General features: G+C 44.0%; 2 protein-coding genes and 1 long non-coding RNA gene across 8 annotated transcripts; 1 reads left to right on the top strand and 2 right to left on the bottom strand.

Annotated features, from left to right (window-relative positions):
* Nucleotides 1-8,853: 8,853 nt before the first annotated feature.
* On the bottom strand, nt 8,854-160,591 carry SMURF2 (SMAD specific E3 ubiquitin protein ligase 2). 3 transcript variants are annotated; one of them, XM_053296429.1, is made up of 20 exons: nt 160,116-160,591; nt 78,964-79,002; nt 69,106-69,214; nt 58,614-58,747; nt 58,327-58,392; nt 55,404-55,499; nt 52,656-52,740; nt 50,970-51,053; nt 43,568-43,770; nt 39,440-39,524; nt 36,750-36,908; nt 34,143-34,368; nt 32,955-33,058; nt 25,886-26,000; nt 23,396-23,574; nt 22,589-22,726; nt 22,246-22,366; nt 20,894-21,095; nt 19,352-19,427; nt 8,854-12,949 (listed from the first exon to the last, which is right to left on the bottom strand). In XM_053296429.1, the coding sequence occupies exons 1-20, from the start codon at nt 160,165-160,167 to the stop codon at nt 12,850-12,852; spliced, it is 2,373 nt and encodes a 790-aa protein (XP_053152404.1). In that variant the 5' UTR covers nt 160,168-160,591; the 3' UTR covers nt 8,854-12,849. The 3 variants fall into 3 exon arrangements, with proteins under 3 accessions (XP_053152404.1, XP_053152406.1, XP_053152407.1); XM_053296431.1 differs by lacking the exon at nt 55,404-55,499 and having other exon boundaries at nt 160,116-160,588; XM_053296432.1 differs by lacking the exons at nt 69,106-69,214; nt 78,964-79,002; nt 160,116-160,591 and adding an exon at nt 61,597-61,756.
* A 47,664-nt stretch (nt 160,592-208,255) lies between these two features.
* KPNA2 (karyopherin subunit alpha 2) lies at nt 208,256-218,998 on the bottom strand. 4 transcript variants are annotated; one of them, XM_053300856.1, is made up of 11 exons: nt 218,822-218,998; nt 217,421-217,523; nt 217,197-217,334; nt 216,493-216,581; nt 215,264-215,532; nt 213,198-213,292; nt 212,839-213,102; nt 211,540-211,773; nt 210,043-210,225; nt 209,229-209,378; nt 208,256-208,812 (listed from the first exon to the last, which is right to left on the bottom strand). In XM_053300856.1, the coding sequence occupies exons 2-11, from the start codon at nt 217,493-217,495 to the stop codon at nt 208,723-208,725; spliced, it is 1,587 nt and encodes a 528-aa protein (XP_053156831.1). In that variant the 5' UTR covers nt 217,496-217,523; nt 218,822-218,998; the 3' UTR covers nt 208,256-208,722. The 4 variants fall into 4 exon arrangements, with proteins under 4 accessions (XP_053156831.1, XP_053156829.1, XP_053156828.1 ...); XM_053300854.1 differs by having other exon boundaries at nt 217,421-217,575; nt 218,836-218,998; XM_053300853.1 differs by having other exon boundaries at nt 218,836-218,997.
* A 174-nt stretch (nt 218,999-219,172) lies between these two features.
* On the top strand, nt 219,173-220,309 carry LOC128346975 (uncharacterized). The gene is made up of 2 exons (XR_008317324.1): nt 219,173-219,312; nt 219,800-220,309. It is a non-coding gene; the product is annotated as an uncharacterized LOC128346975 (long non-coding RNA).
* The last annotated feature ends 2,668 nt before the right edge of the window (nt 220,310-222,977 follow it).

Raw genomic sequence — 222,977 nt, 5'->3', positions numbered from 1 at the left:
CTTGCAGGATTTAGAAAGAAGGCCAGCACCACCAACACCCTTCTGGATGAATTGAGTAAGAGAGACCACTGAAGGGAAGGCAGCAGTGTCAGAAAGGCAAAGGAAGTCAGATTTCACTGAATGCACGTAACATGAGGGATTGAGAGAGGAAAAGATCCTGAACAGTGACTGCTTTCTGTTTGAGTGACAATTTCAGAGCAGAGGAGAAGAGGATGAGGCAATGAATGGGAATGAGATTTGAAAAAGAAGGCAAGTGGGTTCCGTTCCCATACTCCACTGTGCTGCCAGCACATGTCACAGCCTGGTCTCAACCAGCCCCGTGATCTTCAGCTTCACCACTGCCACCATGTAGACTTTCTCCTGCTCTGGCTGGATCTACTAAAACAGCCTTCCAAACCTCTGTCTCGTTCAAAATTAGGTAGAGTGGAAAGTCTTCCAAGCTTCAGGGTGGTGGAGGGGAGAGAACTGCAGCGACAATTTTTTAACTTCAATACAAGAAAACTGAACTTTAAAATAGTTCAATGCAAAACAATAGTTCTTTTGGAAAATGTAGTTCAAAACAGAAACCATCTGAACACAAGGAACTAAAAATATGAGCAAAGTGCATCCAATCTCTCCTGTCCTAGGTACTGGGCCCTAACTCAGAGTCCTTACCCAGAGTCCTCCCCTAGTCAGCTTCTGCAGCAAGCCTGGCTTGTCCCTGGTGTCTCAGACTCGGGTCCTGCTCTTCCTTCCCAGTTCTGGGGGTTCAATCCCAGACTGTTCCTTCAGCTGCTTTGGGAGTGAATGAGTCCTCCAGAGAGTCTCACTCTCCCAGTGATTTCTCAGCTCTCTTTCCAGCAGCTGTTCTCAGTTCTTCTTTCCAACTCCAGCTCTGATTCTGACAGCAACTTGTACTCGTTGAACTGTTCAGCTCTAACTTGTCTGTTTATTTTAACCTTATCATGGAAGGGGAAAACCTTGTGCAAGGAGAAGGTGTAGACAGACCCTAGCACAAGCTGTAGAGGAGTTACTGTGTAGCTCTCGCTGTATCAGTGGATTGGCTCCCAAGGATATGCATGCACATGGGCGCACCTCCCCCCGTGTTCACTTTTGTTCTGGGGGTGCACTTTTACTCCAGTTCTCACCTTATGCCATTCCCCAGCCCTCAAACAAGCCCAGTTTGATCAATATTATACTTTGCCCCCCTTTTTAATGTTTACTGTCTGTACATATTCCTATGGGGTTAACTCTTTAATTAGCCTTTAGGGAAAGAAGTATTCTTTCCTTGCTCACTTTCTCTCTATGCCCCTTCAGAGGACTGTTGCTGCTCTTTATTCAATAGAATCAGGAGCCACTCTAAAAAACATCAAAAAGGTCATCAAAACATTGCTCCCCTCTGACTGCTCAGATTGTGACAAAGTCTCAAAACTCTGAAGCATTCATGCACAGAAAGTCCCCCACCTATTTAGATGAATTCAAATGATATAATAACCTCTCAAGTTTCTATTGTGCATTAAATTTGTATCCCTTTCCGACAAACCAGTTGGAAGCAGTTGTTATAGTATATTGCTAAAACACGGGAAGGAAGGAAGGATGGATGGGTGGAGCAGCTGCCTCCACTGATCACTCCCTCTGTTTCCTCCTTCTCAGCCAATCCACAACCACCACCTCTTCCGTAAAAACAACTCACTTTTAATACATGTGTACATTCAGAATAGGTGGGGCATGACAGTGGAATGGGGAGGGGAGAGGAGGGACTCTAACCTTCAGATCTGGATCATGATCCGTTGAGCCCATAAGCAAATGGGTTCTGCGCCTGCGCAGGCACCTCTCGGGCCGACTAGGTAGCTCCTCGCGACGCCCAACCGCCCATCTGCACGTGCTGCTGCATGCTAGCTATATAGAGCGGCTGGGCATCTTCCGTTAGTTTCTGTTTGACCGCCACAGCGTTCAGACCTCGCTTGGGCTCCTCGGTAGCAGAAACGATTGTGATACGAGTGCTTAGGCATTTAGGACTGTTTTTTCTGGTAATTTGGACTACGGACTGTACTTTGGACGTGACAACTTCTTCCTGGAATAACTTTGACGAAGGATTGGATGGATATCTTGTGTTTGACCCGGACTGAAAATGGAAACGAAGACGACCTTTAAACGCTGCGAGAAGTGTAGGGCTAAACTACCCTCCACTGATCACCACGACCTCTGTCTTATATGCCTGGGAGAGGAGCACAATACGGCAGCCTGCAAGATCTGTTGTGCCTTCTCCAAACAAACCAGGACCAACCGGGCACTGCGTTTGAGGGCAGCTTTATATGAGGACGCGCTGCGCCCTTCTACCCCTCGCCCAGAAGCGCCTTCGACGTCGAAAGCGGTATCGGGAGCGGAGGGACACGGAGCTGCTTCTATGCAGTCTAAAACCGTGTCCACAGATCCTACTTTTAAGAGACCACTGGAGGTCTCCTCTAGTGACCAGAGACGCCGTGAGAAAAGGCGCCGGCAAGACGCACCAGTGGCTGGAGAAAATCCTAGCCGAGAGGAGCACAAACAGAGGACCCCATCGCCTTCATCGGCGCAGGGCTCTGAGAAGGAGTGGAGTGCGGAACCTCGTACATCTAGCCCAGCGGAAGCGAGCAAGGGGGGTCTGTCAGCATCAACCCCTCCTTCGACATCGAGGTCATCGATTCCGAAGCCCTCGACATCGAGCAAAGAGTGGGTGAAGGATCCCTCGACATCGAAGCCCTCGACATCGAGAAAAGAGCAGGTAGAGGGTCCCTCGACATCGAAGTCCTCGACATCGAAAGCAACAAGACGTAGTGAATCCTCGATTTCTAAACCTACCTTGTTGCCGATGGAGCAGTCTCAACCTCGAAGACACCGTTCTCTGTCGCCTGCTCATACCCCACAGCAATCACCATCAACACCGCAGCAATTGAGTGGACACCGCTCAGACCGTAGTGCGACTTCTGCCCTTAGGAGTCTGATAGAGTCTAGCCCAAATACCCCAGCGGAATCAACTTTTCAAGGTTTCCTGAGTGGGGGGTTGGATAGAGATGACGATGGAGAGGAAGAAAATGAGGGGCTCCCACCACCCAGAACCCCATCACTTTCTCCTAGGGTGGCAACTGAGAGCTTACTCCAGTCACCACTGGCGGTGGTGCAGCCATTGGTGGGCATAGCTGATGGGAGTATACGCCACCCTGCCACGCAGCCTGCACACACTTGTGGATTTAGACATTCGTTGCCACACGATTACGCAGACTATCTGAGATGGAAGGCTATGCAGCCGCAACCCGTAGAGGGAGCCGCTACACAAACCCAGGCTACAATGCCATTACGAGAGAAACCCGCTGGGAAGCGGAAGAGGAAAAGCACCCCACCTCCGCCGAGCCCATCATCACCTCCGCCAAGCCCATCATCCAGGGGTTCATCTCCTGCTTCTACACAACGGGATTTGGAATCAGAATACTCAGGTTCAGATCAAGGCAGCCGTGAGGTGGAGCCTCCTTCTGAGGTCCCGCCACGTCTTTCAAGATCCCCAACAGAGGAACTCAAGGCGTACCATTCCCTAATTAGAGAGATGGCGGAGGCGTTGGGTTTGGACCTGCAACTCCCTGAAACAGAGTCTACTGACCCGGTGTACAACATGATGTTCCAATCTAAATCGTCTCACCCGGTCTCCCTACCAATAATCCCTGCCATTGCAAAGGCAGCTAGGACGGCTTGGGACAGTGTCCAAACAGCAAATCCTACGTCTAAACGTATAGAGAACTTATATAGGGTCCATGAAGGGGAGGAGAGATACCTGATACACCATCTGGACCCGAACTCTATCGTGGTGGATTGCGCATCAACATCAAAGGGCAGCCGCCGCCATACAACACCAACCGATAAGGAAGGAAGGAAGATAGACGTGTTAGGGAGAAGAATATACGCCACATCGAGCCTTGCTATCAGGATTGCAAATTATGCAGCCTGTATGGCTCGGTACATCCATCTGATGTGGGACAATTTACTTCATGATTCCACTTCATTGTCGCCAGAGCAGCTGCAAATAAAGCTCCATGAAGTCTTTGACAAGACAACATCTGTAACAAAGCAACAGCTAAGTACGTTTAAACATTTGGCGGAGACAGAGTCAAGGGCCATGGTGACTGCTGTCACGATGAGGCGTCATGCTTGGCTGCGTGCGACTTCACTTCAGCTGGATATGAAGGACAGAGTAGAAAATCTGGCCTTTGATGGAAAGGGACTCTTCCATGAAAGTACTGATGCAACCATGGAAACGTTAAAAAAGTCAAGATTTACGGCCAAGACCTTTATGGTACCAACCACAACAGCTGGCCCTCGTACATATAGCTATAATAAACAACGGTCATACCGATTCCAAGACAAGAGGGATTTCAGAAGGCAAAATAGGCCCTATCAGAGGCCTAGGGGTTTTGGAAACAGCAACGCCACCAAAAACAAAAATCGAAACTCTAGGAACAACAAAGAGAGTGCTAAGCAGTCCTTTTGATTGCTGTGCCAGCCCACTGCATTTAATACCAGTTGCCAGGACCAATGCCATCGGCCCTGTAGTTGTCAGCTCAACAATCAGACTGGCAAGCCATGCTTTAGCATGGCACAACATAACATCAGACCAGTGGGTACTGAGGATTGTGGAGACAGGTTATGCGATAGAGTTCATCACTCTTCCACCATTCTCAGGTCTACGTTTCACAAGGTCGACCTCAGTACTCGAGGAGGAGATACAAGTATTGTTGGAAAAAGGTGCAACTGTTCCAGTGCAGTGGGCGAGGAGGTTGTCCGCATTCTACTCCCGCTACTTTCAAATTCCCAAGAGGGATGGCGGGATCCGAGCAATCATGGACTTGAGAGGACTGAACAACTTTGTCTGGGCCCGGAAGTTCAGGATGACAACGTTGCAGGAGATTCTACCCTTCCTAGCTCAGGAGGAGTGGGTGGCAACGTTAGATTTGAAGGACACATATTTCCATGTGGGCATCCAGGAAAACCACAGAAAGTACCTTCGATTTACTGTGGGGGAAGTAATATATCAGTATGCGGTTCTACCTTTCGGATTGTCAACTGCTCCGAGAGTCTTCACCAAAGTAGTGGCAGTAATAATTGCGCACCTTCGAACTCAGGGCCTGGTGATCTATCCATACCTAGACGATTGGCTCCTGGTGGGCAAAGACAAGAAACTACTGGAAACACAGATACAAGTGATGCTCAATCTTCTTCAGGACTTAGGTCTCAACGTGAACTGGAAGAAGGCGAATTTAACTCCCAGAAAGCAGCTGAGCTTCATAGGTGCTGTTCTAGACATGGAGCAACATCGAGCATTCCTACCACGCGACAGATATATTCAGATAAAGTCTCTGGTAGAACAATTCCTGGCCAATCCTGTTCAAAGGGCAAGGAAGGTTCAGAGACTTTTAGGCTTGATGGCCTCATGCAACACAACTGTTCGATACACAAGGCTTCGGATGAGGCCCCTGCAGTGTTGCTACCTGGACCTTTTCCGACCCAATATAGACAGCCAGAACATGCTACTGCACCTTTCCAGGAAGGTGCTAGTTTCCCTACAATGGTGGTTAGTCGAGGAAAATCTCTTAGGGGGTGTGCCGTTCCGTCCTCTGCTTCCAGCAGCATGGGTCACGACCGATGCTTCCCTACTGGGGTGGGGAGCACACTGCGGCCCAGAATGCATTCAGGGACAGTGGACACCTTAACAAGCCCAGAGGCATATCAACTACCTGGAACTATTGGCTGCATTTTTGGCACTAAAGGCCTTCGAACCTCAACTTCGGAGTTCGGTTGTGCAGGTCCACCTGGACAATACTACAGCTGTAGCCTATCTGAACAGACAAGGAGGGACGGTTTCACCAACGCTTTGCACCTTGTCGAGAAGATTGTGGGAATGGTGCATCATGCATGCCATTTATCCGATGGCAATACACATTCGAGGTGTGGACAACCACCTGGCGGATGCTCTGAGTCGAAGCACTCAAGCCACCCAAAGACACGAGTGGGAAATCAAACAGGAGTGTGTCAGACAAATTTTCGACCGCTGGGGGACACCATCTGTGGATGTGTTTGCCACGGAGGAGAACAAGAAGTGCAGGAGATACTGCTCTCGTGCGGGGATGGGTGCAGGATCTCTAGGAGACGCTTTTCAGTACGACTGGAGCAGGGGGCTACTTTACCTGTTTCCACCAATGCCACTCCTCAATCGAGTGTTAGCGCAGATCTTGAGGGACAGGTCAGACTGCATTCTAATAGCCCCTTGGTGGCCACGTCAGGCTTGGTTTGCTCTGCTGCTGCGCATATGCAAAGGGAACCACTACCGTCTTCCACCAGTACCAGATCTTCTCCAGACATCGGGAGGCATGATATTGCACCCAGAAATACAAACACTAAGGCTGACAGCATGGAGAATAACCTTTTGAAATCCATTCTATTAAACAGTAGGCGAAGATCAACGAGACGCAGTTACTTATATAAATGGAAAAGATTTGTAATGTTTGCAAAGGCAAATAAGTTTGTTGCACGCCGGGCATCAGTGCGCCAGGTTTTGCTTTATCTAACAAGTCTGAAGGTAAAGGGCCTTGCAAACGTTTCGTTGAAGGTGCATCTGGCAGCACTGTCCTCGAAGCTTCCTGGTTGGGATGGAAAAACGGCTTTTACCCATCCTGAATGTAAACGGTTCATGAAAGGACTAAATAATCTGTATCCTCCACTACGCAAACCTTTAGAACAGTGGAGTCTGTCGTTGGTTCTATCTGCATTGATGGAAGAACCTTTTGAGCCACTACATGGCGCTAGCTTGAGATTGTTAACACTTAAAACTGCATTTCTGATAGCTATAACCACGGCTAAAAGGGTGGGTGAATTGACGGCTTTGAGAGTGGACAAGCCTTATACCCAATTCTACCCACATAAGGTTGTTATGAGGCTAGACCCAAATTTCCGAACAAAAATAGTTACGGACTTCCATTTAAATCAGGAAATAGTCCTGCCAACCTTTTTTAAGGACCCACACACAACACTGGAAAAGGCGCTACATGCGTTAGATGTGCGTAGGTCCTTATTGTACTATTTGAGAGAGACTAGACAGTATAGAAAGACAAGTAAACTATTTGTAGCCTATAAAGGCAAGTTTAAAGGGCAAGCAGTGTCTCGACAACGTTTAGCACACTGGTTAGTAGAACTTATCCTGCTGACATATAAGCTACAGGGGGTAGCACCGCCCAAAACTATCCGGGCGCACTCTACTAGAGCATACTCAACTTCTGCTGCTCATCTTTCAGGCATTAAGATGGACGACATCTGCTTGGCCGCTACGTGGTCGTCCCAGCAGCCTATTATTAAACACTATGCAGTGGATTTGCGCATGGCGCGCCAGGCGGAATATGGGCGAGCTGTCTTGAAGAGGGTATTGCCTTAGCGGGCATCCTTCTGCACCCACCACCATGAAGGTCTAGCTCACTAATCACCCATTTGCTTATGGGCTCAACGGATCACGATCCAGATAAACAGGTTGCTTACCTGTAACAGGTGATCTGGTAGTGATCCGTTGAGTCCATAAGACCCGCCCAGAACCAACCCCGCTGCAGAAGTATGGACATTATGAGAAACATCTGGTGGCAGATTGCACGGAAGGGGCGGTCTGCACAGAGAACTAACGGAAGACGCCCAGCCGCTCTATATAGCTAGCATGCAGCAGCACGTGCAGATGGGCGGTTGGGCGTCGCGAGGAGCTACCTAGTCGGCCCGAGAGGTGCCTGCGCAGGCGCAGAACCCATTTGCTTATGGACTCAACGGATCACTACCAGATCACCTGTTACAGGTAAGCAACCTGTTTTGTTTCACCTCTAGTGCAGATGGAAAATAGTGGAGTGAGCTAGTATGACATATGCTATGTGTAGACCTCCAGCAGTGACTCCACATGCAGTTCATTGCATAAACCCACAGGAACTAGCACAAAAAAGCCTTCCATCTGGAAATACTCCGAAACCCTAGCTGATCTACTGTACATCATCCAGAGAGCTACCAGTAGATCCTGATCTGCACTGTACCTACCCCACAAAATAAACACTTAGGAGATAAAAGCATTTGACGCTAGTTTCTAAACTCAGAACCTCAGAAAGGGGGATGGGAGAGGGCTCTACTGGAGATGAACAGCAGGAAGTCAAGAGGCTATAGCTTGCCTTGGAGCATTTAAGAATACAGACAGCTCCTACAGGCAAAAACCTGGCAGCCACACAAAGTTTAACAAGAGAACAAAGCTAATGGCTTTGGACCACTTAAGAATAATCTATATATTTAATTCTCGTAGAAGTGCCTCAGCCTCTGTGGGGATGTGTCCCGGCAACCCAGCTGATTGGCTGGGCAGCGGAGTGGAGGGACGCACCTGATTGGCTGAGGCGCGTCTCAGTGGTGGACAGAGGCGGCGGTGGGCCTGGCCCGGCCGGGGAGGCCAGCGGCGGCGGGCCTGGCCCGAACGCGGAGGCCGGCAGCGGCGGAAGTAGTGGGCCAGGCAGCGGGTCCGGCCCGGCCTCTGAGGCGAGGAGGCGGTGGCGGCGGGCCCGGATGCCAGGCGGCGGCGGGCCTGACCGCAGCGGCGGCACTCGGCCGGCCTGGAGACTGGGGCGGGGGGAGAGAAGCGGCGGATCCAGCCCAGCGCAGAGGCCAGGCGAGGAGGCGGCAGCGGCCCGGCTGGAGACTGGGGGGGGGGGAGATGTTGCCGGCTCCAAAAAACGCACAGATTCTCTGTGCGGGGGTCGGCTTGTTCATATGAAAATCAGAATTCCTTTTGTTTAAAAATGAAGTAAACACAAACCAAACGTTTTAAAACCATTGATGCTGTGACAGTGCAAACAGCATACAACTTTATTGCTCAAGTTCTGCATGGGTACATACTTAAAAAAACGTTTTATACAGATGCTTTGTTAAAGCTCATGTAACAGCTTGGGTGAAAATACAATGAATATCAATGCTAAACGCTCTGCAATAAATATAATAGAAATGCAACTAAAAAAACCACCTGTCAGTTTACGGAAGAGGGAAAAATCATACCAAATACAAACAAGTTTTAGCTACAGACAAAGCTCTCAGAATTTGGCAGAGTCAGAAATCTACTAATAAAGAGTGTTAAGTACATCAAATTGCACCTGTTAACTATATGGCGCAGTTTAAAGTCTGAAGCAATAAGATCATGCTACATTACGATGAATCAGATAGAAGCACAGGTCTCACTTCCATTAATGCAGCCAGTTTAAATGCACCAGAAGTTTAACAGATGTAGTGTTGTGGGTGGGGGGAGAGAAATGCTGTGTGGTCTGGACTCTAGTACGACACAATATTTTGGTAATAATAAAATCAGTTTAGGGAAACTGAACCTATGTGCAAAAAAAGAAAAGAAAAAGAAAGTATACATACTGTACAAAGCACCATTACAAAACTTTACACCTAGGAATTAAATCTGAAATGCAATTGAGTACTGTATATTTGAACCCTACAAAATAGTCACTATCCATATTAAAACATTCATATTGAAAAACAAACAGCATGGAACTGTGAGGTGGCATTTCTCTTAACCATTTAATGCAAATTCAAAGTGGATGAAGAAACCATGTAGGAAGAGGGACATGTTGGAAATAAATATTCACATTAAATTCTGGGGTAAAAATCCAAGGTCCAACAGAATATTGGGTTTAGCACGTATGTAAGGGGAAAGTGGCATGGCTGTAGAACTACACTTGATGGGTCCAGAGAAGCTTCTGGCAGGTTGTGTGCTTTAAAGCTTTTCATGGTTTTGCAGATAAAAAGGCACTCAGAAGACCCGATATTAAATTTGCATTAATCTGCTCAGTGTAGGTCAAAGCAAAATGCAGAAATGCTTTTATTTTGCTGAGAATATTGAGAATTCAGATTTTACAAAATTAGCCCTATAACAATGGAAGGATCTCTGGACACAAAGTATTTAAAGCAGGAGGGCAATGAAGCTACCACCAAAGTACTCTAACTCAAGTTTTGGTATTAGACTGGATTCCATTTGCTTTCTCCAAACCTTTCATCTCTAAAATCAACTCTGCGTTGGGGCCTGTACTTTTAGCAATTATTTTCCATTTCTGGGGTTACTAGGCTGCATCTTATTAGATAACACAGTTGCTACAAGATGAGCAGAGGCCATCAGTGGAGACCATAACATTCAGCACAATCTGATGCAAATGGATGCAGCCTTACACGAGATAAGGGCAAGGCTATTATCTTGAATCAAGTGATAAATCTGCAGAGAAGGGAAAAAGCTCTTCCCTACAGAAAATGCAGCAAGTAAGGCCTTGTGCAAAACCTGGATCTCCAAGAAGGCCCACAACAATCTATGTACAGGCCAAAAGAAGCTTTTGAAGGATCTGTATAATAATCTACACAAAGTTGAGATCTACTGAAAAATCTTCATAGGGGCCCTATGATGCTAGCACAAGTGTATATGAAAGCAACTATTCCACAAGCTCTTTAGTCAACATAAAGCGTAGTGAGATATTGAGTCAGTGTTCTTCCTGAAAGCTGAAAGAGCAGTGAAGTAGGCGGAGCTAAGTCCAGAGCAGCTTTGAATGGACAGCACCTGACAGTGCAGCAATGAAGTAGATCTGTCTGCTGGGGCTAGGTTTACACTCCAAATCAGTCTCAAATCTATACCATCTAGCATCCCTGGAGTAGTAGGAACAGCACTGCTGAAGTCCATGAGCAGCAGAATTGGTATGCTCAACAAGACATCATAAAACCAGCCATGTATCACTACCACCTGGTTTGTTAGAGGAGTCTCATATGAGTAACATGACTTCATAATCCAATAGGTTTGCCTACTGTATTGAAGCGAGGGTATCAAATAATTCATTTCATTACTGCTGCTGCAAATGGAAACTAGTTTGTCCTCACTTCTCCAGAATGAGAATCCTTCTCAAGATGCAGAATATCCAACATAAGCAGTAGTTACCATGCAACCTACAGGCCTTCAGGATCAACACTTGAATCAAGTCTGAATAGGCAACATGCTGTCTAATGAATCCTACTGCCATGCTTATTTGATCTCCTCTCCATTTTCAGACTCTTGTTTATTGTAAAAGTTCACAAAAGACAATTTTCATATCAGACAAAATATCCAAGATCAGCAAAGCTGCTCCAGTAGTTTCCATCCTGTTGTCTCAATATACTTGGCACTCTCTATGATTTATGACTAGCAAAGGAGAGCAGCAATTTTAGATGTTCACTTATGATTCATTATCACGGTACGTCTTGTAAACGTTTGCTGCCTCCTTGCTTCTGAGTGGAAAGATGAGCAACTGTACTATACTTACAGCTCTCTAGAAGAGTTCTTTGCGTGGCTGAGCAACTAAGGGCTAGTTCACACACATGCAGCCTTTACTTGATTCCTCCACACAGTCAGGTATCTGGCCACACAACTGGAGACACATTCATGTTAACCAAATTCTAGACTGAGACAGTCAGCAAGAACAGCTGCAGTGTTCTCAGCAACTATAGACATACAATGGAGAACGTGTTCTGTGGCCATGCAGAGCTACCAGCCCAACCCATAGGGATAGTTCTGAGAGGATCCCACACACTCGCCCAAAGACAGTGAATTATGTTCCATCTGAATACCCCCTCTGTGATCTAATTATTTTGCATATATTTACTCTCATCGCAATAAAAATAACTTCCGACATGTCCCAGCCAACAATATTTGTCACAACTCGCCATGTTTGCATTTCAGATCAAAGCAGAGCTTTTGCAATTTTCTGAGTCCATTGCATCACCTTTCCCCTTAGTTACAGCTAACACAAACTCTTATGCCACAAAAAATGAAGACATGTTTAACCTGATAAGATTTAACAAAACACAATGCAGATTGGTTACATCTGAACATAAAAACTTTGGTTGGTATGAGCTTTGAAAGATGAACTGACAATCTGGCAGAAGGTTGTTGATATCATCAACATACATTTAGGAGTTTAAAAAATGCAGCAGTTCCATTTAAAATGGAAAGCAAATTAAAAAAAACTCAAGTATCGACTTTTTACAAAATGCTCATTTAAAAAATGCTAAATGCCTAGAATGCTTTTTAAAAAGGGGTTTCCACATTTACCACAAAGTACTGTACCAAATGCAGTGCAAGTTAACTCAGACTAGGACTCTGCTTAAGAATCTGACAAGAGAAAAACAGGATCCAAAACCTGTATTTCATGCTTGAGAAATATAAAAATCCTTACATGAGAAACATTGAAGTTGAACTCAACACAGAATAAAGTCATTCACTATAAGAAAACACAGTTTATATGTAAAGTGGCCTTAATTTAAAAGGTTAATGATTTGTTCAGCCAATTTTATGCAAAAATTAGAATCATCAAAATATTTTATTTAAAAAAATAGCAGTATAGGTGCTGTTCAGTATCACATGTTTTCTTAAGTAGGCTGGAACGTGACTTGTACCGACAGCTACATCTTGGACCTGTGAGAATAGAAATCAGGTAGGCAAATAGATCAGATCACCTTTTACAAAAATAGTAGTAGTCTTTTAAGAGAAGAATACTGCTTAACTGTTGAAATGAAGAAAAGTCAGCATTCTGTGTGTTCAAGATACTAGTTTTTAAATAGCAGCTGAATGATTCCTTGGCAGGAGCCACAAGACATTTTCTTGAATGAAGAATTCCAAAAATTGCCCTTTCCCTCATTAAGTCCTAAAGTAGAAAAAAAAGGAAGGGGGAGTTTCCTATATTTCAAGCATTTAGTGTATCATGGCTGAGGAGGAGGGTTTTCTGCTTGATGGAGTATAAATACAGTCCCAAGTAAGTCTGCAAATGTTCATTCCACAGCAAACCCACATGTTTCTTCAATGGCGGTTAGCAGCTTTTCATATAGCTTCTCATAGCTTTCATAAGGAGGAATGTCTATTCGGTTGAAGCTGCAAGCAAAGAAAACACCACCATTAACAGGATTTCAACCTATAACGAAAAAGCATGCAACTATACAATTAATTTCTGTCGCACTGTAATGGTAAGATCCAACCTTGAGTGTTCTTCTGCAGTTACACAGACAAGTCTCCCCCATAGCCTTTCAAAAGAATTGCACTAGGACAGACCAGTGGCTAGATCCGGATATATGAGCAGAGAACAGCTTTGAGCATGAGAGGAATTTTGTTATGACTTTATACATAGACTTTATACATATACAACGATAAAAAGCAACCCAAATTTCATGCAGACCGGAGGTTAAAATAAACTGAACAAATTGGAAATATCCAAGTTGAAAACAGAGTGGTCCCAAATGAAGTCTACAGTGGCTTATACATTATTTGAGATAGCAGCTGAACAGTTAGAATTATTTTTCCATGGTGGAAGGGGTTCAAGACTGCAAATCTGAGTTCTCAAAATAGCTTTAGGCACCCTAGATTATATAAACAGAAGCCAGTGCCCCAACAGTCGTTGAGAAGGAACATGCAAGAAGAAGCAGAGATTTTATTTCACATGACTTATAGGGGTATGCACAAAACCAGAAAACCCAGTTCGCTTCAAGTAGAACCAGACTCAAACCAAATTGGCTCCAGTCCGGTTCTGTGCACACTAGAGCCAGACGGGCCTGGTCAGCTTGAGTGGGGGACGATGGGGGTGCTGCCGTGGCTGCAGGGGGGTGGTGTCTCCTGAGGTTTCCCCTCCCCCACTGGCCTACTCCCAGTCTTAAACAGGCCGTTTCAGGCCATTTTTGGCCCATTCTGGGCCTCTCTGCACTGACAGTGGTCATTTTGGAGGCCACCTCACATTTTTAGATGGCCAGTGTGCACACACAGTGGTCTCAAAAATGGCCACTGCCAGCACAGAGAGGCCTGGAATGGGCTGAAAATGGCTCTAGGTGAGCCGTTTGAGACTGGGGGTAGGTCAGCAGTGGAGGAGGAAACTTCAGGAGACACCCTCCTGCAGCTGCGGTGGCACCCCCAGCCAGGCCCAAACCAGTTTGCACTCAAGCTGGACCAGGCCTGCCTGGCTCTAGTGTGCACAGAACCAGACTGGATCTAGTTTGACCTCGAGCTGGCTTGCACATCCCTAACTACCCACATGCTCATCAGTTTTGACACCAGATTATTACTATTATTTAATACTGTTCTTAAGAAAAAAGTTCTCAAAGTGCTTTACATTAGAACAACAAGTGGTTCCACTGTTCACAGGGCTCACAGTCTAAAAATACATACAAAATAGACACCAATCAATCTTTATTGGTACGGTCACAGACCAGCAAATAATTCAGTACAGATTAGAGAAAGGGGGAGCAGTTAGACATAATACAGTAACACAAACAATGCTGTCTCCTAACCCCCTATTCAGAATACATGCCCGATTTTACTTGAAATCAGGCAGAATTTGGTGACATTTAGGGATGTGTCATCTTTCTGGTCGGATAGCAACAAACTTAGATAAATGAAATCCGAATAACCTGGAAAATTAGTTAAAAGCAGGGAAATATAAAGCTGGTAAGAATCCCTATACAGCTCACAATAGATTCAGACATGGGCTGTAGTTTTAATAGGGCCTGATGTGCAGGGGCAAAATCTTTGAGCATATGGGATTTTCTTAAATTTTCCTTCAAGCACTGCAGTAGAATACGTTAAAGTGGGCTAGTGTAAACATCATGCAATAATTTGGGATAAAAGCCACCTAATGGCACAGCAGGGAAGTAACCTGCCTAGGGAGCAAGAGACTGCCAGTTAAAATCCCTGCTGGTATGTTTCCCCGAAACACCTATATCGGGCAGCAGCGATATAGGAAGATGCTACTACTACTACAAACATTTAAACAGCACTCTTCAACAAAATTCTAAAAGCTGTTTACATAGAAAAATAAATAATACATAAATAAGATGGTCCCCTGTCCCCAAAGGGTTCACAATCTGAAAATGCTGAAAGGCATCATCTCATACTGCACAGCAGGCGGCAATGGTAAACCCCTCTTGTATTCTACCAAAGAAAACCACATGGCTCCGTGGTCGCCAGGAGTCGACACCAACCCGACAGCACAACTTTACCTTTAATTTGGGATAAATATCTAGCAAGATAAAGGCTGAATGGTTGACTTCCAAGAAACACACCTTTGGGGATCAGATTGTTCTATTTGTGCATCCATGTCGGCAGCTCACAGTTTAAGGGCTGCTTTAGCTTGAAAATATCCCATTCTTAGTCAAGACTCCAGGTTAGGGCCATATAAGTTTAGTTTTTGGCAAACTGCTCTTTTCCACCTTGAGTCAAAATTGTCAGCAAATGTTAAAGGGGCCAAGCCAGAAGGATGGTAGTTTATAGTCTTAACCAGCAGTCTAAAACACTCAGTCGATATGTCAGCGATGCAATGCGCATATTAACTCCAAACTCTCAACAAAAAGACCCTTTATTGTGCAAAGAAAAACTAAAAGTTGGTAAGCATAAAACGTTTCAGTGTGACACACCATCCTCAGCTAAGTAAAACAAATGAGCACAGATGAAATCCTCGTTTTCCCAGCTGTTAAATTCCTTAGACATGGTAACACACAGTTCCCTGACTGGCAGTGAGATAATGAATGGGTGAGGAAGGAGAGGGATGAACATCTGATTCTTCTCAGAGGCTAATAACTTCATGGCATCGTTCAGTGCCTCCCGAGCATTAATGTCAGGTCTCAATTTCTTTATAAATAATGCCTCCTTGATTTTCCTTTGTAGGTTCCTTTCAATCCCTAAAACAGATATTTTGGTGGGCACCATTTGGCCTTCATGCTTAATCCTCATATGCAATGAATAGGGTTTCATTCTCTTTGCACAATGTCTCCTATCTGCTAGATGTTCTTTATATCTATCTTTCAATGAGCCGCCGGATTCCCCAATATAGAATGAAGTGCAAGCTAAGCATTGAATTTTATATATTGTACCTTTTCTTCCACGGTTTCCTTCCCCCGTTCACAAATTTCACAATCTTGTACATTACATCTCCTATCATACAATCTAGAGTTAACTAACAATTATTGTCACTGGTGCTGTACAAACCACATTCACCTTGATTCCCTGTCTTTCCAAGATTCTCTGGGTTTGCCTATCAGTAATAAATGGTATTTTAAGTACCAGCAAACCCTTAATGAATCTCGCTCTTTTCTAACTCTTTAAAACTGGCAATTCATATCCATTCTTCCTAATTAAGTTTTCAGCTTTCTCGTGTGCTGACTGATTCTTTAATAAAATGTCCTTTTTTGCTGATTTTCTGTACAATTTGGTCTCTAAATGATTATTTCTTAATTTAATTTCCATATCTAGAAAAGAAAGCCAGCCCTCCTCACTTGGTTTTCCCCTTGTGAGTTTTATACTTCCTCCCATATTCAGGTTTTCAAATATTTCATCTGCCTGCTTTTCAGTAGAAGTAATAATTATCGAATCATCTATGTACCTTTCATACAGAATTACATCAGAATTGATGCTCCTTCTCTCGATGGTATTCATATACTAAATAGCCAGTAAAGGTGCTAGTCTATTGCCCATTGCTAGCCCCTATCTTTGCACATAGTACGTTCCATCAAATTTAAAGGTGTCACATTGCAGGCATACCGTAATCATTGCATTAATACCATTAATCAAAATACCACATTGTCAATGACATCACTATTCTCTTCCAATAACCATTATAAGACTCTGTCTTACCCCTTCATTGTCTACATTGGTGTACAGTGCCTCAACACCAAAACTTTCAAAATGTATCTGTTCCTCCTCCATCCCAATTCCATGTAAAGCCTCCGATAACTGCTTAGTATTTTGAAAATGTGCAGGTACATAATCCAAAAGTGGTGATAATATAGTTACAATCAGCCAACTAAGTAGGTCTGCAGGGCCATCACAACCTGAAATTATTGGTCTAACTTTAATTGTCTCTGCCTGTACATTTGATCCAAAATCTTTTTCCATTTTATGAGTTTTCACTAACTACAGGACACTGAGGATGATTATTATCAATAAGCTCCTGAAACTTTTTATTAATTTTTTGCTTTTCACAAATACCTTGCCCAGTTGTCTTCACATTTAGGCAATTATTATTAAAAATGCCTTAAAATACTCAGCCAAACCTTGGATTCAACCTTAGAGATGGCTGATTCTAGATGGAGAACAGCATTAGGGGTGCATCGGGGAACCTGGAAGACGTTTCTCAAAAATTTTGTCTGCACCGCCTCAAGAGCAGGGAAATTGCTATATGTACCAAGCTGGGCTCCGTAAAGAAGCTTGGAGTGGGTTTTTTCCAAGAATAGTTTAACTGCTGCAGGAATAAAATGCATGCCTCCGGAGCAGAAGGAGGATTGGATGGCTAGTGCAGATTTTTGGGCATTCTGAATTACCAACTGCAGGTGTGCACTGCACATGCCTGATGCATAAAAAACAATGCTCAGATATTTAAAGTTTTTAACTTGTTCTAGTTTGTGGCTATGCCACCTTAAGTGGTGCAGCGGGGAAATGCTTGACTAACAAGCAGAAGGTTGCCAGTTCAAATTCCCACTGGTACTATATCAGGCAGCAGTGATATAGGATGATGCTGAAAAGCATAATCTCATACTGCATGGGAGGAGGCAATGGTACACCCCCTCTTACCAAATAAAACTATAGGGCTCTGTGGGCACCAGGAGTTGAAATCAACGGCACACTTTACCTTTAGTTTGTGGCCATCCAATGACCAATTCCGAACTCTTGGGCACTTCACAAAGGTAAGTATCTTTGTTTTGTTGTAATTGATCTTAAGTGCTTGGTCTTGGCAAAATACTGCCAGGGCACATAAGGTCCTTTTGGGACCTACTAGAGTCTGTGATAAAATGACTACATCATCCGCATAAAGTAAAATGTTAAGATGTCTATTAGCCAGGTTGGGTGGGTGAAAAGCCAAATTATTCATGCAAGAGACTATGGAGTTAATGTAAAAATTAAACAGTGATTGAGCCCAAATACAACCTGGTTTAACCCCTCTATATGTTGATATTTCTTTCATATGATGTCCAGCAACACTTCAGCGGACCTTCAGCTGAGAGTTCTCATTCAATTTGTAAATTAAAAGAAGTCGACGGTCCAGCAAGGAATTTAGAAGCTTATCCTACAGTTTTTCACTAGAGCAGACCTGCTCAACCTACACCCCGCCATCTCCCATGATCCCAGCCACAGTGGCCAATAGCCAGGGATTATGGGAGATGTGGGCCAACATCAGGAGGGCTGAGCAGCTCTGCTCTAGAGATTAGATCAAAGGCAAATCTGAGGTTGATAAAAGCAGCATATAAGGCAGTATTGGACTTGCATGTGTACTTTTCAACCAGATATTATAAGATTAAGGCCTGATTTATTGTGTAACAACTGGCCCCCAAACCTGCTTGCTCCACAGCCAATATCTGGTCATACTCGAACCAATCCTGAAATTTTTTGAGCAGATATATCAGGTACATCTTGCTTACAAAATTCAAGAGACTAATGGGACAATAATTTGCTGGTAAATCCCGTTTGCCTTTCTCAAAAATGATTATTGCTAGGCGCTAATCAGTGTTTCCTCTAAGGTGTGCACGTGCTCACACATTTTTTGATGTCTGCTCAGTTAACTTTAGATCCCACTCAGGCTGAATCAGGAAGGCCCTATTCTGAATGCATGCTTACGCACACTGCCTTGAAACTACCACCCAGAACAAAACTCATTCCGCGCACAGATGAAAAAAATTAGAGAGAACACTGGCCCTAATCACTGGGCAGTGTGGTAGAATGATCTATTGCTGTAAAAAGAGAGGAAGAGACAGGGGTCCACCACTCGAGCCATAAAAAATATGGCTGCAAGCTATGATCAGTTATATGTTTTAATTTCACGTTAAAATTTACCCTTTGATCAACCAGAGGGGGTGCCAACAAGCAAAATCTCTGGGCCTTATGACACTTGAAGGACTTGCCATCACACAGGCGACATGGATGCACTGTCTAGATTCTCCCCCGAGTCCATAAAAGTCAACAAGGGAAGCATGTCTGAAATCTTCATGACAAAATGCCACTTGAGTGAGAAGAACAGAAAAAGGTCAGCTTGTGTGCCACACACAAACCAACATTTCGTTTTATATTAGGATTCCCCCCCCGCACCTGCAAATATAAAGAAATTCTTAATTCTACTAATGACTCTGGTCATACACTGGTATGTGCAACTAGATTACTAAACTGGTTTGAAAACTGGAAGATCAATTGCACCTTTAACTGACTGATAGTTTAAGCAAATATCAGAACATGTTTGTATACATTTAAACAAATTCCACACTGCCCATGCAGGAGAGAACCAATATGGTGCAGCATCTGACTTACCAAGTGTGAGCTTTTGGCAGGTTATTTGTGCTAGCATCAATCTGATGAATTGTAAATAGTCTTGGGCCAGCAGCACCTATAAATGCAGCAAGAAGGATATTGATGATGGTATTCACTATCATGCAGAATAACTCCAAAACATATAATAAAACTAGACAGTTTCAGAAGCAAGCAATTGGAAGTGCCACAGAGAAAGGAGCATACATATGTGACCAATAACAGCAAATAGAAAAGGTTATCTTCTGGACATCTCCTATTGGACAAACGTTGATCCAAGACTTTCTACGACATATTGGAAGAGTGACTACTAGATGTCACACCCACCAGGTACATAAGTGGTAAAGGTAAAGTGTGCCGTCGAGTTGGTGACCACAGAGCCCTGTGGTTGTCTTTGGTAGAATACAGGAGGGGTTTAACATTGCCTCCTCCCACGCAGTATGAGAGCATGCCTTTCAGCATCTTCCTGTATCGCTGCTGCCTGATATAGGTAGCAGTGGAGATTTGAACCTGCAACCTCTGGCTTGGTAGTCAAGCCATTTCCCCACCATGCCTTTAGGTGGCTACAGAGGTTGCTGGTTCGAATCCCTGCTGGCACATTTCCCAGACTATGGGAAACACCTATAGCGGGCAGCAGTGATATAGGAAGATGCTGAAAGGCATCATCTCATACTGCACAGGAGGAGGCAATGGTAAACCCCTCCTGTATTCTACCAAAGAAAACCACTGGGCTCTGTGGGCGCCAGGAGTTGAAACCGACTCGACAGCACACAGACGGCTGGACACAAATGGTAGCAGACGCCTAATGTTTAAGTGATGCCCCCAATCCACAAAAGGATGCAGTGGGACTTCTCTCTCAAACGATAACCTTTTAAAACTCAGCGCTTGTTTGGTTTTTTTAAGTGTGATGTGGCACATAAAAAGGTGTGTAAAAATTTGGTGGACTGCACAAATTGAAGACATGCAAGTATATACTGTTAAGAGCTTCAGGTGAGGCTTTGCTCCATGTCTCACCAGAAGTATAGTAGGATTAAATACAGAGAGACACAGCTGTTGAGTTCAGTGCTCAGGCTCTGCAACTCCCTCCCTTGGGAGGCCTATTTTGCTTCTTCTCTGTCAAGATTCAGAAAATTAATGAACAACTTTTTATTTTGACAGGCCTCTGGTTGAATTGTCCTCTTGTTTTAGTTGTCTCTGTTGTGTTGCTGCATAGTTTAGCGCAAATTTTATTGTCGCTACTTGATTTTGTAGGTTTGATAATTCCTTTTTAAAAAAATACACACATCATTACTTTGGGAGTCTTTTTAAACCAAAAAGCAGTCTAGAAATGTTACAAAACAATATACGTATTAAGTGTGTAGAAAGTTCCACATTTAGACTTCTGGCAAAGATTAACAGCTGGAAAAGATGGTGATGTCCGCTTCCCAATGTACGTACTAGAAATGTTACAAGCTGTTGGCTGCGTATTCCAAAAAGTGCAATCACTGTTTTGTCCAGAAAGCCATTGGCTTATTCCAAAATAGATTAGCAGTAGTGCTTTATTACCTTGTAATGCTTTGAAACCCTGCAGAGGCACTCTGGAGGAGCCAGTCACAAACTGCAGCAATCGGGCTCTCCTCTCTTCATCAAAGAGCTCCACGGCTTTCCAGAACCACTTTACAACGTTGCTGTCTGGCGTGCAGTGTTTTAACCTCGTGTTGGCCTTCCAGTCATTAACATCTATCTTCCCGAGGCCACAAATGATGAGCTATTCACAATAGCACACACACAAAATCAGTGGCAGAGGCTAGAGAGATTCTGCTACAAATATAGTCTCTGAACAACAAGGAACACTAAACGAAATTTCATTTTAGGATAAGAAATGATGGCCTATAAGTAATACTGTTAGTTTAAGCTTTCAAAACATGATTTTATTTCAAACTAAATGGTTTGAATTTTGAAAGCTGTATAGCAAAGAATATAGGAAGCTTATTTCCTATACTCTAAACACATCTGAGAGAGAAACAGAAGACAGGTTGCATCAGCTTTCATTCCCATTCCATTATTTTTTTGTTTTGTTTAGCAGACTTCCCAGAACTAGTCACCTTAACCTCTCTCTAAATGAAAAAAATGGGATAAAAATCTCTACTAAATAGGTGAAGTGTGGATTGAATACCTTCAAAGCCTTTTAAGAGAGTGCTTGATTACTCTCCTACTAATGTACATAGTTCTTAAAAAAAAAAAGACCTAGAGATTCGTTTTAGTTTCCAGTATATTTTTCAGATGCACTCTACACATTTTAGGCTTTTCTGCATAATCATGAGAGCCAGAGATTCTACACACCATGTGCTATTTCAGCTTTCCAAACTCACTACTTAGGGTACAATGAGACATTCTGAAGAAACCAGTCAAACCAGATACAATAAGAAACAGAGGGATCAAGGCAGGATTGAGGGCCTGAAGTAAGGCAACTGCTGGGGAATAGGGCTTCTGCCTTGGGGTTCCTGAACCTCCCTGAGGCTCCATCCCTCTCCTTGAAAGAAAAAAAGATCCAATATTATGAGACTACTTCTGAAAGAGTGGAGGGGAAATCAAAGTAACTTCAAACATGGTGAACAAAAACAGCCCCCAAATATGTGGCATGTTCTATAAAATAGCATTCAGAACAACATGACATAGTACTATTAATCAACCCAACAGAGAAGACATATATGGATCAGAAGACCTTAAGAAAATACAATCTCAGGAATATCAAGGCCTTGGTGTTTTGGTATACTAACTGTGGCTGTACCCTCAATACTGCACCTACAAACCCTTTACCCTAGGAGCACTGGGGATCAACATAATGTTACTTAACTTAAGAAGAATGCTTAAGAAAAATTAAACTTGATGACTTAAGAAATCATTAGCGTACTGACCTCTAGCTCCTTCTCATCAAATGTCTTCAGCAGATGCTGTGGGATTACTTCATTAAATCCCTTCTGCAGAGCCAGAAACTGAGCTTCAATCCCTCGCAAAAACCGCCAGTTTACATAAAGCCTGCAACAAAGTGCAAGTTTTGTTTGCAAAGGAGTGTTTTCACACTTAACACTTCAGATTTTTGCCACTGGACACTGCAAACATTAAGCCAAATTAATACTGGAGAAAAGCCACCATACAAGGTCTCTCCACAGAAAATTCACACTTAATTCAACCAAGCCATAATAGTCTCTGGATAAAAGTCATAACAGGAAACTAAAAATATAAGCTATAGATTAATACCTGACATATTCCTTTTTATTCTCCTCTGTGACAGGAATGCTTTTCCCATTGGGTTTCAGTTCATGCTGTATAATTTCACCATATGCATTATGTTCCACACAGAATGTATGGTCCAAGACTCCTGTGATATCGTTCTCACTGAAAGAGTGAAGAAAATAATTTAATTAACTGACCTCTAAATGTCTTGGGCATACCTAAGGATACATTCAGTCATATATAGTCTGACAGATAAGTCAGTTTCTTTCTATAGATGTCTCTCTACCCTCAGAAGTGCTTCCTAATGCTCCGTGAGGCCATGAGGCACGCATGTATAATCCCTGCACCACTGTTTCCCCTATTGAATATTCAGAACATTCCCCATGAAGGGGATGGTACGATTCTGAAAAAAATAATTACAATCGACGTAGCCAAACATGGTTTTATTCCATGATTACAGCAAGATTACATCTGAAAAATACTGCTCAACAAGCTTTTTTGGGAGAACAAAATCTATTTGTTAGCATAAAGGAAGAACATCTTATAAAGTTAAGGCAGTTGTGGCTTATGTAGTGGTCTTCAATAGCTCCCTCCAGCACCACACACATGCATGCCCCAGCTGCAGTTACTCCCACATAACCCAGATCTCCTAATGCCAATAGCCTCTTCGAAAGAAGTTACTAAATAGCTAGACCACTGGAAAGTGTCAAGGGAAAGGCTTATCCATGTCTCCTTATCAATTAATTACTTGGATGGAGACTCCTTTCATGTACAGAACAGAATAGCATCCATCCATTCCATAATCATAATGTTAAAGAGATCAGTACATACAGTATCCATACTAAGCTGTTGTGAAGATCTGGGTCAACTAATTCCATGTCATCCAATGTAATTGGCTTCCCTAGCAACTGCTTATAAAACGGTAACGTGAAGCCCCCATCAATGTAATGTCCATGAAACACAGCCATTCCCATGATTCGTCCAACGAAGTGGAAGTAGGATAAGTGTTCCTAGAATTGAAGGAACAAATCTATTCAGAAATCAAGGTTCCTGGTCTAATACCAGAATTTACAAATTACTCAGCTTTTTCTACTAGAACATTTTTAAAGCGGTTATGGCACACACACTAAAGTTTAAGTGTCACAATGAAACAGTCAGAACTAAAGACCTTAAAAGATGTTTCAAGGTGCATCTTATTTTCACCACTAAAGCAAGATATAACCTACACATCTATCTAGTTGTCTTATCTCATAAACTTCTACTGTGTCTTGAAAACTCTGCCACCAGCTAAGAATACAGTTAACACGAGGGCTGTGAGCTGAAATCTCAGTTACATGAATTAATGTTCATGATTCATTAATTTCCATTATTTAATTGAATAGCTTTCTTTCCCTCAGTATTTTCTTAAACTTTAACCATTTCACTGAAGTTGAGTGCAATTTTCATGGAAGACATTTAATCCAGTAACCTTCAGCCTTTTCTGATATGGGACCTGTCTTTAACATAAAGCCAATAAGCCTACTTTTAACCTGTTGACCTAGTCTTCTCCCCTCTTTCACATTTTCTCTTTCCTGGCTTTTGTCTACTTCATAAAGATCAACAAAATATACAAATCTTCACCATTCTGAAGCTAACAGCACTCTTTACAGCGGAACAAAGACTCTCTCTGATTTATATAATGTGCACTGCTTCCCACAGTGTGAATTCACTACAATTCAGATCATTTACTCCTTGTGGCAGAGGTCTTTTATGCTTGACACAAGGGGTGAAGAAGGGAAACGAAAGGTGCACAGGCAGCATGGGTGAGTCAGAAATGCACCTGGCTCAGTTCTTCTGCTCCCATGCTGCCTTAGGTTTCTGTAGCCTCAGGCTGGTGTCACACTGAGGACAGGGAAGGACGATTCAAGAGAATATCTCTAGTTTACTCCCAGAATATACAACCAGGAGAGGCGTATTTACAGCTGGATTTCACACTAGCCCCCATCCGACATTATGAGAACCAGCCATGCTCATGCCTACAACTGCAAAAGTGGGGAGGAAGTCCTGCCCTGCACTGTCACGCACCCCCTTCAGCTGCCTTGTTCACGCTTTCAGCTCTGTTTTCTGAAGGGGGAGGCATCATAAGCATGCTGGCTGGTGGTTCCATGAGCTGCAAATCTGAATCGCTCAAGGCTGCAGCTCATGGAAGTGATGGCCATTCATGCTTATGCCCCCACACCACCCCTAAGACAAATGGAAGCTGTAAGCATGAATGGACCGGCTGGAGGGGTGAGTGACAGGGCAAGACTTCCTTCCTGGTTTTGCAGTTGTAAGTGTGAGTGCAGCTGGTGATAATGATGTCTGAAGGGGGCTACTGTCTTTAGAACAATTCTAACATGATTTGGCATATGTTCCTGTCCTGTTACTGCTGTTGCAACTGATGCTTTGACATGGGACAAGGATTCAGGCACATATAGGATAAGCTGGATGGAGTACGTTTGGAAACTGGAAAATAGATGAGTCCTCCAACTGGGAAGTGTTAGGATCTTGGGGTGTGGGGCCTTAAGGGCAAGGACTGACATACTGTACAGTGCTTCATCTGCCTTTCAACAACGCATCTGAGCAGTTGTGCAAGAATGCTCTTGCACAAGACCGCAATATTGTGCAAACATAGTTGCGCAACAGAGGATCATTATTTCCAATGGGCCATCTATTGCACGATTCTATTAGCACAATTCTGCAGTCTTGCACAAGAGCACTTTTGCGCAACATAGTTGTGCCAGTCTTTTTTCAGCTGCTAGTGTATAGTTAGGGTGCTTCCACTGCTCGGGTCTGTGGCTTCTAGCCACCAATCTGTTTGGATACTTGAATGTTTCGCAAACTCAATGCCTGTTCACATCTCATCTCTTTTTCAGCTCTCCTTCTCACAGTGATGGGAAAGGTGGTGGTGGCGGTGATAGGAAGGAACTTCCCAGCTGTTGGTACTTTTGACTACTGCTAAAAAGAGATGGGATGGGAAGGCTTCCTCACTTGCCTTCAGAGATCTATGTTCACATGAAGTGCAAGCGTATACCCTTGCAGTAGGAAAACTAACACCAAGAGGCCTAATGAACATCGAGGGAAAGTTCTGTTGATTGACTTTTGGCACAAGATCACAACTGTGTGTGAACACACTCAATGCTTGGAACACACTCAAAGATGACCCAGGGAGAAATATTTGGTATTATTACTAAATAAGAAGCAGAGCATCAAAGAAATTCAAATTGTACAATATTACAGTAACATAAGCATTAAAAAGAAACCTGCTGGACACAGAGAGCATGAGCATGATGATCTGCATACCGGATTAACAGCAGAATCTGGGTTTATCTGTAGTGTATAGATGTCATCACGTGAATATTGGAAGAGGCCATAATACGGATTCAGCATTTCATGGGATAGCAAATAGAGCCATTCCCTGAAGAAAACATCATATTTTAATACAAGTTTCAGACAAAGCTTTTAGAATTAAGATGCAAAAATATACAGGTTTTCAATATATGTATTCTTAAGCACTGAGGACAGAATACAGTCCCAAGAAAAGCAGAGTTGTTTACACTTGTGGCCTAAGCAAAAACACTTTCCAAAAGTTCTTGTCTCTATTTTTGTTTAACGAAGTATCTTACTGTCTTGTCTTGATCTCTTCAGTTGTCCCTCACTGTACTGATGGCAAGAGCTTTATGTATTCTATAACATGGACGAACAGCAATTGGTACAACGTGATGCATTCAGCATCCTCTGAACAAAGCTGCAAAAGTGGGACTGAAGATGTGTTGGAAATACCTGGAGAATTCTCAGAAGCTGCATGGTTGTAGTGGAGGGGTTACACATGATTTACGGTGGGTAGGGCAGGGCTGGCACAGCAATTTCCCCCCTCTCTGTGATTAGCAGAAGCAGGATAAATCATTTAAAGTAAGAAAATTTATTGAGCAGCATAGATAGAAACAAATAGCAGTAATCTAGACCATGATCCAAGCATCATTTTACCAGACTACATTAATGAACAATATACTGTGTAAACTGCCCTGAGCCATTTTTGGAAGGGCGGTATTGAAATCTAATAATAATAACAAACAACAACAACAACAAGCCAGGCAATAACACCTGTCTGACTGTGTAAACAAGAAATAATAATAATAATCACTGCTAAACACTATCCGTATATTCACTAGCGATATAGCAATGGAGTTTGGACTAGACAAGTGTGCTGCATTAATAATGAAAAGAGGAAAAATAAGAAAAACAGAAGGAATAGAACTGCCCAATGGAAGCAAGATCAAGAACCTGGAAGAGAAAGAACTTTACAAATACTTGGGCATTCTCCAGGCTGATAACATCACACACACTGAAGTTAAAAGAAAAATTGGAAGTGAATACATCAGGAGAGTTAGAAAAATCCTAAAGTCCAAACTCAATGGTGGGAACACCATACAAGCCATAAACACCTGGGCTATACTTGTCAACAGATACACTGCAGGAATAATAGACTGGACCCAGGCAGAGCTAGAGACACTAGATCGTAAGACCAGGAAAATCATGACCATCAATCATGCTCTGCACCCCCGCAGTGATGTAGATAGGCTCTACCTCCCTCGCAGCTCAGGTGGAAGAGGAATGCTGCAAGTCCATCAAACAGTAGAGGAGGAGAAAAGAGGCCTTGAAGAATATATCAAGGACAGTGAAGAAGATGCACTTCAAATGGTCAATAATGCAAAACTATTCAACACCAATGAAAGAAAGCAGGCCTACAAGGAAGAACAAGTCAAGAACCGAGCAGAAAAATGGAAAAAGAAGCCTCTGCATGGTCAATATTTGCACAATATAAGTGGAAAATCAGACATCACCAAGACCTGGCAATGGCTTAAGAATGGTAACTTGAAGAAAGAAACAGAGGGTTTAATACTGGCTGCACAAGAACAGGCACTAAGAACAAATGCAATAAGAGCCAAAGTCGAAAAATCCACAACAAACAGCAAGTGCCACCTTTGTAAAGAAGCAGATGAAACAGTGGACCACCTAATCAGTGGTTGTAAAGCGATTGCACAGACTGACTACAAACAAAGTCATGACAAAGTAGCAGGGATGATACACTGGAACATCTGCAAAAAATACAAGCTACCTGTAGCCAAAAATTGGTGGGACCATAAAATTGAAAAAGTGGTAGAAAATGAAGATGTAAAAATATTATGGGACTTCCAACTACAAACAGACAAACATCTGCCACACAATACACCAGATATAACTGTACTGGAGAAGAAAGAAAAACAAGTTAAAATAATCAACATAGCAATACCAGGGGATAGCAGAATAGAAGAAAAAGAAATAGAAAAAATCACCAAATACAAAGATCTACAAATTGAAATTGAAAGGCTGTGGCAAAAAAAGACCAAAATAATCCCAGTGGTAATTGGCGCCCTGGGTGCGGTTCCAAAAGACCTTGAAGAGCACCTCAACACCATAGGGGCCACAGAAATCACCATCAGCCAATTACAAAAAGCAGCTTTACTGGGAACAGCCTATATTCTGCGACGATATTGACAATAAAATTCAGCCATCCCAGGTCCTTGGGAAGGACTCGATGTCTGGATAAAACAAACCAGTCAATAACACCTGTCTGACTGTGTAAACAAGAAATAATAATAATAATAATAATAATAATAATAATAATAATAATAATAATAATAAAAAAAACATCGGTGGCACCTGTCTGACTGTGTGGACAAGAAATAAGAAATAATAATAATACAACAGATAAAGGCCTAGTATGAAATTACCCACAGCAACAGCAAACAAAATTTGATAGCTTATAGTAGATAAGCTATGACAATAGCATTTTTGTTGAAAAAACATAACTCCATTCATTTTTATACACACACAGACACAATAGTAAATTTTGATGTGCATAAGAATAACCAATAATGAAAAATTAGTGGAGAAAATGTATTCATTTCTGAAAAATCAATAATGATGGATTTTATTAAATTTGCTTTACTATCACTGATTGATCACAGAATTCCATTATCTCTGAAGAATCTGGATTATCTTGACTTCAGCACAGCATATCGACAGCTCTGCTTAAGACAGCCACCCTGCATGTGGTTTACGCATTGCACTAAATAGTTAAATGACAGTATACTGAAATATGCCCAGTACCAGAGGGGCTATTAATTTAAAGGCTCACATTTTAGAGTGCTAAATAACTTTGCTCCGGCTGGTAAATATTGGTTTCAGCAGCAGCAAAGAAAAAAAATGCATAGAATTCCATAGTGCTTCTGAGATTTACTTCACTGGCTCTGGTGAGCAAAGCTCAAAGCTAACCGGCCAGCTTATACCAAACTGAAGTGGTGACAGAAGGCAAAAGAAGATTCCTGATCACTTGGGGGAGCCCCGTTCTGTTTTTGTTTCTGGAAGACTGATTAACAGCTATAAGTGCCTGATCAGCTAACATTCAGGCTATAAACAGAGACGCTATAAGATTTAAGGAGAGAGGACATGGCTTGTTTCAGGGTTGGGTGGGTCCCTTGGCAAAGTCTCCTTGCTTTGGTACCATGGTGCCTTATTTGTGAGCAGCCAGTGGCTGTGAGCAGGAGCGCCCCTGTTGCCATTGCTATCCTGAGTGGGCCCAAGCTTCAACTTACTGGGCAATGGCAGCTGTGGCTCACTTTCAGCCCTGCTGTGGTTACAACAGCAATGCCATTTTAGTTTTCTCAGATGCCCCAGCCCTAATGTAGTAATACTACGTATTATACCGCTCTTCAACAAAATTCTCAAAGCAGTTTACATAGAAAAATAAATAATACATAAAGAAGATGGTCCCCTGTCCCCAAAGGGCTCACAATCTAAAAACAAACATAAGGTAGACACCAGCAACAGCCACTGGAGGGATGCTGTGCTAGGGATAGACAGGGCCAGTTGCTCTCCCCCCTGCTAAATACAAGAGAATCACCACTTTTAAAAGATCTCTCTTTGTTCCGTTAGCAGGGGGAGTATTAAAGTAAATTAAAGTAATATACAATGTACAATATACACTGCCGGTGGGGGCGGAGGGAGAACCTGGGGAAACCATGGCAGCATTGAAACTGCAGGGGTAGGGGGAAATGTCTACAAAGGCCTACCAACATGGTTACAAGGGCCCCAATGAAGCGTTGGCTGAGGTCTACGGACAGTGAAGTACCAGTTCAAATGAGGGAGACTAAAATAAACCTCAGGATGATGCATCTAACTGATTTGGCTCTAAAGAGATCATTGTGTTCTGGAAACAAGATACAAAATATGCAATTTGGAATCTGTTTCTGAAAGCTTCTGGTACTAGCTGCAAGGTGCTATTTCTATCCCACCCGGTAGGGCTGTGCCTCAGCATGGCTGAAGCCAAATACTCTGAACCACCCCCTTGGAACCACATGGATGTGGCCACTCAGAGTGCATCCGTCTCCGTGCAGGGCTGTCGGTGACTGACAAGGAGAGAGATCTTCTGGTTATGGTGGACAGCTTATTGAAAGTGTCGACTCCGTGCATGGCAGCTGTGAAAAAGGCTAATTCCATGCTAGGAGTCATTAGGAAGAGGATTGAAAATACAAATGCTATTATTATAATGCTCTTATACAAGTCTATGGTGCGGCCACATCTGGAGTACTGTGTACAGTTCTGGTCACCGTATCTTAAGAAGGACATTGTAGAACTGGAAAAGGTGCAGATGAGGGCAACCAAGCCTGGAGCACCTTCCTCATGAGGCTAGGCTACAGCATCTGGGGCTCTTTACCTTGGGAAAGAGGCGACTAAGGGGAGACATGATCAAAGTGTATAAAATTATGCGTGGAGTGGAGAGGGTGAACAGAGAAAAATGTTTCTCCCTCTCTCACAGCACTAGAAACACGGGTCATCCCATGAAACTGAAGGTCAGAAACTTCATGACTGACAAAAGGAAGTACTTTTTCACATAGTGCACAATTAACTTGTTTAATTCTCTGCCACAGGATGTGGTGATGGTCACTAGCTTGGATGGCTTTAAAAGGGACTTAGACAAATTCATGGAGAATGGCTACTAGTCTGGTGGCTGTGGGCCACCTCCCAATACCTGCCTTTCAATACCAGTTGCAGGGCAGCAATAGCAGGAGAGAAGGCATACCCTCACCTCTTGCCTGTGGGCATCTCGGAGACATCTGGTGGGCCACTGTGTAAAACAGGATGCTGGACTAGATAGTCTTTGGGCATGATCCAGCACGGCTGTTCTTATGTTCTTAGTGCTTCTGGTCCAGGGAAGAGGCTTCCTTTACAGGAAACAAGGCCTAGTACTTTCCCCATGGGGCAAGAGGTTCAAAGGACTACCCCTCCCAGTGTTTTCCATGAACACATCCCACCATGCCCTGTTGCTGGAGCAGTATAAGGCTCTGCTTCCATTAAAGAAACCCCCTCCACACTGGAAGCATGAACTACCACTGTGAGCGCCTTCATCCACATGGTTCCAAGGGTTATTTTTTGCCTTAGCCATACCAGATCATTTTTTTATTTTGCCTTTAGCCATGCCAAAGCACAACCCTACTATCTGCTGCTCCTTCTCTTTTCTATCATCACCATTTTGCTTTCTCCCTCCACATATTTCTTTCTATCAGCGTAGAAGCACTTTTTTGCTATAGGGATATATAATATCCATCGCTACTTAGCATTGACTTTAAAAACAAATAAACTATGCAGCTTATACCAGTTGATTAGAAATTTTGGAAATGGTTACTGATTTAATACAAAATTTAATAAAATGTTTAACAGAAAAAGAGTTACAACACAATAAAGTGGTCCATGAGCAATAGGGACAGCATAAATGCAAGCTCTGTAACTGTTTCCTCAATTTACAGAAGAAAATACACCTGAAGAGTGTATTTTACACTCTTTAGAGTGCAAGTTGACACTTACAACATGTAAGTGATATGAGAACAAGGGAATGCTTAAAGTTATGTTCTCACACACAAAGAGGTCACAGCACATTTCCAGTAAAGGCAAGTCCACCTAGAATTGATCTAGAGTGCCAGTCTCACACTCCACCCTCATTCTATTATTGGAAATCACTACTGCTTAACACGTTTAATTTGAAAACACAGACACAACAGAAAAATCTGATAATACATCTGGGTTTGCAGTGTCATTCCTATTTTTCTTTTTTGTAGAAGGCCAACAAGACTCCCTTTGCTTTACAATGATTTACCACAAGATGGAGCTCTTACTAGGGCAACGCCTCCATTATCTCACCTAGACCAATTAGACAAGAAAAATGACAGTACCTTGAATACTGGTTGAAACAAATACCTGTCATGATAAACCCTTACTTTGATGTACATATTCTACTCTACAAAGACCACTATCAAAATGAGGAGTAGGTTTTGCATAAAAGATGCTGCTAAGGTTAGCAACCACCTAGGAGACACACAAGCCACCTAATGGCACCGTGGGGAAGCAATCTGCCTAGAGAGCAGGAGGCTGTTGCTCCAAATCCCTGCTGGTGTGTTTCCCAGAATAATGGGAAACTCCTATACTGGGCAGTAGCGACATAGGAAGGTCTCCTACTGTGTGGGAGAAGGCAATGGGAAACCACTCCTGCATTCTACCAAGAAAACCACATGGATCCATGGTCACCAGGAGTCAACACCGACTCGACAGCACAACCTTTATGAGACACACAGAGGTCATTCCCATGACTGCTGGGGTTGGGGGGAAAGCAGGATTGCACACACACCCCTCCAATCTCTCCACAGTGCACGTGGAGAGGCAGCCTGCGACAATACAGCAGGGCTCCTCTACTTGGCTGCGCTGTAGTCAGGGATTTATGGCTGCCGCTCCCAGCAGCCGTTTTTAGAGCCCTAACAGTACACATGAAAGGTCAGTGAGGTAGGAGACACCTGCACGTCCTCCTACCTAACTTGTAGCCTATTTTTCAAAGCTGGGCTAACCAACAGAGGAGCACCAAGATCGGGAATGATCCCAGCAATTTTCACGGCCTGCCCTACCCATGTGGGGTTGGTCAAAAGAATAACCTCACAGACTCAATAGGGAAGTGGTGATCTCTTTTGCACATTCTGTTCAGCTACCAGAAAAGCAAGGCGCAATGCTGGTGTCCTCTTGCCTTAAGCTTTTTTAAAAATAATGTAAAAAGCTGTGCCTCTCAAATAGGTAAACTTTGTATTAGGCTCTGCCTCCTAGACTCACCAGAATTGGATGTCACCTTCAGACAGACCTCTTCTGGGCTCTATCTCCAGGTACTACAATTTATTTCATTTCAGGAACCAACCTCCCTAAATGCTGCTGGATCGTTATCATCTTTAAGAGACAGAGTTAAGGCAATGTCTATTTTAGTAATAGTTTAGGTGAACACACAATTGTTTACCTGGCAACTCCTCCATAATCAAGACCTTCTTCCCCACGAAATTTTATCATCAATCTCTTCCACAGGTCTTTAGGCCTCATCTTCATGACTTGCCTATAAGACTCCTGGAATCACATTAGAGAGTCATTCAGGGGTATTGTCATAAACCTTATCCTAGAGACTACTCCATTCATGACCTAAGAATTTGACTATCCATACCTAAACCCACTGGCATCCATTAATATGTGGGTAGCATTATTCATATAGAGTCATACAACATTGACAAAAGATCATTATATGCCAAACGTACTTAAAGTGCCAACATGCAGAGATATTCTTTCAATTTTCTTGTATACCTTTCACAAGTTGTAAGTATATTCTGTTCAGTGTCTAAAGTCAGGACTTAGAAGAAAGAAAGATCTCTATATTTTGCTTGCCAAATTATACTGAAAGACACTCCCCCATGCATGAAAGTTATTACAGCAAAACCAGTTCATGCAAGGCTATATTGGAGTAGGAAGGTTTTCACAGTCCCTGCAAAAGAGAGCACAGAAAGCTGTGCGGGTTCAACTCGAATTTTTGCAGCCAAAGCCCATGTACTTTTATTCAGAGTAAGTCCCAATGATTTCAATTTCCTCGACTTAAGATGCTCAGAGTTAAGACTAATGACACTGAAGACGTTTGTATGCTGCCACCTTGTTTCAACATTCGTGGGAAGGAAGGCTCCACTCAGTGGCTGCTGGTGTGAAGGCTAGAGCAGGGGGATGAGACAATGGTGGATCAGGCTCCCACTGTCATAGAGACAGGCAGACCTGAAGGCCACTGTGGCTGCATTTGAGGCTGTGGAAGAATTGGCTGACTTGCCCATCCAAGATGCTCCCCGCCACCAGGGCTGCCCTCCCACTTTAGATTCAGCTGCTGCGATGGCAAGAGGGAAAGAGCCCAGCCCATTCTCAGCCCACATGCTGCTTCCTACCCACACTCGTTCCCTTTCATGTCGAACCATTACCCAGGAGGAAGAGGCGGTGGCGGTGGAGGAGGTGGAGGTGAACTACCAAGCTGGCTCCTTTCCTTTCACAGGAAAGTGAGAATGAGCCAGAAAGGGAGCGGGCAGCAAGGGTGAGCCGCTTCTGACTCTCCACCACCAACTTCCCTATCCCTGCCCCCTGCCCTTCATTTAAGAGCTGAACTCTCCCATCCTCAAGTTACCTCAAAGATCTCTTCCCTGGAGACTTCTATGCGACAATGTCCAGCTTGGGGCTGCTGCTGGGAAAGCTCTTGTCTCAAAATCTTGAGTTTCTGCACTAGGTCACGCTTGTACCTTGGCACAGTCAGACATTCAGCCTCATCTGGAAGCTGGCACAGAGATACTACTTGCTGCTGCTGCTGTTGCTGCTGCTGGTGGTGCTGCTGATCTTTGAGTTGGTTTTGACGGCTAGAGAAAAAAAGCACAGCTGCTTTGAGTAATTCAAAACTTACAATTATTTTCTCTTTCACAACAGATTAATATGCATTTGTACCAAAATTGAGGCAGATATAATAATAGTTACTATAGTTACAAACAGTATTCTGTTCCACCAAACATTTGTCAAGTAAACCGAAGACACAGCTGTCTCTCGATTATTTTCAGCTAGATTTTAACGGTTTTAGAAAAAATTCTGTTAAGTAGATTACAGGCCTTTGCTAACACTGAACATTCAAAAGCTCTCTCATATTACCTTTGCCTGTTCTAACATCTATCATGTTAATGTTTAGGATTATGTGAAAACACAACCAACCACCTACAAATGGCTTTGTTTTAAAAAGTTTATCTGAAGCATTAGCTTAACAAAAATACTGTTGTACAGGCAAATTGGCTGCGATGGTGTACCTGGCCTAGTCTGGACCACAGGAATGAAGGAAACTTGCATGTAACCAACTGACTCAAGTAAGAACATTTTACTCACTTTCCTCAAACGCTTCTTGAAGCTAACTTCAAATTATGAGGGGAAAGCAAGCTTTAAAAGCAAGCCTTTTCAAGGTAAAAATCAGAAATGTTTCCCTGTGGTTACAGAGCAATGCAAAAATTTGCTGCATTTAAAGTAGGCAAGCATTTCATTTCTGTATGAAGGTCTTGCTACTTCACTTGAATGTTTTCTCAAGCTGTAATATATATACACACCTTAACCCTTGCTAGAACAGAATGAAAATGCTCTTGCACTCCCAAGCGGACAGTGCCATTTTCTTCAAGACTGACAAAAAAGAGTTGGCATTTTAAAGAGTTCTTGTGCTTATTTGTTTGTTTGTTTGTTTGTTTGTTTGATTTATATACTGACCTTCCAAAAAATGGCTCAGGACAGTTTACATCAAAGTAAAACCAATTAAAATCAAAACTACTGCATGTTATTGCATGTAATTTCAGCTGCATGAGAGCTGAAAGGCCGATGCATAATATTCTGCATAGGAATACACAAAAAATAAGCTGCAGAGAGATGGCAACAAAACCTATGCCAAGTGATAGAGCTTAATCTGCAACCTTGCTAAAATCTTCTATGTAAATCTCCGTGCTTTGTAGAGTCCACCTACATTCAGAATAGTTGTAGAATTTAATATGGGCAGCAGAATCTATCATGTTTGTTTTAAAGTTTGTTCCTAGTCTTTATGGCAAAGTGTGAAGAAAATGTCTTGTGAAATCTCTGAAACTAGTACCCAGTGGTCAGAATATAGGAAACTGCCTCTGAAAGCATACGAGTTGCAGGGGAGCAATGGCAGGAATAGAGAGCATGCTTTCATCTCTTGCCTGTGGACTTCCAAAAAGCATCTGGTGGGCCACTATGGGGAACAAGATGCTGGATTGGACAGACCTTGGGGCTCATCCAACAGGGCTGTTCTTATGCATAGCTCATTGTCCCTCCCCACTACTCATAGAAGCAGAATAAATTATGCAAACCATGAAAACATGCACATTTCTTAATGTGCATATTCACACAAAAGTAGCACAAAATACACTCAGTCCTGCATATGCTTATGACAGCTTTCATGGAGCAGTGAATGCATTATTCTTCCCAAAGCCTCCCCCAATAAAATGGAACTAAAGTCAAATGCATCTAGACTGATAAATATTTTGAATAAATAAACACTCCTAACAAAATTTTCTGAATTTTATTCAAAAGTCATTGAAAAATTCAATTGGCCCTTAAAAACACTTAAGAATATTTGCTCCAATACTGCAATACTCCAATAATGCCTAATCTTTGTACAGGACAACACTTTTTCCTGAAGTGCTAGAGGGAAGGTGCTGGATGTCAAAAGGATAGAAGCAGGCAAGAAAACTTACACAGCTCCAATATCTGAAGCAAGGAGTGGGAAATGGGTTTCATTTTTGTTTAGCATGTCCATATGCTCATCCCTCCCATGCTTATTTTTCTTTCTGGATCCATATCCTATTTCTTCTGACAATCTCAGCTGGGCACAAATGTGCAAACTAACGGTTAAAACCAGACTTTTAGAATTTCAATATAATTGTATAAATCCACCTTGCTTGTCTGAGTGTAGATGAAGGCATAACATGTTGCTAATATAGACACTGAGCTCATGAAAAGAGTTAAAAACAACATTCTCACTGCATGACTCAGCTAACACTGTTTTTGATATTTGTATCATTTTCTTTTGTATGCTACATCTGATTTTTTCTCCATGAAATTACATTTAAAAGATTCAAAGTCCGCAGGAAGGCGTTACGTAACACAAGGCAGCAGAATCTACCATGCGTTCTTGGAAAACCACTTCTGTGCCCTAAGTGTTAATCAGTCTGCACTTGTGACAGGATGAACTCACTTTAGTACCAAGTGCAAGTTAGCTGACAGTCGTGGATCTGTGAATTGCGTTGTTCTGTTGTTATGGTCGACAAAATAAACCCTGCCTGTTGCTGTATTTCGGATCTCCCATCCAGGAGGCAAAGGACCAAGCTCTTCGCAATTGATGTTGCTAAGATCCCTGCAAAAACAAACATAAATGAAAAATACCTCAGCATTTGGACTCTGAGCCAATCAAGCGTAAATCTAACATAACAATTCCATGAAACCTGAGAACATGTATTGTTTCAGAAACCTGATCTAGTCGGCTAGAATCTCTACTCCCAAGAAACAAGTCCACCAAAAGAAGAGGCGGGGTAGAAGCTCTCAAAAACACACTGCTTTGGAAAAGCTGGTATCACAAAGCCTACTTTTAAAAATGCAAAATAACTTTACCAAAAGCTAATGTAATACAGACATCAAACAAAAATAAAATCCTGTGACTATCTGCCCAAAGGAGCTGCACTTTGGTAACAGTTTTGAGAAACATTCTTTAAGATAATATTAATCTTAAGAATATCTGAATTGCATTAAAAATCCAAGAAAACCACATTCATAAGACTAATATTTTCCACAAAGCCTTGTGTGTGCATACCAGAGACAATTTTTAGCTAACTGTGAAAACTAACTGCTAGATGCAATAAAAGTAATCCCAAACAAAAGTTTAAATCATCACCAGCACGTTGCCAAAGTACTGAATCTTGTTAAAGACAGCAGTTGTTGAAGATGACAAGCCCTAGCTTAATATTAATGACCAAAACATTTGGTGACTAAAACACTCTTGTATGATTTATTTAAAAGTCCTCCACTACTACCTATCCTATCCAGTAGCTGACTAAAAAGAAAAGGATGATGTACTGAAGTGACTTTACATCAATGTCTGGCCATATGTTAGATTTAAAAAAACAATACCACAATCAACATTTTAGTTAACAGACAGTAAGTACTTTACTCTGTACACTTTGCCAGTCTTTATTACGGTCTTTAACCAATATCTGAACATCTAAAACAAATGTAAAATTTAAACATAGCCATATTGATAACATATCTATACAATGGATCTAACTGTTAGCAAGCAGAGCACGTCGAACTTGTATTGCAGAAAAACAGGTTGCTCACCTGTAACCAATGATCTAATAGTGATCTGAAATTCAACAGAATTTCGCAACTGTGTGTGTGATAAACGGATTCGCATCTGTTAACAAATATTTGACGTAGAATTCATCAATAGGGTCAATTAACCTTCGCCTAAGACCTATATAAAAAGACAAACCGCAGGAACACACGTGCAACTGACTCGATCTCCTCAGAGTTACAGGGGCAATATCTCTGCTCAGAATTACAGGGGCAATATCTCTCTGCTCAATTGGAATTCTGCTATATCTGCCAGCCAGTCGTTCTGAAGGGAGGACATTCATATGGGCCCTTGAAGAGACCCATCTATGTTTAGGGACAGTGAGGAGGAAAAGATAACCTGCTGAGCGAGTTCTTATCCCACCACTGAGCAGATGGAACGACCTAGATGTCTTCGACTGGTCATCCTGAAACTCAATATCCCAGATCCTTCGCTTAATAAGTTCTTTGGCCCTGACCAATCCCACAGAGAAGATTGCCTCAGGTGAAAGACTGTAGGTACGGAGTTCCCTAACAGAGTTCTCCCACCAACTCGAGCAGTGCCTATCCAATAATAACAACGGAAGCAGACCAGAGGGCATTAAGTTGATTCCTGCCCAGTTTATTAATTTTAGATACCAAGCTCTGGCCTCTACTGAGATAACACCCGCTTCCAGTCTCAGAGTCGGTGTACACTTTGTACTTAAACAATATAAAAGTTCTGTGCCAAGGAAACTAGAATTATGACACTTGCAATACATAAGGTATGTACATTTACACACACGTGCTTAGTTTATTTGGTTTAAAACATTTTGCTAGTCATGGAGAGGACAAGGGAGCAGTGCAGGACATTAACGTCCTATGCCTAGCCACTGGATGTGGGGAGATCTTATTCAAACTCCTTAAAGCTTCTGAGAATTCCTCAGACACTGCAAATTACACACTGACCACAACGTTTTGAATTTTTCTGCTGAGCCAGAAAGGCTGGGAACGTGCTTCTTCTCTTTTAAATGAAAGCAAATATTCTTAGGATGCTGAATTCTGTACCTAGTTCCAATTTCTGAAGTTGAATGGGATCGGAAAATACAGTCCTGCCAATAGGCCAATCTGCTATTCTTTAAGAATCAAATTAGTGCTATTCATTACCATATAGATTTGGCTCAAAAGTAGCATTTAGTGGTTTTTCCACCTCCTCCCCTCCCCTTGCAAGCTCTCCAAAAAGCTGCTCCTAAGAATCAGGGAACCCTCCACAACAGCACAGGATATGCCACGGGGGGCTGTTGGGGGTGGGGTGTTCATGAAAATTGGACAGTGGAGCTCTGCTTGCACAAGATGCCCCTGGATTTTACCGATTCCCCTCTACACCACATTCCATGATAGACCAGAGGCTTCCGAAACCCTCAAGGGTCGGGGAGGAACACACAGGGAACTGTGGTGTAGCGGGGCATGAAAGCTCTGTTGTACAAGTATGCTTCCACGCATACTACTCTGGTTCCAAGTGCTATTTGAAAATAAGCTTTATTTAACTCATGGCATCAAATGGATAAATTGTTCTCTTACCTAGGCACTCGTGGATCATGCCACGTACTTACACCAGTCTGAGTATGTAGAAAATACACCTGCCCTTGCTGAGTAGTCCTTTGTTCTGTTCACCAATAAATAGCAAAAGGTAGTGAAGAAAACAATGAAAATCTCATAGAACACAAGTTATTAATAAATATAATATACTAGAAATAAAGGCACCACAGAAGAGACATCCAAATTTGAATGTTTTCTAGAAGAGTTCTTAAGACTTCCATGTTTGGGTTAGCTTTTAACAGTTAAAGCTAAGGAAGAGTGGGGCAATCTTAGGGTTTTTAAAATATATTTTCCAGCTGGGGATAGATGGATGGGGATATATATATATATATATATATATATATATATATATATATATATATATATATAAATAAAATTTAATTGTTAAATTTATATACCGCCTTTCATTAAAACAATCCCAAGGCGGTTTACAGCAGAATTTAAAAGATTATAAAAATGACACAATTAAAATATAAGCTAAAAATATAAAAACAAATCTGATTAAAAATTTAAAACACAAGCATAAAAACAGTACAGAATACAAAGAGCAGCAGCAGAGACAATCATAAAAAAGCCTGGGTAGAAAGCCAGGATTTAACATCCTTTCTAAAAGCTGTGATGGAGACTGAGGAGTGGATAGCCACCGGGAGAGCATTCCAGAGTTTAGGGGCAGCAACAGAAAAGGCCCTGTCCGGTGTGCACGACAGCCGAGACTCCCTCACTGCCGGCACCCAGAGCAGAGCCCCCTCAGATGACCTCGTCAAGCGGGCAGCAACCCTTGGGAGCAGGCGGTCCCTCAGGTATCCCGGGCCCAAACCGTTAAGGGCTTTAAAGGTCAAAACCAGCACCTTGAACTGGACCTGGAAACAAACTCTTTTGAGAGAGTTTGGAAACTCTTTTTTTTTTTAAAGCTCTTTCAAAATGGGAGTGATGTGCTCCCACCGGGCAGCTCTGGATAAAAACCTAGCTGCCACATTTTGCACTAGCTGCAGTTTCCGGATATTCTTCAAGGGCAGCCCCACGTAGAGCGTGTTACAGTAATCCAGCTGTGGCATGACTAAGGCATGGGTAACCGTAGCCAGATCTGCCTTCTCGAGAAAGGAGCACAGCTGGTGCACTAGCCAAAGCCGTGCAAAGGCACCCCTGGCCACCGCCTCCACCTAAGCTTCCAAAAGCAGAGCCGGGTCCAGCAATACCCCCAGGCTGTGTACTTGCTCCTTCAAGGGGAGTGCAACCCATCCCGAACTGGTAAAATCTCCTCATCCCGATAGGCTCTCCTAGTGACCAACATTACCTCCGTCTTGTCCAGATTCAATTTCAGTTTATTATCCCACATCCAACCCATCACGGCCTCCAGCCATGAATTCAGGACATCCACTGCCTCCCTAGGATCAGGTGACAAGGAGAGATAGAGCTGAGTGTCATCCGCATATTGCTGACAACTCAGTCCAAGTCCCCAGATTATTCTGCATTTGTGTCATTGTATTTTAAAATATCCTGAGTTCCTAAAAATGGGGCAGGATGGAAACTAGAATCAAGAATCAAATTAAGTTGAATTAAGTTTCTTAGCATTGTGCTGAGATCTCAGTTAGCAAGTCTGCATGCACACACATACATGAAACCAGGCCAAGCACTGATCTAGAAGTCATAGCAATACCATCAAACTTTCAATTTTCTTGTTTTGTAGGTCTCAGATTTTGAAGTATTCTTATATCTTCTCTAATAAAACGCTTGGTGTCCGTCCGTGCCTGGCCTGTTCTGGGCATGCGCGAAGCGCATGCCCAGAACAGAGCAAGGCAGCCACGAACACCAGCACCCCGGCAGCCATGTTGGAGCCAGGAGAAGGAGAAGTCGCCGTCGCCCACGCCGGGAGGAGAGTGTGGGCAAGGCGGCGGCAGCGCCGCGACCATGGCCAGAGGTGGCGGTGGCTGCGGCGGGCCAACCGGAGGCGGGAGTGTGGTTGAGGCGGTGGTGTGGAGACTGGCCCTGACGGCAGCGGCCGCTGCCGCGGAAGTGCAGCCGAGGCGGCGGCAAAGCCGCCGCCTCGGCAAGCGGGGGCCGCGGCGGGACGGACAAGGCGCCGGCGAAGCTCCCTGCGGCGCAACCGCTCCCTACGGCGGAACCGGCCCTGCCGCGGGGAAAGCCCGGGCCCGCCGCAGGGAGCGAATAAAAGGTCAAAGAGTCTTCTGGGAAGGGGGGAGGGCAAGAGGGAGTGGGGGTGGGCCCGGAGCACTTACTAGCGCCCGTTATTTAACGGGCCTGAAAACACTAGTTCTGTATAAACTGAAAGAACACTGCCATTTCTTTAGAAGCCAAGGGGGTATATTATTGCACATAAGTTACATTTTTTCCAGAAATTCTGCACACATATATAAATATATTATCCAAAGTGTGACTATAAGGATCACATTGAAGCAGGAAACTTAAGCAATCTGCACACTTATGGCCATAACTTTGTACTATAGGATCTGCCTTTTAGAATTCTACTAGCTTTTAGGCCTGCAAGGAATATCTCAACATGTACACTGGGTAAGAATGGATTTATTCCTCTTATTTCTACCCTTTGAGCCAATGGCCATCAGTGCTGGGAAGTATCCTGGAAGCAGCTGATCAAGCAAGTGGCCTTCCACTGGCCCTCATCCACTGCCCCACAATACCTATTTGATTATTTATGCCATTTGTATCTACATACGATGGATCTACAGTAAACACTATCCCAATGTGTTATTTTGTTCAAACTCCTATTTTTAACCAACATTTCCTCCTGTATGTTTCACTCATTTCTCCCCTTTTATACTTCATTTTGTACAAACTTATGTATCATTCTCCTTCTGCCTTAGATTTATTATAAGGATAATTGTAATCATGAACACTACATTTTTTAAAATATCCATAAATCAACCACTATTCATCCCTAGGCAAACTAAACCAAGTATTTGGCAACAGACAAAATAAAACATTCTGCAGCCGTCACCACTATTGGCCCAATCCTGCAAGTATATCACATTCATATAAAGAGGCTTCTGCATGTGGATCACCCTTCTGAAGTAGATCTTGTGTACATCCTGTTCCAAAGGCTGCACACACCGTTAGGCCACTTTGAAACAGGCAGAAGGATTGTCAGTTCTGAAAAAGCAGGCATGGAATATCGCAAGCTCCCCTTCTCATACTCTCTCCAGCTCTGCCACATGGCAACACTGATCATATATGCCTTGGTTGCAGCGTACACACAGCCTGCTTTATACACGAAACTGACGAGTTGAGGCTATTATGAGTGCATACCTAATTTAAATATAGATTGTCAGAGAATTTCTATGTTTTGTGAGGAAACTGTAATAACATTCTGACAAGCAATTCTAGGCCTCAGAGCTTACACAGTGATAGTAAATTTTTGGACAATAATTTTAAATATAGAGCTCCACAGGTTGGTCCAATGCACACCCAAACCTTCCCACCTGCGGTCTGCCCAATTCATTTCAATGCAGGGAGCACAGAAATCTGTTTCCTCCATTTAAATCAAGAGGGATGCTCTTGCAAGCAGGATAGCTTCAAACATGCCCTGCTGCTCCCAAGCCCATACAGGAATCTCAGCTGGAGGAAGGTACATCCTTAAATGCATCCTTTAATTATTCCTTGTAAATACATGAGCAGGTTTAAGACTCCAGTCATGGACCTCCCATGTCAATAGTCCGTAGTTTCTAGTGCTTCTCAGCATGCATGCTCACTCACATTTGAAGTACCTGTTTCCAGAACACACACACACATCCCCCAAAAGAACTCCTTGTTACTTTTAAGTGCTTCACCTAAAATAGTATGTTTGGTGGAAGGTGGTGGAGACTCTTTCCACCACCACTGGAACCCTGACTAATCCATTTCAATTCCACTGATTGGTATGGGTTCAGGAAGGTTGCAACTATTAGGTCAGAAATGACAGCAAGTTTCCACTAACCCCATTACATCTGATGAATTATCAAACCATCAAGGACAGATTGTGGCCAGCACCAAGAAAGGGAAGTCCCTCCCACAGGCCTTCATAATTAATCACATCTGCATACAGTATAGCCTTCATAAAGGACAAATGGATAGTTGTACAATTTTAGAAACACTTACCATATCCTTCAGGTAAATCTGGAGGAGTATGCAGATGGGTCCTGCTCATGTAATTCCTGTGCCTCTGAGACCGCACTCTCCTCTCTGCTAGCCTAGGATCAGATGACTGTCCACATGTTGCACCATTTATTCCTGTAATAGGTGTGTTCTCATCCACAAAGCAGCTTAGAGGTCGACCGGGACTGGAATATTCTGATGCTGGCCTATTGAAAGAGTAACCAATGCTTTATTTCTATATTAAAGCAAATTATTATTTAAAGCAACAGATACCTCTACTTATAATATTATGAATCATTGGTATAATATGCATGTCAACATGAAATGAATGCTATTCAGAAACACAGTACAATTTGTGGCCACAAAAATACTACACATCATATTGCAGATGTGAAAGAGAAGGGAAATTAAAGGGCCTGATTAGACTTTATCTCTCTAGTAACTTGTATTTACTTCTGATATCAAAACGAAACACAAGTGCCTGGAATGTTCCAACAGAACGAGCTTGGTAGGAGTGTGCACAAACTATTTGACTGAATATGTGACTGAAAATGGCGTAGAAAGACTTTAAATATCCACTGCCCCTTCCTTCTGAAGAGTTTCTTTACGCCTTTGCTGGCATGGAGGTGAGGGAGGAGCAGGGGAGAGTGGAAGCCTGGAAAGGAGCATTGGTTTCACTTACCATGAAGGCTTCTTCTGGTTCTTGTTGCCAGGGACATCTCATGGGTTATCCCTCCCCACTAGCTCCAACACAGGACAGAAATCTGATTGGAAAAACAGATAACAACACGCCCACTCGGTGCTGAGTGGGATAACCCCACCCCAGTTCTTTCGGCCGAATCGACCCGTGAGTGAGACAAATACACATATATAATAACAGCAATCCACCATGTAAACTTGAGAAAACAGAAAAAACAGGAGGAACCATAGGATAAAAAAGGAAATCGGTAAAAAAAAGGTAACTCAGGGGAGGTTAAAATGTTCCTAACAGTAATTGCGAACATCTCCTCCTAACAGTACTTGTGAACACCACCCGCCCTAGAAAAAACACAGGACCAATTCTTGACAGGAACAGGCAGGAGGCGCCAACTGGGTGGGTCGAGATGTCCCTGGCAACAAGAACCAGAAGACACCTTCACGGTAAGTGAAACCAATGCTCCTTTCTTGGTTCTTGTTGCCAGGGACATCTCATGGGACATACCACAGCTAGGCCAACTTGGGCGGGGGCGCCCCTGCCTAGTCCTGTGGAAGGACCCGTTGAAGGACCCTCCTGCCAAAGGCCGCCTGGATGGTGGCATGTGGATCAATCTTATAGTGCCTGGTGAATGTCGATGGTGTTGACCAGGTGGCAGCCCTGCAAATGTCCTGTACTCGAGCATTAGATGAAAAGGCTGCCGTAGTGGCTGCTGCCCTGGTGGAATGTGCCGTGACATGAGACGGAGGTGTCATGTGTTGAGCCTCGTAAGCCATCATAATGCATGGCCATATCCATCGAGCAATCATGGAAGAAGTCATGGCGGATCCCATAGACCGTAGATTGAACTACACGAACATCGCGTCCGTATTCCTAAAAAGTGCAGTTCTGTTAATGTATGTCTTTAAGCACCTACACATGACCAGTTTGTGCCAGAGCTTTTCCCGTTCATGCACTGGATGTGGACAAAAAGAGGGTAAATAGACGTCTTGAAACTGATGGAAAACAGACAATACCTTCGGTCGTACGAAGGGGTCAGGAATAAGCTGCACCGCCTCTTTCTGAAAAATGCAGAAGGACTTGCCAACTGATAAAGCTCTCATCTCTGAAATTCGTCTGGCCGAGGTTATTGCGACCAAGAAAGCCAGTTTATAAGACAAACTTTTAAGTGGAATAGTCGAAATTGGCTCAAAGGGAGGGTGTTGGAGGGCTCTCAAAACCACATGCAAATTCCATGATGGAAACCTATGTACAACTGGAGGGAGCATCAAGGTGGCCCCTCTGTTAATCTTCTTAGGTGAGGGTCAGACTGGAGGGAAGAGTGTGAGACACCGGATACGAGACCTATCAGAGAGGCCGCTTGGCGCTTCAAAGTGTTTGGTTTCAGGCCTTTCTCCAATCCTTCCTGCAGAAACTGTAGCAAGTGTTTTAGGGTAGCAGTGCCCCTCGGAACGGAGTCATGTGAAGACCAACGCAGGAACGCCCGCCAGGTACTCTGATATATCCGGCTGGTTGACGATCTACATGATGCTAACATTGTCCGTAGAACTCCTGGGGAATACCCGAACTGGCTCAGCAGTCCCCCTCTCAGTCTCCATGCGGTCAGCCTTAACCAACTCGGGTTGGGGTGAAAAACAGGCTCTTGAGACAGGAGATCGTTGCTGACTGGAAGTTCTAACGGAGGTTCTGCGGCCAGGTGTAACAGTTCCAAACCATGGTCGCCTGGGCCAGAACGGCGCTATGAGAATCACTTGGGTCCGCAACAGGCGTATTCTCCTTAGTACCCTGGCTAGCAGGGGCGTTGGTGGGTACGCGAACAGGAGGCCTTTTGGCCAAGGACTTGAGAGGGCATCCACTGCTGCTGCCCCGTTGCAGGGGAATCTGGTCATAAATTGTTTTAGTTGTGCATTCTTTGGAGTCGCAAATAAGTCCATTATCGGGACGCCCATACGTCTTGTGATTTGTTAGAATATCATCGGATTGAGACCCCATTCTCCCGGATGGAGGTCTTCTTTGCTGAGACAGTCTGCCACCTGATTCAGTTCCCCTTTGAGATGATGTGCTGATAGAGACTTGATGTTCGTCTCTGCCCAAGAGAGAAGTAGAATCGACTCCTGATGTAGGGACCGGGATCAAGTCCCCCCTTGACGGTTCACATGGGCCTTTGCCGTGATGTTGTCCGTTCTTACGAGGACGTGATGGTTCTGCACTGTGGGATGAAAAGCCTCCAGTGCCAAGCAATGGCCCTGAGCTCTCTCCAATTTATACTGTGGTGCCTTTCGTTTTCGTCCCAGCGACCTTGTGCAGAGAGCTGAAGGCAGTGCACCCCCCAGGCCCTGTCACCCGCATCCGTGGTTACTAACAGCCTTGGAGGGTCCAGGAACTCCCTTCCTTGAAAGAGGTTGACTTTGTTGATTTGAAATCAACAAAGTGATTTCCGAAGCTGAGGAGGAATACATAGCCACAATTTCTTCTTCTTCGCTATGGCTTGCTGATGTGGGAGCAGGAACCACTGGAGCAGGCACAGGTGTAATCGCGCCCAAGGGACTACTTCTATCGCCACCACCATAAGGCCCAACAGCCTTGCTAGGGACGTGAGGAGGGCTGATGGTAGTGTCAGGATGGTCCTTATTTCTTGCGTGATGGTTGTGAAGCGATCCCATGGAAAGAAGAGACGATCCTCGACTGTATTTATCACCACGCCCAGATGACGAATATGGTGGCTGGGTTTCAGTTGACTTTTTTGGCGGTTTATGATGAAACCGTGATGTTCCAGTTCTGCCACTGTTAACACTAGGTCTTGTTGCGCTTCCAGAAGAGTGCGTGATTGCACAAGCAAATCGTCCAGATACACGAAAAGACGAACTCTGCATAGACGAAGATGCACCACCAGAGGTGCCAAGACCTTGGTGAACACCCTGGGCGCGGCGGACAAACCGAAGGGCAGCGCTGCATACTGAAAATGGCGCCTTGCGGACTTTAAGCGTAGTAGCTTCCTGCTTTCAGGGTGTATGGGCACATGCAAGTACGCCTCCTTCAGGTCGATGGATGATAGAAAGTCCAGGTGGTGTATGGCTTCTGAAATTGACCTTAAAGTCTCCATACGGAAACATTCTCTTTTGACCGACTTGTTCAGGAATTTTAAGTCCAGGACAGCCCTTTTTGATCCGTCCTTTTTGGGCACGGTGAATAGAATAGAATAGATTCTCCCTCCCTCCTGAGGGGAGGAAACTGGCTCCATCGCCCTGATCTCCATAAGGTGATGGATGGCTTGCAGCATCTCGGCATGTTTCTGCCACGAGCGAGATCGCGGGGTGGGAACAAACCTGCGGGAGGAAGGGGCGTCCAATTCTGTAGCCGACTTGTAATACTGTCAGAACCCAAGAATCTGTTATGGAAGATTCCCAGATGGGAAGAAATCTTGTTAGATGTCCTCCCAGCTGCACTGCTTGGCAGTCAGCTTGGGCAGACTGCTGCCTGAAATTTCCTGCGCCCCCAAGATCCTCTTTGTTGTCTAGCATCTCTGTTATGGCCCCTAAAAGGCTGGATACCCCGAAAGGGCTGGAATTGTTGAAAATTCTTCTTAAAAGGGGGCCTTTCCTGCTTGCGCACTGCTGAGGGCATGGTCTTGCGCTTATCGCTCGACTCAACCAGTACGTCTTTTAGAGCTTCTTCACCGAAGGGCTTAGTGGCATCATAAGGGACAGCTGTAAGGTTACCCTTGGAGGTGTTGTCCACCACCCAATTTTTCAGCCACAAATGGCACCTCCCTAAGACAGAAGCTGTGGCCACCCGTGCAGAGTACCTGATGGAGTCCAGAGTGGCATCGGCTATAAAAGCCTGTGCTTTTTGCAGCTTGACCAGCTGTTGCCTCAACCTAATATTGTCAGATGGTGGTTCATTTAATAAACCGTCTAGCCAGAGTAAGGAGGCCCTTGCGGCCATAGAGGCTGCTGCCGCCGCCCTGGTCACCTGAGCAGAATTATCGTCTGTGCGCTTAAACGCCGACTCCACTTTTTTGTCAGCTGGGTCTTTAAGGGCTACCTCGCCATCCCGTGGCACAAGGGAATTTGATACCAACTGCGCGATCGGCGCATCTGTACAGGGTGTCTTAAATAATTCCGCGGCTTCTTCCTGAAAGGAATAAAAATGGTTAGATATTGCCAGGGGCTTCCTATTAGCCATGGGAAGCCGCCACTCCTGATTCACCACCTCTGCAAATAATTCTGGTAATGGCAAAAGAATGTCTTTTGGCTTTGCTCTTGGAAAAACCCAATCCCCTTTTTCGGTTGCGGGTTCAGGGTTTGTGTTTTGTTGGAGCCCTATGGTCTTTATAATTCTGGACATGAGAGGATTGAAATCATCAGCCACAAAAAGTCTTTGGGATACAGAAGCATTGTCATTATCCTCCCCCCATGACCAGTCTCCATCTTCCCTGTCTGGAAGCTCTGGGTCTTGTGGTAAAGAACCCGCTCCAGCCCTGGCATCCTCCCCGTCAGATATCAGGGGTTGCAAAGGGTTCCTGCCAGGTTTCCCTATAGGCTTGGGATTGAGTGGCTTAGGGTCCCCAGAATCGTGGTCGGATATATTAGAGGATTATGGCCCACCCCTAAGGTGGTCAGCCTTTTTGACTTTGAGATGCTTTGTTTTGGCCTTGGCCTTTTTAGGGGGAGGGGAAGTGGAATCACTAGAAGACATACTATCAGAGGGGGATGGCTCCCTCTTCCTCCTTTTATGGGGCTTTTTGTCCCTCTTAATCGGCCTGACTTGATAGATGGTATCGATGATGGCATTTTTAAACCATGCCTGCCAGTCAGGCGGTACAGTTTTTGGAATAGTCACAGAAACTCCGGGTACAGAAGAACCCCGGTCCCCACAAACAGTTAAAGGCTCCCCCATTACCTCCCTGGAAGAAGTCCCTCTAGCAATAGCAATAGCACTTAGCAATAGCACTTACATTTATATACTGCTCTATAGCCGGAGCTCTCTAAGCGGTTTACAATGATTTAGCATATTGCCCCCAACATTCTGGGTACTCATTTTACCGACCTCGGAAGGATGGAAGGCTGAGTCAACCTTGAGCCCCTGGTCAGGATCGAACTTGTAACCTTCTGGTTACAGGGCTGCAGTTTTACCACTGCGCCACCAGGGGCTCCTGGGGGGGAAACCGTCAGAAGCTGTTCTTGCTCCACCAAAATGGCCGCTTCTGCCTCTTTTTGCGCCATTTTAACCGCCTCTGCTGCCATTTTGCGTCTGATGCAGTCCTGGTTCTCCGCTATCGCCTGAATCTCAGGCGAGCATGGAGGAGGATTGGAAAAGGGCAGCCGCGAAAAAACGATTTCCTGGGAGTGAGGCGCACCTGCACTCCTATCAGCTGCACACTGGGCCACTGACGAACGAGTCTCACGGCCCGAAGGCAGGAGACTCGGCACGGACCCGGGAGCAAGCAGCGCGGGCGGCTCAAAGGCAGCCGTCACCGTCGCGGCAGCGGGCGGCTGTTCGGGGGCCACTATTGGGAGCAGGGCGTCGGAGATCGTCACGCTGGCGTCTGGGCCTGCTTCCGAAGAAGCGGCTCACGGTGGGGCTGAAGCTCCGAGGACTTTGGAGCACCCCGGTCTGAAGCGGACTTGCTTTGTACCCCTGGGCACTAAAACTGTTCTCCCTCTATGCCCCCACTCCATGCAACACGGAGAAGGTGGAGAAGCGGGGGGGAGGGGGAGGAAGAAGACAGATAAAAGCTGCAAGATTTTTAAAATTTTATATATATAGAAAAGAGACTGAGGAAAACGGAGTGGAAACGACAGAAAAGACAAGAATTGAGAAAATACACGGAGAAGTAAGAATCTGCTGCTGGAGCTAAAGTGAGGACAGAAAGAACTGGGGCGGGGTTATTCCCCTCAGCACCGAGCGGGCTTGTTGTTATCTATTTTTCCAATCAGATTTCTGTACTGTGTCAGAGCTAGTGGGGAGGGATAACTCATGAGCTGTCCCTAGCAACAAGAACCGAGAAGAACTGCTTCCATGCAAAATGTAGTATGTGCAGCACAGGTCGTCAGTGTAAATTTTTTGTTTTAAAAATACAAAAAATATTCCACCTTTCTCTGAGCATATTCTGGTATAAAAGATAATGCATTCAGCTAATTTAAGTGGCAGGATTGTCCATGCAAAATGTGGTATCTCTCTACAAGTCAGTGGGAAGTATCTTATTCAGAATCTCTTCTAAAAATACTCTCTCTCTCTCTCTCTCTCTCTCTCTCTCTCTATATATATATATATATATATAGAGAGAGAGAGAGAGAGAGAGAGAGAGAGAGAGAGAGGAGTTCCCAGCTTCCCAATACAATAATACAACAACAGTACAATAATAGTGTATTGCAGCTTATCTAGTGGTGATGGCAGTAGGCCTTTAGGTCCAGGCTCCAAAATTACCTAGGCGCACCACTGAGCAGCAATACATGTCAGAGGCATACATATACCCACATCCATCTCTTATGCAAACACAGGGTGACACAGGAGGGATATTGGAGCGGACCCTCATGAACAAAAGAGCTACGATGGGAAGCAGCTCTAATGTGTTTAGAGATGGAGAGTAACAGAACTAGGAATCTGCAGCCTATTTTCTAAGAATGATGGGCTCTGAATGCCTCAAGAGGTGTGGCCGCTCAGGTTCACTCATTCAAACATTCATATTTAATTTTTAATGACTCTCACCGTGTCGGTCGCTCCCATTGTGTTGTTCGTGTAATATGATTTAAATACTGAATTCTTCCAGAGGCTGTCCTCCTTTCTTCCCACCTAAAATTCATACATTGAGAGAAAATATACTTTATTTATGAGGTGTGGTTTTTAAAAGGTTTCAGCAGAAACACAGCATCATGCAAACAAGATTACACATGAGTAATAATCAAACATTACACACACAAAACATGGGTGTTTTCTCTTTCAGTATAGCTAGCACACACACGCACACACCCCAGTGTGTGCTAAAAAACATCTGCAGCCACTTCTGGGATGCAGGAGAATTTCACTGACACCTTGTGATCAAGTTCAGGGCATGGGAGTGGGAAGGGAAACAAGTAAACATTGCTCTTTTGAAGAACCCAGCTGTATCCAAGAAGCCTCGGAGTTTGGGGGCATATGCACGTGGTCACCACTCACATGTGTATACATGCACTCACACCAGCACCTCTCATGTCAGCTCCCAAACTGTTTGCTATAATTAAGGGAAGCATAACAAGTAGTTTGAGAACTCCAATGTGGCAAGGGGATGCAGGCTTCAGAAGTGCTCTGTAAGAGCGGAAACACACCCCTTAAGGCAGGCACATATTTCCACTATTACAGAGCACTTCTGGAGCATGGGGGAGCCCTCTGAAATATTTGTGCTCTAGCACAATCAGGATTCAGAATACAACTTCCTTCTGCATCCCTGCTGCTGCTTGAACCTCAGACGCTTCATTAGGTGACACCTATCTCATTTCAAATACAGGCGGACCTCGATATTCACGAGGGTTTCATTCCACGGAAGCTGCGTATATTGAGGCACTGAGTCAAAGGGGAATTGAGGGTTAGGTTCCTGGTCGCCGGGAAAATGAGGAAAAATGCTGATTTTGGGTCAAATGTGGGGGGGATGTGGAGGAAAGCTCTTTACCATGCTTTGCTGCTCCCCCCGTGTCTCACTGTGCTCCCAGAACGCCCGGGAGCCATTTTGTGGTTCCAAGAAACAAAATGGCCAGAAATCACCTCCGTGGTCATTTCGGGCCACTAGGGGTGTGCATGGAACTGGTTGGTCTGGTGTTGTTGAAGTCCAAACCGCACCTGTCCAGCACCCCCTCGAACTGGGGTTTGCAAACTTCAATTCCCCCCCCCAAAACTTAAAGAACGCAAGTTTTTTAAAAAATCATTTTAATTTAAGACAAATAAAAAACCTCACAACCCTGCCCCAAAAACGATCGGTGGGGGGGGGGGTAGATACGGGGGGTGGTTCAGTTCAACACTAAACAGCCGAACCAAAACAGTCCAATTCTGAACACGTTTGACACTGAACCGGTTTGCACATCCCTACTGGCCACCTCCAACCCGCAGATTCGGGAGGTTGACATGTTTTTTGTTTTGTTTTGTTTCACGTATTCCAAGGTTGGGTGTCTTTTTCCTGACTGTGGATATTGAGTCCACGGATAGTGAATCTGTGTATAATGGGTTTTCCCCTGTATATGGTCATAATGTTAAAATGGTCAACTTGTCTCTCTCACTTCCAAATAAGTCCACATATAAATTTTACTCAACAAATTAGTATTCTTTTCTCCATTTGTCATCACTGAAAATGTCAGACAAAAGTTAAAGTTACATTAATGACATGCAAAACATTCCTTTCTTCCTGCTTTCAAAGTTTTAACTTACCCATCAGGTAGGTCATTGTCAAATAGTCTACTGCAGTCCACAACTTGCCCTCCTGTGCCTATCCGGTCTCTGGACTGAAGACTTACTATTAAAACAACAAAAGTCAAAATTAGAGATACTGCAAGGCAGATCAAATCAAAATTGTGTTTGGAAGGGGATTGTATGTCTTGCAGGGATATTTTTAAAAGACATATTTTGGAGTTCCCACCCACCACCCCTTCACACAATTTTAATACAATACAGGCCCAATCAGAAAGTTTGTAGTCTCAAATGACTAAAGCTCACACATTATTTTGAACTATCAATTTACATTAAGAGTGTAAAAGCTATGCAAGTATACAAATAGCAACTAATTCTGAATATTCTGTCCATCATACTCAGAATTGTCATTCTAAGCATAATGAAGAGTGGTAAAACTTCTGAAACTGGCATAAGAAATGAGAAGCAATTCACTGGAGACTTATTACCTCCCCCCTCTGCCAAGCAGATTGGTCTTGATGGGGTTGAGGACTCTCTCCATCTCCCCATTACTGCTGCAGTACTCTTTTGGCAGGAAAACATAGTAGCAGAGATGTGGCTAAATGGTTTAAGTGGCAGCTTTGGACCATTTCAAACAGATGGTGTTCCCCTTAAGTAAACAAAGCTGTCTATCTAGCCACATCTCTAAAGCTCCATTTTCTTGGCAAGGAAGAGGGGATTTTTCACTATTAGTGGCATCTCAAGGACAAGACAGAATGGAAGGACAGGTGGACATGACTCAAATATAGGACACAGCTAAGGGGGCAAAATGTGGACTTCTGGGTTGCTCCGCACGTCAGTTGTATCCCTGAGTGTACCCCTTTATTTTTTCCCCTTGTATAAGTGAAGGGTTGCCAAATACTCCTGTGGGGGAAATTAAAGCATTGTACTCTTGGGTTGGGCAGCACCGGGGTAGGGGTGTGCATTGTACCAATTCCGGCAGTTTGGATCAAATTTCAACTCGAACCAGGCCACTGGTCTGCAAGTTGGTTTGAGTCAAACCGGCCCCACAATTCAGTCCAAGGGTCAAACTGGGCCAAACCGTGGGTTTTTTTTTTCCCAAGGGGTATGTGTGTAAAAGGAGAATCAGTGAGGATTCCTCTTTACAAGCAAAGTGAGGATTCCTCTTTACAAGCAAAGTGAGGATTCCTCTTTACAAGCAAAGGTAGAACCCTACCTTTAAAAGACTTCTAATGGCAGCTGGGGCAGCGAGAGGATACCTTACCACCAACAGCGGCCCCTCTAAACTCCAGACCAAGTCCGGCACTCCAGCTCAGCCTGGTTCCAGCCTCCATGCAGAGGCTAGAACCAGGCCACACTGGACCACCAGACCTGCTCTGGGATTTAGAGAAGGCACTGCTGCCGCCACAAGTGGTGAGGTGCCCTCTTGCTGCCCCCCCTGGCCGCCATTAGAAGTATTTTAAAGACAGGGTTCCCCCCTCTGTTTGTAAAGGGGAATGCTCACCAGATTCCCCTTTTAAAAGCATACCCCTCGAATTGCCAAACTGGTTCCATTAGAACTGGGGTCAGTTGGTTCAAACTCTGACCAGCACCCCCTTTTGGGGAGCCAGTCCATTCGAGTTCAAACTGCGTTCGAATGGAACCGGTTCTGCACATCCCTACACTTGGGTGAAACCAAAATCTGTTCCCCACTCTTAGAACTTGAGACTCTGTTCTTCACAGACAGGAACCTTTGGGAAAGCAATAATGCTGCTATGTAGACTAGAGCTTCCCACTTCAAGAATTTTACTCACTTGACTTTAGCAAACAGTACTAAAAAAGAATGCTTCCAGACTCCTTAAAATATGAGCTTTCCATTCAATTTTGATTTTGCACATTAGTAGAGATCTACACTTTTAGCTTGTTTGTATGTTTGAAAGAATGCTTAAATATTTAATTGGAATTATGTAAAACACAATAACCTGTTGCTTTTAGTTATTAAATATGTATAATTACAAAAGGTGCTGCACGCAGAAAGGTGCTGCAAAAGTAGGTAGAGTTCAAATGCTACATGTACTGCCCACATTTCCAATAAAAATACATAAGCAATTGAAAATGACAACCTTTATTCACACAGCACTTCTTATGCCTGGCCATTTTTCACAATAGAATACAAAAATGGCAATTTTTTGCCTTATGTGCTTTTTGCCTTAACTGTTGCCTTAAGTGAATAAAGGTTCCCTGTGAAAACCTAAGTAGCTCTGCTTACTTTATAAACAGGTTAGTTGAGAATGAAACAGAACACATGACATTTTTGGTTGGTTCTGTGGCCTTAAGATTAATGTGCTTTTCCTAATCCTGTTTAGATTGGAAACGAAAGTTCATGTCTAGACCAAAATGAACATCTATCCAGCAAAAGATAATAAAAAGGCAGGCCCAATTTTGGCTAAAAAGGCATGCCGAGGTTCTAAATGTGGGGCATCAGCTACAAAAAGAGTCCTGCAGCTGCTTCAACTACCAACATTTTCTTTCAGTCTTGGTAATTGACAATGTATAGCTGTGAAGAAAGTGAGCAATTCTCAAGTCACATGACAGGAGATCTCAGTCAGAGGAATCTAGTGTTCTTCCCATCATTTAATTCCAAGTCATTTTGGCCCAGTATAAATGTGTTTCCAGCACTTGAGGAACTGGAGCCTTAAATGCAATAGGTCATAATTTTCTTTTCCCCCATTGTAAACAGCAATGGCCTTAAAACACACTTTTTACAGTATAATTTGTATGATTTTTCACCAGGATATTGACTAAAGTCCTCGTTCCAGGCACCATCACTTGGAAGCAACATCACAGGCCTTGCAAACATACCTATGGCCCATGTTACAGCTGCTCCTATTAAGACAAAATAGGAAGGCAATAGGTATGTTTTCAAAGATTGGAGCATGACCTAATCTGGCCAAAGTTCAAGGCCCAATGCTTTATTAGAGGAATTCTGCACTGCTTTGCTCTTTGCTACTGAAATCAATGAGGCATTCGGATGGATGTTAAGGATTTGCATTACACTTAATGCCTACTTGGCACATCTTTGCAGCAAAGCCAATCAACCAGAGGTAATGGCTTTGATTTGGGGGTGGGAGGCACCGCTTTGCAGTGGTTTCACTCCTACCTCTTGGGCAGATTCCAGAAGATGTACCTTGGAGACTGTTGCTCTTCAAAATCTGAACTTTAATATGGTGTCCCCCAGGGCTCCATACTGTCTCCAATGCTTTTTAATATCTACATAAAACCACTGGGAGAGATCATCAAGAGATTTGGTGGTGTTATCAGTATGCTGATGACACCCAAATCTATTTCTCCCTGTCAACATCATCAGGAGTAGGCATAACCGCCCTAAGGCAATGATGGCCTGGATGAGGGATAACAGAAAGACTGAATCCAGATAAGATGGAGGCACGTATTGTGCGGGGTTGGAACTCAGGAGAAGCTTTCGATCTGCCCACTTTGGATGGGGTCACACTTCCCCAGAAGTAGGGATGTGCACGGTCCGGAGAAGTCCGGACCGGCACCGAAGGGGGGCCTTGTTTTTAGGGCGGGGGAGGGCTTGCTTAGCCCTCCCGCCTCCTTGCCCCCGCCAGCGCCCGTATTGTACTGTATAGGGGCGCTGGAAACCAGCCGCCCCCCCCCCCCGCCGCGGCGGCGGCGGCGAAATAACCTCTAAAACCATCCAGCCCTCCCTCCCTCCCAGCTAGCTGCCCGCCCACCCACCCACCCACCCAGTCGCTCACCCCGGTCGCTGGATAAAAAGCGAGAAGAGCTCCGGCACAGAGCTCCTCTCGCTTGGAAGGCCTCCAGCAGAATGGTGGCTTGCGCGCGCGTGCATGCGTGCGCCGCAAACTACGCCGTTCTCCGGAGGCCCGGTCTACCCGGCGGGAAAGGGCCGGGTAGACCGGGCCTCCGATTGCCGGAGGCCCGGTCTAACCAGCGATCGGAGGCCCGGTCTACCCGGCCCTTTCCCACCGGGTAGACCGGGCCTCCGGAGAACGGCGTGGTTTGTGGCGCACGCATGCACGCGCGCGCAAGCCACCATTCTGCTGGAGGCCTTCCAAGCGAGAGGAGCTCTGTGCCGGAGCTCCTCTCGCTTTTTATCCAGCGACCGGGGTGAGCGACTGGGTGGGTGGGTGGGCGGGCAGCTAGCTGGGAGGGAGGGAGGGCTGGATGGTTTTAGAGGTTATTTCGCCGCGGCGGCGGCGGGGGGGGGGGGCAGCTGGTTTCCAGCGCCCCTATACAGTACAATACGGGCGCTGGCGGGGGCAAGGAGGCGGGAGGGCTAAGCAAGCCCTCCCCGCCCTTAAAGACATACCCCCCACCCGGACCCGGACCAGGCAGGGCCGGACCGGTCCGGCAGTTCGGCCATTCTTTGGAATGGCTGCCGGACCGGTTCGGACACACCACTACCCAGAAGGAACAGGTACACAGTTTGGGAGTGCTTCTAGATTCAAACCTTTCCCGGGTGTCCCAGGTTGAGGTGGTAGCCAGAGGTGCTTTCTATCCATTTCGACTGAAACACCAGCTGCGTCCGTTTCTTAATAAAAACGACCTCAGAACAGAGAAACACATGTCTGGTAACCTCCAGACATGACTACTGCAATGCACTCTATGTCTTTGTATATAGTCCGGAAACTGCAGTTGGTAAAGAATGCAGCAGCCAAGTTGGGAGCAGAGTCATCTTGGAGAGACCATATTACTCCTATACTAAAAGAGCTACACTGGTTACCAATATGTTTCTGGGCGAAATACAAGGTGCTGGTTATAACCTATAAAGCCCTAAACAGCTTGGGCCCTGGGTATTTAAGAGAACGTCTTCTTCGCCATGAGCCCCACTGCCCACTGAGATCATCCAGAGAGGTTCATCTGCTGTTGCTTGTCTCGTGGCTACAAAGTGACAGGCCTTTTCTGTTGCGGCCCCGAGACTCTGGAATGCGCTTCTTGCTGAAATAAGAGCTTCACCCTCTCTGAAAACTTTTAAAGAGTCCCTAAAGACTCATTTTTTCACCCAAGCTTTTTAATTTGACTGTGGTTTTAAAAGGTTTTAAGGTTTTCATTTTTAATTTGCTTTATGTTGTTGTAAACAGCCCAAAGATGGATGTTTGGGGTGGTCTACAAATTTGAGAAATAAATAAACAAATGATAGTCTGATAAAATTAGTCACAGAGTTCATTAACTATTCTCCAGGAAGACAAGTGTTAATAAATAGAAAACACAAAGCATATATTGCATAGATTTGGTATACTTTGTTCCATTTTTAATCTCCTACCTTTCAAGGGGGCCTCTTTTGAAAAACAGTAGACACGTATACTGTGCAGCTCTCCAAAGGTTACCCTGCCTTGCTTTTTACATGATATATGTCACATGCAGAAGAAGAGAAATCAGGAGCGACTTCATAAGAACAGCAGCTAAGACTATACCATGACATCCCTACAGAATGTTGCCTGTAGTTTGGAGTCATGACAACCACTTCACACAACAGGGATGGGCCTTTCTGTCAAAGTGGGCAAACAAATCTCAAAATGTTCCCCCTCTCATCTCAGGCTCTGTTCACATGAGCTCATATTAGAAACAATTTAGGAGCTGACTTCCCCATAACAGTTTTTCAAATTCAGATGTTAGAGTCTTTGATGTTTTTCCAATTCCAATTAACAAAAAATAAAACAGCACTTACCTACTATCTGTCCTCTAACAGTATCATTGTCATTTGGCCCAAGTTTGCACAGATCCAACCTCTGATCTATAGGAACAAAGAACACTCCACTTTACCATACGCAGTACAGTGATATATTGCAAAATAACTAACATTTCTAGGATTTACTATGGAGGAAAGCACCATTATTTTCCTGCTCAAAAGACCTCCTCCATAAAGAATTATAGCTTTAATGCAATGCTATATTTTAAAGTATATTTGAAAAGCATATTCCAAGACAGGGAAGTGTTAACTTTCTATCTACTCACAACCAGTGTCTTTAAGGCGGTTGATAGCATTGGAAAGAAGTCTCACACAACCCAGAAAACCAGCTCCCTGCTTTTTATGGATTTTCTTGTGGTTCCATACACTGATAGTTATTGAGTCCGACTTCCCAATATATCTGAAAAAGGACAAAAACCAGAGCAAAACAAATTATATTGACTTTATACTTTGGACAGTCTATGCAATAAGTTATTTTTGACTGAAAAATATTTTTGAGGCTAAGAAGAGTAAACACGGTTTCCTCTGGCAAAAGAGGTCAAATTCACAGGAACTGCATGCTACAGATTGGCAGCAGGCTCCCAAGTAATTTATTTGTAAAACAGGAATTTACATGCAGTTATTTCAAAAGAGCTTTTCAAAACGTCTTGCGTAAATCAAGCATCGCCGACGTCCTTTGGCTAGACAATGACAGTATGTCTAAGTGAAAATGACTGGTATATCATTGGGTGTTTAATCCTGAGGGATATAAAATTTAAGAATTATGGTTCTCCCTGTGAGATGTTTAGCAGTCTTCTTCCATTACATATTCCCTGTCAGTGAAAACATCCAAGTATTCCTCTTACTGAAAACATCCTCCTACACTCACCCATTTAAAATTATGTACTCCCTCTGCCACCCAGCAAGAGTTTTAACATCTTTAGTTATCTAACCACAGATGAAGCTGTCAAGGCTGGCAGACCAAAAGCCTGACCTACCTTCTGAGACTTAACAATGGTAGGCATTTTCAAGCGACTGTTCATGTAACACTTTCTCTGCCCTTTCTTATATGCAGGGCCTTCAGAGAACAAGATACCTGAAGATTTCCCTTTACTGCCTACATTCAAGAAGAGAACAGGCAAGTACAGAGGGGAGAACGTTATTCTACACACACACCTGTGATTGTGGCAGGAAGAGAGACAAATGGTATTCTGCTTATGTTTAGAATAAAGTCAGTGCACAGTTTTGTCTTTTTAACAAATAAAGTTATCAGCAGCATAAAAATGGAATAATGTAGTTTTCTGACAGGTCATATTTCAGCCTATCAGTCTTGAGAATGCCAATTTAATACTTTTCAGAAAAAAGAGTACCAGATAATTGAACGGAACAGTGAAGCCAATACTGTTTCATATTCATATTTGCTTGTTTGTAAACCAAAACAACTAGTCACTAGGCACTAAAGAAAGTACACTAACCATAACATCTTTTCCAATGCTTATTTTGTATTTGTTTTTAAAGTCTTTTTTCATATTATGAAGATTTGGTAAATACATTTAATCTATACATTTTCAATTTTAGAGTGTTTTTTTGAGAATGGCTTACATGCTCAAGAAATACCTATTAATATTCACTATACCAAACAAGCAAGAGCTACTACATCTAGACTATTTAAAGCCCTTGAGAATTGCTATAGAACAGACCATTCCAGTGTTAAGCACAAGAACCAATGCAAAGTACTCTTGCCAAATAAAGAACATTTTTCTAAAGGAAGGGAAAAAACCAATTTCCTTTATGGTTGAACTGAGCTTTTTTAGAAAAGGTTCTTCAACTAGGCAACTGTGCAGTTGAAGGCAGATAAAAGAATAGTGGCTTTTAATGTAGGTAAAATTGAAGAACAGTCCACTGGAACCATATTATTTTGCATTAGTTTCAAATCAATGTGCAATAAAATAAAATAAAAAGTGAGCTAGGCAGGGGTGTAGCAAGGTTGGAGTGGGCCCAGAGACGAGGTTTTAAAATGGGCCCCTAGCCCAGCCCCTCCAAGTCCAGGGCCTCCGCACACCCCAGGCCCCCAAGGATTTAAGTCTGATATTCCAAAATAAGCATGCTGCCTAGAAATACATTTCACTGAATGCACATACACACACTTCACAATATATAGTGATATACACTGAATACTTTATATTTGTGCTACTTTTAATGCCTAGAACACACTAGAAACACTAATTATTAAAATGGGCCCCTCACTGCAGATTAGCAAAAGAGACTGTCAACCATGCCTAGGTCTGTTTTCTCAGAATTCTGAACAAATTCAGTCAAGTTTGATTTCAGGAGGTTTGTCACAGGGGGCTTTTAAAGCCCTTTAACACACCTCTCCTCCTCTGGAATCATGGAGGTGCTGCATTCACATATTGGCCAGATTTATCCTGAAGCCCCTGCGAGTTATTGGGGAGCAGTTCACACACAAGAAAAAAATAAAAATAAAATAAAAGCACCAGACATGCTTCACAGTTCTCACTCAGACCTTCTGGGTTGCAAAACAACTTGAACATAAGCGCATTTATGAATGAATGAATGAATGAATAAATCAGAGACTTCTCAGTCTCTCCCCCCCCCCGCCCATATCAAAGCCCTATGGCAAGCAGTTCCCTATATATGGGGGGGGGGAGGGGTTTAACTACAAAAAGAAATTCACATTCTACCTGGTGCTGGCTGGCCTGGGCAGAGGGTAGGCCGCAGATAACTGTGGTGGCTACTCTGGCTGTCTCCTTCCTTCCTGGGGCCTGCTGGCCTACTCGAGTTCAGGCTTCACTGAGGCCTACAGGGGCTGAGGGGGCTTGGGGCTGGGCAGGGGGCCATGGGGAATCATGTGAGCTGTGTCTGGGGGGCCTCTCCAGGCAGTGGGGCCCCCAGACAACTGTCTCCCCTTGCCTAATGGTAGTTTCGCCCATGGAGCTAGGAATTCTGGTATTAAAGAACAGCTAACACTCAACTTTCACTTTGCTGTTATATGCTTAGTCTACAGGTGAAACTCGAAAAATTAGAATATCGTGCAAAAGTCCATTAATTTCAGTAATGCAAATTAAAAGGTGAAACTGATATATGAGATAGACGCATTACATGCAAAGCGAGATAAGTCAAGCCTTAATTTGTTATAATTGTGATGATCATGGCGTACAGCTCATGAGAACCCAAAATCCACAATCCCAGAAAATTAGAATATTACATGAAACCAATAAAACAAGGATTGTAAATAGAACAATATCGGACCTCTGAAAAGTATAAGCATGCATATGTATTCAGTACTTGGTTTGGGCCCCTTTTGCAGCAATTACTGCCTCAATGCGGCGTGGCATGGATGCTATCAGCCTGTGGCACTGATGAGGTGTTATGGAAGACCAGGATGCTTCAATAGCGGCCTTCAGCTCTTCTGCATTGTTTGGTCTCATGTCTCTCATCCTTCTCTTGGCAATGCTGGTCAATCAAGCACAGTAATCCCATGGTCACTGAACCAGGTTTTGGTACTTTTGGCAGTGTGGGCAGGTGCCAAGTCCTGCTGGAAAATGAAGTCAGCATCCCCATACAGCTCATCTGCGGAAGGAAGCATGAAGTGCTCCAAAATCTCCTGATAGACGGCTGCGTTGACCCTGGACTTAATGAAGCACAGTGGACCAACACCAGCAGATGACATGGCTCCCCAAATCAACACAGACTGTGGAAACTTCACACTGGACTTCAAGCATCTTGCATTGTGTGCCTCTCCATTCTTCCTCCAGACTCTGGGTCCTTGGTTTCCAAATGAGATGCAAAAGTTGCTCTCATCAGAAAAGAGGACTTTGGACCACTGAGCAACAGACCAGTTCTTTTTTTCTTGAGCCCAGGTAAGACACTTCTGACATTGTTTGTTGTTCAGGAGCGGCTTGACAAGAGGAATACGACATTTGAAGCCCATGTCCAGGATCCGTCTGTGGGTGGTGGCTCTTGATGCACTAACTCCAGCCTCAGTCCACTCCTTGTAAAAGTCCCCAACACTTTTGAATGGCCGTTTCCTGACAATCCTCTCCAGGCTGCGGTCATCCCTGCTGCTTGTGCACCTTTTTCTTCCACACTTTCCCCTTCCACATAACTTTCTGTTAATGTGCTTTGATACAGCACTTTGGGAACATCCAACTTCTTTTGCAATTACCTTTTGAGGCCTTCCCTCCTTATGGAGGGTGTCAATGATGGTTTTCTGCACAACTGTCAAGTCAGCAGTCTTTCCCATGATTGTGATTCCTAATGAACCAGACTGAGAGACCATTTAAAGGCTCAGGAACCCTTTGCAGGTGTTATGGATTGATTAGCTGATTGGAGTGGGACACCTGGAGCCTAGACTGTTGAACCTTTTCACAATATTCTAATTTTCTGGGATTGTGGATTTGGGGTTCTCATGAGCTATACGCCATGATCATCACAATTATAACAAATTAAGGCTTGACTTATCTCGCTTTGCATGTAATGCGTCTATCTCATACATCAGTTTCACCTTTTAATTTGCATTACTGAAATCAATGAACGAAAATGAAAAAATGAAATGAAATAATGAAATGAAAAAAATGAAATTTTGCACGATATTCTAATTTTTCGAGTTTCACCTGTATATTGTGACAATGTTCACATTACTCCTTAGCATCAACAGCTTGGTCTTTTATCCTTAGAGGGGAGGTGTATGACAACTCGCCATGGCCAACTTACCTCCGGTCAACTGGACGTGGCCAACGCACCATAGGGACAACTCGTCACAGGGAACCACGCAACCCCCCCACCTGCAGCCGCCGCAAGCCCGTCCTGTCACTTTGGCTTTTGATCTGGGTGGGACAAGTGGGAGGGAGGCGAGAGGAAGCTAAATTTCCACCTACCACCCACCAAAGCAGGTCTTTCAAGTTCTGCAGCGGAAGGAAGAATCTCTCTGCATTCCTACCTGTGGAGTTGTGCCTCATGAGAAGTGAAAGGTGAGAAGCCTGCACCAGAGCTTTAGAGCAGGCGAGCTGCCATTTCTTTCCTCATATTGCCCCTTTGCAGGTCTCCCCAAAGCAGCAGCAAACCTTGCTGCTGAGTTCTCTTATTAAAACAGAGTACCTCACGTGTATCCCATGGATATTAACAGAACACTTGAGGGATCTGGTGTGTAGTTGAATTTTGAATTGTTTAGCAAAACTCTTAGGAGAAGATTTCCTGGCCAAGGTGTGTGTGCATGTTGTATTATTGTTTTTATTAATTCTCTGCAGGAAAGTACAACTCACTGCACTCTATGGCCCAGCATAAAACTGCTTACATGGCAGAGAAGATATCAAGATGCCACGCCAATCATTCACTCTGCAGGATTGTACAGACTGTTAGGCTTTTATCTATTAATTTATTTTTGCATGAACAAGAGACTGGGCTGTAGGGCTGTAGTCTGGGCTGCATTATCTGCATGTTGAAAACTGGCATATCTCCTAGCATCCTCCCCATATCACTTATCTCATCTGGGCCGCATTATCCGCATGTTGAAGACTGGCATATCTCCTAGCTTCCTCCCCGTATAGAACACAGCCTCTTGTTGGACACTGTGGGGTTTCAAAAATAACCACGCAATTGTCAAAAAATGCTTGTATCTGGGGTGGTGTTAGACTGTCTAAGAATCTCTCTGCATGCCTACAAGTAGGGTTGTGCCTCATGAGAATTGAAATGTCTGGTGCGGCTCAATTTCCCCACTCTGTTTCTTCGTCCAGCCCTGTACAACTGCCAGAGCTTGAATAAGTGTATACAGAAGCGTAACAAGGCTGGAGTGGGCCCAGAGACAAAATTTTAAAATGGGCCCCTCGCTGATAAACACACACACACTTCACAATATACAGCCATGTGACCTGCCTCTGGGGGGCCCCTCGAGGTGTGGGGGCCCCCAAGCAGCCGCCTCCCTTGCCTAATACACTGTGTATACATGCTCAGGCTTCTAGATGTCTGCAAGTCCACAGTATAATTTATAATTTATTTATTTAGTTAGCACATTTTTATACCGCCCTAACCCAAGGTCTCAGGGCGGTTCACAACAAACAAATACTAAAAACAATTTAAAACAAATAATAACAATCAAAAGTTTAAAAATTAAAGTTAAAAAGCTAAAAGTTAAAAAGTGACTCCAGAGCAGTATTATGATCAGAACGCCATATCTGATTAAAATAGCCCCTTTTTCATATTTGTCACCAATCTGAACTATTTATCACCTCTGCAGAGGTAACAAAAATGCAATAGTAAAACATAAAAAAAACCATTTGTGATTCTTCTCAGATTTTGATTCTGCTGTCTAAATATGACATTGTAGTACTGCAGTGAAAGAGGTGTGACAACTTCATTTAGTAGAACAGCATCAACTTGCTCCCTGCAGCAGCTGCTGTTTTGCTCCGTGGCTCACTGGAATGGGGCAGGTGGGGGAGGTGGGCTAGGAGAGCAGCGATGTGGGTTCTACCCATTTCGAGTCAAACGGCCCTTCTCTGGAGGCAACTTGCCAGCCTCACTGAGAAAGCTGAAACTCTCCTGCAAAACGGAGCTTCTCCTGACAAAACCAAGGGGCAGGTGGGCAGGAGGAGGGCTGGGAGGCTCTCTGTGCAAAGCAGAAGAGGTGCCCAGAGAGCCCTCCCTGCAGCTTCCGCTCAGTGGACAACATATCTCCCTCCCTGTCCTTTGGCTTTCGATCCAGCGCAGGCAGCGCCACCGCTGCAGGCTTCCTGCCTGCCGCTTGTTCGTTTGCAACAAACTCCGTTCTGTGTAAGAAAACTCCATTGTGTGTAAAAGGTTTTGTAAGCTTTCTTTCGGCGTGGGTGCGTGGGGGAGGGCTGGCTTCCTCTCGCCTCCCTCCCGCTTGTCTCCTCCAGATCGAAAGCCAAAGTGACAGGATGGGCTTGTGGGGGGGCGGGGGGGCGGTTGCGTTGTTCCCTGCAGCAAGTTGTCCCATTCCCTTAGAGGGAGAGGATGTGCTGACTAGCAATGCCAAGGTAGTGTGAGGTGGGGTGGCACTTACCCCAGTTACCCCCGCTAACTGGGCAAAGGGGCACCTTTTTAATGTGGTGATTCTTTCTATATAGCAGGGGGAGAGTAACTGGCCCTATCCAGCCCCAGCACAGTACCAGACCAGTGACTGTTGCTGGTGTCCATCTTATATTTCTTATTATTATTTCTTGTTTACACAGTCAGACAGGTGTTACTGACTGGTTTGTTTTATCCAGACATCGAGTCCTTCCCAAGGACCTGGGATGGCTGAATTTTATTGTCAATTGTTATAGATATCGTCGCAGAATATAGGCTGTTCCCAGTAAAGTTGCTTTTTGTAACTGGCTGATGGTGATTTCTGTGGCCCCTATGGTGTTGAGGTGCTCTTCAAGTTGTTTTGGAATTGCACCTAGGGTGCTAATTACAACTGGGATTATTTTGGTCTTTTTCTACCACAGCCTTTCAATTTCAATTTGTAGATCTTTGTATTTGGTGATTTTTTCCATTTCTTTTTCTTCTATTCTGCTATCCCCTGGTATTGCTATGTCGATTATTTTAACTTGTTTTTCTTTCTTCTCGACTACAGTTATATCTAGTGTATTGTGTGGCAGATGTTTGTCTGTTTGTAGTCGGAAGTCCCATAATATTTTCACATCTTTGTTTTCAACAACTTTTTCAGTTTTATGGTCCCATCAATTTTTGGCTACAGGTAGCTTGTATTTTTTGCAGATGTTCCAGTATATATACCCGCTCTTCCTCCAAGGAGCCCAGAGCGGTGTACTACATACTTGAGTTTCTCTTTCACAACAACCCTGTGAAGTAGGTTAGGCTGAGAGAGAAGTGACTGGCCCAGAGTCACCCAGCTAGTATCATGGCTGAATGGGGATTAACTCTGGTCTCCCCGGTCCTAGTCCAGCACTCTAACCACTACACCATGCTGGCTCTCTTTTAGATTGTGAGCCCTTCGGGGACAGGGATCCATCTTATTTATTTATTATTTTTCTATGTAAAGTGCTTTGGAAACTTTTGTTGAAAAGCAGTATATAAATATTTGTTGTTGCGGCAATGCCAAGTTAAGAGTGTTAGCTTTTCAGAACCTATCCTTTTCAAATCTAGATGAAGTAATCAGTACATTTGTTTCTGGGTTAATACAAGGGCTGAAGAACTAACTCTATGCTACACTCTAGTAGGTCAAAGCACAACTTGAAAGAAGAAAAGTGTCAACACCCCCACCCCCCAGGTAAGAAAAACTTGTGCTGAAACCTGTGCTGCTTTATTGGCCAAATTAGATAAACACCTCTGGAATACAGAGCAGGAAGCCTGAAACCCTCAGGTTTTAATCCTCCCCGACGCACACTTCTTGATTTCTCCATTGACAAAACTAGATTTTAAAAGTCCTTCATAAAGGAGCGACAATTATTTGTAGCTTTTGTTTTTTCAATACTTAATGGTAACAATGAAAACTAAGGGAAATCCATAATTATAAATAGCAATAGCAATAGCACTTACATTTATATACCGCTCTATAGCCGGAGCTGTAAATGCAAGGTATTTTGTCATAATTCAAATTGATGACATATAGAAGACATCTACTGGGCAATTTCTGTTCTGATTCTGCCCCGCTACACACACAACTGGTTCAAAGAATACGGTAGAAACTACAAACAAATTCCATCATCTCTTCATGAATCAAAGAAGAGATGTTTATGCTCCTGGTGATACAAAACAGTCTAAGAGGACTCGAGTTGCAAGTACTAGTAACACAACTTAAACATTATTTCACAAGTGCAACCAATCCGTCTCACACTTAAATGCAGTATCTCAAGGGGAGAGAAAAGGTGTTAATCTGTTTTTTGCATGCCAAAGCCAAGTCGTTTCATAAACCATTATGAAGACTTCCCCCACCACCAACTCATAATATTTTTAAACATCTTCAACATCTCGCCCCCCAAACAGTAGAAAAGCTAAAGCAATTTTAGGATATCAGTTCTAGGAATTCCACGTATTTGCCCCCTTTGTCTAGCTGATCACTAATGTTCTGTAAGAGACCAAGTGGGCATTTTGCCACTGAGACACTTATCCTTGGCATGCAATCTATTTCCTGTAACAATAAGTCAGAGACGAGCATTCCCATGCAATAGTGTGTTGTCAGGGTAAACATTATTATTATGTCTTCAGAATCCATTGTATGATTATTTTCAGAAGAGAACAGCAAAGCAAATAATCTCAGGAATCACCAATATTGGTACTATGATATTTTCTAGCCTCCTGCAAAAGGGAAGGTATACCTAATGGCTGCTCTGCACAGAAAGCCAAGAACCTGTGTGAGTTATATGTTGGAGCATCAATATAAAGTAATACGCTGAAGGAAGAACTTGTAGCTTCATTACTACAAGGAACTAAAAAAGAAAGATTGTATCTACAGCATTTGTGCTAAACATGTACATCCTAGAGATGTACATATCAGGCAGTATAAAATATGATAAATAAGTAATGAATAAATTCCTTAGTTATCTGGAGCTAGGCATTATTCCTGAAACAACTGTGTCCAAGACAGAATGAAAAGTAGGTTTGTTTTTAAATGGCATAGCTCATATTAATGAAATAAAGTTCAGTCACACCGAATATTTTAAGGTAAGGGTAAAGGAGAAACAGAATTAAGGGGAAGTGAATAGTTGTATAAAAATAAGTAGCATCAGAAAAAATAGTTGCCAAATTTGTTTTCCCTACTTAGCAACTTTGTTGAGCTAGCAACAGTACTTTTTAAAATTAACAAATGAATTATACTTAAGTTAGTATCTAGAAAATTCTGGTAGACTACCAAACAACTAATAAGTACTTGGGCAATACTGTGACCATTAAAAACAGGATTGCAAAATTTAATTAATTGGTTAGATTTAAAACCTAATAATAGAAGATGCCCCTGAATAATCAAACAAATTAATTTTTAAAATGTATTAATCCTAAAAAGGCAGACAGCAATCACCATCTTAAGAGGAATTTTCTCCTCTCTCACAAAGGAGGAAATGTTTATCTTAAGATAATGCCTGCTATAACACATCCATGCATCATTTCAAAAGAAAGTATGCTGGTTGCTTTAAAATTATTATTTTTTTATCCATGCAAAGATTTAAACCAGTAGATTTGCTAAAACTCATACGATTAACTGATTAAAAATCTTCAACTGAGTGGCAGCCCAAAATGAAAGCAAACATGTTGCAAAAATAAAAGGTTTCCAAGAAGCTGTCATCTTTACCTATAGGATACAGCAGGGGTGCACAACTTTGGCCCTCCAGCTGATTTTAGACTACAATTCCATATCATCTCAGCCACAGTGGCCAATAGTCAGGGATGATGGGAGTTGTAGTCCAACAGCTTGAGGGTCAAAGCTGTGCACCCTAGGCTACAGTAAAATTTCCATATGAGAGATGTAACAACATTGCAGCAAAACAGCTCAAATTAATTTTACACAAAAACATTTTGAACAAATCAACTGAGAAAATTAAAGGCGGGATGGAAGGTAACAGACGTCATTTCACTCCTGTGCTCAGCATCTATCACAAGGATTCTTACCTCATCAGCAAAGCAATCCTGATCGCTACAGATGATAGTTACATAAGAACTAGGTAGTGAAGCTGTGCTTTAGTTTAAAAAGTGTAACTAAAATAGTGAATAAACTCTTAGACATTCCTGAAGCCAGGTGGCCCATTCTGTCAGCCAATACTCAGCTCAAAACCTGATTATCTTTTGATCATTTCAATTGACACTTACAAATCATAATGTTGATTCCACTTTGGATCAAGGGTATTCTTCACAGTATCTGTAGAATGGCACTGGCCAGATCCGTCAACCACCACTTTAGCAAATGGATCAGGAAGCCCTGTCAGAAGGGAGGAAAAATACACAATGAGCTAGGCACTTAAAAACATATCATCTTAATCATGATTGATTGTTATTTGCTGGTTTTCCGTAACAAACATTTCAATTATTTCAAGAACGGTAGTTCTTCTCTTACAATATTGCAGGCATCTTATTTGAGAAATGTTTAGGTCTTTCAAATTGTGTGTAAAGTTATTTGCCTGTTTCTATAATTCACCATCATCCACTTTGAATGCAACACATCTTTCAAGCATTGCCACCACAAGTGACATTTGAAAACAAATTCACTTGTGCTTTTTTCGTGAATGAGATATATAAGGAGATCTATGCCTTTTTATTTACTTGTTCACTGAAACCCATATGCCATTATGATCCTGTTTATTTGGGCACATGGCAAGGGTGTCACAGTAGACTGTCATTGTGAAAACCAAAAGAAAATTAGTTCTTTACCATTGTTTCCACAACTCAGATACTGAGAAAAACGGGAAAGCTTTTTCCAAAGTTCCCAAATCAACATACCTTGGCACTTCTTGAAATGAAGAGTTGCTTACTTAGAACTTTGGTTCTTCTAGTGGTTAAATGAATGGGCTTTGTGTTTGCACAGAGACCACGTCAGAGTTTCTTCAAGCTAATATATTTCCCAGTGTTTTGGTGGTAGCCCCACCCCTCCTGGTGATGTGTGCATGTGCCTCCTTCAGTCCCTGAGTCTGCAGGCCTGGAGAACTACAGAGGAGAGGATGGGTAGGTGTGTAAGAGCACAGGTGATCAACAGAAGAACCAAGTTACAGGTAAGCAACCTGACATTCTTCAATGTGGTCTCTGTGCCCTACACGAATGGGCACATAGCAAACTGTACCCTGAATGTTCCTTACCTTGGAGGTGGGTGATCATGCAAAGAGTGACTGTAGAACCACTGTGCCAAAGGAAGCATCCCTGTGGGAGCACACATCAAGGACAAACTGATGCATGAAGGAATGAGGAGATGCCCAAGTTGCTGCCAGACAGATGACCTCCAAAGGGACCGCCCTGTCAAAGGCGGTGGAGGCTGTGACTGCTCTGGTGGAATGAGCCTTGATACAGAAGGATATCTCCTTCTTGGCTAACTCATAACAGTCTTATAGTCTTCACAACTCAACCGGAGAGTCTGTGAGGAGGCCTTCTTGCCTCAACTGGGGCCAGCATGGGCAATGAACAGAGATTGTGACTGTCTCCATTCTACAATGCAGTGCACATAAAATGGCAGTGCCCTTCAGACATCGAAAGAGTGAAGGAGATGGTGGGCAGCATCCTTGGGGTCTGGGAAAAACACAGGTAAGGTGAGTGGCTTGGAGTGGTGAAATGAAAAGTCCACTTTGGGAAGGAAGGCGACAGCTAGGCAGAGAACCACTTTGTCACAGTGGAAGATGATGTAAGGGGGGGGGTCTATTCTCAACGCCCGCAGCTCACTGACTTACTGGGCTGAGGTGACGGCAACTAAAAAGGCTACCTTGCAGGACAGCAGATCCAGTGTACCCATCACCAGGGGTTCGAAAGAGGGTTCCATGAGGCATGAGAGGATTAACAAAATGTCCCAGACTAGTGCCATGACTGGGTTGTCTGGAGAGAGGTGTGTGAGGCCCTTTAAGAAATGGTTTATTGTGGAGGTCTCTGAACAAAGAGGGAGTGTTCAGAGGAGAGTGGACTATGATGGCTGCCAGATGGACCCTCAGGGAGGAAATCTTTAAGCCTGACTCCTTCAGGAGCAACAGGTAGGAGCAGACATCCTTGGCAGACAGGTCAATAAGAGACAACAGGTAGGAGAAGACGACAAACAGGTCAGTAGGGGAGGTGTCCCTTGAATGTAGAAATTCAAGAGGCTGGATGGGTCACTCACTGCTTCTTGGGGAAGGGGACGGGCAGGGCATTGGATGTTGTAAGACTGTCTTTTTCCATAAGAAGACTATCTTTGAAAGGAATGGTCTGTAGGTTGGAATCGAGTGGCCGGGCGCTGGAGTTGGTTTCAGGTCCATTTGTTGGGTCTACTGGTGTGTGTGGAAGACGGCTGAAAGCTCATTGATCAAGCAGCATTGCACAGTTGCTGGACCTTCTGTAGAGTCTCATCTATCTTTTCTCCAAAGAGGGCATCTCCATTAAAGGGAAGATCTTTTATACAGGAGCATCATAGCCTGAGGATCGGAGCCAGGCGTGATGCCAAATTGCTAAAGACACAGCCATTACTTGTGTTTGTATCGAGTGTCGCATGCCTGATAATTTGCCACTTTAAGGTTAAGGGCCGAGACGGAATACAGCCTCCTCCTGAATGTGTCCAGTTTTCAGCCCTCCTGATCAGCCAGTGTTGAGCCTAGATGTGTTCTATGTTTTGATAGGAATGTCTCTATCACCACTGAATTAGCGGTGGGATGACGTTGTAGCAATTTACTGGTTTGTTCCTCCTTTGTGAGAATCCAATAAAAATTTTCAAGCTGTTTGGTTGGATGTGGTAAGGATTATGGCTTTTGCTTGCTTGCTTTATTTATTTATTTTAGCAGGCCTTAGCAACATCCATGAGAGCCATATTTATGGGGAGAGAAACTGGAGGGGCGGGCACTGATGAGAAAAAGAGTGGGTTGGGTTCAGCTTTGTTTTGTTGAGTCAACTGGATCCTTAAGGAGGTTGCCATGTGAGATATTTATTTACATTTATATCCTGCTCTTCCTCCAAGGAGCCCCAGAGAGGTGTACATGGTTATGTTTATCCTCACAACAACCCTGTGAGTTAGGTTAGGCTGAGAGATACGTGACTGGCCCAGAGTCACCCAGTGAGCTTCATAGATAAATGGAGATTTGAACTCAGGTCTTCCTGGTTCTAGTACAACACTCTGACCACTAGGTCATACTGGCTCATGTATATAATGATATGCAGATATATAATCTACATATAATTTATAATCTTCCGAAGGGGATACTGGCTTAGAGTGCACCAAGAGATGATCCTGGAGAAGCTGATTCCGATTGGGTTGACTGCACATCTGCATTCTCATAGTCCCAGTCACTAGTGTTGTCATTACTGTAATCTGGTTGGATCTCTAATGTATCCTCCAGAGGTTTTCCAGGTGTGATGATGGCTGATCTGTCAGAGTTTGGATCAACCTCTGGGTATGTGGAACTGGTTCCAGTGATTTCTGGACCGGGGAATGGTTTGCGATGTTAGAGATGGTGTGTCTTGTCTCCTGTTGGACTGTTTCCCTCCCGTGGCTGTTGCTGGTTTCTGCCTTATGTTTCTTTTTAGATTGTGAACCCTTTAGGGACAGGGAGCCATCTTATTTATGTTTTTGTATTTTTCTATGTAAACTGCTTTGAGAATTTTGTTGAAGAGTGGTATATAAATATCAGTAGTAGTAGTAGCTGCTGTGGACACAGCCTCTCAACTGAGAGGGTCTGTTAAGTGGACTTGGAGGAATGTGGTGTCCATATCTGGTGTCCTGGTGGAGAGGGCGATTGAGCCTGTCTAATGTGCTGGTACCCCCACTGGTCCAGCTGAGAGTGTATTGATGGGTGTTGCGCTCTGCCACAGTTGGGGGCACTTGCCAGGTCTCTTCCCTACAGTCATTTGATTTATAGGTATGATGGTACTGATTGGTGTTTCGATACTCTATAGTCTGGGTGCTTGTCCCAATTACTGTAATATTTGTTTATGTAGTAGGTTTGCATCTGATCCTGGAGATGTACCAATGGTGTCGGACATTGGGTTGTATACTTGAGATCGACCGAATGTCCTCTGCTTCAGGTTTGGACAGAGCTCCTCGAGTTCAGAGTGATAGTCCTCCACATCAGAGTGAGCCTTAGTTTCATAAGGAGAATCCTCCAGCAGGAGTGCCTCAAGTTCGGAGCAGCTCTTGGGTTCGGAGCGGATGTCCTCCATGTCCAAAGGCAGGTAATATGGTTCCTCAGGTTCAATGAGATCCTGGTCTGGATTGAAAGCAGGTGTGTGGTGTAGATTCATTTCCGAGTGTTCCAGGACCAAGCATGCCAAGTCCAGCAAGTCAGGATGGCGTTCAAAGGGTAGGGAGTATTGCTGAGGTGGAGCACTCCGGTGAGCCTGTGTGGTTGTTTGTGGTGGCGGCATCGGCTTCTTTTTCAGCCTACGTAGGGACTCTAGGTTCTCTGCAGGTGGCTTTCATTTGGGGGGCTTTCCTAGGGGTTGGTCACTTGCATGCATCAAAGCAGTTTGCATTTCTGAACCCAAGGGATGGGGTCTCTACCTCTTTTTCTTATTTCATGGCATGGTGGAAGCAGTTGGGCCTGATGCAGTCAGAATCAGCTTATGTAAGGGAGCCACAGACGAAGTTGACAATACAGAGGCACTCAATATCGAGGTAGGCTGTTGTGGAGCTGCAGGCTCAAGAGAGTGCCAGGACAGGCCTGATCTTTGGACATCCAAGGCCATAATGGCAGCAGTGGGCTGTGAGTCCGGCTGAGCTGGGGCAAACTACAGGTTGCTTACCTGTAACTTTAGTTCTTCTAGTGGTCATCTGTCCTTTTACACCGATGGCCTTTGCACCTGCACAGAAACCTCGTTGGAACCTACCAAGCACAATCACCTGCTTTTGACAGGAACCCCACCCCCAGCTGCTATATGCGAATGCGCCATTCCTCATCCCATCAGTCACGGAATCCGCCTTCAGCAGACCCCAGCGGGAAAGACGAGAGGGTGTGTAAAAGGACAGATGACCACTAGAAGAACCAAAATTACCGGTAAGCAGCTTGTAGTTCTTCGACGTCGTCTCTGCCCTTTTACACCAATGGGTGCATAACAAACTACCACCAATGGAGGAGAGAATCTAGACCTGAATAATCCAGAGACAGAGACAAATCTGAACAAACTTTATTTGGATAGACAAACAATTCAGCCAAAAACAGACTGCATAACAGTTCTGCCAAATACAGTGTCCCTGCAGGATCTGTCATCAATAGCATAGTGCTTTATGAACGAGTGAGGCAATGCCCACGTAGTGGCCTGACATATAACTTCCAATGGAACCAAACAGTCAAAGGCAACATATGTCACCATAGTGCTTTCCAGACAACTTGTAACCAAGTTCAGTGGTGGAGACTATCCAATGGGATAATGATTGTGCCATAACCTGTAGACCCTTCTGGGGACCTTCATATGAGACGAACAATGAAGGAGTCTTCCTCCATGCCACAGATCTTTGGACACAGAAGGCTAGGGCCCGCCCGACATCTAGGTAATGTAATCTGGGCTCCACATCAGAAGACGGGCTTTGAAAAAACACAGGCAAGTTCAGTGGTTGTGACCTGTGAAAAGTGGAAACAACCTTAGGGAGAAACTGAATATCCAGCCTGAGCACCACCTTATCCTGATGAAACTAGGAGGTAAGGCCAGTCCAACCTAAGAGCTCTAAGCTCACTCACCCTCCTGACCGAGGTAATGGCCACCAAAAAGGCCACTTTCCAGGTGAGTAGGCAAGGATCAATAGAGGCTAGCGGCTTGAAGGGTAGACGCAAAAGGCCAGCCAACACCACCAACAAATCCCAAGCCGGTGCCATGACCGGATCATCAAGCATGGTATGCAAAAGTCCTTTCAAAAACCACTTCACCAATAGGTGCTTAAACCAAGAAACTCCTGGTCCAGGAGAGTGTGCTACATCAGCCGCCAAATGGACCCAGAGAGAAGATAACTTTAGGCCCAAAGACTTCAGGTGCAATAGGTAAGCACAAACAGTCTGAACTTCAACTTTAGCAACATCTACTCCATGTTCAAGCAGAAAACGCAGAAAACCGGGTCTATTTGTGTTGGTAAGACTTCCTGGTTGCCAGCTTCCAAGCTGCCAGGAGAATATCCTTTAGTTCCAATGGGAACAAGGCAAAATCCTCCAAGCAGTCAGAGGAAGGGAACACACCTCCGGGTGGAGCATCTTGCTGTCAGCTTGCGAGAGAAGGTTTGGGATACATAAGAGTTGGATGTATGCTTCTGCCAGTCGCATGAGAACCAGAAACCATAGCATTCTGGGCCACCACGGAGCTATCAGGATGGCCTGACCGCCCTCAGCGTCTGAAGCACCTTCGGTAGAAGAGGAATTGGTGGGAACAGGTAAGCATAGTGCTCCAGCCAGGGAAGAGAAAAGTAGCCATCACTTTCACTGCACACTCCACCAAGTGCCATGCAGAGTAGAGTTCCTGCTTAGTCACATGAAACGCCTCCCACACACACACACAAAAAAAAACTTTAGCTGGATCCCATTTATCCTGTGGCAAGAGATCCAAGAAAGGCACAACCTTCTATGACAAAAAATTATTATACCGGGCATTATAGGCCTGGTAATTTGTGACCCGGAGATGTAATGTAGAAGCTGAATAAAGTCTCCTCCCAAAGGAGTCCAGCTTTCGACTGTTCTTGTCACCCAAGTTGGTTTGACTTCACCCTTTTGATTTGCTAAGTGAATTCTCCACAACAATGGAGCTTGGCGTTGGATGATTTTTTAAAGAAAGCTGTAGTTTCCTCTTGTATTCGCACCTTATAGAAGTGCCCGTTATATTGCAATAGTGTAGATGATTTCTTCCAGTGGACAGATAACCTCCAAAAGAACCATATTAACAAAAAACAATGAATATTTATATACCGTTTTTCAACAAAAGTTCCCAAAGAGGTTTACAGAGAGAAAGCAATAATAAAGTAATAAGATATTAAGCAGTAAAGAGGCAGGAGTTCTGGTTTCCACATCAATCAATCCAAACAATGGGTCCAAGTCCCCTTTTTGTTGCACATCTAGGTTTATTCCTAAAGTTGAAGCCATGTGTGCCACATAGGTGGAGTACTGCTTCAAATCCTCCTATGGGGATATGGGCTTGGAATCAGCATCATTACCCTATGGGGAGGAAGCTGAAGAAGTAAGGTTGGAATCAGGAGAGTTAGGATCTTCCCTTCTGCTGTCTGTGTCCAGGGGGATCCACTGGCGGTGGATTGGCATCCACCGGAACTATAGGATCCACTGGGGTTTGTTCCCTAGCCACCGGTACAGGGGCAGGCTTCGTAGATATGGGCAATGACAGCACCGGTACCAAATCCTCTGTACTTTCCAATGGCTGAAAGCAATCACGATGGCGGATCTGTCGGTCCTGCAATGGCGAACAGGAACAAGGTCTGCTCTGAAAGTGGAAGGGGCTAGAGTGATTATAGATCTGTCCATCCTCAGACCTTCTGTCCCATGGTAACGTGGGTCATAGTGATGCCTGCCCACGTTCGAGCGATAAGCATGAGAGTTATGCCTGATGTTAAGCTCTTTGTTCTGCCAGTCCTGGCAAAAGGGGAAATCACGTTCAGCGGAATACATAAAACATACAGGGAGGACTGGTCAACTAAGAGGTGATGAAAGCACATCCTTAGGTACTACCAACCTCGATTCAGGCACCGAGGTGGTCGGCACAGCAGCCTGAGTCCCTTTAAATAAATCCTTTTGGGGCTTTTTCTTAGCTGGTTCTCCCGAAGGAGCCCCTTGCGAGGGCTTCTTCTTCTTTAGGATGTGGGGGGGCAGATGCTGACCCACAGGCAGAGGTGCGGCTTGCGCCACCTTCTTCTTCTTCAGGACCATCGAGACAGATGCATCCTGCACTGATCCCGAAGTGGGAGGGGTTGGTAAAGGCAGCAGTGTCAAAGGCTGAGCTTCCCCCAGTTGATTCAGCTAATCCCGAAAGTGGTACTACAAGTGGTACTGAAGCCACACTTTGCTGTGGAAGGACTGGAGGAACTGAGTCTGATCTTGCTGTTGCTGCCAAAGCCACCATTTTCAGGAGTGCTTCAGAGCTAAAGCCTCCGATGATCGGAGGGCTAGTTACCACAGGGCTGTGCACAAGCGAGAAGCCCTATTTTTGTGAGCCTGTTTAGTCAGTCTTTGTCAGTACAGGCAGGTCTCAACTATGTGGGATTCTCCCAAACAAAGCAGACACTTTTTATGAGTGTTGGGAGAGGGGATCTTTGATCTGCAAGTAACACACTTTTTGAAGTTAGTTGTGCCCAGCATAGAAAGCGTGGGCTGGCCAGCTCCACCCCATCTGGGAGGGCAGCATGATCTGATGGGGGGGAGGGAGACCAAGGCAAACAAAAACAGAGAGAAAAATCGCAACTGCTTGAGAAAAATAAATTAAAACAAGCAAGAAATAAGTAAAACCTCAGCAGGAGAACAAATAGGACAGGACAACACATTTCCTCAGCAGGAAATAACTTTTCTTCAACTTTCTGTAGAGCCAGCAAGTTCACTACATGCACTGAAGGTGGACGCCGAAGACTGAGGGGATGAGGAGTACCGCAGTCTTGTATAGCGGCTAGGGGCGGGGTTCCCACCAAAAGCAGGCAAATGAGCTTGATTGAGCTTCCGATGAGGTCTCTGTGCAGGCACAAAGCCCATTGGTGTAAAAGGGCAGAGACCACATCGAAGAACCCGAGGTCGCGGGGCAAGGATAGTTTGAAGTACTGTCTGACCTGGATTGCATAGTACTGAGAGTAACCGCCACTTGAGAGGATTGAAGTGCCTGTTCCCAAAGCCACAAGCACAGGTGAGAAGCCCTGGTTTTTTGCACTTGTTTGGTGAACTTAGAACAGAAGAGGGACATGTCTACCTTGTGGGCCTCGCCGAGGCAGAACAGGCAATGGCTATGTCCATCCATGGAGGGGAGTTTGGCTCCACAACTGACACACTTCTTGAAGGTGACCTTGCTGTCCATATGCTAAGGTTACCAGCCAAATGGAGAGGTCCCCATTTGGGGGTGGGGTGGGAAGTTGCAAAGAAAAAACAATGTGGATCTGTCAGCGGACGGAGAAAGCCTGAAGGAGGAAAGCTGGTCTAATGCACACATCACCAGGAAGGGCGGGGCTATTGCCAAAACAATGGGAAAGTTATCATCTTGGAGAGACTCCGATGTGCTCTCTGTGCAGGTGCAAAGTCCATTCGTGTAGAGCACAGAGACCACATCAAAGAACCTCTAACTGTATTACAGTAGGGAATGCGTTTAGAAATTAAAGGTAAAGTGTGCCGTCAAGTCAGTGTTGATGCCTGGCGACCACAGAGCTCTGAGGTTGTCTTTGGTAGATATAGGAGGAGTTTAACATTGCCATTAGGTGGCTTGCATTTAGTAATTAAAAGTGTATAAATATTCTGTAGAATCAAAAATTTCCTCTCAAAAAATCAAGGCCTCTAACATGGACTCATATCAAGTTTACTAAAGAAATGTAAAGACTTCACACCAGTCTGAAGTACCCCTTTTCAGGTACTCATATAGAAAATATCCAGGCTACCTTTCTGAACTCAGAGGGATTTGTAGGCATTCTGTGGTAAAAGCTTCTGAAAAGGACACGCTATGAAAATGTTAGTGTGAAATACACACGTGGAGTCCTTTGGATTATGGCTTTAAACTTCAGGTCCAATAAAAATATACTATTTATCCATTTTTAGATTAAATTTACAGGGTTATGCAAAATCAAATCACTTATTAATTTTACATAATAACTCCAACAGAATGTCAGATTAGCTGTGGCAGAAGAGAGAATGCTAACATAATGTATACTATCTGCACAATCCATACACCAGAGTACTTGGATGTCAAAGGACATACTGCCATTAAGATCATGGTATTTCAGTTAGACATTATCAGGGCTATCAGACTTGGTGGTTGGACTATAACATAAAAATCAATGCAAAGAGACATAAGACTTGTATAACATACAATACAAATGCATAAGTAGTGTCTACTTACGGAAAAAATCCTTTTTCACCAAATTTTTTGCACACAGAACTGCAAGAAAAACAAAACAAGGCACAATGAAGTTATGAGTTTTAACTTTTTCTTTACACAGCAATTGCCAAAAACTCCAATCAGACTAAGAGTTGCATGATGCTGACTGCAATCCACAGGCCAGGAGTGACCAGTTATATACTGTGGCACCGAAAGACAGACGTACTGCCACCTCCACCCTCTTCTGCTGTTGTCAATTGTAAAGGACAGAAAGAGGGTTGCTCCAAGAGTGCAGTGGAATTCCTACTCTCTCCCCTCCTACTCCCATCAGAAGAGGAGAAGTGAACTATTTGAGTTGCGCACAGCCATGCATTCCTCTAAAATGCACTGAAGACGATAGCATGCAACAGATTATGCCCTTCAAAAGTAGAGAGAAGGGGTGAAGCTCCTCGGGATGGAGGGGGGAGACTGTCTAGGCAGCAGCATCTGCCCTTTTCAGTCTGCTTCAACGGCAATAGGAGCAGCATAAAATTTCAACTGCCCCCACCCTCATCCCAAACAGATTATACAAGTTAGACATCTTTTAAAATAACCTTTGACACATTCTTCAAAATCCTGACTTTTCAGAATTTCCACACAAAGAATGCTACAGTATTTTTATGGGGACATGGAAAAAGCAAGCTTATTTCCTCCTCCGTCCCCCAATTTCTTCAACTGTTTGAAATAAAAAGTTGAGATGACAAGCAGGTCATACTGACGAAGGAAAGGAAGTTGATATATACAGGTGAAACTCGGAAAATTAGAATATCGTGCAAAAGTCCATTAATTTCAGTAATGCAAATTAAAAGGTGAAACTGATATATGAGACAGACGCATTACATGCAAAGCGAGATAAGTCAAGCCTTAATTTGTTATAATTGTGATGATCATGGCGTACAGCTCATGAAAACCCCAAATCCACAATCTCAGAAAATTAGAATATTACATGGAACCAAGAAGACAAGGATTGAAGAATAGAACAATGTCGGACCTCTGAAAAGTATAAGCATGCATATGTATTCAGTACTTGGTTTGGGCCCCTTTTGCAGCAATTACTGCCTCAATGCAGCGTGGCATGGATGCTATCAGCCTGTGGCACTGATGAGGTATTATGGAAGACCAGGATGCTTCATTAGCGGCCTTCAGCAATTCTACATTGTTTGGTCTCATGTCTCTCATCCTTCTCTTGGCAATGCCCCATAGATTTTCTATGGGGTCAGGTCAGGCGAGTTTGCTGGCCAATCAAGCACAGTACACTGTATACTTTTCAGAGGTCCGATATTGTTCTATTCTTCAATCCTTGTCTTCTTGGTTCCATGTAATATTCTAATTTTCTGGGATTGTGGATTTGGGGTTTTCATGAGCTGTACGCCATGATCATCACAATTATAACAAATTAAGGCTTGACTTATCTCGCTTTGCATGTAATGCGTCTGTCTCATATATCAGTTTCACCTTTTAATTTGCATTACTGAAATTAATGGACTTTTGCTCGATATTCTAATTTTCCGAGTTTCACCTGTAGGTGACAAGACTGTTTCAGACACAAAGATTCATATCTTTTTTATTTTGTTGCTCTTATCAATACAGGACAACTGCTCTAATCAAGCCTATAGGCTAATGGCCAACTTGTTCAGAAGCACTACAGGCTACTTCATGAACAGCTAAGCCACATATCCTAGTTGTCACTGACAGTTTGCATATTTCTTTCAAGAGCACTGAAGATACCAAACTGCAGATAGAGGACATGCTGCATTTACTCTAGTATTAATGAGAACTAGCTGATCCCGCACAGAGCATCTGTGCAGCAGTACACTCCCCCCACCTTCTGCCCTACTCCCCTCCCCCCAAGCCCTCTGCCCCATTCCCTTCCCCTCCAAGCCTTCTGCCCCAGCTTGCTCCCTCCTCCGTTTCCCCCTCTTTCTCTATCATTTTTCCTCTCTCATTCGTGCTTTCCCCTCCCCGCCTCCGCTTTTTAGCCTGCTTGTGTTTTCCCTGCTGGTCGTTGCCGCCGCCTCCTTCCTCCAGTCCCTGGTATTGGGCGGCCAAGCATTCAGCCGGCTCCTTCCTGCACGACCCTCCCTCTCCAAGGCCAGCCGCTTTCTCTCCCCTCAGCTTCCCCCCTCCCTTCTGCTCCAGTCCGTTCAGTTCTCCTCTCTACTTGCCCGCTTTCCTTCCTTCCCTTCCCTCCCCAAGCGGCCACTTCCCTACGCGGCCAAACGCTGCCCAGCCAATCCGCTTGGGTTGCCAGGATGCATCCCCACAGAGGCATGTCTACGAGAATTAATATAATAGATGGAAAGACAATGAACTTTCGTTCCTTTGAAATTGCTTCTCTTTTTCCAATCCTTTAGTATATTTGACATCACATTTAAATCTCAGCAACTTGGCAAAGCTAGGATTCTTTGGGTCTGCCCAGAATTCTTGGTCAAAACACAAAAATGCTTTGGGGTTTCAGACCTACTCCACTCTAGTGGACAACTAGAAGAACAGAGTAAACAGATTATCAGATCCTAAGATTAAAAAGCTGACAAAGCATTGTGACTGCTGAACCAAGTGCCAAAAGTATTTAGAGGTAAAATATTACAGTACAAAATGATCATGTATGGTGACTCCATACAAGTCTCATTTGAACAAATCTGAACAACAGCTTCCCCAAAATAATTTGAAACATTTATCTGCAATTTTAAAGTACTGGTCTGTCTAGACAGAGAGGAAAGACCTGCTGTCCAATGAGTCTTTCACTTCAAGAAGTTGAAAAGCAAAAATGTAAGCGATGAAAGATTGCATTATTCCTGGACAGAATTTATCAAGAATCCCACCTCTACAAGAATTTGTTTGTATGACTCACCTACTCAAATAAGGGTAAGTAGACTAACCTCTCAAACGATATAAAAGCACATGCTTAAGTGACTTTGGGCAGAAAGTGACAATCTCAAAACATATGGTGTTGACATTCAATTTGTTAGCTTCACTGATGAAATCCAGACGTCTACATTAGGATATTCACATCTATGCAACTCATATCAATTGAATTACTTGTATTATATCTGATGTGCTCAGTGTTTTGGGATTTCCCATTACTGACAGTACGCTCAAGTATTTGCATTCAGGGTGCATACAAATTAAGGACTTTTTAAAATACAGCTTTATTTAAATCGGCTTTAAAAAATCAAATCACAGTAAGTATAATTTGAAAATTTACACTTTAAAAAAAACTACCTGATTTGAAAGGAAATCTGAATTTCAATGTTGTGTTTATTAGAAGCATACCTTTACAGGGCTGGATCCCAATGAGCACTTCCAAGCTGAATTCCCCTACTCTTGCTCATTTCCTCCTGCAATCAAACATGGCATTGGCTCCTCTGTTCTTTGAATCATCCTCCCTCTCCAGCTACCACCCAGTCTCCCTTCTGCCCTGTACCTCCAAACTCCTGGAATGTAGTGCTTCCTCCTGTTGCCTATGACCTCCAACTCTGCTCCAGGACTTGCTCTCTCCCTCTAATCCCATATTTCCAGCTGCCTATCTGACATTTCTGCTTGGATGCTTCATAATCACCTCAAACTCAACATGTTCAAGACAGACTTGCTCATCTTTCCTCCCAAGTCCTCCTCTCTGTGTACTTTCTTCTTATCCACTGACAATGCTACCATCCACCTCACTGAAGAGGTGTGAACCTTTGGCTTTATCTCTGACTCCTCTAACTAGTCTGTCACAAAATCATGTAGCTTCTCCCTCTACAACACGAGAAACATGTTTCTCTTCCTCTCTGCCCCCTCAGCAAAAACTCTTGTTCACACACAGGACACTTTTCGCTTTGACTTTGTCTTACCTAAGCCCCATCACTTCCACCCAAGATTTTGAATCCCTCCTTAAAACTCACCTTTCTGACTCGGCCTTTGGCACAACCCATGGTCCCTATACACTACAAAAGCTAAGCCTAAGTATGTGTATAACTGCATATTTGGCCCCATCTGGCCTCCCTCGCCCTTATATCTATTTCTTGATTGTAAGCCCCTTGGGGCAAAAGATCTGTCTTCTCACCTACAACACTGGAAAGTGTTGTAAAGCACAATTTACATCCATGGTACTAAATGGAGTTAACAACAATGAAGTTCTGGTCATGTAAGGGGGAGGAGCAATTTTTATCAATGCCCCCTTCCCCTCTGCTGTTTCCTACACCCACTGAAAATGTGCTCCTGAGGGTCCCTCAACCCTCAGGGACATGTTCTCTGGGGAGTGGGGGGCCTGAGCCATCACAGTTGCCTGCTGTGACCAATTTGCAAAACATTTTGCAGATAAAAATTGCTCAAATCCATGCCGATTTAGATTCCACGATGGTATACATAAAACATATCCAATGCTTTGTCTGCTGAGGTTATTATGGAGTCATTTCCACTTGTATTGCCTGAGGACATTAACAGGTTACTTGGGTGGGCTCTGAGGCCTTGGTTCTTGCCATTCCTGGTTATTCAACTCTATTGGGAATGCCTGGGCACTGGAGGCATGGACAGATGTTTCATGAGGTGAGTTGAGGCAGCTGTCTCAAGCAGCACATTTTTGGTGCCCCACAAACAGGGCCTAGCCACCTAATAGTGCAGCGGGGAAGTAATTTGCCTAGGGAGCAAAAGGTTGCTGGTTTGAATCCCCGCTGGTGTGTTTCCCAGAATATGAGAAACTCCTATATTGAGCAGCAGCGATATAGGAAGATGCTGAAAGGCATCATCTCATACTGCACAGGAGATGGCAATGGTAACCCCCTCCAGTATTCTACCAAAGAAAACCACAGAGCTCTGTGAACCTTCTGCCTTCAAATAAGTGATACTGCTTAGTATCCTTGTTTGTGTACTGAGAGCACTAAACAGCAATCCATCTCTTGACCCTAGACAGACATAATTCTGCAGAGTAAACATGTGAGCTACAGAGCCAAGGTTTGGGGATTTTTATTTTATTTACTGGATTTATACCTCACCTTTAGACCAATGGTTTCACAAAGCAGCTATGTGATTGTACTCGTGGGCTGTATCAAAAGACTATTTAGTGGCAAATGCAGTGGCAGAGGTCGACCAGTGGCGGCCCGGGTTCAGCCCGCCGCTGCTGCCCCCTGCCCCGCCCCGTGTCAGACGTAAGCGGCTGAAGTCAGACAGGGTGCAAAGTTAAGCCACACACCCTGCATCTCAGATAAGGGGACATGGCTTAGCTCACAAATGGGGCCACACAGCCCTGTTTGCAAGCTACGTCTGGCCAGCGCCACATTCACAGAGTTAGTGGTTCCACCCGTGGGTAAATATTTTGTTATAGCAGCCAGCTAGTATGCATGCCTGTTCAGAAAATGCACTAATTTGAAAATGGGAAATTTGATTTAAATCAATCCACCCTGTTTGCATTAATTACCAACACTATTCTGTATAGGAATGTTGCTGTTCAAATTAACCTATTTCCACTTGCTGCTATTTTGGTACCCTACATTAAAGCAGATGTTAAACCAGCCAACCCTTAACTGATAACACAACTTGCATCTGCTTGTAGTCGCCCCTCTGAGGCAAATGTCCCCCAAAAGCATCCAGCTATGAACTCCTGCACATCCAGATCTTTGTTCTCATCTGTTTTTTTAGGAAAATGTCTACTGAGAACTATGCAAATACACATTCTTTAAGCTTTTCTGTATTTATTAGTAAGTCATATTAGGGTGAATGAATTTGCACCATTTGAAAAATGATAAAAACAAAAACTATTGATAAAAACTCCCTTTTAATCACTTTTTCTGAGTATTTGAAGTTTTCTGTGGTGATGAGTGGCAAAGTTGACTGGGTCTTAGCCCCGGTTCCTGCTTTCAGTGCCAATGCTCACTCCATGAACATCTAAACCAACACAGCAGAGAGGCAGGGGTGGGTGGTCTTGAGGCTCTTGAGGCATTCTCCTTTCCTCCACACTTCCAATCCCATTCCATCCTCCCCTTCTGAAAACTGCAGGAATAGGAGGAAGAAGATGGCGGCAGAAATGGTGCTGGTGGGCTGCTAGAGAAAGAAGGAGAGGGGAGGAGGAGCAGGAACAGTGGCGACAGTAGCACTGGCACGCAGCTAAGTAAGAGGGATGGGCACATGCACACACTACCAGATTGTGGGGGGCATTTGGTGCAGCAGAACTGTGCAAGGGGAGGATGGGACCTTGCCAGATTGTCTCAGACCGAGGGAGAGGAGGCACTTAGGGTGGACCCAAGTAATAACAATAAGCTTAAGCACGTAAAGGTCTCTTTCCCCTCTTCACTGAGAAAGCAGAATCACAGTTTCCAAATATCTTAACATTAGAGGTTAGAGAAGATTACTGTTACAGTAGGTGACTTCTCTAGGTTAAAGATAATGACAAGCAAAACTGAGTACATCCATTTTGAAAGACGATATCAAGACCATATCCTAATCCAGAAAAAGTGTGAAAGAAGTGATGTGCTAGGTATGGGCACATTGACATTTTAGAGACAGAAGGCAGTGATGCAACAAGCCCTCCCTGCAAAAAAATCAAGACCTGCTGCTTCAGCACCATTTTAGAGTCTCCATGGCCCTGCTAACCACTGCAGCCACTGTGCCCAGCAAAGGGAAGTAAGCTGGTCACAGCAGGTGGTCTTCAAGCTAGAAATCATGCAAGTAACAGTCTACACCTGTTGAAGCTTCCAAGTAATCTCCAAGGGCAATCCCACATAGAGCACAATGCAGGAATCAAAACTGGAAGCTAGAGAAGTAGAGAAAGTAGTGAGACAGAGGGAAGGAAGAGATCAAAATGTTCCAAGGGGCAAAATATTAACCAGAGAATGTGGTTTTCTTGCTTTGCAAGAGGAAAAGAAGAAGGGGGACAACATGTCTGTTTGTCTACCACTAAGCGAAAGCGTTCTGGACATTGCAGTCAAGGTCTCCCCTTGCCTTCCTTTCCTCCTTTTGAACTGGAGGAGAGGTGCAGAATGTGCCACTTGCCTGCTGCTTGGCAAGGGTGCTCCAGACACTATGACCAAGCAGGAGCCACAACAACCCCCAATTGCCCATCTCTCTTCCCAGCCAAAACACCCTCAGTCTTCTTCTCAGGCTTGGTGCTGGTGGGGGCAGAGACTGCCCGAAGACTGCCTTGATTATCACACTAACCTCCCCACTTCCAAAGTCAGGACAATGTCTGGGGCTCACCACAAGCACCATAGTATCAGTTTACACAATATGGTACACAAAAATGTCCAAGTCTGAATAAAGTAGTACCTTGAGAAGAAGCCTGGGTCCCCTTGAGCAACAGCTAAACAACAAGGATGAAATAACTGTCAAATAGTTTGCAAAGGTCTTTAGTATCTGGGAGAGATTTTATACACCAACTACAGAAGGCGAGGTTGCTAGTTTTTATTTCATGCATGAAAAAGTGTTGGTAGAATACACACTTTTCTGCACAAGTTGAGGCTTTTAGTCGCACAGTTTTATGTGCAGGAGACAGTGAGGAACTGACTTCATGAAACCATTTTTGCAGTTCCAACAATTGGATTTGCAAGGTTCAACAGATAAAATCACAGTTGGGTGGGGTGAGAGTAGAAGATTCAGTGAGAACATTTAATCAAGTGTGTATGTTTAACCAAAAAGGCTTCTAGAAATTACGCATTCCTCCACTGTAATGTAAACATGTTTACATAAGAACAGCCCTGCTGGATCAGACCCAAGGCCCATCTAGTCCAGCATACTGTTTCACACAGTGGCCCACCAGATGCCGCTGGAAGCCTACAGGAAGGAGTTGAGGGCATGCCCTCTCTCCTGTTGTTACTCCCCTGCAACTGGTACTCAGAGGCATCCTGCTTCTGAGGCTGGAGGTGGCCCTCCAATCAGTAGCCATTGATAGGGACGAAAAACCCCAACTTCAAGTATATGCTGATGGGATCCAAGCTGTCGGTGACGGACCAGGAGAGGGATCTTGGGGTTGTGGTGGACAGCTCGTTGAAAGTGTCAACTCAATGTGCGCCAGATGTTAAAAAGGCCAATTCCATGCTAGGGATCATTAGAAAGGGGATTGAAAATAAAACAGCTAACATTATAACGCCCTTATAAAAAACTATGGTGCAACCACACTTGGAGTACTGCTTACAATTCTGGTCACCACATCTTAAAAAGGACATTGTTGAACTGGAGAAGGTACAGAAGAGGGCAACCAAGATGATCAGGGGCCTAGAGCACCTTTCTTATGAGGCAAGACTACAACACCTGGGGCTTTTTAGTTTAGAAAAAAGATGACTGTGGGGAGCCATGATAGAGGTCTATAAGGTCATGCATGGTGTGGAGAAAGTGGAGAGAGAGAGATTATTTTCCCTCTCACACAACACTAGAACCAGTGGTCACTCCGTGAAATTGATTGCCAGGAGGTCTAGGACCAACAAACGGAAGTACTTTTTCACACAACGCGTGATCCACTTGTGGAACTCTCTGCCACAGGATGTGGTGACAGCCAACAACCTGGATGGCTTTAAGAGGGGTTTGGATGACTTCATGGAGGAGAGGTCTATCAATGGCTACTAGTCGGAGGGCTGTGGGCCACCTCCAGCCTCAAGGGCAGGGTGCCTCTGAGTACCAGTTGCAGGGGAGTAATGGCAGGAGAGAGGGCACGCCCTCAACTCCTGTCTGTGGCTTCCAGCGGCATCTGGTGCGCCACTGTGCGAAACAGGATGCTGGACTAGATGGGCCTTGGGCCTGATCCAGCAGAGCTGTTCTTATGTTCTTATTGACCTCTCCTCCATGAAGTTATCTAAACCCTTCTTAAAGCCATCCAGGTTGTTGGCTGTCACCACATCTTGTGGCAGAGAATTCCACAAGTTGATTATGGGTTGTGTAAAAAAGTACTTCTGTTTGTTGGTCCTAAATTTCCTGGCAATCAATTTCATGGGATGACCCCTGGTTCTAGTGTTATGTGAGAGGGAAAAGAATTTCTCTCTATCCACTTTCTCTACACCATGCATGATTTTATAGATCTCTATCATGTCTCCCCTCAGTTATTTATTTAAATAATCAAATTTGTACACTGCACCAAACTTTCGTCTCTGGGCGGTTAACAATAGCATAAAACCAGTTAAAAACATATACAAAAAACTTAAAAACAGTTTAATTTTTTTTAAAAAAAACCAGAGATTAAAACCCCAAAACTTTAGGAAGCTGAGAAGGCTTGGGCGAAAAGATGGGGTTTCAGGTGGTTTTTTTTAATTGCCAGAGATGGGGAGGATCATATCTCAGCAGGGAGCGCATTCCACAATCTCGGGGCAGCGACCGAGAAGGCCTGTCTCTGTGTAGCTACCAAACGAGTTGGAAGTAACTGGAGACGGACATCCTCACATGACCTCAATGGGCGGTGGGGCTTGTAGTGAAGAAGACGCTCTCTTAGATACCCAGGGCCTAAGCCATTAAGGGCTTTATAAGTTATAACTAGCACTTTGTATTTTGTCCGGAAACCTATTGGCAGCCAGTGTAACTCCATCAACAAAGGAGTAATGTGGTCTCTCCGAGATGACCCAGAGACCAACCTGGCTGCCGCATTCTGAACCAACTGATGTTTCCAGATTACGTACAAAGGCAGCCCCACGTAGAGCACATTATAGAAGTCAGGCCTGGAGGTTACCAACAGATGTACCACTGTTTTGAGGTCACTGATCTCGAGAAATGGGCGCAGCTGGCATATCAGCCAGAGCTGATAAAAAGCACCCCTGGCCACCACCTCAACCTGAGAAACCGGGGAGAGGTGTGAATCCAGAAGTACTCTCAGACTGCAAACCTGTTCCTTTTGGGGACGTGTGACCCCATCTCGAACAGGTAGGTCAAAATCGTCTCTAGAGTTCTGACCCCGCACAATAAGTACCTCCGTCTTATCTAGATTCAACTTCAGTTTATTATTTAATGTGGGCTTCTTTAGAAGAGGTCTAATGATTGCCTCCTTAAGACAAGGAGGCATCCTGCCCTCCCTCAGAGAAGCATTTATGATTTCCACTAGGCTCTCTACAACAACCTCCCTGCTAGATCGAACAAGCCATGTTAGACAAGGGTCAAGAGAACAAGTGGTAGGCCTCACCGCTCCAAGCAGCTTGTCCACATCCTCAGTTGTCTTTTTTCTAAACTAAATAGTCCCAGGTATTGTAGCCTTGCCTCATAAGAAAGGTGCTCTAGGCCCCTGATCATCTTGGTTGCTCTCTTCTGCACCTTTTCCAATTCTACAATGTTCTTTTTTTTTTTTTTACATTTTATATCCCACTCTTCCTCCAAGGAGCCCAGAGCAGTGTACTACATACTTGGGTTTCTCCTTACAACAACCCTGTGAAGTAGGTTAGGCTGAGAGAGAAGTGACTGGCCCAGAATCACCCAGCTAGTATCATGGCTGAATAGGGATTTGAACTCGGGTCTCCCCGGTCCTAGTCCAGCACTCCAGCCACTACACCTCGCTGGCTCCTTTTTTAGATGTGGTGACCAGAACTGTACACAGTACTCCAGGTGTGGCCACACCATTGTTTTGTATAAGGGCATTATAACATTAGCAGTTTTATTTTCAATCCCCTTTCCTAATGATCCCTAGCTTGGAATTGGCCTTTTTCATATCTGGCGCACATTGAGTAGACACTTTCAACAAGCTGTCCACCACGACCCCAAGATCCCTCTCCTGGTCAGTCACCGAAAGCTCAGATCCCATCAGCGTATACTTGAAGTTGGGATTTTTCGTCCCAAAGTGCATCACTTTACACTTGCCAACACTGAACTGCATCTGCCATTTTTATCGCCCACTCACCCAGTTTGGAGAGATCCTTTTAGAGCTCCTCACAATCTCTTTTGGATTTCACTACCCAAAAGAGCTTGGTATCATCTGCAAATTTGACCACCTCGCTGCTTACCCCCTAATTCTAGATCATTTTTATGAATAAATTAAAAAGCACCAGTTCCAGTACAGATTCCTGGGGGACCCCACTTCTTATTTCCCTCCATTGTGAAAACTCTCCATTTGCTTCCTCTGCTTCTGAAGTCTAGTTTGTTCAGAAATCAATAAGTGTTAGCAGTTAAAATACTATCTGGTTTCCAAGCATCATTCCCACTTACGTCTTCATGAGAGGCACAATTATATCCTTGGATTATACCAGCAGAGCCACCTAATGGCACAGCGGGGAAGTTACTTGCCTAGGGAGCAAGAGGTTGCTGGTTCTAATCCCCACTAGTATGTTTCCCAGACTATGGGTAACTCCTATATCGGGCAGCAGCAATATAGGAAGATGCTGAAAGGCATCATCGCATAATGCATGAGAGAAGGCAATGGTAAACCCCTCCTGTATTCTACCAAAGAAAACTACTTGGCTCTGGTCACCAGGAATCGATACCAACTCAACGGCACAACTTTACTTCACCTATTCTTTAGGCTCTGTCCACAACTTACAGTCCCTTCTTGACTTAACTGCTACTGGTTTTGTTCAAGTATAACTCTTTTGAAAATAATAGGTTAAACACTACCCTACAAGTATCTGTTTGGAGATCAGAGAGAAAAAGCGAAGAAACACTTCGTACTTTAGGCTGAAGACGGAGAGAAGTAACCGAACTGCTGCCTAGTGCTATTGCCAGCTAACACTGGGCACTAACAGCAGTCAACCGGTTAATGTAGTTAAAGGTCAACAGAAGCACTGTATAACTATTCCTGGTCGCTGTGCCATCCAACTGTTATAATTCCCTGATTATTTAAAAGTGAATGTTGGGTCAAATCTGCATTTTGAAGAGAAACTGGCCCCTTCCATCCTCTTACTACATTTACATTCTTATCTCATGCCAGCAGCCCAAATACGCACCAGCAAGTTTCTCAGACACCACTATGAGAGAATTCTCAAATTAAAATTAACCTCAACTGTAGATCTTTGGTAAGAAAATGCAAGGAGAGCATGGCCATCTTCTCTGTTCTCTAAGGATCTTGCTTGAAATTCCATCTGAAGTTTTACCACATCTCTTTGACCTTGCCTGGTGTGGCACTCTGTTTTCAGGAGGCAGTGCCATTTTGGGAAGAGCATGACAAATTCCTCTCAACAGGAAGTGTTACAGCTAGGCTGAATAACCAAGAATTCTAGTCTGGCCATAATGGAATTGTCTAACTCCTCAGGGAATGATATGAATGTCTGGGGAGCTCATTTTGTTTCTTAACTTTTCAACCATTATATTGTCAAATTACTAAAATATTTCCATGAATTATACACTTTTCATTATGCTTACAGCCAAATGAGTATGTTTGTAATTAAGCAAAGGGTCATTTTGTTTCAATCAATTCCTTTATTACGGTCCTTGACCAGTATTAACACAATATGCACCATACATAATACCCCTCAAACCATGCACCTTAATAGCAAATAAACCATTAACCATTAATATTTAATCCCAACTCTAATTAATTATCTAATTAATTGTTGATCAAAATTTCCTGATGAATTCACATGGCAATAGAATGAAACTTAGCTACATTATATGTGCTGTTAAATGACCTGTCAGATATAGGTATAAAATACAAGTTTCATCCCCACCATCATCAGGCAGCATACTAAAAAGCAGAAATATCAAAGAAACCCACAAATCCTGATAAAATCTACAATACAACACCACATGACTTATAGTTTCAACATTCATAGTTCCGCAAGGATGGAATCTCTCTCAATAAGGACTTTCCCTAAACCTGCCATCCATTATGGCAGATGTGAGCATATCAAAGCGGGCCAGGGCAAATGCCCTTTGATATTCAGTTATTACAAGAGATGAGCAGTACTTGCCTAAATGGACACATTTTGTTTATGAAAAAGATGTGCCTACCATGAACTCAACCACCATTTATCATCTTAACACCCATAAAACACACATTTTTAAAATCTGAGAAAACAGTCCTCCAGAATTTCACAAAGATGGGGTTAAGGTTTTGTGTAATAAGGGGCATCTAATCTGCATTAAGTGATCAAGGGTGCACTCTTGGGATGATTCAAAATGTGGAATCTATGCTGAATATTTACAGAATTACCTCCATGCTTGACAGACAAGGGACAACTTCCATAACCTTTCCAAGTGTAGTATGAGTATAAACAGGCAGTGATTTAATTATGCATTTTCTTTCCCAGTGCTCTGAATCCATGTCATTCAGGCAGGGAAAGAATGTGGATGGGGAGAAGAGACCTTCTGCAAGAGGTCTGTCATCTGTCAAAAGTAAAGAATCAATACCTGATAAAGTCATTTTTGTGACAAGGGCCTGCGTGGCTTCCACAAGGAACCAAAGGCCTCTCAATTTCATCTAGACTGGAGGATCTCTTATACACCAAGATGGGGCACAAGGCAAAACCTTGTTGCACCAGTAAATAACACCCTTTCTGCCTCTCTGCCTCTCAGATACACTTCGGAATAGATTTGGACAACTGAACTGAGTCAGACCATCTTCCCCTTAACTCCTCCTTCCACGACCTAAATTTGTGCAACTGTTCTCAGCAGATTTCCCCTGCACCCCATTCTCATTTTCCCTTTCATTTATTTAGAATATATAAATGTACTGTACTGCTTTTCATCAAAAAGGGTTTCAAAGAAGAGTTTCACTGAGGGAAGCTCTTCTTCAGCCTTTCCTCTTCCTACTGGGGTTCTTCAGGGTCCTGTTACGGGCCATTTATTACACTATTCTTTCCCTACATGTTGTCTTTGGATAAACTTGTCAAATACTATGACTTTCAGGTACCACCTGTATACAGAAATCACTCAGTTATACCTTTCCACCCTCAAGGCCTTTCCCCCTCCATCCAGCTATGCATCTTCAGCACTTTTTGTTGAATGCTTCTCCACTGTTTCAAACTCACTACATCCAAGACTGATTCCTCACAAGCCTCACAGTTTTTGGCGCACAGCTCCGTCCTTATATGGTCATGCTCTTGCTGCATGTACTCATAGGTTGTGAGAGAAGTTTGGAGGGGGGCAGAGGAGCTTTGGTCTGTGTGTTTAGAATTGTTTGGTGCTTCAAAAGTACATTTTTAAGAGCATTTGGCAGCCTTGAGTTTCCTTAGGGAGCCACTGAGAGCCTTTAGGAATAATTGCGCTAGAGCTTTTGGAACCTTTTCAGACATATTTCCGTGGAGCCTTTGCAAGCCTGTTGGAGCCCTCAGAAGCATTTCTTGAGCCATTCATGTGGAGCTTCTTGGAGGAGCCCCTTGCAGCATTGTGCAACCCTGGCAACATGCTAATTATCACTTTAATAAATTTAATTTATCAGCAAAGAAGAAAAAACTTCTCTCAGTTTCAATGCAACCAAGGACTGCCTTACTCTGCTGCTATGTGCAGTGCTGCAGGGGACTGCATGGTCAAGTCTATGCTCCTGTACCAAGCACAGAACCCTCGTGCCCTGAAAGCAAAGAATAAAAAACAGCTTCTGGAGAGCCAACAGGAGAGCATGGGTGGCTGCAGTTGTTTTCTCTGACTGGATCAACTACTGCTTTCTGTAGGAGGTGGCGATCTCTCATGAACCCTGTCGCCTATTAATGATCATCTGGAGAGGTCCGGTTACGGTTGCCGCTGGCTTGTTTGGTGATGACTCAGGACCAGGCCTTCTCTGTGGCTGCACTGGGACTCTGGAATACACTCCCTGTGAAATAAGAGCATCTCCATCTCTGCTTGCTTTTAGTAAGACTCCCAGGACGTTCCTGCTTTTCCAGGCTTTTAACTGAAATTTAAGTGTTGATGTTTTTATTTACTGAGATTGTTTTAATCTGTTTTATTAATTTTAACTGTTTTATATTGTTTTTACATTTTTATGCTTTAACTTTGTACACCACCTAGAGATTTCTATATCAGGTGGTATAAAAATATGATAAATAAATAAATATCTGGTCTTCAATAACCTGGCCATCAGAATCCTCCTCATGCTCAACAATGCCCTGGACATCCGGAGACCCTGGAGTTTCCACACCTGAACCTGGAGATTGCCTTCTTGCCTCTCAAAACCACCTCCTTGATTCAATAAATGGACCAAGGTCTGACTGTGGTTTTCAAGTCGTACTACATTCGCTGGATCTTCAGGATACGGGTGTGCATGAACCGTTCAATATCGAGCTGGTGAGCATTCAACCAGGCCGGTTCGGCGGTTTGAACTCCGGACCAAGCACAGTTCAATGTGAACTGGTTCAACATTGAAGAGGAGCGGCGGCAGCAGGAGAGTGGCAAGAAAGTTAGTTAAAAGTTCTTAGCAGCTCCCTGCTACTCAACAAATACTACTACTCATCCACTACAGCCAAACAACCGGCCGGATCACTCTTTAAACCAGCTGCCACATGGTGATGGTATGGTTCTGGCCTCTGCACATGCACAAAGGCTGGAACCATGCCGTTGCTGCACTGGCAGCTTGTTTAAAGAGTGATCCGGTGGTCGATTCAGCTGTACTGATGGCAGCGAGCGGTGTGAAGCCATTAAGAACTTTAAGCAACCTTTCTCACCTTGCAATTTGATTTGAATTGAACCTCATTTTTGGGTTTGAGCACACACCTACTTCAGGAGGATGCTGGATCCCAGGGGAGCTGATCCCCCTCTGTCAGTCAGCGATTGCTAGAGGAGCTACAGCATCGCAGACTGCATTGAGAACATCATGGCATCCCATGCAGAGATCAAATCCCACTCATGAAACACAGTTATGGAAGAAGCTGTGGCCCGGGACAGTCACCTCTTCATCTGCTGCAGCCGTTCCCTCAGTAGCTGATGAGGTGGAGCAAATCATCAACCTTGCATGCACTGTTGGTGAAGAAGGCCTGGAAGACATTGAGCCACATGAGGTGGAGGAACTCCTCCAATCCCATCAGGAGGAGTTGACAGAGGAAGAACTGGAGGACATCATCCAGGCAGCTCCTGAGAGTGTGGAAGGAGAAAGAAGAAGAGATGCTCCCCAAGCCCTTCACCACAAAGTGGCTGAGATTCTGCAGCTGGGGACTGTCCTGGCTGACAAAGTCTTCGAACTCAATCCCCTGATGGAGCGCAGCATCAAATTCAAAAGGCAGCTAGAGGCTGCTTCGCAACGCTATAAGGACACCTACCAGGCTCTGCAAAGAGAGGGGAAGCAAAGGACCAGCAGCAGCTACTTTGAAAAGGTAGCTACACCCACCACCACAGCTGTGGAATCATCAGAAAGCAACATCTCCACTTTGAGGTTGATGATGATGACAAGGCTGGCAGCAGGTCTGCCTCTTCAGGGCCTGCTTCTGCTACTTGATCTGTACTCCAAGCAGAAGACTGGAGCTGGAGAGCTGCAAACTCCAGTAGTGGATTGAAGGAACTCCACTGCTTTTTAAATTTGATTTTTTTCTACTGCGGGCCAGAGACCGGACATGGAGGGAAGAGATGGAGTGCTGCAAACTCGAGCAGTGGAGTGAGCAAACGCCCCTGTGTATTTACTTGAACTGGACTTAATTATGTGCTGCCTCTTTGGCCAGCCTACCAACCAAACACGCCAGGGGTTTGTGCTGCTAAGTGTTGGACTTAAACTGTGGGGTGGGGAGATTTTACCATTATCCATTACTGGAGGAGCTGGGGGCCACTTCTGGAGCACCTGGAGAGTGGGAGAGCTCAGGTGGTCAAAGTACAGTGCTGTGCTCCAATCTTATTTCTGCTTTCCCCCTGTCTTTTCAATGTTTTCCAGGGCTCTGGAACCTAACCCTCCAATTCCAACTGACTCAAGGTTTCGTTATCCACGGTTGTAGGCTGGAATGGAACCCCCGCGAATAACAAAGGCCACCTGTATATCCAATATCGTACAGCTTAGTAGCTTACACATATCAGAAAGTTTTTGAATGTGAGGTTTCAAATGAAGTTATAGACAGATTTTCATAATTAGACAGGGCTGAGGAAATATTTCAAGTTTCTAGGAGCCAGCTATACAGAACACTGAGATAGGCACAAACATCAAATTCTTAGGACCCTAGGTAATTTACTTGGAGTTTTCTAATATCAAATAAAGGATGAAGCACACTTTAAAATAATATTTATTTAGCATCAAGACTCTAATATTTCAGTTATTTTGGAAAACAATAGACTGCATTGGTTCAAATATTTACAGATGTATTTGGAAATTGTGTGAACAGCAATTTGAAGTGAGAGATTCAACTAAATTTGAATAACTGAAGAAACCAGATAGAGGCTTGGGTCTAACGAACCATGAACATAAGAACCGCCCTGCTGGATCAAGCTCAAGGCCTATCTAGTCCAGCATCCTGTTTCACACAGTGGCCTGCCAGATGCCTCTGAGAAGCCCACAGGCAGTGGGGGAGGGTTTGCCCCATCCTGCCATTGATCCCCTGCAACTGGTATTGAGAGGCATCATGCCTCTGAAGCTGGAGGTGGCCTATAGCCACCAGACTAGTAGCCATTGATAGACCTGTCCTCCATGACTCTGTCTAAGCCCCTTTTAAAGCCATCCAAGCTAGTAGCAATCACCACATAGTGTGGCAGAGAATTCCATTAGTTAATTATGCACTGTGTGAAGAAGTATTTCTTCATGCCAGTCCTAAATTTCCCAACCTTCAGTTTCATGAGATGACCTCTGGTTCTAGTGTTGTGAGAGAGGGACAAAATTTTCTCTCTTTCCACTCTCTTTACTCCATGCATAATTTTATACACCTCTATAATTTCTCCCTAGCATGGAATTTGCCTTTCTCACAGCTGCCGCTCACTGAGTCGACACTTTCAATGAGCTATCCACAACGACCCCAAGATCTCTCTCCTATCAGTGTATATGTGAAGGGTTGTTTTTTTTGGGGGGGGGGGTTGCCCCAATATACACATCACTTTATACTTGCTTACATTTAACTGTGTTTGTCATTTTGTCGCCCACTCCCCCAGTTTGGAGAGATCTTTTTGGAGCGCCTTGTTTTGGATTTCACTACCCTGCATGAGTGGGGCACTGCTCAAGAGATAGATCTTTCCCATCTCCATTCCCCAGTCAGGGGACACTTAGGAAGTGTCAGGTGTAGCATCGGGGGGTTGGTCAGCAGAAATCCTGCATCCTCCTATACAAGTAACATTCTGCTTATGAAAACACTAGTTGGGATCCAACTCACAGTATTAAAAAATACAAAATATTATAGGATTATTGTGAAATGGGACAGATAAAGGAATTATGTAATTCAATAGGCAAAGGACATAAAACAATATTGGCAATGCTAATTTTGTAATTCTGTATCCCACCCTTCTTTGTTAAAAACAGTCACAGGGCAACTCAGAAAAAAACAAATAAAATGGTACCCTGTACACATCCATTAAGGCTGAAGTAATATGCACTGACTGATAAACTGCCTGGCAGTGACATTCTATAACAGATGAGGTTATGAATGCATTTCAAAAGCAATCCACATAGAGCATGTTACAGCAGTCCAATCTGGAGCTTACTAAGGCATGAATTACCATGGCTAGGTCTAAACTCTCCAAGACAGGGAATAGCTGGTGCATCAGCCAAAGTTGGTGAAGGCACTCCTACTCAGCATTGTCACTTGCACACCCAAGAGTAGCATCAGGTCTAGGAGCACCTAACGCTACGGAACTACTCCTTTAAAGGGAGTGCAATCTCATCCAAGACAGATTGCACTCCTAATCCCAGGTCACCAAGCAACTGTACCTCTGTTTTGTATAAGTTTCTCTCCCATCCAGTCCCTCACAGGCACAGATCCAGGGCTCCCACCGCCACCCTAGGATCCAATATAAAAAACAGACAGAACAGAGTGCCATCAGCATACTGATGACATTTCAGTCTAATTCTCATGAAAACTTCACCAAGAGATTCAATTGAAAAGCTGGCTAACAAGATGGAATCCTGCAGGTTCCCATAACCAAAGGGTAGAGTGGTGCCCTCCGCACCACATTCTGGGGTTACTAACCAAGAATTAGGAGAGCCACCTAAAATATGCCTTGACAAATTTTCTTTCGCTCCAGAAGCCAGCCAGATAATGAACACTTGGCAAAATATATTACTACTAGCTGAACCTGCACAGATCATCTGTGCACTAGAACTTTGTTGCTCTCCTTGCCCCCTGCCACAGCCCCTGCTTTACTGCTCAGTCAGCCACCCACTCTCACTCACCTCTCCCCCTACCCCCCCGCTGCCCACCCACCCTAACCCCATCGCCCCCTCTTTCTCTTGCCACCTCCCCGCCGCTCAGTCCCTCCCCACCACTCACTCACTCACTCGCCCCATCTCACTCCTCTCCCTATCTGCATATGGAATCCCCACTGCCCAATCACCATGGTGCTTCTGTTCTTTTACCTCCGATTGGTAAAGCACTACGTGGGCAGGGCTTGCCACGTATGCCCCGTGTGTTCCTTGCACATGCCCTCACAACTCACCTGAGCTGCACCCGCTCACCAGTCTGCATAGGATACAGACACCAAAGTAACAGTAAATAAAAGCAGGTTGCGATGGAAACGTGTGGGGTGGTGGATCACACTAGGCTGTGAAACTTGGAGAGTCGAGGGGGCACCTTGCCTAGGAAGAAGAAGTTGTGGATGGGAGAGAGAGGGAGAGTGTTTGTGCACGTGGGAGAAGGAGGGGGGAGTGAGGTAGGGGTGTAGCTATAACTGAGAGGATGGGTTCAAAGAACCCAAGCCCCCCAGCTCCAGTTCTCCCTATGTTCTTAATTATCTCACTCCAAGAGGCCACTGGGGAGAGGTGCAAACATGGGCACCCTCTCCCCTAGCTACACCCCTGGAGAGAGTGGTTTGGAATACATTTTTTTTGTTGAAGATGGCATGGGTGTGTGCATCTAAGTTATTTCAAGCAATCTGTTTTTGGTGCTGCCAAATGCATGCGTTTGTATGTTGTGCTTCTGTAGTGTAGCTTATGCTGTGCTTTTTCTCCACTAGCATCATCGACCTGTCTGAGCTCAAATCCATCCATCCTTCCATGTATTATGTTCTGGATTACTCCCCACCAATTCCTCTGAATCCTTTCCGAATTCTCTAGTTTCACCAGCCTTTTTCTTGGCTTCATAGTTCTCTACATGCACCCTTCCTCTTCCTTCCCATTTCATGCTTCACTCTTGTGGGGTGGGGAAAGACATACTTCGCTTAGGGCACCACAAACTGTGGGCTGGCCCTGACTCTTGGAACCACCAATGAACAACTGGAGTCCAAAGTAAGTTATGGTATTTATGGGAGTTTTTAAACTGTCAAAACTCCAATGCACTTACAGCACATAAGGGTGTTCTACAAAAACTACATTACTGTTAATCATGTCCAAAAACAACAAATGCTGTACTAACAGATCACAATTATTTTACAGTAGAAAGAACTTAGTTGCCAACAAAGATTATGTTTTAATTCTCTGGCTTTCTGGTTTTATTACCACAGGAAAAATAAACTTTCTGAAGCCAACCTGTAGTTTCAACATATAAACAAACAAACAAACAAAACACAAAGCAAAAAAAACCCCTATAATGCAAAAGTGTCCTTGTTTCTAACGCTGCAGTCCTACACATTTACCTGAGAGTCACTGAACTTAATTTAAAAACCCACTGAACTCAACATGACTTCTGTTAAGTTATGCTGTTAAAACTTGCATTTTAGGAAATGTGAGGGAAAGGGTAGAGTTTAAAAAAACATGTTGTATATCACAATTCATATAACCGTTCCGTTTCGGAGGAAAAAAACTCTACTATTAAAAATCATCTTTGGTAAAAGTCATTAACATAGCTCTCCCCAATTGGTTCCCAGCTGTTTGCATGTATTATACAAGGAATATAATCATTAAAAATAGGTCCCAGCTGTAGAAACACAATGCTACACTGCTGTTAATGTGTGTTGCACTGATAATGAATAGACTATGCTTTAATCTGAATAAATCTCCCAACTGCTCTGCTGCCTCCTGCCAAAAATTCCCTTTCCTCCTCCAGACTGTGGTTGCATTCCAATTACACTGCTGATTGGAATGAAACTACTGGGGGCGGGGGGGGGAGAGGAATTAAAAAAATAGAAAACCACCTATTTCAAAATGCTGCTTCTGAGACCCAAGAGCAGCACTGGCAACTTAAATACATTGGTAAACCTTTAAACATTTGGTGACATACCAGCCTTTACAGAAGAGGTTTCCTGGAACTAAAAATCAGGAAAAGAGCACACACTTTTTGACAGGATACCCTAGTTTCAGTACTTCTTACCAAATTCCTATGTTTTTGCTGAACTGCTGGCATGCTACATAGCCATTTACATTTTTCTGCTATTCACTTTCCAGAGCATATCATAATTCCAGAGAAGACATGAACCAAGATTTCTGAAGGGAATTGTAGCTAACTAAAAACACCAGGCAGTAAAAACTTCAGGTCATTACCATTCAACTTTCTGGAAAGCATGTGGCTAATAATAATAATAATAATAATAATAATAATAATAATAATAGATTTTTTAAAGTACCATCTCTCAACTGCAACAGCATTTTTGCTCTTGAATTAAGTGATAACACAAGTGGGACACGCTTCTGCTTGTGCAAGGAGAGTTCCTCAACTTACATAAACTCCCCCTTCCAAGTGTTATATCCCCATGTTATTTCCCACGCTGCTCCAGAGGACCCTCAACATTTCAGGGAGCACAAGAGGATACAAGAAGAAGAAGTAAGTGTGTGTGTGTGTGTGTGTGTGTGTGTGTGTAGGGGGGATTTTTTCCATTTGTTGAATTCTAGTCAATATTTACTGACTTAAGCCCTAAAGAGACCGTTTCAAAATGCAAGGGGAGAGCAACTGGCACCACAGCATCCCTCCAGTGCCCGTTGCTCATGTCTACTTTGGGGTACTTCTGTTGAGGCTGTGAGCCCTTTGGGGACAGGGGACCATGTTATCTTTTCCCACGTTAACTGCTTGAAAACCTATTTATTGAAAAGCAGTACAATACATTATTTCATTACTAAAATGCTTCATCATAAACATATCTCAGCAGCTTTATTATACTCTAGGCTAGGGATGTGCACGAAACGGATTTTGCATTTTGTTTCAAACTTGAAACAAAACGCAGATGACTGAAATGTTTAGTTGAAAGAGCGGTCGAACTGGCTGTTTTTTCCTGAGTGTTTCAACCATAGGGAGCAATGGGGAATTTGAAACACCCCATTGTTTTCCATAGGTAGCTCCTAGGGACACCAATGTGGGTTGGGTGGTAGGGCATGATGGTGCTACCTACCACCCAACCCACAAAAGAAATGGGCAAGCAGAATTTTTTGACAATTTTTTTAACCTTCCCCCCCAAAACCCCCAAATCACATTGGTGTACCCGGGAGCTAACCATGTGGAACAATGGGGTGATTTGAGTTTCCCCATTGTTCCCTATGGCTGGAACAAGCTGCGCACACACAGGGTGCACTGCATACAAATGCATTGCAAATTGCAATGCAAAACTTTGTAACCCTGCCTTGAAAAACACTGCAAAAGCACACAGTAAAAGGGAATCTGTCCCTCCCCAAAACACACATTTCAAACACAGTCCAAATTAAAGAACAAACTATCGTTGACCCAGAATCCACTGCCAGCCAGCCACAGTGCCTGCACTGCAATAACATCACTGGCACAAGTTGCTCTCTCTCACACAATTATGACTCCTTACTTCCTAAGCATTGCAACAGCTGCCACAGCAGCACCCTTAGCAGTAAGCACAGCCATAAGCTGCTCAACTAGAGCACCTTCAGCCACATGTTGACTGAGCACACCTTGCTCCACTGCTCTTGCAGTGCAGACTGCAGAGCAGACCAAGTTAGTCTCAAGGCCAGTCCGGAGCTCATCACAGCAATCTCCAAGAAATCTCTCTCTCTCTCTCTCTCTCTCTCTCTCTCACACACACACACACACCCCTCTGCCACTGTCCATTTCTCGCCACAGCACTATCTCAGGAACAAACCACAACTCAAGGAAGGTGGGCACCCAAGTTCTGCCTTTGTCAATCTGAGATCCAGCAAAATCAGATAGTTATAGCAGCAATAGCACAGCATGTTATACTCAGTGCTGAGAAAAGAAAACCACAAAACCTTGATTTGTACATCACCTAGAAATGTATGTATCAGGTGGCATTAAAATATGATAAATAAATAGACAGATAAATAAATAATAAACCTTATCTTCCTCCTGTCCTGATGTATCCTCTTCTTAAAGAGAGGCTCGGCATAAGGGCTCTCTCTTTGCCTCCCAGTCCCTTTGAATACATTTTGAATTTGAAATTCCCTCCTTTTGTGTTCCCCTTCATCCCTCCACGCAGCCAATGGGGGCACAGTTGCCCATTACAACCCTTTATTTATATAACAAGCAGCCAACTAAGAAGCAAGGAGATCGCACGCCAATCAGAAGCCAGTGCCATAAAGACAATCAGCAAGGGAAAAACAGACTTCCAAAATGGCACTCTGAATGTTGAACTATTTCGATCAAAACGGGGGTTGTTCTGCTCTAAGCTTGAAACAGGCCCTTTATTTAAAGGGTGAACTGTTTCCAGATCAAAATAGCCCATTTTGAGTTGAAATGTTTCACCAGCAAAATGTTTTGCACATCCCTACTCTAGGTATAATTACATTCACTCAAATAAGGAACATTCCTAAAGTTGAAAAGGTCAATTTTGAATGCATCTTCTACTGCAATATCTAAAACTATTTTCACAGATGCACCTCCTGAGATACAGAAACAAACATGTAGCAACAATATACAAATATTGCAAACAATATAGGCACTGCAAAATAAACTACTTCTGAAAGTCCAGTGAGTCTGAGAAGCAGCTAGCAGATATGGTGCAGGAAACTCTGTTCTTTGGACAATCTAGATAAAATATACGCTGCAGGCACATCTCCATGTTGAAGGAGCTTACTGGATTGCAGCCAGTAAGTGCTCCTCTGGTCATGAGTAAAGGATCATATGTACCTGTAACAGAATCAAGTCAACCAATCTCTAATGGGATAATTTAATATGGAATTGCTATAGCATATGCTCCCAACCATGCATCTCCATTAACAGTTCTATGTTAAAATCATGTTATTCCTAACTAAGCATACTATAACACTGTGAAAGTCTTAAATACTTTATAGGGATTGTACTGAATTAATTGAGCATGATCCAGCCACTTTTAATTCCCATTTGTCTAACTAAATATCTGCTTATTTTAGCTAAATCTCCAATTAAACCAACATGGCATAAACACTATAGTGGTTAGAGTGTTGTACTAGGAACAGGGAGACCCAAGTTCAAATCCCCTTTCAACCACTAATCTCAATGAACGACTCAGGGCCAGTCACTGATCTCTTCGCCTAACCTACTTAAATAATTTAAATCTAAATCACAACTTTCATTTGCACTCCAGGTATTCTTTAAATAAGTGTGCTTACCAAATGCTTTGTACAACAATTGATATGTTGATTTACAGCAAAACAGAGCCTGTATACTACCTTAGTATGGTAAACTAAGTTTTGCTCAACTCCCCATGGCATTTATTTATATAGAAAAAGAGTGTCAGTGAGTGAGAGAGAGAAGCAGTTTTAACTACACATTTGATAGAAGGTCATGGATTCCATTTTAAAAGGCAAGTATGTTTCCATAAAATTCAGACGTTCATCCTAAATGATTAATTTTTATCTCCTCTGCTGGATGTTGTTCACCGTTCCTTCCATTCAAATGTCCAACCAATCTAAGATTCATACACACAGCCTTCCGACAGGTTTTGTATGCTACATATAGTCAGTGCTGGGAAAGAAAGTCACAAGACCTGGCCACCAACAACTAGAAATATTTTATTATTATTTCTTGTTTACACAGTCAGACAGGTGTTATTGACTGGTTTGTTTTATCCAGACATCGAGTCCTTCCCAAGGACCTGGGATGGCTGAATTTTATCATCAATACTGTTGGTTATTATAGATATCGTCACAAAATATAGGCTGTTCCCAGTAAAGTTGCTTTTTGTAATTGGCTGATGGTGATTTCTGTGGCCCCTATGGTGTTGAGGTGCTCTTCAAGGTCTTTTGGAACTGCACCCAGGGCGCCAATGACCACTGGGATTATTTTGGTCTTTTTCTGCCACAGCCTTTCAATTTCAATTTGTAGATCTTTGTATTTGGTGATTTTTTCTATTTCTTTTTCTTCTATTCTGCTATCCCCTGGTATTGCTATGTCGATTATTTTCACTTGATTTTCTTTCTTCTCGACTACAGTTATATCTGGTGTATTGTGTGGCAGATGTTTGTCTGTTTGTAGTCGGAAGTCCCATAATATTTTTACATCTTCATTTTCTTCAACTTTTTCAATTTTATGGTCCCACCAATTCTTGGCTACAGGTAGCTTGTATTTTTTGCAGATGTTCCAGTGTATCATCCCTGCTACTTTGTCATGACTTTGTTTGTAGTCAGTCTGTGCAATCTTCTTACAACAGCTGATCAGGTGGTCCACTGTTTCCTCTGCTTCTTTACAAAGGCGGCACTTGCTGTTTGTTGTGGATTTTTCGACTTTGGCTCTTATTGCATTTGTTCTTAGTGCCTGTTCTTGTGCAGCCAGTATTAAACCCTCTGTTTCTTTCTTCAAGTTACCATTCTTAAGCCATTGCCAGGTCTTGGTGATGTCTGATTTTCCACTTATATTGTGCAAATATTGACCATGCAGGGGCTTATTTCTCCATTTTTCTGCTCGGTTCTTGACTTGTTCTTTCTTGTAGGCCTGCTTTGTTTCATAGGTGTTGAATAGTTTCTCATTCTTGACCATTTTAAGAGCATCTTCTTCACTGTCCTTGATATATTCTTCAAGGCCTCTTTTCTCCTCCTCTACTGTTTGATGGACTTGCAGCATTCCTCTTCCACCTGAGCTGCGAGGGAGGTAGAGCCTATCTACATCACTGTGGGGGTGCAGAGCATGATTGATGGTCATGATTTTCCTGGTCTTACGCTCTAGTGTCTCTAGCTCTGCCTGGGTCCAGTCTATTATTCCTGCAGTGTATATGATAATAGGTATAGCCCAGGTGTTTATGGCTTGTATGGTGTTCCCGCCATTGAGTTTGGACTTCAGGATTTTTCTAACTCTCCTGATGTATTCACTTCCAATTTTTCTTTTAACTTCAGTGTGTGCGATGTTATCAGCCTGGAGAATGCCCAAGTATTTGTAAGGTTCTTTCTCTTCCAGGTTCTTGATGTTGTTTCCATTGGGCAGTTCTATTCCTTCTGTTTTTCTTATTTTTCCTCTGTTCATTATTAATGCAGCACACTTGTCTAGTCCAAACTCCATTGCTATATCGCTACTGAATATACGGACAGTGATATAACATCATCATTATTATTATTATTATTATTATTATTATTATTACATTTATATCCCGCTCTTCCTCCAAGGAGCCCAGAGCGGTGTACTACATACTTAAGTTTCTCTTTCACAACAACCCTGTGAAGTAGGTTAGGCTGAGAGAGAAGTGACTGGCCCAGAGACACCCAGCTAGTATCATGGCTGAATGGGGATTTGAACTTGGGTCTCCCCAGTCCTAGACCAGCACTCTAACCACTACACCACGCTAGGAAATGGTACATGGTTTTCACTCATTATTTATTTATTTTCATTTTCATTTTTACATTTATATCCCGCTCTTCCTTCAAGGAGCCCAGAGCGGTACATGGCATTCAGAAAACTAGCCTAGCCCCCTTGCTGCTCTGCTAGTTTAAAGGATTGGTTATGTATTTATTCATTACATTTATGTATCACTCAACTGACTGGAGTCTTCAAAGCGGTTCACAAAGTGACCATTAAAGCAAATTCTGAGACAAGCACTCATAATTCTAAAACAATTTAAAACAGCCAGTAAGATGTTCTACATTCAGGCGAGCATTCAGGCGAGCCCAGAGCAGTGTGCTACATACTTGAGTTTCTCCTCACAACAACCCTGTGAAGTAGGTTAGGCTGAGAGAGAAGTGACTGGCCCAGAGTCACCCAGCTAGTATCATGGCTGAATGGGGATTTGAACTCGGGTCTCCCCGGTCCTAGTCCAGCACTCTAACCACTATACCACGCTGGATCAATTAGTCATTGACTTCTGTGTCTTTATTTTACTGGTTGTATCAGCAGAGCAGCATAGATGGAAATTATGAAGTAGTCTTGTTGGTCATGCTACTCTTACAGCATCCACCAACTCTAAGCCACTATTCTTAAACACTAACTAATTTTACAGACTGCCCCCTCTGAAAAGAAATAGGTGCGAGCCAAAACTTCTCATTCCCAAAGTAGTCCTGCAGCAGATCCAGTAGTCACAGCTATCCAACTTCCCAATATATGAAGCGGCAGGAGGCATCTACCACCTGTCATACACACTGTTCTGGTCTGCCTTAAGCATATCCCAGCTGGAGAGGAAAGAAGCACTCTTTTTCCTATGAACTCTGTGCCCCCTCTCTCCAGCCATGCCTGCAAATTTTTAAGAAATAGGAAGGAAGAGCAAGATTGGAGATTGGGAGTTTGAAGATTTGAAACCACAGCTTGATCCTGGTTTTAATAAAACACAACTCCCCAGGTTTGGATTTAACAAAGAAGTGTGATTTAGTTTAAAAGCAAAAGCTTTCACTCTTCTGCTCTGGTGTGTGGAGGAGAGGGAGTGCAGGCTAGTCACAATAATCTATACTACAGCTAAAAAAATTGTCTGAACTAGGCCTTAGTAACTAGACCTTGATAATAAAAAGAAAAGGCTGCATGAAAGATGAAACTCTCACATGAAGAAAAAATCCAGTACTTCTCTAAGATCACTAATTTTAGAATCAGATTAATTCAAACCATTTTAATAATATGCAAAATTCATCTGGAAGATATTCTATCAGCTTAACCCCATTATTAATATAAATTGTTTCGACCACACAGGAGCACAGTTATGCCAATGAAATGCAATTTATAATATTAAGATCACATTAAAATTTCTGCAATGGAGAATTACTATATTACTGTAATTAGATACATCTTCAATCAGAACAGGTTTTCTTCATTAATGTGTTTAATGTGATTGCCAAGTTTTCAGTTATTCAACATGAGACCAATCTTTATAACAAAAATATAAGAAGTTGTTATCATAAAGTCTTTATAATGAACATTGTGGGTTGGGACCCACCTGGGGCATTGCAAACAACTTTAAAGGGAGTTAGGAGTCAGGAGCGGGTTGTTGAGAGGCATGGATCTTATCCAACATCTTAAAAGGTGCAGAGCTGGTCAGGAATGATGAGAGGTGGACAGGGAGACAGGAGCGAACAACCACCTGACTCCTCCACCTCTCACAAAGCTGAGAGCAAGCACAGCAATGGCATTTCTATGGCTTACAAGCCAGAAGACAATTCCCTCTTGGGAGACAAACTCTAGTGAGTGCCTCCCAAGAGGGAACTCTTTTCCAGGCCATCTGCAGAGAAGAAGCATTGTTGTTGTGCTGCCCTCTACTTTGTGAGAGGCGAAGGAACTGGGTGGTTGTTGACCCCTGTCTGCCTCCTCCCTACACCTGAGAGATGTAGGAGCAGTAGAGTGTGCAAACCAGCTCAAATCAAGCTGGGCTCGATTTGAACCAGCTCAGTTCTACCTTGAACTAGCCTGCCCCCCCCAAAAAAAAGGGGGGGCATCTGAGCCCGGATTGGATCAAATTGCTTTGGCTCGGTTCTAGTGCTTGCAAAGGGGAATATGGTAAGGATTCCCTATTACAAGCATCAGGGGACCCCTATGGGGGCAGGCAGGCTGTTACCTTACTTGGCAGCAGCTCCCCTAGGCCCCATCAGTGCTTCCTCTCATCAGTTTGGGCTGGCAGGGGCTTGAACCACCAGCCCATGCTGATTGCGGGGATTGGTGGGGCTTAGGGGAGTTGCTGCTGGCCCGTTGTTGAGGCACCATACCACCGCTGCAGCTCATAAGGTAACCTTCCACCCAACCCTGCCCGCCCTTTTTCAACCCTGTAGGGTTCCCCCGATGCTTGTGAAGGAAAATCCTTACCGGATTCCCTTTTGCAAGTACTAGGAAGGGTCAAACCGGTTCTAGACACAAACCAAACTGCCTTGTGGACCAGGAGGTTTGGTTCAAACCCAGAGAGCATATCTCTATGGAGCAGCTTCATACTGAGTTCCCAATAATGTCTCTTCCTGAATTTTGGATTTGTGTGCAAGCTGAGTACAAAGAATTAAATGAGAAAGCTATGAAAATAATGGTTCCCTTTGATTCCCTGGACATCCTACTTGTGAGAATCAGAATTTTCAGCAATTGCTGTTATAAAGAACAAATACCAATCAAAAATAAACTTGGAGCCCAAATGACAGTCTCACACATAGAGCCCAGGTTTGAAAAACTAAGCAGGAGCAGGTGAACTCATCCTTCTCATTAAAAAGGTAAATACGCATTATTTATACAATCACATAAATGACTTTAATCGTGGGGAAGGTCACATAACTTTATATATTATTTTAGGGGGTCACAGTATCAAAATGTGTTTTTCAAAGAACTGGACACCACTTGATACATTGCACCATAAATTCTATTCACTATTTTGTTAAGCTTATAACAGGAATAAAGCAACAATATTTTACAGTTCCTATAAAAGGCAGAAAGTTCGCACAGACTACAACACTACAAAAGTATAACATACTTAAATCAGAAAAGAATTGATTGATTGATTAAGTGCTGTCAAGTCGGTGTCGACTCTTAGCAACCACATACATTAAATCTTGTATACTGTATAAACATAAAATTCTAGGGCAACCTCCAAGGCAAATTTGAATTTCCTCAAGAAATACTGGACTCCCATAATTTGCGCCTACTATTCCTGAGTGACTTGAGGACATAGCCAGATGGAGCCTGCCTGCATTTGCCATGTTTAGACTCCTGTTTTAGACATCAGGTCTACTTCACAGTATTGTTTTACAGTAAACAGAAGGCTTCCTTTTCTATTACTCCTCTTATTTTCTTCATTCTAAACTAAAATTAAACCAGAAAAAAGCATGTACACGGAATTCTCCACACAAGGGTCTAAAATATTTACATTTCCTTCCTTCATGTAGTGACTTCTTCATTACATGTCTGCACTAGTTCTGCTCATGCATCTTTGTCCAAAAGCATGCCAGAACATTAATAATGAACAGGCTGGGGGTGGAGAATAGAATTTTTTAAAAATCTAGGAAAACTTGAGAAATAAACAAGACTTTCCATCTCACACACCAATTTCCCCAGCAATGGTAACTAAAGATTGTAAACCCTGAAACTGAAGCAGAAGCATGTTCTATGTAAGAACGACAGGTTGCTTACCTGTAACTTGGGTTCTTCTAGTGGTCATCTGTGCTCTTACATGAATGGGTTTTGCGCCTGCGCAGAGACCACATCGGAGCTTCCAAGCTAGAGTTCTAACTTTTGGCGGTAACACCGTCGCCTCGGTATATAGGCGGCTGCACAGGCTTCCCTCTCCAGTCTTCTGAGTCCGTAATCTGAAAGAGACTAGCAGAAAAGACATGAGAAGAGGGGAGGATGGGTGGACGTGTAAGAACACAGATGACCAATAGAAGAACCCAAGTTACAGGAAAGCAACCTGTCATTCTTCAACGTGGTCTCTGAGCTTTACACGAATGGGCGCATAGCAAGCTGCACCTGTGCCATGCTCACCTGGAGGAGGGATCAAACGAAGATGGATTGTAGCACCGCCCTGCCAAACGCTGTGTCTTTTCTGGCTTGGACATCCAGGGCGTAGTGTTGTACGAATGAGTGTTTCGACGCCCACATAGCCGCCTGGCAGATGACGTCCAAAGGAATGGACCTGTCAAAGGCAGTGGAAGTCGCGACCACTCTCGTTGAATGTGCCTTGATGGAGGGCGGGAGAGGCTTCTTGGAAATTTGGTATGCTAGGGAGATGGTGCGGACCACCCATCTGGATACAGTCTGCGTAGAAGCCTGCTTGCCTCTTGTTAGGCCCAGAGTGGAGTACGAAGAGAGAGTTGGAGGTGCGAAGGGCAGAGGTGCAGTTGACGTAGAAAGCGAGCACCCTGCGAACGTCTAGAGTATGGAGACGTTGTTCGGCCTCAGTCAACGGCTCGGAGAAGAATGCAGGTAAGGAGATCGGTTGGGAGCGGTGAAACGAGGTGACCACCTTCGGTAGGAAAGTAAGGTCCGGTCTAAGGATGGCTTTTTCTTTGTGGAAAATTAAGTACGGTGGGTCAACTCTAAGTGCCCTGAGTTCACTGAACTGCCTGATCGAGGTGATGGCCATGAGGAAGGCCATTTTATAGGAAAGGAGATCAAGAGAAATCGTAGCCATGGGTTCAAAGGGAGGGTACATGAGGGAGGAGAGCACCAAGGTCAGGCCCCAAGCTGGGGCCATGACCGGTGGGTCTGGATAGAGGTGAGTGAGTCCTTTAAGGAAACGCTTGACAGTAGGGTGTTGGAACAATGATGGTGTGGAGGGCGGAGAGTTAGCCACTATGGCTGCGAGATGAATGTGCAAGGAAGGCATCTTAAGTCCAGCCTCCTTGAGGGACAGCAGATATGAACAAACATGTTCTACAGAAACAGAGAGTATGGGAATCACCCTGTCTTTTTAAAAGTTCTGAAAGCGTGTCCACTTGTGGGAATAGGAGGTGACAGTAGAGGGTTTTACGCGAGGCCTGGACTATTCTTTGCAGGTCTGCAGGCAGGTTGGGACTATGTGCCAAGCTGTGAGATGGAGGCGCTGTAGATTTGGATGGAGAAGGTGACCCCCTTGTAGGGAGAGGAGGTGAGGCGTGTGCAGGAAGCAGTGGTAGCGATGTTTGGATAGGCGGAAGAGTCGGGGGAACCAGGACCTCCTGGGCCACCATGGGGCAATGAGTATGCAATGTGGGCGGTCCTGGGAAATCTTCTGAAGCACTCGAGGAAGTAGAGGAATTGGAGGGAAGGCATAGACTAGGAGTCCTGTCCAAGTCATGGCAAACGCGTCCCCCAACGAATTGAGTCCGATCCTGGACCTGGAGCAATATTGGTGGCATTGTGCATTTGCCTCTGACGCGAAGAGGTCTATTTCTGGGAAGAACCAGCGGCAGAAGAGGGAGTGGAGCATGGGGGGTGTAGTTGTCATTTGTGTGATGTTGTTTGAGTCCTGCTTAGCCTGTCTGCCGTGACGTTGTCTTGGCCCTGTATATGGACCGCCGGGGGGGGGGGGTGAGGCCATGGCGAATGCACCAGAACCACATTTCCATGGTCAGGAACAGGAGGGAGCTGGAGGAGGTGCCGTCCTGTCTGTTCAGGTAAGCTTTGGCAGTAGTATTGTCCGTCTGGACGAGAACGTGAGAGCCCCATATCAGGGGGAGGAAGGCTCTTAGGGCCTTGAAAATGGCTAACAGTTCGAGATAAATGATGTGGTGGGCAGCTTTGGTCGGGGACCAGATGCCATGAATGTTGTGATTGCTGGCGTGGGCACCCCAACCTTCCATGGATGAGTACCTTCTGTGGTAAGTAGGAGGGCTAGAAGGGGGAGCTGATGCTGAGGTTGACAGGGTCCGTCCACCACGGCAGGGAGTATAGGACCCGAGGTGGGATCCTTAGAGTGTTGGCAAGGGAGTCCTCATGTGGAGAAAACAATAAAAGGAACCAATGTTGAAGAGTCCTGGCCCGTAGACGGGTGTGAGGAAGGACGTAGGTGGTGGAAGCCATGTGGCCTAATAGGCACTGAATTGTTCATGCTGACTGACATGGGTGGTAGATGAGGTGGGATGACAAGTCCAGTATAGCCTGAATTCTGTGCTGAGGAAAGAAATTTTTTGACTGAATGGAGTCGAAGATGATTCCCAGGAATTCTATCGTTCTGGAAGGGTTGAGCTTCGACTTCTCGTAGTTCACCTGGAGTCCCAGGTTGGAAAGGATGACCATGTGAAGGTCTCTGAGTAGAGACTGTGGGTTGTCAGCTACCACAAGCCAATCATCGAGGTACAGAAAAATTTGAATGTTCTGTTGTTGCAGGGCTGCCACCACCGGGGCCATGCATTTGGTGAACACCCGGGGTGCGGATGCCAGTCCGAAGAGGAGGACGCGAAATTGGTAAGTGTTGTCCGCTATTTGGAAGCGGAGGAAATGACGGTGCTGGGGTCTGATGGTAATGTGATAATATGCATCCTTGAGATCTATAGAGACGAACCACTGATTTTTGTGCAGAAGGGATATGATAGTGGGAACAGTGACCATCCGGAACCTGCGGTACGTGATGTAGGAGTTCAGCTCCTGGGATTCCAGGATGGGCCGAAGGGAGCCGTCCGGCTTGGGGACCATGAAGTAATGGGAGTGGAAACCCGTGGAATGTGGATTGTGAGCCAGTTCTATTGCAGATTTGGAGAGTAGAGAATCGACTTCCGCCAAGAGAGCCGGGGTGGGTAGAGTGGGTAACGGAGGGTTGTATGGAGGGATGGATGCAAATTCTATAGCATAACCGACCCTCACGATGGTCAGAGCCCAGGAGTCCGTGGTGATATTTTCCCAGGTGGGAATGAAAGGGTGCCTCAGCGGGGAAGAGGATGCGAGTCATTGTCTTTTGGCTGGGGGCTTTGGGTCATTGCTGTAGATTAGATCCAGCGAAATGTGCATGCTTTCTGTAAGGCTGGTACCTGGCGGAACGAAAGGACTTGTCTTGAGATTGATAGTATTGATGTTTGGAGGAGTATGGTTGATGCTACAATTTTTGTGGTTTATAATGATGGGATGTGGACTGTTGAAAACTCATGGAACGGGCCGTGTTACAAAGTTTCTGCACTTTTTGAGGAGTATCAGCCGTTTTCTCTCCGAATAGGGAGGAGCCATCAAAAGGAAGATCTTCCACCCTAGATCTAGCGGCAGGCGTGAGACCAGAAGATTGGAGCCAGGCATGGCGACGGAGGGTGACAGAGGTCGCCATCACCTTAGCGGCCCCTTCCGTGGAGTGGCGAATTGCATGGAGCTTGTTTGGAGACCTGCGTGGCCTCATGGAGGAAAACCTTGGCGGGACTCTGCTGTTCTTCACGGATATGGTCCAGAAAGGGGGCAATATGGTCTCAAAGAAAAGACTGATACCTGGCGTAGTAGGCCTGGTAATTTGTAATCCGTGTTAATAAAGAGGCAATTGAATACAAACGCCTTCCAAACGTATCCAATTTCTTTCCTTCCTTGTCGGATGGAGTGGAGGAGAAATACCCCCGGAATTTAGAGAGGGAAGACTCAACAATAGAATCAGTAGACGGGTGTTGTTTCAGGAAGGAGTCGTCCTGATCTGCCAAGGCGTGAACCTTGTAGAAGCCGCTTAGATGTTTGGGGAAGGGAGGAAGGCTTAGTCCAAGAGGCCTTGGCCACCTTGAGAATGGACAGGTTCAATGGGAGCGATACTGATGGACGGGCATCGTCTTCGTCAGCTGGAATAGAGGGCCGGGTTCGGATTTATCCCCCTGAGAGAGTTGGACTCCCAAGGAAGCCGCCATACGCAAGACAAAGTCTGTGTAAATTGGGAAGTCTTCAGATGGAGAATTGGGCCTAGGATCCAATAGCAGAGAAGATGGCGAGGGGCCCAATAATATTCTGTTGGATAAGGATGACTCTGGGCCCTCCTCATCTGAGGACGAATCTGACGAGTCGGACAAAATCGGAAGTGGAAGCGGTTGAATTCAGAGACGAGGAGCTGGTCTAGTGTCCGGGGCAATGGTGGCCGTAGCTGCCTGTACAGGCAAATTTCTAGGTGGAACCCGTGGTGGTAAAAGGGATGTAGTTCAGGGTGGAGGCGGAGGAGGGAGAGGTGTCAGTCCCGAAGGCAGATTCGGGATTGAAGCCGAAGTCAAGTAAGCCGGGCGAGGAGATGCAGGACACCGAAGGGGCGGCTCCGTGGCAGTCACGGCCCGACGGCGTTGGCGAACTTCCTGATGAGCATAGAAATAGTCCACTTCTTCCTCCACTTGCCTGGCGTAGCGCTCGTCCAGAGCAGCTTCGAGGTCCTGATTGGCTCAGCAGCACGGTTGCTCCGGAGGGAGTTCCTCGGGTTCAGAGTTGTGCTCGTACACAGGATCGTGAGGACTAAAACCGTAGGCCACCTCAGTATCTAAAAAACAGTCTCCGTTTGTAAAGTACGGAATCGATGTTCGGTATCGTGCGTCGACTTCTGTTTCTTTGTTGACGGTTCGGAGGGAGCGTGACAGTCCTTTTTCATTTTCTTTTTGGCTGGCTGGACAGAGCGTGGCTCAATCAATGCCGCCGTCAAAATTGACACTGCCACCGAACTCCTCGGTACCGACGTCGAAGCCCAAGCCATAGGACTGACCGGTATATGCACCTCTGGGGTGGTTGCCGAGACTCCCGGGAGGGGACGAAACGGGCTGTAAGTCCCGGGCTGCAGGAGAGGCACTGGACGAAGCCTGCATAGTGGACAGTCTGTCCGAGCCCGTACCCTTGAACGCTTGTTCCCAACACCAAGAACGAAGCCGAGAGGCCCGATTTTTGCGTGCCTGCTTTGTAAAGACTGCACAATGAAGACAAGAGCCAACTTTATGGGTTTCATCCAGGCAGAAAAGACAGAGTTTGTGGCCGTCAGTCGAAGGGATTTTAGATTTGCAGCGACCACACTGCTTAAATTTTGTAGTCATTGCCATAGGCCAAAGAAGGTACTGAAGAAAAAACTGAGGCAAAGAGGCCGTAGCATGCCGGGCCCGAAGGCCACGATGATGGAACAGAAAACAAACTTTGAGGGAAGGGGGGGTACTGGGGAGAAATAAAAACGCTAACAAAGGGGAGTACTGAGCAGAAATATAGGGGGAAAGGTGATAAAGCAGTACTTAGCAAAGATTCTAGCAAGGAGTTGCTCAACGTGTCTTCGATCGCGGACGAAGAAAGACTAGAGAGGGAAGCCCATGCAGCCGCCTATATACCGAGGGGGCGGGGCTACCGCCAAAAGTTAGAACTCTAGCTTGGAAGCTCCAATGTGGTCTCTGCGCAGGCGCAAAGCCCATTTGTGTAAAGCACAGAGACCACGTTGAAGAACCTGTTTTCACAGGGGTTTGGAGCTACCATCACTGGTTTCACTCTCCAGATTCTATTCCCCTACTACCATCCTGCTAGCACTTTGGACTAGAATGGGGATGGGCACAAAGCCCCACAAAAAATCAACCACCATTCAGATTGTATGAGGACACATACTGATCACAGGGAGGAGAAATTCCTGCAACTTTTTAGTTCAGTTTCCTTTGCTTGTGACTGTCGACAAATCTGAAAGTAAAGTGAATGGCCAATATTCAGACTAACATCACAAACAGGGGAAAATGTTTTGTGTAAACAATGAGGGGCAATTTTCTTTGATCAGCCCCCTTCAGCTCTCTTTGCCTCCCAAAATTATATCTCTGTGCCTCCCAAAATTATGTCTCTGAGGGTAGTGGATCCAGAAGAAAGGTGGAGTTGACAAAAATTGGCTCATCACCACCATGAATATTTTATATACCGCTTTTCAAAAGTTCCCAAAGCAGTTTACATTGAGAAATAAATATAAATAAAGATGGATGTGTGTGAGAAATGTTCTACCCACACAAAGATGCTAGTCCGGAGATCAGTAATGAAAATCTAAGGATGATCAAGTTTTATTTGCATGCCACTGAAGTCCCTTGTGAGCATCTACAGATGAGCCACACCTAATTAAGGGTCCCAATGTAGTCCCAATGTAGCTAGCTGCCACCACCTTTCAGCATTAGCCAAATTTAAGGTGTCCAATCAAGCTATATAGATAGGCACCACTTGAGTGAAATCAGATGCCTAGCAACTACCAGTGCATCAACTGTTGTTTCTAGGTTGCAGCAGGAAACATTAAGTGATGTAAAGGATATACAAATGTTTGTCAAACGGAAAAGCTGGCATCGTTGGGCAGCATCGGGGGACCCAAAGTCTCAGAAGGGCCCACTGCTGATTCTGCTTTTTCTGTGCCCAGTGTTTTTGTGTGATGGTGGCAGAGGGACACCATCAGGATCTGCCCAGGTAAAAGGGTGCTCATAGGAGACAGTTTGCTAAGAGCTCTCTGATATCTGGAGGCAGCCCTACAACCACTCATTTTGAAAGAGTTACTGGTTCATGCTTTGCCTTTTGAATTTGGCCACATTGAGTCCTTGAAGGCTGTTTAAGCAGTTCAAGTTGGATTTGTTTATTGTATTTTTCCAAAAACACTTTGAAGTTGCAGTGGTTTTAACAAGACAACAAAAATACATGTTCCAGAAAGCTGAATATCAATTGCCAAAGCAAAAGAAAATGATTGTTTCCCCAGCTCTGCTCAGGATTACGTTCAATCGATGTTTACAAGGTTGAAATTTTCATTTAATAGTCTATACGTTCTGAGCCACCAGCAGGTTTAAAGCAGCTCCATGATAATCCTGCTAGCTTTTGTAGATTGGTCTGCCTAGTATCCAGTAATTCTTCCATTTAAGAACATAACATTAAAAGTAATGTGCTTGAGATTTAAATATCTTTGGCACTCTGTGTTTGATTTCTCATCATTTAGAAGAGAGACTATTCCAAGACATTACAACTATCTATATCTATCTATATAATTTTCTAAGGCATACTCGTAGCTAATCCCATGTGTGGCGGTTCTCGTGAGAGTTTGGAAGCAGAAGCACCGTGGTGACTGGGCAGTAGAAATTCCATATGAAGATAGGGAGAAGGAGCCTGTGAGAGCAGAAGCACCATGGTGATTGGGCAGTGGGGATTCCATATGCAGACAGGGAGGAGGAGCATGTGATAGTTAAAGTCAGTTGGAATGAAACTGTTACTGGTCGGAAGATGCTCTTGATTGTAGAGGAGAGGACTCTCTCTCTCTCTCTCTCTATATATATATATATATATACACACACACACACACACACACACACACAGATAGTGGGCAGGGGTCTGCGAAGAGAGAGGGCATGAGGTAGGAACGGGGCCCTTCAGGAGAAGGAGGCTACCGTTTTCTGGCACCCACATGCCATACCTCCATCTGTTGAGTATCAGCCCGAGTGCCTCTAAGAGCAGTACCTGTCAGACTCCAGCAGAAGACAACAGAAGATAAGCCCCACCCCCCACCCCGGTCAGCTTAGAGTTCTCTAAATAGAGCCTAGTTTGGGGAAGGTATTAGATACCAGGTAGGACTGTAGGACAGGAGGTGTGGGTTAGAAGAGACCACAGTAATCCCCTTTCCATTCCCATCCTTAAGACTTATCCCATTGTTGCTCGTTTCCCTCCAAACCCACCCCCAAATAAACCCTGCTCCTTTATTTGGGTGGGGGGCGTGTTTTCTAGCTTCTCTGTGTGCACTGCAGTGCTAGAGATAGCACTGTGAGTAGCATGCACAGCATAAATAGACTACCCTGACCTTACAACACTTTTTAAAATATGCACCTTAAAGGTGCTTCTCCTCCCCCCCCCCATCAGAGTTAGGCCTTTAATGTAAACAAAACAGAATCACCTCAAGATGTCCAGGAGGGTGCAAGGCAGGAGCAGAGTGGCAATAAGAGGAAGGGGATATGCTGGCCATGGTAGGCGACAGCAAGAAGGGCCTACTCCCTCGAGCCGTCCCCACTGCTATGGCTGCATGCAGGCTCTCCTTTCTAGAGAATGGTGGTCCCGCAGCGCAGTCACCAGTGGTGGCTGAGCTAGAATTAGCGGGGAGGTCCTCCCCTGACAGGGAAGAAGGTCCTCCTGTGGTAGCAGAGGAGGGGGTGACTGTGTCGGCTTCTGGCCCAAACAGATCAGTCTCACCATCCTCCTCAACCCCCCTTGGCAGTGTGACCGCACACACCCCACCGACCTGGTCCAAGACTGAAAAGGAGCAGGAGGAAGTCATTCAGCTTCTTGGACCTTCTCAGCCTCGGACTGAGGGCAGTGGTGGCCCCCCAAAGGAACCAGCAGCCCCAGTACCACCACCACACAAACAGGGCCAGACCAGCTTCGACAGCATCATGGTGTGGGACCACTTTGAGTTCTGTCCTGGTGGCCCAACCCATGCTGTCTGCACTCACGGCAGGGCACAGGTCATCTGGGGGAAGAACCCTAAATGTCTTCCGACATTGGGGATGCTGGAGCACCTGCAACCATGTCTCCGGTGGGGGCGGGGGGGCTGTTCTTGGTGGCAGCAATAGGCTGGATGTGCTCTCAATTAGCAGCAAGGAACCTTCTCCTGCCCCAAAGCAGGGGAAGTTACCTGCATGGTGGATGCAGTTGGAGGGCAAGCAGTCCGATTGCCCAACGCCTCATCTTATAACCCAGGCGACTTCAGAGGTGATCGCTTTAGACGACCAGCCATTTTCAGGTGGTGGAGCATACTGGCTTCCACTGGCTGCCTCTACTGCTTGCTCTTAACTAGAAAATCCCCTCACGTACCACCTTCAGGTGGGTGTTACCCTCCCTGTACTGGGTGTGCAGGGAGGCTGTGTCGGGGCTGTTGCACGCAACATCGCTTGACACAAGCATGCACTTCACTGCTGATCTGTTGACCAGCAGCAATGGGATGCACAATTCTTTCTTGTCTCTCACAGAGCACTGGTGTGGGCAGGAGAGCGAGAGGATATCTGCTACTGGTAGTGTGGCCAGACCCTCCTGTATAGCAAAACACAGGTGGGCTCTGCTGCATTTGGAGGTGCTGGACACTAACCACATGGCAGATGAGCTATCAGTAGCCATTGATCACCAGGTGGAAAAATGGCTGTCTGGGCAGCCAAACCTCCACAGAAGGTTCACAGTGACCAACCATGGTCTGAAAATAGTGAGGCACTGGAGAGCCAAGCAGCTTCAGTTTGTGTCCATCCGTTGTGTGGTGGACCCTCTGAACCTGGTTGTGCGGGATGTGCTTGTCCTTTCTGGGGCTGCAGCCAAATGAGATATCCCCGCTGAAGACACTGAGCACCAGTCTGATGCTGCCATGGCTGCTCTTGTGGAAAGGTACTGCAAGATATCAGCTTCCTTCCACTGGAGCAAAAAGAGTAGATGGATGCTCAAGGAGAGACAGATTGAGCTCAGCCTACCTGAACACCTGATCCCTCAGAACGTTCTGATCTGATGGAATTCCACCTTTCTCTTGCTCCAGTGCCTGCAGGAGAAAGTGGCTTGGAAGTGTGCAACCTATCCACCCAGGACTGGGCATTCATTTCCAAGGATTTTTTGACACTCAAGCCATTCTTTGTTGCCATGAACTGCTTGAGTGCCAAAACAGCAACGATGAGTCAGGCTTTGTCCACCACTCTTCTCCTCGAGAAGACGATGGGTCAGCTCAAGTCCATACTAAACACTGAGGAAGCAAATGCCTTGGCAGGTCAGCTGTGGACCAGAGTTGTGGATCAGCTCATGACACCCTTGGGTATATCGGCAGTGAATGTCCTGCCTATGTGACCAAAGGATGAAGAGAAAAGTTATCACCCCTGACCAGCTGCCTCCTGGCTGAAGAGATTAGGCAAGCTCAGGAAAGGGGGCTGGGGCGCCTACTGCTAATGCATCTGTGTTATGTTCTGAGCTTGAAACAGAACACAAAATCCTTTTCGTGCACATCCATAGTCAAAGCACATCTGGCTGGCATCTATTAATGGATTATGATTATAGTATCTTCTGAATTACAGCAATATAAGGACTCCTTATATTGATACCATGATGAGAATCATGATGAGAATCAGTTTACTTTAAGTTTAGTGAACTAAAAAAACTATGTTGGATATGATATATGGAGAATTATCCTACACATTTGTTGTTGAATCAGACTGGAGAGAGAGAGTTTTCGATTGATTGATTGATTGATTGATTAAATGTCCATTTGTCTGTTCTCTATCCATTCCCACACCCTTTGAGCTATCGGGACCAAACTTTGCACAGTGACTGCCCGGGATCCTACAGGTAACATAGGGTACCTGGGAACCACCCCACATGACAGGCAGATATACAACGGGTATATCCATCAGTGCCTGGTTGCCCAAGCAACTGAGCTATTGGGACCAAACCTTGCAAACTGACTTCCTAGGAACCTACGAGTAACATAAGGTACCTGGGAACCCTGACAACCATCCTGCACAGACAGGTGGTTACTGGGACCAAACTTTGCAAAAGGACCCTACGAGTAACACAGGGTACCTGGGAACCCTGACAACCACCCCACACAGACAGGCGGATATACAGTGGGTAGATCCCTATACATTCCCACACCCTTTGATGTATCGGGATCAAACTTTGCACAGTGACTGCACGGGAGCCTATGAGTAACATAGGGTACCCAGCAACCCTGGGAAGGTGGGTGTACAGCGAGTATAGCCACAAAACTAAGAGCAATGACGGGTTGCCCAAGCAACACCAGACACTTAAAGCTAGTATTAAATATATTATGTTATTTACATCAAACCTTTGATAGTCTTGCATATACAGTATTAATTAGGATCACATTTATATTCCTTTTTTGATTTGCTGCACTGGTAAGAACCTTAAGTTAAAATGGTATCAATTTGGGTGCAAAAAAAAAATTAAAAACCAAAATCTGCAACTTTAACATCTCGAGTTTAAAAAACAAACGCACACACCATTGCAAATAGTGCGTGAGGAAATATTGGCCGAAGGTTTCATCCAGTGTTCCCTCTAAGGCATGTGCATGTGTGCGTGCTCATAAGTTTGATATCTGCTCAGTTAATTTTAGTTCCCGCTCAGGTTGAAACAGGAAGGCCCAATTCTGACAGCACGTGTGCACACATTGCCTAGATACTGTTGCCCAGAACAAAACTCATTCTGCACACAGATGAAAAAAACTAGAGGGAACATTAGTTTCATCTCGTTCATACTGGAGGTGGCTAAGGGAGTGGGAGGGGCAGACTTAAGGGTAGGCTGGTCACTCTTATTTATACAAAACTACAGGCTAGTGCTAAGCAGCTAGATCCATGTGGGCAAATTGCCTCAGCATGTTTAGTTAAATTTAGTCATCATAGTATTTTGTCTATTAATGTATACCTTCCCCCACTTAATATACAATATCAGGCCCAGGAACATCAATTGGCATTAAAAGAGTATATCTCTGGAACAGTGTTCCCTCTAAGGTGTGCACACGTGCGCGCATTCACAAGTTTTTTTATGTCCGCTCAGTTAATTTTAGAATTTGCTCAGGTTGAATCAGAAATGCCCCACTTGAATGCATGTGCGCACACATTGTGTTGATACTGCCGCCCAGAACAAAATTCATGCCGCACACAGATGAAAAAAATTAGAGAAAACACTGTCTCTGAACTGTTGTGGACCTTCCCCAGTGTCTCAGTAATAGTGGCAGGTGACTTCAATGCTAGAATTGGCCCCAACAACACGATGCTATATGTGCATTTTAATGCTGTGCCTCCTTTGTATGAGGAAGGAAGTCCCTTACTAACACAAGCCTCTAAGGACATTAAAACTAACTGGCAGAGTCACCCATCTGATGCAATTTGTGTGCATATTAAATCTTCACATACTGAATAGAGCGATATGGAATGATCATCCTGTCAAATTTACATGTTGGTCTGGGCATGGTGCTAGCTTCATATATTACGTTATGGTCTCATGTAATTTATTGAATAATGTGGAATTTCTTTCAGTTGAGGCCCATTTGGACAGTGATCATTTGCCCATATTCTTTGGATTATATTTAAAGAGGACAGGATATGCATATAATAGACAAAGTTTTAGCTAAACTAGGGATAGACTCAGGCTATCAAAGAGTTGGTGGTCTGTAAGACTGGAGAAAGCTGTATCAGATTTCCTTGCTTCAGAGAATGCTCAGCTCAGTTATAACAGAACTGTAACCACAGAATCGCCAGAAACAGCTATCCAGTCCTATTAGGGTTGTCAACTCACCCGCAAGATGTCTTTGAAAGCAAATTACACATAGCAGGTATTGCTCAAAGTGAGAACAATTATAAATCTAAATCACGGTTCGACCATGGGTGCAGGATGGCTAAGCGCTCCCTGGTAGTTAATTTCAAACAACAGAGGTTAAACAACTGCCCCTTGATTCCTCCTACTCTGCAGATGCAGAAGAAACAGTATAAGAAATTAATTAAGATGGGAAAGGATGAAGCACAAAAAGAAATTTGGTCTAAATTTATCTAGGCCTCTAAACAGAAAAATTCTGCCTCCTCCTGGCATACTGTAGCAAGAGGATTTCCTAGAGACAAGATAATTTCCTAGAGACAAGATAAGATAATTTGCCATGTATCAGCAAATGTTTGGGAATCATATTTTTCATCACATTATGCAACTGACCCAGTCCCTATGATATCCATTACATCCAATTTAGCTGACCTGCCTCCATGGTCCCCAGTTATTTCAGAAATAATGAAGTTAATAGCACAGCTTAGACAAGGAACAGCCTGATTACATCTTTGCTGAATTGACCCATAATAGTGTTGACTGGTGGACCCCAATTTGGCAGTTCTTTTCACTGCTATTGATCATGCTGTGCAGATTCCCAAGAACTGGGACCTGGTGGTAATAGTCCTGCTCTATAAAAAAGGAACAAATATCTGAGCCTGCAAATTATCAGTCGATTAGCTTAGTTAGTGTAGTGGGGAAGCTTTATGCCAGACATTTATGCTAGAAATTCTGGTCCTGGTTAGACAGTGAGAACATTCTGGCCAAGTAGCAGGCAGGCTTTAGGACTGGCCGGTCCATAAGAGATCAACACTTAGTTTTACAACATTGGCAGAGAAGTACAGCTCTAGACCCCACGGAACTGTTTGCTGCATTTACTGATTTCAAATCAGCTTTCAATTCTATTTCCGGGGAAAGACTTTAGGTAAAGTTGGAGACTTCCTTTATTGATCTAAGATTGCTCGTTCTTATTCGCATGCTTCATCAAAACAACTGAGAGTGAGGTGCAATCAACAGAGCCATTTATCAGGCCCAGTCGCAGTTTAGAGGGGTCTAAAACGGAGCTGTATTTTAGCCCCCTTTATTATAGCAACTCCCTGGTGCAAATTCTACAAATTTCTCATTTCCACCCTCCTAATTTGGCTTCTTGCCCAATTCCTGCACTTCTTTATGCTGACAATATGGTAATATTATCCTTTTCCAAAATAGGTCTGTAAATATCCCTTAAATCCTTCACTGCCTATTGTTTGGAGGAAAGATTAGAAATTAACTACCGATAAACTAAGGTCATGGTGTTTACCAAGAAACACTCCAAACACATGGCAGATTAATGATCAAGAAATAGAGCAGGTTAAAACCTAGATATATAGGGGTGGTTTTCCAATCAAATGGCTCCTGAAAGGTTCATGTGGCTCATGTTATCCAAGGTGCACATTGAAGTGCAACTGCGCTGGCTAGATTCTGTTTTTCCAAGGAAGGTAAATAGATACCTGCAGTGGTAAAAGCTTTCCAGGGTAAGGTAACATATCAATTAATATATGGTGCCCAAATCTGTATATATCCTATTTTTCAATATCTGGAGGCAGTACAGTCCAAGTTTCTTAGATCTATTCTTAGTATTCCAAGGTGTGTACCAAACACTTTTACTGAGAATTGAAACTACATTAATTCCAATTGAAGATTGCATTTGTTTGCTTGTTTTCAATTATTGGCTTAAATTAATTTACAAACCTTCTGGTCTGGCCAACCTCACTTTAACAGAAAGCCTCTCCTCCAGATGGGAAAATGCGGTGGAAAAGAAACTTCTGTTATGGCCTCCCGCTTTCAGATTTGGCTTGTATAGGCCTTTTTAAGGCCAAATAATTAATTTGCCAGCACCTTTGGGATACTGCACTTCAAGACGACAGAGAGTGTATTATACATTGTGTGGTTGTAGGAAATTCTAGAAAAATCTTATCCCCAACAAATTTTTCTTATAAACTTACTCTCCCTAAGCTATTCCATGCCTTTACTCTGGCCCAGTTAAATGTGTTGCCTTTGGGGGGGGGGGAGATTTCACCGTATGCCATGTTCCCAATGGCTCTGCCCCTGCCATTCAGCATGATTGGGTCAGGGGACTAATCTGCCTACTTTCCTTTCACTATCCCTACAACTAGACTAAATTTGGTCCAAATCAGTTAGGCAATTCACAAGACTTCAAACATTCATGCTTCCATCATCTTGATTCAGGGTAAATGACATCATTACAAACCATGCCTATAAGCTGTCCCTATGTGTCCCTGCACCATATGATTTATCAGGTATTCCAATAAGAAATTGTTTCCACATGAAGCTTTGAATTGGTTTCAGTATAACAATTAAAGCACATGAAGTGTCTTTATTGATTCCCTGTCCCTCCCCAGCAAATATTTAAGTTCAGCTACTTGGCTACCTGAAAACTTTTGGAGATACAATGTGCAAATGGTATCGTGGAGGTGGGTTGTTTTTTTACATGTTATATATAGACTGATCCTATTTGGCATGTCAAACAACATGCCAAATAGGATCAATCTATTTAGGACATCAAGAAAATTTTTATAGTAATTTTTTAAAAGAAAAAAACACCAATGCAAATTTTATGCAAAAGACAGGGAATTTGCATGGGAAATTTTTCTGATTCAAAGTTTTCTAGACAATACAGATATCTGAACATAACCAGCTCCTTCAACTGTTCCTCATAGGCCTTGGTTTCCAGACCCCTCACCATCTTTGTTGCCCTCTTCTGAACGTACTCCAATTTATCAATGTCCTTCTTAACAGTGGTGCCCAGAAGTAGATGCACTAACCAACGTATGACCAGCACAGAACAGTCAAAAGAACTGGACTGACCTGTGTTTGTAACTTCTGTAACTAGCTATCAAATCACTTCTTGTAAAATACTGAAAAATTAAAGTTGCTAAACAAACAGTGGATGGGTTATTTTGCAAGCTGAATAGGAAGGGACAAGAAATCCTATCAGTCAGTAATTACAGAAGTCAACTGACTTTTCATTAAAGTGTTAATAGTAATTTGTGCCACTTCAGTAACTACACAAGCTTAAAACTCTACCTACAGTAATTTTAAAAATGAAGCAGGCTGTTTATGCAATGCTTACTCTGGATTCATTTTTATGGTTTCTGTAGACTACAGGAAGTGATAAACTGCTTAAATATTAACCTAACTATATTGACACTAACAGATAAATTTCTCAAGAACAGGAAAGTTTCTGCCTATTTACCTGCCAAGATAAAGTTTTTTTCCTTTTTCAAAACACACACACACAAAGTTAAAGATTTCACAGATGTCCTTCCTTAACACTCCCCCAAGTGAAAATGTATCATCAGTGCTTCTTTTTACATCTGTGATCTCAATAACTGATGGGCAGAACCAGACATTACAGAAACCACATGGCTGCTGCCAAAAGCAGCAGGTCCGAGTCACTTCTTCCTCGCTTCTCAATAGTGAAAGTAAAATGTGGGAATTTGAACTCCAAGTTTCCCCACACCCTTCCATTTCTTTGACTACTTCTTCCAAGAGGAAGGGAAGCACAGAGCACAACACAGGAAGCTGTCATATACTGAGTCAGACCATTGGTCCATCTTGCTTAGTATTGTCTACACAGACAGCAGCTTCTCCAAGGTTGCAAGCAGGAATCTCTTTCAGCCCTATCTGTGAGAAGCCAGGGAGGGAACTTGAAACCTTCTGCTCTTCCCAGAGCAGCCCTATCTTCGAGATGCAGGAAAGGAACTTGGAACCTAGATGCTCTTCCCAGAGCGGCTCCATTTCCTGAGGGGAATATCTTACAGTGCTCACACTTCTAGTCTCTCTTTCATATGCAACCAGGGCGGACCCTACTTAGCTAAGGAGACAAGTCATGCTTGCTACCACAAGAACAGCTCTCTTCCCCACAGCAGCACCACACATGCTCGCTTTAATATATGTTAATGAGGTAGAGGACATTTTGACAGAACAATGCAATTGTGAAACAACCATGAACACTACAGGTATTGGTTAATGTCCTTTTTTGTGAAACACAGCAATAACAGCGGGTACCATTTGAGCATGAGGTTCTTTCCAGTTGTGTGACTATTTAGAATAGCTCTGGAACTCATCAAGGCTTCTAAAGGAAAAGGTGTCATTTTCCTCACTGAATACATCTAGCATTTTCCATGTTTAATACAGTTATGATACCTACACAAAAATCAGTCTGCCATATAATTATATGGATTATTAATCATATAACCAGTCAGTTGAAAGGAAGTGTTGGGGTTTGTGATTATTTAGCAAAGCACCAAGGAAACTACCACTCCAGTTACAGAGTGCAGAATTTAGTTGTTGCAGCTATTTAAGTAATACGCATGGAGATCACTGCAGAGTCTAAACTAGATTGATTTATTGGTCAAATACATTTGAGATAGGAAAGACCTATCCTATCTATGAGCTACATAATGAATAGGTAGGGAGAGGGAGAGATGTTTCCATCTTCTCTCTAGGAGGAAAGGAAGAGGACTAACTCACTACAGGAAGTACCTGAGGAGTCAAAGCAGGGGTCATAGAGCAGAGGCAAGCAGGGACAGGTAAGGAGACCCTCACTAACTACCTCTGCTCCCAATGCCCCTAGTGGTCATTAGGATAGTTGGTGCAAAAGGTCAATGCACTGGAACTCCATCTTCAACAGAAACTTTCTGAATATGAGTGATTGCTTATTTCTCTGTGCCATGACTTTCTAGAAGTTAAAACTATGTGCATGACTGAAATCAGTTGATACACAAATAGTACTGTACTCATTTTGTTGCAACAATCATCATGTGACACTTGCCTTAAATGCTCCCCCAACCATTCTAAAACTAACCTGCCATCTGTAAAATATACTGGGACTGTTTTGTGCTGTCTATAAAAGTATGGGATATAGTTTAAAACCACATAAATGAAATAAGTAAAAATACAAGTTTTCCAGATTATGAAGCACAACTCAGACCACTGTATTTTGGACCTAAAATATTTTGCAGCACAGGATGCCCTAAGGCATAGGATAAGGGGGATACAGCCATAATCACATATTTGGTGGTTTATGAGCCATGTCAGTCTGAAATTTAAACTGTTTCTGTTCAGAGCTCATCCCATTTGGAGACAGTGAATCATTTCCCATTTGGCAACCTTTCTGCCTACAAGGCTGACTGAAAGGCTTTTCCTGTATCCTCGTTATAGGTTAATTCCGTATACCTGGATTTAAGCAAAAAAAACCCTCACAGTCAATTGTCATACTAGACCTTGTACATCCAAAATAATCATCCCATTCTGCTCTTCCTTCATAATCCCTGTTTGCCAATATTACAGAGGCACATGAGTGCCTGTGTCTAATGGCTGGAGAAGTAAAACGTCATTCTGTCATGTTATTCACCTGATTTGCCTCACCCAGCCTTCTGGGGCTTCTCAAAGCTTTATGTTTGCACTATTCATGCTAGAGAGGCATTGTTACACTCAGAATCACCTGCTCAACAACTGTGTCAGTTTTTTTAATCAAATCTGTGAGGAAACTGCTAAGCCACTTTTCATTATATGGCCCGCAAGCCAAAGACAACCCACACAGACAGTACAGTTTTACTGACCACTCAAATGGCCTCCACACATCTGCAGAGGCTAGCCAAGCTCTGGGAGTAGAGCAGCCTCCTCACAGGTGAGCCGCCACCAGTTCCTATAGGCTCCTAGGAGAAAAAGCTGACAAAGAGCAGCATTTTTTAAAGGAATCAAACGCTGCACACACTGCCCTCACCCCCACCCCCCGGAGCTGGTCTCACTAACTGCTCTCTTAGCTCGCTCGATCTCCCCACTCCATGGAACAAGCCCTCTTGGTTGTGGCTGCAGCCCCCACCTCTCTCGGCGGCTGTGGCCCCCACTTTAAAAATAGTGAAGATCACTGGGCAAAGTTAACACACATGAAACCTCAAGACCACAACTGAGTCTTTTCCCTCCTATCTTTATAATTGGATTTTTTAAAACTCCAAATAGGGAAACACAGACTGACTCAATTGCTTTGAGAAATGTTTCTTTAGATGGTCTGCCTTCTACAAGACACGCTTTCTTGGGTTAATTGAAATAAACATGTTTTGAATTTCTACAAATTAATGTAGAAATATTGGTCACTAACTATTATTAAAAATAATGTCACCATTATTTCTACTAATTTCAGTAGTAGAAACTAGCTGGGCCAGGCACAGAACATCTATGCCTCCGGCCGCCCCCCCCCCCCATCATCCCCCCCCTACATCCATGCCGGCATGCCTTTCTGGCCAATTGGCCACTCCCCCGCCCACTTCTGCCCCCCCACACACACACTTTCTGGTGAGCCAGTCAGACCGCTTCCCCCGCCCCGCACCCCACGCTTTCTGGCTTGTGGGCCGGCTGGGAAGCCGGCCTGTCAGCTCCATCCCTCGGCCGGCCTGCCACTCCTGGCGGCCGAGTCTGGCCGGCCCGTTGCCGCCACCGCATTCTCCCCCCCGCCCGGTGGCTGGGCCCAGCTGGCCCGCTGCCTCCCCCTCCTTCTCCCCCTGGTGGCTCCCTCTCCCCACTCCGTAGCTATCCCAGCCCGCCGCCTCCTGTTCCCAGTGGCCAGGCCAGCCCACCACCACCTCCTCCATCGTCTCCCGTCCCCAGCAGCCATCCCGGCCCACTGCCACCACCATTGTCTCCCCGTTGCTATCTCCCAGGCAGCTGCTCTCGCAAGAGCTGCCATGCATGGGATTCGCAACGGGTATGCCTAGGAGAAATAAATATATAGATAACAAGTGAATTTTGGCCCGTTGAATAACGGGCGCTAGTAACGGTGCTCCTGGCCCCCCGCCGCCATTCCCCCTCCCTCCGCCGTTCCCCCCCTACCTTTAAGGGCCAAATCGGCCCAGGCACTTGCCCCCGCCAGGCCGGGGAGACGGAGACCGGGGGCGGAGCGGAGGCCATGTAACTTTTTTAAAAAAATTTACTCCCGCGGCCGACGCCGCCGACCGCCCACCCTCCCTCCCAGCTGCCGAGTCCCCCTTACCCTGGCCGACTGCTGTCAGCCGAAGACAGCCCATAATTTAAGAGGCAGAGAGGAGCTCGCAAGCAGAGCTCCTCTCTGTGCAAAGCCTCTTGCCGAACTGCCGCTTTGGGCGCAAGGGACGCAAGCGCCCAAAGCGGCAGTTCGGCAGTTCGCTTTGCGCAGGCGCAGAACAGGGCATGGAGGCACGGACACACGCTTGGTGTCCGTCCACGGACGGACACCAAGCGTTTTATTAGAGAGGATGGTCACTAATCATTACAGTCATGTCCCTGGGGTAACTAGGAGAACAGGCTTGATCACACAGACCTCACTTCTTACCTCTGGCTGCTTCCGTTCCTTCATTTTACCTCAGAACTCGTAGGCCTCAGTGCCCCTGTACACCTTTTACTAACTTCCAACCTTGTTCTTCATAAGGGGGAAAGGGCTGTTGAGTTATTTGAAAGGGCCAGAGAGCTCAGGACATTTAATAGTTGTGTGACAGACACTTAGTAGTTTCAACTTTGACTAGCACTTGAAGATACATACAGTACCCAATCACCCTCCACAACTCTTGCCCCCAGCCCTGCTCTTGCTTCTCTTAACTTCACTCGCCAGCCATCTTGCACGGCAGTAAGAAGCAAAGTAGCCTCTTTCCTTGCTGGAGTGGGGAAAAATTGGCGAGAGGGCAATATTCATTTATTGAACACAGGTCTCCTCTGATCTTTTTATGCCACTATGGCACCCTCAGTTTGAAAAAGGTTAGTGGCAACAAGAAAAACTGGAGATTACTGTTACAGCAACAATTAAGAAGAATTTTGTAACATGTGCCTCTGAGCATAGGGTGAGTGCTGTTACACAATGAGTCCCAGAGTTCACACTCCAGAAATCAACAAAGAAATGAATTCAGAAGCAATGAAAAGAAAACCATATACTGTAAAACAATTGTATTTATAAATCTATTGGCACAAATTATTAACATGTATTCACACACACACACACACACACCCCTCTTTATTTCCCTCATAAGGGTGTTTTCATGAGGATGAAAGCAAATCAGTTCCAAAGCAAGAGTCTCATAAAGGTTTGCATTCCGCAACATGGATAATGAAGCAGATCCTAGACTTGTCTACAGTTTCAGGCTGCAATAAGTGCTGGCCTGATGATAGCAGAAAGCTACCACTCTTAGTATCATTATTAAAAATATTTATATCCTGCCCCTCCAGAACAATACTGCCCAAGGACAGCAGAACAAATTGCTCTGTTCTCCCTCCACAGAGATTTTTCTGTCTCAAACACTTGATAAACTTCCCTTCTCTGGAAATCTAGCTTCTACTCATGATTTTTCTTTTCTCTCTCTCTCTCTCTCTCTCTCTCTCTCTCTCTCTCTCTCTCACACACACACACACACACACACACACACACAAACACAAACACAGTCTACTCTCAGAATTCCTGTCCTTCAGTCTCTATCCTACAAAAACCCAGCAGGGCCAAAAAATAATTCAACTCACTCCCCATCCAACAGAAGGCTATACACACACAATTTTTTTTAGCTAAAGCATGATTTGCTTCCTTTATGCCCAGAGCTCTGTGTAACATCACTCAACATAGGCTCAGAGGCACATTTTACCAAACGCTTCTTAAACATAGCTGTTAACATTAATCCTCAGCTTTTGCTGTTGCCATCAGCCTACACAGGTAGTGCATTAGAGCATGGGCGATCTATCCAAATTTTGTTTTCATGGTTATGATTGTGTAGACCAGCACAATATCTCAGACTGGACATCAGATCTTATGACCTCATGTCATGAACATTATGGGCCATCAAATTTCCTCAGTTTTTGTAACTCGGAGCTGCCACACCCATAACTATCCTGTAAATCAAAAGGGGCGGGGGGTGTTGTACCTTTCTATATATTTTAATATACTAGCTTCTTATCCTGCCAAAAATACCAATGGGGAACCAGCAGGGATGGGAATCAATGTATCAACAGAAGCTGCACTCAGACTGGTTTACTCAATTACTCTTTTAAATACTTTGCTCTTGAAATATAGTAATTGCTGATGTTTTATTCAATAATGAAAAAAGGTGTCCATCCCTTATATTTACAGCCAGATATGAACAATATACAGAGCCAGTTTTAAACCAGTTATTGTGAACATAAGGATCTAAGGTAATACCTCTTTAAAAATTTTGTGTGGACAGAAGCTTAGAGGGCGGGAGAGGAGAAAGAAAGGAACTTAAAAAATACACTCTGTACAGACTGAAGGAATTTGGCAGTCCATCTGTTTAAACATTATAAACGAAGCTAAATCTACCAAGTCATACTTTAAAAGAATCAAAGTGTAACATTTAAGCCTTCCAGGTTGTTAGCATCCATTTCACAGAAATAAGTCTGTTTCTGTTTTACTGAACTCACTGAAGATTTAGATTTTTTATTTTATTTTAGAATGCTCATCACTGTAACTCAAACACTTTGGACAGACTGATGCTATTTAAGAATATAGTTTGCCCTTATTTCACACAAGGACACATATGGACAAAGGTCCCAATCCATGGAATCTGGCTTCTATTTATTCTTTTTTTTTAAGCAACCACAGAAGTACTAAGCACATACTGTCTATTAAGTACCTGTGGGCTGATTCTGGCAGGTGCTATAGTGGCCAGCCCCTGTTTAGCCTCAGAGCTTTTGGCCCATGTGAAAGGGGCAATCCTTTTTGGCCCTTCAGGCACCGTCTGTTGCCTTCACAGACAGGGCCTTTCCTTTACTGCCCTGCTGACCTCTCTAAGGAGTCACAGGGTTCCTGCCTCGCTCAGCCCTCCTCCTATACTGGTCCCTCCTCCTTGGTTGGGCCGGATTTATATAGCACTTGACACATGGGGCAAGTCTTGTGAGAGTTGTCCTGGATCTTGCAAAACTTCGCCGTTTGGGCCCAACGCAGTCTTGTGCCAAGCAGGGGGCCAGGCACAGTCTTCCCCAGCTTTAGAGGGGGGAGCATCGCCTCCCGCCAGGCCCAGGGAGGTGTGGTGCCACCCAGTCAGGTAGGACAAGATTGTCACCGTTCCCCTCCACACACAGCAGGTCGGCAGAGAACTCCCGGCAGTACCATTTGACCCTTAAAACCTGAAATTTCCAAGCTGCCAGTGATGCTTTTTTGTTTTCAAAACTGAGTCTCAATACCATATTTACTCAAATTGAGGAAGGCCCTGAATTCAGGTCAATACAGTAAATGCACTTTTTATTATGCTTTTTGATGAGCATGTTTCTCTGGAGCAGGACTGAAAATGGGAATGTCTGGAAAGAAAAAACATGCCAGGCCAAAGCAACACCAACATACTTTTTTAATAACCCCCATATCAGGCCTCAATCTAATGAACTTGGAAGGAGTTCAAATGCCATTTTGAATTGAAAGTTTTTCAGGAAAAAATCCCCATGCAATTTTGCATTTGCATAGCATTTGCATCATTTTTCCCCTCCAAAAGTTTTACTGTGCAATTTTTTGTGCTCTAAATTGTGGTATGTTATTTGGCCTATATATTTAGTTAAAAAACAGATTAAGGATGAACAAAAGTACTTCTTCAAGCAATATATAATTAATCTATGGAATTTGCTGTTGAAGGATGTGGCAATGGCCACAAGCTTAGACAGCTTGAAAAGGGGATTAGACAAATTCATAGAGGACAAGTACATCAATGGCTAGTAGTCCTGATGCTCCTATGCTATCTCCAGATTCAGAGGCAGTATTGCCTTTGAATACCACTTGCAGGGGAGCAACTGGTATTAATGGCAGGAGAGGGAGTATTCCTTCATCTCCTGCTTATAGGCTTTCCAGAGACATCTGGTTGGCCGCTGTGGAACAGAGGCCTTGCCCTGACCCAGCAGGGATCTTCATATACAATCCTTTAACCACATCTTTCTTAGTTTCCCAGTTTCTTTACAACTGCTTTTTCCTACTTTCTTCCATCAATCTTTCATTCTGTTGGTCATCACTTTCATCCTAAATCTAACATATATTAATTCATACTATTCCTATCATCAGTCTTCTGTCCCTTAGTTTTCTGCTATTACATAGGAAGCTGCCATATACTTTGGTCCATCTAGCTCAGTATTATCTACACATATTGGCAGCAGCTTCTCCAAGGTTGCAGGCAGGAGTCTCTCTCAGCCCTATCTTAAAGATGCCAGGGAGGGAACTTGGAACCTAGATACTTTCCCCAGAGCAGCTGCATCCCCTAAGGGGAATATCTTACAGTACTCACATGTAGTCTCTCATTCAAATGCAACTAGGGCGGACCCTGCTTAGCTAAGGGGACAAGTCATGCTTGCTAAGGTCAGACCAGCTCTCCTCTCACAGACCAGCTCTCCTCTCACTATATTACTATACATGTATGTGCATCTCGCATGAATTCAGAATAATATGTTTTTAACAACAAATTTTATCTACACATTTGGCTGCAAGTTACATTAATCTCCATTTTTAATGTCCAAGATTACTGAGCTGGATCCACTTATAAAACAAAAAGGCACCTGTTTATTTAGTATATTTCTATATTGCCTGACGTGCATTTCTGGACAGTGAACATAAGTTAAAATATAAAAAATAGGATAAAATGGTTAAAACAATTTTTATAATATAAAACCAATTATAATTAATTAATTATGCAAGGTGACCCCTGCTTCTGTCAATTTCTGTAATTCCCCTCTCCTGTGTCTCACACCACACTGTTCAACACTGTCCTCCACCCTCAATAATTGATTTTGGGGAGGTGTCAAGTTACTGCAGTGCAGGGGGGAGGCAGAAAAACCTGGTTTCATGAGGAGTTCTACCCATCTCTTCTATGTTGTTGATTTCAACAACATAAAGGAAAATGTTTACCCTATTAATTATTTTAAAACATACAATTTGAAAGCATTATAATCCTGATGGAGAACAATCATGCACTATACCATCAAAGTTGTACAGTCATTTAAAAGTTACAACAGATAAAATATTTCTTATTTCTCTTATCACATCATGCCCCTCCTTAAATCCCATTTTCCTTTAATGGTCATATAACAGGTATTCGAATCTTAGAGATGTGCAGAAATTCTGCATCATCATTTCCCACAATAATTTCAGAAGCAAAATATCTTGGTTCTCAAAGCACAATAGTCTTGGTTGGTCAACAGTTCAAATCACTACTCCGCCATGAAGTTCACTGAGTGACCTTATGCTGGCAGACAGTCTTTTCCCCCACCCTCACCCCCGCCTTTAGCAGACACAGGCTTTCTCCAGAAAACAATGGAGGTGGACAAGCACTTGGTGCTAGCAGGAAACTGGCCTCTGCTTGGATGAAGCAGCAGTGTCGTACCAAGGCTGAACCCATGCACAAGCTGCTTAGCAAAAGATGGCACGCCTTCACTGAATCCTGTGCATTCTTAATTGAGTTCCTAACACAGCAAAAGGAATTTGGACATTAAAGAGCTCAATCAATCATCTTTATTACAGCCAAAGTCTAGAATACATATTAAAGAGCAACTGAGGCTAGAGAGCAGGGTGGATTTGATTTAAATCAAACTGATTTAAATCACTAGCAGGGTGGATAAAAATCAATGATTTTTTAAAAAAAATAAAAAAAATCAGATTTTTTTTTATTTAAATTGGATTTTTTTTATTTAAATCGGATTTTTTTGATTTTTTTAAAAAAAATCATTGATTTTTATCCACCCTGCTAGTGATTTAAATCGTGATTTAAATCAGTTTGATTTAAATCAAATCCACCCTGCTAGAGAGACTTTGAACCATCAAAGCACCCCAGATGCAAGCCTCAAGTAAATTATGCAGATTTGGTATAATCTAGCCTTTTGTTCTGTACTTCCTCCTTTGAATAACCACGTACACACCCTTCTCAAGTCCAGTCCCTTTGACCATTTGGAAATCTAAACTTTTCCTGCCATTGGGACTCCACAGAGAACACAACCAAGCAGAATGTGCAGAAACATAGGAAGCTGCCATATATTGAGTCGGACTATCGGTCTATCTAGCTCAGTATTCTCTTCACAGACTGGCAGTGGCTTTTCCAGAGTTGCAGGCAGGAATCTCTCTCGGCCCTATCTTGGAGAAACCAGGGAGGGAACTTGAAATCTTCTGATCTTCCCAGAGCAGCTCCATCTCCTGAGGGGAATATCTTACAGTGCTCACACTTCTAGTCTCTCATTCATATGCAACCAGGGCAGACCCTGCTTAGCTAAGGGGGCAAGTCATGCTTGCTACCACAAGACCAGCTCCCCTCTCCTGTTCCATTGGCAGAATGTTGCAACTTAAAATGGGCTGTTTCAAGTGTTCCAAGCTCAGAACAGAATGTCCTTCAAATGAAGGGCCCATTCCGAGCTCGGAATGGAACACCCCGTTCCGAGTTGGAACATTCCAAGCACCATTCTGGACTCCAAAATCTTCTTGTTCTGACCTCTGCGAACACACAGTAGCCATCTGCATGGTCAGCACCATTATACAATTGGCAGTCATGCATGCACAAAGGCCAGAAGAGCCCCATTTTGGAGTCCAAAATGCTCAGAACCTTCCAACTGGGTTGTTCCATCAGAACTGGCTGGACCGGTTGTCCTGATGGAACGCTGCAGGTATTTGCGTTCTGTATTTGCGAGCTCAGAACACAAGACAAATTTTGTCCAATGCACATCCCTACAACCTTATAAAAGGTCCTGTCCCGCAGCTGTGTGAAGTTACCTGGGAGACATCTTTGCTGTTGCCATCGCGGGAGTGTAGTGGTCCATTGTGTACTCAAACTCTTTCCCCTAAGCTGAATCCCTGGGCTACTGAGCCCCCAAGTTGGAACACTGGCGTGTGGGGTCCAGAATTGCTGCTGAGCTGAAATCACTATCACGGAGTGTTCCTTGTGTGGAACTGCTGTCCTGAATGCTCTTGGAAACCAGAGTCCTTGGGTCACTCTCTGAGTGGGCTTGCCATGCGACTATCGCTTTACCCAACTGCCTGAGAGTCTGTAGACTTCTGTGTGGAACCCTTGAGATATCTTGAGATATCTTGAGTCTAGAACATTCCCTATGTGGGCTTGCCATGGGCTAACCTCCATGCCTGACTGCCTGAAACCACAGTGCTCCCCTTGTGGGCATGCATAGTGCCACTGCTCTTGGTACCATGGAAGGAACTCCAAATCTTCTCCTGGTGGCAAGTCATTCCCTTTAGCACCACATACCAATCAGCAAAATACAGACAGGTATTAAACTGCTCTCAATTCTCTCTCTTTTCTGTGTACCTTCCCTTGACTCTACCATTTCCTCTGTCCACATTCCAGTGCCCACCAGCCACTAGGCTATTAGTGTCTTCACTCTTTATCAAGTCCCTGGGAGCTGCCTTCATTCCCTGTGCAACTGTAACAGTATCAAGATTCTCAAAATACCAGTTTTCACTGTGCCAATGCTTTATCAATAAACTTTGTTTCTTCGCTTCCAAGTCTAGCCTTGTCTCCAAGTCTACTGCTTTTCCCTGGGGTCTGAGAGCTGGTCTTGTGGTAGTAAGTTTGAATTGTCCCCTTTATTAAGCAGGATCTGCCATGGTTTGCCTCTGAATGGTATTCCGCTCGGGGATGGGGCCACTCTGGGAAGAACACCAGCATGCTTGCATGCAGACTGTTCCAAGTTCCCTCCCTGGCATCTCTAAGATAGGGCTGAGAGAGACTCCTGCCTACATATTTGGAAAAGCCACTTCCAGTCTGTGTATACTGAGCTAGATGGACCAATGGTCTGACTCTGTACAGGGCAGCTTCCTATGGGTACCCTAACACTGGCATTTACTTATGCCCACTGTTCTTTCTAAGCCATGAGCACGTGTGCATGCTTGCAAGTTTTCTGACATCCACTCAGTTAATTTTAGATCCCGCTCAGGTTGAATTAGGAAGACCCCACTCTGTAGGCATGTGTGCACACAGTACCTTGATACTCCTGCCCAGAACAAAACTCATTCCACACAGAGATGAAAAAAATTGGAGGAACCACTGCTTATGTCCACACTGTAGTACGTTTGTTATTCACATCTGCAAATTCAGTATTGTAATAAAGTTAGTCTAAGAGCAAAGACATATATGTGATCTCTCTTAATTTTATGAAATCCCACCTCAAAACCCAGCTTTTCCATGAAACCTTCAGCACAACTCCCTAGCTCAACTAAGTCTAAGAGTGTATACATAAAATAATAGCATGTTCTTCCTCTGTTGAACCTGCCTCCACTTCCTTCCTTTTTCTGTGTTGTCTCCTTTCTGTCTGTGTTTAGATTATGAGTTTTTTGGGGTAGGGACATGACCTCTCACCTGTTGGAAAGCATTATGTACATGGATGGTGCTATATGTAATAAAATAAACATTTCATCCTCAGATCACATTAAATTCTCTGTTACAAAAGCTATCTCTGCAGTCATTTAACAGCATGCAAATTTTAATTAGAAGTTTGACTAATACCACCGAAGATAGTCGATCCATCTCTAATAGTTAACAACCAGAAGCTTGCTCACAGAGAAAAAAAGGTTTTCCCCCATCTTCATCTGTGCCAAGTTATATAATGTGTTTCCATTTTAACACAGCAAAAAACACCCACACAAAAGGAAGAATTTCGTTACTTAAGCTTATATTCCTAGAAGTGAAGCATTTTTCTTCTATATGCTCGACATTTCATAAAATCTCAATATTGAGTTCAAAATCTAAGATCTTACCATTATAACAGAACAATTTCATGCATTACTCAGAAGTAAGTCCTGCTGTGTTTAATGGGGCCCGGGCTCATTCCCTACCTGGTTACATTCTGCTAGAAGGCATGTTAAGGACTGCAGTCTTAGTTTACTAAAGAAACAAGACAATCTGATGGAAGAACTAGAAGCCCTTAGAGAAATAAGTGGGGACCTAATTTATTAAGTGGAACACAGACTTGTGTGAAATAGTGTGACACAGAAATCTGAAGAACTCCACAATTATATGTTTGAAGGTGCAATCACCTTTTACTGAAATCAGTGACAAAACTCACATTGATTCTAAGGTGGCTAGATTACATCTTTAGAATTTACTAGTATTTATATCATCTTAGTATGCATGTTTTCTAACAAAAAAGGGAATAGTATGAATTATGCTGAATACATTAACACATGTATAGACTGAATAGTGTTCTACTCAGAAACTAGTGTAATCCGCAAATTATTTGAAGTTGTAAACATACTGTGCTATTTAAGTCTAAAAGCCTGTTTATGATCTATTGAGGAAATAATTTAAAACTGTACATAAAATATCTTTCAGCTTGATGCACAACCTAAGCAAGCAAGATTTAAGATAATGGGGCTTACACTACATTCCAGGACATCATCACACTGAGAGGGGGAAATCAGACCAGTATTCTACTATCGCTATAACCAGTGGACTAGTCTCAAATTCAGAAGTACAGGTGCTCTCCATGATAGCCCCCATAGCCACGCCCATGCAAACAGTCAGGCCCCCGTGGCAACACACCCCACTTAGACACAAGAATTTATTGGGGGGGGGGGGTGTTTCAACATTATATTCCTCAAATTTGGTGTGTGTTTGTTTTTTAGGCATTTTGCTTTTGCTTGACACTACTAATCCGACAGAGAGAGAGTGAGTGTGTGTGTGTGTCTGTGTTACTAAGTAGAGACTAAGGATAAATTGGGACTTCTGTTGGTAAACCAATCACCCCATTGTCCAACGGAGTCCCTAACAGAGCTGACGGACCAGATTGCTGAGTTGGCATTGGAGTGGACCAGGTTGCTGTTGGTGGGGGGACTTCAATATCCATTTCAGGTCGGGGTTGTCAGGGGCGGCTCAAGAGTTCATAGCGGCTATGACTACTATGCACCTATCCCAAGTGGTCTCTGGACCAATACATGATGAGGGTCATACACGCGATTTGGTCTTTTGCTCTGATTAGAGAGGAGAGCTGGTCTTGTGGTAGCAAGCATGACTTGTCCCTTAGCTAAGCAGGGTCTGCCCTGGTTGTATCTGAATGGGAGACTTGATGTGTGAGCACTGCAAGATAGTCCCCTCAGGGGATGAAGCCGCTCTGGGAAGAGCAGAAGGTTCCAAGTTCCCTCCCTGGCTTCTCCAAGATAGGGCTGAGAGAGATTCCTGCCTGCAACCTTGGAGAAGCCGCTGCCAGTCTGTGAAGACAATACTGAGCTAGATAGACCAATGGTCTGACTCAGTATATGGCAGTTTCCTATGTTTAGGGTGGTATCCTGTGGGTGGGAACCCCCTGTTATCTGCCCACTGTCATGAACGGATCACCATCAGGTTAAGGTGAGACTTGCAGCCACAACCTATCTCTGTAGGGATGAAGGACCCATTAGGTTGGTCCGCCTGAAAAGGTTATTGGAATCCAATAGGATTCCAAGAAGCCTTGGAAGGGTTTCCAGCTGGCTCTGATAGTGATTCTGTCGATGCTCTGGTGCAAATACAGAATAATGAACTCACTAGAGTGATAGACAAAATCACTCCTAAATGTCCTCTCCAACCTACTTTAAAGTCAGCCCCATGGTAGTCAGATGAACTGCAGGGGTTGAAGCAGCAAGGTAGATGACTAGAGAGCAAGTGGAAGAAGACTCAGCACAAATACGATATACTGCAACACAGAGCTCATTTGAGGATCTATGCTCTGGCAGTGTGGATTAGGGGTGTGCACGGAACCGCAGAGCTGCGGTCCGGCACTGGGCTAGGGGGTTCCAAAAAGGATAGGGGGGGCTTTACTTAACCCTCCCAACAACCGCGTTGTATTTCCTTGAGTAATCGGGCGGCAGGATAGCTCCCTGCCGCCCCCTTCAAAGCCCCGCTAGGCTGGCGGCCGCCCCCAAGAAGACCCATGCCGTTCCAAGAAGACCCACCCGTGCCGCTCGTGAAGACCGTGCTGCTCCCCAGCTGAATCTTCCCGAACCAAATCCACCCCGTGTCCGGACCGGTCTGGAGGCCTTTAGAATGGCCTCCGAACCGGTCCGTGCACATGACTAGTGCGGATGACAAACAAGTGGTTCTTCTCTGCCTGTATTGCTTCTGCGAATTCACGTCCAGCTGAGTTGTCTAGGGTGAGGGCGCTAGTTCGTGCCCTCTCCGCCTTGAATTTGAACCGGAACCATCTGTCACTCGCTATTTTGTATTCACGCTGAAGCAGACTCCACAGTTACTGTAGAGTCTATCATAGAGGTGCCCACCAACCCCTCTTGTAGGATTCAATTGGATCACTTTCCGTTTACTTCTGAAGATGTGGACAATGCTTCGGACTGTACGTCCCACCACCTGCCCTCTTGACCCTTGCTCAACTTGGCTTATTTCACCTGGCAGTCAAATTATCAGAGAGGGTCTAATAAATATTATAAATGCTTCTCTGAGGGAGGGCAGGATGCCTCCCTGTTTTAAGGAGGCTATTATTAGACTTTATCTGAAGAAACATGCATTAGATCCCTCAGAGTTAGCTAATTACAGACCTGTCACTAATCCTCCTTAGTTGGGCAAGGTGATTGAGCGAGTGGTTGCTTCTCAGCTCCAGGCTGTTTTGGATGACACAGATTATTTAGATCCTTTCCAGACTGGCTTTTGGGTAGGCTATGGGATTAAGACTGACTTGGCTGGCCAGATAGATAATCTCCAATTGGCGATCAACAGAGGGAGTGTGACTATGCTGATCCTTTTGGATCTCTCAGCAGCTTTCAGTACTATTGACCATGGTATCCTGCTGGGTCACTTGAAGGAGGCAGGGATTGGGTGGCCTGAAGGAGGAGGGATTGGGTGGTACTGTTTTACAGTGGTTCCGTTCCTACCTCACTGGCAGATTCCAGATGGTGTCGCTTGGGGACTACTGCTCTGAAAAAATGAGAGCTAAAGTATGCTGTTCCACAGGGCTCCATACTGTCTCCAATGCTTTTAAACATCTACATGAAACCACTGGGAGAGATCGTGAGGAAGTTTGGTCTGGGATGTTAGCAATATGCTGATACCACCCAGATCTATTTCTCCATACCAACTGCATCAGGAAATGGCATGACCCCCGTAAATGCCTGCCTGGAGGCGATATTGGGCTGGATGAGGAATAACAGGCTAAAGCTGAATCCAAACAAGACAGAGATACCGCCTGTAGGGGGTCGGAATCTTGAGAGATGGTTTAGATCTGCCTGTTCTGGATGTGGTTACACTCCCTCTAAAATATCAGGTTCGTAGTCTGGGAGTGCTCCCAAATGCTCCCTGGTTTCTCAGGTTGAGGCTGTGGCCAGGAATGCTTTTTATCAGCTCTGGCTGATACACCAGATACGTCCATTTCTGGAGACAAATAACCTTAAAACAGTGGTACATATGCTGGTGACCTCTAGGCTTGACTACTGTAATGCACTCTGTGTGGGGCTGCCTTTATACGTAGATCAGAAACTACAATTGGTTCAGAATGCGGCAGCCAGATTGGTCTCTAGGGACCATATAACACCTATCTATCTATTTATTGTTACATTTATATACCGCCTTTCATTAAATACAACCCCAAGGCAGTTTACAAAAGTTAAAAAACATAATAAAAATGACAGTTAAAAGTATTAAGCTAAAAATACGACAATAAATCTTTATTTAAAATATATATATAATACAAACATAAAAACTCTACACAGACAAAAACACACAGAAGCCGCAATAAAACAATCATGTAAAGGCCTGGATAAAAAGCCAAGATTTAACAAGCTTTCTAAAAACTGTGATGGAGTCCGAGGAGCGAATGACCACTGGGAGAACATTCCAAAGAACATTCCGATTCTAAAAGAACTGCACTGAATGTCGATATGTTTCTGAATGAAATACAAAGTACTGGTTATTACCTTTAAAGCCCTTAACGGCTTAGGTCCAGGGTATTTGAGAGCGTCTTCTCTGTCGTGAAGCCTGTTGCCTATTAATATCATCTGGAGCGGTCCAGTTATGGTTTCCACCAACTCATTTGGTGGCAACTTGGGATCGGGCCTTCTCTGTGGCTACCCCAGGGCTTTGGAACACGCTTCCTGCTGAAATAAGAGCATCTCCTTCTCTGTTTGTTTTTAGGAGGACCCTGAAGACTTACCTATTTTCCCAGGCCTTCAACTGAGACCAAATTTTAAAATTTTAATATGTTTTTATCTATTATGATTTTTATCTTTTTATGAATTTAAAATGTTTTATATTTTATATTATGTTTTAATTCTGTACACCGCCTAGAGATTTCTATATTAGGTGGCATATAAATTCAACAAACATACACACACACTCCAACAAAACTACATTTGATTACACAAGATTTTCAATGTCAGCCCCCAAACCAAGGTGGGGGCTTTTGTTTGAAGTCTTAGACCATAGAAAGGAGCAGCAGACACCATTAGCCCTTTCTCCCTGCTTCCAATATAGCCTTTGCCACATTTGTATATTAAAATATATATTTCCAGCCCTACCCCACTCCCTAGGCTACTCCACTCCCTGGTCACTGACACTGTCCAAAAAGAGTTCACAAACTGGAAAGGAACATGAGGTAGAAATCAACAACAGTCACTGGTGGGATGCTGTGCTGTGGGTAAATAGGACAAGATTTTTTAGGACAAGATTTTTTTTATTGAACCAACAAACTACCAAAGCATACAGTATGTTGCCAAAGCACAATTATATACAAAGTGGTTGTTTGTACATGATATATCTACAAAGATTTACACACAATGATTTGGAAACCCACAAGGTTATGAAGTATATGCAGGTAGTACTGTAACTCGGGGGTGGGGGATTTCAAGGCACATCAGGTAATCGGGGGGGGGGGTTACGTCTGACGTCCATTTCCACAATTTGTCCCATTGCTGTTTAGAAGAGATACACTTGTCTCTTTGCACATAACCATACAAACTTTTCCAGAAGAGATTTACTGTCTCATCTGCGTGAACCTCTTGGTCGCGTCTTCCCTCCCTATTTCTATGCAGGAGCATTGCATAAATGACATACAGGTTTACTAACCTGATTACGAGGAGGGGAACATTCCAATTCCCTAGTATGAGGGCACCCGTTCTGTCCCGTATCCTTGAAGGTTTCTTTCTGGGACCTCAAAAAGAGGTTCTATCACTCAAACCCGATGTTAGTTCTTCCCAAGTCTGTTTTTCCAAATCAGGCCACTCTAACAGCTTGCTTACTCCCTGCCACTCTCTTTTGGCTACCACACACTCTTTTAAGAAATGTGCGTGGGTTTCCCTGAATGTTTTACCTAGCTCACCAGCTTTCTGTTTGCAGGTGATTTTAGGGCACTCTTGCTGGTCCTCTGGGAGCCATGGCTTAGCCGCATTAAGTGGTAGTACTTGATGGTATAAGCGCCACCTTGATTTCCATAAATGGAAAATAGGGCCTGTTGCTCTCTTCTCCCCCTGCTAAATGTAGAAGAGGCATCAGTTTAAAAGGTGCCTCTTTGCTCAGTCAACGGGGTTAATTAAAGAAGAGTCAATTAAGAACAACCCAACACCTGAAATTTATCTAACTGTTGGAGATCAGAAAGGACATGCGTCTCCATAGGTGTTGTTGTTGGTCTTTTTAATTAACAAGGTCATTCATCACATGGGGTTCTTTGAAATCCCGGAGAGCTGCTGCCAGTCAGAGTAGATAATACTGAGCCTAGGACCAATGGTCTGACTCAATAAGGCAGCTTCCTATGTTCCAGGGGAATGGATGAAGACTTCAGATATTAAGGGACTACCATGGCACTTGGCTTCAATTTAAAAAGAGAAATTAATCACAATGTTTGAGGGCAAACACGCTCATGGTCCACACCTCTGAGAGAGTGCCATGTCTGGGGGGTGAGGGTGTATCTGGGGAAATACACCTGGGCATGCTGGGAGAAGGGGACGGATCATCACCTATCTGAAACACCGGAGACTTCCTGTCTATCTGGAGCAAGGAGCGGAAGACAACCCATTGTGAGCTGTGACCTCCTACTTCGAGGGAGAAAGTTCCTTGACATGTTAAGCATTCCTGTGTTAACTCCTCCCTTTCCTGAAGAAGGGTAAGTGCTTGCACCATAGAAGGGCAGAATTTTAGAGTTGGAGGTGACTTTGAGGAGTCTAGGAATTATTACAGGTAAGCTATTCTTTTCCTTTCCCTTGACCCCCATTCCAGCCTAGTATCTTGATTCTCAAACTGTGTGGCAGCCCCTCTTGTAGGGAAGCATCATGTGATTTCAGGGAACGAGGTGCTTTTGAAGTGGACAAAGCCTTCAGTCCCCACCACCAGGTGTCAAATAGGTGAGTAGAAAGCCCCCTACTGAAGATCTCTTAGTGATCCTCATTAGGTTTGTGGAGGCTGAGGTTGGCTACTCATTCCCTGTTCCTTATTTAACACAGCTGCAGAATCTGTGTGGCATAGTTTTAAAAGGAGCTTTCAAGGGAGTTTAGCAATAGCAAGAGAAGGGGCATGCCTCCTACTTGTGGGTCTCCCAGAGGCATCTGGTGAGTCACAGTGGGAAACAGATAGGGACCAGATAGGTCTTGCAATTATCACTGGACTGAATGGGTCTTTTTTTACCCTTAGAGCCAAAGGTCAAGTCTGGTGAACAAAGCCATATCCAGGCTGTGCTTTTCCCCAACCTTAGTGAGATTAATAATCTAAGGCAATGTTCATTCCTGATACAAGAAGAGTTCCTTTGAGCATGTGCAGGCTAAGCCCAACTTCACTCACAATGCAACTCAGTGAATTTTTAATGGCTTAATCAAAGCTATACCACCAAGAGACAGTAAAAAAAAATGGTAAGAGTGGCAAAGAAAAATAAATACAGGATGAATAGCATGCTAGCATTAGCAGAGAGAGAGAGAGAGAGAGAGAGAGAGAGAGAGAGAGAGAGAGAGATGGATTTCAGTTACCAAAATCAGTGACACTAGCAGCAACAGCAGCAGGAAATGTGCAGAAAGGCAAACCCTGCAAGCTGATAAGAACAGGTAGAACTTGGGGGAGGAGTGGTGGGCAATGGCCAGGGCTCAAGCAGGGCCCCAGTGGCCATGTAAATCATGGTCATTTAATATAAGGTGCCTGTCTGTGGGATGCACCTGCTGGGGGAAGGGATGGCCAAGGCTCAAGCATGGCCCAATGGTCATGCAAATCATGGCATTGGTAAAGGCACCCTGAGGCAAAGTACAAGGAGAGGAGATGAACAGAGCAGCAGACAGTGGAAGTGGCGAAGATAAGAAACAAGAGGACAGAGGGAAGAAGAGAGAAGAAGAGGGGAAAGTGAGCAGAGACACAAGAAGCACTTTAAAGTAACCTCTTTAAAAGACAGAGGTAACCTGCGTCCTGCTCTCGGTTCAAATCCCCACTGGTGTTTCCCAGAATATGGGTGGGAAACTCCTATATCTGGCAGCAGTGATATAGGAAGGTGCTGAAAAGGCATCCTCTGATACTGCGAGGCAGAAGGCAATAGTAAACCACTCCTGTATTATACCAAGAAAACCACATGGCTCTGTGATCACCAGGAGTCTACACTGACTTGACAGCACAACCTATCCTTTCCTTTATGAAGGAGCAGCAGCCTGAGTCTTACTCCAGTTCTCAGGCTGCAGTGTGGGCAAGCCAAGAAGACAAAGATCGGGGTAGTGGAGGCACTGGCAGAGGCAACCAAAATAATGCAGGGTCGCCGACAGAGGTGCAGCACAGACAGCTCTTCAGCAGCAGGGGCAGGACGGAGAAGTGGTGATGGTGCTAGCTGAGCCTGGGGGCAGAGTGACACCCCACTGAGCGGGAAGGGCAAGCAGGCCTCCGAGGAGATCCCCCTCTTCTTCTCCCGTGACTCGGAAAGGGAACCCTTCAATATATCTCCCATATGGGAAGCCTCCATGCCCTGAGCCAAGTACGGGTAAGAAAAATAAGAAGAAATACAACAAAAAATGTGACTCCCTCCCCACCCTTGCACACAGAAGAAAGGGAAGGAGAAACAGGCCTGAATAGTAGCTCAAAGAAAAGCCTGAAATTAGTCTGAAGCTAAGAAAAAAGCAGTAGCTCGAACCAAGCACTGTCTGCGGAGTGAGACAGGACCGGAACTGGGGTTGGAGAGACAGCTAACTGAACAGGCATAACCAGCCTGAAATCTGATTGGTCCTGTCTCGGAGGATGCAGAGGCCGATAACCCATCACGTGTAGGATGCCCTCTCCATACCTTGGAAAAAAGAGGCACAGCAAGGACAGCAGGGCCACAAGCCAGTCTGCTGCCTGACCATGATGGTGTCTGCATGCCGCAGCATATGGGAATAGATGTTGGGGGCAGGGGGCTGTTTGAGATCCAGGAGCAACTCAGGGGTGAAAATAGTTCAAAGCTGGCAATCCCTCTGTCCTGGCTCCACTACACCCCTGCTTATAACAAGTGGCACTTTACCAACATGAGGGAGAAAACCAGGCAGAGCTGTGGCTGTGGCATACAACTGTATGCTTCCTCAATAGTGTCATAACATTATGCCTGGGGGAAGGGGGAAATAGGACACATAATTTGGGGGCGGAGGAGGAACCTTGCAGTTGAGTCCTAAATAAGCGGCATGCACCACCTCCTCCTCCACAGAGAAAAGTTTAAACAAGCACATTGATGTTTTCCAAGGGAGCATTTGGTGCAACTTCAAATCTGTTTTGCACCTAGCACAGTCTGATTACCTCTGCATTTAATAATACATCTTCTAACCCTACATACAAAATGCAGACTTCACAATGCACAGGAACACAGTCCCCCGCCCCCCATCACCCTCTCCTACCCTTCACCCCCATTTTTGTTTTATTTCTGCTTAACTTGAAGCAGACCTGAGGGACTTGAAAATTTTATTACTACTTTGTGATGCTTTCATTGGCCCTGCTAAAGAGATATGACTCTATGGCTACTTTGATTCCCCCCGCCATGTTGGATCAAAGGGTTACCTGCAACTTTTTCACACTTCAAACACTGATCCCAGGTCCCTATCCTGGGGTATAGAACCCTTCCTGAAAATCCAGATCAGCACTGCATGAAGATATTTCCACTTTGATTAATGCAAAGTATTTTGTTGAATAGACTGAAGTTGTCAGTTTCCTTCATAGGTGTGCTTTTGGCAGCCACACAAAGATTAAAGGCAAATTTGAAAACCTACATAGGTTATCTAAGAAAGATCCCTGAGCACAAGCCATTGTAAGCCAGGACCCTGTAAGATAGATGGCAATTCCCCAGTAATGCTTTTCATATTCTTTGTATCTCTCTGCAACTGATTGAGTTCAAATGACCAGGATGCAATATTCAGCACTCGAGTAGGACAACAAAAGACTTATGTAGACACTTCCATAATTATTGTATTATTTTTATTTTTATTATTTTTACATTTATATCCCACTCTTCCTCCAAGGAGCCCAGAGCAGTGTACTACATACTTGAGTTTCTCTTTCACAACAACCCTGTGAAGTAGGTTAGGCTGAGATAGAGGTGATTGGCCTAGAGTCACCCAGCTAGTTTCATGGCTGAATGGGGATTTGAACTCGGGTCTCCCCAGTCCTAGTCCAGCACTCTAATCTCTACACCACGCTGGCTAATCACAAATCTGCAATTATAACGAAAAATTAGACCAACCAGTAGCCAAACATTTTAACACTGACAAGCACACACTATCTGACATGTCAATTACTGCAACAGAGATGCCATCAGATGCAGAAAAATTGGAAGAAGAGAGAACGTTTGGTTTCATGCACTTGGGACACTAGCCCCTGGAGGTCTCCACCTCAGACAGCACATGACAGGTCTGCAGTAGTCAATCCTAGACTGCAGAACACTATCATGGACATTCTATAACTGTTACTGCAGCTGCTTTACTTTCATATAATATCAGAGCAACTTAGAAGGTGAAAGCCAAAACATCTTGCAATTATATTTCTGTTTGTTAATCAACAATAATAAATGTATATAATTCCTTTTAATTAATAGCATTCTTTTGGGATTGAGAAAATACTTGTATGGAGTTCTGTTTGCAGCTTTAAAAGTCCTCCCCTTGCCCGCCCAACCGCCCCAAATATATAATACACACACACTTAAGGAGTACTCCCACTGAAATTAATAGGACAAGTAAACTTGTCCCATTAATTTCAATAAACTGCTTTTGAATAAAAAGGCTGGGGTGTGCATACACTCACATATATACAGTATATAAAAACATAGATTTAAGTATTACAGTTATGAGACAGGCTACTACAGTCACTGGCTCACATCCACACTAAGTTACTCAGAAGGAGCCTTGCTGAAATTAATGAGAAGTTTACATGTCATATTAATTTCAGTCCAAGTAGTCACCTTAAGTGGCACAGCAGGGAAATGCTTGACTAACAAGCAGAAGGTTGCCGGTTCGAATCTCCACTGGTTCTATATCGGGCAGCAGTGATATAGGAAGATGCTGAAAGGCATAATCTCACACTGCGCAGGAGGAGGCAATGGTAAACCCCTCCTACCAAAGAAAACCACAGGGCTCTGTGGGCACCAGAAGTTGAAATCGACTTGACGGCACATTTTACCTTTACCTTTACTCAGTGCTAATTTTCTGAAGCCTTCAGTCAAGAGGGGTTTGGATAACTTCATGGAGGAGAGGTCTATCAATGGCTACTAGTCGGAGGGCTATAGGCCACCTCCAGCATGCCCTCAACTCCTGCTGTAGGCTTCCAGTGGCATCCGGTGGGCCACTGTGTGAAACAGGATGTTGGACTAGATGGGCCTTGGGCCTCATCCAGCAGGACTGTTCTTGCGTTCTTAGTATGCTGAGCTTCAACAGAAGGAACAGGTATGCAATTTGGGAGTGCTTCTGGATCCAAACTTTTCCCTGGTGTCTCAGGTTGAGGCAGTGGCCAAAGGTGTTTTCTATCAGCTTCGGCTGATACACCAGCTGCATCCATTTCTTGAGATAAATGACCTCAGAACAGTAGTACATATGCTGGTAACCTCCAAACTTTACTACTGTAATGGGCTCTATGTGGGCTGCCTCTATACATAGTCCAGAAACTGCAGTTGGTACAGAATGTGGCAGCCAGGTTGGTCTTTGGATCATCTTGGATAGAACATGTTACTCCTATATTAAGAAGACCTACACTGGCTACCAATAAGTTTCTGGGCAAAATACAAGGTGCTGGTTATAACCTATAAAGCCCTAAACAGCTTGGGCCCTGGGTATTTAATAGAACGTCTTCTTCATATGAGCCCCATCGCCCATTGAGTTCATCTGGCAAGATTAGTCTGCAGTTGCTTCTAGCTTGTCCGGTGGCTACACAGGGATGGGCCTTCTCTGTTGCCACCCCGAGACTCTGGAATGCTCTCCTTGCTGAAATAAGAGCCTCCCCATCTCTTACAATTTTTTAAAAGGTCTCTAAAGATACATTTATTCAGCCAAGCTTTTTAACTAGACTTGTGGTTTTAAACTGTTTTAAGGTTTTAATTTCTGTTGCTGTAAACTACCCAGAGACAGAAGTTTGGGGCAGAGCACAAATAAAAGGGGGATTGCCAAAAATCCCCCTCCCCTGGAAACCGAAGTATATTCTGTTCAGGCAAGAGACACTTAGGATCAACCCACTGTGTGTTTCTTTAATAAGAGTTTGTAAATCTCAGTTTTAAAGTAAATAATGATTACAATATTCACCTTAAGCAAAAATCACTAGCAACAGATACTGCTGATCATGCAGTCACCAAGATACATTATTCTGGATGCAGCCATATTCCAAGCCAAGAAAACAGCATGAGGAATGGGTTATAAGCTGGGGGAGATGGCACTTACACCACTACAGCAGCAGCAACTTTTAGAAACTGAGGCTAATTGATATGTGGCATTAAGACAAGGGAGAACCTACCAGCAGATCTAGAAAAGGAGTTGTGACATGACAGACACAAGCATAAGACTGAAGACACCTTTTGGGCATTCACAGAAGATACCGTGGCCAGAAACAGAAGGTAGTGGTCATGGTATATGGCAGAAATTGAAAAGCGAGACTTTCTACATTTTATTAGCAAGCTGCTAACTATTTACTTCTTTTTTTAAAGACTGCTGCATATACTATATTCAGTGTGTTGACTTGTTTTTTATTTAAAGCACATGAAATACTGATGTTTTAACAATACAGAATAATATGCAACCCCAGCACCATCAATGGAGCTCATCAGCACACTCAGGAAAATGCTTTGCTCCAGATACTTTGCTTAAGAATCAGGAAAGAAGTATATATTGAACAGCCACAGCAGAAGAAACATCTGAGCCCTGATCTATATGGGGGGGGGGGGGGGGAGAGATAAAAATTGAACCAATAAATAAAAATTGTCCTTGACACCAGTATCTATCAGTATTCCAGCCACTAAAATTTCAAGCAATTGCCGTTTCCAAAAGCAGAATGGTATAGACCACATTGTAGAAGGTTATGTTAGAGGTTACCACATAACAGTGGGGCACAGCTAGTGCACAAAGTGATGTGTTGTTTTTTTAAGGCATAGCTGACCATGGATGCAACTTGAACATCAAGAAACAGCAACACCCTCCAGTATGAATCTGCTCTTTTAGAGGGACTGTTATCCCTTCCACAAATGGGCCTAACACCGTCTCCAACTGACCCACCCACAGTCAATAACTTATCTTATCTGGAGCCAACAAAGCCATTATACACCCCCATTTGTATGGCAAACACAGGTTCCGGAAAAGCAATACCACAGAAGAAGGTAGCTAAGTGGGTATCATCAGCATACTGATAATACCAACCTTCAAAACCTTGCAAAATTTCTCCCAAGGGCTTCAGATGTTCAACCTGCATAGAGCAGAGAATAGAATCTTACGGCTTCTGTGGATCGGGAGAACCACCACAAAGCAGTACCTTCAACCTCAACAACTCAGTCAGACAGTACAGAAGGATGCCATGACAGTAGAAGGGACATCAGAAAATCACAAGGGAGAGACTTCCACATCTATTTCATGGCAAAGATCAACAAGTGTAATCAAAGCTGTTTGTCATCTAATCATATAACCCAACAGCCTATTCCAAATTGCTTATTATGGTAAAACATTATTTTATTTCTATCCCATATTTTGATCCAAAAGGATCCTCAAGGTGGATTATATAAAATTTAATACATTTGCATTGGGGCTGCTTCTCAGACCAATGCATAACACTCTTCTAGAGTAAAATATCTGCTCCACAAAATCCAGTTCTTATGTGGTCACTGCAACATCACTTTTCATCCCATCTCAATCCCTTGACTGCTGGCAACCGAGTGGTGTTGGGCTATACGTTCGTGCATTCCTCCCTCCCCCCACCCCACCCCCAGGACTGCAGGTCTTTTTGCTGTAAAAAGACAGAGAGCCAGGTGCAGGAGATGTGCCTAATCCACTTAGTAACTGCAACAGGAGAAGGGTTCAAGCACTGGTCCGCCACCAAACCCTCTCGGATAAGGTCCAAGCCTGCTGGGCACCACGGGGAGGGGAGCAGAAGTTTTAAGAAAGAGGAGAGCAAGTCCTAATCTGTTCTCCACTGCCCCATACAGCTTCCTGCTGGGGTGGAGCTTGCACAGTGCCAGCATGCACATGGCTTCTGCACATGTGCAGATGCCATGTGTGTGCCGGCATTGCACACGGGTACTTGGGACATGCGCTGCCCCAGCAAGAAGCTGCATGGGGCAGCAGAGAGCAGGTAAGGACCTGTTTTTCTCTTTCTTAAATCTCCCACTCCCCTCCCCGCAATGCTCGAACCTCAGTTCGTGCACACCCTTAGTTTGGGCAAGATGACTAGTAGCTTTTGTCATGTTCCTTTTCAGATGCCAACAAGCTGTCTTCCTGGATATCCATCAGGCAGAGAGCCAGGATCAATAATCATAACAACAGGACATAGCTAAAGTCATGAATGAATATGCTTAAGGAGAGTGGGGGAGGAGTAGAGCAGAAGGGGACAGACAGCTTAAACAGAGGGACACCTAGTTCCAATTAAAATGAAGAGTCAGAAAGGTTTACCTCTGATTGATTACTTTGATAAATAAATGAAAATTTAGGAATACACCATATATCTATTTAGATTTGCATCTGCATTTTATAAGAAAACGTGGCAGTACTCAGTCACCTAACCACATTTACATTCTAGCCCCAGAAAAACTGGACGGCTTCTCGTCTTGAGAGAGTTTTTTTCACATTTGCTGTTACATGATTTGCCCTGTCATAAAACCATTAAAGAATTCAATTGAAGATACATGGTTTGGTTCACACACAGCACATTCCTGATCCTCCAACATATGGTTTGGAGGATTAGGAACATGTCTCTAGCTTGCATGCTCCTCACTCCTTGCCTTTCATGCTCAGAATCAGTTAGTTGTGTCCTGTCTATCACAAACCATGGTTTGTCATTACATCCAAGCTGGAAAACTACAATTTGCACTTGCTATTCAAAGCAGAATCGCAATCCATCAATTCTGAGTTGGAGCTTGAAGCACCATGGCTTGAAGGACTGGGACCATTTTGTGTGAATTTCCCCAATCTTGAATAATAAAACTCAGTTATTCCATTTAGCATACACTGATTTCTACTTATTTAATCAGTTGTGAAAACAAAAAAGAGAGTACCAGCAAAACACTCACATTTTCTTCTGAGTTTAGAGTACTATGGGAGATTTTTTTTAAAAAAAAAACACAACTCATTAACTATACTCATTACTGATTATTCACTTTATTACTCATTACTTTATTCAAATCATAAACTTTACTAAAAATATGTACAAGATCACCAACAACATTTACATTTGCTGCCAAGCCAAAACCAAATATTCTTAACAGCATTCTTCTGCCTAGGTATAATCTCCATGTTAAATTCTAGCAAGCAAATCCAGATGGTAAGACTGAGTACTGTGGTTTGTGACTGGAGATGATCTACATGTGAACTTATCCTGGGACATTTAAAACTAATCACTGCACTAAAAGGTGAGGAAAAAAGAGCATTTGATTTATGTTAATTTCAGCTGCTGCTCTTCTTCATATAGCATAATTATTGCTTCTCTTAATCATTACTGGATGCTAACCGACAGTTATGTAGCAAGAATAGTTTCCTGTAAGTTGTTTTTCTAGTCATATTGAGCATATATTGCCTAGAAATTATTCCCACCCCCCCCAAAAAAAACAAGAAACAATAGTCTATATAAACATAATGCCTTCCTTTGATTTTCAGAAATGAGTGGATGTGAAAAAACCACCCTGTCGCTGACACTGTTTTCCTCCAGTCCCCACATTATGGAATGGCTGTAATACACAGACTTTCCAAATGAAGTTTATTGGTAACAGGAAATCAACGGATAGTCTACTGCTAGACTTGGCATTTAAGACTGAACTGTTAAAAATGACTTCTGGAAGGAGTAGTGCAAACAGGATGTTGAACAAGATATGACAGAAAAGCAAAGAAACCTGGAAATACAACCAGTTTACTGCTTCAAATGAACGGATCCTAAGCTGCAATTTTAAGCTATTGTTTTCTGACAGCCAATGGGAGTGGCCACCAGACAGCAAACCTAAAAAGTAGAGACCTAATTCTAAGTTAACACCTTCAACAGTCAGATTCACCATCGTGTCTGTGTTTCTTCACATATACATTAAATTATTAATTCCTGTCTTGGTTTTCCAGTTAATTCCAATATTTTGAAAAACATAGGAAGGGGAAATATCATTCAAATCCTATAAAATATTTACTATATGAATTGCTACCTTGATTGATCTCACAGTCATTCAAAAATAAGAAAACCTTCCTTTGGAGCATTCCAATACCACCTCTTCAGAATAAGATGCATATAAATCTTCTTAAAGAATGGCCAACACTGCATTTCTTACTTACCAACATACAACATCCCTTTCAAGTTGTGCATTACAGATTTGCATTGCCATATAAATATTGTTACCAGTCAAAATTCAATTTCTATATTTATCTGGAGGAATACAGAAGCTTTGCCTTTTGCTTCTGAAGATAAATACAGTACTCTAGGCTATGTCCTTCCAACACAGTGAGAATATAATATATATACATAAGTAGCACTTCAGAGTAGGCAGAAACTGGTGGAGTATACAAGTATTTTCCAGGTTATGGGGAGGGCATCCGTCACATGATGGAAACAAAACACCTAAAGGACGGCACAAAGCCTAAAAAGAAGAAGAATCATGCTGCAAATACTGCTCCCCTGAGTGAGCGTTTGCAGATGCAAGCTGTTAGAGCGCAACAGCCGAACGTTCCGCCTTCCGAGCTTCCCGCCAAAAACGGCTCCGCCATTTTAGGCGCGACGGAACTCCGTGTTGCAGCAGTGCCTCTTTCTAGCCCCGTGGCACATTTACCCTCCTTGGATTCCACATCCATGGGGTGTTGAATATAATATATATACACATAAGTAGCACTTCAGAGTAGGCAGAAACTGGTGGAGTATACAAGTATTCTACCAAGTTCTTTTTAAGCGAGAGAGAGAGAGAGAGAGAGTGTAAGATAGATAGATAGATTGATTGATTGATTTTATTTCAGTCATTGACCAGTAAAGTGTGTAAGTAAAAGTCTTTTCTACAAGCTGCAGCACAAAGCAGCTTACTAAAAAACAAAACACATGGGCCAATTCACACAAACACTGGCAGAAACATGCAAAGAGGATGGGGACGCACCAACAGCACACACGCTCTGGAGTCACTGAAGGGCATCTAATACACTTTCAGGGCATCCTTCAATCATATGGGGGTGGGGGCTGTTAATCCAAATGGCCCCTAAACACTCACTCCAAAACCCTGTTTGAAAAGAGTTTTGGAGCATGTGTTTAGGGGTTATTTGGATGAACAGCCCCAACATGCAACTGAAGGACACCCTAACAGTGCACCAGGACATCCTTCAGTGACTAAGAGTAGACATGCTCTTGGCACTTTCTTTGAATGTTTGAGCTGGTTCTCATGTGAACAGGCACATATCACACAAGTTAAAGTCCCAAGAAGAACGATACCATGAACAAAAAAGTTTTGAGTTACGAATTTTGAATGTTCTTTCAGTTATTGTCAAAAGCCACAAATTCTAGAACTAGTACTTAAATGACTAATATGGAATCAAGTTAACTCAACCCAATTAGTAGATTCTAAATTCAATTAATGACAACATCACAATTCCTGCCTAGAAGTTGCAGACATGTGTTATCTAGGTCCATCTTCTAGTTTAGGAAAAAAACACAAAATCAAAGTATTAATTAAAAGGCATATATTCAGTATAACTAAACACAAAATCTACCAGGATAATTTATTCAAGTCTTGAGACTGCCCTCAACATAAGATCTGCTCCAATACTAGTGATAAAGGTTATCAAACCAACCTTTGTAATACTCTGAAATCTGTTGCATAGCAAAGAAAGTCACGTGTAATATGCATCTGGAAGAACAGAATATAATGGAAGAAAATCTGGTGTTTAAGAACTGGTGAGGGAGGAAAGACATAAAATGTCAAGGAACTATAAAGCAAAATATTACAACCAATGCCCATTTAGGTCAGAAGCTGTTCTAGACTCCCTGAACATACACCCATTGAATTCATTTTGTTCCAGCCCAAACTTTTGAACACAGTGGACAGTGAAATGGTTTTCTTAACAATGGTTTGGGGGGAGATTAAAAAAGGAGTAGGAGACTGCTGTATAGAACACTGATAGAAAGGATAAGGTGGCAATTAACATACCTGAAGAGTGTTACCCACAAAGAAACCGAGGACTGATTTGGACAAGATGTTTTGCTCTACAGTCTAGCAATCTTGATTGCCCTGTCACTTGACTGGAGATGCACTTGTGTCAGCCATCATGGTTGCAGGAATTACTGTTGGCTCTGGGTTTGCATGTTATGTTTGTCCATGTTTCTGAAGACAGAGATTTACTTGCATGCAGTAAGAGAACTGGCTGTGTGAGTTGGACCCTGTTTTTGTTTTAATGTACATTCTTCAATGCTACCTTCTTCACAAAGAAAACATTCATCTCCCTCATTCTCCTTAAACAAAGAACTATGAACTTAATATAGTTATACTAATGCTTCACCACTACCTCTACAGTCTCAAAATGACTAGATGTCCATCTGATATTTTCCATATTGTCCTTGATGGTACAGCACACCTAATATTTAAGTAATGCAAACATCTCCCTACTAAGATTAGGATCTTGAACCACTAGCCTCTTTCAGCATCCAATTAGACAAGACAGAGAAAAATATAAAAATGACCTCCCATAACCCACATACTGTATCACACCACTATCACTGGCAAAGTTAAACAGTAGCAAAAGAAGAAGATCTTATCTATTACACTATCAAAGACTATCAAAGACCAGCCCTCATTCTAGTATCTCCTAGCATTCTTTTCTACATCTTCCTATTGCCAGTAGCATAACACATGTTATGTAGAGAGATATTTTTGACAACTGAGAAGAAACAGCGATACAGTAGAACTATGGAAAAGCTAGGCATTTTCATAGTTAGAAGTATGACTCTACAATGGTTACAGAAGAGAAATCTAAATAAACCGTTAAACACTGAGTGCAAAGGTACGCCAAACATTTCTCAGAACATTCTTTAAGCCTCACAAAGAATCAACCTTTTCTTCTAAATCAGGCCTAGGTTAAATATTTTATTTGGCTCCTCAAAATGGACAGAGAAGTTGAGCATTTGCTCCAAATCAGTTCCTGGAATCAGATCAAACACTAGCCTGTGATTTATCCAGTCAGTCAAAACAATGTTTCCATCTAAAACGTTTAATGTTTATGTCCTGAAAACTGCTAATTGAATCCAGTTTTTCCAATTCATTTTCACAATCTATATCAAATACAGAATGTTTGTTACTTGCCTTTTCCGTTATTTTTTAAAAGCATTTGTAAGATTTTGACAAAGTATTCAAAAAAATTTTTAAAACCATCTAACTAACATAGTTGAAAATAAATGCATATTACATATTGGCCTACATTCAATCTAAATGTTGCACACAGGGAAACACTTTCACGTGCATGGAAGGGAGGGGAGATTTTCAGCAGCCACTCCCTTCCCTCTGCAGCCACCTGTGCCTAAAAATATATCCCCAAGGGCCCTGCAATTTATTTTCAGGAGGCAGAGGTGATTCCAAAAGGACGGGGTGGGGGATCACTGAAGACCACCCTCCCCACACTATGCAAGGCAATATTGCCCACATGCAACTCTTAATTTGGATGTGGGTAATTAGTTACAGAATTAATCTGGAGCAAGATAAAATGTTGAAGCCAAGACATCTAGCTCCATAAAACCTAAAATTATTAAGAACAAACATGTCAAATTCTTAAGCACACCATTTTAATTCCACATAATTTTAGCATTTAGAAGCTCTTGAAGTATGTTCAAAATAGGTAGTCAAAACTACATAAATAAGAATAATATATTTATGAAGGCTGCACTCCTGTACACATTTACTTGGGAATAATCATCTCATACTGCACGAGAGGAGGCAATGGTAAACCCCTCCTATATTCTACCAAAGAAAACCACAGGGCTCTGTGGGCGCCAGGAGTTGAAACTGACTTGACGGCACACTATACCTTTAAGTACCTTTAAAACCAATGGACTTATGAGTAAAAGGACATGGAAATAGGCTGCAAGTGGCCCCTGCCAGTGCCATTTGCAGCCTGTTCCCATGTCCTTTTTACTCATAAGTCCACTGATTTCAAAGCTGCTTACTCCCAAGAAAATGTATATATGAGTGCAGCCTTCAGTTAACTGCCACCCTTTTCTGGCACAAAAGGAACGTTCGGGGGGGGGGGGGGGCTATAGAAAAGGCATCTTAAATGCAACATGTATTTTGTATAGTTATCCCAAACCCAAAATGTTTCATCTTAGTACAATCCTAAACTTGTTTATTTTGAAGTAACTCCCATTTAATTAATTTACTTTAACTCTCAGTCAAGGGTGCATACTATCACAGCCTAAGTGATTTGTACACTTATTCAGGGTATTATTATCTATAGACAGATAAACTTTATTGCGGTCTTTGACCAGTACATTATTATCTATAGTTTATCTAACAGTGTGGTATTCAAAGTACAGTATAATGTTTATTAATCCTTACCTATAAAAGCCAAGCTACTATAGCTCCAATTCTACAAATAAAAAACCAATAGTGACAGACACTTGCCCAAGGCCTCCACTCTACCTACTAGAACACACCAGCTCAAAAAAGCATGTCACTGAATCAACTGTTCTCTTACATACTTTTTAACACTAAACAGGGGGGGGGATCATTAGACCCCTTCTTTTTCTTACCAGCAAATACTGTATGGAAATCAACAATGTTTCACAAGGGGTCACTACAAAAGAAGAATCCTAACACATAAGGTGGAAATGGAAAAAAATTGAAGAGTAGAAGCCAAAGACACCTGCCTAAACACACTTCCCCCTGAAAGGCATCAGCAGGTTTTCAAAGTGTAAAAGCAAGTTTTCGCTCTGCAATGCTGTACAGCAGCAAGAAACAGAACCACAACTATTCCACATGCCAGTCCAGTCCACTTGTTCCAAGAGTCTCTTTCTAAAAAGCCACCACTCAGGGCCTAGAATCCTATAAGCAAACTCACAGTGTGTTAGTCCAAATGTGTTCAACAGCATAATGTAAACAATTCCAAAGACTATATAATCTTGTTATTGCAACGATTTGGTCAAATGAAACAGAGAATGGTTTTCTATTAGTTATTAGAATTTACAAACTCACAGCATTTAATAAATTCTGTGCATTTATTCACAGTTAAAGTGGAAGCACATCCTGAAATTGAAATATTTTAAACATGCAAAAACTATACTGACATTTTAAAACCTGTCCTCAAATAAAGTAACATTTTAAAGTGTCTAACAATTCTGAGTTTATACTGTACACTTGTTCCCCCCCCCGCACAAGACTGCAATCCCACAGAAGTAAACTGCACTGAAAACATGAAGAAGATTGTATTGTTTATATATAATGTTAAGCAAAAGTAAACAGCAATATTTACCTAGATCCATCTAGATATACATTTTTCAAAACTGTGTATTTCTATATTTCAGACACAAACTGATATAAACGGTTAGCTTTTTTTCATACCTAAAGGATTGTCCTTTTACTCTACTGCATGAGGAATGATAGCAAGATAACCTCACACCACCTTCACTACGGAAGTTGATTCAAGCAGGGCAGCACAGCAGACCAAAACAAAGGGTACAAAGAGGCTGACACTGATTCAAGTTTACGCTCAAAGGAAGGAGGAGACAAACCATATGAGGGGCTTATCAGCTTTGCAACTTTCACCGACCCTCAGCGGCTCAACTCTCCAATCTCGCAAAAGTTCAACGTTTTTACGTCAAACGTATTATGAACTTGGTTTGGGTAGATTTAATGAATTCACCCAGATGCCTAAAAATATCAGCGGGCTGAACACTGCAGCAAGAACTCGACTCACACACAATACAATGCTCACTCTAGAGCTTCGTGTTGACTTTCATGGGAGCGTTCAACATTTGCTCCTTCAGGTCGTCGATTTGTCCTTTCATCTAGAACTTCACCCGAAATATGTTTCTTCCCATGGCGCGCGTGCAAACACCCCTCGGCGACCCTCCCCTGTTGCCGAGACCGGTGTGGGCTGGGGTGGGGGTGGGTGGGAGAGTTTACTTTTTCTCCTGAGGCCTGGAAGCTTCCGAAAGAGCCCTTCTTCAGACCACAGGTTCAATCTCAAATCCACATGGAGGAGGAAGCCGCTCGCTTGCTCCTTCCTTCCCACCCAGTCGAGGCTCGCCGGCTTCGGCTGGGGCGCTCCTCCAGTTTCTCTTTGGACAGACTCGGCTCCGAAATGCTCCCTGATCCTGGGCCCAGCCAGGGCTTCAGCACTCGTCGCCGCCCCCCGTTTCGCCATTCAGTGCCTACCAATCTGCCCCAGCCCCACCACAACTTCCTCGCCATCCACACAAGCGCTCCACCGCGGCGCCCCTTCCCCAAATGCCTCTTCCAAGACGAAGACTCCCTCCTGGCCCTCAACACTCTCTTTCTTCACACCATATATTGATGGCCCACGCATTTCTCCTCCACCACCCCCCCCACCGACACACACAAAAGCAAACGAGAAGGGGGCTCCTTCCCCCACCCCCACCCCGCCTTTCTTCTCGGTCTGCTTTCTAGAAGCCAACCCGTTTCCCCAGAGATCCCCAGGCGAACAAGGCCCCACGCCGCCGCCGCCGCCGCCTCCCCGCTCCTGCTTCCCGGGGGGCTGCCTTGTGCCCCGTGTGGGTGTGCAGTCGGGGGGAGTGGGGTGTCCCCCTCACCCCTCCTCACCTGTCAGTCGCAGCTTGACGGGCCCGTTCCTCCGGGCCCCTGGGTTGGACATGACACCGTGGAGGAGACTCCGAGAGCTCGGCGGCGCTGCCTCCTTCCCCGGGGCCCTCCCTGCCAGGGGGAGGGGGAGGGAGGCAGTGGGCAGGGAGAGAAGCGGGGAAGGAACCCACGAATGGAGACGGGCAGGAGGACGCGGCGGCGGCGGCGGCTCAGAGCAAGAGTAGCAGCGGCGGCGGCGGCCGCCGAAAGAAGAAAAGCCCGGATGTGCCCAGCGTCGCCATGAGCTGGGCTAGCGTAGACGAGGAGGAGGAGGAGACGCGGCCGCCTTTCCTTCCGCCCCCTGCCCGAGGCTCAGGCGGCGAGCACAACAAAGCAGGAGGAGAGAGGAGACGGCGAAAGCGCGCTGACCACCTGAGGGGGGAGCCCGCGCGTGGGTGTGTGGTTAACACGAGGGTTTCGCGGCTCCCCCTGCTCGTGGTGGTGGTGGTGGCCCTTCGCGGTAAGAGGCCGCCCGCCCGCCGGCACCCTCGGATCAGTTCTTCTTACGTCTCCTCCTCCTCCTCGTGGAGATCAATTCTTTTTATAAGAAAGAAAGAAAAAGAGGCCTCTTCAAGGTGGCCGTATAGGATATGCCCTCGTATCCAGGCTCGCCGGATGTCCCTAATATTCAAGAGTGTGTCCCCCTCGTTTCAGATCCTTCCGATACTACCAAATTGGAGATCATGGATGTGCCTTCTACATGCTCGCTTGCTTGATGACTTCTGAGATACATTTACCACATCTGTCTCATACAACGGGATAGCCATTCTCTCTCTCTCTCTCTCTCTCTCTCTCAGACACCCTGATGATTCAGTACCTGGGAAGTGAGGACTATGGGTCTCTCTTTTTCACCCTAACTGGGCTGACAGAGATACTTACCTTAATTGCAATGCGATACATGCGTTTTTACAATATCTATTGAGAGTGCATATAGCGGATGGGCTCACACAGGCCTTGCCAAATCCAGAAACTGAGAACCAGGTAATCCCAATCCATCCCCCCAAAATTCTATTGACTTTCTCCATCCAACTTCAACACTTGGTTCCAAGTGGATAAAGAAAGCTGATATAATCTGTGGACAGAGATGCTCTTACCCCTGGACTTTGGGGCTGAGGTCTAGGGCTTCCACAGCCCCTGGGGGCCCCCAAATCCTCTTTAGTCTCACCTGGGTGGTGTGGCCATCCGGCTGAGCATGATGATGCTTAATTTGCAGGGGAGGGAGGCCTCCAAAGGCCTTTAGGTCCAGGCTCCAAAATTACTTAGGTACATAGGAACATAGGAAACTGCCATATACTGAGTCAGACCATTGGTCTATCTAGCTCAGTATTGTCTTCACAGACTGGCAGCAGCTTCTCCAAGGTTGCAGGCAGGAATCTCTCTCAGCCCTATCTTGGAGAAGCCAGGGAGGGAACTTGAAACCTTCTGCTCTTTCCAGAGCGGCTTCATCCCCTGAGGGGAATATCTTACAGTGCTCACACTTCTAGTCTCCCATTCATATGCAACCAGGGCAGACCCTGCTTAGCTAAGGCGACAAGTCATGCTTGCTGCCACAAGACCAGCTCTCCTCTCCAAGTGCACCTTTGTCTGTGGAGAATGAGTGAGGAATTGCCAGTTGGCAGTTTCTGATAATATGCCCACTGAGAGCATGTTTTGATTCCCAGCTTCTGAACTTTGGCAGCAATCATGTGAACCCACCCAGAGTTACAGGAAGTTGCAGTACTAAGGTTGCCATCCTTAACACACTACGTTCTCATGATCCACACCATCAGAGGTTAACCACAATAAGCAAGCTGAGCATGTTCCCACAAAGCATGACATGAAAATTTGTGATTTAGCACCAGTCGTAGTCCTGCCACTGCTGTTAACTAGGATTAAACTACAATCTGACAACCCATTGTAGTTTTATCTTAGTTAACTACAGTGGCAGGACTACAATCTGAAGTGCAGGTTCTAATGTCACGCTTCTCAGGTGCGCACCTGGCTCACTGATCATAGTTAACCCTTTAACTATGATTGTTTAGGACACAAGACTATAAACACAGCCTTCATAGGAAATAAATCCCATTGAACACAATGGGATTTATTTCTGAGTAATCAAGTTCCCAATTTAAGGTCAGGGAGTGGTTGAGGATGCCAACATGAGGAAACCTGTACAAACCATTTAGCCAGCACTTTAGATGAAGCTGTTCATATAACCTTTGAAAATATATTCATAAGAGCACAGATCAATAACATCCATATGTCTGGAAACTAATTTCATGCTCTAGCTTTCGTAATCTAATTCTCATTTTACACTTCAGTTGAACTAAATCTGGCCCAGAGTCACCCAGTGAGTTTCATGGTTGAATGGGTATTCAAACTCGGGTCTTCCTGGTCCTCATCCAATACTCTAACCACTACACTATGCTGGACCAATGGCCTGGTTCAGTTTAAAGCCATTTCTATGTTCACAAGTTTCTTCCCTGCCAAGGATGTGACTTTTTAGTCAGTAACCCATGTATCCCACATGTACAGATCAATGTCACCATTCATTCTTTCAGTTTCACTCATAAAGTTAGGCTTTTAAGCTATCCGTGCTGTGGGGCAATGCAGAAAAAACTACTATTTCCCTCATATGTATCCTCCATTAGAGCTCGTCAACTTTCTGCCCCATTTACATACAAAGCAGAGAGTAGGGTCTAATTTTTATATTAAAGGGGGAAACAGAGGTGAGAGGAGCTGAACATTCCTCTTTCTTACCTCTCTGTCATCTGTTGCCCTGAATACTATCCTCCCAAGCTGTTATCATATTAGAGCCTAATAACTAGTAGTAGGTGTGTTCCATTTCTATGGGCAGGTTCACATGATGGAAAAGACCTCCAGTAAACATTAAATGCCAGATTTGCATGGTGTGTGCACTCCCAATTTCCAGTCATGTTAATATATAATTTTTTGGCGATGTTGGGTTGGCACTGCACCAAACCAATATTTACCTGGGATTCGTAATCTTAGACCTGATCTACGGCTAAATACTGGGTTGACGCATTGCCATCCCCACATGGCCAACAATTTCTGGGTTCACACATGACTGGAAATTGGGAGCTCACTCACTGCACTAATCTGGCATTTAACATCATTAACCAGATATCTTTTCCATTGTATGAACCCATCCTATGTAAAGCACAGATTAATACAAGTTTGTACATACTGTAGGTGCAGTCTCTGTACCTATGTGTATATTAACCTGTCAGTTTAGGTGGGTTAACTTCACACATCTGACAATGTAGACCCTAGCCCACAAAATCTTATGCCACAATGAATGTGTTAATCTTTAAAGTGCCAAACAGGGCTCCTTACTTTGTTTTGCTACCCTACAGTTACCACCACCACCGTGATTTATAAAATAGTGCAATAATGCAAATATAGAAAAGTGTCCATTATCCATGTCTCACTTTTTAAAACTCCCAGTTATCTACATCCACTGTGCTTACTCCAATTTGTGTCATTTAAATCCCATTTAGCTAGCACCACAACTTAGCCAAATATCTGTACAAATTGGTTTAATAATCTCTAAGACATGCACATTAAGCTGTAATGTAATGTCTTTTAAAGGCATTTGTTCTTCACTTTTGGTAGAGCTTCATTTTAAAATTAACTTACAATTCAGAAGCAATCAAAATTTATTGCTCTTTATTTAGTAATGTTTTGCGTTAAATAAATTTGAACACATTTTTAATTCTTCAATATTCTGCCATTGCTCAGGGGAATTACATTCCATTTCCATCTCCATTCTGAATTAATGAACTATAATTTTGACTGTTGTTTTTGTTTCTCTGTACATTCCTTCTAGATATTTGGGAGTTGTTCAAAATTGTTTGGATGATATCTTAATCCCCTGTCACTGTGACCCTTAATAAAACCATTATGTACTCTTTCAGATAAAAACCCAAAAAAGTTAATAACAAGCATGTCCACCCTTCCCCATATGTCACAGGACAGCTTGATCAGAGGGTCTGGCAGGCTAGTTGTCTGGAATACATTATTATTACTTATCCAGTATGAGATGGCATGTGACTAACTGCAAGGTTGCATTATTTATATGCTGTTGCTGTTTTGCATATTTGGATATTCACATCATCCACACTGATGCCCTCAAACCACTTATTCTGGAGTCACCCTATTTAAAATTAACAATGGTTTAAGAATGTTGCCACAGGTGCACAAGCTTCCATTTCAGTGTGAAGCAACTGGACAGTATGAACTAGAAGAACCTGACAAATTGTTTCAGAAAAGTGTTATATTATTAGCTACGAGACTAACATGTGCCAAAAAATGTTCCGCATGCACAATGAGGGAGGGGAGATTTTTGCCAGTCTCTCATTCCTTTTGCAGGCTACTGTGCTACTGAAAAATATATACCTGAGGGCCATGGGTATTCAAGTATTCAAAAACAATCAGCTAATTTTAATCCTTTGCTCTTAAAAAAAACAAAAAACAGCTACTTTGTTGCAGTAGCAGTTAATTTTGCAAACCATTGGTCTTAATAGGTCTTCTTCACATAAGCCAAAGGGTCATATATTCTACTCTCAGGAGAGTAGAAAAAGGTAGAACACAGTGATCCCAACCCATCCACCTTGCAGATAGGTAAAACTAAAAGTATACCTGCATCCACTCAGTCCAAATTCTCACTGTCTAACATCCTCAGTCTATAGTCATGTGCCCCAGACAAGGTAATGTTTAATCGACTGTAAATAAAGAGCTATATCATCTGCCAAACATTAGCAGAAACTTCTCATATTACAAGAATAGCAAAAACACATTTGTCAACTACTGCATGTGTTTCCTGTAATATGTGAAAACCACACTTAGCTTTTCTTACATCATGTCTGCAATAGTGTACCCAAGTCATATACCCGGAGTAAAAAATGGGTGAATATGAATCTCACATATTACTAGTAATGCCAGGGATACATGCAATATATGGATATGTAACTGTCTCTATAAGTTGTGGACTAGATCTATGATGATGAAAATCAATGTTGAATTTGTTTGCCTATCACGGCACTAAGGCAAATCCCTGGAGAAGCCAAGCATGTCTTTATATTCAGCTTGATATGTCAGCTTGATATGTCTTGCAATCAGTTCAACTTTTTATAAGGATACATCATCCTGAATTATTTAAAGCCAAATTAAATCCAGTCTGTTACAAATTTAAGTGCCAATATTATGGCCCATTATTTTAATAAAGAAAAGTGCATAAAAGAAATGGCAGCTGGTTTGCAAATATTTCTGTGGGAGTAAGTAAAACTCAATAGCACAGTCCATTCACTTGCTTATTACATATTTTTTTTAATAATTTAAATAACATTTCAAAAGGTGATATTAGTTTTGCTTCTAATAATGACTAAGGGAACTACCCATTCATTAAGTGCAATCCAGTTCAAGAAAAGTGTTTGAAGTTATGTTAAACAAACTATTTAGTATTCTGTCTTTTAAGACCAATTCCCAGTAAATTTTATTTATGTGCCCAAAATGAAATCTGTAGTACCAGAGGACTGGATTTTGTTATTCAGAAGTTACATAAATGTAAAGTTTTTAATCTAAAAGTACTTTTTAAGATACATTCACAGAGAGCAGATCAATAAAATCCTCCAGGTTTTTGGAAAGTAATTTAATGAAATCTAAATTATTTCCAGATTATTGAACAAACCAAGTATATTTTAAAGAACATTCAATGTGTGTCTGAAAGTTCAAAAATTCAGAGTGTTTGAGTATAGCCACAGATGCTTGCATTTATTTTTCTCTATACATCATATTGGTTAGTGTTTGTACTGTGCTGATGACTGCTTCCTCCTACTAAGTTAAAAACAAATATGTTTTACCAGGAGGAGCATTGAGGTTTTAACAAAAAGCTGTTACATTCTAACCAATGCTTTCTAAAGTTATTATGGATAGAAGATAGTTTTCCTTGCAAATGCAGTCTGCAACTAACCTCTTCAATTTATGAGCATAGAGAATGGGGACATCTTTTCTATGATTTCATGCTGTGAACTCCATTACGATTACAGCAGAGTAAGGCCCACTCCAAACTACATGTTTAAATGTGCATTTAAAACCTCACAGGAGGGACAAGAGGCTGGAGATGCAATTAGAAGTGGGGAACCAGCAGGCAGGGAAAATGTGAACTTCCCTTCTTGCTTCACTGGTTCTAGTTGCCTCTGCTAAGAACGGCGAGCCATCAGGCTATCATTACAAGTATCTGCATATTGTGTCTAGTTTGAGACTAAAGATAGGCATATACCCTAGGCAAAAAGTAAGGGAAGCAATTTGGTGTTTCAAGGTAGTCAGAGAAAGTCTGGCCAAATGTTTGCTATCCTGCAAAGTACTGAAGTTTCTCCAGCAGCATCCCCTCATGCAGGGAATGTCTTATTAATCTGTTCCCTACATTCAGAAGTCAACACGGCTAGAAAATAAAAGCTATAAGGGCTTGCTGCAAGCTTACAACTTTCTCACAGATTAAAATATTAGCAAAACTCTGGCCCCATTTGAACATAACGCCAAACCAGAGCTAAACATGCCAGAGGTTGGGGTTTGTTACAGTCTGAAAGCATGAAGCCCCAGTTTCGTCAGCCAACCACGGCTGTGTTTCTGCTCCAAAATCTGAATTTTAATCCTCAGTTTGTAGTGAGTTTTGCTGCTGAAACCTGAGGTTAGAAGGCAGCATTGTGTCATCTGAATTCTGTTGCCGCTATAACCTAGGTTTCATGTGCAAGCTCCTCCTGCCACCATAGAGAGGCTGGCTCAGAGCAACCCATAAATGCTTCAGTTCCGGGGGGCAGGCTAGAACTGTGTTTCTCACTAGAACCTCTTGGACTGATGCCCCACCCTCTACCGTTTGTTTGCTACTCCTTCCGCTGCTTGTCAACAGGGATGGTGTGTCTCTGCAGTTCCTGCATTTAAAGGGACGGAACAGTACTGGGGAAAGCACACTTTAAAGAAAATGAGAATATACACACATGCAAGGAGCCCTTTAATTGACCTAACACCCAATCTAGCCCAATTCCTGGGGCTCTCAGTTGTTATAAATGGAGTGTGGTTTATTTGGTCTTAATGTTTGGCCGTCACTGGGCCTGAGAGGGATGTTGCCGAGGGACCCTTCCCAGGGCTTTGGTGGAACTGCCAACTGGGCCGGGCAGTAAAAGCCCTCCAGCCCACATGCGTGTCTCTATGGCCAGGTACTCTCATGAGGGAGTGGGCCGCCCTGGAGCGGGATCCATCTTTGTTGCAGAAGAAGAATCTCATGTGTGATTTAATTCTGCCCTAGAATTAGAACTGTCTGATGGGCAGTTCTTCTCATGATGTTTGGCTGAGACCAAGCATGCTTGCATCCAGAGGAAGGGGCTAGGCCCCCTTCGCCTACCAACTTGTCCGAAAAATAGAATACTACCAAAAATCCTAAGTAATCTCGACCTACCCATCCATCTATAAGCACTCATACATGGGATAGGGATGGGCATCTAGGGGGAGGAAAACATAGAAATCCCCAGAGAAATAGGAGGGGGAGGTGCCATGTGTCTCCTGACGTATCTGCTGGAGAATGGGCTGGTGTGAGTGTGTCATGAACGGCCATTGCCAGTAACAAACTCATTCTGCAAACATATGATAAAAAGTTGAGGGAACGCTTGTGCCATCTGACTTTAACCAGTACAAGTGGGAAGAGAGGGACCGAATCTTCTCTTCCTTGCAGAGGGAAGAGTGGGGACACAAGTCCCTTCCTCCCTAACTGTGGAAGACAGTGGTGCGACTGGAGTGAGGAAATGATTAAAATGTCTTTGCCCTGCCAAGGGCAGCCAAACACTGCTGGAAAGGCACAATCGCTTTGAGCACACCCCCTCTAAAATAATGGCCAATGGTTAGGGATGTTAATGGAACTGCCTCGGGGTGATTGTTAAACACCCCAACATTGCACTTCGACTTTGTGTGGGTAAATTAGCTTAGAGTGGAGCAGTGAGAATAAATTTAATGCAAAGTGTTGGTTACAGGAAAATGATTGGCTGAGAGAGAGATGTTCAAAAACAGAGAAGGTTTTATTTGGGTATAAGGAGTACAATGAAATAAGAAAGTCATTAAAAACAAGATTATTACTAAAAATATATTACAAGACTAACCATACAACTGCTAAGAGGAAAATTAACTTAATGTCAGAATCAAAGTAGCTTCTAAGCTGGCCAGAGAAAGGAGGCTCAGAGAAACCGGCTCTTGGATTTAAGAGAGAAGAAACAAAGATAGAGGAAGCCCAGATTGGGACACAGCAGTTCTCATACAGCCTCATTTCTTCCTTCAGTAGCGGTTGGACCCTCATGGCTTGGGAACAACCAAAGGACCTCTTTCCTCTGGGGTGGATTGGGGAGCAGCACGAAGCGAAGAATAAAGGGAGTTAGATAGCAGGGATGGCTCCAAAGGGCGTCTGATCTTACAAAGCCAGCTCCAAGTGTTAGTGAGGAGGGCATGCAGATCGAGTCTGGCAAGGGGACTGATCTAGGGCCTGGAAGCCAGGGTGGCCCACAGAGCGAGACACAGCTAACTGGGATAGCAAATATCAGCTGCAGCATCCAAGTAACAGGTAACTCCACAAAGCGGTAACCAAGTTGGTAGCACTGAGACCAAGGGAGCACAATGGCTCAAGAATCCAGGGGCAGATAAAGCCAAAAACGTGTCCTATGGGGACATTCCAATCGACCTTCTTTCTTGGCTAGGGCCCTTCTGGGGAATCTCAAAAGATCCCATTGTTTGTCTGTTGTGCTACACTATAACACAATGCGTGAACAGGTTAATGCAAATGGAGTGATTGGACATGCAAACATGGGAACTCTTTTCAGTGGAAATACCTAGTAAACTAATCAGCATTTTAATGGGTGCATCTCTGAGTTCCTATCGCCCACTCTAGTCTTCTTTTGCTAAGGAGGGAATGCACATTCGCAGAGATTTATCTGACTTCTCCCTGAGGTAATTGGTTTTTAGCTTGTTTGAGGCATCTATGGAGGGGAGGTAAACCAAAGGAGGGTCAATCATGCAGACAGACCTTGAAAGGAGAGTTAATTGTTGCGAGTTAACTTCGGGAGTCTACTCAAGTGTCCCAGCCTGGGGAAGGCGCGAGGCGAGCTCCCTTTCAATTTGGCTCTTTCACAGCTGCTAAATCTAGGGGTAACTGTCCCACTGCTGACTGAGTGACTGTTCCTCAATATGCCAATGAATGGAGCGCTCACAATGCTGTGAGGCTCCTGAGCATGTCAAAAGTGAGACCCATATGCCTGCAGTCTCAAACATAAGCAGAGAGGCTTCTGGAAGCTGGCAGAAAAGCAGTGCTAGCAACAGGGATGTGCACAAACCGGTTTGGCGCCTCCTTAGGGAAGTCCTTAGGGCATCCACAGCCAAACCATTTCTGCGGGGTGGTTAAAAAGCAAATAAGCAGGTCCTTACCTGCTCCTGCATGCACACACACACTTTTCCAGGCATGGTGCTCACTCTACAAAAGGCCGCATGCAGTGGGGCGCTGCTCTCTGAAGCCTGCACATGGCATCGACACACATGGCCCATGTGCATGCCAACACCGTGCACAGGCTGCAGGAAGTTGTGCTGCAGCCATGCACTGCCTTTTGTAGAGCAAGTGCCGCGGCCAGAAAAGTGGGGGGGGGCCCTGCAGGAGCAGGTAAGGACCTGCTTACCTGCTTTTTAACCAAACTGCTCCCTGCCCCACCTGAGCCCGTCCTGCCTGAGCCCGTTCAGGCTCATTGCTGCCAATAGTTGCAGCTTCGCCAGCAAGCAGATGCCTTGCACAGTGTCCAGCGACACGAGCAGAACAGATCTTGCTGGGATTCAGCCTGGGAGGACAAGGAAGAGGGAGGGGTTCCTCTGCCCGGAAACTGGAGGTGGCCAAATTGCAATTAGTCCATTGTCTGTGGCAGGGTTTCTTAACCTTGGGCCCCCAGATGTTGTTGGACTACAACTCCCAGACTCCCCAGCCACAAAGGCTATGTCTGGGGATTCCGGGAGTTGTAGTCCAACAACATCTAGGGGCCCAAGGTTAAGAAACCCTGGTCTGTGGCATGATTCCCGGTACTTTCACAAATTAACCACAGTTTCGTCTACCCGAGGTTTCCTGTCCGAATGGGGCCTCAGACTTAGGCAACAGGTTGGTGTCCTCAGGGCTGGGTTCACCAAACTAAGGTAGAGTCATTTCAAACATCAGATTTTGGGGGAGATTTAAAACATACTAATCGACTGAGGGATGTTGTTTACAAGCATTGGTATCTGGATGTACCTAAGTGCAAAAACGGCCACAGGTTTGCATGCAGGGGTGTAACTATAATAGGGCAAGGGGAGATAGTTGTCTGGGGGCCCACTGCCTTGGGGGGGCCCCCCAGAGGCAAGTCACATGACTGACTCCCTCAGCTGCGCAGCTGCCCGGGCTTCCTTCAGTTGTATTCATCCTCCGAAATTGATGTGAGTGTTAAGACCTGGAGCTACCAAAACAGCATGTCTTTTTCTAGTACCATTCAATGACTTTCATCGTCCACAACTTACAAAACCTTTTAAAAAATAATTTAGGATGATGTTCTATTGTGGTACATAGGTTATATACATACATACATAACAATGCTATTTTGTCACCACTGTTCAGCCTCATTCAATATTTTTTTACTTCATGAGCTGAGCTTCGGGGCGGGGGTGGGGGATGCATTTTAAAATCTTGTCTCTGGGCCCACTCCAACCTTCCTCCGCCCCTTTTTGCATACAAATGACAACGGAAGCAAGAAGATATCATGGTGCTAACCAATGGAGGGCCACCGCCCAATGAACAAATGGAACTTTGGATAGGGTGTTCAAATGTGGGAATTGCAATCATGAGGAGAACTAGAAAACTAAACTTGCATTTTTTTTGCCTAACAAATGTTTCTACAACAAGGGTTGGCAGAAGGTAAAACACAGACAAGCAGCAGACTCCTCACCAATTTCTGGTGGATCACCTAGTGAGGAAGAGAGTGAGAGAAATAGGACGACTTTCTCTCTGCAAGGGAGGGAGGAAGAGGGGAGGAGGGAAGAAGTTGGCAGGAGGTGCCTTCTCTACAGGAATGGATGGAGTGAGTGGGAGGGTAAGGAAGGAAAGAAAGAGAGGTTCTACTTTCTTGGGTGTGATGTTGTGTTTTGTACCTGCTTCCCTTGTAAACCCAAAGTAACCTTATGCTAGTTTAACTAAGACTTTATTAAGAAACAACTCTGTTTTCTCCTTCTCTTTTCCCTTCCTTTTCTTTCTAACTCCACCCCTCACACTACAGGACACACACACACCCCCGGGACAAACTTCTAAAATAACAAAACATAAAATATTACTATTTATATACAAATATACAACATGTTATTTTGGAGTTATTGAGATGAGTATTGAGTGTTAAAAATCTATTGAGAACAATAACTGTTAAAACACAACATTCAGATTCTTTTTTCTGAAAAATAGAAAGAACATTAAATTTCCTTTGAGCATATTCTGCTGTAAAAAATGATGCATTCAGCCAATTAAATGGCAAGATTGTTCATGCAAAATTTGGTATCTATAGGTAACTGGGAAGTAATATATTGAGAATTTCTTCAGAGAGCTAAGTTTTCACCAAGCATATTCCGGTGCAAAAAGTAGTGTATTCAGCTAATTTAAGTGAATGAAACTAGCTGGGTGACTCTGGCCCAGTCACTTTTCTCTCAGCCTAACATACTTCACAGGGTTGTTGTCAAAGGGGAACTCAAGTATGTAGTACACCGCTCTGGGCTCCTTGGAGGAAGAGCGGGATATAAATGTAATAATAATAATAATAATAATAATAATAATAATAATAATAATAATAATAATAATAATAATAGTATCCAGGGAAGATACACTGGAACATCTGCAAACAATACAAGCTACCTGTAGCCAAAAATTGGTGGGACCATAAAATTGAAAAAGTTGTAGAAATCCCAGTGATAATTGGCGCCCTAGGTGCAATTCCAAAACAACTTGAAGAGCACCTCAACACCATAGGGGCCACAGAAATCACCATCAGCCAATTACAAAAAGCAACTTTACTGGAAACAGCCTATATTTTGTGACGATATCTATAACAACAGCAACAACATTGATATGAAAATTCAGCCATCCCAGGTCCTTGGGAAGGACTCGATGTCTGGATAAAACAAATCAGTCAATAACACCTGTCTGACTGAGTAAACAACAACAATAATCATAATAATAAGGGAGGGAGGGAGGGAGAGGGAGAGAGAGGGAGGGAGGGAGGGAGAGAGAGAGAGAGAGGAGGAGGAGGAGGAGGAGGAGGAGGAAGACAGGAAGCAGCACAAGGGGGTGCAAGGCAGGCATAAGGCAACAGAATGTAGTGCAGGGTTCTGTTCGGTCCCCGAAAGTCCAGCAGAATAAAATCTGGTCCACCATCCAATTGAGTTTGACACCCCTGACCTAGTGGCTATCTGTAGCTGGAATTTTTGTGGACTGAAGCACCCGCATCTTAGTCCTGTCCTGTAGGAGCATCTTTTGCCATTGCCACATGCTGCATCAGGCAGCTTTGTGGTTGTACACTCTTTTTATTTTACTTTGGCTAACAGGTGGAATGTTTGACGAGATGGCCAGAGCTATAAGCTAGAGGCTCCTATACCCTCATGCCAGTTTCCCATTTTAGAGGCAGGAAGCAGAACAGACTTGTGGTGAATAGGCTCTATATGTACTATCCTTCTGATGTCTTCAAAATACAATTAGATAACATCAGGCAGGAAAAGCTCATCATTGGCTAATAGCCATTATACCCCCAAACAAATCCTTCACATTAGAGGCAGGATACCTCTGATTATTGGATTCACAGCATCATCACAAGGCTCAGTTGTGGGCTTTCCCAGAGTCATCTGACTGGTCACAGTGAGGCACACAGCTAGAGTATTCCATGGACTGCTTCAGCAAGACAGTTCTTATGTTCTTAAGGAAGAGCACATACTTAGATTTATGCATATTAGTTATGCCTTAACTCTGTGAGCAGATCTTATGTATGCACACTTGATTTGTCAACATCATCTTTATTTCAGCCTCCGATCCACTTCACAGTCTTGTACACACAAATGTAGTAAAATTACAAATATGGTAAGGAGCATACAGGCTTTGTCCAATGCAATCCTTATTTATCCTTAATTAGCTCACATCATATTTTGCATACTGCAGCACAGATATTTGCAGCATCATATGTGACTCCTGAATATTTATCAGAAAAAAGACAAATTAAATAAAATGAATCCAAATGTCCCAGAAAACTTACTAATAGGGGAGTAATTAAGGACTGTCTTAGATCATGATAAAATGGGCCACAAAGTAAAACATGCCCTAACAATTTGTAAGTGATGGGCCACTGGAGTTCTAGTGAAAAAGGGAAAAAACAGACCACACAAGCCTGGAGTCAGCAACACACCTATGAGATGTCTCTTGTACTGCAAGCAGTGCTCTAATGGTATCTGTCCTCCCTCATTTGGAGAGGATGAAATGTCTGGTGGTTCTACAAGATAATCATCTTCCCCCTCCATGAAAGAATGCAGTGGAAATGCTGTGACTAGTAACACACAGGGTGTTTTCCATCTTTACCTTCAACATCCCCCCCCACCTATCATTTACCCTTTGATTACCCTTTGATCAGTCCTTAAATTCATATTGCTCAGGGTCTCAAAGATGTTTGAAGAATATTTTGCGACTCAGAGTTAAGTGGTTAATAAAAAGTAGCTGTGCACGTTTTATGGAGTGGATTTTGTGATGTGAGCGTGCAAGTATTAGCATTACATTCTATCGAGCGATCACTGTTTCACTCAAGGCTGATATCACCAAGCAACAAATCCTTTCAAGATGAGGTAAAGAGCACAGTCCCGGAGGGAAGGGAGTGCCTTGCATCACCCAACAGCTCACTTTTTGGATGATAGCAACACTGACAAGCTCAAAAGGGAGTTCCTTCCAGTCATCCTTCTGCCGCCAATAGTGATTGCGCATGGGTCTCTCAAGGGTGGAAGGGAATGTGTAAATAAAGGAGAAATGAAGGAATCCGTAAGCGTCTGTTGCAGGATAAAAATGATGGTCCTAAGAGACATATGACTGAAGCATAGAATTCCCTGTGAGATGATAGAACTCCTTAAGGACTGCACTTTGGAGGGGGAACAGTAAACAAACAAGAAATAAATAACAATTCTTCTAAGTCATCACACTACACACAGCAGGACTTTGGTTCTTGGTTTCCACAGAACATAGGAGGGGGAAATGCTGCTCACACGCAGATGCTGACTGAATTTAGTGCTCTTGACACTGGAATGCATAAGCACATATCAGGTCCTATATTCTGTTAGAGGAGTTTATCACACTAAAAGAGTGGGACTTCTCTAGGCAAATGGAAGAGGGTGCTGAAGTATTCGAGGCATGGGAACTTTAACATTCAGGGGACATGCAGTTGGTATTTCTGAAGAGGTCAATGTCACTTTTCCTCTAACAGCAATTAGAAATGCTGCCCGGTTGCTCCACCCTATTCATCACTCTAGTGCCAGAGCTATACTAGGCAGGCATACCTGGAACCTCAGAAAAGATGTTCTGAAGCTCAGGGCGCCTAAGATCATGGGCTGGTGTTGAAGCTGGGAGCTTGAGATGGGTGTTGGACTGGAGAACCTGGAACCTGGCAAAGCGAGAGCCTGAAGTGCATCAGCAGGCAAAAAGTACTCTTGCATTGACCTGGTACAGCCCAAAGGTCTTTCCAAAGGACTCTCAGATTTAGACCTGTTTCTGCTGATTGTAGATGGTATTTATTCTGATTTTATTTCTATACGTACATATGAATATATGAAGCTATCTTATACTGAGTCAGACAACTGGTCCATCTGGCTCAGTGTGGCCAGAAAGCTGTAACAGTTATTCTGACATGGTGAGGCAAATATTGACAGAAGAGGTCAAGATTCATGCTGTCTGGACAGTACATTTTACTTTCCCCACATCTAAATGAGGAAATGAATTAAAATCCTTACCCATCTGAAAGAATGCGACAAAATAGAGTTACAGACACCATTGCCCTTTTGAGGCAGGATGTGTCTTGGGAAATGATGCATCTTCAAAGGGAAATGACTGCAGCTGTAGCTACAGTAAAAAAAAAAAAGAAGAAGTGCAGCTGCCACACAACAGGATTTTCCAGGAGTTAGTCATCTCTCCAAGTCCAGCACTGTCATATTTGTAAACGATGCACAGATACTTCGGTCGTTAACTCTTTATGTATGTCATCAGAATAACTTTCAGGGCGATTATCTCCATAAAACACATTGCTAAGAAATGATGTAGATTATTAGGATAAGCAGACACATCTTTGAATTAATGGTTCTAAAGCAAAACGTCACTGGCTGATAGACAGAGCAAGGATGGGCCAGGGCAGCGAGAGAACAGCCGGACAGAACTTCCCAACTGCACTGGTGCAGCAGGGAAGTGGCAATTTTGGATGTCCTCTCCTTCCCCAGGAAGTCTTCTGTGCCACCCAAACATACGTTGCATAGCTCTTGGGTATTTTCAGGTGGGACAGAGTGCTTCCTGCTTATATCCCACTGCTTCTTTAGAAGTCCAGAGTAGCTTTTTGGAAGATATAGTAGTAGTCCATCATGCAGTCTGCATTTGCTTGTAGGCTCTACTCTCTACTGCTATCATACTGCATGGAACATGTGATTTCCCAGGACCAGATAATGCTAGTTGTGAGGAACATTGTCTTGATAAATAGATAACCACTGCATATTCCTTATGCAAAAAACTGTTCAGAAAAACCATTGGTACTTGAGATGATGCGATTTCTACTGACAGACCACCTGCACCATGTTTGCCAGATATAATAAGATATGATAGCTGCCAAAATAATATAGGACTGGGGAGGCCATGTCAATGTATCAGTGATTAAATGCATTTTGCAGACTCCCAATTTGTGCTGAGGATAGGAAGTTGGCAACAGCATATCACAAAATGACTTATCCATTCATCCCTTTTTCCTTTGTTAAGTGACCTGAAATGATGGGGTGTTTTTGGTTGGGGGGGTGGGTTGGTTGTTTTTTTTGTTTTTTGTTTTTGAATGAGCACTGACAAATGACAGTCGACACAGTTGTGTTTTGATTTTTCAAGTAATTTCCACTTTGGGGAAATGTGGTTGAAACTTTTAACCGTAAAATTAAGGTCAGGATGATGGATTGGAAGATCACTAGAATCCGTCTGCTGATTCAGATGTAGCTAGGGAAGGCAGGGAAAAAAGATTCCTAATACTGTCATATTTCTCTCTGTGTTTTATTGCACCATTACATCATATGATCTGTGTCTTTTATAGATACTAAGGTTTTGAAATAACATGAATGTAGATGTTGAAGGAATCAAAATGTTTAAATCTTTATGTTATTTTAAAACTTGGGGTGTATAAAGAATATAGGTTCAATGATGTAATGGTACAATAAAGCCAACTAAAACAAGAAATCTGAATGTTCTCCTCACTCCCAACTGCTGTAACCCACTCAGCAGTATCTTCACATAATATTAATGATGGATACCATATGAACTATGAAGTTGCTCCAGAACTGGTTTATTTTTTTTTCATTTCCCTGACCTTAATTCTATATCTAAAAATGCCAACAAGCTTTCCAAGTAGGGAAGCCATTAAAAAACAACAACCCACAATAACACAAACAACTCTTAGTCATCTGATGTTTTGAAAGGCTCAATGTTCATGATTTCAACTGTTATCCGGGGTCACTTAGCAAAGGAAAAGTGATAAATGGCCTGGTTGTCTCTTTTGTAATCATTGGGAAATCCAAGGTTGCCTTTTGCCCTAGAACATGGGCAATCCTAGAAGTACCAGTGAAAATGGCTCCACAGTTCTTCACTAGTGGTAATCTGGTGTTAAATCGTTTTAGTTTACACGTCTCTCATGTTTAGATAAAGATAGGGTTATTTTGTTTTATTGACTTATTTGTTATAACTTATTAACAACCTTTCCCAAACTCAAGGTGGTTTATAATCCCTGGCATTTCGAGACAGGACTGGGAAAAATCTCTGTCTGAAAAGTTGTAGAGCTGCTTCCTATCATTGCTGACCATACTGAGCCAGCTTCCTAAATTCATGTGCACATATAGAAATTAAAAAAAAATACTTTATTTACCCAAATCCAGTGTTTGTTTGTTTGTTTAGTGCATCTATTTATTTATCATGAGGTATGTATGTATCACATTTTTATACCACCTTATCCAGAGGTTCTGGTCAGTGCATAACAACAAAACAAAAAACTAACAATAATTTAAAACCATCAGGTTAAAACAATAGAAAAACAAATTTAAAACCAGTTTCAAACCATTTCAGAACAGTTTAAAACTTTTAAGAAAAAATTATTTTGTTCTTAAATATAGGGGGGTCATCTTGAGTCCTCTTTGTTTGGGGTAGATATAGGTATAACCTGTATTTAACCTCTATCTTTTAAGACATCATCTTAAGTTCAGAGTCGCCTTCTATTCAGATAAATACAGTAATCTATAATCACAGAAACTGTTCAAGAAAAACATTAAAAAGAATATGGCATTATTACATGAATGCACTGAAGCTGTCTCTATAGTATTTTGGTGCCCTGCTTTCTTTCTACCACTCAAACACATTGGTGCACCCAAACTACAAGACTACCTCTGGCATGAAGTGTGCATGAGGGAAAGAGGAGAAGTTACCTACCTATGAAACTCTGGATTAGGGTCAGAATCAGAGATATTTCAGCCATTACTTTTGTAAAGGTAAAGTGTACTATCGAGTCGATTTTGACTCCTGGCGCCCACAGAGCCCTGTGGTTGTCTTTGGTAGAATACAGGAGGGGTTTACCATTGCCTCCTCCCGCGCAGTATAAGATGATGCCTTTCAGCATCTTCCTATATCTCTGCTGCCCGATATAGTACCAGTGGGGATTGGAACCGGCAACCTTCTGCTTGTTAGTCAAGCATTTCCCCGCTGCGCCACTTAAAGTGTACTCTTGTACTTGGGTGCTAATTACAAAGTACAAAAATACAAATGCATAGCTCAGTTATGAAGGTGCCCACATATATACATTGTGGATTGTGAACAGCCATGGGGAAGAGATTATGATCCTGCTTTCATTTTTATAGGGAAGCCTGCAAATGGTATACATAAACGTCCTTAAAGAGTACAGAAAGGAACACAAACTCTGCGGGGCGGGGGGGGGGAGAGATGAATGTGACAATAAGGGAGACGAAAAGAGCAGGGACGTACCAAGGTTGGAGTGGGCCCAGAGATGATATTTTAAAATGGGGCCCTTGCTGCCTTCCTCTCCTTCTCCTGGCCCCATGTCTCTGCTCACTATCCCAACTACAGTTACAACTAATACAACAGCTAACAAAGCTGAACTTAAAACTGGCTCTGCTTTTAAGTACAGTAGATGACCTGGTTACAACTATGCCCATTCAATACGATTTATTTCTGAGTGCACCCACACTGTGCAGGGTTGGGCTTTCAATCGGCAAGACTCCTTCCTTTTTGAAGGAATTGTTCAGCTCTGCCTGAATTTCCACTCAAGGCAGAGCATGTATTGTCCCATTTTGCATTTGCAAGGTATTCCCCCACCTTACAAATGCAAAAGGGGACAATGAATGCGAGCACTCACTAACCAAAAAGGCTCCCATTTTCTCAATAGCTAAAGCATGCAGCATTCTGCACTAATGGCTGATCAATGAATGGATTTTTAAAGCAAAAAGGTATGTTTCATACTGGGGAAAGCTGATAAGTAATTCTTATAAAATTTAAATGATATTTTAAAACAAACAGAAAGAGTTGTCTTGTCTTTGCTTTCGGACAGCAAGGAACTTCCCTGCCAGCCTGGTCCCCTCTGTCTCTCTAACTGACAAACAATTAGCATGCAAATGCTAATGCATTCTTCTGCTGCTTGGGTGGAAGTCTGTAACATGAGCCAGAAGGCATTTCTTTCCAGCCAAGGAGAAGCTCTGTGAAAATAGATCGGCCAGGGCTGAGGTGTCAAGGAGAAGTGTGTGTGTGTGTGTGTGTGTGTGTGAGTTATGGCTCCTCATGCCCACCTGTGGCTACAGGTGGAGATGGGGCTGCGAGAAAGAAGAGAGGGAAGCCTGATTTCAGAGGCTTGAGCTGTGCAAGCCCACACACTGGCTGTTCACATGCCACCCCTGGCCCTCACCCGGAGACTGGCCCGCTGCAGCAGCAGTCCCTACCCTGCTTGCTCTGGAGCTTCTCTCCTCCTTGTCTCCTCCTCAGGTCCTTCCTTCAAGTTTGTTTGTTTTGCAAATTGCAATGCCACTGGGCGGGCTGGCCGACCTCACGGCTGCCTAGCTTCCCATGCGCCTCCTGCTACTCAGTCAGAGGCACATGAGGCAGGCAGGCAGCTGCTGACCTGCCCTAACCGGAAGAGAGAGGGCGTGTAGGTGCAGCTTCTCAGCTCTTGCCTTGAAGGCAAGGGAAAGCCGCCCCCCATTGGCGCCCTCACTGCGCTGAGGAGGCTGTTGGCCATTGCACAGCCCGCTGCAATCAGGTGGTGCCGTGGCGGCAGGGGGTAGGTGTGTGTGACTGGCCTCTATGGGGCGGGGTGGCTTTCAGGCAGCGGGCCAGGAGACAACTGTCTCCCCTTGCCTAATCAATGGTACGCCCCTGGAAAAAAGTGTTTGAGAAACATTTAACTAAAAGCATCAAGGGGAATAACAAAAACTTCTTTAAATACATCAGAAGCAGGAAACCTGCCAGGGAGGCAGTTGGACCATTAGACAATGAGGGAGTGAAAGGGATTATTAAGGAGGATATGGAGGTTGCAGAGAAGCTAAACGAGTTATTTGCATCTGTCTTCATGGCAGGATGCAGAGCATATACCTGTTCCTGAACCAGGCTTCTCAGGGACAGAGGGGTAAGCAGCAAGGTGGCCAAATTTGCAGATGATACCAAATTATTTAGGGTAGTGAAATCCAAAACAGATTGTGAGGAGCTCCAAAAGGGTCTCTCCAAACTGGGTGAGTGGGCGATAAAAATGGCAAATGCGGTTCAATGTTGGCAAGTGTAAAGTGATGCATATTGGGACAAAAAACCCCAACTTCACATATACACTGATAGGATCTGAGCTGTCAGTGACTGACCAGGAGAGAGATCTTGGGGTTGTGGTGGAAGTTCATTGAAAGTGTTGACTCAATGTGTGACAGCTGTGAAAAAGGCCAATTCCATGTTAAGGATCATTAGCACTGGCAGATTAAAGGAGAGGAAGTAGAGGCAACTGCCTATGGAGCCAAAATTCCCCCAGCAGCAAATTTTGGTCTTTTTTCTTTTTTTAAACCAACAACTTTAAAGGGGTGGTGATGGTTTCAAATCTATTTTTTAACTTTGAAATCACCGTTGCGTTGCAGCGTGGCAGTGTGGTGGTGAAGAGAGCAGCAATACCCCTCCTCACGCAAGCCTGCCTACTTCCCAAATGATAGCTATCGCCTGATTTTGGGCCTTTCTGTGCATGCACGCACACGCACACGCACACACAGAGAAAAGCCCGAAATTGGGTGATAGCTATCATTTGGGAGGTAGGCGGGCTTGGGTAAGGAAGGGTATTGCCGCCCTCTCTGCTGCCATGCCGTGCACTGCTGTGTGGTGGCGGTTTTAACCTTAAAAAAAGAGATTTAACTCTCCATCCTCCCTTGCCGCTGGGGCGGCAAAGAGCTTAATCTGCCCCTGATCATTAGGAAAGGAACTGAAAATAAAATGCTAACATTATAATGCCCTTATATAAAACTATGGTGCAGCCATACTTGGAGTACTGCATACAATTTTGGTCACCACGCCTAAAGAAGGACATTGATGATCAAGGGCCTAGAGCACCTTTCTTATGAGGCAAGGCTACAACACCTGGGGCTATTTAGTTTAGAAAAAAGACGACTGCAGGGAGACATGAGAGAAGTCTATAAAATCATGCATGTTGCAGAGAGAGTGGATAGAGAGAAATTCTTCTCCCTCTCACATAACACTAGAACCAGGGGTCATCCCATGAAATTGATTGCCAGGAAATTTAGGACCAACAAACAGAAGTACTTTTTCACACAACGCATAATCCACTTGTGGAATTCTCTGCCACAGGATGTGGTGACAGCCAACAACCTGGATGGCTTTAAGAGGGGTTTGGATAACTTCATGGAAGAGAGGTCTATCAACGGCTACTAGTCAGAGGGTTATAGGCCACCTCCAGCCTCAGAGGCAGGATGCCTCTGAGTACCAGTTGCAAGGGAGTAACAGCAGGAGGGAGGGCACACCCTAAGCTCTTGCCTGTGGGCTTCCCAGAGGCATCTGGTGGGCCACTGTGCGAAACAGGATGCTGGACTAGATGGGCATCCTTGGGCCTGATCCAGCAGGGCCGTTCTTATGTTCTTATAAATGCACTTCATAACTAACTGACTCTATGAGTCCAAAATGTATGGGAAAATCCTCTCAAGTCTACTCGACATATGTAGCAGAATGTGGTTGTAGAATGCTAAAGTGATGGAGTGGACTGCACCAGTTCAGACTGGGGTGGGCTCTGTGTGTGCCATTTTTCTCTGCTCCTCTATATAAAAAGTTCCTACGAGACACTGATGTGGGGCAGGCATGGGTGTGTGCCAAAACCCATTTTTGCCTGCTGCTGATTCACTGAGAGTTAAAGAAATATAGAGAGAAATCCTTGTCTGCCACCATAGTAAAGGGAGTGGTGGGGGGGACGCCTAATGGGCAGCTACTGTTTGCTGGGCCCAAGTCCTTCTCAGTGATCAAGCCAGTGGTGGGCTTCCTCAAACGCTGGGCCATCAGCAGTTGCCCAAGGGGGTCCTTGACTGATATTGGTTCTGCAAGCCAGTCAAGAAGGAGCAGGGCCGTAGATGCTGGCGCTTTCCCTCTTTTCAATTCCTGCCCTAGCTGGTGGCAGCAGAAATTCTGTCCTAGACTGGTCTAAAACCTATGATGCTTTCAGTGGGTTCTTTGCGGACAAAATCTCCTGTATTTGGGCCGACTTGGGACTCCACTGTTTTTTGCAGAGTCTGTGAAGGGGGTGTCCAGCAATCCCTCTTGCCGTATTAGGCTGGATCAGTTTCAATCTGTGATGCCTGATGATGTGGACAAGCTGCTTGGGGCGGTGCGGCCTACCACTTGCTCTCTGGATCCTTGCCCGACTTGGCTGCTTCTATCTAGCAGGGAGATTGTTGGAGATCAATCTAGTTAATATCATTAACTCATCGCTGAGGGAGGGTAGGATGCCTCCTTGTTTGAAGGAGGCAATGATTAGAACACTTCTTAAGAAGCCTTCCCTAGTTCCCTCAGTGATGGACAGTTATAGGCTGGTCTCCATTCTCCCTTGGTTGGGTAAGGTGATTGAGAGAGTGGTGGCTAACCAGCTCCAGGCGGTTTGAGAGGAAACCGATTATCTAGACCCATTTCAAACTGGCTTTAGAGCGGGCTATGAGGTTGAGTCTGCCTTGGTCGGCCCGATGGATGACCTTTACTGGGGAATTGACAGAGGGAGTGTGACTGTTGGTTCTTTTGGATCTCTCGGCAGCGTTCGATACCATCGACCATGGTATCCTTCTGGGGGAATTGGGGATAGGAGGCACTGCTTTGCAGTGGTTCCGCTCCTGTCTCTGAGGCAGATTCCAGATGGTGGAGCTTGGTGACAGTTCCTCTCTAAAATGGGAGCTATTATATGGAGTCCCTCAGGGCTCCATTTTGTCACCAATGCTTTTTAATATTTACATGAAACCGCTGGATGAGGTCATCAGGAGATTTGTTGTAGGGTGTTATCAGTATGCTGATGACACCCAAATCTATTTCTCCTTATCATCATCATCTTCATCTTCATCAGGAAATGGCATTCGCTCCCTAAATGCCTGCCTACGGGCAGTAATGGGCTGGATGAGGGATAACAAATTGAAGCTGAATCCAAGCAAGACGGAGGTGCTCATTGTGGGGAATTGGAATTTAAGGGATGAGTTAGATCTTCCTGTACTGGATGGGGTTACACTCCCCCAGAAGGAACAGGTACACAGCTTGGGAGTGCTCTTGGATCCAGGCCTCACCATGGTATTTCAGGTGGAGGCTATGGCAAGGAGCGCTTTCTATCAGCTTCGGCTGATTCGACAGCTGTGTCCATTCCTTGAAGAAAACTTCAATCTCAAAACAGTGGTGCATCAGCTGGTAACCTCCAGGCTTGACTACTGTAATGTGCTCTACATGGGGCTGCCTTTGTATGTAGTTCGGAAACTTCAGTTAGTCCAAAATGCGGCAGCCAGATTGGTCTCTAGGGTAACCCGGAGAGACCATATTATGCCTGTCTTAAAACAGCTGCACTGGCTGCCAATATGTTTCTGGGCGAAATACAAAGTGCTGGTTATTACCTTTAAAGCCCTGAACGGCTTGGGTCCGGGTTACCTTAGAGAGTGCCTTCTTCGGTATGATCCCCATTGCTCGTTGAGGTCATCTGGAGATGTCCGTCTCCAGTTACCACTGGTATGTCTGGTGGCGACTCAGAACCGGGCCTTTTCTGCAGCTGCTCCTGGTCTGTGGAATGCACTCCCGGCAGATATCCACAGTTTAGGCTCGCTGTCAGCCTTTAAGAGAGCCCTAAAAACCTATTTATTTGGCCTGGCCTTCCAAGGCTTATAAAGTGGTGTTGTTTTTAAAAGTATTTCAATTGGTTTTAAATAGTTTTAATCATTTTTTAATCGCTTTTATATTGTTTTAGCATTGTTTTAATTGTGGGTTTTATGTCTTTTTAAAAGTTATTGTATACCGCCCAGAGCCTCTGGATGGGGCGGTTTATAAATGTAATAAATAAATAAATAATTTTAAAACCACATTTCCACGTAAAAGTCGTATTTGCAAATAACAGTACAGGACTCAAGGAAAAGAGATTATGCATGGAGATAGGAGTGTGAATCCATGCTAAGATAATGCAAATTATGGTGTTGCAAGCAGGGAGACCAAGGAACACCCCATAACATCCAGATGCTAGAGATGGGCCAATTTTGGGCAGGCCTGGTATGTTGCATTAAGCAGAGGAACAAGTTACTGATGGAGAGATATTTGTTTCTTGTTCATTATGACGGCTGCCTCTTGGAAAAAAACTCCAAGTTAGTCAAACACAATGCAGAGAATATTGGCATTGGGGTGTATGCATGTGTGGGTGAGTGAATCCTCTCCTTTCCCAGTTGCTTTGGGGAAAAACAACAGAACATTTCAAGGAATATAAAAGTATCCACAAGTAGTCCTCATAAGACCCCTCCATTTCCCTATCAAGCAATGCAGTGTAGCGGCAGACAAAACTGAGCCTTGTCTATTTGTTTAAAGTACAACATATGTTCTTGGTTACACCAGACAGAAAGTATTTGAAAACTAGTCTGTACAAAGTGCAGGGAGAAAAAAATGTCATTGGGAACAAATGTGTCTTAGCTGGTGGGGGGTGGTGGACAGGGTGACCCCCCCCCACCCCCACCCCCCCCTCGCCCCTCCAGTCTTTCTTAACTTTGATTTCTAGAATGATTTATTTGCTTGGGGAACTGTTTGCACAAGGTAAGAGTGTCTTCCTGCCCGCATCTGTTGCTGCCATTTCCCCTCTCTTCCAACTAAATCCAAACCTTGCCAGCACACCTTTGATGCCTGCTATTTTTCACCCATCCGGCACTCTAACACTATTTTGAAATAGGGCTTTAGAGCAAGTCAGACTAATGGCTCCTTTTAGCTCTGCCTGCTATCATGGTGTCTGCTCTTACTGGCAGCAGCTCTTCAGGGGTCTTTTTCAACCCTGATGCCTGAGAATGCCAGGGATTGAGCATGGGGCTTTTTCTACAAGATGCAAAGAATGTGCTCTGCTAATGGCCCTTTCCCATTTCTGTATCCAATAAAAAGAGGTTTAGCCTGCAAGCTATAACACTGCGCTATGTTCTGCTATAGCATAGGATGTCAGTCTACCCTTGGCTCCAGATCAACAGGATTCAATCATATGCTAACTTAGCAAAGAGGCACCTTTTTAACATGGTGATTCTCTTTATTTAGCAGGGGGAGAGTAACTGGCCCTATCCACCCCCAGCACAGTACCTCCAGTGACTGTTGCTGGTGTGTGTCTTATGTTTCTTTTTAGAATGTGAGCCCTTTGGGGACAGGGTTCCATCTTGTTTGTTTGTTATTTCTCTTTGTAAACCGCCCTGAGCCATTTTTGGAAGGGCGGTATGGAAATTGAATGAATGAATCAATATGCTTCAGCGTTGTGGTGTGGTGTGGTTTGGAGGGGGGCTGCAGCTCAGTGGCAGAACATCTGCTTGGCATGTGGAAGATCCCAGGTTCAATCCCTTCCATCTTCAGGCAGGGTTGGGTAAAGCCCCTGTCTGGACCCTGGACCCCATAGGAGGCACTTCACACAATCCATGTCCTAGTGGCACTGCTTCCATCTGGATGTTTGAATTCACAATTAGCCTCACATTTTCCAGACCAGCTGATATTCCCTCTGCTGGAAATGTGCAAAGAATTGCCCTGATTTGGCTCTAGACATGATTTCAAAAGGTACCTGACTAGTTGTGCCAGAATACAGTTGGGGATGAGCAATCAAAGGCACATCTCCTGGAAAGCAATCCAAGAAGGAGGATCCACAGACATCTGATTTACAGCCACAGTTGAGTGATATGCAAATGGAGGTCGGTTTGCATACAAAGTTCTTCTTAGCTGGATTGGGGCCACTTCCAGCAAAAACTTGTATGACTAAATGTACATGGTCCAAACATACTCCTTTACCCTCCTACTATCTATTAACTACTCTTAGCCTTTCCACCTGAAATCAAATTGCTTCTTGTACAACAGCCCAACAGTTGCAAAAACTAATACACCATATTTACCCAAGTCAAGGACAACTCTGAATTTAAGACGATTCCCTTAAAAAGTAGAGGTTAATTATAGGTTATACCTGCATTTACTCCAAAGGCACTGAATTTAAGATGACCTCCTGATTTCTAATATCACCAAATCAGAAAAAACATAGTCTTGGATTCAGGTAAATACAGTACAGAATTCGGAACACAGCTTGCAAATACATGAGAAGGGTAATTTTTGAATTCCTTAGTGTAGAAATATATTTTACCTAGTTTAATTAAATATATATATTAACAGCTCTGCAAGTGGGCTCTTTCCCATACTAAGACTGATAACCATCATGCTTTAATAGGCTGTTGGAGGTTTCTAAATGGAAGACCATATGTTCAACCTACCATTAAGCACAAATGTTGGGCAAATCCCATTAATTTTAATGGGGCTTGCAGAAAGTGAACATTTGGAGGCTTACACTCACAAGATCCTTTGGTGTTCCATGCTACAGTTTTGTGGATTCAACTTCTGTTTGTAACATTCTCTCTGTGGTGAGTTATATTGGCCCAAACCTCAAACAATTCCCCACTCCCCGCACCCCATCCTAACCTTCAGAGGAAATGAGATGGCAGAAGGAGGTGACTCAAGTCCTTCCCCATTCCTAGAGAGCTTATTCAGAAAGTTAAAAATGTCCAGTCCTATCCGAGTATTGTTGGCGAGTAATAAGGAAGGGGAAACAAGTTAAATGAAATTGCTTGTGATTCATCCACAGCAGTAAAGCTGCAAACCTCAGGGTCATAGCAAGGTTGGAGTGGGCCCTGGGACAAGAACTGAAGATGGGTCCCTGCCCTCTAGGGCAGTCAGGGAGGAGGAGAGCAAACTCTTGCCTGTCTAGAGGCTACACATCCCTATAGGGGCTCTCTGCTTTAGGGGCTTCTCAGGGACCTTTGTTTAGGGTCCCCTCCTTGCTCAGCTATAGCTACACCCCTGGCAACCCTATCCATACTCATTGGGAGTTCATCCAAATGAATTCAATGGGACTTAGTTCTGAGCAGGGGAGACCTTTGATGAGGTGAGCTGGCTGCCTCCGTTGGCATATTATTGGGGCACCTGCAGCAGGGCAATGAGATGCCCCCTGCCACTGCCACTGGGTAACTTCAGGACCAATGTGATCTTTGCAAGCTTTGCAAGGAGTGATTCTCCTTACAAATACGACTACCTGGCGAGGCCTGCTGTCCTTAGCTCCGAGGATGGAGTGGTGAGGGGTTCGAGGAGGCAGGGGAGGGTGGCAGCCGGGGAGAAGTGGAGGAAAGACTGCCAATGTTGAGCGGGGACGCGGCTCCACTGGAGGAGGGGCAGTGCCCTGAAAGGGCCGAAGGGGAGGAGCGCGAGGATAACATCAGCAGCACGCCTCCGGAAGGGAGGGGGGTCTGAGCAGGAGGAAGGAGAAGGGGGAGAGGCATTGGCAACAGCTGTAAGGGGTAGTCAATTACAGGGAATAAAGAGGGACATTGGTCCCGTAATTGGGGGCAGGCAGTGCATAGCCTGTGAGGAGGCATATAAGGAGCTGACTGGGGATGAGAGGCTGGCTGGTGGAGAGTGTCAGGGGCCCCCGGAGAGGAGCAGACACCAGGAGCAAGCAGCCTGGGATGGAGGAGACACAGGGTGACGCTCAACCCCCTCCCCGTCCCTGCTCTGAGGCTGGACCTAGTAAGCCTAAGCAGGCTTGGTAAAGGGGACAGGGACGTGTAGCCGGACAAAGACAAATATTTATATACAACAAACATTTATATACCACTTTTCAACAAAAGTTTCCAAAGCCGTTTACATAGATATAGATAGATAAATAAAGACGGCTCCTTGTCCCCAAACGGCTCACGATCTAAAAAAGAAACATAAGATAGACACCAACACAGCCATTGGAGGGATGCGGTGCTGGGGATGGACAGGGCCAGTTGCTCTCCCTCTGCTCAATAAAGAGAACCACTGCTTTAAAAAGGTGCCTCTTGGCTCAGTTAGCAGGGGCCGAGGAGAGAAGAGGAAGCCACCGGCCACCCACCTTCCTCCCTGCCGCTGCCCCACTTCATCACTTGCACAGATCCATTTTGAAAGGGGGCTGGTCGCCATCAGGTGGTCCATGGGGCAAGACAGCACTGGGCACCTCACCTCAGGCTCCACAATACTGTGGGTTGCCCCTGCTTCTCACTCAACATGCATAGGTCTGAGCTGCATGAGCAGGATTGCTTTGAATGGCACAGAATGCCTGTGGCCTACAGCTGTGCAGACATCCACTGATGAAAGAGCTATTTTTTACCTTTGCTTCACACAATGGGTCAAGGTGAAATTATTTGGATGATGGATACGTCTCCAAGGCTTTCTGGTAACACCAGAGCGTGCAATCTTGCCCGTACTCCTAGCTGCACTCCCATGGGTCTATGACGATTACAGTGCTGAACCCTACACATATTACGAAATAATCAAGGCCTTCCAAGAGTTCGTAGCAGAGAACAAAACAAGGCAAAGTTCCTCTTATTCCCCATCTTCCAATAATTCACTGAGAGGAGATAGGGCTATGGGATTTTAATTCAGCAGCATAGGCAAACTACCAAGAAAGCAGGCTTAACAGGAGGATGTCTCTTCCATGCACTTGCTCTGACACTTGTTACGTGTCACACTGACCCAAACTCCCTTCCAGATGTGCAAGTTATTTTGCTTACACATCACCTCTGTGTTTGGCCCATCGCTCTTATTAAACTGCTGATTGTCATACTGTATTTTAATTTGCACAGGAGAATTCGATGAAGTCTAAACAGAGAGACAAGATTTTTCCATTGCTTCAACTCTCCTTGTCCCATTCAACTGACAGGCTCTCATCCAGATCTTCAAGTGACCCTTCCTCAGGGCAGGGGGTGAACTACAACTTGGAATGTGACCACAACCTTTTGCAACATCTCTGGACTTCTTCAGAAAATGCATCTGTTTCCTGGAGCTATGGAGAGAGGCAGAGACAGGATTCTGCAGTGAGACAGAACCCCTGCGCATTCCACCGCAAAACACAAACTCCCACTGGGGGGTGAAGTTCAGCAAGTGAATTGGCGTGGGTGGGCAGTAACTATCTCTGCGCTTAACCTACCTGGATTGCTGGATTGTTGTGACGATACAGGACTGTGTACATCATTCTGGATACCTTGGAAGAGGGACAGAAGACACAGACATTTCATTGACTAATTGATTACAGCTCCTATTTGCATGTTTGGGGAGGGTCCATATCTCACTGGCAGAGCACATTGCAAAAGGTCCCAGATTCCATCTCTGGCATCAAGTAGGGCTAGGAAAGACCTCTGTCTAAGCCACTGCCAGACAGTGTAGACCAGAGTTCTCAAACTGTGGTCCACAAACTCCATTTAGGTCTGCAGGAAAGTTGCTGAATATCTGTAATTTACCCTATACTTGATCATTTCATTTCATATGGGTTATGTACTTTGATTTGTAGAACCAAAAAAAGTGTATTAAGTGGTCTGCTGAGTCCCAAGCCATTTTTGAAGCATGTTGAGAATCTCTAGGTAGACAATACTGAGCTAAATTTCATTATAAAGCAGCTATATGTTTGTGTATTATTCTGAATCCTTTTAGTAGGAGGTGGCTTAATGGAGTAGCCCTTGTCCCTCACCAGTGTCAGGTGGCTCTTGGTGCTCCTGCCACACAGTTCTTCCCAGAGACAACTGGCCTGATGGCAGTTAGAAGCCTGGTCAAGGTGGGTCTGATGGAATTGACTTCCTCCCTCCCTCATTACAGAGGCAGCTCTGTCCTCACTAGCCCTCACCTCAGGCATGAACTCACAATATGACTTAATGTAAACCATTCCCTCTCAGCCTCAGCTCACACACACCCCTGTACAATACTGATTGATTGATTGATTGATTGATTAACTATCATCAAGTCAGTGTCAACTCTTAGAGACTTAGTGATAGATTCTCTCCAGGATGATCTGTCTTCAACTTGGCCTTTAAGATCTCTCAGTGGTGCATTCACTGCTGTCATAATCAAGTCCATCCACCTTGCTGCCAGTCATCTTCTTCTTCTCTTTCCTTCAACTTTTCCCAGCATTACAGACTTCTCAAGGGAGCTGGGTCTTCGCACAATGTGTCCAAACTATGATGGCTTGAGCCTGGTCATTTGTGCCTTGAGTGAAAATTCTGGATTGATTTGTTCTATGATCCATTTGTTTGTTTTCCTCGCTGTCCATGGTATCCTCAAAAGTCTTCTCCAGCACCAAAATTCAAAAGCATTTTCTATCTTGCTTCTTCAAAGTCCAGCTTTCGCATCCATAGAGTGTCACAGGGAAAACTATTGTCCAAACAATTCTAATCTTTGTAGGTATAGGCACGTCATGACATCTAAATATCATTTTTCCAAGGCCTTCATTGCAACCCTACCCAATGCTAGTCTGTGGCGTATTTCTTGACTGTTGGATCCTTTACTGTTGATGGTTGATCCTAAAAGGCAGAAGCTATCTACCACTTCAATGTACAATATGGGGTAACAATAATATTGGCCTACCCTAAACGGTTAGTTTAAGGATTGTGACATTGTGTATGTGGAACTATTTGAACCCTTGAAATTGCTATATACAGTAAACATGAAGGCTTGTTAGCATTGAATGCAGTAGTGCTGACTGAGTATACTGCTGAATGGGAGCCAATTTTGGCTTTCCCCAGCTACTATTTATGAAATATTTACTATTTCGTAATAGTAATAGCCAGCTCCTGTTGGCCTAGGCCCCAGACCTTTCAGGTACCTAACACCACCCCTGGACAACAACAGCCCTACAACACCACTTTCAGCTTAAACATGAGCTGTACATAGCCTGAGTTGCATCAATTTGGGCAAATTCCATTGCTTTGATTGAGAATTGTAGGAATATATTCAAGCAGCAGCAGCCAATCTGCAGTCAGATGCTAATCTGACTTGCTCCTTTGCAATGCTCAAAATAGGACCGAAATCATCCATGATTTGATCATGGATGAGGGAGCCAACTTGGCTTGTTTTGAGACCTGGTTGGGGGAGGCTAGTGGTCCAGTATGGGCTCAGCTCCTCCCTACTGGGTACTCAGTGGTGGAGCAAGTTAGAAGAAGAGGCGGGTGGGGGGAGTGGCTGTGATCCATCGGAATAACTTCTCCCTTACCAGGATCCTTGTTAGATAATTGGATCACACTGAGTGTGTGTATTTTGGCCTATGGAATCGGGATCGAGTGGGGATTCTATTGGTGTACCGAGGACTCTGTTGCCCAATGGAGTCCCTAACTAAGCTGATGGAGCTGGTCATGGAGTTGGTGTTGGAGTCGCCCAGGCTTTTGGTGTTGGGTGACTTCAATGTTCACTTTGGGGCTGGCTTGTCTAGTGCAGTTCTGGAGTTCATAGCGGCCATTACAACTATGGGCCTATCCCAATTGGTCACGGGGCCAACACACACTGCTAGTAACATTCTCCATTTGGTCTTTTGCTCAGATCAGAGTGGTGTTCTGTGGGTAGAGACGCCTAGAATATTTCCATTGTCATGGATGGACCACCATCTGATTAAGGTTGGTCTCATGGACACAACCCACCTCTTCATGGGTGTAGGACCTATTAGGAAGGTCTGCCCAAGAAGGCTTGTGGATCCTATAGGATTCCAAGAGGCCTTGGAGAATTTTAGGGTTGGTTCTGCCAGTGATTTTGTTGATGCCCTGGTAGAAATCTGGAATAGGGAGCTTACCAGGGCAGTAGACACTATTGTGCCTAAGTGCTTTCTTCATTCTGCTTCAAAACAAGCTCCATGGTATACTGAACAGCTATGAGAGCTGAAGCAGCAAGGAAGAAAGCTAGAGTGTAAGTCGAGGAAGACTCGACTTGAATCCGATAAGACATGCCATAAAGCCTATCTGAAGGCTTATTCTGTGGCAATACATGCAGATTCTATTCTGCACGTATTGCACCCGCAAGTTCACATCCAATGGCATTGTTCAGACTTGTGAAGGGATTGACTCAGGTTCTCTCTTCTCTGAACGTAGATCTAGATTTTTCATTAACCCACTGTGATGCTTTAAACAACTTTTTTGCATATAAAATATCTCATATTTGAGCCGACTTGGACTCCACATTTATGGCAGGGTCAACTGAAGAGGTGTCCAGTATCTCCTCTGGTTCAATTAGAATGGATCAGTTTCAATTTGTTACTCCTGAGGATGTGGACAAACTCCTTGGAGGTGTTTGGCCTATCACTTGTCCTTTGGATCCATGCCCAATGTGGCTTATAACATCTAGCAGGGAAGTTGTTAGAGATGGCCTAGTTGACATAAATGCCTCAATGAGAGAGGGCAGGATGCCTCCATGTTTGAAGGAGGCAATTGTGAGACCTTTGCTTAAGAAACCTGCCCTAGAGCCCTCAGTTATAATTATAGACCAGTCTCCAACCTCCCTTGGATGGGCAAGGTGATTGAGAGGGTGGTGGCTGATCAACTCCAGGCAGTTTTGGATGATACCGATTATCTAGATCCATTTCAAGCTGGCTTTAGAGCAGGCTATGGGGTGGAAACAGCCTTGGTGGGCTTGATGGATTATCTCTACCAAGGCATTCAGAGGGAGTGTGACTCTTTTGGACCTTTCTGCGGCTTTCTTCTGAATCACTTGGGGGATTTGGAAATAGGTGGCATTGCTTTGCAGTGGTTCCATTCCTATCTCTCCAGTAGATTCCGGATGGTGTTGCTTGGAAATAGTTGCTCTCTGAAACAAGAGCTATTGTATGGTGTCCTTCACGGTTCCTTCCTATCTCCGATGCTTTTTAACATCTACATGAAACTGCTGGGTGAGATCATCAGGAGATTAGGAGCAGGGTGGTATCAATATGCTGATGACACCCAAATCTATTTCTCTGCGACATCATCATCAGGAAATTGCATAGCCCCTTTAAATGCCTTCCTACAGACAGTAATGGACTGGATGCGAGATAATAAATTGAAGCTGAGTCCAAGAAAGACGAAGGTACTCATGGTGAGGGGGTCATACTTCAAGGGACGTGATAGATCTTCCTGTTCTGGATGGGGTTGCACGCCGCACAAATGAACAGGTACATAACTTGGGAGGGCTTCTAGACCCAATCCTCACTCTGGTTTCTCAGGTTGAGGCTATGGCCAGGAGCGCTTTCTATCAACCGGTTGATATGACAGCATCCCTTCATTGAGGATAATTATCTCAGAACTGTGGTGTACTCTCTGGTTACCTCTAGACCTGACTACTGCAATTTACTTTACATGGGGCTGCCTTTGTATGTAGTTTGGAAATTTCAGTAGGTTCAAAATACAGCAGCTAGATTGGTCTCCAGGGTGTCTTGGAGAGACCATATTACATCTGTTTTAAAGCAATTGCATTGGCTGCCAATAGGTTTCCAAACAAAATACAAAGTGCTGGTAAGTACCTTTAAAGCCCTAAATGGCTTAGCACCAGGTTACCTGGGAGAGCGCCTTCTTCAACATGATCCCCACTGCACATTAAGATTGAGATACTGCCAGTCTCCATATACTGCCGGCTCATCTGGCAGTGACTCGGGAGCAGGCCTTCTCTGTAGTCGCTCCTAGGTTGTGAAATGTGCTCCCTGTAGACATTCGTGGTTTAACATCTTTACCAGCCTTCAGAAGAGCCTTTAAGACACTTTTTTTTTAGCCAGGCTTTTAGAAATTTCTGAGTTTAAAATTTTTAATTGCTTAATGGCTTTAATTGGGAGTCAAGTTGCTAACATCTCTTAAGTAGCTTTGGAAAATCCATTTGTAATGCCAGGTGAAATATTTGTCTTTCTTGGAAACACATATGCTGATCTTGTCACTGTTAACTAGAGCCCATGTGGAAAAGAAAATATGTTCCACAGACAGCTTCAGCCAAATACACCCTACATCTAGCAAGTGGGATTAATGTGCATAAGCAGTCATAATATGTTGCAATGTTTGTCTAAGCCTTATTGAATTGACTGGCTGGGTCTTTTCAGGCATATGTGGGTGAGCATCTGCATATCCGGCCACCAGATGCAATACGGGTTATTTATGAGAGTGTCTTCTTCTATATACTCCCTACCACATATTAAGGTAGGCTGGGGAGGTCTACCTACAGATTCCACCAGTTCATTTGGCAGTGACTTAGTTGGGCCTTCTCTTTAGCTGCTCCTGAGCACTGGAATGCACTCTCTGCTGAGATACGAGATCTGACTTTGTGAGTTTTTAAGAAGGCCTTCAAGACACAGCTGTCTAACCAGGTGTTTGGTGACTGTATTTAAGTGCTTTGTTTTTAATCATTTTACTTTTGGCTGCCTTAATTGTTTTAAAGGTTGTAAACCACCTAGAGACTAGTGTTTGGGCAGTATATAAGTGTAATGAATGGAATGATTCCATGAATGAACAAACACATGGCTATGAATCATGAATGGTTAAATGAATGAACAAACACGTGACTGTCTAGGTGGGAAGTATTCGTAATTTCTTCTAAAAATTAAAACAAACCCCAAACTTCCCAGTTTCCCCGAGCAAGTTCTGGTGTAAAAAATAGAGCATGGCTGCTTATCTTGCAGGGGTGGGGGTGGGGCAAAAGGCCTGTCGGTCTAGGCTCCAAAATTATCTAGCTGCACTACTTGACTATAACTATTACGAGGGCTTAAGGGCAGGTCCTTAGCATCTTGGCCAAGGACTGAACTGGTGTAAGAATCAGGCAGTCTGAGAACCACAAAGAGCTGCTGCCAATCAAAGAAGATAATCCTGGGCTAGTTGGACTGATGGTATGACTTGGTATAAATCAGTTTTACATGGGATAGAATGTTTCAAGAGGATACTTATAAGAAGCACTGAATATCATAGATTATGCCTGCAGAACAGGAAATGTTCCTGCAACATGAGTGCTTCCCTCTGTGACGTTGGTTGTCTTGTAATTTCTTTTGCACCATAACTGTTATACTGTATGTAAATCATACCCTTTGCATCTGATTTAAACCACCATAGACCAACATAGATGTCAATCAACCTTTGATCAAATCTGGCTTGAATATTTTGTGCAGAGGTGTTATCTGAAAGTTGCATTGCAGTCTGTTAGAGTAATGCTAGTGTTAATAAGGCTTTATAAAAGTCTATTAAATAAAGGCTTATAAACTGTGGCTGCAACAAGTTACCTAATCAATTGGTCACCAAGGAAATCAAAATTTCCCACTCAGGCATCTGTGAGGTTCAAGGATGCCTGACTGGAAAATATTGATTTCCTAGGTGACCAGTTTAGTAACCAGCTTGTTTTAAATTTTCCCAAAGTTTGACTGCAATGCAGGTGTAGTGTGGTAGTTAAAAGCTGGACTGTTAGCTAAAAGCTCAGGTTCAAATTGCAGTGCCGTCATGTGCTTACTAGATAGCTATAAGTGAGACATTATGTTTAAATATTGTTTCCCTCTCCACTCCTTAATATTTGTAACAGGGTGAATAATACAGGTCTCTTTTTTAGGATAATTGTAAGGATTATTGGGAATGTGCATGTTATATCCTTAAATGCAGGTGGAAAGTGCAATATATTTATTACATATTATTGGCATGATTATTGTTATTAATTTGACTTTGGTTCTGAGTTGGTTCAGGGCTTGTTCTAGTCCAAACCCATTATGACCATATTTACAGAAAACAAAACATTAATCTTATGTTAATTATAATGAAAGACAATTTGGATATAGCACCCTCTGGTGGAATGCGGGGTTATTACACCTTGATTGATTGATTAAGTGCCGTCAAGTCAGTGTCGACTCTTAGCCTCTTAGGGACCACATAGATAGATTCTCTCCAGGATTATCTGTCTTCAACTTGGCCTTTAAGATCCCTCAGTGGTGCATTCATTGCTGTCATAATCAAGTCCATGCACCTTGCTGCTGGTTGTCCTCTTCTTCTCTCTCCTTTAACTTTCCCCAGCATTATAGATTTCTCAAGGGAGCTGGGTCTTCGTATAATGTGTCCGAAGTATGATAGTGTGAGCCTGGTCATTTGTGCCTCGAGTGAAAATTCTGGATTGATTTGTTCTATGATCCATTTGTTTGTTTTCCTGGCTGGCCATGGTATCCTCAAAAGTCTTCTCCAGCACCAAAGTTCAAAAGCGTCAATACTTTTTCTATCTTCAAAGTCCAGCTTTCGCATCCATAGAGTGTCATGGGAAAAACAATTGTCCGAACGATCCTAATCTTTGTATATATAGACATGTCACAGCATCTAAATATCCTTTCCAGGGCCTTCACTGCAACCCTACCCAGTGCTAGTCTGCAGCGTATTTCTTGACTGCTGGATCCCTTACTGTTGATGGTTGATCCTAAAAGGCAGAAACTATCCACCACTTCAATATCTTCATGATCACTTCTGAGACTGGTTGCTGTACCCGTTGTCATTAGTTTAGTCTTCTTTACATTTAGTTGTAGTCCCATTTTTTCACTGTGCTCCTTAACTTTCATTACTAGGACTTGCAGATCATCTGCATTCTCAGCTATCAGAGTAGAGTCATCATCATAGCGCAGGTTATTGATGTTTCTTCCTCCAACTTTAAAAGCTCATCTTCTTCCAACCCAGCTTCTCTCAGTATATGTTCAGCATATAAACTGAATAAATAAGGAAAAATTATACAGCCTTGTCTTACTCCTTCCTTTGGCAGTCTGGAACCAGTCTGTTTCACCATGTTTCGTCTGGACTGTGGTTTCCTGTCCTGTGTATAGGTTTCTCATGAAAACAATGAGGTGTTCCGGGATGCCCATTTCCCAAGATATTCCACAGCTTGACATGGTTGACACAACTGAAGACTTTTCTGTAGTCAATAAAGCACATATTCAATAAATAAATAAATATTGACTTCTTTTTGGTGATCTTTGACTTTCTCAATTATCCAGCATGCATCAGCAATAATGTATCTTGTTCCTTGGCCTTTTCTGAAACCAGCTTGAACATCTGGCATTTCCCTTTCCACGTAGGACTCTAATCTGCGTTGGGATGATCCTGAGCATTATTTTGCTAGCATGTGAAATTAAGAATATTGTGCGATGGTTTGCACAATCTGTTAAGTCTCCTTTCTTTGGTATGGGTATGTAGACTGACCTCTTCCAATCTGTTGGCCACTGTGTCGTTCTCCAAATTTGCTGGCATGGTTTGGTTAGAGCCTTGACTGATTCATCTTCTGTTGCCTGCCATATTTCTGGATATATTCCATCAATTCCTGTAGCCTTCCAACTTGGTAATGACTGGAGTGCTGCTCTAACTTCATCTTCCCATAGTAGAGGTTCTTGCAAGTAGGGAATATCTTCTAGAGTATCTTGAATGTTGATATCCCTGTTGTATAGATATTCAGTATACGCCTTCCATCTCTGTTTGATCATCTCTGAATCGGTTACTATCTGTCCTTTGGCATCTCTTAACATACCAGTTTGAGGATGGAACCGCCTTCTCAGGGGCGTAGCAAGGTTGGAGTGGGCCCAGAGACAAGATTTTAAAATGGCCCTCCCCCCAAAAAAAGTCCAGGGCCTCCGCACACCCCAGGCCCCCAAGGATTTAAGTCTGATATTCCAAAATAAGTATGCTGCCTGCAAATACATTTCACTGAATACACTCACACACATCACAATATATAGTGATATACATTGAGTACTATACATTTGTATTACTTTTAATGCCTAGAACACACTAGAAAGATGAATTATTAAAATGGGCCCCTCGCTGCAGATTAGCAAAGGAGACTTTCAACCATGCAGGGTGAACCTATGTTTGTTTTCTCAGAATTCTGAACAAATTCAGTCAAGTTTGATTGCAGGAGGTTTTTCACAGGAGGCTTTCAAGCCCTTTAAGACACATCTCCTCTGGAATGGAGGTGCTGCATTCACATGTTGGCCAGATTGACCCTGAAGTCCCTGCAAGTTATTGGGGAGCAGTTCACACACAAGAAAAATAAAATAAAAGCACCACACATGCTTCACAGTTCTCACTCAGACCTTCTGGGTTGCAAAACAACTTGAACATAAGTGCATTTATAAATGAATGAATGAATAAATAAAATTAATAAAATACTGTTCCAGAAGTTTTTGCAATTTTCTGCCATGAAACAAGCCACTTATAGGACTTTTTAGATAGTTTTTTTTAAGTCAGCAAATTTTCCAAGCTGTTTCAAAATAAATATTCAGAGACTTCTCGGTCCCTCCCACCCCCCATATCCAAGCCCTATGGCAAGCAGATCCCTATATATGGGGGGGGGGCGGGAAAGGTAACCACAAAAAGGGGTTCACACTCTACCTGGCAAATGCTGGTCTGGGTTGAGCAGGGCAGCAAGGGGTCTTCTGCTGCAGAGAACACTCTGGCTGCCTCCTCCTTCCTGGCTGGCTTGGGCCCTACTCGAGTTCAGGCTTCACTGCGGCCTACACGGAGGCCTCCGTGGAAGCCCCGCCCACCCGCCGATCAGCTGAGAGGCGGGAGAAAAGGAGCTCTTGGCAGCTTGCCTGCTTCCTCCATTTCGGGACAGGAGAACAAGCAGGAGAGACGGCGAACAGGGCAAGTGGCTGAGGGGCCTTGGGGCTGGGCAGGGGGCAATGGGGAGTCACATGAGGTGCCCCTGGGGTGCCCCTCCAGGCAGTGGGGCCCCCAGACAACTGCCTCCCCTTGCCCTATCATTGTTATGCGCCTGCGCCTTCTGAGTTCAGATATCTTTTGGAAAACTTTCCTTGTTTTTCCATGTTTATTTCCATCCTCAAGGTCTTTACGGATGTCATTGTGGTACTTCTCCTGGCAATTTCCACCATCTGTTTTAACATCCATTTACACCTTACATGGCTATTAACCAGCATATAGTTTATATGAGGGACATCAGACCCAAATTACACCCTGGGTGATGTATGTTTGGAAGGCACTGATTCATTGACTGCAGAAATCTTATCCAACAGCTATGATACTTTGACATGTCTGCTTTCTTAGGAAAGCAGTCAACCCTCAGTGTTCATTTGGCAACTACACTGAACTTATGCAAAGGAGAATAATAAGGCTCCTCTATTTTTAGTAATTTTGTAGAGGGGGGAATTTTGACAGGTTCTGTTTCTCTCACAATTACATGATAATATGCACCTGCTGAAATTATCCTTTCTACATTGCTGTTCAAGATATAGGACTGGTGCCATCAATTGCACCTGGTCATCTGTGTTTATTATATGATCACAGCATGGGTTCCATGCTCAACAATAAAAAAATGAATGGTACACCTGGTTTTTCAAATCTCATAAGAAAGAACTTATGTTCCTTTAATATAATGAAAGGTGTGCAATTAAAGGCATTCTCTGTGTGCAATTAAGGCATTCTCTGTTGTTCCCTTTTAGCTAGACAATCCTTAACATGGAATAATTATTAGGATTTTATTATAGGGATTTGTTTGCCAGAGCCCCTATTATGCAGAACAGCTGCATAATAAGCAGAAATTAAACACATGCAAGTTTTCCTAGCATGTGCATGCAGTAATGAGAAAAACAGCACAGGAGCCCAGCCAGAAAAGCAGGTGGCAACGCTATTTTTGTTCATATCCTGTCTGTTCAAATTCTACTCCAGTTTAAAACCAGTGTTAGTTAGATGTGATCTGAAAAAGAGGCATATTTCTGTCCCATTAAATATAACCAGTATGTGCTTGGACAGAACATGTGGTCTTCCTGGAATTTAGCCTCTGGCTGCCTTCAGACATAACGCCAAACCAGAGACAAGCGAGGCAGAGGTTCGCTTTTGTGGTTGTCCAAGTGCATGAAACTGTGGTTTAATCACAAAAGCGACCCGGGTTTTCACTCCCTAAACCATGAATTGAACTTTTTGCTTTTGAGTTTCACTGCCCATACTTCAGATTTGGAGGGACCATCGTGTTGTCCAAATTCTGCTGCCGTCGTAACCTGGGTTTCGTCCTGTGGCAGCTCCCAAAACCATAGAGAGGGCAGCTCAAGTCAGTCTATGCCTGTGGCACTTCTCATGGGCCACCTCTCCAAGCACTCCGCCTCCAGTGTTCACACTCCGCCATCCATTGCCCAGCAACAGGGATATTGTGTTGCAGCGTCCCAAGCTTCAAAGCATGTCAAAGGGGAAAGCCACATTGGAGGATGCCCGCTCACCACTGTGACCCATGTTCCTCCCTTTGGCAATCTGCAGGAAAGGGGATGGGATGACAAGGCAGACACTTTATGGAGAGGTCTCCACAAATCAAGTGATGACAAAGTACTTGCACATGTACGCTGAGTCCCAGTGGCACCATGAACCAGGCAACCCGGTTGTTTTATCACTGCCAGGGGAGTGATACCCAGGATCTGGGTTGAAAGGCAGCCAGCCCCTGGAATTCTTGAATGGCTGTGCTTTATGTTGTATGCAAATTAGTAGGGAAATAGGGGCCCAGCCCCTTCCCCTTGGGTGCAAGCATGCACCCTATAGCATTACTCATTAGAAGAACTGTCTATCTGGAGCATTATTCGATCCAAACACAGGAGAGATTCTTCCTGTCTGATAATGATGGGTAATGCTCCGGATCGGACCACTCTCTCAGGGGAGTGAAAGGCCATGGAGACACGTATGTGAGCTGGAGGATTGTTCACGCAAGCCCCAGGAAAGGGTACCACGCCACCAACACCTTTTCAGGTCACAGCGACTGGTGGGTAGCAGGAGTGAAAGCGCTCCCCAAGGCAGCCTGGTCGCCCCTTGACACATATGCAGATTTATTTTTGCCAACTAGAGTGACCCGGCTTGCCAGGGATTGCTGAAAATACAGGCTTCCCTCACCTGCGATTCCTCATGGCGGCTGATCTACAAGTGCTGCAACACGGGTCCAAGCCCAGGAATTCTGAATGTGTGCTAGGAGCCATTCCTGATCTTGCCAGACTAAGCCCAGAGGGAAGCCGCTGGACACATGGAGCAGCCTGGACTCCTTGGGAGTCTATAGGGGTTGAGTGTGGAGAGGAAGGCGAGGAGTAGGAGTTCTATCCACACCAGTGGGGTTCCCTAGAATGGGATGGCTATTTCATGAGAGCACAGTCTGACAGGAACCCAACGCTCCTGGAGCCTCTGGTCCTACCCAGTGGACTGGCCTGCTCACGAGAAGGCTAATCCCTGGCTGGCAAGCCAAGACAGGGGCAGGAGTGTGTTGGCCGTTCCTGTACCCCTTTGATGGGGTTTGCCATCACAAGAGCATCCTTTGTCACCATGGGCCAGAGCCCAAGGTCCTTGGCCTGCCCTCATATACCTATCCCCTCCTTGGAAGGAATTGTGATCCCTTTCCAGAGTAGCAGATAGAGTGCCTCTCCATCCTGGTTACCAATAATTGTACTTGTGCGAGACTGGCTATGGGGGTTCTTGTGAGGGCGACAGTGCAAGTGTTGTGCGGGGAAAGGGTCTAAATGCCATTTAAAAAGAGTTGAAATACCTTTTCCATGCCAAGGGTGAGCAGTGCATGCCAAAAGGGCACGATCATGCTGGGCATGCCCCCCTATACAGATCATGGCCAATGGTTGCCATCCTGCTAAGACCTTGCCAGGTCTGGCAACGCAAGTGCAATGGAGCTTGCCAGGATGTGGCCTTGGCAGACCAGGGAGGAGGTACTCCTCTGCCTTGAAAGCAGAGGTGGCCTTGTCCTGGTTGGAAGATCTGGGAGAACATTCCCTGGTTCAAGGATTAAGCTCAGGTTTGTCACCGCACAGTTTGATGTTATGTGTGAAGATGACCTCTGTCACAGTGAATTCTGATTCCACAAGCCAAGAACAATGTTCAGTGATGATTTTTTGAAAAATTAATTACTGCACGAGTGAGTGAGTGAGTGAGGCCTGTTGGTTTGCCTACATATCTAGAGATACCACTAATATTATCACATGGGGAAATGGCTGGAGACCTGGGCTCTTTCTCCCTCTCTCTTTTTGGCATACATGTGTTTCGCCTGAGGAGCACTGTTTGCTCCTTTCTACCCGCTGAATGTGGCTGATTAGGGTGTAAGGGTGGCTGTTTTCGTCTACTAAAAAAAAACAGATGCCATTGGATTTTGCCATATAGGGCCTATAGGATTGCCAGCTTACCAGAAAACCATACACTGGCCTGCTGTCATACCTTTAACAGCAACTGATGTGCAGAAATGAGCCAATGGAGCTATTCACAAAATGGAGAAAACATTAGCCCCTGCAAATAGCTGCACAGTGGGCTGTTATTTTTTACATTTATATTCCGCTCTTCCTCCAAGGAGCCCAGAGCGGTGTACTACATACTTGAGTTTCTCCTCACAACACCCCTGTGAAGTAGGTTAGGCTGGGAGAGAAGTGACTGGCCCAGAGTCACGCAGCAAGTATCATGGCTGAATGGGGATTTGAAGTCAGGTCTCCCCGGTCCTAGTCCAGCACTAACCACTACATCACGCTGGCTCCCTTGTTAAAGGAACAACTACACCAGCCCGTTGAAAAGTTTGTAACCCTGAAGGTAAATAATGTTGACTAAGCAAGGTATCTTTGTAGGCTAGTATTTGTGGGGTTTTTTTAAAGCTCATGTGCAAAAGGAATGAAAGCTCATCAGGTGGATAAATATCAGTCAAGTATCAATAGTACTGTATAAACTAAGAAGCTGATTTTAATAGGATTCCTGTTAGGTCATCTCTTTTGAGGGCTGTATTTTTAAAAAGTTAATCAGTGCACTTAACTGAGGTGGCCCTAGACAAGCTTTTGTGTCTCAGCCCTCCATCTGCAGTATGGAGAAAATAAGAATACCGATCTACTTTAAAAAGTTACTGGAAGAACAACTGAGATCTCAGGCATTTTATTTAGTTCTTTACATTTGTATTCTGCCCTCACTTCCAGGACCTTTGTTGAGGTTTTGAAATATGTACATTTAAATGCAATTAACTGGTTAAAAGCCAATTAACTGCTTTGGAACCCCCTTTCTTGGCAGCCCTTGGATGACCCACAAGGCGACCCTGCCTAAGGGCAACTGTCATATTGCAGTGGAGGATGGATGGACACCCCTGGCCCAGCTCAGGTCTTCTGTTTCCCCATCCACTGGAAATAGCACTCGTTTAACAGGTTTCTTCTTCTAAAAGGTCACAAGTATTAATTGTTAATCAGCCTAGTCAAACCTATTAATCAGCCTATTCAAGGAACTATTCAGCAGTGTTAAATGTTTGCCAAGTCAGTATTTTTAGAAAGAGAAGCTTACCTCGGAAAACATAGCAGTGAAAAAGTACAAGGCTGCCGTAACCCTTAGTCAGTACCAGAACTCTTTTTCTTTTTCTTTTTAAAGAGCAACACATTCCAACATGCAGGCTTTTTATTCTCTAGGGTAAGCAGCTATTCAGAGTATTTCCTGGACAGCTGATGTCTGTTAGAAACCTACCAGCATTTTGCAGCACTGCCCTACATCATGTTATTTCAGGAAGAAGAAGAAAATGAAGTAAAACTATAGAAGTTCTGGATTAATCGAATGTGGCCCCAATCCTCACGCACAACAACAATCCTCACATGAGCTGCCAGGCCAGGGGGGAGGCTTCCCAAACCTTGCCTCCCCCCCCGATGATCTTTTTCCTGTGGGGAGTGCACTCTGTGCTCCCACACAACCAGCCCTGCTCTGTGCAGCATGGATTGCTCTGAGGCCGGGACTCGCTGTCCCAGCTTCTAGGAGTCCCACAATGCACCACGCATGATGCATTGGGGGATTCCCCCCCACCCAAGAGATGGGTGCTCTTGGCACCTCTCTGTGTGTGGCTGGGCTGGAAACAGCCTGGCTCACACATGAGCAGCAAGCCTGAGTTAAGGGAGCCCTTACTCCCTTAACCTCTGGTAACAGCCGGTCTAGGCGGTGCTGGCCCCCAAGACTGGGCCCGGTCCAGGAAGTTCTCATATGTAGCCTAAGCCAGGCTGGGCGTCCCTAGCCTGGGTTAGGCTATGTGTGAGAAAGAGCCTGTATCTGTTTTTTTTAAAAAAAGTTGCTTCCCTTTATTTGTGTCTTCCCAAGACGGTTTGCCACCTTCATAGGTGAAACAGGCACTTGTTAGACATATGAATTTGATGCCTACTTTAGGCACACACCATACAGTGGTCCCTCGACTTACGAACTTAATCTGTTCCGAATGCACATTCGTAGGTCGAAAAGTTTGTAAGTCGAAAAGCGGTTTCCCATAGGAATGCATTGGAAACGGATTAATTCGTTCCGGAGCCTAGGAAAAAGACCCAGACACCCAGTTTTTTGTGCAAAACTCTTTATCAAGTGCACATTAAAGACATGCAAACTGCACAGCAACATTACTTTTCAACAATAAACATTTACAACAGCACTTTATCATTTTTTTGGGACCTGATGCAGGTCACTGCAGTGCTTTTCAAAGACAGGCAGGCACAATGAACATGCCTCAGCCAACATTTTAAAGCATTACTGTACACACCTCAGCTTTGGAACATGTTAAGGACACTTGTGTGCAATTCTAAGGCAGGCACTCTTCGAAGGAACATGCCTCACCCTCAGGTTACATTTCTTTACACCACACACCTCAACTTGGGAACAAGAAAAACAGGAAATGTAAACTGCAAACAGCAATGAACTTTTTAATTTTCAAACCAAAAAAATCATTTCTGGGAAGAGGAGGCAGAGGGTGACAACTGGGAAGAACAGCAAGGTTCTTCCTCCTGCCTTGCCTGCTTCACCACAAACCGGTCCATGGTCTGCTGCCTCTGTCTCTTGCGGAGCATTGCTCGCCATGGGGCAACGACCACATTATCAAAGTGCTCCACAGCTTCCTGGGCTGCAGCCTTATCCTCACTGAGATCGTTCACAAAAATTCGTAAGTCAAGGAAACCGCATCTAAAACCGCCAACGGTTTTCCGTTCGGATGTCGGAAAATTCGTAAGCGTGCGGCCACTTTTTTCGTTCGTAAGTCGAAAAATTCGGATGTCGAGTAGTTCGTAAGTCGAGGGACCACTGTATATGATTTTTAAAAACTCTTTAACATATCCATGAAAACAATTTGTTTGACACTCTCTCTGGGAGTCACTATGGCATAAAGGGACTGCTGATTACAGCAAAATAAATAAATAAATGAAATCCAAAGCCCCATTGGGTACCCAGTTTCTTTGAATACTGGTCATTATTTAAAGACTCTTATTTGACAGGAGGGGGCAGGCTGTAATGTCCCAAAGCTTTTCCTAACTCAATTCCTCGCCACACCACTCTCTACCCTTCCATCAAAGCCATTGCCACAAATAGAGAAGTGGTTAAGGCCAGGCCTGTTTTTCTACACCTGATGGACACCCCCCCTCACCCCCCATACAGGTAGCCTCTGGGGCCTGAGGATGTAGTAATGAACATTGCCAAGCCCAGGATTCTATATCTGGAATAGACCGGCCTGCACCCAACTTGAGGTGCCATGCAAATACACCATCCTCTCTCCACACAACCTCAGGCATGTCGCTAGGGGAGGGTGGGCTCATGCTTGCACAAGGGACCAGACAGGGAGGCTTTCCTACAAGAGATAGATGGCTGGCTATTCAACTGCAAATATTGCAGGTGGGCTCACGTTCATCCTTCTTCCTCCCCAGTGGCCCCTGTGCACAGCAGCTGTGCCCTTTGCATGTGACATCACATGCAGGGGTGAGGTTAGCAGCCAGAAGGGCTCCTGTGTGGTCCTCTGCAGCTTGTTTCTCAGCCAGCTTTGCTGAGCTAAGGGAAGAAGAATACCCAGTTGCCAGTGAAGCCAGCTGGGAAGGAGGCCTGTCAGGACTTGGGAGGAGGGATGAAGAGTGAGCCACACGGCTCCTAGGAGCTAGGTGGCTGGGTTCTTTGAAACCATTTGCCCAATTATAGCTCCACCCCCTTTCTTGGCCTGGGGGAGTGAGCCTTGCTCCCTTGCAGAGTGCAACAGCATTATTAAAAGCCAGTTTTGTGTGCTCTGCCTCAATAGCTGTAAAATTAATGAGTGCCACATTCTACTCCAAAGCAAGTCCTCTTGATTTAATGGAGACTTGTAGTGGGAAGCATTCATACGTGTATGTGGTGCAATGGTTAGTGTTGGACTAGGACCATGGAGACCTGAGTTCAAATCCCTATTCAGCCATAAAACTCAATGGCTGACGGAGCCACTCGCATCTCTCTCAGCCTAACCTATCTCACAGGGTTCCTCTGATGACAAACATAGTGTACACTGCTCTGGGCTCCTTGGAGGAAGAGCAAGGTATAAATGTAGTAATAATGTGGAATGAAGTCTATGAAGTGATTTTCCTCATGCAGTGCTGCTTGCACAAGGGACCAGGCAGGGAGGCTTTCCTACAGGAGATAGATGGCTGGCTATTCAACTGCAAATATTGCAGGTGGCTATATTTAGTGGGCACCAGGAGCTGAAATCAACTTGATGGCACACTTTACCTTTTATATTTGGTGGCTATGCAGCGACAGGCCTTCTGTGTTGCTGCCCTGAGACTCTGGAATCTGTAAGCTTTTTAACTGGACTTTGTTTTTAAATTGTACTGAGGTTTTCATTTAAATCTTGTTTTTGTTTTAAACTCCCCAGAGATGGAAGTTGGGGTGGTCTACAAATCTGAAGAATAAATCTCCAAGGCCCAGATTTGGCTTCAAGGGCAACAAATGTTAAAAGACTTTTATTTTAACGTATTTCAAGCTTGACTGTATTTTGTTTATTTTTTGGGTTTGGATCTAAGTAACTTCCTTCTGCAATAAACTATTTCCCTAGTTTGACCCAAAGATTACCTTTTGAAATCAAGTAATGCATTACAATGTACAGTAACATGGCATGAGTCTGTATCAAGGTTATGAAAGGTCAGCAGGATAATTAGTGAGGCATTCACAACACCCATGCTTGTGTCACCGCAGTGTTGTTATAGTTGCTCTCCCACGTATTATCTCAGTAAACTCGTTGTGCAAGCTTAAGGCAGCCATGTTCTGAGGCATAAGCATCTCCGCAAGGCAATATGTAGCCAAAGTAGGTTGACCGCCCCCACCCCCCTTGATAGGATATTTGTGTCTCTGCATAGAAAAGGCAGAGTCCTAAATATTAGAAGCCCTAGATTGAACACTCTGCTGTCACATAGTACAAATTAGGTGCTTTGATTAGGAAGGAAGCCAGCAGCTTTCGTATGAACACATTTCTATGTAGTCTTCATCCATATTTATTTAAAGGAAGGTGGGTTCTGGTCCTGGACTGTTTAGAAGTCTAGGAAACCTGCAGAAACAAGATCAAACCAGGCAGATGGAGGAGCAGGGTGGATGGAGTAAGCCTCTCCCCCACTTTCTCCTTAAAAAGCACCTGTGTGTGATGGGATAAGGTCAGCAAAGGCCACACAGGGGTGGCTGCGGGGAGGGGGTGAGAGGAGAGTCCATTCCACCCCTGTGCAGAGAAAGGCCCATATTGGGTTGTAGACAGGGCGTGCCCTCATTTGGGAGGGAGGGAGATGCAAGAGCTCTCCCTCGCTGCCTACACAGCAACATTGGTAGAAGGGGGAACTCCGCCCTTGGCCCATGACCACCCTTCCAGCTGCAGCCGCTGCCACCCCTTTGCCTGCATGGGGGGGCACTTCCCATTGCCCCCTCCCAGCATCTGCACAGCAGTGGTTTTTGAGGAGAAAGGGCTTCCCCCCACCCCAAATTTTGCCACCATAGGCAAGTGCCTACTCTGCCTCTGCTTAAACCTGCCACTGGGCAGACAATTTAGCTTAGCAGAAATTCAGTTTCTGTACATCCAGTGCTTAGGGGTTGCGTGTACATCATGAACAGTTGTACAGAGTTCTGGCTCTCGTGATCCATGTTATCCATCCAGATAAGCAGTTAGCTACAACTTAGCACTGAAGTATAATACCCTGGAGTTTATAACTATTTTAAATAGCAGCAATCCTGTATTCAAGAATACTTCTACAACAGGAGATCCCTCTCCACTGCCAGTATAAGAATGGGTGTTCAGCCCCTAGAGAACCAATGTTGCCATGCCTTCAGCCTTAGTTTCTCCATCTCCCCGCCACACAATTCCAAAATATTGGTGTAAATAAAAGCAGGAGGAGGAATTTCCCCAATATACTTTGCAGGCCATAAAGGCTGTGGCAGGAAGATTAAAAAGCTACACCCTGTTTTGTCAATCCAAGTAGTTTCTCTCATTAACCGTTACCAGTGCCTTTTTGTATCTTCAGAAAGAGCTCACAACATTATGTTATATTCAGATATCAGTTTATTATGTTTGAAAATGTATTTCTTTAAAAACAATTTGGTGGGATCCTAAAAGCAAACCTTTTGTGACAGGAACCCCCTTAGGATGGTTATTTTGCCAGGATGTTACTACATTTCCCTCGGGAAATCAATGTATGTGGCTCAGGATATAAAGACCCAGATGCCATTTCTGTTTTCCAAACTTAGCATGGATACAGCAAGTAGATAAATCCTCCCATTACTGAAGGACTGTTTGGAAATACTGAACTGGAAAATTTACATTTATACAACAGGTGGAAGACAGCCAGTTCACAAGGCATGCAATGCCTGCAGTGAACTGTTCAAGTAGTTTCAGTTGTAACTGAAGTGTTACTTCACATTCACATAGAAAAAAGTGGCAGTATAGAAGATAAGTGGAGAAGACAGAAGACAGACTGAAGGTTGGATGCTGTGTCATACAAGAGATCTAGAATTTAAAGGCACCAGGTCCACCTTGAATCTGGAAAGTGTAAGTATCAGTACTGGACTCTGGCACAACATTCTCATCTTCTTCTTCCTGTAGAAAAAAAACAAAGTTTTAAATACCACCCTGGCAACACTAAAACTGTGTTGCTATAGCAGCTGGAGCCAAAGAAGTTAATAGAAACTCCATCCTGCCCAGCACTTGCAATCCAATTCAGATAATTGTTGCATATCAAGCACAAACCTTTACTTGAATACCCTTAAAAGGGGGTCTACAGAGGCATCATGACCATGTTTATTCTTGGCCCAATACTGTTCTGCAGTGCCACATTTGTCAGCAGCTAGCCAGATCAATATAGTGGTACTGGCTACTACTACCTGCTGCTGGGAGTGCAGCACATGGCCTTGAGCAGATCTAGGGTCTATACACCCCTTTATGTTAAGACAGCTTCTGTTGTGCCATGTAATAACTTCCAATCCTGTGGTAGGCCAGCAGACCAGTTTGCTCACCTCGGCTGAAAAGTACTTCTCAATCAGATTGGAAGCAGCCTTGTACACCTGTTCATTTTCATGGGATTGTAGAGCTTCAATTTTGTCTAGGCCTCCACACTCCTCGACCAGGAGGCAAAGCTTTTCAACCTCTTCAATTTTCTCAGCTGCCTATGGAGAAAAGTTCTCTTTAACATTTGGTTGAATTGGCATGAGTTAGGTTCGGATTTGGCAAAGCTTGTACAAGTACATACCATCTTCAACTCAAGTTCAGGAGTTTCTGTTCCTGCTCCTCCCCTATTATGGGAGTTTGCTGCTCAGGAAGCAGCAACGCATGTGCTTGACATGGAAGCATTATAATGGAGCCTTGACAGTATGGCTTAACACTTCAGATGAACAAAAAAGCTATGCATAGTCTCTAAAGTAAAGGGCCTCTTTTCTGCCAGCTATAGTATGACCACTAGACAGAAACATTTATTCCTGCATGCTACCTTACAAAACTACAAATAAAATGAGTGGTTGAAGCATTAGGTAAGTGACTATAAGCTATGTGTTCCAGCAATTTGAAGATGTCGCTGCTCACAGTTTCAGCATTCTACAACAGGAAGACAGACCAGCCAGCCTTCAAATAGGACACTCACTGGACTATTTACTGAAGGATGCTGCAACAATTGGGAGTAAACTCAAAATTATATCAGTATAAAGGCAAAATTATTCTAATTTGATGCAAGCGACATAACCAAGCCCAAGAGCCTCGACTGGCTGATCCAGTGCTATCAAGACAGGGGCACATGTGTTAAAGGCACACCTACAGCTGTTTCTTTTGTTGACTTACTGCAAATATGTTTGTAATGGCATCCAGAATAACGAGCACAGTTTTGCCATCTTTCGCTGTCAGGAGATTCATCAGTGGTTCCAAAACTCCGCTCTGGACAAGGTATATGACCTGGGCAATTGTTCCACCACTTGTGAAGTTGGTTACAGCCCATACAGCTTCTTTCTGAGATTTGAAGTCCCCCTGTTTTTAAAATATAAAGAGGGTTAGGGAAATGGCCTTTAAGTACTGTGGGAAAATGTAGACACTAAGAACTAACAAAATTTTAGTCAAATACTGTTACTGCTTCCATTCAGTCCTTTAAAATGTTTTTTTAAATGTGTGTTTTATGCAAAAAAAAAAAAAAAGCTGTAGTATTAAGAGCTGGCATCTCATGTATACATTCCTGAACCCAAAGATAGCTTTCCTTTTACTACAATAATGCTGATAAAAATTATGACCTTTGTCAAGTGGCATGACGACATTTAGGCAGGCTTCCACATTTCTGCTTGCCAAAGCAGATGCCCCACTGCCATGTGGAAAGAACCAACTCCTCCTCTACAGCTACTGTCATCAGGCTGCAGCCTAGGGAGAGGCAAGCAGCCACCTCCATCGGCCTGAGGTTTGAGAACCTTCTGGACCCTCCCCTCGGACAACTTCTGCTTGCTCTTTTAAGATGACTGTGAGCCCTTTGGGGACCGAATTGTTAGATCTAAGCAATACTGTAGGCCACTGAGCCTTTCTGGAAGAGTGGGATCCAAGTGTTACAATATGGCAAGAGCCTCAGATGTCCTCCCAACCTTGGAAATGGGTAGGTGGAGATTATTCCAGCACCTTCACACCAGGACCTGTCGCCTCCATAGCTCTAAAGGTTGAAAGCTGCCAGAGTTCCTAGTTCTACAGGGCCAGAGTAGCCATCGCCACCATCTTTTCTTGCTTTGAAACAGGAAAGAGAAGCAGTGGGGGCAAGTCCTGCACCTGCCTTTCCTGCTGTGCAGAAGCCGGGGAAGGGGCTCTGCTACTTGGCCAAGACCCCCAGAGTGAGCAAACAAGTTTGGCTTTGCAACCCACACCAGCTAAACAGTTGTGGACCCTGTACAGCAGCTTGTTTCATTCCAAGCAACTGGCATATGTGAAGATGTTTTGCTATGCAACTCTGAATATATATTTCATAAACACAAGAGAACTATTTCATCTGCTAAGTTGCAACTTAGCTCCATTAAGGGTTTCACGCTTCTTTTTCAAAAAATTGAACTGTCCACGGCTTCAACATATAGACATTTTACCTCTTTAGATTTTATCATGACCACCTAAAGATTTCTCACAACCCCCCCAGCTCAAAGCCAGAATTCTTGAGGCTGCTTATATTGTCCTGCTCTCAGCAAGCCCATATAAGATGGAGAACTGACTTAGGAGTACTTGGTTTCCTCAGATCTCTGGGACTTACTAGTGTTTACATACAGAGTTCATCTGAAGTGATAGTGGAATATATGAGCAAAACCTGGATCAGATTTTTACCTTTTGCAAGATGCCAATGAGATATGGGAGAAGTCCGTGTTCTACAACCATCTGGATTTGCTCCTGACGGCCAGCAGTGATATTAGACATGGTCCATGCTGCTTCTTTCTGGATGTTGCTTTTGTGGTGAGTAAGTAGGCTTGGGAAGACAGCAAGTGCTCCAGAATCTATTACAACTTGAGTTTGTTCATCAGTCCCAGTTACAATGTTTCCTATGGCTCTTAATGAAGGAGTCTGGAAAAAAGTTTAAGCCACTTAGTGATGAAGGCTACCACCAGTAAGAGACCCGAGCAGCAACATTCAACAGAATGAACCCTTGCAACATCTTTGTTATTTGTGTGCATGTTGTTAACTCAGCCAAGTCCTGCAAGTCCTTCATGGTTTACTCAACACTTCCATTCCATTGAAGGGAATCACTGTCAGTGTCACTGCAAAGTCATTTTGTTTTTCACACCCACCCACCCGTGGCAAGCCAGCAGGGAAGTCAAGTCGTCTCGAGACTAACTGCAGGAACAGGTTATCCTTATGCCAACAGCAGAACTAACCGATACCATACCAACATGATTCAGTTTCAACAAGTGCAGTGAAGAACCCCTACATGGACTCTGGGTAGAGATCTACTAAAAGCCTATTCTGTCAAGGAATCCATGAAGTATCAACCACTATTGGTTTGATTTCTATGCTGCTAGCTAACATTTAAAACATATGGACAATGTGAAACAGCACAACAGACGAGGTAAAAGCCGGATTAAAAAACTGTATCTAACTCGACATTTTAGGACATCCGAGGCCAAAAAACATCAGCCTTGGGACCAGGCAAGCCTCCCTGGAGAAAGCAAAGAACCACAACTGAATCAATCACCAGCCACCTCAACTCAGTAGGCAGAGAGATCAGAACATGAGACAGAGGAAGATCCCAGTAACTGGGCAGATTCGTGTGGGAGATGACATAGGCATACTCAGAGCAAAAAGTTAAAGTTCAGCCATGACTGAGTGAGACGTTTCCTTCCCCCAACTCAAAGCTCAAATGCCTCCAGGACTCCTGCAACACAGTTGCTTTGAATGAGTGATGTGGCAACAGGATAATCCAGCCAGAGTAATGTCACAGCTCTGCAGAAGGCAAGGAAAACTCATTTCTCCCTCATGGAACTTCTGATAGCTTATAGACTTTGTCCTCATATTGGGAGAAGAGTGTTAAACATAAGGAATTTAACAATACTACAGCTGACAGCAAAACAGCTCACATGCAAGATTTCTGAACACATGATCTCAGTTAATTTGTGATCACAACCATCTTACCATTATTGGAATTTCTCCACAACCCAGAAGCTTTACTAGTTGTGGTACCAGCCCTGTTCTTACAACTATTTCAATTCTGTCATTGGAACCATCGGTCAAGTAAGAAATAGCCCAGCAAGTGTCTGCCAGAACTTCATGGTCATGATGGTGCAGCAGGCGAACCAAAGTAGGAAGGATCTGTTCAATAGCTTCTATTGGTGGTGCAGGGTTCTTGTTACGACAGAGGTTTGACAGGGTCCAGGTTACATTGCGCAAGTACCCAATCTGGAAACAATCACAACATTGATTTAATAGCAATGCTTTTGCATAATATAGCACTTTCTAACACTGAAATGTTATAGCAATACTCTTATACTTACAGCTATAGAAGAGAGATCAGGAACAGCAAGCAGAGCCAAGAGGGGATCAAGTGCACCATATTTAATAACTAAATCTCTGTAAGCAGAGCCATCACCTGAAAGCAAAGATTGAGAGATCAGACTGGCAAGGCAATCCACATAGAGTCACTTCTACTTCAAGACAGGAAGGCATCACAGAGTGACTCTGGTCCAAGTTGAGCACTGCACAATTGCACTGAAGGGGCCAATTGATTAGTTTCCACTGGGGTGACCTAAATGGTTTAAGTTATGAAGCCACCTCCAGTGAAGCAACATGGGATGTCAGTTACAAATGCTGATCAAATGAAACCATATGGAAATAGTTACCCAAAGTTGCCCTGTACTTAGTCAAGATCAAATTAAAATGCTCCATGAAAGGTTTTCACATTAGGTAATTAAGCAGAGTTTGCTTTATCAACTATTTATTCAGGTATCAATGTCAAGATTGCTAGTGTAGCATCATCTTATTTAGTTCCAGTATGGGCAAAGAACTCTGAGATCAATTCTACTTGATTTCATTTCTGATTAGGGTCAATTTCATCAGGAGCTGGCATATCCTCCCTAAATGCCTGCCTGGAAGCAGTAATGGGCTGGATGAGGGAGAATAAACTGAAGCTGAATCCAGATAAGACGGAGGTACTTATTGTGCGGGGTCAGAACTCGAGAAGATTTTGATTTGCCTGTTCTAGACGGGGTCACACTTCCCCAAAAGGAACAGGTTCGCAGTCTGGGAGTTCTTCTGGATTCACACCTCTCCCTGGTTTCTCAGGTTGAGGCGGTGGCCAGGGGTGTTTTCTATCAGCTCCAGCTGATACACCAGCTGCACCTGTTTCTCGAAATCAGTGACCTCAAAACAGTGGTACATCTGTTGGTGACCTCCAGACATGACTTTTTTAATGCACTCTACATGGGGCTGCCTTTGTATGTAGTCCGGAAGCTTCAGTTGGTTCAGAATGCGGCAGCCAGGTTGGTCTCTGGGTCATCTCGGAGAGACCATTTTACTCCTTTACTGATGGAGTTACACTGGCTGCCAATAGGCTTCCGGGCAAAAACAAAGTGCTAGTTATAACTTACAAAGCTCTAAACGGCTTAGGTAGTGGGTATCTAAGAGAGCATCTTCTTCATTATGAGCCCCACCACCCATTGAGGTCATCTGAGGAGGTCCGTCTCCAGTTACCACCAACTCGTTTGGTGGCTACACAGAGATGGGTCTTCTCGGTCACTGCCCCGAGATTGTGGAATGTGCTCCCTGCTGAGATATGATCCTCTCCATCTCTGGAAATTTTGAAAAGACACCTGAAAACCCATCTTTTCACCCAAGCTTTCTCAGCTTCCTAAATTTTGGGGTTTTTAATATCTGGTTTATTTTAAAATTAAACCCAATTTTGGGATTTTAATCACTGTAATTGTTCAATTGTTTAAATATGCTTTTAAATTGTTAATTGTTATATTTTTTTTAATTTGTTTTAGCTCTTTACTGTTTTAGTGGTTTGTTTTAATTGCAAACCGCCCTGAGCCATTTTGGAAGGGCGGTATACAATTCAAATCAAATCAAAAAACAATAAATTTCAACCTTCCCATTTCAGTGTTCACCACTAAGGTCCAGGGGCTGCCGCCCATCAATTGTGGCTCTTTGTTTATTGGGCCTGTGTGAAGCTTTGGCCAAAGGCAAGTACTTGGAACAGTCTCCCTGGCACCACGTGGAAGCAACGGCATTCCCACCAAGCAGTGTTCTGCTTTGCAACAGTGGGGCTCCTTTAAAGGGAAACCTCTTGAGCACCTGCACCATCTGGGAAGATATCCATAGAGTGTTGGAAATATGGCTCTTTTAGTGCTTCTCTTCTAAAGCTCTTAAGAGGGCTCACGTTTAAAGCCCCCAATAGCACCGACACAAGCACAATACTGAGTGGAGGTCAGCAGAGTGGGAAATGGCTCCCTTTGCTAAAGTAGCCAACACTTGAATCACCATCCCATTTCTTTGCATATACACTCCCAGCATGTAAGAAACAGGACCCCATGCAAAAAGTAGTTTAGCTGTATTTGCCTACCTGCAATGTTCCCTAAAGCCCACACAGCTTGTTCACTGATGTGAGTATGGGGAGAAGCCAACAGGGAAATAAAGGCAGGTATTGCTCCACCATCTACTACAGCTTTTGTCTGCTCTGATGTGCCAGAAGCAATGTTGGTTAGTGCCCAAGCAGATTCAAATTGAATAGGGCTGCAGTCAGCTCTTCCCAAGAAGGACACAAGCTTGGAGATCAAGCCAGCTTGGATTATTTGGTCTATAGGGGGCTGCTTTTCTCTGGAGAGCAGTTTCCTATAAGCAAGAAAAAGGTGATTTGGTTTTTGTCAGGTCTTATTTTATAGACAGAGCCTTCAAATGATATAATGCACTACCCAATTCAATTCATCATTATTCCCAGTTCTGCATTATGTTATCAGCTTTCAGCAATGCTATATCATATCTAGGAATGGCGTTTACTAGCCTTGCACACTGAGATGAACTCAAGTAGCATGTCATTTTTTTGAACTCTTGCACGGGGGACTTAAATTCCTAAATGTGAAAGGACTTATTAGTGGCATTCATACTAGAAAACCTCAGTCCTGTTGTAACTAGTTCCATTAATTAGTGACTATGGTAGTCTTAAATGTGATCGCTAGCTTTGGAGGATTTATTACCAATAAATCAAACTTTTACCATCAATAATTTTAAACTTTTATAGGTGCCCTCTTTATCACCTTGTATCATCAGCCTAACTTGCCTGAGCCATTTTTGGAATGGCGGTGTATAAATCAAATAAATAAATATTCACAGTATGGCTTACATATTAGCCTAGACTGTTGAAGTCCCAATATGCTTGCAATAGTAAATATTTGCCTGAGGCAGTCTAGGTGAACTTAGGGAGTCCTTACATTTTAGCTAGAATTGACAATTTTCTAGATTTATCATCACCTACTCTTAACCTTTGGGATGGGTGGACAAATGAAGTTTAGGTAGTCATCTTCTAACAAATGTTCAGGCTTGTGCAGAATTGCTTTATACTTCATGTCTCACAATGTACTGAATTACTTAATGTTTAGGGAAAGACATAGCTGAGAAGCAACAAAATGTTTAGACAATGAGATAATGTTTCTCCTGAATTGTGCTACATACCAAGCAACCTGTAGTGAATGCTAGTCTCATGAAGCCTTAAATAGAATTAGTGCTTAAGTTCTTGCCCTCAGCTACTAAGTTGCTACATGCAAGTGATGAGTAGTATTGCCTCTGAATGGTTACCTGGCAGCCTGTGTAGCCTGCAGCTGGAGCTCCATATTATTACTACTGATGCCTTTAACAATTTCTTCAACAGACCAGTTGACCGTGACCTACAGACAAATCACAGTTGTATACACTTAAATTACAATTGTCAGCTACTAACATCCTGGTTTAAAATCACTGATCTAGAAACTGAGGCCCCTACTAACTGAGCTAAGAGGCACCTTTTAAAAGTGGTAATTCTCTTTATTTAGGAGGAGAGCAACTGGCCCTTTTCATCCCCAGCACGGTATCCCTCCAGAGGCTGTTGCTAGAGTCTATCTTATGTTTCTTTTTTAGATTGTGAGCTCTTTGGGGACAGGGTACAATTTTAATTTATTTATATCTATGTAAACCATTTGGGGAACCTTTGTTGAAAGCAATACATTAATATCCATCGTATTCGTAAATCAGGTGTTTACAATATCAACCCGAAATTTATGACTATCTTCACTAGGCAAGATGAGTCAGAAATGGCCTAGACATTCCAGAAGGCTTCTAATACAGACAGTGCTCAAACAGATTTGGTTTTTAATAAGCAGACAGTTTAGACCAAGAGTTTGCTACTCCCTGCTCTAGTACAGACACCATTAATCTCTCTATGTACAGCAATGATTTCCAACTAGGCACCTAGACTGCTTCTAAACTCATTCCTAGCTTTTTGGATCCATCAAGTCATTGGCTACCTGATTGTTCCTATTTTCCTGTAGAGGTGAAGTGGCATCATCAAGAAAAGTGCCAACATTTCTTCTTTTAAGCAACTGATCATCTTTTTTGGCCTTCCTAAGCTCCACATTGACTTCCATCCGTCGCCGCCTCATTTCCTGTTGGAGACAAAGCATTCTAAATCCAAACTACATTTCTTAATACAAACAAAAATGGAATTACAATCAGCTGAGGAGTCACTCACTGTGGAGTCCTTCCCCTTGTTCTTGAATCTGTTTAGACGGACAGCTGTTCCTCCAGCATTTTCATTGGTAGACATTTTGCTCTGATGGAAGAGGTTTTAAAGTCTACAAACAGATTTTCACTGTTAGAAGTTGCAGCAATATTGAGACCTCAAGCCTTTAAGAAAATATTTTCATATTCATTCAAAAACCAGTAAGTGCAAGCAGTTCAGGTATGAGCTAATGAGCCTACTTTACATGTGGCTGCCATCTTGGATCAGGGTGCATGACATCACAAACATCTGTTCAGACCACCCTATGTGGCACAACATCTGCACTAGATTTGGGACAAATTGGTACAGGCATTGCAAAGTTGTTAGGGGGACACATGGACAACAAGGTGATCTCATAGGTGTACTTTTCATGCAAAAAAGTAGGCTAAAAAGGTTAAAATAGAGCAGCCCTATCCTATGCATAAGAGAGTTTGACTGGCTTCAAAGGTACTTCATTCCAAATAATTATACCTAGGGTTGCAGGCTTAGGAACCTGAAAAAACTTGCAAACTTAACACCATTTTTTTTTTAGAATACTGAAAAAAAAGATGAGGTTTCTTCTATTACACAGGGCTCTATTAACTCCCATTTCTTATTCACTCAGGTATTCTACTGGAGGAGAATATGATTTTTTAACCTTATTCTTTGACACGATTACCTACAAGTAATCATAGGAGTTCAGAGTGGTGCCAGAACTTAGTTCTGAGTCTCCTCTTGCGGCTTTGAACCAGGGAGGAAGAAGGCATGCAGTGACCAGTAAATACTGGTCCTGGAACAATAGCATGAACCGAACGCAGAGAGAACTTGTTACAGTTGCGTCCCCAACACTCGGCCAGCATTTGAATGCAAACCACCTTTTCGCAGCCCTCAGAGAGCCGGGCGCCCCGCCCTCCCAAGCAACCCACGCTAACTTTTAATTATGTGCCACCGACATCAGTGCTACTTTGCCCAACCAAGAATGCTTAGGATCACGAGAAGACTTGTACAGCCCTCCTCCGCCGCCTCTTACAAAGTCGCCCCATCTACCCTTTTAAAAAAAGAGAGAGAGGACGCACAAAATCCTCAACAGGAAAGGTTTCCTGGGCGTCTTCCCCCAAGGCCAGGAGATGAGTGGATAAGTGAACTCCCCAAGCACTCAAAACCTCAACCCAATTCGTTTAAATTAGTAGTGTTTTGTTTTTAAAAGTAGAGTGGGGAAGGGAAGGGAAAGGAAAGAGTGGGGGGAGAGAGAAAAAGAGAAGACATATGATCGCAGGCAACAAGTTCGGACAGTTTTCTCGGGAAGCCCTTTAAGGTTTCCCTCCCTCCCTCCCTGCTCAGCACATCCTCATAAGTTCCCCCACTTTCCGTCCTTATGAGCCTGCTCAGTACCAGCGCCTCCGCACCTTCAAGCACAAGCCTCGCTTCTTCTCGTCTCTCCAGCACCAGCCACAGCACGGAACTGACCGAGCCCCTCAAGCACCCAGCCAGCGACCACGCGACTGCCAGAACGACAAGAAGAGGACTCGCTCGGAGTGGACCGCCCCTCTCTTCCCGAGGAGTGATTTAAATTTCCAGCGCCTTCGTTGCCTCATTGGTGGATTCGAGTCAAAGCAAAATTCTCATTGGTCAGTTTGAAAAATGTAACACGCTCAAGCGCCTCGCGCTCCAGAGGGCCGGGTCTAATCTTGAGGTCTCGCGGGATGATTGCGCACCAAGTCGTCCAACGCGCGCGACAACGGGACTACATGTTCCAGGATGCAATGTGCCGCGGTAGGCGGCAAATCTGTTGCAGCTATAGGCCCCCGCCCCCACTGTTCAAACTATAGTTTTAAGCGGAATCTGAATTTGATAAATCTTGAAGAAGCGTCCGTGCTGAGATTGTTAGTGTCTTTACGGGCTGCTTCTGAGTTATTAGGGGAATGAAACTGGGCTGAACCAGGGATGTTAATTTTGAGAACTCTAGGGCTCATGATGTCTTCTCCTCCAGGATTTCTGGGGGCAGGAGGGCCAGGGACAGGTTTTTGAACAGTTGCAAATGTTCGTCCTCGTCTTCAAGGGTTTTTAAGCTGTTTAAAATGTTTTAATTGTTAATTGGTTTTATGTCTTTATAGTTTTGTTTTTTATCTGTTAATTGATTTTTAATTGTTTTTATTATTTTAACGTAAATCGTCCTGAGCCATTTTTTGAAGGGCGATATATAAATTGAATAAATAATAAATAAATGTCCACCCATTCCTCTGGTTCTCGGGTGGAATCAGCTTCATTGCAGTCAGCCCCTGTCTTGTCTTTATTGGCTTGCTGAGATCCTATAGGAACTAAGCAAGCCATAGAAGGCACACTGCCAACTTATATGCTGCTCTTTTTAAGGATAGGACGAGGATCTCCAAATGGCAACCCTTGGCTATCAAGAAACGAGAGAGGAGGAAGAGAACAACTGGCAAGACTAGTCCATGCATTGCTGAGGGATCCACTTGTCCATAAGAGCCTCTCAAGACCTGCCCTACCTGAAATGAAATGAAGGATCCTCTGAAAAGATCGACATAAGGATGCTGTCAAGGAACCGCATGCATGGTGGGAGTTAGCCTCCATTTTGAAGCAAGAGCTTCACATCCACAGCATCTGCCAGACCTGCCATTCACCAATCCCCTAATCCTGTCTAGAACAGGAGAAATTGACACCAAAGCAATGGGTTTCATTTTCCTTTCGCATTTCCACAAAAGGTATGTCTGTGGAGGAATTCTTTTTTGGCTTTTATGAAACTGAAGCACTAACATCTAAAATTCTTTCCACTATTTTGAAAGATGTACTCTGCTGTTTAATCTTCCTCTTGACATATGTTATAACCAGTGCTACAATAAAGTATCAGATATAGCTGAACATCTTCATGGCTGCAGACCCTTGTATAGAAAAAGGTGCCAAGCCGGGGCATAAGGACTAAGGAACAAGGGGCAGCCAGGGTCTGGGGGAGCCCCCAAGGCTCCCCCTTGCCCTCAGCCAGGATGCCCCCTTGTCCCCTCCCCACTCAGCCAGTGAGCAAAGTGCTCACCAAGTGGGAGCATGAGGCATGCCCCTCTCCTGTCCAGCCAGCATTTCAATTAAATGCTGGCTGGAGAGGAATGGATCCTCTCCCGGGCATTTCCCAACCCTTGTGTCCCTATGTGTCACTCACTACAACTTTACCAAATTTGATTCAAATCAGTTAGACAGTCCACAAGTTAGCAACTAGCACTTCAAATGTTTATGTTTCTGCCATCTTGAATTGGGGTGGATGACATTACAAACTATGTCATTGAAGCATCCCTATGTGCCCCTACAGCTGTAGCAGATTTGGTTCAAATCAGTTTGGCGGTTCACAAGTTAGCCCACTTGGGTCTCAAACATGTACACGCAGTGGTCCCTCTAAATGGGAGTATAATTAAATGTAAAGAAGACTGAACAAATGACAATGGGTACAGCAACCAGCCTCGGAATTGATCATGAAGACATTGAAGTGGAGGATAGCTTCTGCCCTTTAGGATCAACCATCAACAGTAAAGAATACAGCAGTCAAGAACTATACCACAGACTAGCACTTGAGGTTGGGTTGCAATGAAGGCCTTGGAAAGGATATTTAGATGCTGTGACGTGTCTGCACCTACAAAGATGAGAATCGTTCAGACAATGGTTTTCCCTGTGACACTCTATGGATGCGAAAGCTGGACTTTGAAGAAGCAAGATAGAAAAAGCATTGATGCTTTTGAACTTTGGTGCTGGAGAAGACTTTTGAGGATACCACGGACATCCGGAAAACAAACAAATAGATTATAGAGCAAATCAATCCAAAATTTTCACTCGAGGCACAAATGACCAGGCTCACACTATCATACTTCGGACACATTATACGAAGACCCAGCTCCCTTGAGAAATCTATAATGCTGGGGAAAGTTAAAGGAGAGAGAAGAAGAGGAACAGCAGCAAGGTGGATGGACTTGATTACGACAGCAATCAATGCACCTCTGAGAGACCTTAAAGGCCAAGTTGAAGACAGATAATCCTGGAGAGAATCTATCTATGTGGTCCCTAAGAGTCGACACTGACTTGACGGCACTTAATCAATCAATCAGTTTTCTCTGAAATGCAAACCAACAGTACCATTTAAAGGAGAAGTCTGCATTGCTCATTTTATAGTTTCACTGATTTGTCTTGGTTTGAAATGATTGTACATAAAATGATTCACATGTTGGCTTCCCTCTGGGTCACAGTAGCCTGATGAATCACATTAGATTGATAGGGGCTGCCAGGAAGGCTGCAACCCAGTAGTGGAAAGAAAAACTTCAAATGAAGATATCTCATACTGAAATATTGGGGAGTCATGCATTATTATACTCTGTAAAGCAGTTGTGTTGTATTTTATGAGGCAAAAAAGGGATGCATGAAGGTAAAGCTGTGGAAGAACGATGTCATAAGGATGATTTAAACCTGGATCTGCTTACTTCTTGTCTGACATGCTCACCACTATAGCACTGCAGTTGTGAAAGCAGTCTTGGTCTTCCTAGGACCAGCTAATATTGCTCTAGCAATATGGTATATAACAGAGAGACAGAGATTTTTAAAGGTATATGAGCTTTCAGTGGTTGCTTTAGGAAGAAAATGTGGTGATATAAAAGAAAATACAAGGTAAATTCTTGGAGGAGGCAGAAAAAAATATAGTAAGCTTGGTTGTTCATTCAGCTGCTACAAAGCTAGCCATAGGCATTGGCCAGTACAACCAATGGCACCCTGCAAATAGGGATGTGCCTGGACCACAGTTTGAAGTGCAGTTCAAGCACTTTTCCAGAAACAGGATCAGAAACTTTTAAGAAAAAGGAAGGCAGATCCTTACCTGCTCACCGCTGCCCTATGCAGCTTTCTGCTGGGGTTGTGCACGCCCCTATAACTTCCGACACAGCACCTGCACACACATGGTGTCTGTACATGCATGGGCACCATTTGTGTGGTCAGCAAGACCATGCAAACGGCATTCACACATGCACAGATGCCATGTATGTGCTGGCACCACGCAGGGGGTTACTTGGACATGTGCCACCCCAGCAGGAAGATACATGGGGCAGCGGAGAGCAGGTAAGGACCTGCTCTCCTTTTTCTTAAAAGCTCCCAATCTCATTTCTGAAAAAGTGCTCAAACCATGCTTTGAACAGATCCCCAGTGTAAAGCCATTTCCTCCCAATTCTTATAAAGCCACTTCCTCCCTCTTAGGATGTTTAGTAGGAATCCATCCATTGCCCCCAAATGAAGTAATTACCATATTTAGTCACTACTCAAATTGCATATTTAGTGCCTCAACACCAATCAAGATGTGCCTTTTCTCTTTTTCACTAATGGTGGGCAGGGCTTAGCCAAGCCCCTAACCAATCAGAAATCCCTCTAAATGAGACTGCAATTAAATGTAAATTAATGATTAGCTTATAGGCACCTATTCTGACCAATAGCTAGCAAACAAGTCCAGCCTAGTCACTTGATTTCCCAGGGTTCTTTTAGGTAAGTAGAGCATACTCTGGAGGTTTTC

Source organism: Hemicordylus capensis, chromosome 2, assembly GCF_027244095.1.
Source record: "Hemicordylus capensis ecotype Gifberg chromosome 2, rHemCap1.1.pri, whole genome shotgun sequence".
Classification (NCBI taxonomy): domain Eukaryota; kingdom Metazoa; phylum Chordata; class Lepidosauria; order Squamata; family Cordylidae; genus Hemicordylus; species Hemicordylus capensis.
Note: the sequence above shows the minus strand (reverse complement) of the source record. Positions and strands in the feature narration are given on the sequence as shown.

What these genes read in the sequence shown, in the direction of transcription:
- SMURF2 (XM_053296429.1), bottom strand. Translation starts at nt 160,167, where the DNA reads ATGTCCAACCCAGGGGCCCGGAGGAACGGGCCCGTCAAGCTGCGACTG. An exon ending in TGTTAGAGGACAGATAGTAG is followed by an intron (nt 55,500 to 58,326) that starts GTAAGTGCTGTT and finishes TTGTCTTAATAG; the next exon opens with GAGCAGCTGTAACATGGGCC. An exon ending in CATGATCCACGAGTGCCTAG is followed by an intron (nt 36,909 to 39,439) that starts GTAAGAGAACAA and finishes TTGTTTTTGCAG; the next exon opens with GGATCTTAGCAACATCAATT.
- KPNA2 (XM_053300856.1), bottom strand. Translation starts at nt 217,495, where the DNA reads ATGTCTACCAATGAAAATGCTGGAGGAACAGCTGTCCGTCTAAACAGA. An exon ending in ACAAGGGGAAGGACTCCACA is followed by an intron (nt 217,335 to 217,420) that starts GTGAGTGACTCC and finishes TGTCTCCAACAG; the next exon opens with GAAATGAGGCGGCGACGGAT. An exon ending in GTGGAGAAATTCCAATAATG is followed by an intron (nt 211,774 to 212,838) that starts GTAAGATGGTTG and finishes ACTTTTTTCCAG; the next exon opens with ACTCCTTCATTAAGAGCCAT.